Source organism: Lemur catta, chromosome 25 (genome assembly GCF_020740605.2).
Source record: "Lemur catta isolate mLemCat1 chromosome 25, mLemCat1.pri, whole genome shotgun sequence".
Lineage (NCBI taxonomy): Eukaryota > Metazoa > Chordata > Mammalia > Primates > Lemuridae > Lemur > Lemur catta.
In genome coordinates this window covers 1,371,952-1,635,154 of record NC_059152.1, presented here as the reverse complement: position 1 = coordinate 1,635,154, position 263,203 = coordinate 1,371,952, and the positions used below count along the sequence as shown (strand labels likewise).

The 263,203-nt window shown below is 42.9% G+C and overlaps 5 protein-coding genes, 3 long non-coding RNA genes and 1 other non-coding gene across 14 annotated transcripts; 2 read left to right on the top strand and 7 right to left on the bottom strand.

The window, feature by feature from the left end:
* Positions 1 to 60,546: 60,546 nt before the first annotated feature.
* Positions 60,547 to 72,203, bottom strand: LOC123627514. Of its 2 annotated transcripts, none has more exons than XR_006731318.1 (3): positions 71,688 to 72,203; positions 63,066 to 63,209; positions 60,547 to 60,735 (listed from the first exon to the last, which is right to left on the bottom strand). It is a non-coding gene; the product is annotated as an uncharacterized LOC123627514 (long non-coding RNA). The 2 variants fall into 2 exon arrangements; XR_006731317.1 differs by lacking the exon at positions 60,547 to 60,735 and adding an exon at positions 61,819 to 62,442.
* Positions 72,204 to 72,431: 228 nt separating this feature from the next.
* Positions 72,432 to 114,763, top strand: WDR26 (WD repeat domain 26). Of its 2 annotated transcripts, none has more exons than XM_045537109.1 (14): positions 72,432 to 73,535; positions 75,375 to 75,474; positions 75,575 to 75,679; positions 81,366 to 81,502; positions 84,767 to 84,864; positions 85,873 to 86,029; positions 92,493 to 92,631; positions 98,951 to 99,091; positions 100,880 to 100,999; positions 102,926 to 103,071; positions 103,399 to 103,477; positions 103,759 to 103,888; positions 107,210 to 107,395; positions 110,051 to 114,763. In XM_045537109.1, the coding sequence occupies exons 1-14, from the start codon at positions 73,132 to 73,134 to the stop codon at positions 110,074 to 110,076; spliced, it is 1,968 nt and encodes a 655-aa protein (XP_045393065.1). In that variant the 5' UTR covers positions 72,432 to 73,131; the 3' UTR covers positions 110,077 to 114,763. The 2 variants fall into 2 exon arrangements, with proteins under 2 accessions (XP_045393065.1, XP_045393066.1); XM_045537110.1 differs by having other exon boundaries at positions 72,511 to 73,535; positions 75,575 to 75,631.
* Positions 104,721 to 119,033, bottom strand: LOC123627513. Its single transcript, XR_006731316.1, has 4 exons — positions 116,891 to 119,033; positions 111,663 to 111,722; positions 108,182 to 111,110; positions 104,721 to 105,914 (listed from the first exon to the last, which is right to left on the bottom strand). It is a non-coding gene; the product is annotated as an uncharacterized LOC123627513 (long non-coding RNA).
* Positions 119,034 to 121,173: 2,140 nt separating this feature from the next.
* On the bottom strand, positions 121,174 to 133,207 carry CNIH4 (cornichon family AMPA receptor auxiliary protein 4). 2 transcript variants are annotated; one of them, XM_045537111.1, is made up of 5 exons: positions 133,023 to 133,207; positions 128,840 to 128,908; positions 125,277 to 125,389; positions 124,479 to 124,619; positions 121,174 to 121,365 (listed from the first exon to the last, which is right to left on the bottom strand). In XM_045537111.1, the coding sequence occupies exons 1-5, from the start codon at positions 133,089 to 133,091 to the stop codon at positions 121,338 to 121,340; spliced, it is 420 nt and encodes a 139-aa protein (XP_045393067.1). In that variant the 5' UTR covers positions 133,092 to 133,207; the 3' UTR covers positions 121,174 to 121,337. The 2 variants fall into 2 exon arrangements, with proteins under 2 accessions (XP_045393067.1, XP_045393069.1); XM_045537113.1 differs by lacking the exons at positions 128,840 to 128,908; positions 133,023 to 133,207 and adding an exon at positions 125,611 to 126,485.
* LOC123627622 lies at positions 129,291 to 129,391 on the bottom strand. The gene has a single exon (XR_006731387.1). It is a non-coding gene; the product is annotated as a small nucleolar RNA U13 (small nucleolar RNA).
* Positions 133,208 to 141,319: 8,112 nt separating the features above from the next.
* On the top strand, positions 141,320 to 186,766 carry NVL (nuclear VCP like). 3 transcript variants are annotated; one of them, XM_045537106.1, is made up of 23 exons: positions 141,320 to 141,435; positions 143,323 to 143,396; positions 145,334 to 145,386; positions 145,472 to 145,571; positions 148,416 to 148,473; positions 150,508 to 150,780; positions 152,262 to 152,394; positions 152,614 to 152,690; positions 153,208 to 153,342; positions 153,910 to 154,011; positions 155,280 to 155,397; positions 158,064 to 158,208; positions 161,383 to 161,629; positions 163,372 to 163,590; positions 164,922 to 165,026; positions 168,329 to 168,391; positions 169,972 to 170,091; positions 172,286 to 172,385; positions 177,239 to 177,345; positions 180,406 to 180,482; positions 182,342 to 182,430; positions 183,894 to 183,964; positions 186,238 to 186,766. In XM_045537106.1, exons 1-23 carry the CDS (start codon positions 141,379 to 141,381, stop codon positions 186,280 to 186,282), a joined length of 2,568 nt encoding a protein of 855 aa, XP_045393062.1. In that variant the 5' UTR covers positions 141,320 to 141,378; the 3' UTR covers positions 186,283 to 186,766. The 3 variants fall into 3 exon arrangements, with proteins under 3 accessions (XP_045393062.1, XP_045393063.1, XP_045393064.1); XM_045537108.1 differs by having other exon boundaries at positions 141,351 to 141,435; positions 145,339 to 145,386; XM_045537107.1 differs by lacking the exon at positions 168,329 to 168,391 and having other exon boundaries at positions 141,348 to 141,435.
* LOC123627510 lies at positions 179,298 to 186,761 on the bottom strand. Its single transcript, XR_006731315.1, has 3 exons — positions 186,610 to 186,761; positions 183,666 to 183,753; positions 179,298 to 179,641 (listed from the first exon to the last, which is right to left on the bottom strand). It is a non-coding gene; the product is annotated as an uncharacterized LOC123627510 (long non-coding RNA).
* Positions 186,767 to 199,906: 13,140 nt separating the features above from the next.
* On the bottom strand, positions 199,907 to 207,659 carry DEGS1 (delta 4-desaturase, sphingolipid 1). The gene is made up of 3 exons (XM_045537104.1): positions 207,520 to 207,659; positions 203,286 to 204,028; positions 199,907 to 200,666 (listed from the first exon to the last, which is right to left on the bottom strand). The coding sequence occupies exons 1-3, from the start codon at positions 207,599 to 207,601 to the stop codon at positions 200,520 to 200,522; spliced, it is 972 nt and encodes a 323-aa protein (XP_045393060.1). The 5' UTR covers positions 207,602 to 207,659; the 3' UTR covers positions 199,907 to 200,519.
* A 10,949-nt stretch (positions 207,660 to 218,608) lies between these two features.
* FBXO28 (F-box protein 28) lies at positions 218,609 to 241,800 on the bottom strand. The gene is made up of 5 exons (XM_045537103.1): positions 241,498 to 241,800; positions 231,336 to 231,445; positions 230,225 to 230,363; positions 225,973 to 226,168; positions 218,609 to 223,257 (listed from the first exon to the last, which is right to left on the bottom strand). Exons 1-5 carry the CDS (start codon positions 241,762 to 241,764, stop codon positions 222,863 to 222,865), a joined length of 1,107 nt encoding a protein of 368 aa, XP_045393059.1. The 5' UTR covers positions 241,765 to 241,800; the 3' UTR covers positions 218,609 to 222,862.
* Positions 241,801 to 263,203: the final 21,403 nt, after the last annotated feature.

Sequence of the window (263,203 nt, the reverse complement as noted above, 5' to 3'; positions counted from 1 at the left end):
CCGCCACCCTCCCGGCTGGGGCCCCGAGCCGGCCCCGCACACCACACGCTCCTGCCGTAAGCAGGTCTGAGGCCCTGAGGAAATCCAGACACACTTTAAAATTTAAAAAGAAGATACTGAAGAAAAGTTTAAAATATGTTATTTAGACATTCTGAACTTTTTCATTCATTCAACAAATATTCAGTGAGACCACGGTAAGTGTCAGGATTGTCCCACTGGGTCTTTGGACAAATATGGAAAGATGTGTCCAGAGATGCAAGACATCAGCCCTGCCCACCGGGACCCCACAGCTCAGGGGAGGAAACGGGGTGGGGGGGACACACAGAATGTGGCGAGTATTTAGGAGGGGGTGGGACTGGGTAGACGTTTATACACCACAACTCAACTGGACGTGAACTATAGCTATAAATATATTTCCTATAACTGGTCTCATCTTGTGGCTGATCCTTAATGACAGTGCAGACACTCCACACACACACACAAGCACACACGCACACGTGCACACACACACACACGCATGCACACACACACACACACAAATCTTAAATTGTTCAATCAAAAATAACTCGGGGTCTTCTACGTTAGAAACATTTCTTTCAGGTATGTATTCACTCATTTTCCAAGTTCAAGTTCCCTATCGGGTCTGCTTCCCCTGACCCCAAAGGGGCTCTGGCCAGACACCCACCTCCTTCCCCCGATTGCACCTGGGTGCAGGGGGATCTTCCTATCCTGGTGGCATCATGCATGCTGTCCCCTGGGCTGTTCCCCGGCCTCCACTGAGGTCTGGGCTCCTCTGGACACTGACGTCCTACCCCAGGGTCCGCTGCAGTGTGACTGGCCCCTCCAGGTACCCTGGGATGCTGTGTTGGCCCCTAGACCCGAAGTCCTGGGTCCTGTGTCCCAATCCCTGACTCTTCTGTCACCTGCCCTGGTCCTCCACACACCTGCACTCCCGCTGTGGCCGTGTGAGTGTGGAGCCCCAGGCGGTGGGTGGGCACGGGCGGCCAGGGCACGGCCCCTCGCACAGCACCGCCCGCTGCTCCCGAGCGCTTTCCGCTCGCTGGGGCTGCCCTGACAGTGCCACACACTGGGTGGCTTCAAACAACAGTCATTTACCCACCATCGTTCTGGAGGCTGGAAGTCCAAAATCAGGGTGTCAGCAGGCCACGCCCCTGCCGCAGTCTCTAGGGGAGAATCTTTCCTGACTCGTCCAGTTTCCGGAAGCTCTTAGCACTGCTCAGCGGGTGGCAGTGTGACTCCAGTCTCTGCCGCCATCGGCACGTGGCCTTCTTCCCTGCGTCCCTTGGCGTCCCCTCCTCTCCTTTTAAGGAGACCAGTCCTTGGATTCAGGGCCCACCCTAAATTCAGGATGATTCATCTCAAGATCCTTAACTAGTGACATCTGCAAAGACCCTATTTCCAAATAAGGTCACATTCTGAGGTTCCAGATAAACACAAGTTTTGGGAGGTGCCGTGTCAGCCCCTACACACACCACGGTGTGACAATGGTCAGACAAAATCCAATTTCTCTGAGAAGCTCAAAGTCTCCCAGGGAAGCAGAGTGCCCGCCCTGAAGGTCCCCAAGTCCCCAGTTGTCTGGTTGTCACTAGATCCCCTTTGGAAGTTCAGGTCCCACCAAGAGAACCAGACCGTTCACATGACAACCTCCCTGTCTGCCCCATTTCTGTCCCGCTAGTCCTCGGAGGTGGGGACTTTCCTTCTTCCTCTGTCTGGTCCTGTGTTCTCCCTACACTCACGATAACAATTCCACGATCTGCACAGGCCCTGCGCGGCTCTTGCCACGTGAGCGGAGGATGTGAGTCTCTAGAAAGACTTTTCTGTCTCAACAAAGTCTGGCTGTCGAGACTAGCGCTGCTCACGAATTTCTAAAAACTGAATCTAATTTGGAGTTTAAAGCTGAACCACGACCTTTTGCCGTAGGCTGTCTTGGCCTCCCCTTGACACGCTGTATACTCCCTGGCACGTGTATTACGTGGGCAACGGAAGCACCTACGTGGTCCCCCAGGGGACTGTGTCCTGCCCGTCTGTAGTCACCACGTCAGCATCACGCCTGGCACGTGCTAGACGCTCATCATGTACGTGCTGCATGCGTGTGGGGTCTGGAAGGCTTCGTGGTAGAGGGGACAGTGTGTCCGGCCTTGAAAAGTAAGCGAGTAGGATTTTGATCTGGGGAATCGGGCAGGAAAGGCAGGATGGGCGAAGGGGAGATGTGCAAAGTCACGCACGGAGGCACGAATGAGAGTGTGGTCTCAGGAACGGCACAAGGTCCCGCGTGACGGCCGGGCGGAGGGGGACACAACTGGAAGGTGAGACGCAGCAAACACTGAGGGACTTTCGGGACGTGCCGCAGAGGTGGGATTTCAGTGGGAAGGGAACGGAGAGGAGTGACACAGATTGAAAAGAGAATGTGCTTCAAGAGCTTTTGCACGCGGATTCGTGCTTTATTGGTCTCTAACAGACTACTGGGGAAACCAGCATGTCTGGGGCTGGGGCCCTTCTTTTGAGGCTGATGTCAGCGGGTGTAGCTGTGTCATTCCCCTTCCTAAATATATCCCTGGGTCCTGTCCTCACAGACTTCATGCTAGGGCCAACCCATGAGGGCATTTCAGAGATTACCACGTTCTTATCGTACGCTAAGGCAGGGGAATTACACTGTCAACTAGGCAAAAACTAGAAATATCCCAAAGAAACAAATCACTTCACAACCAAGAAATGCTTCATTTCTCCAAAATGGTTAATGCAAATCAAAACGCTGAGTCGTGTAACCAAAAATATATATATCTCAAATGATAAATACACTTGTTCATCAAATCCAAGCTTCGCCATCCTGCGAATGTGAATATTTTTACCAGTCTTTGTTCCAGGACAGAAAGGATCGGCTTCCCCAAAAGGAAGGATTTACATCAGCATTTTTTCTCTTTTAATGAAACGTCTGCTTTGGCATAAAGGGTTTGTGATAGAACCACTTATTTCTTTTTTTCTAGTCCTCAAACAAGACTTAAATCCAGTCTGTTCAAAATCAAGAAATACCTCGACAGCCAGGCGCAGTGGCTCGCGCCTATAATCTGTAGCTTGGGCGACAGAGTGAGACCCTGTCACAAAAAAAAAAAAAAAAGAAGTCCTGTCTGTAGCCATTTTAAAAACTGGAAACAATCCAAATATCCATCTAAATCAGAATGAATAAATACGCTGTGGTATATTCTTACTGTGTGACACTATATAAAAGTGAAAAGGGATTAATTACAGTGATAAGCAACAACACAGATGAATCTCGAGACAAAATATTTAAATGAAGAATGCAATTTGCAGAAAATTCAGTAGGACTCCGTTGGTATAAAGTCCAAAAATATGCAAAACTAGACAACATCTTGTTTTGGAATATAGCAAAAGGTAAAAAAGATATTTTAGAAAGGAAATGAACAATAAACACAGTTCAGGAGACTGACTCCATCTGAGGAGGGCGGAAGGTGGACTCCAGAAGCATTCAAGGGACCAGAGGTAACGCTGAACACAAGTGCTCTCTCCATTATAATTCTTTGCACATCACATACTTTTTATGAATATTTTTTTGTAGCCATTCAATAACTAATCAAAACAATTAAATGAGATGATGACTAAGTAAAACACACAGTGTGGTGGCTGGCATATACTAGTTGCCCATTCTTCTTCTAATTCTTGTTTCACTGAAAATATTTTAAAACAAATAGGAGCAAAACTAAATAGAGGTTTCCTTGCAACTCCAGTAATTGCTGGTAGACTGAAGAATGCCACAGAATCCAGCCCAGGTCTGTTCAAAGTCAAGGACTAACGAGGCTCCCCTAGTCCTGGTTCTCAATCTTATTTACAATATTCCATCCAGGTCGTGTATGCCTAATTTCACTAAAAATAGGCATCCAGAGGTGCCTCATCCTTTCCCCCACCTTGATTTTTACCTCTGTGGTTCTCTTTTTGATTAGAAAATTATCCTTCTGTGAAACCATGATAAGAGAAGCCACAGCCCCATGCTGGAAAAATACAAGTGAAGGCAGAGAGGGTGCCTGCAAAGCAGCTCGCTCCGTCTCGTTTGGTGTTTTGCTTCATTCCATGTTCTATAAAAGGCAGACTAGGAGTAGAGATAATGATTCCCAATGTTATAAATCCCTACATCAGGTTGAAAACATCTGTCACACAAAAGGGCCCTGAACCAAAGACAGTTGCAGGTGACATTGACATTCTAGTAACAAAGGCTCTGGCGTTGGGCTTCTCTCCATAGCTTTGCTTTGCTCCCTAATCATGAAGCAGCTTGAAACAAACTAACATAGAAGATGTTATTATTTCACCCAAACAGACTTCAGAGAAGTGGCATCCAGGTAGGATATAGAGACAAACAATGGAATTTCTAAGTTAATTAAAACAAGTGGGGGCTGGCAGTGGAACCAGAAGGCCATGCACAGTGTGGCAGGAGCAGACTGGCCATCCACGGTGTGGCAGGAGCAGACTGGCTGTGCATGGTTGTGGGAGAAGCAGACTGGCCATGCACCATTGTGGCAGAAGCAGAAGGCCATGCACGGTTGTGGCAGAAGCGGACTGGCCATGCACAGCGTGGCAGATGCAGCAGGGCTGTCAAAGGAGCTCACGGCACCAGGCTCAGGGGCTCAGAAAAAGTCCTCACAGGTGGGGAAGCAACAGTGAACCTGAGACTCTGCAGAGGAGCCAGAGCTGGCCTGACACAGGGCACTGAGGCAGGGGAGTATGAAGCAGGGAGAAAGCCCCACGCTGGAGAATGGCGGGGGGCGCCTCGGGGAGCAAGCACCGGGCACACGAGGAGCACAAGGGGACCGGAAGGCTGGAGCAGAGCATGCAAGAAGGGCAGAGCCGGGTTCACGCTCTCCATGGTTTAAGGCCCATGGGACCAACCCAGGAAACATCCAGCCTCAGACCTTATTCACAGAACTGATGATGCATACCCCTCCCCTGTCTTTCCCCAGTGCTTTGCGCTCTCCACTTGCGAATTCAACACAGGCAGGAGGTGCGGCTGTGGCAGGACAGCGACTGAGTAGACCAGTCGGACCATAAAACCTGAAACCACAATTGTAAGACTTTCTGCAAGAAGCAGCACATCAGAGCGAGACACATACACACACTCAGATCCACTAATCCCAGAAACGCCTCCACTGTACATCGAGAGCAGACGCCAAGCGTTGCAAAATCTGTTTGGGGGAATGGGGACCGGTTTTACTGCCTGCCCGTTATTCAGAAAACCTCTGATGAATTGAAGCGATTGGACATTTTTTATTTCCAAATCTGCTCCCACACAGCCTTAGGGTCACATGTAATGTGAGCCGGACGGGTGACGTCCGCCCAGCACTGGTTTAGTCCCAGCCCATCCCCCCTCCCACCACAGCCGCCCAGGCTCTCCCAGCCAGAGACCCGTCGGGAGCCAGGTGAGCTGTATCTGCCCAGGTACCGTTTCACATTTGCTTCAGTCATAATTATTCCTTCCGGCAGACAGAGCCACCCTGCTGGAAGGCAGAACAGGGCAATCCCACCCCGGCACGCGGACCCGGCAGCTGGCAGGGTGCAGAGAGGTGGCCCTGCCATCTGGTGCTTAGAAGGAGGGGTCCGAGGCTCACACCTACGCCCCAGCCTGTGCACCCAGACTCCGCCCACGCACACCGGTGGCGATGCCCCGTCCAACTCCACTCAGCCCTTCTGGTCATGGGGATCCACCGTGCGACTTCTCATCCTCCACGAGGTAGCCCTCGATGCTGATTTTCACCTGAAGAACATTCCGGATTATCAGGGGGAGGGGTTGAGAGTGGGAAGCAAAGGAAGTTTGTAGTGTGATTTGTCCGGCGGCCTCCACGAGCCCTGGTGGTGGCCTTAACCTTCTACCCAGAGACAGTCCTGCTGGAAATAATAATGGATTATTTTCCTCCAAACACGAATGTCATGGTGAAAGCTAAACCGTTCTCTATTTTTGTCATTTTAGAAAGCCAGAGATGTATTCCAAACTGGTAGTAACTGTTTCTTCTACCACGCTGAGCTGCCAGTGCCCAGCACGTAGCAGGCATTTATAGACATTCATTGACACTAGAGGATGGATAATTGGCACCAGAACCTGCTTATTTAGAAAAGGAAATTCCAAGAAATCAAAGATGTAGAAGCACAAGCGTGGACTGTCCCCTCTAGGGCACGTCTCGACATGGGACTGCTCACGGGAGCCTGCTCCTCCGAATCAATCGTCTTGGAAAGAATCGACTTTCAGGGATTATTACTAGAAAAGTTGCTCTGAACACGTAGCAAAAAAAGTTAAAGACTTAAGTATGACTCACGTCACCTGCCAACATGGGGACCCGTTCCTCCCCAGGGTCCCACCTGGGAATCCCCTGTTAGAAAAACATACATTCACCCCATGGATTTTATTTTGTCTAAGATTCTGTCCTCTCTGTGGGAAGACACTCGGAGATGTCACTCAGCAGCAGAGATCCGGAGGGACCAGATGGCTGGTGACACGAGAGGCTATTCTCAATCCAGGGCCAACAGCAAAGCTGGAAGGCAGAGCCCAAATTTAGTTTGAAACCTGGTGCCCGACAGTGTAAGATTAGAAACTCCTTGGAACCATCTGGCTCCTTGCAATAAATACCTGTCGTCCAAGCATGGGACGGAAGGGACCTCACAGTCCGGCTCCCTGTCCCCAGAAACAGCCGGACCGCAGTGGCGCCTCCCGGCCACAGGGGGCACCTCACGCGCTGGCGGAGCCCCTGGCAATGGCGGACAATCGCAAGGATCCAAGTGTCCTCTGGAATCTTTCTGATTCCAACGTCTCTTTTACTCTTCTCTTCCCTCCCACAAATTCTTTTTTCTTACCCTCCCGAGGCCAGAACACACACACACACACACACACACACACACACACACACACACGGTGCCCCATCTAAAGTATTTCCATGCATTATTGTCCTTCTGCCAACCCACCCATAATGCTCTTTCCTTCTCTACATCACTCCACTTTCCATTGTCCCTTCTCCCCTTCTGTGACAGTGATACAAGCTATCTGTGACCCCTGAAAAACCAACACTTCCCCCCCATGTGTGGTCACCATCCCTAAGTACCGTGGAATGTGCGACCCACAGACAAACCAGTGTATGTCTCAGACCCTCCTCCCCCAACCCCAACTGCCAGCTGTCGCGTGGCCTTAAGATCCCTCCCACCACGTATCAGCTAACCCTACCTCAACCTTTGACCTTGACTGGAGGTGGCCTGACCTGGCTGATTTCTTCAGCTGAATCTTCAACCCTTGGAGACAAGTGAAGACGAGTCTGGAGAGTAGAAGGGCTGGCAGCAAAGACCCAGGAAAGGAAAGACACGTGGGACCTCCCTTAATTGTTTCCTTCTCCTCTACTCAAAATGAGATGATGTGTACCCAGTCAACTGCCCAATACAAAAGTAAGTTAATGTTGTTATTAATTTTTTCCCATTAAAAAAACCCTTAATTAGCACCTGAAACATCAATAATGAATAATCTGGGGGGCGGGCATGGTGGCTCATGCCTGTAATCCTAGCACTCTGGGAGGCCAAGGCAGGAGGATCGCTCGAGGTCAGGAGTTCGAGACCAGCCTGAGCAAGAGCGAGACCCCCATCTCTACTAAAAACAGAAAGAAATTAGCCGGATAACTAAAAATAGAAAAAATTAGCCAGGAGTGGTGGCACACACCTGTAGTCCCAGCTACTTAAGAGGCTGCAGCAGGAGGATTGCTTGGGCCCAGGAGTTTGAGGTTGCTGTGAGCTAGGCTGACGCCATGGCACTCTAGCCCTGGCAACAGAGCAAGACTCTGTCTCAAAAAAACAATAATAAATAAAAAAATAAAATAAATAAAAATGTGGGTGAATTTCACAAATGCAATGGTGAGTGACACATAGTCTATGATTATATAAAGTTCAAAACAGATAAAACTAAAATATCATGTTTAGGGATTCATACTTAAGTGGTAAAACTATGGCGGGAAAACGCAAGTACCTGATAACCATGAAAATCAGGACAGTGGTTACCTTTAGGGAGAGTTAAGGGGTATCACTGGGAAGGGGTACGCAGGGGCTTCTGGGCTGCTGGCTATAGTCTATTTTAGACCTGAGTATTTGCTTTATAATAATCTTAAAAACCTTCCTATTATATTTTATGCATTATTCTTAATTGTATTATGTTTCACAACTTTTTAAAAGGGGGGGGAAGGAAGGGAGGAAGGAAGGAAGGAAGGAAAGAAAGAAGGAAGGAAGAAAGGGAGGAAAAAAAAAAGAAACAATACAGACAGACCTAGCTCCTGCCCCTAAGAGCTTACATCTAAGTGGTCTAACAGGGAATTATGCAAAAACCCTAGCAAAACATGAGAAATAGAAGACCAATCACAAATAAGCTAATAATGTAATTTCATCACATGATAAAGTGTTTTCATCTTTATTTTTAAGCAAAACAAGTAGGAAATAAAAGGTATTATTAATAGAAACAGCCTCTGTAGCAAAACTGTCTGCCTGGCACCCCAACTGTACAGAGAGAGTGATACAGCTCAGCCTGTACTTCTAGCAGGTGAAGGCTCCCCTCTCTTCACCTGGCTGGCAGTTTGAATGGCAAGGAAAGACGGCACAGTGACTCACGTTGGCAAAAGATGATTGATGACTAATTTTACCAAGGTACTTTAGGTGCCACCTTGTAAAGGGTGCTTTTAGTACTCTGATAATTAATGGGTAAGCTGGCAGGCACTTTTTCACTCAAAGACATTTATTTCTTAATTAAAACGACATGCAAATGTTAACATTTATTAATTATTTTACTACTTCACAGCAATATAATTAACTGTCGTTTAAAAGCTGAAAACGATACTGCCATCTTTGAGAAGTTGCAGCGCCGGGTCTCGATGAAAATGTGAAGTGGGAAAAGGCGTCCTCACTTCCCAGTCTCCCTCCCTGCATCTCACCCCCGTGCCTGCTTACAACGTGAGCTGTAATGATTCTTTCCAATCCAGTGCACGTGCCCCTTTGCAGTGTGACTTTGTCACCACTTCCATCAAGAGGGGAGGTCTCTTTCCCCACTAAGCACTGACTGGGGGAAGGAGTGGTGAGAGCAGCTTGCTCCAGTGGGGGCAGAGTATTTCAACACATTGTTTACAATTGCCAGCACACAGTAACAATAAAAAGCAGAACAACTTCTAATTAATTCTATCATTGCTTTTCAATTCTGTACAGAAAATGTGCCCTCTTATGACCTGCACCCGGGGTTGTGCTCCTACAGACAGCCTATCCCCCCTTGGTACACCGTTGTTCCCATCCCTTCAATCTGGGCAGGCCTGTAACCTGCTTTGACCAATAGAATGTGGCAAAAATGACACTTTGTAACTTACAAGCCTAGACGTCAAGAGGTTTGCAGACTTTGCTCTAGTTCTCTTGGAACCCTGAGACCACCATGTTAGGAGAACACATGGAGAAAGGTCCAGCTGAGAGCCGCACCAATAATCAGACATGTGAGCGAGGCTGTCTTATATCACCAGCCCCGATCCAGCCGTCTGATAACTACAGCCGTGTTGGGTGACTCCACGCGAGACCAGCAGAAGAACCGTCCAGCTGAGCCCAGCCCAAAAGGTGGCCCCACAGATCTGTGACCAGCTCAAAAGGTTGTTTGAAGTCATCACATTGGGTTCTCATCCTAGCTCTGCCTCTTAGCAGTGAGACCATGAACGAGTCACTTAACTTGTCTAAGTCTTTTTTCCTTACCTATAAAATGGAGATAATGAAATAGTACTTTCCGCAGATGGTTGTGGTAAGAACTGAATAGGGAGGAGGCACTATGATGGGGAAGGTTCCAGACACCAAAGTGAGTATGAACATATCCCACTAAAGAAATCCCCAAGGTAGACCATTAAGAACTGGTTAAGGACTCTTGGATCCCTCAATTCTGCCTCAAGGGAGTAGAGAAAGAGAGATGATTTTGTGGAGGTTTTCTTGGGGAAAGCGCTGTTCTGAGATTCCTTCAAAGAGGGGAGGGGAGGGGGTGCCTCCCTCTCCCTTCAAGCCTGCTTGGGGGAGGAGCCTTCACCAAGGCCACTCAGAGAGCCTGAGACGCGCTCGCTGTCACCCAGGGACACCTCAGACTCACACCTGGGAAAGGTCAACAGCGGAGAGGAGATTGTGTCCAGACACCCGCAGTGGAAAGGGTTCAAGGACCAGTGGGAGGGAGAGACAAAACCAGCCTGGAGCCACTTATATCCTGCCAGGGAAACCACCTGGAAGTCAAAGGGACCTCGCTGGGGAGTGACCGTGTGGAGCAGACACTGGAAAGCCCGGGACCGAGCGGGTGGTGGCAACCGGAGGTCTGCAGAGCAATTCCACGCCAGGGAAGCTGTTGCCCAGGGCATCCAGCACCGGTGTTTGAGGGAATCCACGAGAAAAAGTCAGGAATAAACAGCCACCAGTTCCAGAGAGTGCAAAGCCAGCCCATTTAGAACAGCACCTATGAGGAAGGCACTATTATTATCATTTTACAGACTAGAAATGGAGGCTTAGAGAAGTCAAGTGGTCACACAGTAAGTGCCGGGTCACACAGTAAGTGCCAGAGCTGGCGTGAGAACCCTGGGCTGTCTATTCCCAAGCCAGTTCGTTACCACTGCACTGCTCAGATTGCCCGCTGGAATACGTGGGGAAGCAGACAGGAACCAGCTCAAGGCAAGACCAAGTGACACAAAAAGACAGGAAAACCAAGCTACAGGCATGGCAGGTTCTCCACCATCCCAGGAAGGAAATTGGGTGTCCCACGCCTGCAACCAATGAACTGAGACAACTCAGTGAGGAAGCACTTTGAGATAACATCACCAAACCATGACAGTTGTACAACTCTTCCACCTTAGTCTTGGCTGAGACCCCTGTAAAATACCACCACAGCCAGTGAACAAACCCATCTGGGGTGGGAGGGGCCCTGCAGCCACCGACCCGGTGGGGAGTCGACTTTCTGCCTACTTAGGGGCAGCTGTGGGGAACAAGGAGCCAGGGAGGGTGGCCCGGAACGTGGCCATTGCATTCACTGGGTCCCCTAGCCACAGTGCTGGGCCTACATGTCATTCCAGGGCAAAGCAAAGGTTTGAAACCAAAAAGAAAAAAAAGTATTGGCTCAAAACGATGAAAAGCCCCTTGAAAATTCATAATCAATAACTTTAATTAAATGTCTACAAAGGAACCATTATGTCAGCCTCATTTGTTAAATTAATATTCACAAGAACGTCATTACATTTGAAAACAATGTATAGGTTAGGCTTTCTTACTTTACAAGAATTCCAAGTGTCAGTGAAAGATCACAATGAATTGTGGATTAAATAAGGTGTTTATACCTGGATCGCTTCAAAGGCAAATTATTTTTTAAAAGTCTTCCAAAATATCAAAATATTTATAGCAAAAAAAAGAGTTACATTTAATGTAGTATTTTATTGTTTTTAAATGTTGCAGGGTTGGGCCTCCAAACGAGAAAGTTCCTAGGATAGTTAGCTGCCCCGGGCCCGTGTCCCGAACAAGCAAAGAGTTCAAGCCCTCGGTGGATCCAGGCTTTTCCACACAATGCCAGAAACAGTGTTGGGCCTCATTAGATCTTAACTGCATTTAGAGGCAACCCTTTTTGTGACAGCGTAGGGTCTGGAGACCGACTGCCCCAGTTCCAATCCCCACTCCGCACTTTACTGTGTGTCCTGAGGCGAGTGGCCCAACCTTTCTGAGCCTCATTTGTCTCATCTGTAAAATGAGGAAACTGATACAACCCACTTCAAAAGTCTGGTAGGATGAACTGAACTAACACAATGGTCCCTCAGTGTGCGTGGGGCATTGGTTCCAGGATGCCACCACCCCCTCCGTCACCCCCGCAGATACCAAATCTGTGGGTGCTCAAGTCCCTTATATAAAATCGTGTAGTGTTTGTACATCCTGCCTTCCCTTTTTGTACTTCCACCATTCCAACACCTTCCGTTACCAATTCCCTGTGTTAAATTCCCTCTGTTTGAAACATCCAAGAGCAGTCTTGCTTGCTTGACTACACTAATGCTCCCAAAATAGCCCCAGGAAACTGACTCAAAGATAGGATAAGGGATTTGTTCTCTGACTTGGCTTGAATAAAGTGATGATGACGTCAACGCCAGGGGAACAAGGGATGCATTGGGATGTCCCTGGGACACAGTTGCAAATGGTTACTTAGATTGTCACCGCTGGTGGCTTGGGATGAAGTGCTGACGGAAGGTGAGGCTTCCTTGTCACTCTGGAGACCCAGTGATGGCTGCGGTTGACCATTTTGGAAGGAATGATGACTATAAAGACTCTGAATGGACTAGTTACTTCCAAATGCACTGGTGAGTTCACAGAAAGAAAACGACAAACTTAGGGCTTTAATATCTCAGCTAACACCACGGTTCGAGAACCAGAAAGCTTCTAGTCAGCACAAAAAGAATCTCTTGTCTCATAACAGCCACAGAACCAATCTAGGTAAGAAGTCAGGCGCCAGACAACAGCCACAAGTTTGGGGGGCCTCAGATCACCCATACTTCTGACCACCTGGCTACAAATTCAGAGATTTCCATGACCCTCTCAGGTTCCATCATTTGCTAGAACAACTCACAGAACTCAGGGAAGTGCTTTACTTCTGCTTAGAGTTTTAGTATAAAAGATACGAATCAGAACCAGCCAAATGAAGAGTCACACAGCGCAAGGTCTGGGAGGGTCCCGAACACAGAGTGTCTGTGTCCTTCCCTGTGGAATCAGGGCATGTCACCCTGCCAGCACCATCCAGGAAGCGCCACCAAACTTCGGTGTCCAGAGTTAGGGTTTCATTATGTAGGCATGACTGAAGAAATTGTAGGCCACGTGACTGAACTCAATCTTTAGTCCCTCTCCGCTCCCCAAGGCCAGGAAGCGGGGCTGATGTCACATGGCTCAAAGCCCCACCTTGGATCGTCTCATTCAGGTAAGCTGTCCAGGGCCCACTGCGAGTCACCTTAGTGGCATAAACCATCAGCACCCACCACGAATAACAAAGACAGTCCTATCACTTGGGAAATCCCAGTGGTTTTAGAAGCTCCATGCCGGGGACCCAGAAAAAGACGAGACATGTTCTTTATTATATAACAGCTGCAGAGTACCACAATCTGAGTTAAGTTTTAGAGAGATCACAGCAGCTGCCACGTGGAGGGTGGACTCAGGAGGGGAGAGTGGAGACTGTGACGGCATCTAATGAAACTGTTCCCGGAGAGACATCCTGGCTGTCTTTGGGCTGCCTGGTCTCCTGGGTCCATTTTCCAAACCTGGTTCTCTGGCCTCCTCATGGATTCTGTGAGCTATACGATATCCTTGTGATAAATATTTTCTGCCTAAGTTAACCAAAAATTGGTTTCTGCTGCTTTTTACCAAGAACCTTAGCTGTTTTACACTCTCTCTTTCCCTTTCTACCACTGGGCTTCCATAGTTTCTCTTCCACAGAATAGAACGTGGCCGACCCACGGTTCCTAAATTATGTGCTCCGGTTCCAGACATCCACACTGGTTTTCAGTCCCAATTCCCAATTCCTAAGGAAGACAGTTTGATCATTCCATTTGGGGCCATTTGTACTCTCTTGGTCCAATCAAACATGGCGAGGAAGGCAAGGCCATGTCAGGGCCTGGTTGGTAGGGCCTCGTGTGCCTGAAATTATTATACTTGGAATAGATGCTCCATACGTTATCTACAAATAGATGGAATTTAGATAGCCAGGGAGGAAAAAGAACTAATTTCAACATGTGAAGAAAATTGGAAGCCACTGAACTTTTCTTGGCTGGAGAAAGGTCTGAAAGGCATTATCTAAGCAGTGACAGCAAGTTGAATTGGAGGGGGCTTGGGCTTCGGAGTACATTAGAAGGGACAGTGATGGAGAGGGAGAGACATATACAAATTTTTAAAAACTAAGATACAGTAGGCTGGGCGCTGTGGCTCATGCCTGTAATCCTAGCACTTTGGGAGGCCAAGACAGCAGGGTCGTTTGAAGCCAAGAGTTTGAGATCAGCCTGAGCAACACAGCAAGACCCATCTTTACAAAAAAATAGAAAAATTAGCCAAGTGTGGTGGTGTGCACCTGTCGTCCCAGCTACTTGGGAGGCTGAGGCAGGAGGATCACTTCAGCTAGGAAGTTGGAGGCTGCAGTGAGCTAGGATGCCATAACACTCTAGCCCAGGCAACAGAGCGAGACCCTGTCTCAAAAAATAATAAGATACGGTTGTTTTGTCTATATGGAAAATAAAAGAAAAATCATAATTATGCTCACAAAATTCAAAGCTGTCAGTGAGAGAGTGCAGTGAATTGCAAAGCTACAAATATGCAATTTATGCATGTGCTATAAAAAAAGAAGGGCCAGTTGCACACACTCTCTGTGCTGGTTCCTCTGCTGGCCTCCCCCGCACGGGAAGCAAGACCATGCACTGGTACCGCAAGGAACACTCGAACCTAATGAATAGCTTTTTTCTTCTTTAAGAGAATCATGCATTTTTCTGACTCAGCTCAATTTAACCAATATAGAAAATTCATTTTTCATATGCATGAGCATCTTTTTAAGAGCTTTTTTCTCCCTCTTTCCTCTCACCTCATTTTTGCTCAATTATCTCAGGAAAATTTCCCTCCTTCTGTGCCCTTTTCTTCCATTTGTAAGCCAAAGAAAAATGACCCTAATCATGAATGATAAGTCTAACATAGCACCCATGGCAAATCTGTAAGAGGAAAAAGGAAGGCTATTCATTTGGAAGTGAGATACAATGTCATAAAGAACCAGGAGCATCAAATTAGGAAGCCTTGGAAAGGGACCACATTTCCTGTCAGAATCTGCACCTATACTCATCTGTATTAACCTAATACTCATCCGTATTTTCATCCTTCGGTTAAATCTGCTTTCACATTCTTCTTTTCCACTCATCATTTAGTAAAAATGAAAACCTTTCTTAATACATTTCAGAGAGGGCAGATTAAATTACTCACGTAAATGCTAACACTGCAGTGGAAATTTTTACCAGATCCCAAATTTTTTCTTGTAAATACACAACATGGCATCAGTGTTATGAGTTTAAATGGCTTTAGTGAGCTAACCTGGGTACCTAGGTGCATTTACAAAAACGTTTTTATGGGAAAATGCATCATATCCTCAAACAAACAGACTTTCAAGCTGATTTCTGGAAATCCGGTTTTTGAAAGCTGAATACCGCTTAACTCAATAAAAAGATGCTAATGAGAAATATGAAATTATATAACTTCACGTATAGTGATGGAGAATTCCCACATGCAAGTTTAATCATACAACTTCCTTTTCTTACCACTTAATTGGGTTTGGGGAGCAGCCAGTTCTTTATTTGTTGTTCTTAAGCTGTCATGAATTCTGCTAGCTCACAGAGTGGGAAAAGATGAGCTGGAAGTAGGGGTTTTGCTGCATACGTTTTCTAAATATATTTATTAATGCTTCTTAAATTATCTCCAAAGCTGGGTGTCTCTCTCAATTTGGAACATCTTCGCACTTGGTTTAGCACCACGATCTCACTTTTATTGTCCGGGTAGCCAGATGCAGCTGCATCTATTTACATTTTTTAAATGAATGAAACTCTTGTTGACATACTGGAGAGTCTAAAAACGTTCCATGCAGAGCCATCCTCACAACTACACCCGCGGGAGTGGCGGGCGAATTAGCCCCGCTTTGTGGCAGAGTTGATTTTCAAGAGAAACGTTTGCGTGAAAATGAAGGGTTTAGAAAGTTTTACTACTGGGTGACACAGAAGAAACTGTTTCGGTTGCATTTCAAGTTTCCAACGGAAATTTCAAGTCAAGGCCATGGGACAAAACCACAGGAGCAGAATGGCTCCTGTGCCCGTCCATTTAAGATGTGCTATGGACGTGTCCAGGCATTTCTCATAGCTGATTGTGATTACAAGATTCTCAGTTGAAAGTTTCAGAAGCCCAACGCACGTGGTCTCAAGCGAAATATGAGCTTTTTTTGGTTCATGCAACTAAAACATACAGGAGTGTAACTGTCATCAGAGCTGGAAGGAGAACGTCAAACTTGGTCTCTCTCGGTTTCCTGCTTTGTCTTCATCTTTAATGGCGACATTTAGGTAGACGCTTCCCGTGTAATGACAAGATAACCTCCACTGCCTCCAAATTTATACGCTACCACCTAACACCACCAGTGGATAGGAGCTTTTCTCATCCAGGGGATTCTCAAAAGTTCTGGAATTGAATCTCATAAACTGGGCCCCTGGCCTGAGTCACTTGCCTGTCTCCAAATGAACCACTTTGGCCAAGGAAAGGAATGAACCACACAATCCCAGATTTGGGAAGAGACCGTTTCTTTAAAAATAAAATCAGGGAGCTATTATCCTAAGAGGAAGAAAGTGATACTCGAAGGCAAAAATAACAAATATGCCCTACAATCCACCCCTTAGCTTCTCATTATCTTTACACATCCTTTCTCTCTGTGTGTACAATTTCAGTAATACCCCCATCTAACACAACACACTTGTACCACACACTGCCAAAAATTAAACCATTCCCTCCCAGTCATAGACAACCCAAAATGGTGCCCTTTTTTTGCATCCAGCTCCAAGATCAAGGTCTCAGGGTCATATAGGTCCCTCTCCATGAGGTCTGGAAATAGCAATTCATAGTTTGACACCCTATAGACTAAATGATGGACATAAACACCCCCACCACGTCCAGTATACAAGAACGACGAGAAAAGAGGTCCTCATTTGGAAACGAGAAGGGGAAACAGCCTACCCTGACCACCAGTCCTTGACATATATCATGTTCTGTTGGACAAGAACCTCAAGGACTCATGCCAGTGTCCCCCATTTCCACATCTGACGTGGGACCCTGGGGGATGCTCTGGAGACTGGCTTCCAGGTGGCACGGGTTTGGGGGTCGGGGCTTGCCTCAGGGCTGACCAATCACGGGCCCTTATCAGCCTTGCTGGGACTTCTCCGGCAAAGCAATCCGCTAAGAAGTTCAGAACGGGGTGTTCTTTCAGTCCATTTGCATCCGGTCATTTCACGGGAAATTAACCCAAGCAAGAGAGATCTTCCTCGTCTGGACTCTGGCCCGGGAGCTCTGTTTCTTAGCAGCAGCCTCAGGGCTCTACTCTCCTCCTCCGCTCAGGGGCCCCCACTTCATCCTCCACATCCGTGAAATTCAGAGCTGAAGCCCGGAACGGGAGGCTCTGCTGGCCTGCCTCTTGCCCTGCAGCCCAGGGATAATTATTATTTTAATGAATCATTGATTTGTGCTCTCACAGCCATCTCTGCCCCCACAGTCCTTTTGTCCATTAGAAGACTTTTTAAAATTTTTGTTGACATACAACACACAAACAGAGAAGTGCAGAAACGGCACACCTTGCAGCCCAAATGAATGATCACAGAGTGAGCACATCTGTGTAACCATCACCAGGTCAGGAAACAGAACAATTCCAGGACTTCAGAAGCCCCCTGACCCCTTCCCAAACCTTCTCCCCCTCCCCTGTCCCCAAAGGTCTCCATTCACCTGACTTCTAACATCGTATATTCATTTGCCTGGTCTTGAGGCTTTCATAAATGGACCCTACAGTATGTATTCCTTTATGTCAAGCTTCTTTCACTCAAAATTATTTCTGCGAAATTCTTTCATGTTGTTGCATGTAGCAATAATATGCTGTGTTTATTAATGTATAGTGTTCATTGCAAAACTACACCACAATGTATTTACCCATTCTGCTATTGATGGACTTTTAGATTTTTCTGATTTGGGACTATGACAAACAATGCTACTAAGAACATTTTTCATAAGTGTTTTTTGGTTGCTGTTGTTGTTGTTGTTGTTGTTGTTTGAGACAGGGTCTTGCTCTGTTGCCTAGGCTGGAGTTCAGTGGTGTCATCATAGCTCACTGTAACCTCAAACTCCTGGGCTCGAGCCATCCTCCCACCTCAGCCTCCTGAGTAGCTGGGACTACAGGTGCATGCCACCACACTTGGCTAATTTTTCTATTTTTTTTTTTGTAGGGACAGGGTATTGCTATGTTGCTCAGGCTGGTCTCGAACTCCTTCCTCAAGTGATCCTCCCACCTCGGCCTCCCAAAGTGCTGGGATTACAGGCGTGAGCCACCATGCCCGGCCATTCTCAACCTTAACTGGGGTAAAATCAGATCCGTTGCCAGACCTGACAGCGTCTGTGAGTGTTCAGGGTGCTGTTTCCTAGCACAGAGCTCTGCGAGAAAACTTCGTATCCATCCCTCTGTTAATATATTGTCTCCGATGCCCTAGAGACACAGAGATAAGCAAAGCAACATCCCTGTATACATGGAGTTGTGAGTGGTTCATTGTAAGAAGACTCTCCCTGCAATGATCCTGACCCTCAATATGGGTTACTGAACAAGGCATCCGGTTCTCTTCCTACAGAAACCAGCTTTCTTTGAAGAAGAGCTCAGTATTAGTATTTTACGTAACTTGGCGTATACCATATATGCCAAATCCGTCCTGGGGTATCAGACCAGGCTTCTAGCCTAGGGTTTCAGGGAAATCCCGAGATGTGTCACCCCACATGTATCATGACGGCCGTGACACAGGGCAGCACCCGGTCACCAGACCGTCCAGGGAGGCAGACAAACCTCTGGAAGGTTCTGCGCTGGGAGGCAGTTCAGCCGGCAGCATTCGTCTCTGTTTTCCCAGGAGTCCTCAACAAGCTCGTGCTTCTTAAACTGGGCTCAAAAGACTCCAGGACTAGCTAACATACTAGCCCTGACACACTTAAGGCAGTAGCCTCGTCCTGAGAAGAGAGTCCTATAAAAAGACAGGATCCGTGTAGATTAGAAGGTGCCACTGTGGGACAACCTGACTCATAATTGACTTTTTGGTCAATGTGTGCATAGTTTCGTTCACTCATTCACTCGACAAACATTTAGTTGGTGCAAATGCGCAGAAATGTAGTAAGTGCAGGGGGAACCAAGATTTTAAACTATATGGCACCTGACCTCGGGAAGCTTTTAAAGAAGATAGACTAATAAATAAATTACAATACGGGGGATATGCACTGGGAAGACACACAGAGACTGGATACCTGTGTGAGCACAGAGAAAAGGCCCTGAGCTGAGGCTTGTGGGAGAAAGCCTCTCAGGGGAAATCAAATGGAGCTCACCCTTACAGAATATCTGGAAAATGTGTGGTTTGCAGTGGTTCTCCACGCTCACTGTGTATCACAATCACCGGGGAATGAGCCAAAGCCTGAGGCTATTCTAGGCCAATTAAATGAGAACCTTTGAAGGTGAGGCCATTTACCTTTGGCAGGTGAGCCACAGGTAGTCTGCAGATGTTCCCAGGTGACTCTGATGTGCAGCAAGGGTCCAGCTCCACAATTGTTCCAGGCAGAGTGACACGCGAGCAATGCTGACTTGGCGTTTCCAGGTGAGCACGGCTCCCAGACAGGATTAAACCGAAAAAGAGAAAACTGCAGTTCATATTCATTGCAGTGAACTAGCACAGCAGAAGGAAATGGCTGCTTCACATCCCAAAATAGCCACTTGCACCAGCAAGACCAACACGGAGAACAATTCAGCAACGGATGATTTACTTAGGGGGAAAAAAAAAATGGCAGAAATTAAATGGTTCCGGAAAAACTTGGACTCCTTCATTCGGAGGAGATGTATCACAGATTAAATGTACTTCAGACTTAACCCTGATCTAAGCTTTAAATCGAGACAGTACAAAACCAGGGAAATAAACAAAAGCCCTGATTTATCCACACACTCGAGAGAGAGCTCAGACCAGAGGAGACCATTTCTCTGGTTACCCCATCCTCTGCCCCAGGGAGGGAAATTAGACTCAAATGCAACCAGACACTTTGCATTTGAAAGAAGGAAAAGTGAGGGAGGAATGATGACAACAGCAATAAGCATACTAAGAAGTTAAAAAAAAAAAAAAAAGAAAAGAATGAATTTGCATGTAACCCAGCATACTCATCTTTCTATTTTATGCACCTTTGCAAAAATAGAATTTTCTAGCCAGGATTAGCCCCACGGATTCAGTTGTTTGAGATCACTGTTCCCGCAGCCAGGGCCCAGGGCTAAAGTGCCGAAGAGTGAGACGGCTATCAAGGCGAGAAACGGGCAGGCTGCAGGCAGAGGGGCCAGACCAGACCCTCCCTGAGCCCGCGGTGCGGAGCGCTCTCCCAGAGGCAGGGCAGTGGGCACCCACCTGGCCAGGCGCTACAAAGATGCTTGTATTTGTCACTCGATTGATCCTCCTGCCGTAGCGGCCTTAACCCGAGTTTATAAAGGTGAGAATCCTTTCTTATTACCCGTGTTTTCCAATCTTAAATTCCTGCACTTAGGTGGCCTCAATTTTTTGTCATTGTAAACCTTGCCTTTCTGGGGTGTGTAGCCTGCTTCGCATGTTCTTTTTGCAGGACAGGGGCAAAGAGAGGCCCAGATGACATACATTTAAAATCACAGACCACGGCCGGGCGCGGTGGCTCACGCCTGTAATCCCAGCACTCTGGGAGGCCGAGGCAGGCGGATTGTTTGAGGTCAGGAGTTCGAGACCAGCCTGAGCAAGAGCGAGACCCCCGTCTCTACTAAAAATAGAAAGAAATTATATGAACAGCTAAAAATATATATAGAAAAATTAGCCGGGCATGGTGGTGCATGCCTGTGGTGCACGCCAGCTACTCGGGAGGCTGAGGCAGGAGGATCGCTTGAGGCCAGAAGTTTGAGGTTGCTGTGAGCGAGGCTGACTCCACGGCACTCTAGCCCGGGCAACAGAGTGAGACTCTGCCTCAAAAAAAAAAAAAAAGAAAAGAAAAGAACAAGAATACATCTGCCCGCAGAGAGAAATGCCCTGGAAGGTGAGGCACCCAATGCCAATTCGCCCGCGTAAGCAAACCCCCGTGGGGCTGGGATAGGCCCCCACCCCCGGCCTACAGAAACGCCATGTGCAGTCTGAGTTTCAGCATCCCGATTTCTGCAACAGCTCCGTTACACAGCGCCCAGCCTGGCACACACCGCAGGCTACCGCAGGCTACCGCCCTGAGAGCAAGGCCCCCTCCAAGGTCTGCTTGTGCCGTCCCGTACTCCCCATAGCAACTCAGGTCTGCAGGGCCCGTGGGGGTCACCACATCATGACCAGCCCCTCCATCAGGCCAGGAAAGTGGGGAAAATGCAAGAGACTGAGATAAACACACATGAAAAAAAAACGCCCACAGCCCGAACAGGCATACCTGGGCATCCGCATGCAGCACGCCCCGTCTCCAAGATCCAGGTGAAATTCTCCCCCTCGACTCTCAGAATAGCTCTTCCTGTCCCTGTCACTGGAACAAAGCAGTGCTGGGGCAGTGGGCGGAGCCATCTGGCTGTATACCTATGTCTCCTAAAAAAAAAACTAGAGGGGGCCCAGCAAGGCCTCATAAGGAGGGAGCGTGTCACCGTGGCGCTGCCTGGAGACAGATTGTCTGGCAGGGATGATGCAACGATGGCAGAGGGTAGGAATATGTGCTGCAAAGTTTGCAATCTGCCCCATCTGCTCGGCGATGTTCTGCCCGTGGCGGAACAGCTCATTGGCTCTTGCCATGCGGACCCCTGTGAGGGCCAGGCTGTCTGGGGAGACCTGTGGCAACAGAGGGGGCCCGACCCCAGCGTCTGGGGCATGCAGAGGGTTGGCACAGGCCCAACCCCAAAGCCAGAAAGCCCACGGCCTTTCACAGCAGCCCCTTTGCTTTGAGATCCGAGGACTTACCATCTCTAGCACCAACCTGGGCTCTGAAAATAAGAAGATGAATAAGATACCATGGCTGCCCATGGAGGCTCACGGTATCTTGGGAAGCCCATAGATGTGGCCAATGGGGGGGGCCTAGAGCTGAGTATGAAGTTAGCAAGGTGAGCTGGGGCTGGACCGTGAAGGGCTTCATGGGCCAAGCAAAGTGCTTGGCTTCTATCTGCATTTGTGGGTCGCAAAACATGATCCAGAGGATGTAGGAAAGAAAACGCTGAAATTTCCACATATTTATTTTTATACAATTAAATACATAATAAATTAAGCTTTGTTAATATTCACTCTAAGCAATGACCATCGTGCCTTCACTCGGTCCACTCCTGAGCGATCACAAGTCACAACGGTCTTGAGGGATCCCGGGGCCAGAGTGAACATCTCACGAGGACGGGCTGCCGCAGCAACTTCAGCACGACGAGCCTGGGTGAGGGCAGCTAGAGTCATCCAGTTTCCAACTGAACCCAAACGCTCAAAACGGGCAAGAGGCTTGCATGTTTTCCTAAAGATTAAAGTAATAATGCAAGACGAGATGAATAAGGGGCATCCCTGATAAGTCGGTAGCTGGACACATTACAAGGGAAAACAAGACAATATCATCGGATCTAACAGGCCAGCCAAGAATTTTTTAAAGTCCCAAGAAGACTATTTGAACTATAGCTTTGCACGCGCTGTTGGTAATGAGGAATCTAATCCTAAGTGTAAATCATGCTCGACCTACTAGCTAACGACAGTAATGAAACCACTGCAAGCAACAAGACGTTTAAAAATACTGCTTATATTTTCCTTTCTTTTTTTTTCTTTTTTTGAGACAGAGTCTCGCTTTGTTGCCCGGGCTAGAGTGAGTGCCGTGGCGTCAGCCTCGCTCACAGCAACCTCAAACTCCTGGGCTCAAGCGATCCTCCTGCCTCAGCCTCCCGAGTAGCTGGGACTACAGGCATGCGCCACCATGCCTGGCTAATTTTTTCTATATATACTTTTAGTTGGCCAGATAATTTCTTTCTTTTTTTAGTAGAGACGGGGTCTCGCTCTAGCTCAGGCTGGTCTCGAACTCCTGACCTCGAGCGATCCTCCCGCCTCGGCCTCCCAGAGTGCTGGGATGACAGGCGTGAGCCACCACGCCCGGCCTGCTTCTATTTTCTTTACCATTTCTTTTTTTGAATTAGTATTTATACATACTTTACGTGGAGCATAGTATGTTGCTACAGTAATGCATGTATAAAATGACAAATAAATGAGCGCCACCTGCGGGGAGCGCACGCGCAGCAGCGGGCGGCCAAAACTACATGGAGCAACTCAGAAACAGCCCAGACCCCCACCGAGACCCTCCTGTCCTTGCCAAGGACTTCTTTGGCCTTCACCCTCCAGCGATCGGAGGAAAAGCATTTAAAAAACGTTAGAAGCGGGGCCCTGCCCAGTGCCACTTTGTAGCAGGCCACCCCGGAGCACAGGGTCCGCGGGGCCTCTCGGCTGCGCCCGCGGGAACAGACGCTCCGCGAAGCGCTTGCAGCGCATGCGCGGACTCAGACAGGTGCGTGTCGCCTCGGGGGGACCATGTCGCCCCCTCGGGCTCCGCCCCGATTTCGGACGCGCTCTGTGGCGACACCTTCCGCCGCCGTTGGGGGCGAGGGTCGGAATGTTCGCGGCTTCGCCGCCGCGGGGATCGAACACGATTGCAGCAAGAGATGCCCAAATGCCGGCAGAGGGAGGCGACAAAGGTCGCGCAGGAACGTGGGCCGCGCCCCGCCGACGCCGGAACCGCGCGGGCTTGGCGCCCCCTGCCGGCCGCGTCCTGCCAGAGCCGCGGGTCCGCGACACGGGCCTTGAGCGCCGGGCGAGGGCGGGAACCGCGGGGACGCGCCTGAAACGTCGCGGCCGGCAATCCGGGCCGGCGCGGTGGCTGCGCCTGTCACCCCGGTGCTCTGGGAGGCCGAGGCGGGAGGATCGCTCGGGCTCAGCAGTTCGAGACCCGCCTGGGCAAGAGCGAGACCCCGTCTCTACTAAAAATAGAAAAATTAGCCAGGTGTCATGGTGCGCACCTGTAGTCCCAGCTACTCGGGAGGCTGAGGCAGGAGGATCGCTTGGGCCCAGGAGTTGGAGGTTGCTGTGAGCGAGGCTGACGCCACGGCACTCTAGCCCGGGTGACAGAGCCAGACTCTGTCTCAAAAACAAAAACAACAATAAAAACAACAAAAAACTCAACAACAAATAATCCCTGATTGTTAAGAAAATAAACCCGACGAAGTGGCTGTGTCTCCCTCCCCCTGTCACGCTACTACGCTGAATTAATGTGTCACTCGAACAGACCACAGCAGAAGCTGGGAGGGGACCTCAGAAGGCCCCTTCTCATCCCTGTTCCTGTCCTCAGCCAGACGGCCCCGTGTTCTCTGGGGACACTGGGAACATTAGTAGCTTTCGGACCAGCCCTTATGGGCGTGGGAACTGAGGCTGGGAAGTGGCCTCAGGCATTTCAGTCATTTACTCAAGAAACATGCTAGGAGGTGTCGTAAATGTGACCAACGGATACAGGCTCTGGGAAGGGTCCCTGCCCTCAAAGCTCTTTCCATCTAGAAAAAGAGAGGTAAATGGTTAATTATATCAGTTACCATTTATTGAGCCAGCCGTTTTACCATTACCTCCAATGTTAACAGACGCTGTAAGCTAAGCATTGCCCCACGACAGATGGGAAAACAGGTTCAGAGAGGCCCAAGGACACAGGTCAAAAGGGACAGAGCAGGGAAAATAAATTACACCCAGCCACACGTGGGCACTCGTGCACACACACACACACACACACACACACACACACACACACACACACACAGAGGCGGGCATAGACCATGACAGTGGTCACCTCAGAGGCTAGAGGAAGACAAATGGACTGGACAGGTGGAGGGGTGGGGTGGGATGGGGAATATGCAAATGTTTTCTTTCTTTATTTTAAAAACAAGGTTTAAAGCACACATACACTTCATGGTATGCTGTCAGGTAAAAATATTTTTAAATGCCAATAAAAATTGTTAAATGTAAAAAAAAATGTCAGTGTTTGTTAATTTCAGCTGACGGGTACATGGCTGTTCATTATTGTATTCTCTGTAGGGTTCCATATTTTTTTTAATTTTCCTAAATATACGCCTTGATTCATGAGCTACAAAAAAAGAAGTTTTCCTAAATAATAGTTTTAAAGGAAAGAAACTGGAAGGAAATAAGTACCCTCCAAGGATCTGAGGATGAAATCATGAAAACCAGACGACCCGCTTATCACATGAGTTTGACTACAAACCCACGGGTTCCATCCGGGTGGAGAACAGCCAGCAATTTACACAGCAGCTTTCATCTGGGGACCTCTGAGCACTTCACAAACGCAAATTAATTCCATCTCCTGTCACCTCGTAAAAGATGGAGGAGTATTCCACAGATTGTTAAACAGAGCCTGGGGAAAATAAAGTGTCTTCTCTAACGTCGCACGTGAGCTACGGACTGAATCGGGAATAGGGTCTTAGCACTCGACAGGCAGCCTCTGGCCTGGAGAGGAAGGAAAAGTTTGTGTCTGGAGGGGAACAGGGGGAGACGGGTATGTCCTATCTCAAACCGTCTAGCTTCTATTTTATCAATTTCTCCATTGCCAAACACATTTCCGGCCCGGATCTCGCAGAGCTTACGTACACCAGAAAACAGGGCCACAAAGTGGAAACGGCTCCCATCCATTGCTCTGGGATGGCAGACAGGCCTCTCCTGATACTCAGGGAAACGAACTTTGCTTTTAGAGAGAAAAGCCAATAAAACCGTGAGGACCATAGTACGGTATCAAATGCCCTTGTATCAAAAGGACAGGCAGTCACGGATGCTGGCCAGGACCCTCGTGCACTGTTGGTGGGAACGTAAACTAGTGCAACCACTACGGAGAACAGTAACGCGGTTCCTCAAAAAACTAACAGTAGAACTACCGTATGATCCAGCAATCCTGTTGGCTGGGTACATATATGAAAGTAAGGAAATCCATGTATCAGAGAGATTCTGCACCCCCATGTTGATGGCAACTCTATTCCCAACAGCCAAAATGTGGGATCAACCTAAGTGCCCATCAGCAGATGGATAAAGAAACTGTGGCACATCTACACCACGGATTATCATTCAACCATAACGAGAATGAAATCCTGTCATTTACAGCAACGTAGATGGAACTGAGGCCATTGTGTTAAGTAAAATAAGCCAAGCACAGAAAGACAAATACCACATTCTCACTCATATGTGGGATCTAAAAAGTGCATCTCGTGAAGAGAGTAGATTCGTGTTACCAGTGGCTGGGAAGCAGAGGTAGAAGAGGGGGATAAAGGGGAAAAAAAGAATGGAAATGTATTTATCACCGCTGAACTGTACATTTAAAAATGGTAAAGATGGTAAATTATATATGTAATTTTACCTCAACAAAAAATAAATTAAAAAAAAAACCAATGAGGAGTTCTCCAGGGTACGCAAAAACACTTAACCCCTTATATGCTTGTAGGCAGGCATCAAACCTATATGTGAAATAGAAACAGCATTTCTGAGCAGGGATCGGGTCTTGTTGATTTTCATATCACCGCGGTGCACGGCACAGAGTAAATGCTTCCAAATATGAACATATATACAACCAGTTTAATGATAGGGCTCAACTCATGGTGTACAAAGATAAATTGGTGTCCCGCACTGGTAAGCGTATGGGGTTTCTGCAGTTTAGAAAATATTCGACCAGGGCACAAGACAACTGTACACTCTTCCTGCAGACACCTTTGATAACAGAGCAGAGATGAGGGTGGGCTTTGGGGTTTACACTGTATTATACTCAAAGCCTTTTGGTTTAATTATGGCCCGCAGGCTGCAGCATCTAACATCATGAGATATACATATATATATCAGAAAAAGATCAAATACATATATATTTGATAAACACTGAAATAGAATTAATGTTAGGCACTATTTTAATCATCTTAAAAAGATCAATGCTCATAACAAACCTCAGAACATAGGTACTATTATTACCCTCATTTACAAATGAGGAAACTGAGGCACACAGAGGCCACTTAACTTGCCCGAGGTCACACTGCTCTCAAGTAACAGAGTCACCATTTGCACCAGATCTGTCTGGCCCCCAAGTCTCTGTCTTAACGAACGGCAACCCCGGCCTCTACACCCCTCTTTTCTGGGTTGCTACAACAATTCTCTATTTGATTCATTCTGTCTGGAAGGATATATACTTGCTGATATGTTTTTGAGAATTTGGTGTTTCCCTTGTTTTATGAGTAAGAGCGCTTCTTATGTAGATATTGAGCCTGTAGAAAATTAAAATTTTCTCCCGAGTCCAATGCTGGGCATAGTCTGATTGTTCTAAACACAGGGAACTCCAGCAGGGAAAAGGATCTAATGTGAAAACAACCAATTCCACTTCCCAGGGGTGGCTGTAGACACGGAGGCTTGTGTCACTGTTACCCTAAAAGGGCTAAATCAGGTTGAAATTCAGGGAAGACGTTGGCATCAGGACGATGCAATCTCAGTTCTCATTCACCCTCCCCCTCGCTAACACCCCACAGAGTCACACGTGGACTAAACCTGGGCCACTGAGCGGGGTTGGAGTCGAGGACTTGGCTCTGCCACCAGGACAGGAGGAGGGTGTCACAGAGTGGAGCCCCGGAGCCTGGCAGAGAAGCAGCCAAACCAGAGAGGGAGAGAGATGGAAGGCAGTAAAGATGGAATGTGCTAGCTTCATCACTTTCCTGAAGTCTTTTACATTCCACGGTTCTGGGATAAAGAGGGGAGACTGTGTGTGTGTGCGTGTGCGTGTGTGTGTGCGTGTGTGTGTGCATGTGTGTGCATGTGTGCTCCTATCACGCAGTGCATGGGAACACAGCGCCTGTCCTGGTAACTCACAGCAACAACACCTCACTTCCGATTCTTTGGTTTCCTTTAACACTCAGCTGCCTTTGTTACAAAAGAATCTCATTCCCAAGAGATTCACTAGTCCCAAAAGAGTCATTCCCAAAAGATCATTATCACTCCAAATGTATAAGCCAAGATTCCTTAAAGTAAGGAAACTGCCTGTAGACCCTGGGAACCAAAATCTTCCCAGCTGGGGGGTGGGGCGGGGCTGCACTCTCAGAGTGGCAAACAAGATTAAGCCGTTAAGCCAATCATTTCAAGGGAAATACCCAAATGTTTAGCGCAATAGGGATCAAAGTACCACTTTCAGCTAAAGCTTTGGCCTGTGCAAAGTACTTTGTACCTCCAGATTTTTTTTTTTGTAATCAATTGGCAGTTTACCAATTTTATTGAACACCAAGGGTTCATATGGTGTCAGTATAAACAATCAATAAAAGTTTGAATCTGTTCAACAAAGACAGTATTAATGAAAGACAAAAACAATGTAAACAAAATGAAACGAGATCTCAGAGCCGAACAGACCCGAGTTTGAATTCCAGCTCCGGCAGCTGCATGATCCTGGGCAAGTTACTTACTCCCTTTGAACCGGAGTTTTCTTGTTGGTAAAAGGGAGATAATTACACCTATCCCAGGGGGTTGATTTGCTTGTGAACAAGTGTCCAGCACCACACAGGACAGGTGTTCGGTAAGTATTAGTTTTCATCACCGTAAACACAAAGAAAAGCAATATGCCATCACTGTGAAGTGACGTCATTCTGCAAATCCACAGGTAACTTGACCCAAATTGGGGGAGGGGTATTCCAGGTGTTTACTGAGTACCCTTGTACACCACAAGTCATGGTATGATGAAAAAAGAGAAGACACAACCCATTTTTAATGAGCTTACACCCAAGACAGGGAGACAAAATATGCCTATTAAACACTCAGTGGCATAAAAACCATACTCAGCCTTCACTGAACAAGGTACCAAGCGCCACACCGACCGGTTCAGAAACAGGGTCTCATCTGATACTCCGAACAGCCCAGGGAGGTAGTTCCTGTTACTTTCCATTTTCCAGATGAGCAAACTGAGGCCTAGCAGGGTTCAGTTACTTCCCCAAGGTCACAGAGCTAGTATGTGGCTTTGAACTCTGACTCTGTAAACAGTGGCATGCAAGGACTAGTTACAATGAAGCCACAGAACTCAGAGAAAGATCAAGGAGGGGTTGGACTAGTGAGTGACACACGACCTCTTGGAGGAGTTGGGCTCTAAAGGGAAAGTGGGGTTCAGACAGGCAGAGGGGAGCGGAGACCAAGCAGAGTGAGTGACTCATGGGAGCAGCCTCCGCTGAAACCCCCAAAGGACCCCAAGAGCAAAGGGGGAACTTTCTTAGGGGGGAGAAGAAACTGGAAGGGGAATCTCTTTACAAAACGTCACCTGCAGCCCACCATTCCAGCCAGTCTGCCTAAGAAGAATGTCCTACGTTTTTAAAGAACACACCACAGTTGACAAAATGCTTGCACAAAACTGGCCCATTGATGATGATGACACGCAACAGGGACTGCGCAATTTACACACGCCAGGCGCTGCACGAGGCTCCCTCCGGCCAGGGAGGTGGTTCCAGCCTTGTCCCTCCCAGAGGAAAGGACAGAGGCCAAGGTCAGCTAACACGTGGCAACAGCAGGGTTTGAACCCGTTTCTAACTCTGGAAGGCGTCACTGTTCTCCGCGCAGTCCCGGAAACAAGTGTTATTTCTGGTTTGCAGAGGAAGAAACTGAGTCTGAAGGAGAGGAGGGAACCGGACTAAGTTCACTGCGCCGATAACTGAGCCAGGCTCTGTGTCACCCGGCCCCCAGCTCCTCCCCGGCCCGGTCGGCCCGCCCAGGCCCGAGGGGGTCTCCGGCGCCCGCGCCCCCCACCCCGCCCGGGGCCGCGCAGCGCGGCGTGTCCGGGCCTGCCGGGCCGGCCTGTGTTCGCAGGGGTGGGCGCCGCGGCCCCTCCAGCGGGCGGGGCCGGGTTTCCCGTCTATCTGCCCGGCCGCAGCTGCGTTTGCAGCAGGGCGAGTCGCTGCCCGTGTCCTCGCGGGGGGACCGCGCGCCAACTCCCTCGCCCGGCGCGGCCGCCCTGTACGGTCGCCAGGGTTGTGCGAGGATAAGATAGGGGCGGGCGGCCCGCCCCGCAGCCCCCACAGCCCCGCAGCCCCCACAGCCCCCGCAGTCCCCACAGCCCCGCAGCCCCCACAGCCCCCGCAGTCCCACAGCCCCCGCAGTCCCGCAGCCCCCACAGCCCCCGCAGTCCCGCAGCCCCCACAGCCCCCGCAGTCCCGCAGCCCCCACAGCCCCGCAGCCCCCACAGCCCCGCAGCCCCCACAGCCCCCGCAGTCCCGCAGCCCCCACAGCCCCCGCAGTCCCGCAGCCCCCGCGGCCCCGCAGCCCCCGCAGCCCCCGCGGCCCCCGCAGCCCCGCAGCCCCCGCAGCCCCGCAGCCCCGGGAGGCCGCTGCGGGGGTCCCGGACCCGGGTTCGAACACAAGGACGCGGGAAAGAAAAGGCAGCGGGGCGACAGGGACACACAGAACCGGGAAGGGACACTAGGGCGGCGAGGACAGGGAGGACCAGGGCCAGGGGACCCGCTCGGGGGGGCGCAGCTGAACACGCCGCCGGTCCCGGCTTCCAGCCAGTGTGGACCCGTCTTCAGACTCTGCGTACCAAGTACTCGGTTTAATCACACGAAATTAAATCTTGCACGACATTTAGCACTTTGTGTTCCAATAGCGAGCTGGACTGAATACAAGATAAAGGCACCTTCTCTGTCCTCCCTCGCGTCCTCCCAAAGGGCGGCGACCTCATGCGCGCAGGGGCCCCGCCCCCTCCCCGCCCTGCGGGTCGGCACCCCCCTGTCCTTCCTCCTCCTCCCCCTCCCCCCTTCCCCGGGTCCCGACGCCCCTCCCCCGCTGTCTTCCTCCTCCTCCTCTTCCTCCTCCCTCCCCTCCTCCCCCCTCTCCCCTCCTCCTCCTCCTCCTCCCTCAGCCTCCGCAACTCCTCTCCGGACCCCTCAGCCCGCACCTGTGCGTCAGCCGCCCCCCCGCCCCCCCGCGTCCCTCCGCTCGTCCCACCGTTCAGGTGTGTCCCCGTCGGGGGTGACAGGAGGATGCTTTCCTTCACATTTCCAGTGTGCACGTCGCTTCCGAGAACACCCAGGATAGGGACGATGGAAAGGGGACAGTCTTCTCAGCTGACTGTTTGCAGGGACTCTGTAAGCGGGGCCGACGCCTGCCGACCGCGCCCAGCCCCCGCCCCGGGCCGCAGGTGAGGCCGGTGATGCAGGTGATGCCGCAGGTGAGGCCAGGAGCGGGCTCAGCCGCGGAGAACCGGCCTCCCCAGGCACGAGGCTCCGGGCCCTGCTCCAGGGTTGTGCCCTGCGGGACCGCCGGGCTCTGGCTCCCACGGTTGCCCCTTCTCCCTCCACGCTGTGCACGGACTCGCTCACACCGCTTATGTTACCCCAGCAGGTGTTCGTCTGGGCCCCTAATCTCCACTTCCTCGGGCCAGTACAATGGCTCTATGACAGCAGTGTCCGAGGACCCCAAGAAGACAAGGGGCTCGGTGTCCGGGTGCCACACTCAGCGGCACTCCGGGGCTCTGCCCACAGCGGGTATCCTAAAGCAAGACCCTTTCTGGCAAACAGTCCTGAACAAGGCCCAGAAGGTTCTCTACCCACCTGCCCTCCCGCATTCCTCAGTGCAACCCCTCCTGTGGCCTCTGGCCCTTCCTTCCTCCAGTCCCCTCTGCAGAGAGTCACCTCTGACAGAGACGCCTCTTCCAGGAAGGGATCTATCTGGAGGCAGACACATTTCTGCATGAAACATTATAATGCTTAAGAACATGAACTTTGGAGTAAAAAAAAAAAATCTAGGTTCAAGTCTCTCTGCTACTATCTGCCTGACTATCTGACCTCAGATGACTAGCTTACGTCACTCTACACTGCAGGTTCCAGACAGGCGCCGTGGCTCACACCTGTAATCCTAGTATTTTGGGAGGCCGAGAAGGAAGGATCACGTCAGGCCAGGAGTTCGAGACCAGCCTGGGCAACAGCGAGAGCCCATCTCTACAAAAAATAGAAAAAAAAAAAAAATTAGCTGGGCATGGTCGTGCGCACCTGTAGCACCGCTGCCAGGAGGCTGAGCCAGGAGGATCGTCTGAGCCCAGAAGTTTGAGGTCACAGTGAGCTATGGTCATGCCAGCGCACTTTAGCCTGGAGGACAGAGCAAGAACCTGTCTCAAAAAAAATAAATAAACTCCAAGTTCCTCATCTGTACATTAGATATGATAATGATAGTATGTAACTCACAGTGCTGTTGCCAAGATGAAATGGGATTAAATAAAATTATTGGAGAAGAATTCTTAAAGTGCCTTTCACACAGTAAGCTCTCAATAATGAAATTATCACCCGTGACCGTTTATTCTCTACTCTTAAGCCCCTACAATGAACGAAGCATGAATCCCCCTACCTCAAGGGTCTTCCTTGTTCAATGGCAGAGTCAAACACGTAAACAACTGGATATAATGCAAAGCAGCATTAATAAATGCCATTACACATGAGACAGAAGCATGGCGTGCTTTCAGGAGTAAAGGGACAAAAGAAAGATTGATCTTGCCAGAAAAACAGAAGAGGCATCGCCATCGAGGTGGCCCAGGAGCAAGGTCTTGGAAGCATGACTAGGACCGTGATGAATGGAAGCAGATGGTACATTCCAGGAAGTAGAAGGAAAGAAGGCATGGCCATGTGAAGGTGCAATGAACAAAAAGGGTGTGTGAAATGAACAAATACTGGATGCTTTGTTAGGTTCCAGCCCTCCTTCTTCCTTCCTTCTTCCCAACAGCCCCAGTGCACATTTAGGATACTCAGTGGATACTTAGTGGATACTCAGTTCTGGTGAAAGTCTTAAGGTAAAGTGAAACCTTGCAGCCGGCAACCAGTCAGCACATCCCATCCCACTGGCCGCAGGGATTAGGGCAGGGGCAGATATATGTCATAAACAAGTCTAATGAGATTGAAGATCACTTAGGAATGCTGGGACAAAGTCATTCTCTCTTTAGAGACGTGAACAAAGAATCACAGAGTCCAAGAGCTCTTGGCAACCATTCTGAGACCATGACAATCAGAAGGGTAGGAATTGGGTCCTTAAAGAAATTGTTGAGCTGCTGGATCAAGCCTTACCTGAAGCTTATGCCAACACTGGACTTCTTCTGACTAAAGAGCAAATAAATCCCTCTATTGTATAAGCCAGTTACAGTACTATGCTTTTCAGTTTCTTGATGTTAAAAAAAAAAAAAAATGACCCAAAATCAGGTCTAGCAGGAAATGTGGGTACGTGGAGAGGTGTGTGAAAGACATTGAAACTGGGAAGGTATTAGAGGGTTAAGTCATGAAAGGCTTTCCTTGCCCCATGCTAAGGTGTTGGACTCCATGAGGCAGTGGGAAGCCCCAGTGAAAACTGTCCAGGAGGAGAGGTGGCAAGATCAGATCTGTTTGAGGAAATTAACTCCAGATGAACGACAGACTGGAGGGGAGAGGGATTAGAAGCAAAAAACAATTTGATTAGTAATGAGCCTAGGAAAAGGACGTTTTATCAAACATCCCCAGATGTCAGCGTGGCCTGGAGTGGGAGGAGTGAGCAGGCAGAGCCACTCCTCTGGCAGCCTCTCTTGCTGTGGGTGCCAACGGCCTCGCCTTCACCCCGAGAGAGCTTAGCGCATACAGCAGGGAGCGCCCAGGCCCTAACCCTGTGCTTCCAGACCTCACAAGGCTATCCAGTTGTCTCAGAGGTTTCAAACAACAGGAAATTTTTTATTTTAAAATTGTTTCAAAGTCCACGTTCATCTAAATTTCTTTAACAAAATTTTCAAAGGGTAGGGAGAAGAATGTACCCCGACACACCAAGCTACAACAAAGTGTGTTCACTCCCAAAAGTTTGTGAATCACTTGACCTAAATCTCGGAGCTCCCAGCACCCCTTCCTGGTGGGGAGGCTGGTCCTGGCATGGGTCCAAGGCCCCCTTGGCAGCTGCCGGGCTCTAGAGCCTTGTGGCACCGATCAACAGGAAGGGCCCTGCCAGCTGACAGAGCCCCCTCTCTAATATGCACGAGAAAATGTGACTCTCTCCTGGAGCAATGCAAACGTCCTGACTCTTACTGTCTCCCTCCCTGCTGCTGCAGTGCCCGCACTCCCTTGGGCTGGCGAGGCCAGGGCAGTGAAGCTTTCACGCCCCCCCACCTCTCCCCCTGGGCTGGAGCTGTGCCTGCTAACCTGGCTGTCCCCGTTCGGATGCATTCCCCGGCCTTCCCCGTGGGCAGACTCCCACCTGCATTCCAAGCGGTTGCATTTACATAATTCCAATAGCTTTCACTGCCAGCTTCCTGTTTTTGTAAACTCCTGTACAATTTTTCAGTTTCATGAGACACAAGAGCCCCGGCTCATGATCACCCTCTACCAAACCGAGTCCCTCTGCATAAGACAGGGAAGTTTCCGTCCAATGGTTTCCCCTTCTTATTTTAGAAACTTGAAAAACACCCAGTGGTTTCCAATCCAGAGAGTTCCATATAAGCGTCTGACTTCGCCGGTTGTTGGCTTCCTGTTAACCGAAAGAAGTTTCAGGCTGAGTCAGAGCAGAGAACCAGGCCCAGCAGTGATTCATTAGTGCTGCTAATGACACCCCTGCCACCGCCATCACCGCTGCTTCTGCTGGCACTGCTGGGCCTCCCTGCCAGCCTCCTCCTAGGACAGCAAGAAACTGCAGCCACTGTCCCGCTTTTCTCTTCCAGACGGTGTGGCGGAAGCAGCCGTGGGCACAGGCCAAGGAGGCTGCCCTGGAGATGAGCAGCCGGACGGGCCCGAATCGGGGTGATTTCAGGATGCCCAGGAGGGCACCCCTGCTTCAGGGTAACCCTCTCTCGGCCCACCCTCCTGTTCCACAGGGCCTGAAGATTCCTCCTCCCTCTGAGCTTTTTTGGTTTTCCTGTAAGATACAAATAGAGCTTAAAAGGACGGCTCACACCCTAATGTGATTAATGTGATGAGCTCATTTTGGAAAATACTAATCACTTGAGAGAGGCAGATGGCAGAGATGCTGAAATGATAACTCAAAAGGCTCCCGGGCCGGAACAGAGAGACAGGCAGGAGAGAGACTCGAATGAGAAGTACTTCTCAGTTTTGCTCAGCACTTACTGCAGGGTCAGCAGCAGGGAAACGCGCCGCCCCTCAGCCTCGACTCCAGTTTAGGGTCCAATTCCAAACTCCTGCTGGGCCCAGACAAACAGCAACACACGCAAAAGCTGCTTTATAAATGAAACGGTAACAACAAAGGGCTCCAAGCCGTGTCATAACCGTAACAATAAAGAACATTTACACGTCTTCTTACAGCTACTACCCTATGCATTATCTTATTTAATCTTCATAGCAACCCAGGGGATATAGCTTCTCCTGATTCCACAGATGGAGGGTGAAGATGAGGCCACAAGTAACCCCAAGTTTTCTGACTTAAACTATATTACATCACAGTACAATTGATTAATTCCTAGACTTTTTAAAAATCAAGATATAATTCACATAACATAAAATCTACCGTTTTAAAGTGTACAGTTCAGTGGGTTTTAGCATATTCGCTATGTTGTGCAACCATCACTACCCACTAATTCCAGAACATTCCCATCACCCCAGAAAGAAAACTCGTACCTATACGTTGTCACTCCCAATTCCTCTCTATCCCCCATCCCCTGACAACCACGAAACCACTAATCTCGTTTCTATCTTAATGGATTTGCCTATTTGGACATTTCACATTAACAGAATCACAATGTGTGGGGTTTTGTGACTGGCGTCTTACACTGAATGTTTTCAAGATTCATTTGTGCTGTTACATGTAGCTGTACTTCCTTCCTCCTTACGGCTGAATGATACTCCATCGTGTGGCTATACCACGTTTTTTCTATCCGTTCATCCATCAGGGAACATGGGTTGCTTCCGCCTTTTGGATATTGTGAATAACGCTGCCACAAATATTTGTGTACAAGTTTTTGTGTGGATGTGTGTTTTCAGTTCCCTTGGGAATTCTTGGAGTTTTTATACATTTGAGATGTGGCTCAGTCTAAAAGAGGCGAGTGTCCGCTACGGTACTGTACTCAGCGCGGCGTATTCGGAAGGTGCACGATTTGCAGCGTTCCCGCCACCCCCGTATGCTGAACCACCTGTGCTTCGGCACCTGTCACACCGAGCTGTCTGGCCGTCTCCACGCTGCACGGAGCACTCGTAGAGGGAAGGGACCCAGCACGTTCATGCCACTCTGTCCCTTCAGTGGGAGTCACCACCTGACTGTGAAGCAGGGGTGCCCTCCTGGGCATCCTGAAATCACCCCGATTCGGGCCCGTCTGGCTGCTCATCTCCAGGGCAGCCTCCTTGGCCTGTGCCCACTGCTGCTTCGGCCACACCGTCTGGAAGAGAAAAGCGGGACAGTGGCTGCAGTTTCTTGCTCTCCCGGGAGGAGCCTAGCAGGGAGGCCCCAGCAGTGCCAGCAGAGGCAGCGGTGATGGTAGAGGTGTCAGGGGTGTCACCGGCAACGCTAGTTAGCCAGGCCAGGCTGAAAGGACCAGGCTGAGCGTCTGCCCCCAGGGGAGCAGCCGTGCGTGAAGTGCTCAGACACGGACCCTCCCCCCACAGGCCCCTGAGGGCCGCGTGGACCAGTCGGACCCTCCTTCCAAGTAGGTGGTACTTGGTAGAAGCCAGGAGACACAAGAGAGGAGGCAACAGGCAGCAGCCCGGCAGAAGCACAAGTTCTGCGGTACTGAGGACGGGCCACTGTCCCTAACCACGTGTTGGCAGAGACGGTCAGAGATAACAAACTTCTGGCCGGGCGCGGTGGCTCACGCCTGTAATCCCAGCACTCTGGGAGGCCGAGGCAGGAGGATCGCTTGAGCTCAGGGTTTCAAGACCAGCCTGAGCAAGAGCGAGACCCCCGTCTCTACCAAAAACAATAGAAATAAATTAGCTGGACAACTAAAAATATATAGAAAAAATTAGCACACACTTGTAGTCCCAGCTACTCAGGAGGCTGAGGCAGGAGGATCGCTTAAACCCAGGAGTTTGAGGTTGCTGTGAGCTGGGCTGACGCCATGGCACTCACTCTAGCCCGGGCAACAGAGTGAGACTCTGTCTCAAAAAACAAAAAAAAAAAGAGAGATAACAAACTTCTGTAGCTGAGACAACAAGGGCATAAGTCTCTGGAACTACATGAGATTCGAATAATTCAGACCCAATCCTGTGGGCACCTCAGGGCTCAGAGACACCTTTACCAGGCCCTGGCCTGGGCACCTGTCACTCAGTCATGGAAACCGGAGTTCAGTTTTTTTTTTTTTTTTGAGACAGAGTGTCACTTTGTTGCCCGGGCTAGAGTGAGTGCCGTGGCATCAGCCTAGCTCACAGCAACCTCAAACTCCTGGGCTTAAGCGATCCTACTGCCTCAGCCTCCCTAGTAGCTGGGACTACAGGCATGAGCCACCATGCCCGGCTAATTTTTTTTGTATATATATTTTTTAGTTGGCCAGATAATTTCTTTCTATTTTTAGTAGAGACGGGGTCTCACTCTTGCTCAGGCTGGTCTCGAACTCCTGACCTCGAGCGATCCACCCGCCTCGGCCTCCCAGAGCTAGGATTACAGGCGTGAGCCACCGCGCCCGGCCCGGAGTTCAGTTTTGATCAGGACAGAATCCCTAAGAGCCGTCCAAGATAAAGTGGCTACAAAAGGAACCCCAAAAGAACCGCAGGAGTTAAACTACAGAAACCAGCGTCTAGTCCCATCAAGCTGATTTCCACATGGCTTCGGCCACACGCAAAGGTGTGGCAGGAATGTGGAGTCAAGACTGGGGACAGCCAGGCAGCAGGCGTGATGAATCCGTCACTACTCCTGGTGTCCTCGAGCACCCCGCTTCCCGCTCCCAGGATGTGGGCTGAAGGGGAATCCGAGCGTGCAGCGTTGGTTTCCGACGGACACACGTTCTCTGGGCCCAGGGGTCTGAGAGCGTCAGAAGGACAGGGACAAATCGGGAGGACGTGGCACGCGGAGGAGGAATTGGTTCATTCTAATCGCTTGGACTAAAGAGCATTTTGAGAGGTTCAGTGATTTTTTTTTTAATCCTGTGTGAAAATGATCTGAGATCTACCTTTTCAAGATGCTTTTAGTCAATTTTATCAACAAGGGATGTGAAATGCCAGCACTGCTGATAAAATACTCAGAAATTATTACCTTACCGCAGCTTTTGACCTGACATCCGTGATACGATATTTAAACATCGACCCTGGTGGCTTTTAGGACTAGAAGACTGAAGGACGTTATTACTGATTTTGCAGTTCATTTGAGGAGCCACATCTGATCTTACGTCGTCCTTTTGCGTCAGATCGATACGGTCAAGTTTGCTGTCTGTTAAAAGGCTGCAGTCAGTCCTGCCTGTCACCGGGCTCACGGAAGCACACCGCGGTGCCACTGCGTGAGGGTGACCCGAATTACCTACCGTATATGACAAGAGCAAATCATCCTCAAATTGCAGTATTTTTTATTTCTTTTCTAAAAATTTTTTTATAAATTAAATTCTCTTTTTTCTTTTTTTGTTCTCAGCCTCTAGCTCACAGAGAAAATGCAAGTATTTTTACTGTAACTGCAGCAAATCACTCGGGACACACCTTGCAACTCCTCTGGACACCTGGTTGGGAAACTAAATAAGGAGCCGATTGCTTTCCTGGAAAAAAAAAAGATAACAACTCTCTTTTGTGTACACATTACCACTCCCTGCCAACAAAGGGTATAATCTGGCTTCTTTTCAACCTCTTTGTGGGTCTCTATCACTTAACACAATAGCTGTGTTCCTGAGAACTTGAGTGTTTGTTTTTTGTAAGCAGTACCATATTTGCAAGGCATTGAGAGGGCTTCCTATTTCAAGGAATTCTGCATTAAGCAAGTAACGAAAATATGGCTACAAAGGCTATGGCAGCATGAAAAATGCCTAGGACTCACTGAGAAGAGGAAAAACTCATAATCCAAATTGTATGTACCCTATGATTTTAAAATGACATAGATGTACATACAATACAACTATGGAAGAGAATTTTCCACAAATGATAATAGTTACATTCCAGTGATGGGAATATGAGTAATCTAGTCCTCATCCTACTTTTCAAGCTTTATAGAATGATGGTATCTTCTGTAAACTAATTTTTAAAACTAAAAATGTAAATTAAAAGAGTTCTGTGATAAATCTGGTTTTAAAAGTTGGACGTTGGAACCAAACTATGGTGTTTAAAAAAAAAAAACTGGACAATTATTAATTTGTGCTATCAATCTGGATCTTTGCACAATGAACTTCATTTAAGTTGGGGCAAACCTTTATTTCAAAGATTTTAAAACCACTAATATTTCCCATTAAAATAAATTTGAAATATTAACAATTAGAATCACCCTAAAGTCCATCAGAATTAAGATGTGAAGAAGAAAAATACTAGTCAACTAGAAAAGGACTCTGTGTGCGCAACTCTTAAAGCAGTTTTTGTGCACAGGACAGTCTGTAGCACAGGCTAAAAAAGAAATCTCTCATCTTTGTGCCGTATTCTGCATGGAAACCATCGCTCCCCTCTGCCACTCCCAGGTGTTTATTTTTCATCATTTTTGCTAACAGCAATCACACCTCTTCCTTGAGCCCTCGGGGTAGACTGAAACTACCTTTAAAGAAGCATCCCAGTTCTCCCTACCCTGCCCCCGGAATATGTTCATAAACACACACACTAACACACACACTTAATGTTTAGAGGCCCAGGTAGGTTATTCTGACCTTTTGATTTACTAAGAACAACTGTAAAGTGAAAAGATGGCTTGCAAACTTCCTTCGTCTTCTGCAAATTTAAAATTTCCACAAATTTGTCTATTACACAAACTAGTTACCTACCCAACAACCTCGTTATTACCTACCATATCAAGTTTAATACAAAGACTAGCCAAGTAACTTTCAACAAATGGATTTCTTTAAAAAAATAAATAAATAAAGAGGAGGAGGATTTTGTTTCTAGGTTTAAAATATCCTTGTCAACTGATGACAAATACAGTAAGATTTTAAGCCCTCACTCTGCAGGGAAGTCATTGACTAAATCCTTATAAACTGAGTAGATGGCTCAGTCTCCTCCATTCTGATATTGTCGGTTATTACAAAAATAGCCCAAGTTTCAGTCTTACCAACAACACGTGTGTCTACTTTTCCCTCATACTAAAGGTCTCTGCTATAAACCCAGAAATAAAGTTGAAACTTTTTGAAGAAACCTGAAAAAGAGATACAACAGGAACTGTGGCAGGTACTCCCAACTGTTGATATTGCAGTGAACAGACAGAGAGTCTGGGTGGGCTTCCCAGTAGGAACTGCCACTGCTACCACTGACACCTGTCAGTCTGTGTTAGGGACTGAGGCCATCCAGGACTGCTGGCACTGAGAGAGATGACGCCATGAACACAGACCGCTTAGCTCACGATCAGCAAAATCAAAATTAATTTCCTGGGATTCTATTAACTGGTTTAATTGTGGTTACAGTTCCATTTTTAGTAAGTATATGAGGAAAAATCCTTTTCTTACTTCTTTATCTCTAACCATCAATTCAACAGGACAGACTTGTACAAATGGGACTGAAACATTCTTTAAGTGGTATAGTATTCCAACATCCCCCCTCAGAATCAGGGGGGAAAAAACCTTTCATGAAAATTTTTAGTATATACTTTAAACTAGGAAATTGAAAGGAAAAACTTTAAAATAGTGATTCTGTAGAATGTATCAGCAGACTTTATCTCCAAACAACCTAAAACAATGGCGACAATGGTTAAATATTATTCAAAGTGCTTTTACTAAGTTCCTTTACTTTGCACAGTCATGTAGTTATTTACTTACACTCAATAAAAATCTATCTTCCTTCCTGTAAGATTGAACTGGATAAATCAAATTTGCAGCAATAACTAAGATACAAACCTCATTTAATGAGATGTGACAAGCCACTACACCACTAAGGAACAAAGACTCTGCTTTACGGGTCAGGAAGGAAATGCCTACAAACAGTGATGTCTTGGTAACTTTTTAACAACCAGCTCTCCAAAGAGGGGGTGGGGGAGAAAAAAGCATTGCTTTGTAGCATTTGCCCATTTCTGTGGTGTAAATACTCCTCTTGTGGCCAATTTCAACATGGCGTCACTGAACATGGAGTCGGGAAGAGACACACTGTAGCAGCCATGATGAAGAATTTCCACCATAAAGCTACAATAGATGCAGATAACCTTAAGAGCGTAAAATGTTGCATGGTATCAGTAAGAGATGGGTTTTGAGTATTTACCGCCATTGTTTTAAACATAATTTATTTAATTGTAGGTTATAAAGTTTAATTTCTAGCAAGGGCCATGTTGAACAAGCAGCTCGCAAAATTCCTGCAAATCTGACAGTCAGTTCTTGCAAGCCAGTATGAGCCGGTTCCAGCACACCACTCCCAGAAAACTGTCCTGAAACTACTGTATGTAACTTACGGGATATCTGCTTCATAGATACCAAAGACTTTCCTAGCAGGTCAGGAAACTGACAAATTTGGGGGATTCTCAGACCAGGAGGATATCCCTATAGGTGCTATAGACAAAACCTCATAGAAACAAACTGGGGGAGTTCTTGTTTCTTAACTCAGTAGATGAGCTATTAATAATAAGGGCCACAAAATAATCCTGACACATAAAAGCAAATTATTAATATAAGTGAAGAAGATTTACAAGTTAACTCTCAAACCAGAAGGCTCTGGTTTTATTAATCTGAATTCACACGGATGTATGTTTGTGTTAACATCTCTTATATGCTGTGCAAATACAACTAGTTACATAACCAAGCTCTCAAATGAGTTATATTGAATCAGAAAATCTCAAAACAATGTAAGAGGCCAAATCTGCATGTTAGAGAGGGACTTGACCACAAAGAGAAACTGTGAAAACACAACTGACGCCTGGCTGGGCCACATCCCATGTTGGGGGTGGGGGTGGGGGACATCACTTTGCACCCAGACACAAAACAAAACACAGAACCCAGGATCACTCTGTATAATTCTAGTCCCCCAAATATGAAACCCTGAGCTGCTCCTGCAGGCTACTGACTCCCTAACAAAAACATTTCTATCCCTAAACCTTTGCAATGCCAGTGCCTGACGATATGTCTCAACGTTTATAAATATTAACATCATACAAGAAAATTACTGTTCTTCCACCATAAAAAGACTGACAGTAAACTCAGCAATTTGGTAACTGTCTTCCTTTAAATAGTTATTGCACTTTTTTATTGGATGAGCCTGTCTTTCTAAAGCCTGGACTCCCTTGCAAACCTTGCTACAAATAAAGTTCTTTTCTCTTCTAAATGCTTTTGTCTGAGTCTTTCTTTGACAGCAGCTTGCTTATTTGTCCCTATTTTTTCAGTCCTACGTACCTATTGCTGTGGTCTGAATGTTTGTATCCCCCTAAAATACATATGTTGAAAACCTAACCCCCAGTGTGATGATATTAAGAGGTGGGGCCTTTGGGAGGTGGTTAGGTCATGCAGGTGGGGTCTTCGTGAATGAGATTAGTGCCCTTATGAAAGAGGAAAGAGGCCCCAGAGAACTGCCTTGCCCCATCCCACCACTTGGGGACACAGCGAGAAGGCACCATCTATGAGAAAGCAGGCCTTCACCAGACACCAAATCTGCCGGCATCCTGACCTTGGACTTCCCAGCCTCCAAACCTCTGAGAAACAAATGTTTGTTGTTTATGAGCCACCCAGTCTATAAGACGTTGCCATAGCAGCCCAAAGGGACTAAGATACCTGTCCAGGTTCTGCTCCCAGGTACAGCCATGTAGCTCCTATCAGACATCTCACAAATGACCCCTATGAACTCTGGACAAAACACAAGGACAGCTATCTGCAGACCTGAGAGAGCAACCAAAAGCAGGCAGATACTGGCGGGGAGTTGACGTTTGGAAGAAGGAAAAGGCACCGTGTGAGTTTCCCGTTTTTTATGGCTTTATCCCGAGAGAAGGCCCCAACCTGCACTATGCAGGGAACCTAAAAGCCAGAAGGAGAAGCAAAGTCTTACTGGCTTGAAGAAACAGAGGATAAGGTGTGATGGAAATGCAGCTTCTGGGGAGGGAAACAATGGGGGTGGGGGAATCCTGACAAGGAGAGAGCCAGAAAGGAGGAGCCCCAAATTGTTATGTATAAATTCCGACCAAACGTCTGGCCGATGCCAGAACCACATGTGTGCGAGTCAGACTTCAAGCAGCACAGCTGAGACTGAAAGGAGTGAGCAGAAATGTGAACAACCATTCACCGCAGGGAAGACAAAGTCCACAGTCTGAATTCTGCCAAGTTCGCTGCTTACTGTTAAAACAAGACACATACTCTTCAGAGAAACATAGCAGAATTCAGAATCTCTACGACATATTCACAATGTCCACGATACAGTTCAAAATTATTCAACATTCAAAGAATCAGAGAGACATCGCCCATATCAAGAAAACATGAAATCAATGAAGGTCAATCCCAAAATGATTTATATATCGGAATTAGTAGACAAGGGTTATAAGACAATTATTGTAACTAAGCTCAAGGACATAAAGGAAAATATGCTTGAAAAATATGTTTGGTGATGAGTGTAAAAATAGGAAGTGTCAGCAGGTAAACAGAAACTATAAAAAAGAACTAAGTAGAAATTCTAGAACTGAAAAATACATGTCTGAAATTTTAAAATTACTGGATAAGCTTAATAGCAGAATGAAGATGACAGAAGAAAGAGTCAGTTGGCTGGGCGAGGTCAGTTATGTCTATAATCCATATCTTCAGGAGGGGCTGTTACACTAGCACTCTGGGAGGCCGAGGCAGGAGGATCGCTTGAGCTCAGGAGTTGGAGACCACCCTGAGCAAGAGCGAGACCTCATCTCTACTCTACTCTAAAAAAAAACAGAAGAAAAATTAGCCGGGCATGGTGGCACGCACCTGTAGTCCCAGCTACTCAGGAGGCTGAGGCAGGAGGATCGCTTGAGAACAGGAATTGGAGGTTGCAGTGAGCTGTGATGATGCCATGGCACTCTAGCCCGGGCGACAAAGTGAGAGTCTGTATCAAAAAAAAAGGGTCAGTGAACTTGAAGATTGATTAATAGATAGAGTATCTAATCTGAAGAGCAGAGAAAAAAAGATTGAAAAGATTAACAGCTTCGGGAACTTGTGGCACCTTATCAAAAGATTTAACATCAGTGCAACTGGAGTACTGAAAGGACAGAAATAGAACGGGGCAGCCAAAATATTCAAGGAAATTATGGCCAAACATTTCTCAGAATTGCTATCTCCCCATCTAGACTGCAAGCTTAATAAAGGCCAGGAATTTTGAGTTATACCTCTTTAGTAGCCCACTCAGCCACTAACAAAGTTAGGCCACGTACTAGATTCTCAGCTAATACCTATTTGTATATTCAGCATAAAAAATTATACTGTAATTTATCGAGTGCCTACTGCGTATAAGACACAAGCCATTGTGCTTAATGAAGGTGTAGGGTTTTGAAAAAGATAAGAGAGAGAAGCCTTATTGTTTCTTTTCAAGGAAGGAAAGGATTTTCAATGGCCTTTGTTTTTCGCCCTTTCCTAGGTAATTCGTCATAATTTGATTTCACTTGCTTACGGTGGTCCCTCCTAAAAGCGGAATATAACACTGTGAATCCAGAGTGAGAAGGGGGCTCACACCTGCAGGCCACAGTCACAGGTGTATCTTTCCAAATCCCCTTCAAATAGTCCTCTTCCCCCTGTGTTCATTGAGGACAGAAAGGGAAACAACTTCTGTGTAATTTTCATCGTTTTTACTGGAAGTTGCCTTTATCTTGTAGGCAGAACTTACATCCTCCAGACAGCCACAGATCATAAACCATGACACATTTGACAAGACGGTAAAACATGGGGGAAATCAGCTGAGAAAGACCATTTCTCCATCCACTTGGGGAAGACTCCACAAGAGGTGTGCACAGTCTCCAGAACATAGAACAAGACGGAGAGGACTAGGTGTGTGTGGGAGAGACAGAGAGAGAGACAGAGAGACAGGAGGGGGGCTCCTAACACTCCTTTCTCTGTGTGAGTCCTTGAAGCATTTCTCTCCGTCTGTTTACAAACTGCCCACTAACCGTCCGTGACTCTGAGAACCAGCCTGTCCACAAACGAGCTCAGCAAAACACCCCAGCAGGGATGCGCGGGTCCGATAGGCTCATTTCCAGTGTCACCGCAGACGTCAGGACGTGGTTGCAGGCACAAAGCCTGAAGCTAGATGCCTGGAATCATAAATTTAGTAAATCCCCTTGCAGTGAGCTGCTGGGAATCTCTTGTTTCTGTTGCAAAATAGAACTCACCCACACAGATATCAGCAGAAATTAGATTGCGGTATGTTTACAGGAGCCTCTGAGTCCAGGAAGTGGCATTTATGAGTTTGGTTATAGATCTGTCACTGGCTCTTTATGTGACTTGAGTCAGCGGTGCCTGTTTAGTCGGCCAACCTGGGGGTGACGCTCTTTGCGATCCGCGTCACGGCGGTGCTGTATCTGTCATCGTCAGAACAGCCACCACTGATTCAGCCACTGCCATGCATCAGGCACAGTGACGAGCACTCGACTGGCGTTATTTCTAATCCTAGCAATCATCTGGAAGGTCGGTGCCATTCAATTTACAGATGATGAAACTGACTCTCAGAGAGTTTTAGCAACCTTTAAAAAGCCACTCAACTGGAAAAGTGGCAATGCCAGGATTCTTTCAGGTCCTCTCACTACATTATGCTCATTTGCTTTTATTCATTCAGCATAGTTGATACATGAAGGGCACTCTGGGTGTGTGTGTGCGTGTGTGCATAAACACACACATGTATATATGTATATATACAGAAAAAAAAGAAGAAGAAAACTTAGACGTTGCATTTAAGGAGTGCAAACCTTGATAAAAGATGAGATATGGCCCAAATCAACCAGAGACTGCACACAAAGCACAGAGTGAAAGCTACAGGCTGCACTTAAGGATTATGGACTATGCATAAAACACAAAGTAGGAGAATATTTGAGTTGTTTGGGGAAACCCCTGGAAATCACTGGGGACTCTTAGTTTTCATATTGTATTCATCTTCACCTGGATAATAAACCACCTCAAAGAGATGGAGTCTCTTATACACACCCAGCAAGACAAAAAGGATTGTGCATTCCTTACTGCGTGATTTCTGACGTGACTTAAAAACAAGTCTTTGATGTTTGCAAATCAGAAGCATCAGAAAAATGCAGCTTCACGACTTGATGATCGTTGACCCGCAAGTGGGGATTCATTGTATTGGTCTATTTTTTGTATGCTTAAAATTTTCCATAATGAAAGTTTTATTTATTTTTTTTCCATAATTAAAGTTTTAAAAGAAAGAAGAGGCTTGGCGCTATGGCTCACACCTGTAATCCTAGCACTTTGGGAAGCCAAGACTGGAGGATTGCTTGAGGCCAGGAGTTTGAGACCAGCCTGAGCAAGAGCAAGACCCGGTCTCTATAAAAAGTAGAAAAATTATCCAGGTGTGGTGGCATGCGCATGCACATAGTCCTAGCTAGTTGGGAGGCTGAGGTGGGAGGATCAGTTGAGCCCAGGTGTTTAAGGTTGCAGTGAGCTATGATGACACCACTGCACCCTAGCTTGACAAGACCTTGTTTAAAAAAGGAAAGAAAGGAAAGAAGGAAGGAAGGAAGGAGGGAAGGAAGGAAGGAGGGAAGGAAGGAAGGAAGGAAGGAAAAGAAAGAGGGAGGGAGGAAAAAAGGAAGGAAGGAAGGAAGAAACAAAAAAAGAAACAGGGAGGGAGGGAGGAAGAAAGGAAGGAAGGAAGGAAGGAAGGGATGGAGGAGAAAGAAAAATAATTATGGCAGTCTATGTGGGATGGAAGAAAGGTGATGCCTAAAACCAAAGGTGAAATTCTGAAAGAATAAATGGTCTACAAAGGAGCCTTCTTTCCCCCTGTTGGCCAGTAGTTGTAGGGTTTCAAGAGGAGAAAACTGAGGGAAGAAAAAGAAAGATCTGCCGGTCAAAACCTGAGAATGTTCTTACCAGAAGTGAGGGATTCTAAATAACCAAGAAAAGCCACCATCTTGGAAGATGCACCAGTGGCCGGTTTGGAGGAGCTGAGAGTAGCCAGTCACCTAAGGAGCTTATGAACAAAGGGCAGGTATGTAGCAGAGGACTGTTTTCAATAAACTTAACTGCATCACAGAACAAAACTCAAAAATATTAGAGAAAGATAAAAATATCCAGCACTTAACATGGTGAAATTGACAATGTGTGGTATCCAATCAGAGATGGCCAGGCATACAAAGAACCAGGAAAACTGACCCTTTATGAGGAGAATGATCAGTCAAGATAAACTGTCCCAGAACTGACTCAGTTGTTAGAATTAACAGTCAAAAATTAAAAAGTCATTATAAATGTAATATGTCCAAAAAGACAAGTAAACACACAAAAGATATTAATACTTTTAAAAGACTGTCATCAAACTTCTAGAGATAAAAACTACAAAATCTAAGATGAAAAATATATGGCTGGGATTAATGGCAAAGTAGATATTGCAGGAGAAAAGATTAGTGAACTTGAAGACAAATCAATATAAACTATCCAAGATGAAATACGGGAGGAAGAAGAATTTAAAGACATGAAAAAGAGCATCAGTGAGCTGTAAGACAACTTCAAGCAGCCTAATATACATGTGCCCGGAGTCCCCAAAAGGGAGGAGCGATGGAGACACAGAAAAATATTTGGAGAAATAATGTGGAGGCTAAAGTCATCTTGGATGCTAATCCACCGTGTTAACTTCTTGATAAAACCCAATCCCAGGAATGCCTCCAAGATTTCTATTTTATTTACTGTTCTTTGTGTAAGCCAAGACAACCTCGATATTATCGTGAACACATATTTACCATAAATCCTGTCCTTAGGCAAATTATAGGCTATGACGCACACAGCATCCTTACCTTTCGCTGAAGGGTTAACTCTAAATGTCTTGCACATTCTTTCTGGGGCAGGTGTACCCCTTCCCTATGTATATAAGCCCTGGGTCTGGGTACGAAAATCTACCTGTCTTGCTGCCACCCAAGACCATGCTCCTGTTCATAAATTCCCTAATAAATCACCTTTTACTGACAGGCTGAATTTGCCCACCTCATTCTTTGGTTTCTCAGTTCCTTCTGCTTTGGGGGGTCGCTTTGCAAATATGGCTTGTTCACAAAAAAAAAATAATGACTGAAATTTTCCCAAATTTGATGAAAACTATAAAGTCATAGATACAAGAAGCTCCATGAATCCCAACACGTAAAACATGAAGAAAATTACACTAATGCATACCATAGTCATAGTGTTCAAAACTAGTGACAAAAGAAAAATCTTAAAAGTATTTAGAAAAAAAGAATGTGTTACATACAAAGCAATGGCAAATTTCTCATCAGAAACAATGCAAACAAGAAGACAGTGGAGCAACCCCTTTAAAGAACTAAAAGAAAAAACTGCCAAATTAGAATTATACACCCAGCAAATAAATATTTATATATATACATTTTATATGTATATGTAATGAAGGTAAAATAAAGTGTTTTCAGATATTTTTTAAAATCTGGAAGAATCCATCACTCCTAGACCAGCACTATAAGAATATTAAGAGAAGGGCTGAAAGCAGAAGGAAAATGATACCACATGGAAATATGGATCCGACCAAAGGAATGAAGAGTGCCAGAAATGGTTACTACATTGGTAAATAGATAACTTTTTTTGCTATTATGTAAGTCTTTTTAGGAGATAACTGAATCTTCAACAAAATGTTAGTAAATCAAATCCACCAATATATAAAAAGAATTATATACCATGACCAAAGGGAGATTTATTGCAGGTATGCTAAGGCTGATGCAATATTCAAAAATCAATGTAAGCCACCATATCAAAGGCTAAAAAAGAAAAAACATTTAGTCATATTAATTGATACAGAAAAAGCACTTCACAAATATAATCCTCATTCATAACTTTAAAAAGGAAAGTCTCACAAACTAGGAATACAAAGGAATTGACTCAACTGATATAGAGTATCTACCAAAAAACTACAGCTAACATCATACTGAAGGGTGAAACACTGAATGCTTGCCCCCTAATATCAGGAACGTGGCAAGGATGTTCACTCTCACCATTCCTATTCAGCATAGTACTGGACGTTCTAGCCTATGCAATAGGACAAGAAAAAAAATTAAAGCAGATAGATTGGAAAGGAAAAAAATAAAACTGTCCCTATTTGCCGATGACAATTGTCTACATAGAAAGTCCTAATAAGTGTATTATTTTAACTTCTATTTTACAGATTAATAAACAAGGCACAAGACACAAAATCAACACACAAAAAAACAACAAACGTGGAAACCAAAATTGAAAACACAATACCATTTACAATTGCTACAAAGCAAATAAAATACTTAGGTATAAATCTAATAAAACACATACAGAATCTGTGTGCTGCAAATTACAAAACGCTGATGAAAGAAATCACAAAAGACCTAAATAACTGGAGAGACATACTGTGTTTATGGATTAGAAAATTGAACATACTAGAAATTTCAATTCTTCCCAAATTGATTTACACAATTCCTACCCAAATCCCAGTAAGGTTTTTTTTTGTTTGTAGATATAAACAACCTTATTCTGAAAGTTATACAGAAAGGTAAAGGACCTAGAATAGCTAAAACGATTTTGAAAAAGAAGAATATAACAGGAGGACCAACCCTCCCAGTGTTAAAGCTTACTATATAGCTTCAGTAATCACGGCAGTGTAGTATTGGTGGAGGAATAAACACATAGATCAGTGCAACAGTATAGAGAAACCAGAACAGACCCACACAAATGTATCCATCTGATTTTGTTTTTTTTTTACAAAAAAGGGTAAAAAGGCAATTTAATGGAGGAAGGATAGCCTTTGCAACAAATAGTGGTGGAAAAATTTGATGTCCAAAGGCAAAAAAAAAAAAAAGCTTCAATCTAAGCCTCACATCTTTTACAAAAATTAACTCAAAGTAGACCACTGATTTAAATTGAAAATGTAAAACTATGAAACTTTGGGAGGCAAAATTAGGAGAAAATCCTCAGGACCTAGGACTAGGTGAAAAGGATTTAAATTTGACATAAAAAATGTGATCCATAAAAGGAAAACTTGCTAAATTGGATCCCTTAAAAATTAAAAATTTTTGTTATGTGAAAGACCCCGTTAAGAATGAAATGACGAATTACAGACGGGGGGAAAATGTTTGCCAGCCACATGTCCAACAAAGGACTTACTGTCCAGAACATATAAAGGACTGTCTCAAAAAATCAACAGTAGAAAAGTAAACGATACAATTAGAAAGTGGGCTAAAGACATTTCAGTGAAGAATATATATAGGTGACAAGCTAAGAAAAGAAGTTCAACATCAGTGAGCAGAGAAATTCGCATTGAAACCACAGTGAAGCCGGATGTGGTGGCTTATACCTGTAATCCCAGCACTTTGGGAAGCCAAGGGGGGAGGATCACCTGAGGCCAGGAGTTTGAGGTTTGCAGTGAGCTGTGATGATTATGACGATGCCACTGCACTCTAACCTGGGCAACAAAGCAAGACCTTGTCTGGAGAAATAAAAAATCAGAAATTAATTTCTTTTAATCTCTTTTTTATTTTTTATTTTTTTAACCATATCCTACCCATGTTCAAGAAATTAAAATTTTTTAGAAATCATTTGCAATAGCATCAAAAAATATTAAACACAAGGCATAAATCTGACAAAAGATATGAAAAACATGCACAGTAAAAACTACAAATCATTGCTGAAAGAAATTTAAGATCTAAATACAGGGAGAAATATACATTGTTTTGGGGTTAGAAAATTCAATATTACTAATATGCCAATTTTCCCCAAATTGTTCCACTGATCCAATGCAATCCCAGTGAAAATCCCAGTGGGCTTTTCTGTAGAAATTAATAAGCTGATTTTAATTTAATTGTTTTATTTATTTATTTATTTATTTTTGAGACAGAGTCTCACTCTGTTGCCCAGGATAGAGTGCCGTGGCATCAGCCTAGCTCACAGCAACCTCAAACTCCTGGGCTCAAGTGATCCTCCTGCCTCAGCCTCCCGAGTAGCTGGGACTACAGACGAACACTACCATGCCTGGCTAATTTTTTCTATTTTTAGTAGTTCCTAGCTAATGATTTCTATTTTTTAGTAGAGACAAGGCCTCGCTCTTGCTCAGGCTGGTCTCAAACTCCTGACCTCAAGTGATCCTCCCCTAGGCCTCCCAGATTACAGGAATGAGCCATCGAGGCTGGCCTGATTTTAAAATTTACTTGAAGCTGGGAACTGGGGCTAATGCCTGTAATCCGAGCAACCTGGGAGGCTGAGGCGAGAGGATTGTTTGAGGCCAGGAGTTCGAGACTGGACAACATAACGAGATCCTATTTCTAACAAAAATTAGCCTGGTGTGGTGGCATGTGCCTATAGACCCAGCTACACGGAAAGCTGAGGCAGGAGGATTGCTTGAGCCCCGGAGTTTGAGGCTGCAGTGAGCTATGATGGTGCCAGTGCACTCCAGCCTGGGTGACAAAGCAAAACCCCATCTCAAAAAAAATAAAATAAACTTTATATGAGAATGCAAAGAACTTAGAGTAGCCAAAACAACTTTGAAAAAGTAGAACAAAACTGGAAGATTCGCACTACCTGACTTCGAGATTTATTTAAAAGCTACAGGAACCCAAACAGTGTGGTTTGGTATAAATAAGGCAAATAGACGAATAAAACAGAATAGGAAATTCAGAAGTGGATCCATACATAAATGGACAGCAAATTTTTTACAAAGTGCCAAGGCAACCCAGCGGAGAAAGGACAATCTTTTCAACAAATAGTGCTGGAACAATTGGATAGCAATATGCAAAAAAATGAACTCTGATCCACACCTTGCATCATACATAAAAATTAGCTTAAAATGGAGCACTGGCCTAAATATACAACCTAAAACTATAAAACTTCTAGAAGAAAACATTGGTGAAAATTTTTCAGTCCTTGGGGCAAGGATTACTCAGATATGACACCAAAAGCATGACCCATAAAAAAATTACAAAGTGGACTTCACCAAAATTTAATAGTTTAAATTTTCAAAGGTTCTTACAAGTATCTTCAAACAATAATCCTAAGAGAACGAAAACAACCCATAAGCTGAGAGAAAATCTTTGTGAAGCACATATCTGATAAAAGACTTATATTTACATGAATAAAGAGCTCTTGAAAATTTATAAGAAGAAAACAACCCGATTTTAAAAATGGGCAAAGGATTTTAACAAAATTATTTTCACCAAACACATCAGACACTTCACCAAAAAAGATCTAGAGAGGGTAAATAATCACATGAAAAGATGCATCAGGAAAATGCAAATTAAAACTACAGTGAGATACCACTACTATCCCATACCTATCAGAATGGCTAAAATTAAAAAGACTGAGCATCCCAAGTGTTGACAAGGATGTGGAAGAACTACGACTCTCATACACTGTTGGTGGCAAAGTGAAATTGTACAGCCACTTTGTGAAAGTTTGCCAGCCACAAAGAACCATAGATTCCATTTATACGGTACGTCCAGAATAGGCACATATGTAGACAAGAAAGTACATTATTAGTGGCCCACAGCGAGGGGCTGGGAGGAGGGAATGGGAAATGATTGCCAATGCCTATGGGGTTTCTTTTGGGATGAAATGTTCTAAATTCAGATTGTGGTGTTGGTTACACAACTTTGTGAATATACTAAAAACCATTAAATTGCGTACCCTGTAAATGGGTGAATTTTATGGTATGTTAAATTAAAATCTTGATAAAGGCACCTTAAAGAAATTTTTAAATCACTGTAAGTGAAGGCCGGGCGTGGTGGCTCACGCCTGTAATCCTAGCACGCTGGGAGGCCGAGGCGGGAAGATCACTAGAGCTCAGGAGTTCGAGACCAGCCTGAGCAAGAGCGAGACCTCGTCTCTACTAAAAAAATAGAAAGAAATTAGCTGGACAACTAAACATACACAGAAAAAATTAGCCGGGCATGGTGGTGCATGCCTGTAGTCCCAGCTACTCGGGAGGCTGAGGCAGGAGGATCACTTGAGCCCAGGAGTTTGAGGTTGCTGTGAGCGAGGCTGACGCCACGGCACTCTAGCCCGGGCAACAAAGTGAGACTCTGTCTCAAAAATAAGTAAGTAAATAAATAAATCATATACAATGAATCAAGGGTAAGTGTGTAGTAAAAATATCTGGTTAGAAAAGAAAGTTAAGCATGCACCTACCATATTACCCAGCCATTCTACTCCCAGACACAGACTCAGGAGTAACACAAAGGCCTGTACACAAATGCTCAGAGCACCTTATTTTAACAGCCCAAAACTGGCAGTGATCCAGTGTCCGTGGACAGGTGAATGGATGAACCGTACGACGCGGCACACCCACACGACGGAATGTCATTCAGCACCAAAAAGGAATGAACTGACACACGCAACAAGAGAGATGAACCTTAAAAAAAAAATTATGCTGAAAGCAGACAGACAAAAAGAGAGTACGTGCTGTATGATGCCATTCATAGAAAACTTAACAAAATTCACACTAACCCACAGTGACAGCAAGCGGTTCGGTGGTTGCCGGGGGAGGGTGGTGGATTAAGAGGGGCCAGAGTAAAGTTTTGGGGGTGATGGGTATGATCCTTCCGTTGGCTGTGGCGGTAGTTTCACAGAAGTAAACATATGGCAAAACTTATCAAAGTATCCGCTTTAAATATGCACAGTGCATTGTATGTCAATTACACCTCGATAAGGCTATTTTAAAAAAATGACTCCAAGATCAAGAAAGATACAGGTCACGTGGCTCTCACACCCCTCCTCCCCCCAGTCCAGGGTGTGTTGCGGGGAACTGAAACCAGGGCCCGCCCGGCCCTGCTGTCTGAGCTCAGGAGCGCGTTTACAGAGGCACCAGGCTCCCCTCCGATCCCCCTCCTCACCCCACCTCCGTGTTTAAACAGAAGCTCAAAGACCCCGAATGTGCTTATGAAACTCCAGCTTCAGCCACCCCCACAGGAGGGACCTCAAATTCGAGAATTCTAAGAAGAAAGACAGCACAAACATCTCCTTTACTCTGGGCCCAGAGTTCCACCGCAAGGAATGCCCCACCAGAGATTCCAGCTGGATTATTTCTGTTCTTCATTAGGCAATATTTGTCCCTTTGCCGCAGCGTAGACGGGAACAGGAAAAGGCTTTGGTATCACTCGGAGTCACACTATCTGTTATAATTGGCCTCAGCTGCAGGGAACAGACAACCCCGGCAGTTTTCATGTTCTCTTCACTTTCCCGAAGGCCGGGAGTAAACAGTCAGGAACTGTTCTGGCAGCTCTGGGCAGTCACCGGAGGCTGCCTTCTTCTGTTTCCTCCAGCATGTGACATCCATCCTCAAGGTCACATGCTGTCTGCTGCAGGCCTTTGATCTGAGCGGTGGGAGGGCGGAAGGGGGGAGGCGGGTGGGGGTGCCCTGGTTGCTCTGGGAGATGAAAGCCAGGCTGCCAGAGAGGGAGAGGCGGACCCCTCGCCACCAGGAGGGCAGGTGTCTGGCTGTTTGGGGTCAGAGGAAGCAGCCTGGGGTGGCACTCAGGCTGTCCTGCACCCTGGAGGGCGCTCGCTCCCTAGCAGAGTGGATCGCTGGAGCTGAAACAGGGCCTCTGGGTGTAAGTAAGGGCCACGTAATTGGGTTCGGTGGCAAGATTTCCCTTGCCCTTAAAATTTGCTGCAAAAGGGCTCCCCTCCTGTGTTCTGGTCTCCCCTATGTTCTGGTCCCCCCTATGTCCTGGTCCCCTCTATGTTCTGGTCCCCGCTATGTTCCGCAAGACCAGTGCAGACAGGGCCTCTCCCCGCTGTGGCCCAGACAGGCACTGGGGACCCCACCGAAGCTCTGCCCCTGAGAACCTGCATCCTCCTCTGAGCACACCGGGCTCCCCAGTGTTTCGGGGCGACCGCGGTGACCTGCGCCGATGGGTGGAGCGGACCCGGAAGAGTGTTTGCTGTCCCTGCACACACAGCTGAGAAGTGCGAAGGTCTCAGCAAACCCACCCAAGTGAGCGGGGCCCGTTGTCATCAGGAGCAGCGGGACGTGAGGGGGCCCGTTCAGCAGGGGGGGAAATGCTGGACTCTCGCAGCAAGGGGCACAGACAAGCAGTCCCAGGGGGCTGGCTTTGGTCAGGCCTGGCCCTCTTGCCCCCAACCCCGGCCATGTCCGCACCCAGCACTGCTCGCTGGTGTCGGGACCTGGGGAGCCTCCGCCTGGCCAAGCCTTGTGCCAGCGGCTCCTGGTGGCCTCACACCTGGGAGGCACGAGGGACACGACCTCAGGAAGCGGGCAGCCCACCCCTGGAGCGTCAATACCGACCGGCCACGCAGGGAGCTGGGAACTGCTTTCAGCTTCAGCGCTGTGACCGCACGAGCCCCCAGGGCCATCTGGACCCAGCTCTGGGCTCCTCCGCCACCCTCGGCGGTGAGACCAGAGTGAGGCCAGCTGTGCCCCCCTCAAAACGCCCCCCAGCGCCAGAGGCCCCTGGACACAAAACCAGGAGAGGGGAGGGGCCCGCAGGGGAATGTCCTGGACTTCTGGGCCCCCTGCCCAGTGCGGTGCTTAACCTGGGTAGTTTATAATTATTAAAGTAATACCTTCTTTTCGTTTAAAATAGATTTCAGAGAGAACTCACGGGTATGAAGTAAAAGAAGTCCCCTCCCTCCCCACACCTAGCTGAGCTCCCTGGGGAATCAACATACATAGTCTCTGGTGTATCTTTCAGAAATTTTCTACCCACGTGTGTTCTGTTGAATGCACTTGCATGAATTTTATTCATAAATAATTCAATGAATAATGCTACTGATTTATAAAATATTTACCTTGAAATTAGAAGTGGAAAAACACAACTAAAAATGATAAAAGTTTGACCACAGAGGAGATCTACAGGAAAAAAAAAAATTTAACTTTTTTTTTCTTTTCCTTTTTTCTTTCTTTCTTTCTTTTTATGTTCTGCTTCACAGCTGCAGGAAAAATTTAACTTTTAAAAAGGACAAAAAAAAAAGAAAAAGAAAATGTTAGCAGTGGACGTTCAATTCTTCCAGAGTGCAGTTTTCGAAATAACCACCAGGTGTCAGAGTTATCAATAGTTGTCCCCAAATTACCACTGGAAAGTTACAAGAAGGGAAACAGTTCCCCGCTGGACGGAGACGGTGAGATTCCTCCCTCGACAGGATTGTTTGGCCCTTTGGCCCAATATTTCAGCCACTTAGGGTTAAGGGGGAGGGAGCAAGAGGAGCTGCAAGAAAAAAAAAAAATTAAATTCTCAGACCAGAGATTCCCATCCAGTTGGGTACACTTTGATCTTCAGAAAATCTCTTAAAGTGCTGTTAAATTTTACATCGGAAATGCAAAACACGCTGGGCAGAGGTGGCCCTGCTGCAGCTGCAAGGCTGCTTTTTGAAGCCAGAGCCATCGCTCCTCTGCTCTCGGGAGACCAGAAAAAAGGTGGGAGGACACAGAGGAGGAGGGTTCGGCCACAGCCATCCCTGTTTCTAAGGGAGAATCCAGTCGTGTCCGTAGGAGCTCTTCCTATCGAGCCTTTAACCGCACTGCCTCTTCCCCATCTCCTACCTGACTCTCAGACACGCTTCCTCTGCCGGGCCTGACCCGGCCGTGTCTTCTGCTGCTGACCTAGAAACACTCGACCTCCGAGCCGGGCGCAGGGGGAGGGGCAGGTCCCTTTATAACTTCCAGGCTGACGTCCAGGGGTGGTTGCACGGCTCGGCCTCCACGGGCAGGGGCCTCGGCGAGGAGGCCTCGCTGCTCCGGCTGGCTGGTGCCACATGCCCAGCTCTCGTGGCGTCCACTCACCGGGGAGGACTCGGGGAGGCCCGTGGCCAGCCCCCTCCTGTACCTGCTCGGGTGGCCAAGCTCTGTGCTGGCAGACGGGGGACGCTGCAGCAGTTACGACACAGCCGTGTGCAAAGAGGGCCCAGGACGGCCCGAGTGGCTCCAGAGGAAGCCAACCTCGTCCCTAGGAGGGCACAGCCGGAGAGTGGCAGGAAGGAAGGAGAATCCTTACACGTCCTAGCTGGCACCTGTCTGGCTGTTCCTGGGACCACGTCTCATCTCTGGGCCGTGGGGCTGGGGAAGGAGACCAGACGGGGTCAGACCCATTCCGTACGGGACTTTCTCTGGATGGAACTTCACTACACAGAAGGATGCCAAGCTCATGGGAGCGGGCAGGGGGAGTGCGGAGGGGGCAGAAGAGTTCCCCACTTCCGGACAATGGTACACCTGTTTCAGTCCCACTGGAGACTTGTGATTTCCGTGATTTCTGACACATTCAGGTGGCTGCTGTTGTGAGCCGAATGACCACATCTGCTCAACTGGCACGTCCTATATGGGCCACATGAAGCAACAGTAATTATTTTAGTTACTGTACACTTTAAATGCTATACACATAATTTAAAATGACACACATGTGGTGCTAAACACGTAATAAAAATGCCAGTTATCATTAAAACATTGGTGCCATTCATACTCAAATATGACAGTGCATTATGTTTGATGCTTTAAACAGGAGGGACAAGCCAAATGCTTCGTATAAAAATAAAAAGGGGTGAAACAATGTTTATACTGGGATCTACATTCATTTACTGTGACTGGTATAGTAACTGTCGCTTTAATGTGGGCAACACAGATACGGCGACTGAGATTTTCCTCCCATCATCCTATGACATATAGGAGGCCCAGAACAGAAAGAATCTTTGATCGTCTGTCCACATTATGTCCCCAATCATTTGGATGGAATGTTCTCCCTGGGGAGGGTCAGACTGAGCCCAGGGTAGGCACCATCCGGCACCACCCTAATCTGCTCTGGGTTGTCTACCTCGAGGAGGAGCCGGGGTTAATGACAGGCCTACCCTCTGGGCATTGAAGTCACTGTTTGGTGACTCGTTGACAATCCTGGACCTTCCAAAATCCCGGGTTAAGTCCAAGAGCATTCCAAACTTCTGAAACATCTTGCTCTCAGTCACAAGTTCTGCTTCATTAGGCCATGCGAATGATAAGTTTCACAAGGCCAAGACCGACCTCACCGGTCAGTGTGTATCTTGTGATCTCCAGGCTTCTGGGGCCTCCGGAAACGGAGGGTTAACCGGGTCGGGAGGGGAGGGGGAGGGAGGGTTCAGGCCCCCACCTCACTGAATCAAATACGGAGGGTCCTCGACCTACAATGGTTCGACTTAGTGTTTCGGCTTTACGATGGTGTGAAAACAACACACATTTGGTAGAAACCGCACGGGAGTGCCCATACAACCATGCAGTTTTTCGCTTTCAGCAGAATATTTAACAAACTGCATGAGCTATTCGACACTTGGATCAAATAGGCTTTGTATTCATGATTTTGCCCAACATTAGGCCAACGCGAAGTGTTCTGAGCACATTTAAGGCAGGCTAGGCTCAGCTAGGATGTTCAGTAAGTTAGGTATATTAAATGCATTTGCAGCTTAATGATACGTTCAGCTTGTGATGGGTTTATTGGCATGTAACCCCACTGTCCCTGCTTGCCACCAACCCCTCCAGGTTAATCACACTCGGGGTAGGTGAGTCAGAGGGGAGGTGGGCGTCGTGTTAGGTTTTGTCATGTGTCTGGTATCCTAATGACAATGATTCCTCCCTCTACTTAATCCTCCTGCCACAAGAGATTCCACCTCCAAACCCTGCCCTCAGCCAGGCTCAGGCCTGATGGAGAATCTCCAGTTTCTTCTCCAGTACCAGAGGCTGATCCCCTTCCAGAAAGCAGGTAAGGAAATCAGGGATGTGAGCACACAGCAACAGAAGAGTTCCTGCATCAGACACGGGCTTGGGTGCAGAGGGAGGCCAAGCTGAAAGCTCAGACAGGTTACTGGCCATAATTACCCCTGCCATGAGGACGGCCTTCCTCACCTGTAGCCAGGCAGCTTCCGAGGCCGTGACGAATAGCCGAATAGCCGTGCCTGTCGAAACTGCGGAGGAAACATTCCTCACCAGATCTCTCGGGCCAAGCTTCGGGGACGGCACCGGCAAAGTAAACAGACGACACCAATGGAAACAAGAGAGAACCGGTTCCTCTGCCCTGTAGATAGCTCACAACGTATCAATTATGTTCCACACAATACAGCTGAATTATTTTTAACCTTGCAGAGCCTCCTGGCTTTGCAAAAGAAATATCAGCAGAGTCAAAGGATAGCTAGAAGCAGAGATCCGGGGGGAAAAAAACCTCAGAAATAGAAATCAGCCTGTAAATAGTACTAGTCACAATATTGGGTGGACAAAGCATGGCACCTTTTGTTCAAGGAACCATGAGGGTGGAACATTTGGGGTGTTGCTTATATGGTAATTTATTTCTCAGAAGCATACAGTGCATTTCTTTCAAGCAATTTCACTGTTATTTCAGCAAACGGCAGAGGAGCCTTCAGTTCCGACTTCCCCAGCCGCTGTGCTGCCGAGATCGGACCACACTAGCACCGTTCGAGATGCTCCTGCCTACAGTTAACACGAAGAGATTCTCAATGCACAGGGTTTTGGACGCCGTGACCCAGTGTCCAAACAAACTGACCTCAGGTTTTAATAGCTCTGTTGAACGGATGGGGGGAACCGAGGGTCCCAGTTCTCTTTATTTCACTTCTCTTCTCCTCTCCGTGCTGTGAAAATCTTCTTTCAAAACTTGTCAGAGTAGCTGGGCACGGTGGCACACACCTGCAGCCCCAGCCACTAAGGAGGCTGAGGCAGGAGGGTCGCTTGAGCTCAGGAGGTTGAGGCTGTAGTACACTTTGATTGCACCTGTGAATAGCTACAGCCTGGGCAATACAGCAAGACCCTGTCTCTAAAAAATTTCTTTTTAATTTTTTAAAATTTGTCAAAGGTATACCACAACTTCACAGACATATCCAAATTTCTTCTGACTATGGTGTTAGAGTTTAGCACAAAAGTTGCAACCGTCAATGCCTGTTGGTACCAAATAGATTTGTTTCACAATATCATCTTGAGCTGTTTTGACCCTGAAACACTTTACTATTTTTTTTTTTCCTTTCTTTCAGAGACCCAGTGTCGCTCTGTTGTCCAGGCTGGAGTGCAGTGGCACTATCATAGCTCATTGTAACCTCAAACTCCTGGCCTCAAGTGATCCTTCTGCCTCAGCCTCCCAAAGCGCTGGGATTACAAGTGTGAGCCACTGTGCCCGGCTGAAACATTTTACTTTTTTAAAATATCTATTTCTTTCTGAAATATAGCCCCCTTTTAATGGAGACATGATCATTATGCTACAGAAGTTGGTCTCACGTTGTCTAGACGTGGCCTTGCTGTGGCCACGATACTCAGTTAACACAACCACAGGAACGTGAGCACTTTTATCAGACCAGATCTCCTTTACGACACCCCCCCACCGACGGGGGAGAATAAAAACTGTGGGTCTCCAGTCGGTCGTGAGGGTGGCAGAGAGTCCCCCTCTATGAAACAGAACTCTCTTGGGTCTTTTGACCCAACCCCAGGCCCCCAAGGGAACAATTCTGAGTCAGTACGAAGCTTCCCAACAGGCCACCCTGAGCCTCAACTCTTGCTCTGCGAGTGAGAGCTCAGCCTACCTGCCATGAGCTCTGGCACCTCCACGCCCCCCGCGGCCTCCTGCTGCAGCCAAATGCACCAGGGACAGCTCTGGTTGCACAACCCTCAGCTGCAGCCCACGTGTGTAGACAAGCACGTGGCTTTGCCTTGCACAAAAGCACACGCACACACACACACAAACACGGGGTTTTAGATTCGGCCCTTTGTTTTTCAGGAAGCACAGGAAGGAAATAAAACATATCAAGCTGGAAAATAATGAGGAAGGGGTAAATTCAGGGCCTTTTCCCACTGTGTGGTTGAAATAAGCACATTTCGGAGCCAATGAAAGTGTTCGCATTCTTGTGGTTCTATTAATTGTGTGCCTCGGGCAACCTGAAGGCCCAGAGACAATTGGAAACCCGGGTGAATTCTTACTGGGCGGCTCCTTCCCTACCTCGGCGCAGGTAGCTGGGCTCCCGGCAACGCGGGGAGTGGGTGACCATCCTCTGTGCCCGTGAGTCCTTTCTCGCATCAGACACGAACAACGGGACCTTTTTACTTTGCCAGCAGCAGCTGCCAATAATATCCAGCACGTTTTGAAGAACGATTTACCTCTGGCTCCCAAACCAGCTGCGAGCCGTCTCTGCAGTTCTGTCGCCCTGAGAGGCGCCATCCTCCCTGCCTCCTTCCACTGCCCTGGCTTTGGCTAACCAGGGTGTTTATTCTGCAGGTCGGCTCCTTCTCACCCTAAGGCCTTCCTATCATCTGCTCCCTCTGCCTGGAATGCTCTGTATCCTGGTCTTTGTGAAAGCAGTTCATTCGGGTCTCAGCCTCAACGGGACCGCTCAGAGAGGCCCGCCCTGACCATCCACTCGCAAGGCTAGAGTCATGTGACCTATGCGGTGTGTCACGTGACTCCATTTTAATTCTCTGCCTAGCACTTCACAGGGCCTGATACATTTCCCATTTCTTTGTTTTTGTCCGTCTTCCCTAGAAGACATAAGACTAGAATATAAGTTTATGTAAGTTTATAGGAATATAAATTTCATAGAGGCCGGGCGCGGTGGCTCACGCCTGTAATCCCAGCACTCTGGGAGGCCGAGGCAGGAGGATCGCTCGAGGTCAGGAGTTCGAGACCAGCCTGAGCAAGAGCGAGACCCAGTCTCTACTAAAAATAGAAAGAAATTAGCCGGACAACTAAAAATATATAGAAAAAAATTAGCCGGGCATGGTGGCGCATCCCTGTAGTCCCAGCTACTCGGGAGGCTGATGCAGGAGGATCGCTTGAGCCCAGGAGTTTGAGGTTGCTGTGAGCTAGGCTGACGCCATGGCACTCTAGCCCGGGCAACAGAGCCAGACTCTGTCTCGAAAATAAATAAATAAATAAAAATTTAAAAAATAATAAAATAAATTCCATGGAAATAAGGATTTTGTGTCTTATTCACTGTACATTTCTGGCACTTAGAACAATGTCTTCCATATAGCAAGTGCTCAAAAAATAATCAGTTGAAAGAATGAGTGGACAGTTGGATGGATGGAAGAATTCACTCAGCAAGTATCTGCACAGGGCCTGTGGTGTACTAGGAACATGAGGAGGAGTAAGATCTTCCTTCAAGGACCCTCCTGTCTACCGGGGAGGACGGGCATTTGTGCGATCGATGTGGTAAGAGAAATGCTTGTAGAAGCATACTCAGCCTCCTACTCAAGAGGAGTATGAGGGTAATCTCCAAGGGAAGGTAAGCGTTGGTCAAAAGAACAAGGGTGAGAAGCGGGTGGCAGGCGAGGCATTTGAGAAACATCACGACAAAAGCAGCAAGTCTAAAAGGAGATCGTGGGTTCCAGGAGCCCCAAGAAAGCATGCAGAAAGCATGGTCTCCAGAGCCGGCCAGCCTGGGTTTGAATCCCAGCTTTGCCACGGACGAGCTGTGTGACCTCGGGCAGGTTATTTAGCCTTTCTGTGCCTCAGTTCCTGCCTTTGGGAAAAGAAAAGAATAACAATATTATCTAACCTACCCCATGGGGGTGGTTGTGATGATTAAATGAGTTGATATTTTTATACTCTATTTTTTTAATTTAAATTTTTTGGAAAGGGCACAGGGTCTCACTCTATTGCCCGGGCTGGAGTGCAGTGGCTCACTGCAACCTCAAACTCCTGGGCTCAGGCAATCCTCCTGCCTCAGCCTCCCGAGTAGCTGGGACTATAGGTATAGGCCACCATGCCCGGCTCATTTTTCTTATTTTTTGTAGGGAAGTGGTCTGGCCATTTTGCCTAGGCTGGTCTCAAACTTCCGGCCTCAAGCAATCATCCCACCTCCACCTCCCGAAGTGCTAGGATTACAGGCATGAGCCACCGTGCCCAGTACTTTTAAAGTACTCAGAATAGTGCCTAGCACACAGCAGGTACCCGACAAACGTGAGCTGCTATTCCTGCTGTCACTGCTCCTGCTGGCCCCGGGGACGCCTCTGCTAGGTCCTGCCATAAGGTACCCAAGCCACAGGTCTATTGTAAGGTAGGGGACAATGCCCTCCTTCTGTAACATGATATCAAAGGGGTAACAAAGCAGTACAGCTCATGCTCAGTGTTTTCTGAAATTACCACTGCGATGGTTAATTTTAGGTGCCGACTTGGCTGGAGAACTGGTGAAGCATCACGTCTGGGTGTGTCTGTCCGGGCGTTTCCAGCGTGTGAGTCAGTGCACAGAGCGGGGAAGACCCACCCTCAGTGTGGGCTGGCACCAGGCTGAGCAGAACAAAACAACAGAGAGAAGGATTTCCTTGGTCTCTCCTGGAGCTGGGAGACACTCTCCCCCGCCTGCCTGTAGACGTCAGAGCTCCAGGCAGGGCTCTCTGGCTTTGGGACTCCAGGGGTTACACCAGCAGCCCCCGGGTTCTCAGGCCCCAGCCTCGGATGGAGGAGTACACTGTCCGCTTCCCTGGTTCTGAGGCTTTCGGACTTAGACTGAGTCCCTGAGTCCCGCTACCAGGTCTGCAGCCTACAGATGCCCTGTTGTGGGATTTCTCAGCCTCCATAATCATGTGAGCCAATTCCCCTAATAAATCCCCTCTCATATCACACATCTATACGTCTATATCTATCCTATTGGTCCTTTTTTTTCTTTTTTTTTGAGACAGAGTCTCGCTGTGTTGCCTGGGCTAGAGTGCCGTGGTGTTAGCCTAGCTCACAGCAGCCTCAAACTCCTGGGCTCAAGTGATCCTCCTGCCCCGGCCTCCCAGAGTGCTAGGATTACAGGCGTGAGCCAGCATGCCTAGCCTTGTTCTATTGGTCTGTCTAGAGGACCCTGACTAACACAGTTCTATACATTTTTACTCGCAGCCCTGCCTTGTTATACCATCCTCCAAACGATGGAGGCGAGACGTGAATCTATAGGCACCCAGGCTAGAAGACAAATGGGTGACCGACTCCACGTGGTCTCCCTCCCCCAGGGCTTTGTCACAGGGTCAGTTGGGTCCCACCTGGCTCTACCTCCCCTAGGATGAGTTCTGCTTGGGAAACTCCTTCCCTCCTCCCCTAAATAGACTTCTGGAGTCCCCTTCTACCCGGTTCTTCTGAAGGGAGAACTTAAGTCTGATTCATTTTTTAAAAAGAATGAAACACCAGGCCGGGCGCGGTGGCTCACACCTGTGATCCCAGCACTCTGGTAGGCCAAGGCAGGAGGATCGCTCGAGGTCAGGAGTGGGAGACCAGTCTGAGCAAGAGCAAGACGCCGTCTCTACTAAAAATAGAAAAATTAGCTGGGCGTGGTGGCGCACACCTGTAGTCCCAGCTACTCGGGAGGCTGAGGCAGGAGGATAGCTTGAGCCCAGGAGTTTGAGGTTGCTGTGAGCTATGATGACATTACTGCACTCTAGTCTGGGAGGCAAAACAAGACTCTGTGCCCCACCCCGAAAATGGGGGACATCCAATGGCAAAATATGTATATATAGACACACCTACATATAAGCCACTATGCCTGGCCAATAAAACTTTTTAAAAAGCTACAGCAAGTCCAAGGTTTTATACTTTTTGGCTATTTATGATCCTCTCTTCTACCCTACCTAAATTAGTTGAATAAGATTATACAGTAACCATGCAAATCCCATAAACCTTGAACCCCTAGGCTATAGGGACCTCAAGAAATCATCTTGAGCCTAGGCACAGTGGCTCATGCCTACAATCCCAGCACTTTGGGAGGCCAAGGGGGTAGGATCACTTGAGGCCAGGACTTTGAGGCCAGCCTGGGCAACACTGCAAGACCCCATCTCTACATAAAACAAAAAATAATTAGCCAGGCATGGTGGCACACGCCTCTAGTCCCAGCTACTGGGGAGGCTGAGGCAGGAGGATAGCTTGTGCCCAGGAGTTTGAGGTTACAGTGCATTAAGACTGAGCCACCACACTCCAGCCTGGGCGACAGAGCAAGACCCTTTTGTTCAACACACAAACAAAAAAATTAAATCATCTTTGCCATTCCCCCATTATCAAGCAAAGTCTCTGAAACAGAGGAGAACCCAATCCACACTGCATACTGACCGGCACGGGTAACAGCGTGCCCACTCTCAGAGAAGCTGCGAAACATGAAACATTATTAAGAACCTAGATATAGCGAAGCAACCATTTATCCGTATTCTTTGGGGCGCATGCTGATGTAAGGTCTCCAAGAAGCCTGATTGCCCTTCCTAAAACGGTAGACTCTTAAAAGAAGCTCCTGTAGCCGCCCTGAGCTGACCTTTCCCGTCTCGTCCCTAGATATTAAGCGTATGCTACAGTATCTAGTCTCATCTGTGTGTTAGTTATCTGCGGCTTCCTCTGCCAGCCGACCTGGCTTGCGCTGCTCGATGGAGTAAAGGAATCAGGTGTGAATTCCTGTACACAGCAAGTCTGGCTCTTTCTTATCCCAGGATCCTAGACTACTACAGGCCTACACAGTTTAGAAACTCATTAGGTAGATATAGGAGGCTGTAAAAATAACCCTGGCCAGGGCCTCCTGACTTCGTGTGTCTCTCAGAAAGCCCTCCGGGTCTGCGAGCTTTCCTAGCTCACAGGGAAGGAACGTTCACTCATTCCTTCTTGCCCGCCTTTGCCATTTCAAGGTGAAGTGTCCGAAACTGATGAACAGATCCCCAGGTCACGCCTGGCTTCGTGTGCTATCCCTGCCAGGCAGGACCTTTGTTTCAACAAGGACTTCTTGAAGAGATGAACTCTATATCCTTGACAAGGAGCTTTCAGTCCCCCGCCCTGTGGTAGCTTTTGGAGGAAAGAAAACCTTTTAGTGTTCCTCGTGGGCTCACTTACCTACTGCTAATTAGGCTAATGAATTGATACAGGCTTCAAAGGTGAGGGGCCAACGTTTCATATACATAAAAAGGGAAAAGTTCAAAAATTAATTTACAGGACTTGTTCTCTTCTTTTAACCCCTGAGGAATTTAAACGATGGTTACTTTTCAGACTCTAACATGAGCCATCGCTGAAAATTCGGAAGCCTGTGCACCCAGCTCTGGCACACGCCAGCTATATGGTTCTCCGTGCCTCAGTTTATCACCTGTAAAACGGTACCCATAAAAGTACAGGCCTCATGTGGCTGATGGGAAAATGGAGATAGCACGGCGGTCTATGTAAAGCACTTAGAACAGCATCTGGTCCACAGCGCTAAGTGTTAGCTCTCACAATTATTTCATTATTGTGATGCCTGCTGCGGATGTAGGCCACCCCAGGAAAGAAAGGATACGAATGGAACAAGTGGGCACTAGGAAATAAAATGAAAAGAACAATGTTGTTGGAATTCCTAAGGACGCATCTATTTCTACTCCATAGTACTTGTCAATCATTTGGGGACAGGCTGGGGTGCAGTGGGTCACATACCCTTTGGGAGGCTGAGGCAGGAGGATGGCTTGAGGCCAGCAAGTTCAAGACCAGCTTGGGTAAGACAGTGAGACCCAATACCTACAAAGATTTAAAAATTAGCTGGGTGTGGTGGTACAGGCCTGCAGACCTAGCTACACGGGAGACTGAGGCAGGAGGATCATTTCACTTGAGCCCAGGAGTGTTTTGAGGCTGCGGTGAGCTATGATCGCACCACTGCACTCCAGCCTGGATGACAGAGCAAGACCCTGTCTCCAAAAAAAATAATAGTAATTTGGGGATAGAGAAAAGAACTTTCTGAGATAAGAGGTCATAGGTACACCAGGAAAGTGGAGATCCTTACTTTTCATAAATGTACAGAGAAAGGCTACTCTTACGTGTGAAGATACAAACCGCATTAGCAGGAAGGGAACCAACAAATCTCTAAACTCTGTTAGTTCTGAGTTAGCCAAGCCCCCTCCTCCGGCCACAGGAAGCTCACAGCTCCTGTTCTGCTCTGCTGTGAGTCACTGGCGCCCACGGCCTCACATTCAACAAACCTTCTTTAAAATTTAGGCGATAATGATGTTTCATGTTCGCTTTTACATTTATTATTATTTAGTAAAGAGCACAGTCTTAAAATCAAAATAATTAGCTGAGGAAGTTTAAAGATCCCTTTCAACAATTTTTGAAACTTTATAAACAACTAACCTATTGTAGTCTTTAAAATTTTTCAGTTTTAAATGTCTAATCATGGGTTTATGACCTCCATAGGGGCTGCATATCCTTACTCAGAAAACTTATTTTCTCATGATAATTACAATGTGTCTGTTAACAGTCACAATTGTATTTTACCATTATTATTGATGATTTTCATGATGCCAAAGGATGAGCGGCACATCTGAAACTGAAAAGAAGGAAGACTGACCAAAGGGCCTGTTGTCTACAGTCCATGCAGGGACTCCCAGGGGTATCAATTATTAATCTACTTTTCAAACTTAATAAATAGGAATGTCTTTTTGCCCTTTATTCCCCAGATGAATTTAACCAAATGAGAGATGGGGTGTGTGTACGCAGAGACAGCAGTCTGAGAATACAGGAGGCACGGGGAACAGAAAGGAGGAGATTTTAGAAAAACCAATATATTTAATGTCCAAGACACCTGTATACCATTGCTTTGTCAGGCTTGTTGTCATCATGATTAAGTTCTCATGAATATTTTGACGGTTTTTGAGTGTTCATTTAAAAACATGAGTGCTTTAAAAGTATAACATTAATACAAAAAAAGGTGGCAACATTGTCTAATCTTAATGACTCAATAATCCCTGTTGACACTTAAAAAAAAACACGTACACTATAGTTAGAAAATTGAAACACTGAAAAACAGTATAAAATGAAAAATAAATAAGAACTTCCCTCCTCACTGTCCCAGTCTATCCAACCAAACACAAACCACTGTTTATGGTTTTCTGTTCCACCAGAGAAAATAATGTATAAATAGATATATCTCCACTTATTTACCAAAATGAACCATATTATGCACTGTTTCGTAACACGCATTTTTCACTTAATAGCTTATCTTGGCACTACGTCCACATCGGCACATGGTGATTACCACTTTCTTTTTGCTCTTCAAATAAAGCTTCAGTGACTGTCTTTGCACCCACAGCTTAGCGTCACATGTGTTGTTTTTAATGTGACCCTACCACAAAGTCAGTGCAGCAAACCCAAGCTACTCAAGCGGTCTATCCCAGCTGTACGGTGGGAAAAGAACAATCTGCTTTCTGTGGTTCATTTCAGTTCCTCCAGAAAATTTCCCGAGACATTGTTATTTGTGCCAAATGGGCCTCAGGGGCAGCTCGAGATGGCTGCTGAGAAAAGGATCCTTCCAGCTGAGAGGAAGGTGGCTACGTCTACCTGTTCACTTCCGGCTGCAAAGGTTCCCACGGCAAAGCAGCAGTCCTGTCTTGGCATTTAATCTCCCCGGTGTGCCACCCCTACCCCTGCTTACAGAAGTGCACTCAATGCCCACGGCATGCACGGAATGTTTGCAGAAACGGAAAATAAGCAAGCACTGCACAGACACGCACGGAACTGCAGGCGAAACCGCTGGATGACTGTGCCCGTCACCCCACTCGCGGAAGACCACGGCATGCAGAGCTGCCCGCTAGAGCACTGGAGGATGCAGCCGAGTGGCGGAGTCCAGCTCAGAAATTTCAGTAATGGGCCGGCGCGGTGGCTCACGCCTGTCATCCTAGCCCTCTGGGAGGCCGAGGCAGGAGGATCGCTCGAGGTTGAGAGTTCAAGACCAGCCTGAGCGAGACCCCCCGTCTCTACTAAAAATAGAAATGAAAAATTATCTGGACAACTAAAAATATATATAGAAAAAATTAGCCGGACCTGGTGGTGCATGCCTGTAGTCCCAGCTACTCGGGAGGCTGAGGCAGGAGGATCGCTTAAGCCCAGGAGTTTGAGGTTGCTGTGAGCTAGGCTGACGCCACGGCACTCACTCTAACCCGGGCAACAAAGCGAGACTCTGTCTCAAAAAAAAAAAAAAAAAAAGAAAAAAAAATTTCAATAATAAAACAAATTTATATCTTTACATTTAACTGCCTGAAATCCTTTCTAAATGGTGGAGGATTTAAATTTTATTTTGAAGGCCGGGCGCAGTGGCTCACACCTGTCATCCTAGCACTCTGGGAGGCCGAGGCGGGCGATCGTTTTGAGCTCAGGAGTTTGAGACCAGCCTGAGCAAGAGCGAGACCCCGTCTCTACTAAAAAAATAGAAAGAAATTATCTGGACAACTAAAAGTATATAGAAAAAAAAAAATTAGCCGGGCATGGTGGTGCATGCCTGTAGTCCCAGCTACTCGGGAGGCTGACGCAGGAGGATCGCTTGAGCCCAGGAGTTTGAGGTTGCTGGGAGCTAGGCTGACACCACGGCATTCTAGCCAGGGTGACAGAGCGAGACTCTGTCTCAAAAAATAATAAACAAAGATTATTTTGAAATATTTCAACATATTACTTTTCCAAATATTTGTTATATTTGTGATTTCATTAGACCCACACATCAAGCCTCTCAGGCACGTGGGCTAGCGTCATTGTCCCCACTTCAAGATGACATAACTGAGGGTCGGCAAAGTAAGATGACTTGCCCAGGATCAATCAGCTGACCGAACACTCGGACCCAGGAACTGTGCTGTCCTGAATCCTCCTAAGCCTACCCAAGTTCAACATGTCCAGCTTGCCAGTTTTAGAATCCTAAACAAAAACAAGCTAGGAATGAAGCTGAAGATGCAAATATAAATATTAATATATCTCTCCCCAGGGACACCTGAGATCCTGAAAACTATCTCTTCCTAACAAAAATTTAATAAATGGAATATTGTTGTTGCTAAGTACCAGGTTGATGTGCCAAACTTACATCTTGACAGCAGAATTACCGTCTCGACTGGTTTCACAAAGACTTGTGAAAATTTGGTTTTATGTTTTATTATAAACACCCACACGGTGTCAGCTTTTTAAAATATAGTGGCACTTAATTTTTACAGCTAAGATTTTGCCTTGGACAGTACTAGTTGTCATTTATATAGCCAAGGCTCATACCTGTAATCCTAGCACTCTGGCAGGCCAAGGCAAGAAGATCGCATAAGCCCAGGAGTTCGACACCAGCCTGAGCAAGAGTGAGACTTCATCTCTATTTAAGAATAACAACAACAAAAAACAAGCAGCCTTCAAGATTGAGGGGCTTAATAAATTATACTCACAGTGAGGGACAGGAGGATGGAATTCAGGAAAGGCTCCCCTGTGGAGGTTCAAAATGAGCTGAGTCTTGAAAGGTTGGAATCAGACAGGGGGAGAAAAGATAGAAGAGTATGGTCAAAGCATCCTAAGAAGAAATGAGCCCAGTACATTTGGGGGACAGTATAGCGATGGGCTTGAGAGGAACAGTAATAGATAAAGCCAAAAAGAAAGACTGAGACCAATCTATGGAGAGCAAGACAGAACTTTTTTTATTCATTCATTTAAACAGTGTCTTATTCTGTCACGAGGGCCAAAGCGCAGTGGTGTCAGCATAGTTCACTGCAGCCTCAAACTCAAGGGCTCAAGCGATCCTCCTGCTTCAGCCTCCTGAGTAGCTGGGAACTACAAGAGTGCGCCACCAGGTCCAGCTAATTTTTCTATTTTTCATAGAGATGGGGTCTGGCTCTCTTGCTCAGACTGGTCTCAAACTTGCTGGCCTCAAGCAATCCTCCCGCCTCAGTTTCCCAAAAAGCTGGGATTATAGGCACGAAGCACTGTGCCTAGCCAGAATCTAGATTTTCTCCTGCAGATAATACAATGTTATTGAAGGTGTCTGAGTGTGTAGAGTGGCATTTCAGAATTATTCATCTGCAAGTGGACTTGATACCTGGCTCTGAAAAGACCCAGAGTTCAGATAACAGGTTCTGAAGCTGTGTTTTAGTACAGGAGAAAAATTGGTTCATAAATTCAGAATTCTAATAAGAGTAGTGTTAGCTACCTACAAAGTAGAAAAGCAAGGGATATATGTTTTGAGTTTAGGCAGCAATGGAATCCAATTTCTTTTTCCTTTTCCTTTTATCAATGCAGTGCGAGCCTTGTCTGTAGCTACCACTAAGTGATTGATTGTTTCCTTTACAAAAGCTATAGACTTTACTCAGAAGCAAGTCCTCAATGCTGCTATGGGCCTAATAAATTATTCTGCAGAAATTACATTGTGCCTGAACAATAACACCACCTTGAATAATAAGGTTGTCTAAAGTTAATACACAAACAGGGATCTCTGAAAGTGTTAACTATCTAGTAATTCAGGCTCTGCTGGATACAGGAACAGTGCCCTGTGAACCTCAGCTACAACTCAGGGCTGTTCACTCAGGTGAACATAAACATCCCATGTGAGTCACCTTGCAATTACAGCTGCCACCTGGAAACACATTTAAGGAAGGAGAACTACAAAGCTAAATCTCTGTAAGATCCTGCACTGGTCTTCCTTCTTTCAGCCTAAGGATCAATAAAGCTCAAGATTCTTTCCTAATTTCTCATCCGCATCATTTTTTTTTATATTTCCAAATTTAGAAATGACTGTCTCCAAAGGCCTCAAAATTACTTTGAGTTATTCATGTTGTACATTTCAGAGACTCAAGATGTATTAGTTAGGTCTATGTTATTTTTTTTTTCCCCACAGAGAAACTACTTCAGGGAAAGATCTTTTAGATTTCTGAGAAAACGTTCGTACTTACCAGGTGTGTATGCTATCAACCACATGCATGTAAATAATTGCTTGCGGGCAATGTAGCACATTTGCCAGCGATCAAGATTCAGCCTAGTTTTTGTCACTGCCTTTCTACATCCACCTACATTGGTAAGTCATGATGACACGGAAGCCTCACACGTCAAGCAAAAACTTCAAGCCCGGATCCGAACTGGAGCCCGAATTCTCCGTAGGATGCGTGTTTTGGAGGCAACTGTTTGGTCTATGTCTCTGCTCCTCAACTGGGCACTGACCCAAGAGGCAGTTGGAGGGAGGAGGCGCCGGGCAAGGGCTAAAAAAGACGAAGCCCCAGCGGCCAAGTCCCTCCCCTTCTCCGCACACTCACAGCCTTTTCGTGGCTTCCCGTCCCCATCGGATTCGCTCCTGGACCAGCTCGGCTTCGCAGGGGGGGCGCGGAGTCCCACCTGCGCGTGATCCCAAACCTCCTGGGCCGGCCCCGGGTTCGACCACCGTGTGTGGCACCCGGCCGTGGAAATCCGAGTTTTTCCACCCCAAACCGAGGCGGCTGTGAATGCCAGCTCCAGCCGGGGTCGCCACGGAGCGGGCCGACGGGGGCCAGCGCCTCCCCGGGCCTGCGAGCGCTCGGCCCCGCGCGCCCCCGGCCTCGGCCCGGGCCCCGCACGGCTCCACCGCGGGGCCGCACGCGCGCACGCCCGGCCGCGGAGGGAGGGCGGCTCCGGGCTCGCGGCTCGCGGAGGCCCCGCCGGCGCCGGGGGGACAGGCCGGGCCGGGCCGGGGCGGAACCGGGGCCGGGGTCGCGTCGGGCCCCGCCGGGCCCCTGCCCCGCACCCCGGGCCTGCCCCCGGCGCACGTGCCGGGTGACAGGCCCCCTATAGGTGCCATACCTGCCACCGGAAGTGAGTGAGGAGGGCAGTATAGGCATTTCCTGTGACGCGGGCGCCTGGACTCCATTAGGCAGCAGCTGGGGGAAGAATCAACACACCAGGGAGCGGAGCGCGGCGGAGCCGAGGACAGAGGCGGCAGCTGCCTCCGCCGCCGCCCGCCGCCGCCGCCGGGGCCCGGCCCCGCGCCCCCGCAGCCGCCCCGCGGCGCCCCCCGGCGCGACCCCCGGCCGCGCAGCCCGAGCTGCCTGCGGGGGGGAAGGGCCCGGATCCCGCCCCCTCCCCCCTCGCCCCCCGCCCCGACCCCCCCCGCCTCCCCGCCGCCCCCCGCCCCGACCCTCCCCCGGCCCCGCCGCCCCTCCCCCGCCGCGCCCCGCCGGCTCCCACCACGGCCTCTCTCGGCGAGGAAACTCTGGCCTCCGCTTCCTCCTCCTCCGACTCGGACACCGGCGGAGCCTCCCCGCCCCCGCGGAAGAAACCCCGAGCCTCGGCGGCGGAGGGAGCAGGAGAGCCCGGGGCTTCGGCAGGCAGAGCAGGCCTCTCCCCTCCGTCCTCGTCGTCCTCGTCGTCCTCCTCCTCCTCCTCCTCCGTGGTGGTAGTGGTGGGACTCCCCCCGGCTGCCGCCCCTCCCGCCGCCGGCGCCGTCCCCCTCCGAAGTAGCGGCCACAGCCTGGTCGGCGGCGGCGTCATGCAGGCCAACGGGGCAGGAGGAGGAGGAGGAGGCGGCGGCGGCGGGGGCGGCGGGGGCCAGGGACAGACCCAGGAACTCGCCTGCCTGGCGGCGCAGAACGGGGAGTCGTCGCCCTCGTCGTCGTCGTCGGCGGGGGACCTGGCCCACGCCAACGGGCTGCTGCCGGCCGCCCCCTCCGCCGCCAGCAACAATAGCAACAGCCTGAACGTCAATAACGGGGTTCCCGGCGGGGCCGCCGCAGCCTCGGCCTCCGTCGCAGCTGCCTCCGCCACCAGCGCCGCCGCCGCCCCCGTGGCCACCCCGGAGCTGGGCAGCAGCCTCAAGAAGAAGAAGCGGCTCTCCCAGTCGGACGAGGATGTCATTAGGCTAATAGGACAGCACTTGAATGGCTTAGGGCTCAAGTAAGTACCCCTTCCCGGCGGCCGGGGACGGACGGACCGGGGCACGGAGCCGGCGGGGGGCGAGGACAGGCTCGCTGCGGGGCACGCAGGGCCCGGCCCCTCGGAGGCCGACGGGGAGGGGCAGCGGACCCGAAGGGGAATAGGGGAGAGTCGGTCACGCTGGCGAATTGTGAGACAGGACAGGCGGTGGAGGGGCTGGGGAGGGCCAGGAGAAGCCCAGAGAGCGGCTCCTCCCCACGCACCTTCGGAGCCTGATTGTCTGTCAATAAAGACAGATGCGGGAGTGTGTCTCCGTGTGCTGGGGGAGGGGCGGATTAGAGCTGCTGGAAATAATGAACCTTGGAGGATTTGCTTTTCGAGTATATCTTAGAGGCATCTTTGTGGGACACCTCCCCACCCCCAGCCATGACAGACAACAGCCAAGGCAAACTACCAATCAGGAAAGGCAAATCCCCTACAAGTGTTTATGGGAACTGAGGGGCTGGGATCATTCGGAAAGAGGTGGCTGAATAAATCTAATGGGGATAATGAAGGTACAGTGTTGATGTCATTTGAAGGCCCTTGTGCGTGTGGCAGGAGGCCTAGCGTTAACTAGTTTGAAATCCCAGTTTAATGCCAAGAAGGTGATCGCCTCCGAAAAAGGGACATCTGATCTGGCCAATCACTTGTTTTCAAATACAATTTAGGTGGCCTTGTGTCCCTAACATAGGGTGAAGGCAGACAGCGACCTTGGCCAAAAACCACAAAGAAAAACCAAGGGGGTGAAGGTAGGATTGGTGGGAGTGCCCTGGAGCCGGAGGAAGGAGGTGCAGAAAGCAGAACCAGAATGAGATGAAGGGGGAAAAAAACACGCAACAGTCAATGTCCTAGCTTCAAAGTGCGGACTAAAATAAGCCTTTAGGCTAGCCAATGTGTAGTTTGGGATTTATGGATTTGTTGAGAAGGTTGGCACTTTTAAAAAGTGGCATAAGTATTTTGATTTTCAGGTAGATCATCGCACTGTTTAGCTGCAAATTAAGTAGAGCTGAATGAAAAGGCATTGAAACGTAAACACAAATATTTAAGACTGATAAATGAAGGTCCTTAGATATCAAAATACATGAGGGAAGAAAATACATTGATGAATCTTTTTAGCTCTCAAAGAGAAATGTGCCATAGGAAGATTTCACTTTATTCCCTAAGGAAAAGGATTAGTATGAAAACAGATTTTGTAAATGCTAACAGAACATATTACTGAGACAAGAAGCAAGCTGACAGCAGCAGGAGGAAATAACTCGTGACTGTTTGGAACCTACACCATAGTAAATTTGCTATTTTTAGTATAGAGAGAAAGGGAATGATTTTTTATGCTGGATTTGTTTTAATTTTAAAGATTGACCTACTAGAATTTTTCTGTGCTGATAGGATATCTGGATGTAAGCTCTAACCTAACACGGATCATTTCTTTCACCTTGTATGGAACTAATATTAATGATTTTTATCTTTTAAAATGTAACAGTAGTAGTACGTAGATCTTGGCTTTTCATTTATTTTACTAGTTGGTTACAACACATTTTTAGAAATTTTGTACTTCATCAAACTTCTGAGGCATTAAATGGCAAAAGTAGGAAGAACTGATTTTGATTCTGGTTTCAAGAAAGGTTTTTAACTCGACTAGGAATAAATGTAGGTGGTAGTTTTAAATCAAGTTAGTTTAACCAAGCACATTAAAGCTTTTTTTTTTCTTCATCATGAGGTTAGCTTAAAAACTTTGCAACCGTGTTCATGGACATTAGTTTATTTGGAAGAGTAAAACCCTAAAGTTGGTCAGGTCTTTTTTACACTGTATCTCTCCTGCAGCCAGACTGTTGATCTCCTCATGCAAGAGTCAGGATGTCGTTTAGAACATCCTTCTGCTACCAAATTCCGAAATCATGTCATGGAAGGAGACTGGGATAAGGTAAAGTAGGGCATATAGAGCTGTGTGACTGCTGCTAAAATTACATATTTAATGTGCGTTTTGTGACATCTCTGTTTTTCTTTTATACCAATTTTTGCAGGCAGAAAATGACCTGAATGAACTAAAGCCTTTAGTGCATTCTCCTCATGCTATTGTGGTAAGAGGCGCACTTGAAATCTCTCAAACGTTGTTGGGAATAATTGTGGTAAATACACTTTTGTTCTTAGTTTCACATTTATGCTTATTTTAGTAGGTTATTGATAACTCTAGGCTTCTGCCTCTTATACCAGATAAGGCCTAAATGTAGTTAAATTTCATATAATTAAGTTTGTAAACTAAGATGAGTGTTTATGATGTTTTAAAGTATGAGTTTTGTGTTTTTAAAATCATATTTAGTAAAAGTGTTGTTTGAACCTATTTTACGAAGTAAGCTCTACAAAAATTATATGGAAATATCTTCATGCTCTTGATAGGAGTTTTATATTTACAGAGTTTAGGATAAATTATACTTTTATGTTACTTATAATACCGAATGTGCCATTTGAAAAGAAATGTGTTTGGGTGTGTGTATATCCATACTGCCTTAAGAAGCTGATACGTTACTTATGTTTTTTTTTAATCTTTGGGAATTGTGATTAAGTCAAACCAGCTCCCTTGGTGTGCTCACCATTTTCCACTCTCGCATTCCAGTTGTGTGCATTGACAGTGTCAGAGTTTGTGTAGTTGTGTGTCACTCTGCTGGAGGGTTTGCGTGCACATTTGACCACCAGGCCCTGCTTACTGGCCTTATTTCCCTGACAAGATCAATTTAGTAGTTTAACCTGTTGGCCTCTTCCATAAATCTTAATGAATCTTTTATACTGATGAGCTTAAATTCTTCAAATGTTGGTGAGGAAAAGGAGGGAATAAGTTTTTTTCTAAGTGCTGGTGATTGGAAACCGTGAAGAATCAGCTGCTAGCTGCTGGCTTTTTAACTTCTAGCTGATTCATTTGTTGTCAAAAGCAGTTTCCTGCCTGGTGGGGGAGGGAAAGAAGGTGAATAGGAAGTGAAGTAGGGAAACCAGCTATTTGTTAAATATTAGTAAATGACTTACATTTTGGGCTTTTTAAATTGAGTCAAACATTAATCTTTCCTGTCTATAAACTTAGCTTTGTGTTTTTTTCTTTTTCTTTCTTTTGAAATCTTATTACAAAAGAGTTTTAAAACTCTTAATACAATTTTGTGCAATAGTATTGACCTTAGAGAATGAGCTTCAGGTGAATTAAAGGTGCAGTCAAGTGTGGACAAATACACACTCCTTTACATCGGTCTAGTATATTATTTTTAGTCTTTCAGTAAATATTTAAAATATTAAAAATTTAAAACTACTATTGGGTCAGATGATTGATAATAAATTAACTTATGTAATAATCAATTCCATAGTAAAATTTAAAAATAAAAAGAAGTTAAAATAGTTAAAAATTTGTATTCAAATGGGTTACAAATTTTTCAGTAACTAAAGTTTCCCCAGTCAGTGTTTGAGGGTCAAAAAAAGACAAAAACTAAGTATATTTTATTGGGCAGTCTCTCATAAATTTTTAGCTCTGAATGAGCTAAAATAAGGACAATTAAATGGCCAAAGTAGGAATTTGAGTCTTTCCCATTGGGCAAGTAGGCATGGTTTGTGAGGTGACAGTAAAGAACTTGCCTGGGGACTATTTTAAAATGTATGTGATTTCTTGGAGGTCATTTTCCTTTTTTAAGCTTCACCCAAATTATATCTGTAATTTAGTAACAATTTTATAGGCTTACTTCCTGTTTTTTTCTTGTTGATAGTAATTTCAGACTTCTGTATTGGATTTAGATCATACCTATCTCATTAGAAACCTTCATTAGAAGTAACATGTAAACTGAAGAAAGGTAGTTGTAGATAATAAGGAGGAATCCTTTTTTTTTTACAGCCTGTTCAGTCTGTAGAACATTCTAGGATCTAATAAACGATGAAGATTAAATCTCTGGCTGAGCCTCACATCATCAAACTGTTTAGGTATTTATACAAAGAAAGGGGTTCCAACTTTTATCTCACTTTAAGCATTGATGAATCAATTGCTTTTAAAGAGTCAGTTCAGCATTTTTTGAAGTTGCTCTTCACTTTTCTAATTGTGTTTAAATTTACTTCTCTTCCCACCCCGTCTCCAGAAGAAGAGAATGTAATATAAGCTTAAATTTGTAATAATATTGTAGACAACTATTAAGGTTTTTTTAAACATAATTATCTTAGTTATATACCCAGACACATTTGATGACTTAGTCTAGACTAAAATTGTGCTTTATTTTTTAAACGTGAATGTTTTTATTGACCCAATCCACTTCCCCTGCACCCCATCCCCCATTTTTAAATGGTTTCCAGTCAGATCATACTAGGAATAGCAGAAGTTGCTCTCATGAGTCAGCATTTTTACTTTGGGTCAAATATGCTTAGCCATGTCTGGGCAATTTGGAATGGGTATTTGAGACCAATAACAGAAAACTTTTGTATGTCTAAAAATGTTTGGTTCTTTATTTTTAATATAATAGAAGTATGCTTAACAAAGCTGTTCAAATATTGACTTGACATATAAAAATTAATACATTTTAAAATCAAATAAGGAGTTTTGAGAGCCATGGTTTAATGTAATTCATTTCCCCTTTCCTCTGAGTCATGATTTAATTGATAAAACTTCGTTACAGCCTTACTTCAGAGTTAGTCAGAACCACTACTAAGTTAGCTAGGAGGCTGCCCTTGATGGCCAGACTTTGTGTGTATCATAACTTCTGAGTTTTTCTTTCATGTTGAGTTCAGTTTAATAACGTGGGAGGAGAGGATAGAGCAGTCCAGTTTGGGCAAGGGATGGTAGGGAGGCAACAGCAGAATTGACTGTGTGAAACTGTCATTCGAGTTTCCAACTCACTTATCAATTTCAAGTTATTAGATACTAAAATAGAGAAGGAAATATTGCAGGGCCCAGAGATGTTGAAAAATCATCAGAGACCAGAACTAATCTCTTGAAGGTCTAATTGAGAGTTGGAGGAAGATACAAAAGAGAGTTTATTTCCTCAACCTTTTTTTTCTTTTTTTTTTTTTTTACATTTACTGGTTTATTATAAAGGATATTACAAAGCATATCGATGAAGAGGTGTGTAGGGTGAGGTGTGGGGGCAGGGGTATGGAGCTTCCATGCCCTCCCTGGTGTTTTTTCCTTTTTAAGAAGCTCAAGATCTTTAAAATATATATATACACTAGTAGAGAGAGCCCTGTCCCCTTCTCAGCAAGCTGTAATTTTGGCTGATTTTTTTTTACAACTTCTTTAGTAAATGACATTATTTGTTAATTAAAAGGACTTTATTTCCTTGAGATTATGTTTACATTTTAGAGTTTTAAATTTTGGGAGGTAAAATACAGTTTTACTCCCCATCCTTATCCTAATGTGTCAAATACTTAAGGTTGAACTGATTTTTTGGAGAATAAACATTTCTTTCTCAACCAAATCTCTAGCTGTGCTTGGCTAGCAGCGTGTTAGTTGCCATGCACAATACCAGGAGTTGATATCTGTTTGAGGATATTCTTGGTCTTAATCTGGATAAAATGACTCAGAGAGAAATGCTCTTATGCTACTTTTATAGCATTCCCTGTATATACAGAAATATGTGTTTATATTGGCATCTCTCAAAGTTTTGGTCTGCCTTCCTCTTCGCTCCTGCCCTGCCTCTGCCCCACAGAAAGAGAGTAACATGCTCTGTCAAGATCTTGGTGGGAAAATAAGGGGGAAATAGCACTTAGGGCACTGTTCCTACACACATTGGAATGGAGGAGAGGGTGGGCATGGGACCCGATTGATGATGGATACAAATAAACAATAAGTAAATAAAAGATTTGCCCTGGATTAGAAAAAGCATTCCCCAAATTCCCAATTGCTAAGAAAATTTAGTGAAGAAAATTAAATGCTCTGGGCAGTTCCATGTGGCATTTAAATGAAAAAATTCTGCAACTAAATACAATCTCAAGTTTGAATCAAAAATAATAGATGAAATGAGACTTTTGTGTATTGACCAATGGAACTATATGAAGTCTTCATTTCATAAAAAGTTGAGTTTTTTTTTTTTAGAAGATAAAATGGTGAGAATATCCAGAGTAACTTGAAATATAAAATCCATTGATTTTTAGATTTTTTGTTTAGTTTTTGGTTTTTGTCACTTGAACTTCAAAGTATTTTTTATTTGACTATAAAGGTTAACTTCAGGCTACATATACACCAGTATACTTTTCAGGGCATCTTGGTAATTAAATCTATTTCTGAAACATTAAGTCAGTCTAACTTTATGTGTAAAAATTGGTAAGTGTAATTTTCTTAGATTTACAGGAACTTCTCTCAGTTTGAAATTTTTTCTGTTCTTTAGCTATAGATTTAAGGTTAATTATCAAACGTAAGCAATGTATCTTATTAAGGATGTGTTTAAATATATGCCTAATTTATATGAGAGAGTTAATTTTTGTTTACTTTCCCTAAAAACGATTTTTATAAGCTTGTAGTTTATGCTTCTCTTCTAAATACTCCTTGATGGAAAATCTTGTAGAGCAGTTGATTTTACTCCTAATTCTGCAAATGCAATTTCTCCACACCATTTTGTGACAGCTGTATATTTTTGATGGTTTAAAAGTATCTTTTTCTGGCTGAAGAAGAAAAAGCTATAATTTAGGTTTTTATTCTAAGTGGACTTGAGATCTTTACCACTATATCCCTTGGAGTCTCTGAATATGGCTAACATTTCCTACCTGCTAACTTTTCTCCATGTATCAGTTGGCTTGCTCAGGCTCCACAAGCAGCAAATATGAGGAAAAGATCCCTCCAAGCAGAGGTCCTTAATTAGGTTTAAGGTTTAAAAGAAATTCTGAACATGCTATTCATAAACATCTCTTTTCTGTAGTAAAAAACTGCTAATATTGTGATGATCACTTTCAAATTAAAAGTAAAATAATAAAGTAGCATTAAAAAGTATTAAATAGTCAAACACATTTCAGGAAAAAAAACTAAGTGTGAAAATGCTTCACAATAAGCTAGAGGGTGGTTTATCCTTTGTGGGAAAAGAGCAGATAATAATTGTGCTTTAGAGTTAAATGCTTCAGTGATCTGATTATTACAAACACACAAATACAAACATTGAATCTTTAAAGACTTAAGTGCAGCCTTCTGATGTTGGCAGCCCTTTATATCGTCCTAGAAGAGGGTCCATCATGCTTACGCTTGTCCACTGTAGTCATGGGAAACTCAGTGCTTTGCACACCAACCTGTAGTCCGTTTGTTGGACAGCTCTTCTTACTCTTGATGAGCTAAAATCTGACACTTTTCTGCTTCTCCTGAGTAGCTCTAGTTCTGCTTGCTGTTCTCCTTGGTCCGTCTGTCATCTTGTGACTTTTAAACAACTCCTCTATTAACTGGTTTTTCTCCAATCTTTTCCAAACTTGTTGCATAAAACCCCGCGATGCCCTAGTATAAAAGTCAGTATTTTTAAAAAGCAAATATAGAATATTTGGAATAGTTCTAAATTTTCATACAAGAAATATATTTCTAGGGGAATGTTTTGAGAACAGAATTTAATTTTTTCCCATATTGATGCTTTAGTCACTAATGATCTTGTCTGATTTGAGTTTATTCATTCAAAGCAGAGTTTTAGTAAGATGTGGAATTGATCAAAGTCCCATTTAATCTACTGTAGTTCTATTGAACCAAAATATTTTGAATCATCGTGAAACTTTATGAAGTTATTTTCAAAGGGCATAGTAGAATGCTTTCTACTGTTCTGTTTAGGCACAAACATTTTCTGAAACTTCCATCAACCTTTTTCCCCTGACTGCTGCTTTCTGTCATGTCAGAGGATGAAGTTTTTGCTGCTGCAGCAGAAGTACCTAGAATACCTGGAGGATGGCAAGGTCCTGGAGGCACTTCAAGTTCTACGCTGTGAATTGACGCCGCTGAAATACAATACAGAGCGCATTCATGTTCTTAGTGGGTAAGGAGGCTGAGTTCTTAGACTCAGGTCAATGAAGGGGCTGTTATGTTCACAAGGTTACCACGGGCCAAAGTTACATTTCCTTAACATTTTTCCAAGATACAAATACCTAATTATTGCTAAATTCTTAGACTGATATTTGTCTGGGTAAATTCACTTATCTGTGTACAGACTATTTTTGTCATCCTTGGAAGCTATCCCTATTAAGATAGAGATTTAAGTAGGTGAAAGGAAGAAGAAATATACATTGGCTGTGAAATGCTATTTCAAAATCTTTTATAAAAACCCTATGACATAGATCACAGTAAGCAATGAGGATTCCAGTATTGGTGCATACAAACATTTTTTTAAGTGAATACTTGTCATGTTATCAGGTCCTTGTTAAGCATTTCATTTACACAGTCTCATTTTGTCCTCACATCAGTACTTCAAATGTTAGAATACCCATAGTCTTGGCCTTGGGCCTCCCTTGTTTTCTCTAAGTACACGCTCTTTCTAAGTAATCTCATGCTGTACCATGCCTTCACGTACTATCTATATGCTAATGGCTGTAGCTATATGCTACATCTGCCCTCTCATCTGAACTCCCAGTGTGTGTATCTACCAGTATACTTGGCAGTCTCCACCTGGATATGCAATAGATGTCCCAAAGTTGTGTATTCAAGGTAAAATTCTTGAATCCAGTTGTACGTCTACCCATTCCACCCCTACAGACTTGTAAATGGCAAGACCTTCTACCCAGTTGCTCAGAGGAAAAACCTGAGCTTCATCCTTGCTTTTTATCTTTTAACTTTGACATATATGACCTGACATCCCAAATTTGTCTATTTCTCTCCATGTCCACAATTTCTATCCTAGTTAAGTCATAGACACCTCTCCTAGAATATTGTAGTAGCTTCCTGCCTAGTTGCCTTCACTCTTAATCCCCTGACGTTGCCCTTTTCACATAGCAGCCACAGAAAGACATAAGTAAAACCATAAAAATGTCCTTTTACTCCCTTGCTTAAAACCTTCCACTGGCTTTCCCGTACACTAAAAACCCAAAATTGCTATTCAAGCCCACAAGATCCCTGATCCTTTCCTGTTGTCTTTTCCTTAGTGACACTAATGTCTATCTGTTCCTTAACTTTCCAAGTCTTAAGGCATTTGCACTGCCTGTCCCCTCTAACTTAAATGCACTCCCCCCAATCTTTGCATAGCTGTCAACTGGTTGCTAAGTTCCCAGCTCAAATATCCTCTCTGAAGATTACATGCTGGATATTCTCTGTCACATCACTCTGTTTTAAGTTTTTTTCTTTATAGCATTTTCCACTATATGATACAGCCCTGGCACCTAGAATAATATCTGACACATAATGAGTCTGTAAATACAAAACAATGGACAAAAGAATGGGCCCAAAGAGGTGTAGAGTTCATTTTCCAGATAAGGAAGCTAAGCCTCAAGGAAATTAAGTAACCAGCCCAAGATAATAAAGCTAATAAATCAGAGAGCTAAGACTCCAAGCCTGGTTTGACTGATGCCAAAGTCACTGGTCTTTACCCACCACATCTTTTCCAGCTCCACATCTTGCCATATCTGGACCATTTCCTTAAGTGAAAAACTCAGGGGATAAACTTAATGCTGAAATTCACTTCAGAAGAAAAATTACATGATTAAATTGTATGTACTACAGGGGGGAAAATCATGTGAATGATATTTAGATGATAAAGAAAGCAAATATCTTATGAAAAGGTAATGAGAGCAAGATAATTTGTCAGCCACCTTATCAAGATATCTAGCAGAACTTACTATTTCAGGATGTGGTGGTGCCTCCCTGTAGTCCCAGCTACTCAGGAGGCTGAGGCAGGAGGATCGCTTGAGACTGTAGTGAGCTGTGATCACATCACTGTACTCCAGCCTTGGGCAACAGAGCGAGACCCTGTCTCTATTAAAAAAAAAAAAGATTTAATGTGCATTTTCACAAGGGCACAGAAGCAATCAATAAGTCACTTTTCCAAAATTTAACAGGTGAACAATTTTTTCATGTAATTATTGATAATAAATTTTATTCCCAGAAAGATACTAGAAACAAAATTTTCACAATATCCAACTTCCTATAGGGTGTTTTGAGTATAATTATTTACACTTTTTTTTAAAGGTTTTTTCCTCAGTAAGGCACTATTTATGTATTAAATAGCAAAAGAACAAGTAGTTCTGTTGGATGAGAGGCCATTAAATCATTTAGAGTCCAAGTGAAATATGCTTTATGCAGTTAAGAAGGGGGTGATACTTATGTTACCTGAGAGGTGTCTGATACTTATCATTTATTGAGCTTTGCCTGTAGAGCCAGCAGTAGACCAAGTACTTCATCTTAAAATCCTCATTACCCTATTTAACATATTGATGTATTTTTAATAACCAAGAAGAACCGATTTGTCTGGCAGAGTACCAGACAAAATAGTAGGAGAGTTACTGGCCACGTCGAGTCTCCATGTTTGAATAATGCCTTTGCTTTTCCACTTTCAAAGCCCATTCTGAGAAGAGTCAAGATCAGGTCAGGGCCGGACCCCCAGTAGGGGGCCCATATGTAGTCTGCAGAATCTATGAACTTTAGCGTTTATTCTACCTTCTGCACAAATAATGAGTAATAAAACAGTTCCCCAGTTTTGTGTTCTGGGATCTCAGTACCTTTCACTGGATGAGACAGGATGATTATGCAGTTATACTGCTTCTTGAGTGATGTTTATGGTAAACTCTTAAAAGTATGTTGTTGTTGTTTAATGTAGTATAAATATTTTTGAAGGTTTTGTTTCACTGTTCAGAAGTAAACTTTGCATAGTTAAGAGCAAGTTCTACAGCTAGAGTGCCCGAGTTCATGTTCCTACTTTGCCTCTTAACCTGTGGCCAATTGCTTAAGCTTTCTGTGCCTTGGTTTCTTCATTTGTAAAAGTAGAATAATAGTACTTGTTTCTTACAGGGTTGTTACAAATATTAAGTGAAGTAATATATGTTGAGTGCTCAGAACAGAGCCTGGCAAGAATGATAATATAAAAATATATTAATACATAGCTCAACAATAATGTATCTTTAACTGTTATTGTTACTTTACATTTTAGTAATTGTATGTAGGTACCAGGTTGTATCGATGAAGTGGGTCCACGGTAGAAATTTCTTTGTGATATGTATTAGTAAGAACTGGATAGCCAAATAGTCAGTGTTTCTCAGTTATGTTTATTTCAGATACATGGGTTTGATATGTGTGGCTTTTGCTGTTGTGTTCTTAGGTATCTGATGTGTAGCCATGCAGAAGACCTACGTGCAAAAGCAGAATGGGAAGGCAAAGGGACGGCTTCCCGATCCAAATTGTTGGACAAACTTCAGAGTAAGAGTCTTCATTTTCGAAGTTTCTGTGTTTTCTGTTAGATTAGAAGTAGATACTATGTATCAATTAGGATGACTTGTATCTAGACATACTTTCATTAAGTGGTTATAGGAGAAGAGGGGGCATCCATTCAGGAGTCAGTGAAAGGGTGCTGGTCCCAGAGCAGTTCTTGCATTTGTATTATACAGTGAGGCTCCTCTTGAGATTTTGCTTGGGGGAAAAGTGCTGTGGTTAGAGAAAAAATATGTAAACCATAGCTTTAAGCCATGAGTGCTGTAAAAATTTTGTTGATTTCAATAGTAAGGCCCCAATCTCTTTAGGTAAATTGTTTTACTCTCCCCCAAGTATATTATATCTTCCAAATTACAGTTAATTTTTGCCATATCTTTATGTAAACGACCTTCTTCTCCTCTGTGGTTAAATCATATTCTGTAGTTTTCATGATGAGATGAGAGCGGAGATGCTAAGAATTAGAAAGCCATGCTGTTGGGAAGTATAAGGCATTCAAGGATTGCAGTAGGTTGGCATCGATACCAAAATACCAGTTATTCCCTGAATCTCCACAGCATCCTTGGCATTAGGAGCAATTTGATAGGAACTGGGAGTTGACCTGTTCTAGCCTTTTGCCAAAATTTTGTTCTTTGATAAGGGGAAATTTTTCTCATATCTAGTCTTCTTCTGGTACTTAATCATTGTTAGATTTTGTTTTCATTATTGTCTTTTTTCGTTGTCTTTGTTGTTGCTGGTTTGCACTCCCCCCAGCAAATACTCCTACAAAATAAAGTCCTACCCAAGTATGTACCCATTCTAGTGGCAACATGGCTGTAGCTGCTGACAAATATTCATAAAGCTCACATGTTAAATCACGTTACTCAGAACTTCTCTATTTAAGGGACACAATATTACTGAGGTAGGGACAAGTAGAGCAGAAGATGACTAAATGTCTTAAATAAAAGTTTACGGTTTATTATTTTTTGTTTCTCTTTTTTGAAATATCTTCCATTAAAGCCTATTTACCACCATCAGTGATGCTTCCCCCACGGCGTTTGCAGACCCTGCTGCGGCAGGCGGTGGAGCTGCAGCGGGACCGGTGCCTGTACCACAACACCAAGCTCGACAGCAGCCTAGATTCTGTGTCTCTGCTCATAGATCATGTTTGTAGTAGGTAAGTGGAAAATCACTGGTATGCTAAGATAGGCTAACATTTCATAAACTCAGTTAAGAACTTTATTGAAATGTGTTCTTTTTTAGAGTTCTATGCTGCAACTGTGTAACAGTTCATCTCTGATTTAGCATTTGTTCACAAATAAACTAGAACTATTAAAATTGAAAATCAAGAGAAATTTATGTTTATTTGTATAGTAAAGCACACCTTGAGAATTGAAGCTGGGAAGCTAGTTTTTCCTTACCTATAGGTTTATTATTCGTTTTCTGTGTCTGACGATTTAATTATGGCTGAAATTATTTTCTGCCCGTGAAGACCATGGGAATATTTTTTCCTTAATGAAAGTTCTGCTTTTTAGTAGCAAGTGGACTCCTAAAAATGGTTAGAATAAAGGTATTTACTTTCTGAATTGGGTTTTATTACTATACCTACCCATGTACATAATTTAACTTCTAAGAATGCAAGTTTCTCTTTTAATATTAGCAGTATTTTGACTAAAAATGTCCCCAGTATTTTAATAACAATCTCCAAAATTAAACCAGTGCTTTAATTTTAAGATACCAAAAACAAGTTGTGAAATCTTTCAAACTCCAGGAAGGAAATGATTTGGGTCTAGTGAACCAGATACAAAGGGGAACAGCTGCAGTGCACGTGCTTGACTGTTTTTGCCAAAGATCATTGAAGAACCAATGAAAGTAGCTAAATAAGGAGGACAAAAGTATATAAGTGTGGGGGCTTTGGGTAGAAGAGGAACTTCTGAGTAACCATAAAAATTATGTATATATGCATATCTGTACTTCGATTTAAGATAATTTTTAGGTGTGCATAAACCACATTTGTATGTAGTTTTCACCTCACTTTCCCCACTTGCAATAAAACAATAATAATTGCTCTATTGGCCTTAAATTACTTAAAAGTGTTATTTTATTTAAGTTGAAAAGCAGTAGGAGAAAATAATACAGTAAAAGGCCATATAGTTTTATGGTTCATAGCTCCATAGGGGATTTGAGAACAATGTTAAAATTAAGGCACTTGTTAACCCAAATCTTTTTTTTTGGCTCATAAATTTATTGCTGTTAGAATACATTGAAAAGCAATGGCCAGACTTCATGGTTTAAGAGGTGTCAGTAGGTTAAGGGCTTGCCTTCCTGTTTGGAAACTGAAGTCTATGGGATTGTGACCTGTATTTGTCCTAAGTGCTTTAATTTTCTATGGGATTGTGACCTGTATTTGTCCTAAGTGCTTTAATTTCTTTACCAGTACCTATGAAACTAAATGTTGAGACTGGGTGCAGTGACTGACACCTGTAATCCCACCTCTTTGGGAGGCCAGGGCAGGAGTTTACTTGAGGATGGGAGTTTGAGACCAGCCTGGGCAACATAGTGAGATCCCATATCTACAAAAAAAAAAAATATATATATATATATATATATGTGCGCCACATGTGGTGGTATATGCCTGTAATCCCAGATGTTCAGGAGGCTGAGGCGGGAGGATTACTTGAGGCCAGGATTTCAAAGTTGCAGTGATCTGTAATTGAGTCACTGCCCTCTAGCCTGGGCAGGACTCTTATTTCTAAAAATACTAATAATAAATTATGAAAAATACTTAGTCCAGCTTTTTCCAACCCTCAGGTCAGGGAACAGGCTCCCACAATCCTGTGTGGGAAAGCATTCCAAAGTTTTACATAGGAATGAAAGAGTTCTTGTTCTTCAGAAATAACCATTGATTAGAAGTTCTTCTCTGTAATCTTAAAACTTTGACTCTATGCTCCTCCTAGTTACCACTCTCTCTCCCCTTCCGCTTTACAGCTGACTTCTTGAAGTCATTGCCTACTGTACATTCACAATGTCACTGTCCATACTTTTCCTTCGCTCTTCAGATTTTTGTAGCACTAGGGCTTGTGCAGCAGCCAGAACTGTTGGTGAGGAACATCTTTATAGTTCAGTGGGGACTTTACAGCCTGTATCTTGACCTTACTATAGCTTTTGACTACTCTGCTTTGAAACTTTTCCTTTGACCCTAAAACATTCCAGCCTCTTGGTTTTATTCCTGGCTATTCCTTAGGCTCCTTCCTCTTTACTTGTCCCTTTAATACATGTATGTTCCAGAATTGTTTCCTCCCTCATCTTTAGATTATACTTTCAAGGTTCTGATGACTCCTAGAGACAGGCCAGAGCTACAGAATGTGTCCCCTCAACCTTAGATGCTAATACACAATTTGAAGGTTGCCCAGGCCCCTTAAACACAGCACATGCAGATAGAACTTCTTTCCCTCTCACTTACCCTGCAGAGTCTGCTTGTTTTCTTGAATTCCCAATCTCAGTGAAAGTCTACCATCTACCTAGTTCTCCGAAGCCAAAAACCAGGAGTCGTCCAGCCTTGACTTTTTACTCTCTAGAGCTAGATTTTAAAGACATTAAGGGAGTAATGTTAGGCATTAAGTCAGTATAATATCTTGAGAGAGAGTTGTACTCTATTGGTGAACTGGGAAAACAGAACCTGAATTTGATTCAATTCCTAGTATTCATTTAAAAATCTTCAAAAGAAAAGTTAATCATTTTTATTGTCTGCTTTACTTTGTTTTAGAAACTAGATTTTAGCATTGAAACTAGAAAACTGTTTTCAGAAATTAAATCTTAGCATTAAAATCTAAATACCAGTTTTTCTTTCTGGAGATGAGAGAATTGATTATGAATAAGGAAATGATGACTTTTTTAAAAAATCCTAATCAGCACTGAAAAGTTTTCATTAAATTGTATGTAATTTTTATTTTTCACAGTTAGTCTATGTATATTTTTGGTTAAATTTGACCAGTAAGGAATAATGATTTAAAAAAAAAAAATTTTGTTGTGTGTTTTTTTTTTAACCAGTAACCAGTGGATTGCTGTTTCCACAGCTAAGTATTAATTTTTTTAGTAAAGGATTATTATAAAATATTTATAGAAACTTACAATTAAAAGATTTTTTTTTATTTAAAAACTTAAATTTTTAATTTTTTCTTTTGAAACAGGGTCTTGCTGTCTTGCCTGGGCTAGAGTGCAGTGGCGTCAGCCTAGCTCACTGTAACCTCCAACTCCTGGGCTTAAGTGATCCTCCTGCCTCAGCTTCCCAAGTAGCTAGGACTATAGGCATGTGACACCCTGCCCAGCTAATTTTTCTGATTTTTGTAGAGATGTGGGTCTTGCAGTGTTGCTCAAGCTGGTCATGAACTACTCACCTCAAGCGATCTTTCCACCTCAGCTTCCCAAATTGCTAGGATTATAGGTGTTAGCCACATTGCCTAGCCTTAAGCAAAGACATAATATCACTTGAATACATCTAAAAATGGGCTTCAATATATAGGGCTGTTACATTAATCTTTTTTCTTTTTCACAAGCCTATGCTTTTCCTTGGGTATTAATCTTTTTAAAAGATTAAGTACTGGGCCGGGTGTAGTGTCCCATGCCTGTAATCCTAGTGCTTTTCGGGGGCTGAGGTGGAAGGATTGCTTGAGGCCAGGAGTTTGAGACCAGCCTGGGTAACAACAAACAGCGAGACCCATGGCTCTACTAAAAAAAATAGAAACATTAGTCAGGCATGGTGACACATACCAGTCCTAGCTACTTGGGAGGCTGAGGCAGGAAGGTCACTTGAACCCAGGAGTTTGAGGTTGCAGTGAGCTATGATGACGTCACTGTACTCCAGCCTAGGCAACAGAGCAAGACCCTATCTCAAAAAAAAAAAAAAAGCTTTAAGTAATGATAAAAAATAATGACAATCTAAATACCACTTTAGTTATTATATTCAAATACAATTGATTGTCACTAGACTAGATGATTTGTGCCCTATAATTCTGATTAGGAATCAGGCCTTCTTAAAGATATTTTGCTACCCTAACTTTAGATACGTCTTTTTACTCAAGATCAACTTCAGCCATTTGAATTACTGTGTATTTTATACCTAGATATAAAGTGTTTCTCATTTACCAAATGATAATCACTACCGACAAACATAGGAGGAGGAAAAATCTGTTTCTGATATTGAAAGTACTTAATTGATTGGAATTTTATCGAGCAGAGCCTTGAAAAATATGAATTTGAAATGCCATTTGGAAAGAAAACTGGAGTGAGTGATGAGTTCAAATCCTATTCACTTATTCCTCAGTTTTATGACATCTTGTAAGTTATTTGCGCTCTTTGAGCCTCATGAAAATGGGGATGATTGTACTTCCCTTATAAGGGAACTAGCAGTATTATATATAAAGCATGTAGCACGGTGCTTGGCACATAGTAAGTGCTTAACAAATGGCAGGTAGTAGTGATTATGTTTTGATTCAGATGTAGAATAATAGTTTCAGGTGTATAAATTAAGTTGCTTTAATATTAAAGTTTAATACAGCCTCCAAATAGCCAGATGCTAAGGTAGATTGCCGTATGTGCCAGATAAAGAATGGTAATTTCTTTCTAAATATATATCACTTATCAGGCTGGTGAATTGACAAAATATGTTTTAGAATTATGGATTGCTTGGGGGAAAAATAGGGAAGACCATTTTTTGAGATAAACTTAAAAGTATATTCATTAATGTTTAAATAACTTTTTAAAAATAATACAGAGACTTTATAATGTAGAGCTGTGCTGTCCAAACAGTAGTAGCCACTGACTGCATGTGACCATTTACATTTAAATGCACAGCAATTCAGAGTAAATCAGTCAGCTTCCTCCCGACCACTAGCCACGTTTCAAGTGTTCGGTAGCCACGTGGTGAGGGCTGCCATTCTGGGTGACACGGGTACATACGGTATTTCTGCTGTTACAGTAAATTCTGTCAGTGCTGATGTGTAGCTCTGAGAAGGATAGAATGATTTCTAAAAGTGAGTGCTTGATGGGAATAGTTCCTGTCCGGCTGTCTTTTAAGAGGCAGGCTCTCACTCTGTCGCCCAGGCTGGGGTGTGCCGGCAGGATCATGGCTCACTGCAGCCTCAAGCTCCTGGGCCCCAGCGATGGTCCTGTGTGGCTAGGACTACAGGCATTTTTTTTATTTTTTGTAGTGGTGGGGTTCTCATGATGTTGCCCAGGCTTGGAATAATTGTTTTTACAGTAATTGTTTCCTCTTTAACTTGGTAAAGTTAATCATAAATCATAGAATTTTTTTTGCCTTTGATATATATTCATTGCTATTTATAAAGTACTCGCTAAGTGTCAGATCCAGTCTAAATATGCTTTACATTCTTTATCTCATCCTCTTACTTACCTTGTATAAGGAATTCTTAAGGCAGGTACCATTATCTTCATAGTTGGAAAAATCGAGATATGGAGAGATTAAATAAATGTCCCAGAATCATAGCTAGTGGGTGGCTGAGCCAGGATTTGAATCTAAGTCTGTCAGACTCTACTGTCCCCACTCTGTGGCTTTGCTCTGAACGGCTGCCGCCCCTGCAGTGGACTGCACTTCTGCGCTTTCCCAGAGGTGATGGTGATCATATTTTAGCATCCATTCTATTCTAGGAATTTTAAATATATTTCTAATACTTAAGAATTCTAAGAAACCTGTTAGGTAGATATTACTCTCATTCTTTAGATGTGGGAACTGAGGCTCAGAGGAGTTTATTGACTTGCCAAAGACATCAACGTTTGTGACTGAGACGGACCCAAACCCACTATCTGGAACTGCAATGCCTGTTCTCTTCTTGTTATACCAAGTTGGTTTTTCAATAAAGAAAAATTTACCTGGATTTTATATAAATGAAAATGTTAGGCCGGGCACGGTGGCTCACGCCTGTAATCCTAGCCCTCTGGGAGGCCGAGGCGGGTGGACTGCTCGAGGTCAGGAGTGCGAGACCAGCCTCAGCAAGAGCGAGACCCCGTCTCTACTAAAAATAGAAAGAAATTATCTGGCCAACTAAAATATATATAGAAAAAAATTAGCCGGGCATGGTGGCGCATGCCTGTAGTCCCAGCTACTCGGGAGGCTGAGGCGGTAGGATCGCTTGAGCCCAGGAGTTTGAGGTTGCTGTGAGCTAGGCTGACGCCACAGCACTCACTCTAGCCCAGGCAACAAAGTGAGACTCTGTCTCAAAAAAAAAAAAAAGAAAATGTGATATTATTACTTCTAGAACAATCAGCTGATACTGTCCAACTTAAACAGATAAACACGAGGCCCTGATTATATTAATTATTTATGTGAATTGACTTAGACCAATAATCTTCTGAAGGGGAAAAAACGTAAATTATAAATTGAAGCAGATTTTAGATTACTGATTTCCTGTAAGGTTGCCTTGGCTAAAAAGTTCCTAATGTTATATTTCATTTTTTAACATACCTATATAAACTTGATTTTTAAGATTTTCAAATGCATTAATATCTTATGTTTAAAGTTTGTGATGTGATCTTCAAAGTTTTATCAGTTATTTAACCTTTTTCACTATTACTACTCTAACCTGTTTTAAAAGAATAATTACTTTTGGACTTGTTTGTTTTAGGAGGCAGTTCCCCTGTTATACTCAGCAGATACTCACGGAGCACTGTAATGAAGTGTGGTTCTGTAAATTCTCTAATGATGGCACTAAACTAGCAACAGGATCAAAAGATACAACAGTTATCATATGGCAAGTCGATCCGGTATGTACCCCAGTGCGAGTGCTTACATTGCAAAAGGAGGTAATTTTGAATCTAATTCATTGATTACGTGTTTTTAAAGTATACATATATATATACATATATATATATAATTTTCTTTTCCAAGAGCATTTTTTGTCATCTTTGTTACTTCTTACCTCTTCCTATGTTGTATAGATAATATATGTAAATTAATATTATCGAAATTATTGAATATTTGTGATGTGATAGTGATTGTGCTAAATATGTGTGGGCATTATCTAATTTAATCTTCTAAATAACTCTGAGATGCTAACATCTCGTATTTTCATATGAGGAAACTGAGATAGGAGTTAAATGCCTTGACTCTCACAGCTAGTAAATGGCAAAGTTTGACTCACATCCAGGAGTATTTTGACTCCAAACCCACTGCTGTGAACTTCTCTGCCAATTTCTGTCATTGTTAAAACTTGATTTACATATAAATGTAGTGTTCATTCTGTTAGGAGGCAGAAAAGACGCATTACTGTTTTGCTTTCTGAAACCCTTCGATACCTTGTATGACTTGTGGATCCTGGGTGAGCCCTCCCCACTCGTTTTCCCAGTGAAATATATGACCAGTATTACGTTTTGGATTTCAAATTCTAAGTTCCCTCTAAAGTCAGAATTGTCTTTCTTTGTAACCAGATGGCCTCAGATTTTTTGTAGGTAATAAGTATTCTCATTTCTTTCAGCCAATTGAACATTTATCAAGCAATCAAAGAAGTACATGACTCCAAATAGGTTAAGGAGCTATTTTGGCTTAGGAGTCATTCACCTAAAATCATGAAGTAAATAAACTTATTTTCAACTTTAGAATTAAAATATGATATTAGCCCAAGATATAGTTTTGGGCTCCCATGTTGAAAAAATAGAGAAAAGGAGCCATAGATGGAAATAATTTTTAAAAGAAGAGAATCAAATTTGAGAGCATACAGCAATTCTTGCATACCTACAATATGCTATGAACGATGAAAGTTAAATAAGGTACGTTCTTTGCTGTAAGGCCAGGTTTTCTTTACTTTTTTTTTTTTTTTTAAACCATGTACCCCTTTGGAAGTCTGGTGAACCTGTGGACCCGTTCTCAGAATGTTTTGGTGTTGGTGGTAGTTTTTATGAGTTTTTTAGAGACACAGTCTAACTCTGTCACCCAGGCTGGAGTGCAGTGGTGTCATCATAGCTCATAGCAACCTCAAACTCCTGGGCTCAAGTGATCCTCCTGCGTTAGCCAACTGTGTAGCTGGGACTGCAGGTGATGCCACCACACTCAGCTAAGTTTTCTATATTTTGTAGAGACAGGGTCTCACTGCATTGCCCAAGCTGATCTCTAACTCCTGGCCTCAAGCAATCCTCCCACCTCGGCCTCCCAAAGTGCTAGGATTACAGGTGTGAGCCACTGCGCCTGGCTAGAATACTGTTTTTAAATGCGTCAACTGAAACACATAGCCCAAATATATATTAATTACTAAAGAAACTCAATTATATTGAAATATAGTTATCAACATAGTATAAAAACATATGTTGCTGCCTTATTAACACATTAAATAATTCTAGCTCCACATATAACTATCAGAATTTTAAAGTAGGGATGAGTGTAAGTAGTATTTCAAGATATTTGCAACAACTGTAATATGATCTGAAAAGATTTGATATTCTGTTGTTCAGAATAATCTAATACTACACTATTTACTACCTTATATACTACCTGATACAGAATACTAATATACCTATACTACCTTGTTAATTGTCGGCGTTCAAGATTGAAGGAAATACCAAATTTCAGGCTGTAGTTAATGAAAATAGAGACGTACCTTTTTCCCATTTAAGTTCAAGGCCCCATAATTCTCTCCCTGGACCTCTTCTTACAATCTCAGATTAAGAACTCCTATGAAAGGAATGTACGGTTTAGAAAGGGAAATAAAATGCAATGAAATAAGCATCATGCAGTATATAGGGAAAGGGCATTTAGGAAGAGAGGAAATCTTTCCCTCCCTTCCCCTCTGAAAAAAAATAATACTAAGAGAATAGGATGAATAATGGCAAAGAGTGGGAAATAAGACTAGAAAAAGAGGCCAGGTGCAGTGGCTCACATCTATAACCCACCACTTTGGAGGCCAAGGCAGGAGGATCACCTGAGCCCAGGAGTCTGAGACCAGCCTGGGCAACATAGCGAGTCCCTGTCTCTACAAAAAGATTTTTCAATTAGTTGGGCGTGGTGGTGTGCACCTGCAGTCCCAGCCACTCTGGAGGCTGAATTGGGAGGATCACTTAAGCCCCCAGAAGTTGGAGGCTGCAATGAGCTGTGATCACACCACTGCACTCCAGCGTGAGCAACAAAGCGAGACCTAATCTCTAAAATAAAATTTTTTTTAAATTTAAAAAAGAGTACAGAAAGAGTTTGGGATTGGATCATGGCCTTTTGAATACTATTCTAAGGAATTTTGTATATATATAAATATATGTGTGTGTGTATTTTTTTTTTTTTTTTTTTGAGACCAAGTCTCGCTCTGTTGCCCCAGTTAGAGTGCAGTGGTGTCAGCCTAGCTCACTGCAACCTCAAACTCCTGGGCTCAAACAATCCTCCTGCCTCAGCCTCCCGAGTAGCTAGGACTATAGGTATGCACCAAGGCACCCATCTAATTTTTCTATTTTTAATAGAGACAGGGTCTCACTCTTGCTCAGGCTGGTCTCGAACTCCTGAGCTCAAGCAGTCCTCCTGTCTTATCCTCCCAGAGTGCTAGGATTACAGGCGTGAGCCACCATGCCCAGCCAGGAGTTATATTTTCATTCAGCAGTTATTTGCAAGGTAGCTGAAAGGAAGGCAACGATATCAAAACTGTGATTTATTAGGTTTTTTTTCTAGCAACAGTGTGAGTGCTACAGGAACTCACAGAAGAGATCCTATCGGAACTGGAAAGCTAGGGAATGTAAGAAAAGTAAGTCTCAGGTGAAGAAGAGAACTATTTAGGCAAAACTAGTTAGGAATGGTCCTTGGGTGAAAGAAGGCATGGCTTGGCATTTGGGCAGTTTGGGGGAGAGTTTTTGGTAGACTAAGAGTTAAAGTTGATGAAGTTAGTAGCAGCTAGATGAAGGAGGATCTCGTGTATATTTTGCTAAAGCAGAATGAAATATGTGTTATATGTAGAGGGCTGTTGTGGCCATGTTACCTTGGGAAATGCAGAGTTAATGCTTACATTATAATCCAAAATATATAAAGGTTTTAATTAATTTATTTTTTGAGACAGGGTCTCACCCTTTCGCTCAAACTCCTGGGCTCAAGGGATCCCCCTACCTCAGCCTCCCTAGTAGCTGGGACCGTAGGCTTGCACCACCATGCTTGGCTAATTTTGTTGTTGTTGAGACAAGGTCTTGCTATGTTGCCCAGGCTGGTCTCGAACTCTTGGCCTCAAGTGGTCCTCCTGCCTCAGCCTCCTAGAGTGCTGGGATTACAGGTGTGAGCTACCATACCCAGCCTATAGAGGGTTTTAGAGACCGTAATTTTTAGATAACCTGTACTACAGTAAGTCCTCTTGGACTTTTTAACTCTTTTATTTTTGTTATGTCAAACACTATTTGCAAAAATGCTAAGAAAATATGTTCTCCTTTTGAACATGTATTGTGTGTGTGTGTGTTTTTTAATGGATAGAAAAAAGAGGCCAGGCATGGCGGCTCATGCCTGTAATCCCAGAGCTTTTAGAGGTGGAAGCAGGAGGATCTCTTGAGGCCTGGAGTTTAAGACCAGTCTGGGCAACATAGAAAGACCCTGTCTCTACAGAAAATATAAGAAAAATTAGGTGGGCATGGTGGTGCAAACCTGTAGTCCCAGCTACTCAGGAGGCTGAGGCCGGAGGGATTGCTTAAGCCCAGGAGTTTGAGGTTGCTGTGAGCTGTGATCATAACCACTGCACTCCAGCCAGGGAAACAGAGCAAAACCCTGTCTCAAAAAAAGAAACAAGAATACATAAGAGAGCCTTGAGTTGGTATGATTCCAATGCCTAGTTTCCTTTAACAATTTTTTGTATCTTTGCCCTAAAAATGAATTTCACCCATTGCCCCCCAGAAATCCAAGAAAGTCACGTGGACTCCATGATCATGGTATTTCCACTTTGAATAAGTTAGCATAAAGGCACTGTACTTGGGAAGATCCTTGTCTGTTTTCAACTTTTACAGGATTTTTTAAATTAAAATGCATGAAACAAGTAGTTTTTGAGTTAAATAATTCTAAAGCAGTTCCTCTTCAGTTTAAAAGCAAATTTTTGTGTTGATCTGGAGTACCATATCTGTGAATGAAAGTTTGTTCCTGGGTGACCTTGAGCTAGTCAGAGAGATCTGGCTAGGAAATTACGCACACTGCTTTGACCTAGTGATCCTGCTGACCTAACACAGTTACCTCATGCCTGTTGCCCCATTCCCAAAGAAAAATCAGAAGTAGTTGCATTGGTAACTATTTAAATTTTTCAAAACAATGGAGACTTGAACTAGATGATTTTATGAATGATAAACTCAGAGCCCAGTGAGAATCAAAGCACAGTCCATTTCTCAGGGACATTTCTGGGGGGAAAATCTCCAACCGAATTTTATCAGATTAGTTCCAGACTTGCTTCTAACTGCTTGTAGGTCATCGCCATTGGAATTTCCCCGCAGGCTCAAAGCTGGACTCAGTGAGTCTGTAGACTAAAGTCTAAAACTTACTGTCTCTTCCCACTTCGAGCCAAACTCTTACTTCCTCTGTAAACATCCACTGATATCCTCGAAATCAGAAATCTGGAGGTTGTCTTTGAACATTTCTTACTACATTCTGTTGTGTCATTTTTATCTCTAAAGTATCTTTTGATATGACCTCTTGTAGTCCTGAGCATCTCACTTTAGGGCCTCATTTCTTGGGAACTGTGACTCTTAACCGTGGCTGCTGCACGGGCTAGTTATTTCCTTACTCTCTGTCTCTTCCTTCTGATTGTCTTCCATAGAGTTGTCCCGGTTCTCTCCCTAGGGCCAAGTACCGTATTGTATTTATATTATATATGTCATATATATGAGATAGATATATATATATAAAATATATTCCCTAGCTAAAAATTTTCAAGTGGTTTTTCACCCACAGGATAAAATTTGAGCCCTTACCCTAAAACCAACATGTCAACTCTTCCAGCATAGCCCCTTGCTAACACCTCACAGTTCAGCCTGCAGCGCTTACAGAGTGGGCTTTGCAGTTAAGCAGCCCAGATTGACATCCTCACCATACCATAAACAGGCCTGTTTCTGGCCTTTCTATACCTCTCTTTCCTTCCCTGTAATACGGGGGAGAGGGTAATACCTACCTCTTAGATTTATAAGAAATAAGATTGTTTATAAATAGTGCTGATATTGATTAGCACTAAATAAGTGGTAGCTTTGCTGGTAGGAATGTAAAATGGCGCAACCATTTGGAAAACAATTTGGCAGTTTTTCAAAATGTGAAACAGAGTTAACATACGACCCAGAAATCCTATTACGTGTATAGACAAAAGAAATAAAAACATGTTCATGTGAAAACTCATACTTGTTCACAGTAGCATTATTGATGATAGCCAAAAAGTAGAAACAATGCAGAATGTTCATCAACTGATGAGATGAACAAAATATAGTATATCTGTAAAGTGGAATATTATTCAGCAATAAAAAGGAATGAAATACTGATACATTCTACAACCTGGATGAACCCTGAAAACATTAGGCTAAGTGGAAGAACCCTGTTACAAGAGACCATACCATGTAGAATTCCCATTTATATGAAATGTCCAGAATAGGCAAATCCATAGAGAGAAAATAGTGTCTGCCGAGGCTGCAAGGAGAGAGGACAAAGGACTGCTAATGGGTGTGGAGCTTCTTTTGGGGGTGATGAAAATGTTTTAAAATAAGGTGGTGATGATAGTTGTACAACTCTGAATATACTAAAACCACTGAACTGTACACTTTAAAAGGATGAACTTTATGGTAAGTTATATCTTAATAAAGTTGTTAAATAAGAGCTCTTATACCCATTTGTTTTCAGTTCCCTCAAAAGCTTCCTAAGGGCAAATTCTGTGTCATCTTTATGTTTTCATCTGGCACAAATGCCTTGTGCATAGTGGATGCTTAATAGATGTTGCAGTGTGAATGAGTCAGTATGAAGCAGGCTGTTAGAGCTTTAGTTGAGGAGAAAATTGTATGAAAATCTCCTCAATTTATATTATCCAAGTACATCTTTGCAGCTATTTGAGTTCTTGTCCCAGAAAACATGACTTTAGGGATGGGAGTTAACCGAGTTGTCTATTTTCCCTCCTAGGATACACACCTGCTAAAACTGCTTAAAACGTTAGAAGGACATGCTTACGGCGTTTCTTATATTGCGTGGAGTCCAGATGACAACTATCTTGTTGCTTGTGGCCCGGATGACTGCTCTGAGCTTTGGCTTTGGAACGTACAAGTGAGCGAGTTCCGTCCTTGGTTTAGCCTTTAAGTATAGCAAAGTCATAGTGCACATACGCATTATAATTTTATTCTTGGTTTTTAGAACAGAGCCATTCAACTTTAAATGACTATAATGTATCTCTTGGAAAAGACAGTTCTTCAAGTGGCACCCAAGTGTTCAGATTTATGCATTTAAATATTATGCTAAATAATAGTTTTTGAAAGAGTGATCGGTGTTGTATTTGTGATTAGGTTCAGGGAGGTGACAAAACAGAATAGATGGCTTTCTCAATAAAACACAGCTTGAAGTAAATCTGATCTAAAAGATGAAAGAAATTTTTTTTTTCCATTAAAGCTTTTTTTCCTCCAATGGGACTACATATGTAGTCTTGATCGTATAGTAGAGATTTAATTTATAGTGCCTATATGTGCCTTGGAGGCAATGTTGAATTTCTGAATGGTTAAACTGTTGTTTTATGCAATACTTTATATAATTGTTCTGAAAAGGTGATCTTTTAATCAGTTTTCATATTATTTGTGTTTTTAGGTAGGTTTCTAAGAAATAATAACTTCATCTACTCATTGTTTTGAGTATAACAGAAGAAAAGACCATTCCTACCTTTAGCACTGAGTGTGTTAACATATTTGTGAATAGAAAATGCCAAGAATTTAGCTGTTTTATGTGTATTTGTTTGTGCTTTTCAACTTTTATGTTAACTGTTTATATCAATCAACCCAAAAGGGTAAATAGGTGAGAGTAGTTCAAAATTTGCAGGAATGATTTAGATCATTGAACATTTTTTTTTTTTCCAGTGTAAGGCAGACATTTGGGTTTCTGTTTTTGTGCCCTCTTTGCTTTTAGTACTTGGCCCTATTTCTTAATCATACCCTTGGTTTTCACTCTTTATTTTTACTTTTGATTACCCATTTCTCACAGGAAAATTATGCCCATGTACTTTTTATTATATCAAGGGCAGCTATTATCTCTCAGATCCTGTTTCTAATCCCTGAACAAAATGGAATCAACACTAGATTAAATGGTATGTGTATACCTTCTAAGTTGAATAACTTAGAAAATGTTCACAGGAGGATATCTGAGGGTTGTAACCACTAAATATTCCGGCTTGGTTGGAAACGCTGTAGAATGGCTGTGGGGAACAGTAGAAGGCTTCCCGTTTCTATTACTTTCAATTAAAATAAGGTTCCATGGCAGAAAAATAATCTTTCTCTTCCCATCTTCCCTAGTATGTTGTAAGCATTTGAATACGAAATTTAACATAATTTAGACTTCTCTTTGTCCTAGTGTAAGAACATAGTTTTTCTAGCCAGTAGTCAGTCATGTTTGTGAGGAATTGCTAATTGCATTGACTATAGTTTTAGAGTAAAATTTACAAAGAACTTTGGACTGAGGAGAAGTAGAATTTCAGAAAGTATAGGTATGTAGCCTTGGGATTTTCATCATCTTGCTTGGGGAAAATTACATGTTCAGTTTTAGTTTATGAATGTAATTGATTAAGATGAGAGATTTATTGAAGTTTATCTCATCATATGTACTCTTTGGGTCACCTATGCCAGACAGGAAGTTCAACGGTAGGTTTTTCTTCAAGGTCTTAATTTCTTTTCTGAATGCTGTAGCCTTTTTCTTTCTTTTTTTTTTTTCTTGGTAGGACCAGTTAAAATACCAAATTCACCAGATATCCCAGTTACCTTTTTTTTTTTTTTTTACACATTCTTTTTTTTTCTTTACATATTCTCTTTAGAGGGTTATCTTAAAGGTCTTATGCACAGTTTTATTTCCTTGTAGACAGGAGAACTGAGGACAAAAATGAGCCAGTCTCATGAAGACAGTTTAACAAGTGTGGCTTGGAATCCAGATGGGAAGCGCTTTGTGACTGGAGGGCAGCGTGGGCAGTTCTATCAGTGTGTGAGTATTCGGTGCCCCTTCCCGATGGCTACCTGTTTAAAAGCAAATTTAGTTTTGTTTAAATAAAGAATTCGCTTGACTCAGTATCTTTTATAAAATATACTATATACAGACCTACTTTGCCATCCTCCTAGGCAAGCACCATCCTATAGAATTTTCTGTTATTTTTTCCTTCATTCTTTTAACGACTTCAGATGTTTGTATAACAAAGTATAGACTTTGAGTTTAGTAAAACAAAAAATTTATTTTGCTAAACATTTTTGTTCTTATAAGCAAATTTCTAATTTATAGGAATGGAAAGCATTTAATTGCTTTTGAGATTTTCTGCCCTTAAATTTTTGTCACCAAAAAAAAAAAAAAATTGCTGAATTTCATGGATAGACTGTCTTAAATATTTGAGGGATATTGGTGATAAGTGCTATCAGAGAACTTTTCAATCTCCGGGTTATCTTCTGCTCAGTAGCTGCTCCGATTATCTTGGATTGTTGGAGTGATAAACTTGAATTGTTCTAATAGGCACTTTCAGATTTTATTTTTTTGGAGACAGGGTCTCATTCTGTCTCCCAGGCTAGAGTGCAAGTGATCCTCCTGCCTCAGCCTCCCGAGTAGCTGGGACTACAGGCATGCGCCACTGCGTCCAGCTAATTTTTTATTTTTTGTAGAGATGGGGTCTTGCTCTATTGGCCAGGCTGGTCTCGGACTCCTGGGCTCAAGTGATCTTCCCACCTCAGCTTCCCAAAGTGTTAGAATTTACAGATGCGAGCCACTGTGCCTGGTCCAGATTTATTTTTTAAACTAAAATTAAGATAATAAATCATTTAATTTAGTGAAAACAAGCCACCAGTTTCTTTTATTAAGCTGGTTTGAAACACATGGAATTTAGTGTCATATTATTGCAGCTTGATTGTAAGCTGTTCTCAGTTCTCGAGGTGCGAGACAACCATGTGTGTTTCTTCGGACTTTGCTGTCCCACACAGTGGTTAAGCCTTCAGGGTACCGGACTTGGTAGTTCTCTAATCTATGAAACGGGAACGGTAATTCCTCTCAGAACTTTGTTTTTTTTTTTTTTTTTTTTTTTTTGAGACAGAGTCTCACTTTTGTTGCCCGGGCTAGAGTGAGTGCCGTGGCATCAGCCTAGCTCACAGCAACCTCAGACTCCTGGGCTTAAGCGATCCTACTGCCTCAGCCTCCCGAGTAGCTGGGACTACAGGCATGAGCCACCATGCCCGGCTAATTTTTTTGTATATATATTTTTAGTTGGCCAGATAATTTCTTTCTATTTTTGGTAGAGACGGGGTCTCACTCTTGCTCAGGCTGGTCTCGAACTCCTGACCTCGAGCGATCCACCCGCCTCGGCCTCCCAGAGCTAGGATTACAGGCGTGAGCCACCGCGCCCGGCCCCTCTCAGAACTTTGAATATCATTAAGATAACAACTGTAAGAGCTTTGATCTATAGAGCACATTACAAATTTGGTAAAGTTTTGAAAAATACCGTAACAGGTTCCTAAGTTGTGTATAAAGCTGTAAGATGTTTTAGTAATCTTTTTCAATATCATGACTTCTGAATATTATAGGACAAATTCCAGTATAGTGAATTTTAAAGGAGTTTTTTAATTTTTTTCTAATAAAAGTGAGACCTTACTTGGAAATTAGGATTGTTTCTTTATTTTGTTTATACATAGTGGGCTATTGAAGAAAAATAGATTTACACGTCTTCCCATCCACTCTTAGGTAATGTTGTAATGAAATTTGATCAGTATTTAAATTCTTATGGTTAAAACACTTCTGGAACAATTAGGTTGAGATCAATCTCAGGAAAAAACAAACCTATTACTAAAAGATACTGTGAGGAGATTCTTTCGGTTCTTTGTTTGCTTTCTGAGTGCTGTTCAGTAGTGGAGTTAACAGCAGTTTTCTCCTGCTCAGGATTTAGACGGTAATCTCCTCGACTCCTGGGAAGGGGTGAGAGTGCAATGCCTTTGGTGCTTGAGTGACGGGAAGACTGTTCTGGCATCAGATACGCACCAGCGAATTCGGGGATATAACTTCGAGGACCTTACAGATAGGAACATGTAACTATTTTTTGTTTCTATTAAATAGCAATTATCTGATTTATATTAAAATGTGTAGTAGAACTTTTTCAGAACAGTTTTGATTATGTTTTTTGTTTGGGTTTTGATTTGATTGGTAATTTGTGTTGTTGGTCAGGTAGTACTTAGTAATCGTTAACTCAGATTCTTTTTGGTTGAAGTATAGTGCATAATAATGATTGCAGGCAAAATTGTCATGTTTAAGCTAGAACATATTATATTTTGATACATTAAGCTGGAACATTTTATATTTACAATTTGAATGTCTTCATAATATGTTGCTTTTGACAAATTATTTTCTGGTTGCAGAGTACAAGAAGATCATCCTATTATGTCTTTTACTATTTCAAAAAATGGCCGATTAGCTTTGTTAAATGTAGCAACTCAGGTATGTTTATTAATATAATTTTCAGAAAAAATTTAGCTTAGTATAAGTTTTATTCTAATTATGATATTAATATATAACATATTTCTACTTATTCTTAAATTTTATTGCATGTTGTTTGATTCTTAAATATGTAGAATCAACCATAAATTTATCAGAACATTGTCATTTTGCATAAATAGAAAATAAAAGTGTTCTGTGAAGCAAAGAGATTCACAGATTACTTTTTAAAATTATTTTTGAGTGGAGGTAGAATAAATACCTGTATTTTCTTTTGCCTTCAGGGAGTTCATTTATGGGACTTGCAAGACAGAGTTTTAGTAAGAAAGTATCAAGGTGTTACACAAGGGTTTTATACAATTCATTCGTGTTTTGGAGGCCATAACGAAGACTTCATCGCCAGTGGCAGTGAAGGTAAATCGTGTCGTGTCGGTTTACACGTATTAAAGTTTTTTAATTCTCTCTCCATTTATGAAGGTAGTCATGTCTCCAAGAAAATTCAAGATATTAAATTAAAAACTTTTTGAGTTATTTATCCAATATACTGTTAATTTTTTTCCTTTTTTGTAATGACTTACACCCTCCTTACTGTTACACGTCTGTAGTGCCTGTTCTGGCCGTGTAGAGGCGTGTTGGGGCATGTGTCAAGACAAGATGGAGTGAAATCATTATATATTTTCATGTGCTGGGTTGTTTTTTCTTGGGACTGGTAGTTTTCAAGGGTTGGTAGCGTCTAAAAAGTTAAAATTAGTTATGTTTTACCCGAGCTTGGACAGAATTGACTATGGTGAGATCTTTAGTATTCAGTGGCCGTAGAGAATAATTCAGTTTGATAATTCTTACGGTTTCAGAAAAACTGAAATTAAGAGAATCATCCCTACTCTTACTCTTTTGAATAAATTTGTTCTCCAGTCTAAAAACATCAGTCTTCCAGACAGGCATGTGTCTTAAGTCTGTCTAATCTAAAATACGAATTGTTGTGGATTCGCAAAAGGTGGTGACGTAGAAAAGACAATAGTAAACAAGAAAAAATAAGAATTGTTTAAAAGATGCAAGCACAAATAAGTGAGGCAGTTATTATAACTTAGTGTACTTTTAAGGTGACAGGAACATAATTAATGGCAAATTACTGCAAGTTTTCATTCAACACATTTTTCTTGAGTTCCCACTATACAGTTCTAGGAGCAAATTATTTAAGGCACTTTCAGAAATAGTTTTATAAGATAGACCAAGGAACTATATTATGTTGGTAAACACTTTTGGTTATGTTCCATTTATTGTAGATGTCCCTATCTTGACCAAAAACTGATTTCAATAGATAAGAGGATCATAAAGTAACACGAATTTTTCCTTTAAGAATAATGTATATTTAAGGATTGGAAAAAGGGGGTTATTTAGGGATTTAGATTTTAAACATCAAGCATATGAATTTCTCTATTCTTTCTTTACCCAAAAAATCAGTGTCAGACAAGATTGAGAGGAGAGAGGAGTGGTTCGTTAGTCACTTTTTTCCAAATTATTTGTTACCTGTTTAACCATGTTATAGTCTTACAAATTCTCCATTGGTTTCTAATTGACTTTTTTGATGGTCTGAATATGTTAAAGCCTTCTGCTTCTATTTGCTTTATAGTTCCTCCTGTTCTTAAGATCTCTTCCCCCATGGTCTATTCAGTCTTGCTTCTGCTAGTTTTTTTTTTTCTCTTGGTTGTGTTGCAGAATCCCCCATAGCTCTCTCTGAAAATACGGATCCTAGAGGTGCTCAAAAGCATGCACAGCTACCATTATCTCTATTGATGACACACTTTTTTTAAATCCCAAACTAACTTAGAACCAAGCCTGATGAATCATGTAATTAAACCACATTTTATTCTGTTTAGAGCTAAAAATGACACAATTACGAAGTAAAGAGATTAGTTTTCTCATGACTCAAGGGCTTTACAATGGCTCTGAAAATGCTTTGAAGCCAGTCAGATGCAGTGAATACGCTGTCTCCCAAGGTGGCTACAGTAACCCATTTGCCACTTCCTTGCAGGGACCCTCCACAGCTCCAAATATTCATGTATAAAATGCCAGTATAAAATAGAGCCATTAGGAAACCTTTTCCCCAAAACGTTGTGCCACACTCAAGCTTTTTCACTGTGCTAGCAACATATGGAAAAACTGGACGTAGGTTTTACGCTTGCAAAAGCAGCGGGTTTCCCAGACTGACAGAGCAAGCAGCGCTCGGTCATAAAGCCCGTCATTCTGGCCTCGATTCCATCGAATCCTGTTTTCGCTGCCTCTGCAGCTGGAATCCTGCTTGCATTGTGTCTTCACAAAAGCATTTTCCTTCGAACATAGGAACGTTTGAGTTGAGCCACACTTGAACGCTGCGATCTTTCTCCTTGGAGACCTCTTCAGTTCAGGAGGGAAACGCGGCTAATCTGCCTCTTCTCTTTTTCTAATTTCATTTTATGCAAGAAAAAAATTATTTTCAAAAATTATTGAATAATAAATACCTTCTAAGAAAGATAAATCCATTTCTTCAGTTAGCGCCTTGTAGCTTTTGCTTCACACACAAAAAGGTTCAGATATAGGCTCAGCTTTTTATCTTTATGTTGGAAGTTTTAAAACCAGGGCACATTCTCCATGAAGTTCCCTCGGTGCCGTAGCACACACACCCGCGCGTTTCCACCCTGACCACACAGTTGACTGGTAATCCTCAGAGTAAACACCCGTCCAGTTCACCCTGAGACTTTGCCTTCTGTTCAAGAACCATCACCTGTACTTAATCTAGTCACAGTGACATAGCATTTACTCTGTTCAAAACACCTTTTCATACACAAATGTATTTAATCTCTTACAACGACAAGATAAGGTAAGTTTCCCATTTACAGATGAAGAGTTGCAAAGAATGAGTAACTTGCCCAAAGTTACACAGCTAGTGACTAAGTTGGAGGAAGGATGTGATTTTGGGTAGTCTGGATCCAGAGTCTGTGCTCTTCACCAATCCTCTGTACTATTTGGTTGTTTTGGTTTGTTTTTGAAGATTAGTTTATCACAAAGAAAGCAAGCTGTAGGGAGTTTGCATTGCTTGGTTGGTTTGTAGAGACAGGGTCTCACTCTGTCACCCAGGCTGCAGTGCAGTGGTGTGATCATAGCTTTCTGCAACCTCGAACTGCTTGGCTTAAGCGATCCTCCCAAGTACCTAGGACTACAGGCATTCGCCTCCATGCCTGACTAATTTATTTTTATTTACTTTTGTAGAAATGGGGACTTACTGTGTTGCCTGGGCTGGTCTCAACCTCTTGGCCTCAAGCAGTCCTCTTGTCTCAGCCTCCCAAAGAGCTGGGATTATAGGCGTGAGCCACTGTACCTGGCCGATACATTGCTTTTCTGTCACCTCACATTTCTATGGATTTTATCATTATCCCTATCCTGGATTTGTTTATGTTCAGGGACCTCAATTTGTAATTATTTATTACTCATGTATTGACAGATAGATTGTAGATATATATATATATATTTTTTTTTTTTGGTGACTTGAGAGCTGATCATCTTTAACAGAAAAAAGTGTATTTTATTAAAATGACTTTTCATAAGGTAATTTGTTAGACTTTTCATGTTATACTTCTCCCTCTGAGTTCTAGTAAGCAGAAGTCATATGCTCTGTGTGCAGTGAATGATGAACTTAAGATCAGTTGGTTTTGTTAATGTAAAACAATCCCTAACTTCTCTAAATCACTGTATATTCAGATCACAAGGTTTACATCTGGCACAAGCGCAGTGAGCTGCCCATTGCGGAGCTGACAGGGCACACACGCACAGTGAACTGTGTGAGCTGGAACCCACAGAGCCCATCCATGATGGCCAGCGCCTCAGACGATGGCACCGTTAGAATATGGGGACCAGCACCTTTTATAGACCACCAGAATATTGAAGGTAATGCTGTCTATCATGTTCCTGTGTTTTCTCCAAAAGAAACATTCTGCTTGTTATGAAGTTGCAGCATTTGAGAGCAGTAATTTATTTAAAGGGTGCTTTATGATTTATTTTTTCTCTCTTTTAGAGATGGTACCCTCTCTCACTCCTAAAAAAGAGTTTAATCTAAGAGCCAATAGTGGTCATTGTTTTGTGGGGGACAGGGGCAAAAATAAGCTGAAATGTGACACCTCATTTATATCCATTTAGCTATTTTTAAAGATTTTATTAAATCTTGCTTCATCATGCTACCTAAATGTAACATTGCAGGAAGCATTTTATACAGGTGAGAACTAGCCAGTATACAAAATTTGAAAAACTTTAGAAGATTTAATGATCTCGATTATGGAGTTTACTCTTAAAAGTAAACATCTGTTAACACTATGTAGCATACTAACATGAGCTATGTTTGACAGGGAAAGAGAAGGAAACTGAAATTTACCATGTATCTGTGTAAAGCTAGTCCCTTTATATACACTGTCTTGCATAATAAATTGTTCATGTTCTATAAGGGAAGTATTTTTATCATCATTTTTAGAGGTAAGGAAACTGAAGCGTGGCAAGGCTAATTAACTTGGTCACTGCTGCCAAGTCTTCAAATCTAGGTCTAAAAGGTTTTTTCCACTACTTTGAGATACTTCACGAAGAAAGCACAAAGTGTAAGGCTGATAGTTAAGGGCAAAAGCTTAATTGAATGTGGTGTCAGTATTAAAAGAGGTAATGAGAAATTTTATATAAATGACTTACCTCTTTTGTCAGGTGGAGCAAGTCAAATGTTTAGTTTGCTTAGAAGGAAGTAATTTACCTAGAAACAGATAAACAGATTTTTTTTGTTCAGCATGTCCCACCTAAATGTTTTATTAAGAAAAGATGACTAACTGCTCTCTGGGAAGTGAGTCTCAGTGGAGGAGGGTTGTCAGGGTAGCCTGTATGGTTTGAAAAAGTACATTCTCTATGCTTTGTTTTTGTCTTTGTGGTACAAACTGTAGGAGGCTTGACCATTTCTCACAGGCAGGTGAGGCTATGCAGCCAGAGATGAGAGCACAAAGCATGGAGAGTGTGAGGGTCCAGATGTTTAAGAACTGCCGTTCAGCTGCTCGGCACCTGGCAGGGCCTTTTTGTGTTTGCAGATACTATGTGACATTCTACCATTCCTCTGGGACATTAACTAAGACCAGAAATCCATACGCTCTTTTGTTGTCCTGTTTTGAGTTTTTCAAGGACTCCTCTAAGATAAAGTCTTTATAGATTTATAACGGTGACGGTGATTTTCTGATGTTATCAGTTATTTGGAAAGTATTTCTTCAAATAAACGTTTAATTTGAAAAAGTAGGGAAATGCGAGGTGTACGGCGACAGATTCACCCCGCAGGAGGAGATGCTGTGGCCCTGCCGTGGCACGGGGAGGAGCCACGCTGCTCTGAGCAGTGTGGGTGCTCACTGTGGCGGGTGGGCCAGGTTTCCGCACAGTTGTAAGATCTGGGTCCAGTTCAGCACTTGGTGCTTTGCCAGCATGGGGACACCCCTAAAAAATTCATTTTCACCTGAAATAGAAAAACAACTTTTATATAACCAAATACTTGGTGATGTGACTTTTTTGCACATACCTTTTGGGGTCTTTCCTCCTCCTCCTCACACACATTTCTTTCTAATTAAAGCAATACCTGTTTGGAATAGAACATTTGAAAAATATAGATGAAGCTAAAGAAAACAACATTTAAAAATTGTAACACCATAAGATACTATAATAAATATTTCACTTGACAACTCCATTTCAAAAGAGAGAATTTGCTGACCTTTTTTTTTTTATAACAGTAGAGTTATAGGCTGGTTTGGGTTTGGGGGGGGGGTTGAGGGCTATATAAAATGGGGCAGGGTGCAGTACTGATACACCTGCTACAGTGTGGGTGAGTGACAAGCCAGATGCAAAAGGCCACGTGTTGTGATTCCGTTCATATAAATTGGTCTCGAATAGACAGATCCGTAGAAAGTAAATACAGTGGTTTCTTGGGGGTGGTTGAAGGGGATGTGTGATTACTAATTGGATGGTAAAAATGTTCTAAAATGGATTGTTGGTGGTTGCACCTTCCTGTGAATACTTTTAAAGAGGTGCACTGTATAGTGTGTGAATTACATCTCCAGCTGCTCCACACCCCCCAGAATGGAGTGAGGTGACTTCCAAACTGTAAGCAACTTAAAAGAGAGGTATTAGCTATGTAGTTATGATGCATAGTTCTACCTTAGACTGCCAGATCTTTCTTTCTTCTTTTCTATTATGAGCTATCATGAAGATTTTTCTACTCTGTGTAACTATTTCAAGGTTAATTTTAAAAGTATGATATTTCTAACACGATTGTTCACTTGGGTTTCTCCAGTATTCAAAATAATCATGAGTTTAGACTGTAATATTTAGCCTAAAACATGATGCAAACACATTGTTTTAATGATTATGATGATGAAAGCATCAATAGTTTGCTGTGATGTGACTACTTTTTAATGTCACTGTATTTTGTAATGTCATGATGATGATTTTGAAACTTTCTAACTGGTAACTTTTTTTCTCTCCCTCTCCTCTTCTCTCCCTGCCCCCAAAACATTTCATCTTGTCTTCATTCAGAGGAATGCAGTAGCATGGATAGTTGATGGCGAATTTGGAGCAGACGACTTCTGTTTAACTTAAAATTAGTCGTATTTTAATGGCTTGGGATTTGGTGCAAACAAACATGATTGATAGCTGGACAGACATGCTCGTCATGAAAAAAGAACCATTTCTGAAGCCCGATTGGGGCCAAACATTTACACCTTGCTTCATAGTAACCAGTTGAGATGAAGCACGTCGTTAGAACGTTGTTGGACACCATGTTGAATTACCCCCATCGGTTGTGAAGAACTGTGCTACATTCAGGCTTACCCATTGAACTCAGTATATATATTTTTTTCCCTCCTGCCTTTTGTCTGGCGGGATACCATTCTTGTTGCTCTTCTGTGTAATGAAGTTTAAATGCTTGTTTGGAAAACTTTATTTAACAGTTTAGAAGGCTTGATAGAAAGAGTGCATTAGTCTGAAGAGTACACATTGGATAGGAAAGAATTTCCTTCTTTTGTTTCTCCAAATCTTTCCGCCTTATTTAGCTTGAGATCTTTGCAGCTTGGTTCATGGATTCTAGCCTTGCCCGTTGCGCAGTATATACTGATCCAGATGATAAACCAGTGAACTATGTCAAAAGCACTCTCAATATTACATTTGACAAAAAGTTTTGTACTTTTCACATAGCTTGTTGCCCCGTAAAAGGGTAAACAGCACAATTTTTTAAAAATAAATTAAGAAGTATTTATAGGATTAAAGTGACTTCATTTGTATACATTTGGAATCTAAACCAGCTTAAAAACAGTTTCCTGACTTAGATACGCAGTTTAACTGATGCTCTTTTGGAATACCACATGAGACATGGTCAGAAACAGTGCTTGGAAGGACATTACACAGGAAATTCAGAGTAATACTTTGAAGGTTTTCCCCCTTTTGTTTTATTCCTGAAGGAACATCAGTACCCGACCTTGAAGAGATTCAAGATTCAAAAAGAGAATTTTAAATATACCGTGAGAGATCAGTAGCCAGTTCATTTTCAGTAAAGCTTATTCCAAGTTGTTCTTAACTTGGGAAGTCATTCTGGTGTGATCTAGCAAGACAGTAGAAATTGGCAGATAAACCCACTTTGGAAGTTTATAGTGTAATTGAAATTGTTAGAAGAATTCAGCAGGTTACAAAAACATACTTAAACTGGGATTGAAACCTCATAGTCATTTTCTTAATTGCCCTTAATATTTTGACATATAGGATACATAAATTTAAAGAATATTGCTTCTCAGTTTTTCAGATATTGCCACATTGAACCTCATTCTAAACTGGTGCTGTGGGTAGTCTTTCCCTCTCCCCTCCCCTTTTAGTTAAAGGAAAGGTTTCCTTCATGGAAAAGCACTTTTCATTTTGAGAATTTCACACTTAAGCCAAAAGCCTGATGTTCACATTGTGCTTTTAACAAAACCCTGTGACAGCTGAATACAACATAGTCTCCCTGGAAACTCCCTCCCTTTTTCAGTAGAGGATAAATAGGGTGACCACAGCTGTTCTGTTGGGGAGAGGAGTGGGGACACCCCCAAAATAAGGTTATAGTGAAGAAAAAGTCTTGGACTAAGTCCCCCTTTGGCCCTAACCAAGTCTGTCATATTACCGTGAGTAGACTCTTCAGGGTCCACACGGAAGAGAAAGGCGTGGGTGTCAGATTCTTCCACTGTAGGGTGGGGGGTAGGATGGCAGCAGGCAGAGAGGGGAAAGTCAGGGAAGGGGAGAAGAAAGGAAAACACATTTGGCCTTAAAACAGCATGCATTCTCCCAAAAAGCCCACAGTAAGAAGATGACAGATCGTGGTCAGCAGATTATGTTATCAAATTGGTATGTAAAAGATTTAAGTTCCATTTTGCAGAGACCGCCACTTAGAGAATCAAAGAATTCCTGTTTTGATACTTCTAAGTTAAAATAACTATATGTTAAAATTTATCTGGTACTTCATTTTTCTTAACTAAAATTACTTTTTACTTTAAGCTTGAATAAAAATCTTCATTGGTAACTGTAGATAATTAAGTGGCAACTTCTCTTTACCTCAGTACAGTTAAAACCATTCATATTTTAAGTGATTCATGTATACCCTGAAGCCATTAATACACCCCAGTCTCTACAGTAACATCACTAACAACGTGGGCGTAGAAACTCCACAGCTGTTTACAAATTCGGTTACAGTGTGCCATGGTGCATTTGTAACATTCACCGAGATATTTGTGCCCGTTCAGGGGCAATTTGGCACTCAGATTCTATCTGCCTCACCCAGCCACCCCTCGATCTGAGTTTTCAGTGTGCTTCTCAAGTACGGTTAAAAACACTTGACAAAAGTAGAGTCCAAGTGAGGCACATTCTACAAGAACATAACTCCTATCAAAACGGAGTAACAACTATGCAAAGGTTTCTGTAGCAGCTAGGTGAGTTTGTTTTCCAGGTCTGTCTGAACTGGCAGCTTCCTGTACATACTGGTACTTTGCCGTGCCAATTTGCTGTGAACGTCTGTTTCATACATTTGCCATGCAGTGACTGTGCTAGAAAGGTGACATAGTGGAGAAAGCTAGGATGCTACGGTGTAAGAACATGATAGCAGGATTTTCTAATCTGTAGGTATTAACCGAAAACTTCTGATAGTGCTATAGACTATAGTAGGCTTAAGAGTGAGAATACTGTCAAGCCAGCCACGAGATACTAACAAATGTATAATTTGAAAAGTACCAATACTTTTTGCACATAGATCAAAATAGAGTGGAGAATTTTGGCTCCAAAAATCAGGTTAGTAGGCTCATTTCCATGTGCTTAAAAATGTTTTTGTTGTTGTTATACATTGATCAAGGGCTAGAGCAAGTATGAAATTAAATGTCTTTTTCCTCCAAATAATTGGTTTTAATGGTAAAATGTTGGATTTGGGGATTACAGAGATCAGTGTGTGGGTGGTGATAAAGAATTAGAGTGGGAATTAGTTGGGAGGGATGATTAAAGCCTCAGTTTTGGTTTTTGTATTTCAGTATTCATAACAGCTACATTTCTGTTCTTATTGGCCAGATAAATGTGTTATATTAAACCAGGTAAGTAGTTCAAACAGAGGAAATTTTATTTGCAAATGTCCCTACAAATTGGCTCATTTTATTGGGTGGGAGAAGAAAAAGGGATTCCCTAACTTTAATTAAAATAGCCTGCTAGTCAAAAGATTAAAAAATCCAATTTTGTCAGTGTTTTCTTGGTCTGAAAAAACACAAGTAGTAGCTTTATCTTTAGGAGTGCTCTGCCTCTGGAGTGGCATTCCATGGCACTAATAGAAAATCCCTCTGTCCCACCCCTCCCCATCTTGAAATTTCTTTTTTAGGATGTTGGTTCCTGCAAAGGAGAACTGCCCCTATCACCTGTGCCTCACGTGGGTAACTATGTCGCACATCTCTTGAAAGGGAAAATATCCATGTCCGTTCCTTTCACAGCAGAAGAATGGCTGCTTTTGATTGGGGAGGAAAGAAGACATTTTTCTTAATATCCTTTTTGCCCCATTCTAAAATGGATAAATATTTTGATTGAGTTTGACTTTAATTTCTCACTCAGACTTGAGCAACTCTCCTTTTGGGCTGCTCTCGGAAACACACTTCCATTTCAGAAACCACGTCTGATTTAACATAAACCACTAACTTTAAAAGAAGAGGTGAATTTGCATTTACACTTAAGACACTTTCTAAAAACAGGGTGAACTTAATTGAAATTTTTCAGTGTTGTTAAGCTATGGTTATAGTAGCTGCCCTATAGTTGCAAAACAAATACTATAAAACCCATCCCTTGTCTACTTAATCCAGACAGCCTGGATTTAACGAAACTAATAGTATAAGTGTGTGTGTGTGTGTGTGTGTGTGCGTGCGCGCGCGCGCTTTGTGTGTGGGAGAGAGAGAGTACCTAATTCATAAAAAGTCCTGGAAACATGCTGTTCTAGGTTCTTGTCATTTTTACTAAAGGTCTTGTGCCCATGTGAAGTGCCCTGAGTTTAAGGTTTGGTTAATACTGGTATATTTTTATAAGATTGATACTGTGTCCCCATCTTTAAACATTTTCATTATCAGGGTCAATGTGCTCGAACTGAATTGTAACATTTTTAGGCACAGATGGAAAACATGTTATTGGCTCCTTGAAAATGTATGTGTGTGGCGAGGGGAATAGATCCACAAAAGCATGTACGTACTTACAAACCAAGCTGTAGAGATCAAGAAAGAACTTAAGTGTTGATCTCAAGATTTCTAAATTGTCAAGATTTACATGGCATTGTGGTGGAACTAGTTAACACTTAGAGCTTTTGGTATGTAATAACTATTTGCTATGGACTGATTAAATGTTTCAAAGGATTGTGTTCTTAAATTTTGGGGGGTTTTTGTTTTTTGTTTTTTTAACTGCCTCTCAGATTACATTTAGTAGTTTAAATTTCTTTATTATTTCATTAAAGTATAAAAATTTCAGGTCTCTGATATTTATTTTCACTTGTTCTACTAATTATTTACAAAACACCCTCTATTGACTTTTATTTTATAAATGTGTAGTATATTAAACGTCTTTAAAATTCTGTTCAATTGAAACTACATTAACTTTGATTTGCTTTACTGGGATTTTTTTTTTTTTTTTTAATACACCTTTTCCATGTCAGTGCGCAGCACTTAGCCAGTCGTTTGTATTCCTTCTTTCAATCCAATAAACAGAATGGATAACTGAGTACTGCTTGGTGTGTTATATCTCCTAATATCCATTACTCTGAGTGTTTAAATGGTACTATTTTTACCTAAAACAATTGATTTGATGAATTTTTATTTTTATTTACTTATTTATTTTAGTAATGGAGTCTCGTTACATTGCCCAGGATGGACTGAAATCTGGGCTCACGTGATCCTCCGACCTCAGCCTCCTGAGTAGCTGGGATTCCAGGCATGTGCCACCATGCCCGGCTTTGATTCGACGTCCATGTATTTGCCCTTGTGCATGGTGTCTAAAGCAGCAATGCTTGGTCTGTTGGGTCATGTTTTCAAGGGCCATTGTGCAATCATGGTTAAATTTAGACAAATTTTAGGAGGATTGCATTTCAAACGAATTGCATGCCCCACTTTGTTCAAAAATATGATTGATTTGAACTTATTTATGCAGTTAGGCATTGGACATGTTGATTAGTAGAGAAAGTGTATTTCCAGTTTGAAATTAAAACCCATTTCATAATGAGTAGAATTCCATAGTTTTCTAAAGGTTTCCTTGGATGTGTTAATGGTTCTCTAAAGTTAACCTTGGAGAAAGCACTGAATGTGTACAACACTGTAAGTGCAGAGTTCTGTACAATAAAAGGAAGTTCAAATACGAACAACTCGTATTTGGCAGCTGACTAACGAGTCAGCTGACAATGGCAGGTCCACTAACACGGCAGTGCGGAGTTGTGCCTCCGTGTACTAATCAGAAAGTCACGGCCCGCAGCTTCTGATTAACAAGCAAGAGCAGGAAGAAGTTTTTCTACTTGTTTTCTGTAATTACAGCTATGCTTTGATGGCAGATTTAGCTAATTTGGTCAGATTATTCATCTACATTTAGAGTTTCATGCCACATCCCAGCGCCAGGCATAGAGACTTTCCAAGCCTTAACAAATCTGAGTACAGAATTGTATTTTAAAACACAGCCTAATTCTCTTCCATGTAAGCAAAACAAAAATTGGTATTTAGTTACATCATTTAATGACTTGTACTTGAATTTTTTTCCAGAAAAACTTTAAACTGTTAAGAAGATTGAACAAACAAAATGATTCCATCATCCTTTCACCACTTCAAGAATCTTAAGTGTCTATTGCTGGTGGTGTGGCTGTGGGCTCTTTCCCTTCAAACTTGACTAGCCTACTAAAGTTAGCTTGCTATGTATGAAACAGCATTTTAATCATGTTAAAATTATTAAACTAGCATATAATTATAGCTAACGTGGGAAACAAAAGGACAAATAAGTGAATTTTCTTTTCTTTTGAGACAGAGTCTCACTCTGTTGCCTGGGCTAGAGTGCCGTGGCGTCAGCCTAGCTCACTGCAACCTCAAACTCCTGGGCTCAAGCGATCCTCCTGCCTCAGCCTCCCAAGTAGCTGGGACTACAGGCACATGCCACCATGCCCAGCTAATTTTTCTATTTTTAGTAGAGATGGGGTCTCACTGTTGCTCAGGCTGGTCTCAAACTCCTGAACTCAAGCAGTCCTCCCGCCCCAGCCACACAGAGTGCTAGGATTACAGGCTTGAGCCACTGCACCCGGCCCTACAATTTTTTTTAAGAGTAGTTTAAAAGTTAGCATCACACCTGCCTGAGCAAGAGCAAGACCCCATCTCTACAAAAAATAGAAAAATTAATTGGGCTTGGTGGCACAGGCCTGTAGTCTCAGCTACTTGGGAGGCTGAGGCAGGATTACTCGAGCCCAGGAGTTTGAGGCTGCAGTGAGCTACAATGACACCACTGCACTCCAGCCTGGGCAACAGAGTGAGACTGTCTCAAAATAAAAGCATCACAGGAGATGCAGTCAGCAAAATCCAGAATATTAGAACACAACAAATGATTACTTTGCTGACCAAGTTTCTTCAACGAATTGCAAGGAAAAGGGGGAGGGAGGAAAGGAACCTGATAGGGTGAGAGACATCAGCCAAACAACATGTACACACCTCATTTGGATCTCAGTGCGAACAAACCAACGGTAAAACTTTTGAGTCAATGGGGAAAATGCGAGCACTGACTGGATATTTAATTATAAGGAATTACTAGTTTATTTATGACATTCTTAAAACATGCCAATGATTATGTATGTGTTTTAAGAATCCTTACGGAGATACATACTAGAATATTACAGATGTAATGATTTCTGGGTTTTGCTTCAACACAGGTTGGGGAAATTTATGCAGAAGATTAGCGTTGCCCCACAAGTTTCTCTTCTATAATAGTGGCAGCCAATGTGTTTACTTTCAACTGAGCAACGCACGGTATGTTCGACTCTCACCCAGTTGCATCCACTCTGTGAAATGGAATCTAGAAAACAGGAACGTAAGTATATGTTACACTGACATGTTGACTAGTGCTTCTGTTTAATGGGAACTGATGGAGATGAAACCAAGATTGCTCCTTGATGGATGCAGCAAACCAAACACACAGCAGACGAAGCCACAGTCCAACCTCTGAGCTCTCGGCTTGCCGATTCTGACCACCCACCCACTCATTCTGCCCCGCCAAGCCTCAGAGGGGAGCGATTGAAATAAAAGCAGCCTTTACCTAGGAACTTAAATCTAAAGAGCAACTAGAGCTCAGTGCCCACATTAGCTCGGTTGACAATCTCTTTAACACGTCCAGACCGATGATCATCACGATTACTGCAGTGCAGAATGATCACCCTGAGGATTTGATTTAAAATACATAAAATCGAGTGGCAGAGATCTAGGTGATAAGCATAGAGTTTCAAACTTACCTTCTCTGTCTTGCTGTTTCTATATATTAGAACAGGTTTCTTTAGATTTTTTGAGACAACCAATTACACCTGGTACGTGATACTTTTCAGCACAACCACTACTCACAAAATACTACTTGTGAGCAAAGCTAATTTCACCAGTCACAAGTGGACCAACTATAGTCATTAACCTCTCTTAGCTTAGCGTGTCTCAGAATATCTCATCAGGTGACTGCCTTGAACACAAGGGTGGCTTTGATTCTGTTGCTCCATTGCTGCTTCTCTGACTTAAAGGCTACCAGCTGGACTTCTTCCTGAAAAAGCAATAGAACAACACAATCTGATTGACCTGTTCATTCAACAATGGTTTATTGTTTCTGTGTGCAAGGCTATGTTAGGTGCCCTGAGAAGGAAGAAGACACAAATATCAGTACGGGTACTCTGCCCTCCAGGAGCGTACAATCTAAAAGGAATGCTAAATTGGATAAAAATAATACCAGATAGAAAGTGGTAAGTGCCACAGGAGATAAAGTACCATAGGAGGCTTTCTTAGGTCTCAACTGCCAAGTAAGATCAGGCCAGGGGAAGCAGATTTGGACTTTGATTCCATGGTCATCCGTGTGGCAGGCATGAAAAGGCAGCTGAGGGGGCCTGGTGGGCTTTGATGAACTGAGCTGCATCTTAGCTCCTGCCTCCTCAGCTCTTTCAGCTGAGGGTCCAGTGATTATCAAGGGCACCTGCTACCACTGAAAGGATGGAAGGAAAAAGACAAGTGAAAGTGACACAGATAAAAATAGGCACACATTCAGGGTCTTCGATCAAAAAAAAAAAAAAAAAAATGCACAGCCGGGCACTGTGGTGCACGCTTGTAACCCCAGCCACGTGGGAGGCTAAGGCTGGAGGATCCCTTGAGCCCAGGAGCTGGAGTCCAGCCTGGGCAACACAAGGAAACCCCATCTCTCTATATGTAAAACGAAATGCATGTAGCCCCCACGATATTCTGCACTGACGGGACCCTGGGTGCTGCCCTTACGGAGGGACAGAGGACTGGTAAGGGGGACAGAACACTGCACTGAACATCAGGATTCCAGGTGCTCACAGCTATGGAACCTCAGGCAATTTCTACCCCTCAGTTCTTTGTCTTGGGGACAAGGAAGTTAGACCAAATGATCTTTAAAGTCTTCTGCAACTCTCCAGCGAAAAGCATGGAAAATTAACCTTTTGCATCTTAACCACAGCTTTTTTAAAGTCAGTGCTTTTGTCCCCCTTGCTATTTGTAGAAGAGCCCCCGTTTCCTGGCTTTGACACAGACAAGCAATACAAAGGAAGAGTTTTTGTTTCCAACCACAGTTAATGCTTCGCAAGTAGAGAACCCCTACCTGTTATAAACAAGGCGCCTTTCTGATCTGCTTGGCCTCAGCAACTCATACGTGACAAGATGCACACTGGCAGCCCAAAGGCTCTTAGCTACACAGGTTTCTATTTTCTCTATTAAGACTACCTGAGGCCGGGCGCGGTGGCTCACGCCTGTAATCCTAGCACTCTGGGAGGCCGAGGCGGGCGGATCATTTGAGCTCAGGAGTTCGAGACCAGCCTGAGCAAGAGCGAGACCCCGTCTCTACTAAAAATAGAAAGAAATTATCTGGCCAACTAAAATATATATAGGAAAAAATTAGCCGGGCATGGTGGCACATGCCTGTAGTCCCAGCTACTCGGGAGGCTGAGGCAGTAGGATCGCTTAAGCCCAGCAGTTTGAGGTTGCTGTGAGCTAGGCTGATGCCACAGCACTCACTCTAGCCTGGGCAACAAAGCGAGACTCTGTCCCAAAAAAAAAAAAAAAAGACTACCTGAGACCAGGTGTGACGGCTCACGCCTGGAATCCTAGCACTCTGGGAGGGCTGCTTGAGCTCAGGAGTTCAAGAGCAAGACCCCGTCATTACAAAACACAGCAAAATTAGCCAGGTGTGGTGGCACTTGCCTGTAGTCCCAGCTACTCGGGAGGCTGAGGCAGGAGGATTGCTTGAGCCCAGGTGTTTGAGGTTGCAGTGAGCTATGATCACACCACTGCACTGTAGCTAGGGAACAGAGCAAGACTGTCTCCAGGAAAAAAAAAAAAAAAGAACACTTGAATGTGAAGATAAAACACTTTGATCCAAAGTCCTCCACCACCTTTAAGTTTCTTTAAGAAGCTTGTCTGTCTCTCAGTTCTAAAGTTCTCCAACAGCTTCACTGCTTTAAAAGCTTGAGCAGACCATTAAAGAGGCATGGAAACTAGGGGAGGAGGCAGAGTGAAGGGACAGTTTTAAACAGAAGGTGAAAAGGTAAGAAAGACGCAAGCGAAGTAATTTCTATGTTACCGCTTCCTGGCCCTTTGCCGGGCAGAAATGTAAGACCAGCACGAGGAGCAATTTCTGTGACCCCGAAGAGGCCAACAGGACCAAGTTTGCTCTGCCTACCAGGTCACTGTCCCCTCCATGCGCTGCCAGGGCACTACTTCCATCCTCGCAACGTGGTCTCTCTGTAGCAGGAGCTCAGCTTAGTGGATCCCTCGCTTCTGCCAAGGCTGGACTTAGTGAAGGGCTGAAAGGACATGTAACGTTTAATCTTTTGGGGACCACGCACCTGTTTAGCCGCCCAATTCTGTCTCACCAAGGGAAGAATCCCTTTGGACTCGGCCATACAAGAGTCATGTTTTGCCTAAACGCCAATGCTTAATTAAGATAGCGACGTTAACGCACAAACTAGGACTGAGGATAAACCGCCAGGTTCGCTTTACCCCGCGAGCGTTGGCAAACAGCCAAAGCAGTGAACCGCTCTCGGAAACTCCAAGAGTTTACAAATACAGCTCCAAGGAACAGTTTGGTTCACATTGCTGTGTCCACGAACTGGCCTATGTTGGGTCTCCCAGTTCACAAAGTGGCCAGTGCGGAAGGACAGAAGGATTAATCCGGCACCAAGCAGAGCACTAACAGGCTCAATCTCACTGACAAGGAATGACGATTCCTGCTTCTAATCTGATTAGTATCTTCTACTCAATCTCCTCTCCATGCCCATTAAAATATATACCAGAGAGATCACATACAACTGGAACCATTACAATACAAAAACAAGACCAGCGAGAGCCAGTGGGACTGTATGGGTTTGGGGGTGACCGTGGAAACAGTGGCTTTGAAATGAAGCTCTTGATAAAATCTCAGCTGTTGATTTATTTTTCCTTTCTATAAGCAGGAGTTGCATTGTACCTGGGCAAATGGCTTATGAGGTTCCACAAATTCTGCAGAGATATATACATAGATATATATCTTTGCTATATGTATAGATTGAAAGGTCATTTTCTGTTAACATTCTTATAGAAGACTTGTAGCTGACAGTCCCATATATCTTTAAATTGTATTAAATGAAGTTGCCACAATATAGGCAAAAAGGGTAATTAACTTTTTCCTTTTGTCCAGATTAACGGTGTTGTTTTGTATTCTGACTTTTCATTAGACTTGAAGAGTAAGCTTTGCTCATCTCTTAAATTTCCCCTTTAAGCTGTGTCCTTTGTTTCTTTGGCATGCCAGGCTGGGTGGCAGTCCTGTTCCTACACACAGTGACCATCTTCCACATCCAGATGATGAAAACACCTTCATGTGTCAGGGTTCAGGCTACGGTTGAGAACCAGAAATCTACAGAAACTCAATTCATGTTTTTTAAATACTTTATATGGTAAAAATACAGCAAAAATAGTTTTTTGTTCAAAGAGGAAAATATATACTGCTATGGTCATGGTTCTAAGGATGATTTAAGTAGTCTCTGGCTCCTCGACTGTGCTGCAGGTTGACTTCAACCACGGCTTCTCCAGCTTCAGTCATTTATCAAAGCTAAAATCATACTGTGGAAAGAAGAAATTAATGTTACTAGTGTTTCCTCAGGAATGTTCCTACAGAGTCTCTTCTGTCCAGACTTGCATCCCTAAGATTCATCAAGGCACACTCATTTGAGTAAAAGACAATCATTTATACCTAAAGGAAAGAATATCTTTATTAAGGCCTCTCAATAGCCTAATTTTTTCATTACAAAAAGAACAACTAGGGGTGGGGTAGGGTGGGGAGAGTACAAACTAAAACCAACGTTGGGCTACAGTGTAAAAAAATTAGGCTATGTCCAGGGAAAAAGCCCTGAATTCTCTAGCCAGACCTTCATACACACTGTCACTACGCCGGGCACCTCTTCTCCCCATCCCACCCCAGCAACCCAGCAAACTCCTACTCAGGCTTCTCCACTGGGCTCTAAGGCACCTCCTTTGGGAAGCGGGGCTCTGAGCTCCTTCCACAGCTCGTGGATCCTGCCCTGCACGTCGGCTCTGCCGCTGGAGCGTGAGCTGCTCTGAGACGAGAGCAGGATGCGGGCGCTGCGCTTTCATGCTCTACTACAGCACCCCAGACTGCAGTCACCAGCCCCGAGCTTTTACTGTAGGGATTCTGTGCTGCTGCTCTGTGTCATTTGCAAGTGCCTTACACGATGTCTGCCACAGCAGCCACCCAATAAATACCACTCTGCTAGAACTGGCCCAGTTAAACAATGGTAACAAAACCAGCCTTTCCTTTCAAATACTGGGCTCAGCCTTGCTCTGCTGAGATCAAGCCTAAAATACACAGAAATAACTGAACATTAGTCATGGCATAAATGATTCGTTGTCCAAATTTAACCATACTAAATTTGTTCAATGCACAACACAAATTAATGGTAATAACTAAGATTTCTGAAAGATTCTTAAGAGTTTACTACAGGTCAGCATAAACCTAAGCATTTTACATGCTTTATCCCACTAGTCCGCGTTACAATCTGATGAGGCAGGTACTAGGAACATCCCATTTCTAGATGAGAAACTGAGGCAAACAGAGGTCACGAAACTTGCTCTGGTTACACAGTAAGTGGCAGAACCCAGATTCCACTAGGCCAGCACCTAACCAAAAAACCAAAGGTATAAATTCCACTATTCTCTAAAGACGATGAGCATTTTTTCGAGACTTCAGTTCTATTTAACAATCCGTGCATGTCTGCTGTGTGCAAGGTACCACGCAAGGTGCGGCAGGTGTGAGGGACAAAGAGGCAGCACACGATCCCTGCAGCCAGAAGCCAATGATCTGGTCATGAAACCACTTTTAAGCAACAGCAACCAAAGTCATGAGAAAAGGGCTACAAGGACATCTTCTAAGACTACTCTTTCATCCTGACCCCTTGAACTATGAGTGACAGCAAAGAGTAAGGTAATGGCTGAAAATGACAAGCTGAGAGGGAAGGGAAGGGAAAAGAGACAAGGAAGGGAGGCAGCCAGTGAGGAATGCAGCTGCCAGGCGAACCCGTCCCACGGTGACCTACCTTTATGTAGCTGTGAAGAACCACACCTTACCCTGCCCCCTTGCTGCTTCTTGAAGCCTCCAGCCCATCTTTTCTCTCCTTTAAGTTCAGCAACGGAGAACTCAGACACTCTTGTACATTTTTAAATCCTAAGACTTAGGGTCTACTAGCAAGATACTGCTCCCCACTTCCACATTTACTCCCTTAGTGGGCCCACGTGGGCTGTGCACACAGCACGGCCCCAAGAAAGCTCATGTTACCAAGACCCAGGCACCGTCTGCTCAAGTTGACTCTCCAACACTGTGACACCTATGGGGTGCGGAGCATGAAAACGGCAACCTCAGCTCAACCAACGCCAGCTTGGTTTTTGTCTCTTCAGAAACAAATATAAGGGAACATATATGATGGTAAAGATACCTTCATATATTAATAGTTTGACCTAAAAAAGTAATGACAATGAGAACAGCTACATCATTATGTTCTTAATGTTAAATTTTTTTGCTCAATATTCTTCATCTCTGGTACTTGTATCAAAAATTAAGCATGTTAGTGCTGAGGTAGGACATGAGAACCAGAAACTGACACCAACATGCTTTCTCTGTCCTAGTTTTTAAAATGCAGAAAAGCAAATAAGACAAATGGTGAAAAGGCAACTATCTAAACTCTAATTTTAATCTAATCTACACTAATGGGTGGATTAGCAGAGTGAAAGGATTTAGGAAGCCTGCTTTATCAGACAGAGGCTAAAATGGCTCTGACTTCTAATCTATTTCAAACAAAACAGCAATTCTTAAAAACTGGTATCTCTACACAGTTTCCAATCAGGAATCTTCTGAGCAATAGTTTACTTCAGCACAAGTTTTTCCTAGGAGTCCTTGTGCCTATGTGAAATATTAAAATTTGCCAAATGGAAAAAATAGGAAGGATCTAATTAAAGCTTTGATTCAAAGGTTAAGCCTGGCTTCTAGCCTCCTAAAGGCTTAATCAAATCATACACACAAATGAATTTTTTTTCTCTCCTTTGCTGTCTTCTATGGGTCTATGATGGATAAAGGGAAAAGTGGCATGTTCACCTTTAAAATACAAGGGAATGAATTTAAATTTAAAGCAGAGCTATGTAAGACTTCCAGTGTTTGACAGCCAGTCCCTCATACTTGCATCTGACTTCCAGTGTGTTACAGCTGAAGACTGACGCAGTTTCACCAAAAGAGACCACTTGGCATGCTGGACAATCAGGGTCACACCTAAATCCCTCACGGCCAAGAAACATCAGCAAGATCTGGATACAAGTTGTTGATATTCCCCCAAAACCCATGAGTGGGGTTGTCTCTGAGGGTAAATACGTTAATGCTACAATAGGCAGTGAAACCTCACAGCTGGATATCAGGGGATGACAAGAGTAGCAAAGACAGTTTTAACCACGCTCACAGCCTCAGCAGCTAACACTTAACTAAGGTACCACAGACTAAATCTCTTGTAGGTCAGACAGAATACTGATACAATGACATACACCAACCATCTACACAGCCACAAGAAATTCACATAATCCCCCAAAGTTCTGAAACACTGATGCAAAATCTCACAGTATAGTAGTATCTCACCCACCAAAAGCAAACATGGCATCTAGGAAAATGCTACACTTACCTATAAAGATACATGAAGAAACAGAGCAGGTGGAAACCAAGCTTGATCATGGCTTCTTTCATGTGTGACTTCAGCTGCCCTCTATTGTGTATTTCTGTTGGATCAAACACTCCCATGTTACCACTTGGCACCATAATGTATCTGATAAATTAAAGGATATGCACGTTAGAAGGAGAATCAAATCACAGGCATAAATATTAAAAAATAAGTAACCAGCAATAATCAACCTCTAAAAGTGAACCATAATCAGTGAAACTCAGAAGTAAAAAAAAATATATATATATAAAAAATATGTTATATATAATAGCCCAACTATAAAATTATATCCAATTAGTGTTTCTATTGAGCTATTTTTGAAAAAATTTCCTAAATTTATTAGGTCAAAAATTTTGATGTTACCTAATTTTCAGGCTTTAAAATGTAATTTCCTTTGCAATATTCCAAGTACAGTCTAATTAAAAACTGCAGATATAAACAATAAGGACCTTATATTATATTTTCAGGCTTTTCACCATTCTTTAAGGAAAATTATATCCAAGGCCATGAAAAAACAATTCACAAGTCTTAAGACATCAGAATACATTACATATTTCATAAATGCATACATGCAAATTGGTGTTTTTACTACAAGACTGAGCCATGCAAATCGCCACTTGCCCAGTTCACCAAAGTGAACAAAAACTTACGCATTCTGCTGTTCTTTGTTCTATTACTGGCACATATTTTAGTGCAGAAAGAAGGCTGTGAAAATTTTTTTTTAACGGCTCTGACACAATACATTAAACAAACTCCACTCACCGATATATATTCCAAGTGGCAACAGGTAAATTGAGAAGGAAGATGAACCAGTGCAATGAAAGGAGCATTAACACAGTGACAATGGTATGGCCAATCAATTCTGGAATTACCCACTGCAAGAGAAGAACATAGTGTTACAGCTCACTGCCGTGTCCTTCTTGATTGTACGTGTTATTTGAAACCAAATCAGTGAATGTACAGGGAACTTACAAGCTACTGTTTCAATATTATTTTTAGGCTCCCATGTCCCAGATTTGCATATTGCTGTAACTGCACACCCCATGCAAACACATCAAGGCACAGCTTAAAAATAAAGCACTTAAATTTTAATTACTTTTTATCCTAAGCAAAGGCTTAGATTCATTCATGAAGCAGGTCTGAATAACGACTAGGGGAAAAAAATAGAGTGTTTACTTCCTATTCCAGTATCTATGCTAAAGCCTCTTAGTCTAATTTGGGATGGTTGGTAACCACACACATGTTGCCTTTCAAGTCAGAATATCTATCTTAAACATTTTCCAATCCCCCAAATCCTGAGGAAACCATTTTACAGTCAGGAAAAAAAAAAAAAAAAACCTTAAAAATAAGTATTTAAAAGCTTACAATAACATCTCAAAGTTGACCAAAGATGTTAATGAACCAGAATGCCAGAATCCCGGCCTGTTGGCTGTACAGTGCTGTATGCCCTTCTCTGTGCTGTTTGCTCTGTAATTTTCTAGCTCATGCATCAACATCTATTGTGGCAGGATTCTCAATTCACCAAAGGTCTTCCTCTCCTATGAGTACATATTTTCCTTTTAATCGAAGTTAACTTCTTTTAGTGGAAGTTAACTTTTAATGGAAGAAACTGGCCCAGCCCACTTTCAGAAATGAGGAAAACAAACCTCCGAAAGCTTAGGTACATGCCCCAGGTCACACAGCTACACAGTGGGGAAGCAATACAGTGTAAGCCTAGGGACACTGATCCCAAGTCTCTTGCATTTAGATTTTAGATTACTTTTTTGGTAAACAAAGAGGCAGAGATTTTCTGAGCCATAAACGTAATTTACAATCAATTGAAACTTTCCAGTATGTAATAAGCATTTTAAAAAGTGTAACCAGGCCAGGCCTGGGGGCTCACGCCTGTAATCCTAGCACTACTGGGAGGATCACCTCAGCTCAGGAGTGAGACCAGCCTGAGCAAGAGCAAGACCTCATCTCTACTAAAAACAGAAAAAATTAGCCGGGCGGGCATGGTGGCGCACACCTGTAGTCCCAGCTACTCGGGAGGCTGAGGCAGGAGGATGGCTTGAGCCCAGGAGTCTGAGGCTGCTGTGAGCTAGGCTGACTCCACAGCACTCTAGCCTGGGCAACAGAGTGAGACTCTGTCTCAAAAAAAAAAAAAAAAGAATACAAGAAAATGTCCCATATTGAAAGAGCCTACCAGATGTCCAAAACAATGAATGAAAAAGGCTAATACAAAGGTATGCAAAAGTATACCACTGCAAAATTTCAAAACACCAAGGATAAAGAAAAGATTCTACAGTTTCCTTAAAGAGGACAGGAAAAAAGAGATCATATAATAAAAGGGATAAGAAAACAAAATGGCATGAGACTTCTTAACTTAAACAACACTAGGAGTCAGAAATGTCTTTAACATGCTGAAAGAAAAATCTTTTCCAACCTGGAACCCTGTACTCAAACTCTCAATCAAGCATAAAGGTAAGATAGTTTAAAACATGGAGGCTTCAGAATGTAACTACCATGTATCATATCTCAAGAAGCTACTCCAGCACAATGAGGTAGGAAGCCATGAAAAAGGCAGGCAGGAGATCAGAGAATTAAGGGACCCAGAACGAAAACTGTGAAACAGGCCTGAAGAGCAGCCAGCGGAGAGTGCAACAAGAAGACAGAAGTCTTCAGCAGAAATGTCACCTGGGAAAAAACTTAACTGATAAGTTATTCTGATATATTTTACCATGCAGAAAATAATACTGAAGGGCTTTACATATGTATCTGAAAAGACTTAGTAACAACAGAAAGCTAAAAGAATACATAAATATGGCAATCATTAGCACTGGAAAACATTAAATTACCCAGGAAAAAAACAAAAGAAAGAAAAAAAAAATATGACCATTGTCTACTAGAAGTCTCAGCAATAAAAAATATTAATACTGTAATAGTACATCATAATGATACAAACAATGAATATCAATTAAGCCCAAAATGGAACACAGGAAGACGGGAGAGCAGATGTTTAAGGAAGGGGCACCTAATCACTAAATCTTTCTCTATCATACTGAGAAGTCAACACATAATATTTAAAATTGATAAACTAAGAAATAGTGGTGCAAGCATATAAAAGAGAAATATGAATATAAATACCAGAAAAAAATGAACAGCTCAAGTGTTGAAATCAGTTGCTCCTGAAAGCTAGCTAGATGGGATTTAAAGGGGTCAGGAAGGAGCTGCTGTTTTTCTCTATAAGCTTTGCAGTACCACTGACCTTAGGTATGTATGAGTGTAACTTTCATGAAAATAAAAATTAACATAAAAAACTACTTAACTTCAAATCCAAGGAGTAACTTTCTCAGAAGAATGTTATATACATTTTTATTTTTTATTGTATTTATTTATTTATGAGACAGAGTCTCACTCTTGGGCTCAAGTGATCCTCCCAGTTCAGCCTCCTGAGTAACTGAACTACAGGCACGTACCACTGCGCCCAGCCACATTTTTACTTATATAAAAGAAAACCCACAAAGTACAAAACATATCAAGTAAGCAAAGAATACAAAAAGAAATAATAATCCAACTGAGAAAAAAATTCGAGCATCCTTCCAAAGAGGAGGAGGAATACAGTTTACAAAAATTTTAATTATCCATAGCTGTACTTTTCGAAATAAAGTATAACTTTATTTCTCTCATAGGCCAGAGAAACTTAAGTAGACTAAAGATGTGAAGACTCATTGAAATCGTTTTTAGGTCAAGCCAAAAGCATCTCTCAGCATTGCATTTTTATATGAACTTTCACCCAGAAAGCTGTTCTATCTGCTCATCTCATAAAATGAACCAGGGCCAACTAGTTTCCCTGTATCTAGACAAGCTGTGCAATTCAGAGTACTACTGCCAGCATAAAGTTCTGACTATACCAAAGGTGAAATGACTTTAAAACAAATCAACTAACTAAATCCATTTCTCGGCAAGCCACACAAGGAAGGTCTTTCATTAAGCAAAAGACAGACTGAGCTATTTTCCATGAGTGTGGGAGGATGGGGTTTGAACACAGATGACAAAAACAATTACCCTCATAATGAACCTTTCCCTAGTCTGAGTAATGATGTCCACTGTAGACAAGGGGACAAAGAACATGCGGAGTAGAGACAACATTTCAAGTCAGATATTCTAGCATAATTTCATGGTTTAAAATATTGTAAGACACAGTAGTTCTACCAACATTCCAATGAATAACGTGCCCTCTAAAATCACAAATACATCTATCTGTTGGTTATCTATAACAATCCTGAATATGAAAAATGAAGAACTGACTTCTATGCCTGAAAATGAGCAAAGAAATATCTTACCTTGTTTAACTTTGAGCAACATGATCTGGCATTAATGTAATCACACTCTAAATCAGACAATGTAATTATCTGATGATCAAGATAAGGAATTATGACATTTCTCTTATAACAACTAAATATTTAAGTTTCAAAAAGCAATCCCAGTTGTAAGGCAGAATCAGATTTGACCTGAAAAAAATTTAGTTACTTCCTTAAAGTTTGCTCATTAGACAACTCAATTTTCTCATTTAGGTTCCCTCAACAGATTATTTTCACAAAATAATTCTGCTATGCCCAAGTCTAATCTGGCCCATACCAGAACATTTAGTCTGAGATCCTCAAATGCGGACAAATGGCAATAAAATGGACTTTCAAAAATATTTTAAAAGTTAAAAATCTGAATTTCCAATAGTAGAAAAATAGTGTTTATGATATATCCATAAAATCTTCATTTTTTAAATTTTTTTCTTCATGCCAGATGAGTAACAAGCCGACAAGACAACAAGGTTTGAGGGAGGGACATCTCACCCACATGCGTAAAAACCCAATCATGATTATCAACTACATAAGGATCCACAAAATATCTTTAAAGACTTATGATGTGACTAAAGCAAACAGGATACAAAACTGAAACTATACTATACTCACACGTTGGCAATGCTTATGTTTTTAAAGTTCAATTACAGGTGATTTTTCCCCCCTTAATACTTTTTTCTATTTTCCAAACTCTCCACAGTAAACATATCATATTGGAACCAGGCAAATAAAAAAAAAAATGCTTTTTTTAGTACAAAGTATAAAGTCACAAATAAAATTTGAGGGACAGATGGACACAAAGAAAAAAGTCAATTGAATGATACAATTTCTGGGATTTACTTTAAAATGTTCTATCTTCCCTCCCAATAGTTGGGGGAGAGATGAAAGAGAATGGCACGACCAGGCGTGGTGGCTCATATCTGTAATCCCAGCACCTTGGGAGGCTGAGGAGGGAAGACTGCTTGAGGTCAGAAGACCAGCCTAAGTGCAAGACCCTCTACTAAAAATAGAGAAAGTAGCCAGGCTTTGTGGCATGTGCCTGCAGTCCCAGCTACTCCAGAGGCTGAAGCAGGATTGCCTGAGCCCAGGAATTGGAGGTTGCAGTGAGCTATGCTGACACCACTGCACTCTAGCCCAGGTGATAGACCGAGACCCTGGCTCAAAAAAAAAAAAAAAAAAAAAAATACATCTAAAGTCAAATTCATCACTTTCTCCACAAATTGTTCCTCGTCCAATTTGTTTTATTTGTCAATGACACATGCATCATTTGCCAGGGCTCAAAATATGGAAAGCTGTCTCTGCTTTCTATTTGATATCTCACAATCAATCATTAACAGGTCCTAGCGATCATTTCTTCCTAATAACACTCACATTATTTCCTGTTCTCTGCCCACAACTAAGTACTCCATTTGAAATCCAGATGAACCTATCCCCTACTGGTTTATCTTCCAATCTCTCCTGTTTCCAATCCACTCTGCAGATTCATCTTCCTAATAAACCACTTTGCTCATGTCAAAAATTTTCAATGGCTCCCTACTGCCTACAGGACAAAAGTGAAAGCCCTCCCCTACCCCCTTAACATTCAAGCCCTCCTTACTTCCCTCACAGGTCCACAGCAGGAAAAAAACAGCAAACATTCAAGCTCTCCAAAATCTGATCAAATCTTACCTTTCCGATCTGAACTTCCACTACCACCAAAAATCAACCAAGTGCTCCAGACGGTCTACTTATTAACTGTCACCCAGAAATGCCACAAACGTACCTGTCTCTGCACTTTTGCTCTTACCAGTGTCTGATTTTGAATATTTACCCCTTTGCCTTTCTGTAGGTTTTGTCCACAGTTCAAAGTCCAAGAAAATGCCTATATTCCCTACATGAAATCCACCTTGACCATTTTCCACGTCTTATCTCTAATACTAAGTGAGTGCAACTATCCTAAAATACAGAAATACAAGACACTGAATTTCATCAAAATATATCCTGAATGTACCTTAATGTGATGTCTACCAAGTCAAACATTCCAATTAACATTTCTCTACGTACATAAATCGGCGCAAGCCAAGGCTATTTTAAATTACCAAACCTAGTTTTCCAAACTGCAAAAAGGATGATCCCCCGAAAAAAACAGTTTCATTTCTCTGAGTATAAGCCCTAGTTCCTTATATCACAAGAGGGACATAAACCATCAAAACTCAGGCAAGCGGCCAGGTGCAGTGGCTCATGCCTCTAATCAGCACTCTGGGAGACTGAAGCAGGAGGATCCCTTGAGGCCAGGAGTTCGAGACTGGCCTGTGCAACACAGCAAGACCTGATCTCTACAAAAAATTTAAACATTTAAAAAATAGCCAGGTGTGGTAGCACACACCTGTAGTCCCAGCTACTAGAGAGGCTGAGGCAGAAGGATTGTCTGAGCCCAGGAACTTGAGGTTGCTGTGGCTATGAGGACACCACTAGGCTCTAACTTGCAGAGTGAGATCCTGTCTCAAAACAAAACAAAACACTCAGGCAAGTGATGCTGCCCTCTCAGTCAGCTCCCCAAATCTAATAAAATTCAGGGCTCTTTTCATCAGAAATCATCAAAGTAAAAACTGCTGCTCAGTTGGGGAGGGTGGGAGAGGAAGGTAGGGCCATGGTTACGGAACATTAGCCATGGGGGCAGGCACTGTGCTAACGTTCGTAACGTGTTGGACATATCTAGGACATAAACATTTCCCATCTTAAAGGTAAGAAAACTGACGGTTACAGAGAAGTAATGTGCACAGCAAAGAACCAGCTGAGCAGGGAGTCCTGATTCCAAATTTCGTCCCTTTCCACTACAACTGGCTGCTTGTCCACAATCAAGCATGAAGCCACAGTGCACACATACCCTGTAGAGTTAACCTAAAGCCGGCATGTTCTGACAAACAAAAGGTTTAATTTGATCAGAAAGGGATACATGTGATTTCTGAAGAAAGACGATAAAATTCTGAGCTCCTCATACATTTTTCGTGTATTTAATTACTTAAAACGGGATGTGCATCCCAGCCTTGGGCAACAAGGAAGGGTGGATGCTCCCTCAAGAGCAGGGAAGACTCGTAGCCCGCATGGCTACTACGTACTAGTTTCAACAACCATTTATCTGGAAAACACGGTTCGAACACTGCAACATGCAGAAGTACATAAACTACTGAAGTCTTAACATGGAGCGACAGAAAGATTTAAAAGTTGAGAAACGACTGGGTGCTAAATCACGTGTAGTCAATGAGTTCACAAATGTGCAACCACCAGGGGCAACCAAAATAGTCACTTTGCAGACAGTTTTTTTTTTTTTTTTTTAAATAACTCCTTCCCAGCAATCCCCACGAAACGGCGCCGTGAGAAAAGCACTCGGCCCGTCTCGGGACAGCGGCGACTCCCGGGCGCGAAAGGTGCCCGCAGGTACCGGCACCGCGAGGACCGAGCGCGGCGGGTGCAGCCCGGGAAGGGCAGGAGGCGAGTTCCCTGCGCTCGTCCCGCCACCCGGAGGGCGCGCGGCCCTGGGACCCCCGGGGTGCGGCAGCGGGCACGGCGCGGGGCTCTCCAGGGCAAACGGCGACCTCCCTCGCCCGAGGGCCGACAGGGAGGCCCAGGCGGTCGCGGCTCAGGGCAGGGCTCGTGGGGACGAGCGGCGGGCAGGCGCGCAAGCTGGGCCGGGGCGCGCCAGCAGGCCCAGCCGGCCCCCGGTGAGGGGCGGCCGGCAGCCCAGGCTGCGCCGGGCCGGGGAGCGCCGCCGGGGCCCTCCTCCCCGCCCCGGGACCCTCCTCCCCGCCGTCCTCCTCCCGCCGCCCGGGACCCTCCTCCCCGCCGCCCTCCTCCCCGCCCTCCTCCCGCCGCCCGCGGCCCTCCTCCCCGCCGGGACCCTCCTCCCCGCCGCCCGGGGCCCTCCTCCCCGCCCTCCTCCCCGCCGGGACCCTCCTCCCCGCCGCCCGGGGCCCTCCTCCCCGCCCTCCTCCCCGCCGGAACCCTCCTCCCCGCCGGGATCCTCCTCCCCGCCCCCCGGGACCCTCCTCCCCGCCCTCCTCCCCGCCCTCCTCCCCGCCCCGGCCGCCCCCGCACCCCGAGGCCCCGCGCCGGCGCCCCCCGGCCCCCTCAGCCCTGCCGCTCCGGCGGGGGCGCCAGGCCGGCCTCCGCCCGCCTCAGGCAAGGATACGAAGTAGACCGAGAGGAAGATGAGCGCGCAACAATCGAAGAGGGAGAAGACGAACACCAGCGCCTCCATCCTCCTCCTCCTCCTCAGCCGCCGCCGCTCCTTCCGTCAAACCGGCTCGAGGCCCCGACCCGCCCCCGAGCGGCCCCGGCCCGGCTTGCTGCGGCGCGCAGTCCTCGCCGCCCGCCCGCGGCATGCCGGGAGTTGTAGTCCTTTTAAAAAAAAAAAAAAAACTCTACCGCCTGAATTGCGATGCATGCTGGGAAATGTAGTTCCTTAGTAGGGAGACACACAGAGGCGGGCAGGGCCTAATAATCGGGTTGATTATTTTCAGAAATAGTGACAAGCAATTAGTCAACGAGCATTTATTGAATGCTTTTAATCTGGATATTCTGTAGAATTTATTTGCTACGTGTGAAATTTTCTTAAGTGTCTTCTCTCAACCCACTTGCATTCCCCGAATTGGGAGTTGCTTACCAAGAAGCACCATCAGCTCAAAAGCACAAATCTAACCTCAATGCTTTTAGCGAGACAACTGAGATTGGCCTTTCCTCGCCTGATCTCAATGTCGCTGGAGGTTCCACAGTCCCTTCTTTATCCTCTGTTGCAACAATGTTTACCTCCCTCTAGAGTTTAAGATCTTTAAAAAGTAAATACGATGTCTTATTCATCCATTCATTCATTTAACAAACACAGTAGTCCCCCCCTTATCTGCAAGGATACGCCCCAAGACCCCCTCTGGATGCATGAATAGTGCCAAACCCTATGTATACTGTTTTTTACTAAAATATATACCTACGATAAAGTTTAATTTATAAATCTGGCAAAGTAAGAGATTACCAACTAATAATAAAACATAACAATTATAACAAGATACTGTAATGAAAGTTATGTGAATAACTCTCTCAAAATATCTTATTGTATTGTACTCTTCTTGTGATGTGAAATGATAAAATCCATATGTAAAGAGGTGAGGCAGACGCAGCCTTTCCAGTAATTTTTATATATCTCACTCCAAACTTATTCCTGAATCTGTGTAACTATCCCTTACTTGCAGTAAATGGCTTGGTATCCCTGATTTCAGGGGATCCCTTGCTGAAGCCTTTGTCTAGGCTTAGTACTTTCTATTGCAACATGTTGCCATCACCTGGAACATGTTTTCTGTTCATGTCTTCTGCCCACAAATTTAATGCCTCCTCTACCTTAACTAAGCACTTATCACACACTGTGGCCATAACTTTTGCAGTTTAAAGTTCAACAGCAAAACTGGCAATAAATTTATTTTTCCTTCTTCAAAATTTCACGGATAGAAGATTTGTCCTTACCATAAATCTTACTAACCTCATCATATGATTTTTTTTCCTTAAGTCAAGAACTTTCACCTTTTCACTTACGTGAAACATTTTACAGCTTCTCTTTGGTGTATCTGAATTGCTAGCATCACTATCATTGCACTTTGGGGCTTTTATTGGGTAAAATGAGGGACACTTGAACACAAGCACTGTGATACTTGGACAGTTTATCTGATAACTGAGATGGCTACTATGTGACTAAGAGGCAGGTGGACAAAGGCATGATTCATGTCCCAGGCAGGAATGGAGCATGATGGCGGGAGATTTCATCACACTACTCAAACCAACACACATTTTAACATTTATTAATCGTTTATTTCTGGAATTTTGCTTTTAATATTTTAAAACCATGGTTCACCAAAGGTAACTTAAGTTGCTAAAAGCAAAACCGTGGATAAGGGAGGACTCCTATATTTACTTACAATACCCCTACTACCAGCCAAGAGCTGCTCTAGACTCTGGAGATACAAAAATGAACAAGCCAAACAAGATGCTGCTCTGGTAGGGTGAACAGGAAGAACAGGCAATAAAATAGCAACCAAGTATAGGAAAAAGATAACTTCACTGGATCATAAGCTCTCTGAGTCAAAGTTATTCATTCAACCAATATTTTCTGAGCAGCTAGAATATGTAAGGTACTATTTCAAACCTTAGAGATACAGGGTGAACAAGAGGGAAAATGTCTCTACAAGCCTGTAGCTTTACATTACCGTGGGCAAGACAAACAACAAAATAAATCTACTAATGACAAGTACTTTGTCATTATAAATACTTTGAAGAGGATGGGGAATCACTTGGAGATGGAGTGATCAGAGAAAGCCAAGCTGAGGAACTGACATTTAAGTAGAAATCTGAAAATACCTATGTGAAGATGTGCAGGCAGAATGTTTCAGGCAGCAGGAACAGTGATTTGAAAGGCTCAAGTGCATGTAGAAGTTTGCTGTGTTTAAGGAACAGAAAAAAGACCAATGTGGCTAAAGCACACTAAATAAGGGTGAGATAGTTTCGAGAGGAAATCAGAGGGAGGCAGGGGAAGGTCACAAGGATTTGTAGACCCTTGGCAGGGAGTATAACTTTTATTCTAATACAATGAGAAACCACTGGAGAGTTCTAACCAAGAAAGTACCTTGATCTGATTTATGTTTTAACAATATCTTCCTGGCTGTTTGGTGCATTGAATGTATGAAAGCTGGACAAGCTTGTCAGCAGAGAGATCACTTCTGAGGATGGATACGGGAATTAGCAAAAAAGCAAAACCAACTGGATTTGCTTGACACAGCATAGGCTCAGAGATTCATAAAGGGTTCATAGGTTAAAGGTAGATATACAATTAACAGGTTATTCAATGAAATAATTAAAACAGCTTTCACTACACTCCATTGTACCTTGTACATGCCTCTGTTGGAACACTCATCACATCAACTGTCTTCCTTACATGCTTAGGCCAGTCCTGCCTTAGATTACGATAAAAGTAACAGATTTTATTAGTTTTTATATCCCCTAATATCTTGTATCCTGTAAATAGCTGGTACTTAATAAATGGTTGCTGAATTAATGAGCCATACTGATTATATGGAGAGATTTTATTGAAATTACTCCAGAATTTATTAGAATTACAAACCTTATCTCACACACGTTCCCCCTCAGACGGTAAGGACTCCATTAATAAAGAACAGCTTCTCTAATTTTTATACCTCTCTCAACACTGGACCAAAGAGAAAGCCAAATATGCCCTCCCCAACAGAACACACAGATGCCCTGGTTCTAGTTAGCCCACTACAGCTTCCCTGTGCCAACAGTCTTCCATTAGGGCATCCCTGAGGCCTGTCCCTTGTCCCCACTATACAGCTTGCCCACTCCTCTGCCTGCCTTTAAGCCTCTGCCAAAATCCAAGTGATGGTGGCTGACTGCCTTGCTATGGCAAAATCTGAACGAAAGTCTTTTCCTGTTCTCATTTGTTTGGTCTTCCTTTATTTCCTCAAAGAAAATGCTAGTGATAATTATGCTGAGTCAACAGGCAAAAAACAGGACTGTCCTGAGCAAATCTGGACATAGATCACCCTAATTATGAAGCCCAATTAGACAAGAGGCTGTTTGCTAGTGAGATAACCGGACGGAGTTTGCGAGAATGAAGGTGAAACGTGCCACCACCACTAGGTGGCGTTGCACCATTCAAGAATGCAGGACTTTTCAATTAATGCAGGAAGTGCTTGAAGTGTATTATGCACTGAGGTTACTGATCAGTAATCTTTCTGGTGTAGATGTATGATATTGTAAATCTGAACACTGGAATAAATGTAAAATTGTCTTCAGGGCAATACTTACTGGAAATACTTCCAACAAAAATGTTCGAGCAGATTATTATTTGATCTCTAGTCTTAACTCACTTTCAATTATTGGCTACTGCACATGAGACAGTAATGAGGTGAACACACTCCCTACCCTTAAGAAGCAGGCATTCTAGAGTACTTGGAGGCCATGTGTGAAAGGCTGGTTACATGATTTGCAAGACCCAGTGCAAAATGAATATAAGGGACTAGTTGTGCAAAAAGTATTACGTATCTCAAGATGGCAACAGCAGAGCATTAAACCAAGTGTGGGGCCCTTCTAAGCATAGGGTCCCGTGTGATTACACAGGTTGCACACCCAGGAAGTCAACCCTAAGTGTAGGATAGTATTCTGTGACAAATTATAGACTAATGAACTATGTTGCTTGGTATATGTTGTGATGCTACCAGGCCTTTCAACCTGTTTTTTTTTTTTTTTTTTTTTTTTTGAGACAGAGTCTCACTTTGTTGCCCAGGCTAGAGTGAGTGCCGTGGCATCAGCCTAGCTCACAGCAACCTCAGACTCCTGGGCTTAAGCGATCCTACTGCCTCAGCCTCCCGAGTAGCTGGGACTACAGGCATGAGCCACCATGCCCGGCTAATTTTTTTGTATATATATTTTTAGTTGGCCAGATAATTTCTTTCTATTTTTGGTAGAGACGGGGTCTCACTCTTGCTCAGGCTGGTCTTGAACTCCTGACCTCGAGCGATCCACCCGCCTCGGCCTCCCAGAGCTAGGATTACAGGCGTGAGCCACCGCGCCCGGCCTGTTTTTTTAATTTTTTTTCTGTTTAGGCCAGCTCAGCCAAGACCTTTTAACCTGTTTTTATTCTATGTAGCACATTTGGCATGCATAGAACTAAGTTACATTTTAAAAATTACTAGACATTGACTATATTTGTGGTATTTGGTGTAGGAAATCTTTGCTAATGTTTGATATAATCAAGCACATAAACATCTAATCTAATGAAAAAGGTGTTATAAAAAGTTGCAATTATAAGTCTTCTCTTCCCCACAAGACTAAAGGGCAGGGGACTGAAACTGGTAGGCACTCAATAAATAATTGTTGAACAAATGGAAGAAGACTAGGAAGTTCAATATCAAGGTGCCAGCATCTTATGAGGGCTTTCTTGCTGTGTCATCCCAGTGGAAGGCAGAAGGACAAAAGAGCAGGAGAGGGCAGAAGGGGGCAGAACTCATCCTTTTATCAGGAATCTACTCCCACAATTACTAACCTATTCTCTCTATGACAGGATTAATCCATTTATGAGGGTTCTATCACCTAATCACCTCTTAAAAAGTCCCACCTCTCCATATTGTTGTATTGGGTATTAAGTTTCCAACTCATGAATTTTGAGAGACACATTCAAACCACAGGCACAACCCAAATGTCCATCGATGGATAAATGAATAAGCAAAATGTGGTATACCCACACAGTGGAATATTATTCAGCCTTTAAAAAGAAGGAAATTTTGACACGTGCTATAACATAACATTATGCCAAGTGAAATGCGCCAGTCACAAAAAAAATCAAACATTGTATGATTCCACTTATATGAGATAATTAGAGTAGTCAAAATCTTAATGACAGAAAGTAGAACAGCAGTTGCTAGGGGCTGGGTGGGGGAAAGGAGGAATGGGAGCTAGTTTTTAATTGGCATAGAGTTGCAGTTGTATAAGATGAAAAGAGTTCTGGATATGGATGGTGATGGTTGCATATTATGCATGTATTTAATACCATCAAACTATACACTTCAAAATGTTTAAGATGGGAGGGGGAGGAGGGGATGGGTAAATCACACCTGACAGATGTGGTCTGAGGGACAGGCATGCTTGTAGCTCTGACTCCAGTGGTGCAAAGGCCATTTATGTAAGCAAAGCATTTGTACTCCGGTGATGCTCTGAAATTAAAATAAATAAATAAATAAAAATAAAAATGGTCAAGGAATCTGAATAGATATTTCTCCAAGGAAGTTATACAAATGACTAACAAACACCAAAATGTTGTCCCACATCATTAGCAGTCAAGGAAATGGAAATCAAAACCACTATGGACTACCACTGCATACCAACTATTAATAGGATGGCTATGTTCAAAAGATCACTTAATAACAAATAGCAGTGAGAATTTGGAAAAACTGGATCTCTCAAACATTGCTGGTGGGAAAGTAAGATGGCACAGCTACTTTGAAAAACACTCTGGCAATTTCTCAAAAGGTTAAACATAGAGTTACCATAGGACCCAGCACGATTCCTAGGTATGTGTAAGTGTATATCCATATGATGGAATATTATTCAGCCACAGAAAGAAATGAAGTACTCACACATAGTACAACATGGATGAACCTTGAAAACATGCTAAGTCAAAGAAACCAGCAATAAAAGACCAGACAGTATGTGATTCCATTTATATAAAATGTCCAGAATAAGTAAATCTATACAGAAAGAAAGTAGGTTAGTTTCCTGGGCTTGAGGCGGAGTGGGTAGTTCTAGGGAAATGGGGTGTGACTGCTGATGGGTACATGGTTTCCTTTGGGGGTAATGAAAATATGATAAAATTGATTGTGGTAATAGTTGTACAAGTCTGTGAATATATGAGAAACCATTGAATTGTACTTTAAATGGGTGAATTGTAATATATGTGAACTAAGCAGTTTTAAAACATTTTAAGACTTATTAAAGTTATACCTAACGTTTTTATAATTGAAAGAAGAGAAATGAGTTCCACTGTTGCACAGGGAAAACATAAAATCTCAAATGTGATTGTCTCAAGAATAGTTGGTTTTAAAAGTCCTGATTAATATTTAACTATTGTCTATTTGTATTGTCAATACAAATAATTTTTGACTTATTAAATATCTGAAAGCTCTTAGTAAATTAAAAAAAATGTTTAAGATGGTAAATTTTGTTATGTGAATTTTACCACAATAAAAAAAACTCAATAAAACACAGTACATATAGTAAAGAAGATATGAAGTTTAAGCCAAGTAGACTATTATTTTGAATATCAGTGTGGGAAATCTATACTTAATTCAGTGGACAGTTGAGAACCATTGAAAAGAACAGTGACAGGATCTGAACTCTTTTGGTGGATGTCAGCTCTTTTGATGGATGTCAGCAGTACGCTGAGCAAATAAAGTTATCTATCACCATCTTCTCACACCCTTCTCTTAATTCCCTTTTCTCTCCACCCCTATTCCTCAATACACTGCACTTGGCCGGGCGCGGTGGCTCATGCCTGTCATCCCAGCACTCTGGGAGGCGAGGCGGGTGGATCACTCGAGGTCAGGAGTTCGAGACCAGCCTGAGCAAGAGTGAGACCCCGTCTCTACTAAAAATAGAAAGAAATTATCTGGCCAACTAAAATATATACAGAAAAAATTAGCCGGGCATGGTGGCGCATGCCTGTAGTCCCAGCTACTCGGGAGGCTGAGGCAGGAGGATCGCTTAAGCCCAGGAGTTGGAGGTTGCTGTGAGCTAGGCTGACGCCACGGCACTCACTCTAGCCCGGGCAACAGAGCGACACTCTGTCTCACAAAAAAAAAAAAAAACAAAAAAACCCACTGCACTTAATATCGTCATAAGCCAAATAAGACCTGAAATAAGAGTATTGAAAACATGATTAAAACACACACACACAGAAACTAAAGCATGCAACTTTTTTTTAAATGAATGATAACTATCCGTTTGTATCTTTGGGTAGATACAAATGTTTAATAAAATTCTGGCCAGGCGTGGTGGTTGTCGCCTGTAATCCTAGCTATCAGGGAGGATTGCCTGGGCCGAGAGCAACATGGCAAGAACCCCGGCCCCCGGGCGCGCACCTTTAGTCTCAGCTACGCTGGGGGGTGAGGTGGCAGGATCCCTCGGGGCCAGGTTGGTGACCACGCTGGGCCACATAGTGAGACCCCGTTTCAAAAGAAAAAAAAAAAAATTCTGGCCAGTTTCTAGGCTAAGTAGCCTCGCACTGGGGGTACTCAACTATTACAATTATCTATTGATAACAGCGTAAGATCAAACGAGTTCTAAAAGTATAAAATGACTTAGTTTTTTGGGTAAACCAGACTCTCCTTTTTTTTTTTTTTTTACACCTAGCCCCTCCGTCGGGCCTCGACAATGTCGGTCTTTAGGTGGAAAAGCAAGCAGCGGGGGCTGGTGTGTTTTTAGCCTGACTCAACCATTCCAAGTATCCACAGTTCAGTTTCGTTGAGGTTCTCAGCCAAGATTTATTCTGCAGGGAAAAGGGTGTGGTTCGAACGGCTGGAACGTGACGAAAGAAACCTCGTTTCCCAACAGCCGCCGGTGACGAGTCCCCGCGCAACAGGGGCGGGACTTCCGGCGGCCGCGGCGGGCCCGTGTGTGCCCAGCTGGGAACCAATAAAGTTGCGCGTGTTCAAAAGGGGTCCTAATCGTCCCGGGGTCTGTTGGATACGCCTGCAAAATAAAACTCCAAGAAACTCCCTGAGGTTTTCAAGTCTTCTCCTTCTCCTCGGGTTCTTTCTTTCTTTCTTTCTTTTTTCGCATTCGCATTCCTTTTGTCCTGAGGAGGACGGCGAGGGCCCGGCCGGGCGGGCGCATTTGAGCGCAGCTTGGTCCGGCAATCGCGGCGGGCAGCCCCACGAGGACCCCGCGGTCACGTGGAGCGGGCGGCCCGCGCTGTGGTCAGGGAGACGCAAGCGATGAAGCCCAGACCCGCCGGGTTCGTGGACAATAAACTCAAGCAGCGAGTTATCCAGGTGTGGGTTCTGCGCGGCTCGGCCTCGTGAGGCCCCGGGCCCTGCCGCCCTTTTTCGGGGCGTTCGACCCGAACTCCACGAGCTCTGGGTTGGGGCGCGGGTCGGTTCGGCTCCGGGGCTGGAGGTGCGGGAAAGGGGACGCGCCTCGGGTGCAGCCTGGCCGGGCTTCCTTTCAGGACCGCGGAGTTAGCCTCGGAATCACAACCCCTTTGTAAAGTTGGGACAGAAACATTCCTCCAACGCCCGCGTTGTACGAGGCCCTTTGGGAGGCCCTTGAAGAAGACGTTCATTTCCGTTCTCAAGGAACTTGCACATAGTAACAGTAGATAATGTGGATCTGACGTGGGAATAGACACTTTGTTTACGGTTTTCTCATTTTCATAACCATCGGTAGAAAGCAAGTGCAAGTGCGGCAAATGCCTTGGAATGGTACGGAATATAGTGGCATGATCATAGTTCACTGCAGCCTGGAACAACTGGGCTCAAGGGGTCCCCCTGCCTCAGCCTCCCAAGTAGCTGGGACTACAGGTGCACACCACTGCACCTGGCTAGTTTATTTATTTATTTATTTTTTGTGGGGAGGTGGTGTCTTGATTTGTTGCCCAGGCTGGTCACCGTTTCAAGCTTCATTTAAACTTCTTCATCTTTAAAATGGGGAGACTAATATCTGCTTCATAGGAGTGTGAGCATTAAAAGAGATAATGTGTAAAAGGCCCCTACAACAGTACCTAGGATAGAGGTTCCCAAAGTTTTTTGATTCACGGGGCCTTTAGTTTCGTAGTAACTTTTTCATGATTATGCTCGGCCAAAAACAACACTTAATAAGTAATTGTGTTGATTAAGTATTTAGGTTCAAGTGACTTAATAAGTAGTCAGTCTTAATAACTGAGGAGCTATTTGAAAGATAATATAAAAGGCTGGGCATGGTGGCTCACATCTGTAATCCCAACACTTTGGGAGGCTGAGGAGGGAGGATCACTTGAGGCTAGGAGTTTGAGACCAGCCTGGGTGACATAGGGGGACCCTGTCTCTACAAAAATTTAAAAAATTAGCTGTGCATGATGGCATGCGCCTGTGGTCCCAACTACTTGGTAGGCTGAGGCAGAAGGATTACTTGAGCCCAGAAGTTTGAGGCTGCAGTGAGTTATGATCATGCCACTGCACTTGACCCGGGGTGACAGAATAAGACCGTGTCTCAAAAAAAAAAAATATATATGTGTGTGTGTGTGTGTGTGTGTGTGTGTGTACACACACACACACAAAAAAAAAAAATCTAAGGAAAATTAGTGTATTTGTATTTCTTTCTTGACCACTTACTAGTGGGCTTTGTGTGCTCATTGGGCACTATACAATTTCTCATACCTTGGAATCAGATCGACACCATCACTCATTTCCTGTTCTATGTTGATTTTTGCATAATTGCTTTTTAATCACAGCAACCTCTGAAAACCCAATTTTGCAAAAATATGACATCATCAAAAGGTGATTTGATGTTGAAACTGAATTGCCTCAAGCTAGTAGTTTCTGCAATGTTTGACATGTCAAATTTCATTGTGTTCCTTCAAGTTTAAAATATCCCATGGTGCCCTTGTGAGTTTACTGTTGTGTCCTGGGGTGTTTGGAAACCTAGGATAAAGTAAGCCCTCACTTACCACCTTGTAGCTGTTCTAGTAATTGTTATTATGTCACAGTGATTAATAATGTTAAATTTTCTCATTCTAGACTTGACAATTATTTGGTGATTTTTATTTATGTTTCTGGTATGCTTTATTGAAGAGTTTACATTGACGGATAATGTGTTTGAATAGCTCAGTCTCTTGTTTATTGATTAAAATTACTGTGTTTGAAATACTGAGTGTTTTATATTTGGCAAATTTTCTGTTTTAGTACCTCGCCAGTAACAGATGCGGCAAATATGTGGACATTGGAGTCTTGGCATCTGATTTACAAAGAATGTACAGGTAAGAAATGTAATTTCCAGATCCTTGTCTTTTATTCCCCTACCGTTTTTCAATTTTTTAAAAATTATTATGGGTACATAATAGTTGTATATCTTTATAGGGTACGTGTGGTGTTTTGATACAAGCATACGATGTGGATTAATCAAATCAGGGTATTGGGGTGTCCGTCACCTCAGGCATTTATCATTTCTTTGTGTCAGGAACATTCCAATTCCACTCTTTTAGTTAAAGTATTCCCTAACTTACTGTTGATTATAGTGACTTTGTTGTGCTATCACATATTGTTCTTCCCTACCATTTTATAAGTTTCCATCCTGATTAATTTTCCAATTGATAGCATTGTTGCTGGCATTAGTTCACCACTCCATAAACCTGGAATTCAATTCAGTTATACAGACATTTATAAAGTATCTATCATATGCAATGAGCTGTCTTTACTATGGGGAACAGCTACTTTGAGTACCTCATGGTCTGCTCAGGAAATAAAGATGTTACTAAATTACTTTCATTCCTGCTTCATTAGACAATTAAAACCATCAGGCATGATGTTCCTCAGTTTCCTGACTCTTTCTGGAAGTGTATCCCTCATTGAGTCTTCTCACTGAAGATTACATTCTTCACTTCTACCTCTAATCCCTCCTCTTCTGATATCTTGTATCATTAATTATCCCTGCTTTGTATATGTCAATGTCTGTATTTTCTTTTCCTCCTTATACTATGTGTGAGTTTGCTAGGGCTGCCGTAACAAAGTGTACAGACCGGGTGGCTTCAATAACAAATTTGTCTCCTCACAGTTTTGGAGGCTAGAAGTCTAAGACCACGGCATCAGCAGGTTTTCTCCATGGCTGGTAGATGGCTGCCTTCTCTTTGTCCTCACGTGGTGTTTCCTCTGTGTATACATGTCCGTGTCTTAATCTCCTCTTCTTATAAGCACACAAGTCATATTGGATCACAGCACACCCATGTAACTTCATTTTGCATTAATTATTTCTAAAGGCCCTGTCTCCAAATACAGTCACATTCTGAGGTACTGGGGGTCAGATAGTTCATATTCTTCAACATATGAATTTGGATGAGACACACTTCAGCCCATTGGGCTCTGTTCTCTGGCTCCCCAGATTTCATGTCCTTCTCACACTCAGATAAACTTTTTCCATTCCAGCAGCCCCAAAAGTCTTAACTCCTATCTAAACATCATCTTAAGTCAGGTATGGGTGAGACTCAAGGTATGATTCATCCTGGGGCAAAATTCCTCTCCATCTGTGGACCTGTGAAACCAGACAGCAAGTGACCTGCTTCCCAAGTGCAGTCACGCACCATATAATGTTTTGGTCAGTGATGGATTACATATACTGTGGTGGTGTTGTAAGATTATAATACCGTATTTTTACTGTACTTTTCTGTGCTTAGATATCTTTAAATACACAAATACCATTGTGTTACAGTTGCCTGCAGTATTCTGTACAGTAATATGCTGTATAGGTTTGTAGGAACAATAGGCTATACTATATTGTCTAGGCTGTACCACCTAGGTTTCTGTAAGTGCACACTATGATGTGCACATGGCTAATAAAAAATTAGCCATGGTGGCATGTGCCTATAGTCCCAGCTACTTGGGAGGCTGAGGCAGGAGGATTGCTTGAGCCCAGGAGTTTGAGGTTGCCGTGAGCTATGAACAGGCCACTGCACTCCAGCCTGGGCAAACAGAGCACAGACTCTGTCTCTTTGAAAAAAAAATTTTTTTCAAAATAGGTTCATGGCCAGTGTGAATACAGTGACATAATTAAATATTCATGCAAATTTATTTGATCCTTTTAGATTGAGCTTAATGGCGAAATATTGGCGGAGACCACAGTGTTGAACTTATTCTTTTTTTTTTTTTCTTTTCCCAAAACTCTAGTAGTGTTATGTATTAAACTTTTTGTTACTTTTTTCAGTATAGACTATGGTCGAAGAAAAAGAAATGCTTTTCGGATTCAGGTAGAAAAAGGTGAGTCTTTTAGTGTTAGTGCTAAATTATCAATAAAGCTATAGAAGAATTATTTTAGCTCATGGCCTTTTTCTTTCTATTTCAGTATTTAGCATCATTAGTATTGAGAAAGAATTTAAGAATCTAACAGAATTAGAAGATGAACATGTGGCTAAAAGAGCAAGACAAGGCGAAGAGGATAATGAGTAAGCATTACAAAATCCAGTTTTTTCCTGACACATGGACCTAATGACGTTACATTCCTACTTGTAAAACTTGCAGTGGCTCCTCATTCCCAAGGTGACCCTTCATAATACTTACCCGACCTTGTGCAGACCTTTACTTCAGCCATACTGAATGCTCATTATTCCCCCAAAGAGGTCAGATTCTTTCTTGGGATGTGCCTTCGTATGGGTGGTTTTCTGTCGCTGGAGTATTCATTTCCCATTCACAAACTCCCACTCAGCCTACAAGAGTCGGTTGAAATGTTACTGCCTTTGTTACGCCTTCCTAGACTCTGTTTTCAGTGTTTCTTTAGCTTCTAGTTACAGGTATTTATTGTATTCGTTATCATATCATACGGTATTGAAATTATTTGTTTACTTGTTTGCATTACCAGGGGAAGTGTCTCATCATCTTTGTTTTTTTCTATCCTAATATAACCTAGGTACATAAAAATATGCTAATTAATTTTGTGGTTTACAGAATATTGTCTAGGCTTGGTGGCTCATGCCTGTTATCCTAGTACTTTGGGAGGCTGAGGTGGAAAGATTGTTTGAGGCCAGGAGCTCAAGACCAGCCTGGGCAACATGGTGAGACTCCGTCTCTACCAAAAATTTAAAAAGCAGCCGAGCATGGTGGCACATGCCTGTGGTCTTACCTACTTGAGAGACTGAGGCAGGAGGATCGCTTGAGCCCAGGAGTTTGAGGTTGCAGTGTGGTATGATGATGCCACTGCACTCTACCCAGGGCAATAGAGCAAGACATTATCACCAAAAAAAAAAATTGAAGGCTTTTGAATAACTTTAGTGATGTACAATTGACATATAATAAGCTGTACATTTTTAAAGTGTATAATTTGTCAAGGTTTGACTTAATGTGTATACTCATAAAACCATCACCATTAGCAAGATACTGAACATTTCCATCAATACCGAAAGTCTTCCTGTTCCCCTTTACGGTTCATTTCTCCCTCCACCCCCCTTTCTAACCAGCGTTGGTTTGCTTTCTGTCATTGAATGTTAGATTGCATTTTCTAGAATTTTATATAAATAGAATCTTACAGTATATACTTTTAAGGTCTGGGTTCTTTCACTTAGCGTAATTTGAGATTTATCAATGTTGCGTGTATCAGTAGTTCATTGCTTTTTGTTGGTGAACATGTGTGAATATGCCACGATTTTCTTACCCATTTATCTCTTGATGGACAGTTGGGTTGTTTCCAGTTTTGGGCTATCACAGATAAAGCTGCTGTGAATGTTTCTGTCCAGGTCTTTGTGTGGACAGTGTTTCCATTTTCCTTAGAAATACGTGGGAGTGGAATGGCTGGAATATATGGTAGACGCGTATTTTAACTTTATAAGAAACTGCCAGACTATTGCTCAAAGCGTTTGTACCATTTTACTTTTACATTATGAGAAGTCCACTTTTTCTGTATATTGACAACATGTGATATAGTCAGTCTTTAATTTTAGGTAGTCTTCAATTATAAGTAAGTATGTTAGCTGCAGGGGTTTTTTTTGTAGATGCCCTTTATCAGATTGAGGGACTTTCCTAATATTCCTAGTTTGCTGAGAGCTTTTATCATGAATAGGTATTATATTTGTCAAATACTTTTCTTCATCTATTGGAAAATCTTACGGCTTTTCCTCTTTATTATTTGGTAATTACATTGACTTAAAGTGTTAAGCGCGCCTTTCATTCTTGAGATAAATCCTACTTGGTCTTGCTTTTTTTCTTTTTTGTTTCATTGAGTTTCTGCCCCAAGCATGGTCTCTTTTATATATTGTGGGATTCAGTTTACTAATCTTTTTCTACAGATGCTTGCGTCTGTATTCATATTGGTCTGAAGTTTTTTGTTCCTTTTTGCAATATCTTTGTCAGGTGTTGGTATTAGGGTTCTATCAGCCTCATAATATCAGTTGGAAAGTATTTTTTTATTCTCTATTTTATGAAAAAGAATTATGAAAATTCTTTTGAATATTTTTTAGAATTTACTCAGAATTCATCTAGGCCTAGAGTCTTCTTTTTACAAAGGAATTTGATAAATTTTAATTTTGCTAGATACATGGCTCTTCCTTATGTTTTTTTTCTTATGTCAATTTTGATAAATTGTTTGGTTTTTTTTTTTTTTTGTTTTTTTTTTTTTTTGAGACAGAGTCTCACACTTTTGCCCAGACTAGAGTGTCGTGGCGTCAGCCTAGCCCACAGCAGCCTCAACCTCCTGAGCTCAAGCAATCCTTCTGCCTCAGCCTCCCAAGTAGCTGGGACTACAGGCATGCGCCACCATGCCCAGCTAATTTTTTCTATTTTTAGTAGAGATGTTCCTCATGAACAGTCTTGGAGAGGTTGTATTTAGTTACATGGTTTGATTATGTTGACTTTATAAATTTCTTACTCAAAGTGCTTAATTATGGCTGAAATATTTCCTCTACCTGAATCTGATATTCCTAAATGAGACCCTTGTGTCTGATGGGAATTTGTTCACTTTTATTTAGTGCTAGGATAAAGATAACCACAATTTATTAAGAATTTACTATATACCATGCTAAGGACTTCGTAAGCATTCGTTTAATCCTTTAACAACCCTGTGAGGTAGATGTTACTTACTTTCTCTGTTTTATAGATAAGGAAGCTGACACTCAGGGACATTAAGTAGAGGATAGTGACTGGTTAAGCTGAATATTGAATCCTGGTTTCTCTAATTCCAGAGCTTGGACTCTTAATAGCCATAATATTTTGCCTGAGTATATTTTACTTGTTTGGGGTAATAATTTTTTTAGGATACAGATGAAAAGCCCTTAAAAACATTTTTCCCTCGTTTTACTGAGGTATACTGAAAGCTACACTGATGATGATTCAGATGTGGAAGATTACCCAGATCCACAGGTAAGACAAACAGTTAACGGGGCCACTTTTTTTTTTTTTTTTAAATCGTTATGATCCTTCCTTAGGAAAAAATCAGCAAAGTATAGAATGAAAGACTCTGGACATCCTCATCAGTAAATAATTGAATACTTCCTATGTACAGTGTTGATGACAGATTAGCCATCCTCCCAGTATTTGTGTTTATAGTCAGTTACACAAGGAAAAACAAGGGAAGAGAATAGCAAGAAATAAGGGCAGACAGGAATAGAAAGGGGAATTGACAGTAAAAATGGAGAAAGGGATATATTTTTTGCCCAGGAGCTACCGTTATTCATGAGTAGGCTTGATTAAAGGAGGTAATACAGTCGTCCCTCAGTATTCGGAGGGATTGGTCCCAGGACCCCCACCATGGATACCAAAATGCACAAATGCTCAAGTCCCTTGTATAAAATGATACAATATTTGCATATAACCTATACACATCCTTCTGTATGCTTTTAATCATCTTTAGGTTACTTATACCAAATACAGTGTAAATGTTATGTAAATAGTTAATTATACTATATTGGTTTTTTATTTATATTATTTTTATTGTTATATTATTATTTTTTAATTTATGTTTTCGAGACAGAGTCTAACTCTGTTGCCTGGGCTAGAGTACAGTGGTGTGATTATAGTTCACTGCAACCTCAATCTCCTGGGCTCCAGCAATCCTCCTGCCTCAGCCTCCCATGTAGCTGGGACTACAGGCCCATGCCACCATGCCTGGCTAATTTTTCTATTTTTTGTAGTGGTGAGGTCTTGCTCTTGGTCAGGTTGGTCTTGAACTCCTGGCCTCAAGCAATCCTGCTGGATTAGAGGTGTGAGCCACTGCACATGGCTGTATTGTTATTTTTTATTTTTATTTTTTTTTCAATATTTTCAATCCAAGGTTGGTTGAATCCATGGATGCAAAATCCTCAGATACAGAAGGCCCATTGTATGTCAGATTATTTATAACTTGCTCTCTATTTTTTTCCCCTTGGTAAATTAGTTTTTGAATTTATTGACAAAGTAATGATGATTGGCCTAGCATGGTGGCTCGCACCTGTCTGTAATCCTAGCACTCTTGGAGGCTGAGGCAGGAAAATTGCTTGAGGGCCAGGAGTTTGAGACCAACCTGACTAAGAGCAAGACCCCATCTCTGCAAAATATAGAAAAATTAGCAGGGTGTGGTGGTGCGCACCTGTAGTCCCAGCTACTCGGGAGCCTGAGGCAGGAGGATCGCTTGAGCTGAGGAGTTTGGGATTGCAGTGAGCTATGATGATGCCACTATACTCTAGCCAGGGCGACAGAGCAAGACTGTCTCAAAAAAAATAAATAAATAATCAAAGTAGTGATGATTGTTATATCTGATCTAATTTTAAATTGATGGGATAATAGTGACTTTCATTGACTACTGGCTCATTTTCCTACTTACTTATTCTGTTTTTTTAAAGTGACCATACTTGGCCAGATGTGGTATCTTGTACCTATAATCCCAGCACTTTGGGAGGCCAAGGTGGGAGGATGGCTTGAGGCTAGTAGTTTGAGTCCAGCCTGAACAACATAGTGAGATCCCATCTCTAAAAAAAAAAATTTTTTTTTAAGAATTCGCTAGGCATGGTGGCATGCACCTGTAGTCCCAGCTACTCAGGAGACAGAGGTGGGAGGATCGCTTGAGCCCAAGGGTTTGAGGCTACAGTGAGCTCTGATTATGCCACTGTACTCTGTCCTGGGTGACAGAGTGAGATCCTGTCCATAAAAAAAAAATGCCCATACTCATTTGATTTTATTTAATTATCACTAATGGATTTGTTCTCTATTAACTTGAAGTGGTGGTGAGGGAACATCTTTTTGAATAGTAAATGCTTGTTTATGAATCATCTCATTGTGAATGCCTATATATTCTGACGGTAAATATTGTGAGAGAAGTTGTTGAAAGCAAAATTTAGAAAATTTCAGTATAGGCAGTGGAACCTTCATGAGTACCCATTGAGTAATTTATGCTAAAATCATGTTTCCTGTTTCTGTCAGTCAGCAAATCACATGAACAGTTCCCTGCTCTCTTTATATCGGAAAGGAAATCCTGATTTTGTTTCAAATACTCCTGAGATGACGCAAAAAGAAACCATCACTTCAGCACCGCAGCTCACTTCCAAAACAGGCTCCGTTTCTGTGAAGACGCCTGCCAGAGATGCTGGGGGAGGATGGTTTATTGACAAAAGCCCCGGTGGAAAGAAAGACAGTTTTTCCTTGGACCTATCATGTGACAAAAGTAATCATAAGAAGCCAATCACTGAAATACAGGTATTTTTGCAGTGAAATTTTAGCTCCACACAGTTGAAGTACATTACAGCATTTTCATGGAATGTAATATCAAGCAGATGTGTGCGTTTTGTAGAAAACATAAGAGTTTTCAAATACACACAGAATTTTATCACTTCGTAGGACTTGCCCTGGTTTTTATCCCAGCCTAAGCCTCCACTCTGGCGTGCTTTATGTGTTGAAGTAGCTTTGCAGCCGGAATCCGTGTCCGGTCTTGTTGCCTTAGTTTATTCTTCATACGGAGATACCTTTTCTACAAGTTGAGTCAGGTCATTTTGATTCTTCTATTTAAAAACGTTCACTGGCTTCATTCAGTCTCAAATGCAAAGGTCCTGCAATTGTCAGGAAAGCCCTTTGTGATTTGGCTGCCCTCCTGCCCCCTTAATCTCCCCTCCTACTGTCCTCTTAGATCTGTGCGTCTGGTTTTTCAGCTGTAAATTTTACAAACTAAACACAAGTCAAGTGTTTTCATTGAAAATTTAGCATCCAAATTGAGATGTACTGTAAACTTGAAGTAAACATTAGACTGTGAAGATTTATTACTACAAAAAACAGAATGTAGAACATCCCATTAGTAATTTTTTATATTGCCTATATGTATGTGGCTCACAGTATACTTATCTTGTACAATGGTGCTTTAAGGGGTTTCTGAGAACCAAGCCCTTTGATTTGGCAGAAGCTTTCCCCTTTTGAACTGATGGGCCTTTTCCAAATCTCTTTGCTTTGATCATCCATCCATAGAGAACATTATTATGATTCGCAAGAACTTGACTCTTATGTTGAATTATACTTTATTGTTATTATTTTATAGACAAGGTCTCCCTGTGTTGCCCAGGCTAGAGTGCGGTGGCTGTTCACAGGCGCAGTCATGGCGCACTACAGCTTGAGCTCCTGGACTCAAGTAGTCCTCTCGCCCCAGCCTCCCAAGTAGCTGGGACCACAGACACGTGTCCCTGTGCCTGGCTGAATTTCACTTCTTTATGGCTGTCAAAGCAGCACTATAGTCATATTTTATTTAGTGAATCATCAGATATCAGATGAACACCAATTATGTAGAAGACTCTGAGAAATAAAAGGGGAATATGAGCATCCTAAATCAAGAAGCTCACAATTTAATGAGAGAGACATAGATAAATGAATCACTCAAATACAAGGCAGATTATGGTAGCCTGTAATATATTTGCGAATGCAGTTTTCTGGGGCTGTGAGGAAGAGATTAAATCTAACTGAAAGGGTTTGGAAAGGAAGTTTTCAAATGTGCAGGTTTAGACTGAGCTTTATAGCAACAGGGAAGGAGGACATTTCCAGTAGACAGCGTTCTTGAGCAAAGAGGTTGGGAATAGTTAACAGAGGTAAAACTGCTAGGGCAGAAATGGATTCTTTTTTGTAATGCCTGTATTTTAAAATCAATTATTGGCATTATAATTTTAAGCATGGCATATTTAAATTTATTTTCTTTCCAGGATTCAAAAGATTCTTCTCTTTTGGAGAGTGATAAAAAAAGGAAAGGCAGGCTAAGGCACAAAGGAAGCAAAAGGAAGCAAGAAGATCTTCAGGAAGTCGATGGAGAAATCGAAGCCGTCCTGCAGAAGAAAGGTGAGATGCGAGTCTTGGTGGCAGTGGTCATGATTGCTTTGAAAGAGGCATCACTTTATTCCAAGCTGTTTTTCTTGAGGGACCTTCTATGTGCAGAAATGTTTACTAGAAAACACTTCTGTATCTGATGGACCTTCTTTGTTTACTTAAAGACTATTAAATATAATTATAAGTTACTACTGAATCACTAATTTTTTCACCTCTTTTTTTGTTTACTAGCAAAAACCAAAGGGCTTGAATTCCAGGTCTCCAGTGTGAAGTTTGAAGACGTTGGAGGCAATGATATGACACTAAAAGTTAGTTCAAATTCAGAGTCTTACCTCAGATGGGTATATTGCTAATAAGTTATGCAAACAAAGCTTACCTCTTTGTTTCTAATGTGAGCTGGATGGAGGAAAGGAGACTGGGAAGGTGAAGGGGCAAACCTGACCTATCCCCTTAAGGGTTTTGAGAGGGAGAAGAATTACACTGTCTTTAACTGTTTCACTATTTTAATTATAGCATGTATAAGCTACGTGCCTTGTAAGTAACATTGTCTTAACAGTACTGATGGCAGTTATAACTTTGTTTTTAATGTCTACTCTGTTCCAGTTACCATGCTAGTTACTTTTCATTACATCCTCAAGGTAGATAATGTTAGACTTTAGGAAGCTCAGCGAGGTTATTGCTGAAGTCAGACAGTAGGTCCCAGCTCCAGGTCTCGGCCTTTAGCCTGTACTCTGTCTGCTCTATTTTGTTGTTCCAAGAAGTTGGACATTTCATTCTACTTTGATTCTGTCTTGAAAGACCTCTTTTGTGCTTATTCCCCGCCAGGAAATCTGCAAGTTGCTCATACACATGCGCCACCCGGAGGTGTACCACCACCTGGGGGTCGTGCCCCCTCGGGGGGTTCTCCTTCACGGGCCCCCAGGCTGTGGGAAGACGTTACTTGCACATGCGATTGCTGGGGTGAGGCTGCTTACACTTGTTTGTTTTTGCTGTTTTCGTTGTTAATATTTGTTTGTTTTTATTTTTTCTCTTTGGTCAACTTAAACCAGACCTGGCGTCTTTAAGGAAGAGAATATGGTCATTGAGAACTGATCCTTTCTTCATTATTACACCTCTTTCATACTGCTCTTTTGGCATTTATTTTTCAATGTATATAATTGTTTATATGGCAAGGGTTGAGTGGGAAGTAAAATAATTTAGTTTTAAACAACCCTTTTTTTTAACACGTTTTAAATTTTAGTTTTTCTTCTATTAATACTTTAACCCAGTGGTTCTTTTTATTCAAAAGAGATAATAGAGTTCTATAGTGACATCTATAATGTAAAAACAAGTAGAAGGTATCCCCTTAATGTCTTTGTATAAAACCATAGGTTTTTAAATAGTGTTTTCCATTGGACCAACATAAAAAGGTGAAGTTCTTCAGGAAATTAGCCATTTAAAAAATGTAATTTTGAGAGGACTGGATAAAGAAAAAGTAGGGAAATTGAAAGTTGAGTGTTTGGTTTTCTTTTGTGTATTTGTGCACAGGAACTTGACCTGCCAATTCTGAAAGTGGCTGCTCCGGAGGTCGTGTCTGGGGTATCTGGAGAGTCTGAGCAGAAGCTGAGAGAACTGTTTGAACAAGCTGTGGTGAGTCAGCCAGTGACTCATGCCGGGTTGTCAGATGTTATAAGGTGTTATTAAAGGTCCTGTTTTCTCTGATGGTTGTTAACCCATTCCCTGACTATTCTTTTATAAACATGCTAATTTGCAGCACATGATGGCTAAACATTTAAGTAAATTTAATGATCCAGACTGTTGGAAAAATAATCTGTTTCATTTAAAACGTGAATATAGCTGGTGAGAAGTTCTAGGTTATCATACCCAGTAGTTACATGTAGGAAAAATATTATTCTTTTTTTTTTTTTTTTTTTTTTTTGAGACAGAATCTCGCTCTGTTCCCAGGCTAGAGTGCCGTGGCTCACAGCAACCTCAAACTCCTGGGCTCAAGCAGTCCTCCTGCCTCAGCCTCTCGAATTGGGGCTATAGATGTATGCTACCATGCCTGGCTAATTTTTTTTTTTAAATTTTTTGTGGACATGTATTTCACTGTTGCCCAGGCTGGTCTCAAACTCTAATGCAGTCCTCCCACCTCTGCCTCCCAAAGTTCTAGGATTATAGGTGTGAGCCACTGCACCCAGCCCATGTCTAGTTTATTTCTAAAAAAAGACTGAAGATGATCATTAAATACACTGATACATTGGAACTTTCTCATCCTTCCTTATTCAAAGTAGTCTTTAAAGTTAAGCCTCTGATAGTTTCATTATGAGAAGATGAAAAAGTTCTGGAGAAGGATAGTGGTGATGGTTACACAACAGTGTGAATGTATTTAATGCCACAGAACTGTACACTTAAAAATGTTTAAAATGGTAAATTGTATATATATTTTACCACAAGTTTTTTAAAAAGCTTTTGGTGCTTCTCAGATTCCTCCATTGGCAAATCCTAGAGAAAAGCTTGGAGATTTTATGTTGGTAGAAACACTCATAACATTTCTAGTGAGCTTAGATTTTCTAATTTAAAATTTGTAGACTTATTGTTCATATACCATAGCAAATATGTCTAATTAGAAAAGAATTTCAGTAGATTTATCACAAAACACAGATTGATGAAAAGACTATAAATGTGTTGTTACCCTATCTGCAGTCTTTTACTGTTCTCTTTTAGGCATCTTGGTCTCAAGTCAAATAAAAATCAGAAGTAATACACTATGCCCTGCATTCATTAGGATTATTCTTTTGGGTTATTATCTTGGTGAATGATCCTTGAACTTTAAGATTTTTTTTTAAATGTATATTCTTTACTTCAGTGTAAGGGATGTATTTATGGTCTTTTTTTTATGATATTTTTATTTCTAGTCAAATGCACCATGTATCATTTTCATCGATGAAATTGATGCTATAACCCCCAAAAGAGAAGTTGCCTCAAAAGATATGGAACGAAGAATTGTAGCCCAGCTCCTAACTTGCATGGATGGTCAGTTTAACATATTCTTTTTAAGATAATAAATTTTTTTAAATAGTGTAATTAACACATGAAGATATAAAACATTCAGAGTAAATCTCAAATAGTGTAAAAAAAGAAGTCTGTCTTTTTTATTTTCTAGAGACAGCGTCTTGCTGTGTTGCCCAGGCTGGAGTGTAATGGCTATTCTTAGGCGTGATTTTCACACATTATAGCCTTGAACTCCTGGGCTCAACCAGTCCTCTTTAATCTCCTGAGTAGCTGGTACTGCAGGCACATGCCAATGTGTCTAGCTTGTTTTTTCCTCTTCAGAAATGATTATACCATTAATTTTTTAGACTACATCTTAAGTTATTTTTAGTGCATGTACATATATATGCATATGCTAACATTGGCTTGCTTTTTACAATACTAGGATTGTACCATACGCATTATTCTACAACTTGCTATTTGTACTTTAACATTGTGTCTTGAAAGTATTGCCATTTTAATGCATTTATGCTTATCTCTTTTTAACTGCCACATGGTATTATTTAGGATTGATGTACCATATTGTATTTAAGCATTCCCACATTGATAGATATTTAAGTTGATTTTAATTTTTTGCTGGCAGCAAGCTTCAGGGAATATCCTTAAATAGGCCTTTTTGGCACACATGTATTTTTCTAGGGTAAATACGGGCATACTTAAACGATAACATGGGCTTGGTCCCAGACCACTGTGATAAAGTAGATATTGCAACAAAGTGAATCACACAAATTTTTTTGGTTTCCCAGTACATATAAAAGTTATGTTTACACTATACTGTAGTCTATTCAGTGTGCAATAGCATTATGTCTGCAATCCTTAATTAAAAAATACTTTTTTGCCAAAAAATGCTAACGATCATCTGAACCTTCAGCCGGCCATCATGTTTTTGCTGGTGGAGGGTGTGGCCTTGGTGTTGATGGCTGCCGAGCGATCAGGGTGGTGGTTACTGAATACTGGGGTGGCTGTGGCAATTTCTTAAAATAAGACAACAGTGAAGTTTGCCACATTGATCAACTCTTCCTTTCTTAAAAAATTTCTCTGTAGCACACCAAGCTGTGTGATGGCGTTTTGCCTGCAGTAGAACAACTTTCAAAATTGGAGTCAGTCTTCTTAAACCCTGCCACTGCTTTATAAACTAAGTTTATGTACTGTCCTAAATTCTTTGTTTTCATTTCATTGGTGTTCAGAGCATCTTCAACAGGAATGTATTCCATCTTAGGAAACCACTTTCTTTGTTCATCCATAAGGAGAAGCTCCTCATCCATTCAAGCTTTATCATGAGATTGCAGTAATTCAATCATGTCTTCAGGCTCCACTTTTAATTCTAGTTCTCTTGCTATTTCCACTACAACTGCAATTACGTCCTCCACTGTGTTTCTTAAATAGTAAGACTTGAAAGTTATTAATAGAATTATACCTTGATCCATGGAGTACAGAATGGATGTTATGTAACAGGCATGAAAACAAAACTCGTCTCCTTGTTCACCTCCATCATATCTCTTGAGCGACCAGGTGCATTGTCAGTGAGCAGTAATGTTTTGCTACAAATCTTTCTATCTGAGCAGTAGGTCTGAACAGTGGGCTTAAAACACTTAGTAAACCAGATGTGCTGTCATCCAGGCTTTGTTGTTCCATGCATAGAGCGCAGGCTGAGTAGATTTAGCATAATTCTTAAGGGCCCTAAGATTTTCAAAGTGGTAAATGAGCTTTGGCTTCACCGTGAAGTCGCTAGCTGCATTAGCCCACAACAAGAGAGTCAGCCTGTCCTTCGAAGTTTTCCAGCCAGGCATTGACTTCTCCGTAGTTATGCAAGTCCTAGATGGCGTCTTCTTCCAAAAGAAGGCTGTTTGGTTTACATTGAGAATCTGTTGTTTAGTGTATCTACCTGCCTGAATGATCTTAGCTTGATCTCACAGATAACTTTCTGCAGCTTCTGCGTCAGCACTGGCTGCTTCCCCTGCACTTGTGTGTGATGAAGATGGCTCCTCTCCTTAACCTCATGTGCCGGCCCCCGCTACTTCCAGCTTCCTTCTGAAGCTTCCGCACTCGCCTCTCTCCGCCTTCACAGAACTGAAGAGAGTTGGAGCCTTGTCTGTTTGAACCTCTGTGCTTTCACTGATACCATTTCTACTGTGTGACATTTCATTAACCTACATCTCTGATCATTAAAATTATATTTACCCTTCGAAGTTCTTTTTTCAAATGTTACCATCTCCATGAACCCTCATTTATTCTCAGTGGGAATTCATTATGTCTTCCGCTGTATTACCATGGTACTTTGTTCATATCTGTTATTATATTTCACAAAATTTGTCTTATGCCCTGTGTTCTTACACACTAATTAATGTGTCTCAATTGTGAACTGCTACGAGCAAAGTTTGTGTTTTATCTTCCTCATGCCTTTTAACATATTTGACATTTATGATCTGAGAGGGTAGAAGGGGGAAAAAAACCATATTTGACATTTAATAAGGGTTTTTTTATATATGTGTGTGTGTGTGTGTATATATATATATATGTATATGTATACATGTTTCTCTTAAAATGTGTAATACTTTCTCTCTAATCATTAAATGATTTGTGTGAACATTGTTGCCCTCAATGTCATGTGCCCTGTTCATCGCTCATTCTGTGTCTGTCCTCACTAGATCTGAATAACATGGCTGCCACGGCTCGGGTCCTAGTTATTGGAGCTACTAATCGCCCAGACTCGTTAGACCCTGCTTTGAGACGTGCAGGAAGGTTCGACCGAGAAATATGCCTTGGTATCCCAGATGAAGCATCCAGGGAAAGGTATGTTTTTATGGAATGAGGTTTGTAGGCCACTAAGTCCTCTGAACCAAATGCTTTGAAAGTAAGGGCTGAGAAATACCTCATGGCCTTTTCTTTCTCTCTCTCTTTTTGTACCAGCGAAATTGATTGGGAAAGGCCAAAGCCCACATTAAGATAACAGCTTACTCATCAGTAGGATAATTGTTTCAGATTTTTTCAGAAGTGATGATGGACTTACGTGTTCCTGCTCATCTGTCTGGTCTTATTAACGGTGGCTTGTGTTTTTAGTTGCCTGGCCAGCTTAGGGACAGTACATGGAGCTGTGGAATAGCGCAGGGCCCTCTCGTCCACATGTAGGTTAGATCTGAGTTCTGTACTTTATTGCACTAACCTGCCTGAGACCACTGGTCCCATGACCGATGATGAAATGACAGCCAGAGAGATGGAAGCTATCTGTGTTTGCTGTGGGACCAGCCTTTCCTAGTAATTGGGGTTGAATGTCCATGGAGCAAATAAACATCCACCAATAACCAAAAATACAGCTCAATATAAGTAAGACTATCTCAGGAACCATACATAGTTCACGTAGTGGAGTAGAAATCTTGTTAAGAAAAGTTCTGAAATATCCCCTATATAATGGCTTTTGGCTTCAGTTAATGACACTGACGTGGGTGTACATGATCACCAGCAACTTTAGCAAAAGTGGTAAATAGTGATGGGAACTAGCCATAGGCGCAGTGAGCAAGGGGAGAGGTGGAGAACAGGAGAGTTCACGAATGCAGGAAAGAAAGGATCAGAAAGCACTGTGAGCAGGAGAACGGCGCAGGAGGGAGGCCATCGTTCTCGTCTTCCTGGCACCCGATGTAGCTTTACCTTTGGATTATTTCAGTTTCTTCTTAAGCTATTGAATTCGTGCATCAGGTGAAGCTGACATGGTCTGGGCTTCTGAAAGGCTTCCTTTAGGATACGGTGACTTGAAGAATAAATAGCAATTAACTGATCACGTGATGCAGGAGTATTTTATGAAGGAATAGCGTGTGTAAAGGCCCTGAGGTAATTCAGAGCTCAGTGTGTCCAGGGAGCCTGGAAAAGAACAATATGGCTAGAGTTCAGAGAGTGAAGGAGGGTTAAGATGTGGAAAGGCCAGAGAGGTGTGCAGAAGCCAGTTTCCACACACCTGGGTAAGGATTTTGGACGTACTCCGTGAGTGGTGGGAAGAATTAAAGTAGTTAATTTAAGCAGGACAGTGATGGAAACAGGTTTTTGTTTTGAAAAGATAGCAGGATGAAGTAGCTGCAGTATGAAGAAGGGGTGACGGGATTGGGTTCTGGTAGCCCAGTGAGTGGGCCATTGTAGCATCCACAGGTGCTGGTGGGTAGGCTTAGGGAGGTGGGAGAGAGTAGAGAGACTAATGAGGAATTTGGAGACATTTAGGAAATAAAGCAATAAGTCATGTTTATCAATAGAATATATGAGTGGGGAGGGGAGGGCTGTGAGCCAGAGGGAAATATTTTCAAGTTTTTGGCCTAAGCATCTGTGTAGTGTTTCCTGTTGAGGGGATGGGAATACTAGAGTATAATCCAGTTGCGGAAGAGGATTTGGGGGTGGAGAGAGACGATATGGTCAGTTGAGTTAGAGGTACTTGTTGGATGTCTGGTTAGAGATGTCACATTGGTGATTGAACAAATGAGTCGAGTTCTGATGTAGTGAAGATTTGGGAGTCATCCAGGTATTGATGGCAGTAGAAGTTATGAAAGTAGACGAGATTATCCAGAGAGGATATGAAGAACAAGTGCTGGAAGGTCTGGAGCAGGCTCAGAGAGCAGCCTCTGGTACAGGCTGGGCATACAGAAGGAACACCCAGCAGTAGTAGGACCATCGAGAATGTTGTGGAATGGAAGCCAGGGAGGAGTGAGAGGTCAAGCAAAGGAAGGCTGAAAATTGTTTTTTTGAGACAGGATCTTGCTTTGTTGCCCAGGGTAGAGTGCTGTGGCATCATTATAGCCCACTGCAACCTCAAATTTCGGGACTCAAGCCATCCTCCCGCCTCAGCCTCCTGAATAGCTGGGACTACAGACATGTGACAACATGCCTGGCTAAAGTTTTTTGTAGAGACAGGGTCTCCCTGTGTTGCTCAGGCTGGTCTCGAACTCCTGGCTTCAAGCAATCCTCCTACCTTGGCCTCCCAAAGTGCTCGGATTTACAGGTGTGAGCCACCAGGCCTGGCATATGTTTCTGTAACTTATTCTCAATTAGCTTGACATTTGAAAGTACTAGTCTCCTGTACAAATTTGTTAATTTCACAGTACATTTGCGTCTCCTGGTTAGTATATAATATCACCATATGTAAACAATAATTAACATTTATTGGGCAGTTACTGTGGATCAGCTACTGTTCTAAGTGCTTTGCATGTACTCATTTACAACAACCACCCTATAAGTAAGTGCCATTATAATATTACAAATGAGAAAACTGAAGCACAGAGGTTAGGTAACTGGCCCAAATGACACAGAATGACAGAGCTGGTATTCAGACTCATACAGTCTGGCTTCAGACCTTTCATCCTGAATATCTTTACTGCTTTTAAGTTTTTATTCGATACATCTTACCGGAAATTGTTCTAGGTATTCCTTTAATAATAATAATCTAGAAGTCCGCATTTAATGGACACATACCATGTCACCATTGGGTTGAATAAAGTTTTTCATACATGCAATACAGGAGGTGAACACTAGGTAATGATAAAGTTATAGAAGTAACTGCCCTAATGTAAAATTGGATGTTAAAATATGTATCGAGATAGCTTTTAGTGATGAATAGAGTTAATGGGTTATTTGAATATGGCAGCTTTTCTTTCTGGTAGATGTCCATTTAATCTACTCTAAAAGCAGTACCCCCATAAGTTATTTCCCCTATATAATATTGTAAAATTTTTTAGGCAGAATGTTTTTTCAAAATCTAGATATTCCTCACAGCACTTAGCATAGTTCCTCCCTAACAAAGCAGATATTTACCGTAATCCTTTGTGGCATAAGTTAGGACATGTAATAGTGATTGAGCATTTTGTTGAGTGAATGAACTATCTGATCTTACATAATGTCCATTGTGATACCACTGACAGAGATGAAGGACTTCAGATAAATATATTTGGTGGCTTGTTTGTACTATTACATTTTTTCCCATCTTTTCTGCAGAATACTTCAGACTTTGTGCAGAAAACTGAGACTTCCTGAGGCTTTTAATTTTTGTCACTTAGCACACCTAACGCCGGGCTTTGTCGGTGCTGATTTGATGGCGCTCTGCCGGGAGGCGGCCATGTGTGCCGTCAACAGGGTTCTGATGAAGCTACGGGAGAAGCAGGACGAGCCTGAGACTGAAGCTTTGCCCCCTGAGGGAGCCCAGGAGGAAAGGCTGAGCACCGAGCCCGCTTCTAAAACACAGGTGCTTTCTTGAAAGGCAGTCTGAACTGTCCTTCGAATGTTCGTTATGTTATCTTACACTCAAGCAAGGGTCAATGTAGTTGAGGTTTATGATGTCCTGTTTTGTTGGCATTTTATCTGTAGAATAATTATTAGTGACACCTAAGATGTCTATAATTTTAAAGACTCCAGTTTTATTTTTTAGTTTATTCTGATTAAATTCACTTTACAATAATGATTATGTAATTCTAGAGTGGGGTTAGCATACTTTGGCCCACCTGCCTACCACTTGCTTTTGTAAATTAGATTTATGTTGGAACACTGTCGTGCTCATTTGTTTACAACGAGCCTATAAACAGGCTCTGTTTTTACTTCCACACTTCACAGCAGAATTCACACAGGGGTCTAGTGTTCACTGTCTTAGTCCTTCACAGGAAAAGTTTGCTAATGTCCTTGTCCTTAGCTGCAAACAGCTCTGAAAGAGAGTTGGGTGAATATGAGAGGATCATTCCTTAGTCCAAAATCAGTGTTAAGTTTTTGAGTTTTGTGAGTTATGAAAACTCAGTATAACATTTATGTAGCATTTTATAATTTGTACAGGTGGCTTCTCTGTATTATATAATTTGATCCACATAACATTGTGAAATAAATATCATTATTTTCCCCATTTTATAATCAGAGACACTAAGCATAAGAGGCTGTGACTTGCCCAAGGCCACATAGCTTCTGCTTTATAGAGCAGGGACTTAAATCCAGGTCTTTTGTTTTCATATCATATGGTTTTTTTCTTATTCATTTGAAACCACAATTATTTCTGTAAACTCATTCCTTTTATAATATTATATATAAATTAATATTTCATAAATCGAATTACACTCAGAGTTACTTAGTATTTTTTACGTATACCCTTTCATGTTCACAAAGCAAGAAATCTGCCTTTTAAGTTTAAGATTGGTAGTAATAGGAAAATTGCCTGTCCTCTATTTGGTTGATAAACCATCAAGGAACCACATTAATGAAATTATTCTACCACCAGAGTAATTTTGTTTTATTTATTTCTTTTCTATTTTCTTTTTTTTATTTTTTTGAGACAGAGTCTCACTCTGTTGCCTGGGTTAGAGTGCTGTGGCGTCAGCCTAGCTCACAGCAACCTCAAACTCCTGGGCTCAAGCGATCCTCCTGCCTCAGCCTCCCAAGTAGCTGGGACTACAGGCATGCGCCACCGTGCCTGGCTAATTTTTTCTATTTTTAGTAGAGACAGGGGTTTTTGCTCTTATCTCTCTGTTACTCAGGCTGGTCTCCTGAGCTCAAGTGATCCTCCCACCTCAACCTCCCAGAGTGCTAGGATTACAGGGGTGAGCTACTATGCCCGGCTGTAACTTTGTTTTAATTTCATCAAAGTGCAGCTGCTTCTTGAATATTTATAAATGAAACATGGGAAATATCGTGGTTGTTGAAATAGTATTTGCCAGCTGCTTATGTTTGCTGTATTTAGCCCTAGTAATGGTATATAGAAATCATTCTTATGTATTATTTGATTATAGTTGTGTACCTTTACTTGACCAAAGCATATGATCCATTTAGAATAAAATGAACATAAGTCACACAGAAGTTCACTTACAGCTTACAGAAATATCACAGTAATAATTTTTTAAGGTAGAAAATGTAACTTTTTTTTTCCATGCACATGCACACACACAGAAAATGTAAGTTTTCAATAAATGTTATATGTTTTTTTTGTGCCCCTCAATTATTCCCTTTAAGGATGAATTGCAAAGTCTGCTGGGGTTGCTAAGAGACCAAGATCCCCTCTCAGAGGAGCAGATGCAAGGACTGTGCATTGAATTGAATGATTTCATTGTTGCTCTATCCTCAGTCCAACCGTCTGCCAAAAGGGAAGGCTTTGTCACTGTCCCTAATGTGACATGGGCAGATATTGGTGCCCTGGAAGATATTAGAGAGGAGCTCACCATGGCAATATTGGTAGGTTTATCAGCTGCGGAATATCGTTGGCATATGTGATAGATGAGAGACCAGAGAGAGATAAAGCTACATGCATGTGTACCAGCTTGTGTGTCTAAACTGACTTGACTGTATGTTTCTTTGTAAGTGCTAAGCCACCGACAATGGTTATTTATTCTTTTGAGATCTGTTTTATTTATTTATTTTAAAAATTGATACATCATAGTAGTACATATTTTGAGGGGTACATGTGATATTTTAATATATGTATACAACGTATAATGATCAAGTCAGGCTAATTGGAATGTCCATCGCCTCAAATATTTATCTTTCCTTTGTGTTGGGAGCGCAACAATTTGTTAGTTATTTTGAAATATACAGTAAATTATTGTTACTATAATTTCCCTACTGTGCTGTTAGATACTAGAACTTATTTCTTCTACCTAACTGTATTTTTGTGCCCATTAACCCACTTCTCTTCATTCTCTCCTTTTACTTCCCAGCCTCCTGAAACCACCATTCTACTCTTTTAGCTCCCACATATGAATGAGAACGTGCAGTATTTGTCTTTCTGTCCCTCGTTTATTTCATTTAACATAATGACCTTGAGTTCCATCCATATTGTTGCAAACGACAGGATTTCATTCGTTTTTATGGCTGAATAATTCTATGGAGATCTGTTTTATACTGATTCTTTTGGTTATGCTTGATTTTTATAGCAGTGAGTTAAAAAAAAAAAAGAGAAAGAGAAAGAAAAAAATTCAGGTTTTAGCCAAGACCAAATTGTTTGAGAACCACTTTCTGAACTCAATCATACTCTTAAGGGCAAGGCAACTTTAACGCCCATGAAACTTTGAATTAGTTTTCATTTACTTTACTTTTCTATTTTACTAATCATTCCATGATTCATTAATTAAAGTGTGATCCATTTAGAGGTATGTACAACTGAAAGAGAAAATACGCGGGATTACAGTGAACAGGCATCTCTGGCTTTTGGCTGTGTGAAGGGTATCTCTGCTTCTGATTTCTTAGAGGAGACCATTGCTTACACTTTTTATAACTGAGAAATTTAGATGGTTTTCTGAAAAGATCTTGATTTTAAAATGTTGAAATAGTCATTCTATCTTTATGTGTAATGCGTTCTCTGACCTTACATTTAAGTGTAAATTTCTCAAGGGTAAAGACATTTCTATTAATGACCTCATGCCTATAATGGAGTATGTGCAGGTAATCCAGGCGCTGATCATATCTTCGGGCCTCACAATCAGTGTTGAAAATATGTGTCTGGAGGTAATTTGAACACGCAGTGTAAAATGGACATCTGTAATGGTCGCTATTGGTATTCCTTCCAGGCACCGGTACGTAACCCGGATCAGTTCAAAGCCCTCGGCTTGGTGACGCCAGCCGGAGTTCTACTTGCTGGTCCTCCTGGCTGTGGGAAAACTCTGCTGGCGAAGGTATGGTGTAAGTTCAGCCACATGTAACTTATTTCTTACTGTCACTGTCAGGTAGGACGATACGCATTTAACTTTAAATGTTACAGTGAGATAAACCTTATGCATGATTTCTGTTGAAGTTCATTTTAGCAAAACTCAAAACTTTTTTCCAGGAAAGCTTCCACTTTTTTTTTTTTTTAATTATGAAAGGGTACATGATTGAAAAACGTTTAAATCAACCATAACCCTATCAATTTTAACACAGTAGTTATCATACTTTCTGTGTATTATACTTTAGGTTTCCAGTGAGGATTATTACATAGTTGTAGTTTGCAGCTGACTTAGTTTCCTGCTTTGGTATAGTATTATTTATAACTTACGTATTTTTCTCTATTTCTTACAATTATTTTTAAAAATTGTTTTTTCACAATAGAAAATATAAATAAGCAAAGGGAAAAGCATTGTTTGTAATCCTCCCACTACTACCTACTACTAACTACTACTGCTTTTATTGTCAATCCTTCTAGATATTTTTCTGTGCATACATATCAAAATGATATATATGAATTTAAGACACATTTTTAATATGAAGTTTAAATATGAAGTTTTTAAACATGCTTTTCTCACCTAGCTTTATTTCTTGAACATCTTCCCATGTCAACATATATTGACAGACATCAGTATTTTTAATGTCTGCATAATGTTCTACCATAAAGATGTTCTATAATTTATGGAAATTATCCCATATTAAAACACCATCACATTAAATGGTCTTGTACTTATATTTTTGTACCTTGACTGATAGTTTTACCAGAGTACATTCCTAAATAATTTTTCAGTAAAAGGAGTGCATGTTTTTAAAGTCTTTGAGCCGTAGTATCGAAGTGCCTTCCTAAATGTTTGTGCCAGTTTTCATCGCCGTCAGTAGGCTGTGAGCATTCATTTCCCACACCCTACAGGAGTGATAGCCATCATCATTGCTTTTCATATTTGACAACCGGACAGGTAAAAGTGTTGTAGTTTATGTTAAGTTGCGTTTAAAAACTTACTAGTGGAATTTTTTTATATGTTTATTGCCTTTTTTTTTTTTTTTTTTTTTTGTGAATTGTCTTCATATCCTTTGCCTGGTTTTCTATTGGCATGCATGTGATTTTCTTTCTTATTTATAATTACTCTCCATGTATTAAGGTCTGTTATTTGTTCTGTTTTGTTTTCCCTTTAGTTTTCTAGACTTCTTTAGGTTGTGAAGACCTATTACATTTGTAAATATATTTATCAGTTTACCTTTTTTGGGGGTTTTCTCCCTTTTGGAATCACACCTATTAGAACCATCTTCCTTATCTATAAAGTATATTAGCAATCATTTTTAATGTCTATATAACATTCCATACATTATTTACTTAACCCTTATAACTTTTTAAAATATATTGAATTACTTATAAATAAGAAATTGAAATTAATAGCATTTTTAATAAGTACCACAGCAGCCAAATAACTTGTGACTCCTCGGTAAATATCAAATATCCATAGTGCCATGTGTAAAACTTATTTTTACCTATCTTACTAAGTTTTCTTGCTTTTGGTACTCATACAAGGCATCACTTTCAGGGAACTGGGTATGGAGGAGGGAGAGGAGAACAACAGTCATTGATCTACATTCTTTCACAACAGTTTTGGAAAAACACAGCCAGAAAGAGGGTTCTGCATGCCAGCGTATGAATTCCCAGGTGGATACAGTTCCTTCTCATGCAAATCTCATAGTGTTTTTTTAGTTACATCTGCCTTTGATTAGCCCTGTTCACAGCAGAAGGGAGGCAGCTTGGCTAATTTGAAATGTGTAGATAATGTTAAAACATCATAGTTCGTAATTTTTCCTCTTCTTCTTCCCACTACCAAATTGCCAACAATTTGATACCACTCTGTTTATAAGATTTCTGGTATCTGACCTTTTGGAGCACGTTCTCTTACCTGGGAATCCATGGTGGACTTCACAGTTTCACTGGATCTGTGAGCCCAGGCAGTGTATTGTGTACATGTTTCTGGGGAAGAAAGTTCACAGCTTTCATCAGGTTCTCCAAGGGCGTGCGTGACTACACGCGCAGGAACCCAGAAGTAGTAGACAGCGTCTGAATGGCAGAGGCAAAGTGTTTACTAAGTCATGGAATCACGTATGGGTCAGTGCTTGATGACCTAGCATTGGATATTAAATTATGTTTTTGGCTAATCTTGGTTGTTTTGTTTACTCATGATAACAATAAAATACTGTTTTTCTGAGCAACAGCACATACCAAGTTTGTAAATAGCATTAAGTAAGGGGATGTGATTACTAAAGCCAACATCCTGAAAACTGATTGTTGACAAGAAGGAAACAGAAAAGAAAATAGTAAAAAGTATTTAGTTTGTGGAACTAGTATATAGTATGGAAATAAAGAGACCCTGACACTGAATGCAAGATTCATGATGATATCCACCAGTCGTAGTGAAAGAAAATTAAATTTTGTTCAGGTTTCATCACAGCATTCAGATTATAATTCTGGCTCTTTTACACATATAACTGTTCCTCAGTGTGGACTCTTGGTTAAAGACTAATATTGATGTTTTTGAATTTTGGTTTGTAAGTGAATGAATGGTTGCTGTCATCACAGAAGGCATTTCTTGAGTATAGAGACTAGGATTTCACTGGAATTCTAAGCTATGGCTCTAAATGTATTTACATGGACATGTTTATGTAAATAAATATTTACATAAATATTTTGTGTCCTTCCCATGTGATTTATAGCCTGTCTTCGTAATTCTTAGAAAGTTGTAATTTAACATTTATTCCTTTGATTTTTCGTTTACCCATTTGTCTATGTTCCTTCTGATAAAAAAAAGAGGCAACTACAAAAAGGGAAAAACAGGCGGAGTGTGGTGGCTCACGCCTGTAATCCTAGCACTCTGGGATCGCCTGAGGGCAGGAGTTTGAGACCAGCCTGACCAAGAGTGAGACCCCCATCTTTACTAAAAATGGAAAAACTTAGCTGGCCAACTAAAAATAGAAACAAAAAATTAACCAGGTGTGGTGGTGAGCACTTGTAGTCCCAATTACTCGGGAGGCTGAGGCAGGAGGATTACTTGAGCCCAGGAGTTTGAGGTTGCTGTGAGCTAAGCTGATGCCATGGCACTCTAGCCTGGGCAACAGAGCAAGACTGTGCCTCAAAATAAAAAAGATAAAAGGCAAAAAAGGAGAAACAGAGCTCAAGCCACAAAAAGTCCTTGCCTTGTCATAAATTATTACTTTATTGTATGTTGTCTTATTTGTGTCTTTTTCCCCCTCTTGCCAGGCTGTAGCAAATGAGTCTGGACTAAATTTTATATCTGTCAAGGGCCCCGAATTACTAAATATGGTAAGTTGTTGTCATAGTAAGCATTGTTTTAGATTAGCAAACGTAATGGTCATGCAGAATTTCAGGGGAAAACTTCTCAGACCTTTGAACCGTTGTGGTATTTTGGTCAAATCACCGCTGTAGGAGTGAGGAGGTTTAGCTTTGCTCTCTGCTCTACTACTAAGGGTGGATAAATGCCTGCTTAATTAAGCCTGTTAAACTCTGAGCCTGAATTTTCACACCTGCAAAATGGAAGTAATTTATTACAATTATTAACATTTTAGTGTGTTTATGTTGTGCCATCTATTGTCTAGCAGTTTTACATATATTATTCTTCAGCATCCCTGTGAGGGAGGTGTCAGTTACTGTTCCCTCTGAGTCACTGATGGCTCTCTCCTGTTGCTGTCTGAAACTTTATTTCTCCCAGCCCACTAATACATTTTCTTTAAAAATATCTACTGAATATTTTGATTCAGCATTACAAATAAAGTTTTTGCTTTATTAGATTTTTTCAGGAAAATCAATCAGTCCACTACTATATTTATATGCTGTGTGGGATGGTATCAGAGAGAAAAATTTGAATGGGATGTCTGCTTTAAGAACTTTGTAAGATAATATAGGGAAAGTAGAAGAGCTGAAATGTTCTAATAGCACAAAGTGCTTTAAGAACAAAGAAGAGGTAATGAGAAGAAAGTTGAGGATTTTCTAGAACGCAAGAAGAAACGTCTGGAGATAGGTTGGAAAAGCAGCTCAAGTCAGGGAAGCAGAATGAGCAAAAGTTGAAAGAGAAGTACTGGGAGGATGTGAGCTAAAGGAAGTTCTCTTCAAGTGAGGAAAAAACACTTAAATCACTGTCATCTGTGGTGTATTCTTTGCCTCAATTAAATACTATAGATGCTATTTTATTAAATAGTTGGCTCTATAAAGATGCTTTTGGACTCCTATTCAACAGTTTTGTTAAGAAAATAACCGCTTAGTCAACCAATTTGAAATTTTACAAGAATAATTTCTTACAGCTTTTCATATTACTTAGTCCTAATCTTATACCTGCTCTTGAATTGCCGTTGACTGATCAGAATGTCTTATATTTTTATTTATCTTTTAACATACAGTAAGCCATTATGACTCTGCCTCCTCCAGTGCTGTGTGGGAAAGTCGCTCTTCCTTTATCTAATAAAGTTACTGGTGCAGAAATAACAGTAGAACAGTAATTTGCCCTGTGTGCTTTTAAAATGTGTTTGAATTAATGAAAATCACTGCCGGATATTTTATGTGCATAAGGCTTAGCATATCAGTTCTGATATACAATAGAGTTGTGGGGTTTTTTTTGAGCTAGAGAAGACCTTACATCCCACTTAATCTTCATTTTATGAACGATAACATTTATAATCTTAAATAATAGCTAATTTTATTAAGTTGAACCATATACAATTGGCTATTACAGGTCAAAAATGATTAAGCATCAGCAATTGTATATGATTTAACCTAATACTTTTTGGAGTCTGACACATAAATGTTATTTAAAACTATTTTTGCTATCATTTGGCCCAAACCCCAAGGCTGAACTTTCTGCATTTCATTTCCTCTCTGTTTATATTTAGTATGTTGGTGAGAGTGAACGAGCTGTGCGACAGGTTTTTCAACGAGCCAAGAACTCAGCGCCCTGTGTGATTTTCTTTGATGAAGTGGATGCTTTATGTCCTCGAAGATCAGACCGAGAGGTAAATATCGTAGAGTAGTGGTTTACAGATTCTTTGGGCACCATAAACCTTTTGTGGTAAGTTCCAAGCCAGGTACTTCTTATAAAATGATTCCTTTGACGCATTGAGACCCTTTAAATGAAGAAACCTATTAATAGAATTTGAAGTCAGAGCTCAGAGATAACAATTGTATTCTGTATCTGCCTGGGTATCCATTTTTTTCCTGTATGTTATTTTGGTTGCACAGTGTGTGGGTTATCCTGACTCATACAGATGAGTAGTTGGGAATAGAAATAATATTAGTTTTAAATAGCTTTCTTTGTAATCCTACAATACTCTTGAGTTAAATGCCTTCTTGAGACACATCAAAATATAACAGAACTCTTGCTCTGTTGTCTTGAGACAACTCAAAATAGGGTTAGGTTATTAGCTTTGAGGCCCAACACCATTACTGTCTGGGGAAGGTGTAAAATTGATCTGCATTGGACACCACTTGCGTCAGCCACACTGAGTCATAGTTCATTGACTGACAAAAATAAATGTGGCTCACATCAGAACAATTTTGTTTCCTGATCCCAGTAGTCATTGATACCATCACAGAAAATCCTTATTCCAGAGTTATCTGTGACGGTGCTGTCAGTGGCTGAGGCAGGTTCCCCAGTCGTATTCCGAAATCCAATGTGAGGTCCAGAGCAAAGCACCGCATTTTGATGCATCCTGCTGCTTGAGGCATGGTTTGCTCTGATTTTATTCCTTTTTAATCCCATCTCTTTTGCCATGAATTAACCCTTCACTTGTCCACAGCCCCTTTCGTCATTTTGCAGCTCCCTGTTATCAGCTGGTAAATTTGAATGTATTCTTTGTAAATTGTACTAATCATATATGAATACATGCTTGTGAAACTTCAAATAAAACACAAGCATAAAAAGAGTGAAAATCTTTCTTCCCATTGTCCTCCCTATTACTCTACTTGGAGGTTCTGCCATACTGCTAATAGTTTAGTGCACATTAAGAAAATACCTGGGTGTCCCAGGTTCTCGTGTATGTGTTACGCTGAAAAGGTCTGGAACTTCTGGTAGACTGGGGAATCTGGAGTTCAAAATGTGAGTCTAGATCGGCCTGGAGGGAAGTTTATTGTGACTGTTGGATCTTTGAGTAACTCAGAAGCATCAGACTTTGGGATCAGCTAGGCTCGAGATTGAGTTTTATCCTTTGTCTAGCAATGAGACCTTGGACAAATAACCTCTCTAAGCCTCAGTTTCCTCATGTAGACCTTGGATTATAACAGGATTGCTGAGGAGGTCTGCTGATGAGGACACATTTTGCATGGTGCCTGCATATGGTGACTCCTCAGAAAATAACTTATCTCTTTGGAAAAAGCTGTCGTTTAAGTTAGCACATGTATTATTTTGATTAAAAAAGTGGGTTTTTTTTTTTTCTTTGTACTGAGACCTGACGAAGTTGGTCCAAGTGCCAGTGGTGTTTACAACTCATTGATCACAACCGGTTTCGGATTCCTTTGTTCATTCTCCACTCCCACTGCTTCACTTGGCCAGCCTCTAAAAAAAAAAAGAGATCTGATGAAGCTGTTAGGCGGATAGCAAGGGAGGTCTGAGACTCTCCTAGGGACAGAAGTGGGAGACCTGCCTCGGCGCCGTGTTGAGCAATTGCCCCACCTGGGAGCAAGGACAAGGGTGCCTGTCCTGGGGCTGCCCCACCTTAGTGAGCCCAGAGCAGCTGCCCCACCTGGGGAAGGGGGAACCCCTGCTGATCTGCAAAAGAATGCAGGCAAGCCCTAGCCTGCCGGCCAGACAGCCTAGGTACAGCAGGATTTGGTAAGTGACCTAGAGTTATCTAAGGCTAATGATCATGTCATTAACTGTCCATCACAGTGGCTCAGTGGTGACTTCTGAACCGTGGGGAGGGCCCAATCCAGACACCGTAAAACAAAACCCCAGACCATTACCAGAGCCCTCCTGTTATGGCAGGGGGTCCATTTGTCACTGTCTGTGGGAAATGTACCTTGCTCTTGCTCTGTGAACCTATATCTTCTTGCTTTTGCTCAGTAAACCTATCTTGTCCCTCCTCCGTAAACTTCGTATCACGCTTGCCTTGATTTTGGTGTGCCTGGTCATTCTTCGGCCAAGAGCACACCAGGAACCAAGAACAGAACAGACAATTACAACCCAACAAAACCAGATTCATTTCTTTTTAGACAGGAGCGAGTGTCCGGGTGGTGAATCAGCTGCTTACGGAGATGGACGGCCTGGAAACACGGCAGCAGGTGTTCATCATGGCAGCCACTAACAGGCCAGGTGAGCGACGAGACTAGGACACAGATGAACCCAAACAGTTGCCGCATTTATAAACAATATAGTTTATAGACATCCTAGTTAAGCAAGATTAAATTTGGGCAATCTGTTTTTTTCTTCATAAAGTTGAAATAAAGCCTTAGAAAGATTCTGCATAAGCTAAAGTAAAAGGCGTAGTATTATTGCCTGGATCCTGTGAGATTGATTTTCTGTGTTGGTGCTTAGAAAGTTGTCTGGTGGAGAACAGCTGCAGCGTACACTTTTGACCACAGATGTATTTTCAGAATTTATGTCCTGTAGTTTCTCTCAAGCTTGTGAGGAGTAAGAACCAGAGACTCCTGGATCTGAAAGTTAAAGCTAGAGCTTTGCAGTTTTACGCTGGCGCCGTGCCCCGTACCTGCCCTCAACTATTGCGTCTTCAAGGTTAAAACATTCTGTGAGGGATTTAGAACAGGGCTCAAAATTTCAAAGGTGCTAAAGATGGCTGTTATTTTGGATCCTAAATTCTCTTTATATTCTGAGCCATTCTGTCGTACCTGCTCCTGCAGTGACACTAGTGGTAACTGTGTCTGCTAAAGTGATACGGCACTTTAGTTGCTTAAGTGGATTATCAGTTGTCAAGATGTTGCAATTTTCTAGTTCTTGGAAGTTACTACGGAAACCAAAACCTTGATGAATTATATACCGTTTTATAATAAAAAAGTATGAAAGTTTTTATTGTTTATAGGTTGATTGTGGCAATAATGAAATACTGTCTTTGGAATCAGACGGGACTGGGTTTGAGTCCTGTCCATAGTGCTTTATTGTATTAGTAATTGTTCTGCTTCAGCCCCAGCTGGTCTCGTGCCAACTGGGTGTGCTGTAACTAATTCTGATGCTGCTGGAGTTACGTCCGATTAACCAGTTCATGGGTCAGTGCTGTACAAGACACACATAAGATACCAGCTGCAAGTGGTGTTCCCAGGACACTCACACACTTCTGACCAGCCCGCTGCAGATTTGGGGATTCCCATGACCCCCTCAGGTTTCATGATTGGCTAGAACAACTCAGAGAATTCAGGAAAGTGCTACATTTCACAGTTACAGTTTTGTTGTAAGAGATACGCATAGGGTGAGATCTGGGAGGGAGCACAGAACGTCCCCTGTCGAATCAGAGCTTGTCACCCCCTGGCATATCAGTGTGTTTACCAGCTGAGAAGCTCAAAGTTACAACTCTCTAATCACGTGCTTGGGTTTTCTGGTGACCAGTCCCCATCCTGAAGCTGTCTCTGGGCCCAGCTTAAGTCATCTCATTAGCACCACAAAGACACTCTTGTCACTCAGAAAATTCTAAGGATTTTTAAAGCTCTGTGGCCAGAACCAAGAGCAAAGACCAGCTGTATTTTATATTATGCCATAGTAACCTTGGGCATATATTACTTAATCTTGCTGACCATCATTTTGTCATTTACAAAATGGGATAATGGTACCTCAATGTCAGGATTTTCAGAAAGGTTAGATGATGTTGGTAATGTGTCTGCCACAGTGGCAGTAAGCAGCACATAGCTGTTGGGTAAGTATTACCATGGTTGTGGGCATATTACTATTTGGTAATAGCAGTTGGGCCAGTCATTAGGCCATAAAATTACAGAGTCGTCTTAGAAGAATGCTTGAAAGTCCCTCAGATTTGGGCAGAATCACATCCTACCTTTCCTAAACAGATACAGATCTTTTCTAACATATTTCAAGAGACAGTTGTCTTAATCTGATTTATGCTACTATAACAAAATACCTGAGACTGGGTGATTTATAAAGAATAGAGACTTATTTCTTATTGTTTTGGAGGCTGGGAAGTCCAAGGTCAAGGGGCCTTCGTCTGGTGAGGGCCTTCTTCCGGCGTCATCCCGTGGTAGGGGGTGGGAGGGCAGAAGAGCACTTGTGAGAACGCAGGAGGAAAGGGCTGAACTCATGCTTTTATCAGGAGCCCACTCGCAAAATAACTAACCACCTGGGTAACAGCTTTAATCCATTTATAAAGGCGGAGTCTTCATGACCCAATCACCCCTTAAGGGTGCCACCTCTCAGCACTGTTGCATTGGGGATTAAGTCTCCAACACATGAACTTTGGGGGACACATAGCGACAATCTTTGGTCTCTTGCAATAATCTGTTCTGCCCTTAACAGCTCTCACCATTTTTGATGCTTGTTTATTGTAAACACCCTTGTCTTTTAGTTTAATCTCAGTAGATTATAAAATAATAAGTCCTAGATTTTGCTTAAAAATTCATGTATGTTACCTTTTCTATTGGGTTTCTCACCCTGATCTCTCTCTTCATCTTTCTTTACACATTCTCCAGACTCTTCTTAGTTGTGAAACCCAGTACCAAATGAGTATAACAGTCTGTATTTACCTTGACCCATGTTAAGAATAACAAATGAATCATACTGTGGCACCTGTGTTTTGTTTTTACCCATGGATGTGGATACCGTATTCCTTCCCCGCACCTCATCCACGCCCTTTTCTCCCATAACAAGCCCCATTGCATTGAAGGACTACATAAATTTAAAAATAAACGCTCTAGATCTTTTTCACTGGTTTTCATGCTTATTTGGCAGTTCTGTTCCATTGTATACTATCATGTTACATTGTTTTGATTGCTTATAACTTCTTTTTGCTTAGCTTTAAGAAATCCTTTCTTTAAAAAAAAATGCAACTTTCTTTTGGTCAGTGCTTAAAAAAAAGAAATCCCTTCTTGCCTGATGGTCTGTTTAGCTATCCATATGTTGATTGGCTCTATTTGGCCATTTAACAATGTATACATATTTCAAAACATTGTATACCATAAATATATATAATTTTTCTTTGTCAATTTAAAAATTATTTAATCAATTTTTTAAATAAATAAAAATGGCCAAAAGGTTTGTGTAGACGCTTCACCATGAGAGTTATACAAATGGCAAATTAGCACACGAGTAAGATGCTCAGCATCATTAGGGAAATGCAAATTAAAGCCACAGTAAGATAGCACCACAAACCTTAGAATAACTAACAAAAATTTAAAAGACTGGCTATACCAAGTATTGACAAGACTATGGAGGAGCTGAAACTGTCATACTGCTGATAGGCATGTAAAATGATACAAGTAGTTTAGAAAACAGTCTGGCCATTTCTTAAAAGTAGAGCACACACCTACAGTGTGTGATAGTCATACCACCGGTATCCCACACTTATTTACCAAAGAGAAATGAAAACATGTACAAAGACTTGTGCAAGAGTATTCATAGCAGCTTTATTTGTAGCAGCACAAAACTGGAAGCAAACCACGTTTATCAACAGATGAATGGGAAAGTAAATGTGGCACATTCATACAATAAAAAGGAATTAATTACTGATACATGCAACAACTTGCATGAATCCCAAAATAATTATGTTGAGTGAAAGAAAGCAGACAGAGTACACACTGTAATTCCACTTGTATAAGACTTTAGAAAATGCAAACTCATCTATAATGACAGAACAGATAGGTGGTTACTAAGAGTGCAAAGGGATTCTGGAACCAGAATGTTTGAGAACCTGTGTCCTGTAGGGTTGGAAGGCCCTTAGACAGGCTTGTTGGACAATGCCTGTCTAATAAATATATCTAATAATATCAAAAGTGTTACGCAATAATCTTTTATCTCCATGTATTAAATCCTGCCATCCCAAGAGAAACTTCAACAATGTGTTGAATATCGATAAAACTATTGAGTAAGTATATAGTTTCCGTAAGATGACTAAAGAACAACACTAACAGGCTCAGAATTTTAGCTAAAAAAGAAATAATTCTACCTGTTTATAGAGGAGTAAATCATTGGTTAAGTCTTACTATATTTAGTAGAGACATGAGTTTCATTATTTATAAATATTAATAGGTAAGCTTATGTATGAACAGTGGTCTATCTTATCACTGTGAGCTATAAGAATCCTCCCATCAGTGGTTGAGGGACTGTTGGAAATGATTTGACTTTAAAATGAGCTTTTTGTGGAGGAGCCGGGAATGTTCGTGAGCTTCATTCAGTGTCAGGCGCAGTGTGGGACTCGCCCCGGACTCCTGGCACCAAGAGCCCGGCAAGCCCAAAGGGAGGTGAGTTTCTTAGGAGGACCTCAGGGAAAGCTGCCTAGAGCAGGTATTCTTTGGGAATTCCACTAGGTATAAATGAGGAAGAGGGCATTTCAGGGAAAGGAACTTCTGAGGGCAAAGTGAAGAAAGCATGAAGCCACTGGATTGTTTGGGGAACAGCAAGAGATTCGGTAAATAGGGTGTGGGTGTTGGAAGAATGTAGAAGGAAAGATAAAACTAGAAAGGAAGGTGGTGAGATCCTAAGGGGCTTTCTTGCCATAGTGGGAACTTTGGGCTTCGGTCTGCAGTGGGGAGCAGGAGTTGAGAGAATAGCGTTTGTATTTCAGGACGATAACCCTGGCGGCATTGTGAGGAGGCCCAGAGAGGGGAAGTCCGGAAGCTGGGCTTCTGCTAGTTAAGGGGCTTCCGTTCGGCCCTAACTGAGGGTTGAGGTGATCAGAGGCAGAGGCAGACTTGATGGAGACATTCCTGGTTATAGGGAAGGGGGAAACTGCCTGGGATTTGGGAGTTGGGGGTGACCTGGGGTGGTGATCATTATCTGAGATGGGGAATTGTGGAGGAAGAGCAGGTTTAGGGCCAGAAGGTGGGGGTGGACATTTCATTTTCTTAAGAATGTATTTTGATGAGCAAAACCTTTTTATTTTAATAAAGTACGGTTTGTTAATTTTTTATCTTTAAAAAAAGGGTTTTTCTTGTCTTTTAGTTAAACTCTTTAAAAAATTTATTTTATTTAAGACTTTTTCCTCCCCTGTTTAGACATCATTGACCCAGCAATCCTGCGCCCAGGCCGGCTGGACAAAACGCTCTTTGTGGGTTTACCACCTGCAGCAGACCGTCTTGCCATCTTAAGAACGATCACAAAAGTGAGTAAAGAAAATGGTGTGTTGTTGTGTGTGTTTCTCTTGTTTTAAATAACAGGGTGGCTAATGACTTTCATTTCTGTAGCTTTAAATATTTGCTCAACCTGTATCTCACAAAGGGAAAGTGAACTGTGTAAACTGGTTGGGAGTTCAGGAGAGTGCTCCAGCTAGGTTATATTGATAGTTTTGCCTGTCATCAGCACATAGTTGGTGGTCAAAGCCATGAAAACATGTTGTTTTAGTTCCGTGGTTTTCAACCTAGGGCAGTTTTACCACCACCCCACCCCAGGTCCCCTGGGGAGGTTTGTTTATCGCTGGACAGGGGAGTGATAACACTGCTAAGTATCTTACAATGCACAGGACAGCCACCAAAAATGAATTATCCAACCCAAATGTCAGTAATGCCAAGGTTAAGAAACCCTGCTGTAGTTTTATAGGGTTGTTTCTTTGTGTCAAGCAAGTTTGATGATGAATGCATCATGGCATTTTCTCTCCCTTTCCTTGGCTCTGTTATTAGGAACCATGATAGTGAGATTTAGTTTGCATTGACGTGTGTGTGTGTATTTATGTGTATACACCAGGAAGCACACATATAATCCCGATTTGTTTCTAAGAATTTCTTGTAGTCACGTTGAGGTGATGATAATGCCTTCACACTTGCCCTTGTGGGATATCATGGGTAAGATTGGAGTGACATTCGTTTCCAGACATGTCAGACATGAGCCTTCTTATGAGTATTATTACACAAGAGCCACTTACACATGATATTCAGAGCCTTATAGATTTGGACCCACAAGAATGATTGGCTCATTCTCCCAGATATATTTCATTCACAGTGTGATATTCACACCATGGAACAACTTTACATTTCCTTCATCCAGAATTTCAGTGCTGTTTGTCAAAATCGTGAGCCCTCCATCCAAGGGGTAATCACTCAAAGTACAGCACTTCAAAGATAAAATGATTTTAAAAAATAAGATAATAGAATATAGGACTAAAATCGTCTTTTAGTTCAACAAGTGTTTATTATAAACTGAATAAATATATCCCAGATTGTGTGTGTACCGTGACGAGACTGAGAAACCAAGACATAGTCCTTACCTGTAAGGAGCTTGCCTCTGAGATGAAAAGATAATATGAATGTTGTGTACACAAAGTTGTGTGCTCACAAATGGTTACGGTGGACTGGGTACGGTGGCGCATGCCTGTAGTCCCAGCACTTTGGGAGGCTGAGGCAGGAGGATTTCTTGAGGCCAGAAGTTGAGGCTGTGGTGAGTTATGATTGTGCCACTGTACTCCAGCCTGGGCAACAAGTGAGACCCCATCTCAAAAAAAAAAAGAAAAGAAAAGGTTAAAATGGTAAGTTTTATGTCTATTTTACCACAATAAAAGAGAGAACATTCCCAGACCTATAAAAGCTGCCCTCCTGCCTCCTTCCAGCCACTACCCACGCCTACCTGCCCCCAAGGTTGACCACTATCCTGACTCAATTGAAAATCTTTTTTTTTTTTTTTTTTTTTTTTGAGACAGAGTCTCACTCTGTTGCCCGGGCTAGAGTGAGTGCTGTGGCGTCAGCCCAGCTCACAGCAACCTCAGACTCCTGGGCTCAAGTGATCCTCCTGCCTCAGCCTCCTGAGTAGCTGGGACTACAGGCATGCGCCACCATGCCCGGCTAATTTTTTCTATATATATTTTTTTAGCTGTCCATATAATTTCCTTCTGTTTTTAGTAGAAACTGGGTCTCGCTCTTGCTCAGGCTGGTCTCGAACTCCTGAGCTCAAACAATCCGCCCGCCTCGGCCTCCCAGAGTGCTAGGATCACAGGTGTGAGCTACAGCGCCCGGCCTAATTGAAAATCATTTACACTAAAAGATACTCAAAGATACTCATGGATCATGCAGTCTGACCCTCTAGTTTTACACCTGGGGTAAATAAAAAAGCACAAAGATGGTTTACGTAAGGTCATAGAGTTTATTTTTCAGGTCACAGTGGATTGAGTAGGAAGTGTAACCTGAACCTGTGTTGAGGAACGTGTCCGTTTTATCCAGTGGCAGTGGCTGGCGGATGTGGTTCTTGCACGTGCCCTGCTGGGAGGCGGGAGAGGCCGGTGTGCGAGTGTGGGCAGTCACAGGTGACCGCGTAAGCGGGGCAGCTCCGGGCCGCCAGTCCCGGTCTTCCGAACCCTGTGCCCAGAGCACCCTGCTGGGCTGACGTGTCACAGGAAGACAAGCTTAATGGCTTTGCTTTATTCACTTCTGTGTGTTTCTTCTTAAAACAATTATTTCACAATGTAATATTTGCTACAGAGGAAGGAATATATGCAATATAAGTAAGTTATGAATCAGAATAATAAAGCAAACACTCATGAACCAGCCGTCTGCCATACATTTCAAATCATTAAAAACCGTGTTTTGTTTACCTCTGCATTTTGTCATTAAACATATTATTAAACATGTACTGTACGCATGCAAGGTACTATGTTAAATGTTGAAATTCTAATAGTTCTATACTGAATTCTGTGCTTTTCATTTCTGGCATCTCTTGATATAAGCCAAAGGGGAATTGGCACCAACGTCAGGATTGTGTTCTAGATAAAGGATTAGGAAGGAAGATACTGAGCTCAGTGAGCCTTGGGCGTCTATTGTAGAACAAGTTGCTGCTCATCCTCTCCTAGGTTCAGTGTTATTTCTGCCTTCCTAGGCAACCTCACACCAAAACTAAGCATTGCGTAAATATGTGCCCTATTTCAGCAGGCAAAGGAAGTGTATTTCTTCACATTTGGAAAGATTGAAGTGGTGGCTTTTGTTCTTCTTGGTGGTGATTTGTTTTGGCTGCAACTGCACATAAATTCTTCGGACTTCATGAACATAAATTGTTTGCTTTTAGCTTTCCCAAGTTTGGAATCTGCTTCTGAACCTCATTTCTCGAAATTTAGAAATCTTACAGCACTGGTCTGGGAGGCAATTATACTCAGTCAAGCAGCCATTATTATTAAGAGCTTATTATGTGGATGAATATGGGCCTGTAAAGTTTCAATGAAAAATCATTTTTCTCTTTTATTTAGAATGGCACCAAACCTCCACTGGATGCAGATGTAAATTTGGAAGCAATTGCTGGTGACCTTCGCTGTGATTGTTATACGTAAGTATTTAAATCTTAAGTCAATTAAGGGGCTCAATTCCCTCATCTACAGAACGAGAGGCAATGAGGCTAACCTAGCAGATTGATGGGAGGACTAAGTTGAGGTACCCTGTAAAGCTCCCAGTGTAATATCTAGCTTCTTGCGTCTTGCATCTTCTCAGAGAAGGGAATGCACGTTTGGAGGCTCCAGAGGGATTCCTGGGAATAGGGGAGTCCTTTCATATGTTGACTTTTTTTTTTTGAGACAAAGTCTCACTCTGTTGCTCGAGCTAGAGTGCCCTGGCGTCAGCCTAGCTCACAGCAACCTGAAACACCTGGGCTCAAGCAATCCTCCTGCATCAGCCTCCCGAGTAGCTGGGACTACAGCCATGTACCACCATGCCTGGCTAATTTATTCTATATATATTTTTAGTTGTCCATATAATTTCTATTTTTTTTAGTAGAGATGGGGTCTCGCTCTTGCTCAGGCTGGTCTCGAACTCCTGAGCTCAAACAATCTGCCCACCTTGGCCTCCCAGAGTGCTAGGATTATAGGTGTGAGCCACCACACCCGGCCTACATTTTGGATTTTAATGCCACTATTGTCATAGTTTGAGAGACATGGTACTACTGTAGTCTTCAGCTACCTGTTTGCATTAGTTAATGGTGTCTGCACCAATGTCAGTTTTAACATTTAAGGCAAGGAGTGAATACCCAGTATGTTATATAATAATCATTATTAAATTTGTAACAATTAGCCAACAGAAACAATGGATTTGGTTAATAATTTAATCTCTGTGGATCTTTAATTTTATGTATTTATATATTATATGGATCATTATATAATAAATAAGTTTAATGTCTAGAAATGAGGTTTTTAATCCCCAAATTCACAAACTTTCTCAAAGAATCTCTAAGAGTCCTCTACAGCTGTAATGTAGCAAAACCCCCATCAGTACCAGTGTCTTTAATTTAATTAAACTGGCCAGGCGCGGTGGTTCACACCTGTAATCCTAGCACTCTGGAAGGCCGAGGTGGGAGGATCGCCTGAGGTCAGGAGTTGAAGACCAGCCTGAGCAAGAGTGAGACCCGATCTCTACTAAAACACAAAAATTAGCCAAGTGTGGTGACATGCGCCTGTTGTAGTCCCAGCTACTCGGGAGGCTGAGGCAGGAGGATCGCTTGAGCCCAGGAGTTTGAGGTTGCTGTGAGCTAGGCTGACGCCACGGCACTGTAGCCTGGGCAACAGAGTGAGACTCCATCTCAAAAAAAGAAAATTTGATTAAACTCATAAAACTGTACTGACTCAGTATATTACTACATAGAATAATTAAATAAATGAAGACTTCTTAGTTCTTGTCATATTTTAAGTAATTTATGATGTGTCGACTCAGCTTGAGCTTGAGTCAGGTGCATCAAAGACTTTCTTGGCTTCGTATTTTTTCCCTTTTGAACTTGGAGCCATAAATGATTTTTTTTATAAGCTTATTTTAGACATGATGTAATACATGAATGTGCTAGTCAGTACTGTAACGTGGCCCTTATTAATGAAAATAATACTGTTTAAGTTTCTTTCTACTGAGTAGACATTTTGTATTCATGTTAACATTAATATCTATAGCTATTAGTCTGGGAACGTTTATGATTCACTGTATCATTTCTTCCGTAATTTCCTTCTAAAGGTTAGAAATACTTTAATTGAAAGCTAAAAGTCCGGTCCGCCGCCCCCAGTTGATCATAATCAGTTTATCTCACCTTTATTGGTCAATTTCTTTCCTAACTGTTTATAATATGTCACTTACAAGAAAATTGCAGTCACTTCTTTCTGAGTTTTTGCAGTGTTGAAGAATAAATAAATAAGAACTCTTCTTTTATTATAGGGGTGCAGATCTCTCTGCTTTGGTACGGGAAGCTTCTGTATGTGCCTTGAGACAGGAAATGGCAAGACAGAGGAGTGGAAATGAAAACGGTGCGATTCTCTCTCTAAATTCTTTTTTTTTTTTTTCTTTGTTTTTTCTTTAGTTTTTTTAAGAGACAGGGTCTCACTACATTGCCCAGGCTTGGCAACTCGTGGCCTCAAGTGATCCTCCCCCCTCAGCCTTCCAAAGGCTGTAACCCCTCGGGATTACAGGTCGTGAGCCACCACGCCAGGCCAGATTCTCTAAATTCTGACTCTCACTCTGGATACTTAAAACGACTGTTTTCCTAGGAAATAACCATTTTCCAGCATCTGTCATCTCTGATATTACAGCTGACATTTTTCTGATGAGACCTTTAAAAGCTGTTCTGAAATACTATGTAACGTGTGTCACTGACAATTATAATAAGGCAGAGTTATTTAGTACCTCTCTTTTAATGAAGAGTATCTTGTAATCATATACAAATGATCAGGTAGAGGTAAATGGGTTCGTTCACTGTCAAAACACCAAATCCACGTATTATGTGATAATTGGAGGCCATCTCAGTAGTTCTGCACCATCTTTCACGTTTGATACTGTCTTCGATTTCACTGTTTTGGTGTGTGTGGCCGAAAAAGATTTATTTGTGACTCACCATTCCAGCCATGCCCAGTACAGAAACAGGCTTTACTTTGCTTGGTTCCTGTGACAGTTGTTGATCAGTTACAGTTTATGGGTGTCTTTGCAACACTACAGAATACCTTTCTTCAAAAAGACGTACCTTAGAGCAGGGCACAGTAGCTCACGCAAGTAATCCTGGCACTCTGGGAGGCTGAGGCAGGAAGATTGTTTGAGCTCAGGAGTTCCAGATCAGCCTGAGCAAAAGCGAGAACCCCGTCTATACTAAAAATAGAAAAATTAGCTGGGCACTGTACCACACACCTGTAGTCCCAGCTACTCAGGAGGCTGAGGCAAGAGGATCATTTGAGCCCAGGAGTTTGAGGTTGCGGTGAGCTATGCTGATGCCACTGCACTCTACCCAGGGCAACAGACAGAGCAAGACTCAGTCTCAAAAAAAAGTATAACTCCCTTCTAATCCAGTGTTGACATTATTTTATATTATATATAAAAAATATATTATTTATGACCCCATAACATCTAACTACCTGTTATCCACTCTTAAATACTATGTAATTCTACTTTCTATTCCCTGTTAAATTTATTTGAATTATCTTAAAATAGAACAATTCTGGTTATTCTTCATAAACATCACCATTAAGTTAGGTTCGGCAGTACAAAAGGTTACCTGTTTATGAGTGAGTGAGTGCTGGGTCCCTTTGGGTGGCACTGTGTTAAAGTCTGAGGAGCAGAATGTATCAGGCTTGAATACGGTTCTGAAAAAGAATGGAGCCTATTTCATCGGTCATCTCAGTGGTCCCCTTGTAGGCTTGGAAGTCTTTCAAGGAAAACTGAGTTATAAATCACAATTAGAATAACATACTGAAATATGTATATGTATGCATTTCCTCCACAGGTAAACTCAAGGTTAGTCATAAGCACTTTGAAGAAGCTTTCAAGAAAGTAAAACCATCTGTATCAAAAAAGGTAAGATATATCACATCGGAGAGTAAAAAACAAAAAAAGGTAAGAAATGCTCTTAAAATGTATGAAGGAGACTAGAATTGAAACCAGTAAATATTATTTCATGAATTGTAAAACTCTGTTTTATTGATTATTTTATATATCATTTCTACTTCCTGACAGAAATTGCATGTTTCATTTTGACCTGAAAACAAACAAAATAATTGTCTTCATGAGAGTGTTCTTGAAAGATTTTAATTTTGTGTTTCTTAGTGACTGGAGCATAGTTCTCCTAACGAGATTCTCTAACAGCTACTTATTCAGAGAGAGAATGACCTCTTGTGTCTGTTTCCACAATCTCAGAATTTGTAATCAGTCTCACTCAAGTATTCTTTGACATACTCTGCCTTTTTTGACAAATGGTTTCTTATCTTCTTGTAGCTAGATTGTGCCCAAACTGAGCCATAGGGACTTAGCTACCATGTAAAAATACCTTCACCATAAGGTAGGAGAAGGGTGAAAAAGTTATGCCAGGTTTTACATGTTTACTTCTTTCCATGTTGAGGTATTGCTTGTCATAAGTTAAATTAGTTGCTATTAAATGAAGTCAGGTTATATTGTGACACTTAAAAAGAGTGATATAGGGAAACGTCCAACCCTGCGAAGTGTCTGAATTGGATACTGTTGTGGTAGTTTTTGTTCACTTGGGTATCAGCTGTTTCCAGATTCCTAGAAGTATGATACACCTTAGCCAAGGTACACTGTTTATTGACTGTATTAAAACTTCCTTTAAATGATTAGCCATTTATTACCCTAGGCTCAACGTTTCTTGTGATTATTGTCCGAAACAGTTGTGTGAAATGAGTGGCTGTGTTTCAGTGCGGCCATCTTGGTCTGAATGCTCTAAGGTCACTGACTGTCTTCCCACTTGAAAACAAATGCCAGTGTAAGGGGCTTGGGGTCGTGGTGGTATCTTTTTAGGCACATGACTTTTTCAGCTAGAGTAAAGTTAAGAGTCTGCAAAACCTGGACTGAGTTTTTTTGTTTGTTTGTTTTACCATATGTGGAGAAATCATTTTCTGCCTTGACTTCTCATTATTCTATACCAGCAAAAATGTTTTTTATTTTACTAAACATCTTTGAATAGAATACAGTTTTATTAATTAAAATCAACAGTAGTTTTGCACTTAGTATCATTGGCCCTTTTCATTCTAATGAAGAAATAGTGATATGTATCTTCCCAAAGATTTGGTTGTTTAAAAAATTTGTTCTAGTTGAAATTATTTCTTACCAATACCCTGAGGTTTGAGGTTTTTCAAGTATTGGGACATATTGGCATACCTCCACGTCTGCCACTCTTATCCTTTAACCTTTTTTAAACTGAAATTTAATTTATGTACAATAATGCATAAGCTTAAGTATACGATTCTGTGAGTTTTGACTGATGTAATTGGCATTGCTGTCAAGATACAGAACATTTTTCATCACTTTAAAAACACTCCGTCTCAAAAAAAAGTAAAAAGTTGAACTCATACTTCATACTCTATACCAGGACAAATTCCAAGTGAATCAGAGATATAAATGTAAAAACTGAAGCCATTGAAGTTCTAGAAGAAAATAAGTAGGTTTTTCCATGACCTCCTGTAGGGAGTGCCCTTTTAACTTTGACACAAAATCCAGAAACCATAAATGAAAAGATGGAAGAATTTGATACATAAAAATAAAATAGTCTGCATTTAAGAAAAAATTGGTCAAGGGACAAATGACGAACTAAGAAAAAAAAATTTTATATGTATATAAAATTTTTTTTTAGTCTCTCACTCTGTTGCCAGGGCTAGAGTGCCGTGGTGTTAGCCTAGCTCACAGCAACCTCAAACTCCTGGGCTCAAGCGATCCTCCTGCCTCAGCCTCCCAAGTAGCTAGGACTACAGGCGCCACCACATCAGGCTAATTTTTCTATTTTTAGTAGAGACGGGGTCTCGCTGTTGCTCAAGCTGGTCTGAAACTCCTGAGCTCAAGCGATCCTCCGGCCTCAGCCTCCCAGAGTACTAGGATTATAGGCGTGAGCCACCACGCCAGGCCCTAATCTCCTCTTATAAGGACACCAGTCATATTGGTGTAGAGCCCACTTATCTGAGCTCATTTTAATGCAGTCACCTTTGTAAAGCCCCTATCTCCAAATGCAGGCACATTCTGAGGTCCTGCATGTTAAGACTTGAGCATGTGAATGTGGGGGGGATGCCATTCAGCATATAGCAGTGATCAGCCCTATATCTTGTTTTCTCCCCTCCTTTCAGGATCAAGTAATGTATGAACTTCTGCAGCGGTCCCTCAGCCAGTGACATCTCCAGTAGCCCGTGCGTGGAGCTGGCAGAGAAGCGGGCACATCTGAGGTGTCCACTTGCAGCTTGACCCAGATGTGGGCTCATGTGGTTGCACTTCTTTGTCAACTTACGGAGGCCAAGCTGGAGCTGAAGATTCTTCCTGTCTGACCAGCCCTGCGTGAAAATGCCCTACTTCCTCTTTTAAAAAAAATTATTTTTTAACTGCTGACATAAAATAACTGATAAATTTTTTGAATAAAATTTTTATTTTGAATAATCTCAACCATACAGAAAAGTTACAAAGAACTACTTTTCCCCTGGATGACCTGGGAACAAGTGGCCTACCTGATGCCCTGTTCCGCCCTTTCATGGAGCCCTGTGTGCGGAGCACTGCGGCGTGTGTTCCACCATGCCGGCTGATTTCTCGATTTTCAGTAGAGACGGGGTCTTGCTCCTGCTCGGTTTGATTTCAAACTCCTGGCCTCAACCAATCCAAGTTCGACCTCCCAAAGTACTAAGATTATAGGTGTGTGCCACCACGCTCAGCCTTTATTATTAATATATAAAGTTCAAAAGGACCAAACTAATTGATGCCATTAGAAATCAGGTTGTCAGGTGTGGTGGCTCACACCTGTAGTCCCAGCTACTCCGGAGGCTGAGGCAGGATGGTGCCTTGACCACTGGAGTTTGAGACCAGCCTGAGCAACATATTGAGACGCTGGCTCTAAAAAAAAAGAGAAGAAAAGAAAAATTACCCGTGGTGGTGTTCACCTGTAGTCCTAGCTACTCAGAAGGCTGAGGCAGGAGGATCATTTGAGCCCAGAAGTTCAAGGTAACAGTGAGCTGTGATCACGCCACTGCACTCCAGCCTGGGTGGCAGAGCCAGACCTCATCTCTAAAAAAAGAAAAAAACTAACAGGTTAGTGATTACTTTGGGAGGGAGCGTCAAAGTAGGTGCTGTCCTGGCCCTGCTTGATCAGAGTGATGGTCCCACAGGTGAAGTTCCTTTGTGAAGATTCATCCTGCTGTATGCTTCTCTGTGCTCTTTTCTGCAAGTGTGTTCACTTCTGTTAAAAAGTTTAACACCTTAAGGTAAAAATTTGTATGTGTAACTTACGATTCTTCATCTGATTTTGAAAAAGTACTATAAACTATTTTGAAAAGCAAAACCAATAGGGGTATCGATGTTGAAAATGTGGGTCACTTATAAGTAAAGAACCATATAGAGTTTAGCATGCCTGGAGGATATGTTAGCCACCCTGTCCTTCCTGTTTCTCCTCTACCCCAGATACTTACTCATGGTGTTCTGATTATAGTGAGAAGGTAAGGCTGGAAAAAGTGAGCAGCGGCTGAGTTTTATTGATTAAATTAACCTGCCACGAATGCCATTCTCTCTGCCTGAGAGAACTCCATTTGTGCCCACGAGCTTCCAAAATGTATGCAGCCAGCAAGGTTATCTGGATAAATGTTGCCTTCTGGAATTTTCCTTAGAAGCATGTTGACAGTATGCCATCTGGTCCCGCTACCGAGTCAGCCTTGCCCCTGAGAGGAGGAGAGAGACTGGTGTTCGAGAGGACTCTCAGATGGGGAAGTAGAGAGTCCACGTTTCGTCACAGCCGTTCTGTCTCCCGAGACCAAAAGGAAGTCCCCAGGTGCAAGGCAGCAGATGGCCCTCGTGAGCTTGCCCCACCCCTGTCCTGCCCTTCCTGCCTTACCCTGCGTTACCCAACCTGGAAATCTTGCAGTGCTCTCCGGTTCTGATTGGCCAGCAGTCATTTGTGATTTGGAAACATTTCTGACATCTGTCCCCTTTGTTCTCACAGATACTGACCTCGTTCCTAGGTCAGGCTGCCGTCACCTTTCATAACTGTTACTGCAGCCTCCTAATTTCCTGTTCCCGTCTCTCGCATGCCGTGACCGGGGTTGCCTTTCCGAAATACAGAGTGACTGTGACCCCTGGTCCACCGAACGTCCTTCAGTGGCATAAATTCGGCAGTCTGATTGTGCACGGACTTGGTGGTCTCACGTCAGCCCACTTTTGCCACCTGTCCTTCCTCTCGCCTTGACTGGATTTGTTGCCATTCTATTCAAACACCGTGTTCTTTCCCATCCCCGAGCCTGTGCTCATGACGTTCCCGCTTCCCAGAAGCCCTCCTCCCTGCGACACCCAGGGCCAGGTAGGACTCAAGGATCATTCTGAGCAGCTTTGCCCCGTCCCTCTGCTTTCACCTCACACCGCGTTTTGTGTTGACCTGGACTGAAGTTCTGCACTAGGTTAAGAGTCTTGTGGCAGGGCCGCTACTCAGTTTTGCATCTGTAGCACTTAACACAGAGTAGAACAAAGTCACCTTATAATTGAACAGCTGCATCCCTTTACTCTTTGACACAAAGCACGGTTAACAGGGTTAACGCTGGAGAGGTTTGCTGGAGATTTGATGTTGTTCCTACCTGCCAGGTGCCTGCCAGGCTGGGACTTCATGGCTGTCTGAGGAGAAGCCAGCAAAGCTTCGGAGGGGGCTTCCTCTGGTCGGTAATTAGATATTGTTGGTCAGAAGCCGTTGTAGCAATGCTGAGGAGCCAAGTGTGGCCACGGCTTCCCAAAGAAACTGTTTCTAAGAGCCTGGCCTACATGAGCAGTCTCTAAACAGAAAGCTTCAAAGAGGAGATTACAGACATTTATTATAACTGAAATTCTAATTACCTTTTCTTCTGCACAGACAGGAAAAGGGGCTTTCCCATTCTGCCTGATTGTGAGCCGGTAAGCGGATCATGGGTCTTCTTTTCAGACTCCAGGAAGTCTCGCTAGCTTGAACTTCCTCAAAATCAATATGGCAGAAGGCTACATGACCTTCCCAGTAACCAAGGACTTTAGAGATGGAGATACTAGGTAAGGGAAGTAGCTTAGTTGAGGGAGCTACAGAAATGCTGTTTCACATTGTAGAAGGAAATTGGTTTTTCAAATTAAAAAGCTGTTAGAAAAGGGGAAGGAAAACTAATTAATTCAACACTTTTTGAGTACTTAATGTCTGATTTTTTTTTTTTTTCAGTTAAGGTCTCCCTTTGTCGCCCCATGTAAAGTGGCATCATTGTAGGTCACAGCAACCTCAAACCCCTGGGCTCAAGTGATCCTCCTGTCTCAGCCTCCCGAGTAGCTGGGACTATAGGCATCAACCACCATGGCCAGCTAATTGTTTTTTTCTATTTTTAATTGCCTGGCTAATTTTTTTTTCCTTTCTATTTTTAGTAGAGACGGGCTCTCTGGCTCTTGCTCAGGCTGGTCTTGAACTCCTGACCTCTCAAAGGATCCTCCCACCTCGGCTTCCCAAAGTGCTAGGATTACAGGCGTGAGCCACCGCGCCCCGCCTCCGTGTGTATTTTAAATAAGTGATTTTTAAATGAACAGGGTGGAGGTGAAGAAATAGCGATCGTATTGTCTAGCTAAGTGAGTGAAAGGGTTAAAAAAAATGGACACATGTTTAACTCTAGGGACAGGAAAGAATGCTCACATCCCTCCTAAGGCATAATCAGAAGCCAGTGCTTTGCCTTGTGCTTTTTAAATCGTATTGGATTCCAGAGAACAATGGCTATTTTTTACGACACTACTTTTCAGGGGATCTGAGGTTACCTGGCAACATTACCATTTGGATTTTATTTTTGAAAATATTAACCTACAGTTTGCCCATCTCCTTATCAGAACTTTTGGGTCATAATGCCACAAAAATCCTTAGAATCATCTATCAGTGTTTCTCAGCTTAGATGACACCAGAGTCAGCTAAGGGTTTTCAAAAACGTGCTGCCTGGGCTCCCTGCGACCGGCTACACCCGCGTCTCCAGGTGGGGCCTGTTGACTGCAGCTGTAATAGTTAAATCTCCTCAAGTGACTGATGCCCGTGAGAGTGGAGAACCCCTGAAACTCCACCCTTTCAGTTAAAAGATGAGGAACCTAACCCAGGGCACAGATGATGAACTGCCCAGGAGTGGGGCCCAAGCCCCCTGCCCCCAGGCCAGCGTCCGTGTGGTAGGACTGCAAAGGCTGCCCTGGGTTGAGGTGAGGGAGAGTGGTGACTTGGGCGCAAGCTCAGATTGCTTTGCTTTGCTCCCCGCACCAAATGGGCAGTGCTGGGGGTGGGAACCAAACCGCACGGGGTTGGCTCCTGATGCCTCTCTTACATCTCAGGGGAAGCCGGGCGCGGTGGCTCACGCCTGTAATCCCAGCACTCTGGGAGGCCGAGGCGGGAGGATGGCTTGAGGTCAGGAATTCGAGACCAGCCTGAGCAAGAACAAGAGATCCCGTCTCTACAAAAAATAGAAAAATTAGCCAGGCAACTAAAAATAGAAAAAAAAAAAAAAAATCTGGTCATGGTGGCTCGTGCCTGTCGTTCCAGCTACTTGGGAGGCTGAGGCAGGAGGATGGCTGGAGCCCAGGAGTTGGAGGTGGCAGTGAGCTGTGATGATGCCACTGTACTCCAGTTGGGGGACAGAGCAAGAGCCTGTCTCCAAAAAAGAAAAATCTCGTGGAGACACAGAGTGCAGAGCCTTATCAGCACATAGGTGGGGAGAAGACTGCCAGGTGGGGAGCAGAGGTATAGACCTGCTGCCTCCTGTGCCCCCAGGCTCCGCAGCACCTGAGAACAATTTTCGCTGCCTCATGAGGCCCAAATGCTGCCGCTGGGGAGCCCTGGGGCCCGTGTTTTGAAATTCTTGCAGGCAGCTGATTAGATATACTCTCCTTATCTGTGATTGAGGGTTTTCCATTGCCGTGTTCCCAGAGGCCCTCCAAGGGCAGGCCAATGCCAGTTTAATTTCCTCCATTAATCTTTTTTTTTTTTTTAAGAGACGGGGGTCTCACTGTGCTGCCCAGGCTGGAGTGCAGTGGCTCTTCAGAGGCTTGGTCTTCACACACTACTTCTTCACCCTCCTGGTCTGCTGAGACTTCATCCACCTTGGTAGTCTCTGCTGAGCGCAGGTTAGAACGTCCCAGCCGGTGGGCTGTGTTCCGGGGGGCCCCAGAGCGGAGTCGTGGTCTGAGACCGGAGCCCCCGTGGTCTTTGCCTCCAGGCGGTCTTGGCTATTTGCAGACTTCCAGCCTTTCTGGGGAAGCTATCAGATAACTGCTCCAAAATGAGGAAGTAGTCACAGGAAAAAGGAGACAGGGCACCGAGGGACCCCAGAGAGAGGAGAAGGGGGCGCCTGGGAGGGCAGCTGGGCCCCCCGCCTGGGGCGGCCCGTTCCGGCTGCAGCCGTGACTCAGACGGACGATGAAGGATCCCGATCACGGAGCAGTGGAACAATGGAGCACCGTTGTCCATGAAGACAGCGTGCCCAGGTGAGCCCGGGAGGAAGAAGTCAACACGCTGCTTCCCAGAGCACCTGGGAACACCAGTAATCTCTCCGGTGGCTCCACTCACTGTGGCCTCGCCAGGCCGGAGGCGGAAAATGCCAGGGAGCCCCTGCCCTTGGGCCAGGTGTTCAGGCAGCACCTGGTTCACGCTGTGCCCTGCTGCCTGCCCCGAGGGTTTCTGGAGAATTCCGGGGGAGGCTAAAGCCGGGTCCTGCCCAGAGCCTCTGCTGGGTCACCCTGGGGAGCTGGCATGTGATGGGGCATGTGATGGCGCGTGGTCGCCCTTCCCTGGCAGAGCTGTGTCTGCTCCTCCTGCTCAGCTTTCCAGACCAAACAGTGTGTGTTTCAGAGATTCACAGACAGGTGCTGCTGAAAGAAGAGCAAGGGCGCGATTAGCACACGGGCAGGGTAGTGGTTCCCTCTGGCGGGGCAGGAGCTGTGGTGGGAGGTGCTCGGGGCTCGTCTCGGTGCCTGCTCTGTTTCCTAACCCACTGTGGGCACCTGGGGTTCGCTCTATTCTTTAAACTGTACGAGTTAAGGATTGCTTTGTGGGGGGGCACCTTTCTACTGAAATAACTGGCTGAGGTAGAGGTGATTACGTTCTAAATTATCTAGATAATTTTATAGCTGGCTGCAGCCTCAGCCAGCAGAAAGCAAAAGCAAGGTCTGTAAATCTGGCTTCCTGCCAGCCTTGACTCGGTGAGCAAATGAGTTTCACCTTCAAGGATATACAGAATCCAGGTACACATTTGGGCCGGTATGAAGTATGTTTTGAGAACTGAGGTGAAAAAAAAAGGTCCCTTCTATCTGCACACTGTCCACGTTCTCCTGCCTCTGCGGACCAGTCCGAGGAGCTGACAGGTGCCTTGGCACCTTGAAATTAAAATTTGCTTCCGTGGACTTCATGGGGTCTTGTTTTTACCTGCAGAAGAGCTGGAGAGAGGCATTTCGCAGTCAGCAGGAGCTGCTGGCCGGGCAGGGAACACCCTGTGGCGAAGCAGCAAAGGGGATGAGGGACACATTCCGAGAGTCCTCCTTCCCTCTGCTTAGCACACAGCCAAACCCAGCAAGAAACGGGCGGGATTACTGTATTTCCACTGTGGAATATCAAAGGATTCTGTATTTGTTTTCACCCGGAACCTGAAACGCATTCAGGAGGTAGATTAAAATCAAGCCAAGTTGATTCTAATGACTTTTTAATTAGCATCAGGACACAGTATGGTAATTTGCAGTTCATAGTTCACTTGCAACTTGAAATTAGAAACTGCAAGGGCAGTCATGTAAGTGGGAGGAGAGATTTCATTAAATCCTTCAGCAAATATTTATTGACTGGCAGCCGTGCTGGTTGGTGGTAAGACAGCTAAGAGCCAAGGCAAAGTCCCTCCCCGTGGGCCTTGCTTCCCAGTGGGAGGGGGGCAGAGAGAGTACAGTTAGTAAATCCAGGCCAGCGGGACACGGTGGCTCATGCCTGCAGTTCTTGCACTCTGGGAGGCCGAGGGGACAGGATTGCTTGAGGTCAGGAGTTCAAGACCAGCCTACTAAAATATAAAAAATTAGCCGGGCATAGTGACATGCGCCTATAGTTCCAGCTACTCGGGAGGCTGAGGCAGGAGGATCCCTTGAGCCCAGGAGTTTGAGGTTGCAGTGAGCTGTGATCACACCGCTGCACTTTAGCCTGGGTGACAGAGTGAGACCCTCTCTCAACAAAAAAATAAAGTAAAATAAAATAAATACAAATGTATGTATGTATGTACACAGAGAGTATAACAAGCCGCATGTGCTGTGAGGAGAACGAAGGGTAGGCTGTGGCGAGGGCTGGGGGTGTGAGTGGGTGGTCATTTTAGAGATTGGCCCGGAAACGTGTCTGGTAAGCGGACGTCTGAAGCAAGAGCTTGTAGGGGAAGACCGTGCCGGGCAGAGGGGAGACCAAGGGCTCTCTGCATTCCATGAAGTCCTAGGCAGAGGGTGACATTTGGCCACCACTCCCGCAGAGGCTCTTTACGGTGACTCACAGGAGCTGCAGAACTTAAGTGCTTGTCAGTGCGAGGCTACACCCTGCCCTGGAGACACCTGTGACACAGAGAAGGGGACACAGGCATGGTGATGAGACCCCTGAGCTGGCCCGGGACGAGGCTGGCCCAGTTTCCTTCTGTGCAGGCTCTGACGGCGCGGCTGCTGCAGACGTGAAGGGACAGGAAATCCCGGCGCTTGGCCTCGGTCAGGCCCTTCCCCTGGAGGCCCCTTCACCTCTCGGGGCCGTGATTGTACTGACGCAGGTGGGTGCTAGGAAGGACGGGCGGGGTACACAGTGAGACCCGCTTCGCACCAACATTGGGTCACAGACAACAGTCACCCCAACCCAGAGAAAACCTCACAAGCAAATGTTACAGAAACGTTCCCAGGGCTGGTCTTGGGGAAGTGGGATTGCGGATGACTTGTGCGCCTTTCTGTGAATTTCTGCAAATCATCTCAGCAACAGAAAAAGCGAACGAAGCTGTCCACGAGTGTGTTAACAGGCCACCCGGCACCTAGGCTGCCGCTGTGCCCGGCCCCGAGTGCACTCAGTCCCGTCTTGCGCTAACCCACAGCCGGTGCCTGGCCGGGCTTCCGTCCTCTCCCCTTTCCTGAGTCACTCCCTTTTGCCTTGTTACCACACTTGGAGCATTATTTAAACCTTTAAACTGTTCATAATTGTGTTTTGTTTCCTTAAAGATTAGGAGAGGGATTTTCGGCGGATAATGGCCCTCCCGTGCGGCCGCGTAGCTGTGGGCAGGTTCCTTCCACTCACGGTGCGTCACTCCGTCTGGCTGTGCCCGCGATGGTGGCAGCGCCTCCTCCCGGGCCTTGGGCGGGGCGCTGTGAGGGCCTGGAGCCTAAGCCCTGGGATTTGGATGGAGAACAGCGTGGCCCGGGCGGGTGTGGCGTGAGCGGGTGGCACAGCCCACCCACGAGGGCCCCTCCTGTCCTTGCCCAGGAGAGACGGGGGCTTTCCTGGGCCCCCCAGCAGGCCAGAGCGACCCTGGGGCAGCTCTCCACCCGCGAGGGACAGGAGTTGGTGACCGTGCACCTCAGCCTCCTCACCTCTGGGAGGGACTTTTTAAAACCCCTGTGTTGGCCGGGCGCGGTGGCTCACGCCTGTAATCCTAGCTCTGGGAGGCCGAGGCGGGTGGATCGCTCGAGGTCAGGAGTTCGAGACCAGCCTGAGCGAGACCCCGTCTCTACTAAAAACAGAAAGAAATTAGCTGGCCAACTAAAAATATATATACAAAAAAATTAGCCGGGCATGGTGGCTCATGCCTGTAGTCCCAGCTACTCGGGAGGCTGAGGCAGTAGGATCGCTTAAGCCCAGGAGTCTGAGGTTGCTGTGAGCGAGGCTGACGCCACGGCACTCACTCTAGCCCGGGCAACAAAGTGAGACTCTGTCTCAAAAAAAAAAAAAAAATAAAAAAAAAAATAAAACCCCTGTGTTGTAATACGCAGATACAGAAAAACGCACAGAGCAAACGTGCAGCTTGATGTGCGGGTTACTCGAAGGCAGACGCCTCTGTGAGCCTTGGTGGGACCCGCTGAGGCTTCTTCCCTCCGGCTGCCCAGGGGTGGCCGCGGGGACGTGTCCCCGTTGCCCGCGGTGGTCACCTGCCCCTAGACGGACACACACTTTGTTGGGCTGCTCTTCCTGACTTCCTTTTCTCACCCTTCTCCGCACTCTGAACCCCCTCCTGAGATCGCCTTCCAAACAAGCTGCTGACTCCCAGATTCCTGTCTCAGGGTCAGTTTTTGGTGAAAGTAAAACTCGGGCAGTTGCTGAGGAAGCTTCTTCGCAGAGGTGGCGTCTGGGATGGGAGCCAAGCGTTGAGAAGGAGGCTTTGCGAGACGCAGTGTGCACACGGGGGGAGGTGGCCCTGGTGCACACAAGCCTGCGTGGGTGTGGGACGGACAAACCTGTCGTGGCTGGAGCACGGGAGAGGCCCCGTGCTGGGGGATGTGAGCGACGTGCGAGTCGTGTGGGATGAGAGGTCTCGCTTCCTCTCCCGGCCCACTGCCACCTGACGTCCCCACTCAGACACACCTGCACAGGAAGTTCAGTTTTGCAAACCCGATTTTACATGGCCAGGCCGGTCCTGGGACAAATACCTATTCAGACCAGGTAATTAAAAAGCCAAATTATCTCACCACGAGCCACACTGAAGGCACAGAGGTGTGAGTCATCAGGATGCAGCTTTCATACCCCGGCGTTGGCCGAGGGGGAAGCACGGCTTGCCCAGCCGGGGCTCAGGCCCAGAGCGCGGGAGAGGGGCGGGCGGCGGCGCGTGGTTGGCGCTAAGGCAGCGCCGGGCTCGGATGCCAGCACAGCTCTGCCACCCGCTCCTGCAGCACGAGCAGCCGTCCCGCCTGCCAGGGCGGAGAAGCCACCCACACCCAGGGCTGGGGAGAGAGTGACAGCGCCACACCCTTGGCTCCGGCAGCGTGAGACAGGCCTGCGCCGGACTGCTTGCTGTGTGTGTTGACGTGCAAGGTTAGGAGTCGTCCCAATTCAAAAACACATATATTCAAGTCAGAGTCATAGAAACAGAAAATAAAATGGTCATTGCCAGGTGCCGGGGCGTGGGAAATGTGGAGCTGTTAGTGGGCACTGAGTTTCGGTGTTGCAGAATGAGAAAGTTCTGGAGATTGGTTGCAAAACAGTGTGCATGTACTTAATACCACTGAACTGTATCTTTAAAAATGGTATAGTATATTTTACGTTATGTTCATTGTTTTTTTTTTGAGATGGAGTCTCGCTCTGTCACCCGGGCTAGAGTGCCGTGGCGTCAGCCTCGCTCACAGCAACCTCAAACTCCTGGGCTCAAGCGATCCTCCTGCCTCAGCCTCCTGAGTAGCTGGGACTACAGGCGTGCGCCACCATGCCCGGCTAATTTTTTCTATTTTTAGTAGAGACGGGGTCTCGCTCTTGCTCAGGCTGGTCTCGAATTCCTGAGCTCAAACGATCCTCCCACCTCGGCCTCCCAGAGTGCTGGGATGACAGGCGTGAGCCACCGCGCCCAGCCCTTGTTATGCTCATTCCACCACATTTTTTAAAATTTCTAAACTCAGACAATAGTTTGGACAACAAGTATTATCTGCTGTGGGTCGGAACTGTCATGACCCAGCCCCTTGCTGCGGGCACTGTCCCCAGTGACCACTCCAGTACCTTGATGTCCCAGTGGCATCAGTAACCGGCGTGACCACAGCCCAGCACCTTGCACCGACGCTCAACGGCCTGGACGGCAGCTGGGCAGGGAAGGCGACCAGCGGCGGCCACGCGGGCGGCACGGACCTGCTTCTCTTCCCTGTCTCTGCTCTGAGAGGCCTCGGGCTGCAGCCACAGGACGGAGCCCTCTCGGGGCCCTGTCCCCGGGGCTTGGCAGTGGGGGCTCATCCCCCTCATGGCCATGAGTGACCTGAGGAGCAGGGCGGCAACTGGATTATTGAGACTGGACCTGGCAGAGTCCTGTTGCTTGATAAACCTTGGGTTTCTGAGCCAGCTCTGAAAAATGTCTGGTTAAAAGTGAGCTCCGGGCCACAGGCCCCTGTTCTGACTTCCAGTGTGGAAACGGCTTGGGGCGTTTACAGGCTGCTCACCCCAGCCCACGCTGCCACTGCTCAGCCGGCTGCAACTGACGTCATCTTTCGAAAACCCTCTTGGGGTAGACTAAGTAGGAAGAGGGCTCTGGATTTAAGGAAAATACTCATAAAATCGTTTTTAAGAAATACAGGCCGGGCACGGTGGCTCACGCCTGTAATCCTAGCACTCTGGGAGGCCGAGGTGGGAGGATAGCTCAAGGTCAGGAGTTCGAGACCAGCCTCAGCAAGAGCAAGACCCCGTCTCTACTAAAAATAGAAAGAAATTATCTGGCCAACTAAAAATATATATAGAAAAAATGAGCCAGGCATGGTGGCGCATGCCTGTAGTCCCAGCTACTCGGGAGGCTGAGGCAGGAGGATCGCTTGAGCCCAGGAGTTGGAGGTTGCTGTGAGCGAGGCTGACGCCACGGACCTCTAGCCCGGGCGACAGAGTGAGACCTCCGTCTCAAAAAAAAAAAAAAAAGAAATACAAATGTCATGGACGTTGAATTTAGACACTGGATTTGAATGTTGGCCCTGTGACTTTAGACAGGTTACTTATTCTTTCCTATTAGTTTATCTCCTGGCTGCCAAATGAGGATAATACCAGTGTGAGGATTAAATGATCAATAAAGAGATTAGCACAGTGCCTGGCACGTGGCAGGGGCCCCCCCATATTGCCAGCCCCGCAGTTAGGACTCCCTGGGCATGAGCAGGCCCGTTTGTGTCCATCATCCCTCAGTTCTCAGACTGTGTAATTCTGCGAGGTCGGTTTCCCTGCCCCCTCGCTTATGTTATTAATTTACTCAACAAACCTTCCCAGAGCCAAGGTCACCTTCAGAGCAGCCGGGTTCAAACAGGAGTGGAGCAGTGTCCCTCCGCCTTGGCCGCGCAGCCCTGAGCCCAAGCGGGGTCTCCTAGAATGTGAGGAGCCCACTGGGCGGTGGGGGGGGCCCAGCCCTCACTGCGGGATGTCCCCCCATCACTGTCTGCGCAGGGACTCCAGGATCCCCAGTGGGATGGCGCCACGGCCCAGCCTCCCGGGTCCCGCAGGAGCAAACAGAGGTTCCTGGAGGGCAGTGCCATGGTGCGGTGGCAGGGGCTGGGCCCCGAGCAAGGCTAGTTCCAGTCCCGTTCTGGTTCCACCACTACTCGGAGATCGAGCTGGACAACTCGAGGCAAGTTACCCAACATCTGTGATTCTCAGTTGCCTCCTCCCTTAAATGAGGATAAGATTATCTACGTGTGTGCATTAAAGGAGATAATGTTTCTTTTTTTTTAAGGAGATGATGTTTTTTTTTCTTTTTTTTGGTAGAATCCTACGTCATAGAACTGTTGAGACTTAAGATAATGCACGTAGAACTCAGTGCAGGGCTCTGTGCAAAGTACGGATTCTCAGTAAATGTCCACTGTTTTCAGTGTACCACACTTACCTGAGGGTTATACAAATGCCCTCTGTCTTTGGCTGTTTCTGTTTTAGATAAAGCTTCTCAAGTTCAAGGACTCTGCCTGCTGGTCTCTCTCCATTTATCAAGCCCTTACTTTAAGTCAGGCACTGACCCTGCTAGGTTTAGGGAACAGAGAAATAAATGTCTCCTGCCCTTAAGGAGTTACAACCTCATGGGGGAACCACACGGAGCCTATTTACAGAACAGTATGGTTAGGGCCAGGAACGAGGTCATCATTTGTTCTCAGAGTCCAAAGAAGTGGCACCAGCAGGCTGGTGTGAGCCTTGAAGGACAAGCAAGCCAGACCAGAAATGGGCGAAGGAATCTAAACAGAAGGGAGAACTTGTGCAAAGCCACTGAGGACTTCTCAGGACTTAGTCTTTAAAGGTTGTGGGGCCCAGCCTTCCTGCTGCCTGGCAGGTACATCTCTTAATGAATGGACGGGGTTGGCAGATGGGAGCCAGACTACTTAGGACGCCTGCCAGGAGCGCTGGAACCGCTGTCCAGATGAGGAGTGGTAATGTAACAGCAAGTGGCAATTTGGGCAGGGATGACAACGTCCTCTGTATATCCAGCAGGTGGAAGAATTGAGAGAGACGAGCTGATAGGAGATTGGGCGTTTTCAGCATTTACACAGCACTCGTAGCTACTGGCTAGTTTGCAGGCACGGGGAGTTGAGGCTCGGTGGGAGGACATGATCTATTTAATGTCCAGCATCACATCCAGGTGTTATGGTTTTCACTTTAATCTTTTTTTCTAGAGATAGAGATCTTGCTATGTTGCCCAGGCTGGTCTTGAACTCTTGGCCTCAAGCAATCCTCTTGCCTCGGCCTCCCAAGTGCTGGGATTACAGGTGTGGGCCACTGCGCCCGGCCTTACTCTACATTTTAAATCAATGGTTCTTTGAGCCACAGACTCAAGGACACTGGGAATTTTCCTAGGCAAGGGGGTCAAAGAGGGAAAGCAAAGTGCACTGAAGATGAAATTAGGTCTGGAAAGCAGGTCTGCCGGTCCCACAGGGGGTTCCACTCTCCGCCTCGGCAGCCTGGCTGTTGCTTTCTACTTTGCTGTACTAAACTTACCCAAGTGACACACTGAGGTTTCCAGGACTGCCTGAGAGCCCAGGATGCCAGCTACTGGAGACGAGCTGTCCACCGTCAGACCACAGCCAGTTCCCACCGTGAAACTGTCAGCAGTTTCCAGTGCAGGGTCGACACCTCTGAAAAAGGAGTCTGAATGTTGGACGTGGTTAGATTCAGTAAGTGCTTTATTCATGAGTAAGACTGTACAGGATTCCAGTGTCTACTTTAGGTCCTATGTACAACAGTAAAAATTAAAAATGAGTAATTCAGCTTACAGTAAGATATTTCCATCTCAAACTTTTATAACATACGGTGTTAACTCAGACCTTTTTAAAATTATTTTTTGGATGGAATTTTAAAGTAAGTTCCCCCAGTACCCAGGTTACCATGTTATATAGTATAAAGAAAGTGAAATACAAAAATACAACAAATACTAATACATTGTGGTTAATAATAGCTCAGTTTGCTAGCTGTTTTAATAAAGTAAAACTTTATAATGAAAATAATGTACTAGAAATGGCTTTTTAAAAGCCCTCTTTTGTATGGTTACAAAATGATATGCTTACAAAATGACAGACATGGGCGGAGACATCTCAGTGAGGATAACACACAAGCTTCCCGTGAGTAAAGCTGAGCACTAGAGACAGGCGACCGTGAGAAGCCGGAGCCTACACAGAGTAGCTCCTGAGCATTACGGGTCTTAAGTTTAACGACGCGCAAATCTCGCTGTATCACCTATTCTGACGTTGCCAAGAGGAATTCCTTTGGCTCTGATGACCCTTACTCCAGCGTCACCTTCCCTTTTTGATGCCTCTTCATTCTTGAGTAGGGACTTATTGTGTCGTCCGTCACAAAATCGTACAGGACTTTCACCCAGGAATTGTAGTGGGGGAGGCTGTCGTAGTATTCAGCTGCTATTTTCCTCACCTAGAAGGGGAAACAGCACGGTGAATGGGCGTTACTGGGTCCCATCAGAGATGACAGATGAATGTTCCATGCAAACACGGAGAAGGAAAACCAAGAGACCTCTCTCCCTGCTCCCTCTTTAAACAAACAAATAAAATAAATAAAAGCCGCAACAGCTTAGGGAATTCTAAACAAAAAGAAGTCTGGGTTTCAACACCTGGAAACACTCGGCCCTCTGGTATTACTGACTCTCCCATCAAGCTCTGAGGCACCAAACATCTGATTTATTTGTAAAATTAACAACAAATGTATGCAATTCAATTAACCTGATTTATTATTACAGAATGTATTACATGGATGGTATTGTAGGTCAGGTAGCACCTGACCCTTGCCATCTGGGAATGTAGTAGATTGTGGCATAAAAATTAGACAGAAATTAAGCACCTATTAAGTGTGCAGTTCTGCCATCTCAAGTTGAAGATGTCTTTTAAAAAACTATCCTAATATCCTCATGGCCACAGCTTGGGTAAATCAGAATAAAAAAAAAATACTATCCTAATAAATCTCAAAGGAAAACAAAAAAGCAGAATCCAAAATAGTGAAAAGAGACAGAAAGGAAAAGAAAAGTTAAAAATTTAAATTACTGCTTCAATTTAGCAATATTTTCTGATTCTGTAGTAGTACTAGATTAATAGACACCCCTCAAGGAACCACTGAGGCCAAACACAGGCCTTCCGTGTGGGTGCCCTCAATCAAAAGAAGCGGAGTGATGTGATACCAAATCGCACACACACCAAGGGGCAGCACCTTTGATCACAGTCCTTCAAAACTTCCTAAAATTCCTTCACGAATAAGGATGATCTACAGACCACACATACAACAAACCCGGATCATACTCCACACTGAATTGATGTCAAAGCCGGTAGTAATCAATTTTTTTAATGGCTGGAAAAGACATTATCTTTCCAAAAAAATTAATGACAAAGTCGGTTTAGATCCTGAATAAGCATGTGAATCAAGACACTCTTTGAAGACTAAAAATACATTATCATAATAAAAACATTAAAATTTGTAATTTGTGTATTTTTTAAAGACATAAAGTCAAATATCAATAAATTCCTTAATACTAGGAGTTAGAAAACCTAGGGAATTTATTAGGCATGTGTCCAATTCAACTTAAACACTGACATAATAAATCCCTAGATGTTTGTCCATGTACAAGGTTGTGAGCAAATGGAAAAATTCATATTTAAAAAGTGTTTTGTGAGCTTGGCTCCCACTTGTAAGCCCAGCTACTGGGGAGGCTGAGGTGGGAGGATCATTTGAGGCCAGGAGTTCAACACCAGCCTGGACAACATAGTGAGACCTCCACCTCTAAAAAAATGAAACAAATTAGCTCGGTGTGGTGGTGCCCAGATACTTGGGAGGCTGAGGCAGGAGGATCACTTGAGCCCAAGAGTTTGAGGTTGCAGTGAGCTGTGATCATGCCACTGCACTGTACCTGGGGTGACAGAGTAAGACTCTATCTTAGGAAAAAAAAAAAAAAAACCTTAAGAAGAAATCTATAAAATTTGGGTGGGTATGACAGCATAAAATATCTGGCTAGGGTGCCCTAACATCATAGCTAAAAAGGAATCAAGAAAAACTAATATCATATTTTGTTCACATTATCCTTTTTAAAATTAGGGAAACATTTTTTGATAACATAATGAGAAGCTACACATTTTGAGGACACGGAAGGTAATGCGAGAATTCACCGGGACAACTGAAGTTAGGAAAATGATCATTCTGAAGAGGATAAAAGGATGAGGGTCAAGATGTCTTATTTACTCCACAAACAATATACAAAGTCTACAGTTAAGGCACACAGATAGTCCCTGCCCTCAAGAAGATTATATTAATATAGTATTGGAAACTGGGGTTCATTTATTTTGCAGATTATGTACGATATCTGTATTTCATGATAAAACCAACACACAAATCTTAGCTAAGTCCATTCAGTTTAATAGCGATGAAGGTTACTTGAACTGTTGCTTACTTCACAGAGGGATTTAGTTTTTTATTCCTGAATTCCTTTACAAATTAGCAGACTTTGCAGATCTTCCAACACTTCTAAACCCTAAGTGTAAATATCAACCTTAAGGATCCAAGAGTGAACCCTTTATAAAATTAGGCTGGCAGTTGTGGTATTTATATTCTTGCTAATTTTTTTATTTGTTTTTATTTTTTTGAGACAGAGTCTCACTCTGTTGCCCTGAGTAGAGTGCAGTGGCATCATCATAGCTCACTGCAAACCTCAAACCCCTGGGCTGACAAGATCTCCTGCCTCAGCCTCCCGAGTAGCTGGGACTACAGGCACGCACCAGTGCGCCTGGCTAATTTTTCTATTTTTAGTAGAGATGGGGTCTCACTCTTGCTCAGGCTGGTCTTGAACTCCTGACCCCAAGGGATCCTCCTACCTCGGCCTCCCAGAGTGCTAGGATTGCAAACATGAGCCACAGAGCAAGACCTATGTATATTTTTTTGATGAGCAGCTCAGATTGACAAAATATATTAGATTCCTTTTAAACTGAGCAAGTCAAGACTAATTTTGATTGTATAACATCAGAAATTAGCATCTGTATCAAATCTTTTACTTACCAGTGGAAGGCTTTTTCCAGGAATGTTGGGGAAGTCATGATGTTCATTATGATAACCCACGTTGAAGGTAAGTAAATTCAGAGGCCCATAATATGAGTAAGTTTCATGTCCCTTTAAGAACATGTAATGTTCAGCTATAAAATGTCCAGAAATTGGGTGCAAACCCAGACCAAGGACAGATGCTGCCAACATGTAGACTAAAGATTTAATTCCCCAAAAGTAGTAAATTATAATGTCAAAAATGATCTGAGTCACAGTATTGATAATTTCTAGATAAGTAATTGGTTTGGGGTTGATGAACAGAGGTCGAAAAGTATAAAAGACAGGCTGAAGAATAACCCATATAAACTTTCTGAAAGTGGTACAGAAGAACCAGCCCTCAAAATCGGTAGGAATATCCACATCGATGCCATTGGCTCCAAGGTATCGATGATGATCCATGTGATACCTCTTAAAGGAAACTGAATATGGAAGCCCAATAGGAAGGTTAGCAAACATTCCAAACCAGCGATTCCACATGGCTTTGCAGTGGCCAAAGGCAGAATTGTGAGAAATCTCATGAATAGCCAGAGTCATTGAGTGGTTAACGCAACTGCCAAAGGTATAGGCCCAAAATATGACCCATTTCCAGTCCAAGTCTTTTACTAAGTAAAATGCAGCCAACTGCATGAGGACCATCATAACTACAATCCATATCAGGTTGGAATCAGGTTTCATCAAGGATTTTATCTCTGGATACTTTGCTGTAAAGAAAAAACAAACAAAAAATCAACTGAGAAAAGTACATAATGGTTTAGCAATTACAATCAATACCAATTAACTTAGCACACTAAATTTTTTTCTTCTTCAAATCATAATATTCCCTCTCTTACAGACTTTATCAAATATTTATCTACTACAGGGAAGGAGAATGTGCTAATAGTAAAGATACAAAATACCATGTGTCACAACAGTTTGAGAGTTTGTGCAGGAAAAATTAGCCTCAAACTCCAGAAGCTTCCTATCCTCTACTTTCAAAAAAAAAAAAATCTAGAAGCTCCACATTCTTTTGTATTAAAATATTTTTATGTTTAGACAGAGGTATAGCATCTTCACCTTATAAAAAACTTGATTAACACATCTGACAAATGTGTTATATGTGCCAGAACATAATATATATTTTGTTTTTGTTTTTGTTTTCTTGTTTGGAGACAGATTCTCTCTCTGTCATCCTGGCTAGAGTGCCGTGGCATCAGCCTAGCTCACAGCATCCTCAAGCTCCTGGGCTCAAGCAATCCTCCTGCCTCAGCTTCCTGAGTGGCTGGGACTACAGGCGCGTGCCACTGTGCCTGGCCCATTTTGTAGGTACCCTAAAATCATGAAACTGGTATTCACAGCTCACAGACAAATGAATATGCTCCAAGTACATTATTTTAATTATTATTATTATTATTATTTTTTTTAGAGATGGGGTCTTGCTATGTTGCCCAAGCTGATCACAAACTCCTGGGCTCAAGCAACAGGAGGCCTCAGCTTCCTGAATAGCTGGGGTTACAGGCATGTGCCACCACACCTGGCTCTGCAAGTAATTGTGTACTGAATTTTCCCAAAGTTGTAATAGTATATAAAAATCAGTACTACACGGTACCAATATAAACAGAGAAAGAACAGCCTTTTCAACAAATAGTGCTGGAACAACTGGATATCAACATGCAAAAGAAGGAAGCTGGACCCGTTCCTTACACCATACACAAAGATTAACTCAAAATGGACCACAGATCCAAATATAAGAAAACTATAAAAGTCTTATAGATAAACTGGACTGCATCAAAAACTCTTCTGTTACAAATGATACCATCAAGAAAGTGAAAAGGTCTGGATGCAGTGGCTCATGCCTGTAATCCCAGCACTTTGGGAGGCTGAGATGGGAGGATCACTTGAGGCCAGGCGTTCAAGACCAGCCTTGGCAACATATAGTGAGACCAGTCTCAATAAAGATTAGCCAGCAGTGGTGGGACATGCCTGTAGTCACTGCTACTTGGGAGGCTGAGGCAGGAGGATCACTTGAGCCTAGGAGCTTGAGGTTGAGTGAGCTATGATGACAACACTGCACTCTAGCTCAGGTGACAGAGCAAGACCCCATTTCTAATCAAAAAACATAAAGAAAGAAAAAAACTTGAATAGGTGGGACTACAGGTGTGTGTCTCAACACCTGGCCAGATGTTGATTGTTAAACAACATACCTATGTTCTATCATGTCTCTACCACCCTGCAAAAAATAAATAAAAGTGACATTTCAGAAAGATCTCTTATCTAAGTGTAATTTAAACAAATCTCCAGATTCTTATCTTCCTTAAGGTTATTCCATCTCCTACCCTGAAATGGAACACTGGGCAGTATTTACACCTGCATGGAAAATGTATTTTCATTGAGAAATATATAGTCCTTTCATTTTCCAAGTGAAATGGTTCAGTGGTAATAAGTTTGTCGAAAAAAGATTCAGTGTGGAGATCAGCATCAATAAACACCTTCTTACTCCCTTGATTTTCTGAAATATTAAATGGGCAGCTAAATAATTGGTTTTTGCCAGGGTGGACACTAGATTATTCCTACGCAACATGTAGATAAAGCATAGATAAAATGTATCATATGCTATCTCATATCAAGTATGTGTAAATGAGTTGCAAAACATACAAATTAAGAAAGAAAGGCAGGCCAGGTGCTAGTTGGAGGCTGAGAAAGGAGAACTGTCTGAGCCCAGGAGGTCTAGGCTGTGCACTCCAGCCTGGGCAACACAGCAAGACTCCCGTCTCTATCAAAAACAAAGCAAAGCAAAACAGCAGGAGGGAATCCAAGAACCCCAAAGTCCCTTAAAGGGCTTCCCATTAATAAGCAACTGTAAAGGTTCACGATCCCAATTTACTGTCAGTTTTCAAATATATTTTAATTGCTTCTCAGCCTTTTGGCTAAAATCACATGTAGTATTTTAATGCGATCTACTAACTCCTATTTACAGAAAACATGACATCTCTAACTTTAGATACCAATGCAAAAATCAGAGAGTTGCTTTTTCTTTTCACTGGGCAAATGGATGTCGAGAAGAAAAACTAGGGAAATGCTGTGAATGAGAAAGAATTCCTCATATTCAACTTTACCACCATGACTTTCCTCGGTTTTTGAAGAAACAGCAAAGGTTAAAAAGCATTTGCTTTGGAGGCAATCTAAGCCGCATTAGAATCCACCTCTAGCATTTACTCATTTGTTCTCGCCTCATCTTTTAAAATAGGAATAGTACCGACCTAGTCGAATTCCAGGGAGGGTGGATTAAACTGGGTAACGTTTGCAAGGCATTCCACGTAGCAGAGCATTAAGAGTCAGCCGGGAGAGGTGACAGAATTCGCCATAGGACGCAGAAGGCCCAGATACTGCAGAGTTGAGTGAGGCCCAGTTGGTTTGGTGTAAAGGGCCCTAAATTAGCAGTCAGGGGACCCGCAGGCTAAGCCGCATACTCTCCCTGTTTGGCAAGTCTTCCCTATTTCTGTCTTTTCATCCACAAAACCAGGGTGGATTGAAAAACACCCACGCATCTGCCGTCCTCGCGTCCCAGCCCTGTCGTGGGGATCAGTGGGACACGAGGCTCGAGAGGCCCGAACGCCCGGGGCTCGCCCTGTCCGGGAAGCCCCTGGGGTCACGCGGCCGGGTGGCGGTCCCTCCCCGGGCCCGAGAGCAGCCGCCCCGCCAGGGCCGCCCGCCGGCGTGTGACAACGGAGCGCGGCTGGCGTGCGGGCCCCGCGATGGCCCCGCGCCACGCCCTGCCGCGGCCACGCCGGCAGCCCCGGGCCCCGGTCGCCCCCTGCCCGGCCCGCTGGGGGGCGGCGGCGGGAGGGGCAGGAAGCGGCTCCCGCCCGAGTGCTGGAATCTTCTAGCGGGGGGATCTCCCCAGGGGTGGCCCGGCCCGGGGGACCCTCCGTGCCCACCGGCCTGCGGGGGCCCGGCGGGGACGCGCCCGCGCCTCTTGGCGGAAGAGCCGGAGCCGCGCGCGGGCCGGACGCGCGGGTCACGTCCCTCCCGGCGGGCCCGGGTCCCCCGCCGCGCCGCGGTCTGTGTCGCGGTCTGTGTCGCGGGGACCGGCGGGCCGCGGGCCGGGAGGGGTCTCGGGGGCCCCGGGCCGCGCCGCGGTCCGTGTCGCGGGGAGAGCGCGCCCCGGCGGCGGGAGGCCGCGCGCGCACATAACGGGGCGCCGGCCGGCCCTCACCCAGGATCTCCCGGCGCCGAGCGGCGTGGGGCTGGTCGGTGTAGACCCACTCGAAGTCCTCCCGCGAAACGCGGCTCCCCATGGCGGCGGCGGCGGCGGCGGCGGCTCCTCGCGGCTCGCGCTCCCGGCCCGGCTCCGCGATCGAGTGCGCCCGCCGAGGCCCGGCCGGCGGAGGAGACCGCGGCGGGGGCGGAGTCCCGAGGCCCCGCCCACTCGCCCGCCCGCCCGCCGGGGCCGCGGGGCGGAGGGCGCGCGGCTGGCGCGGTGGCGGGGCCGAGCCGGGGCCGGCGGGGCCTGGCCGGGAGGGACTGCGGCGCCGGGCCGAGGTGAGCCGGGGAGGACGGGGTCAGGCGCGGTGCGGCCGCGGCCCTCGCGCCTCGGGGGCCGGAGTGGCCCGCACGGCCGCGGCCCCGCCGAGTGACAGGAGTGACAGGAGTGACAGGAGTGACGGGATCCTCCGCTGCCAATACCCGGCCGCGGGTCCAAGTTTTGTGTAATTTTCAAGAGCAAGTTAGTTATTCCTTGAGTCCTTTCTGGCTGCCTCCTGGAAATAATACTCAGGGGGAAAAAAAACGCGGCGTGTGTGGCAATTAAAGGCTAATCACGAAAAAAGAAAACATTGTTGAGGGGGGGGGATGCTAAGGGACTGGTCGTGTTGTCTGAGCCAGTCCAGTTTCTCTCACAAGGGGCTGTCGCTGGAGCTGTCAAACAGCCCCCGCCTGAGAGAGGGGACGTTTCGTTTCATGATTGGTCCCCTCTGAATCAAAGGGCGGCTCCGCCAAGACTGCAGAAAGCTCAGCCCACCTGGTGTGCCCGGTAACGAAAGGACTCGCTGCCTGTCACACACACACACGCGCGACAAATCTGACCAAGCCCTTGGATCCCAAGGTTAATGTCCGGGAAATAAAAATGGCAGAGCAGCACGTGCGAGTGGCCACGGGGGCGCAGGCGGAAAACTCCAACTGTGGGAAACGCCGCAGGACGACGCCCTGGGTCCTCTCATACATAAAATGCGAGGGGGAAAAAAGAAAAACTTACAGGTGAAAAGGCGTTTAAAAGACATAGTAACCAGTTGCAACGTGTTGACCTTACTTAGATTCCGATTCGAATAGTCAAATTTAGGAACATTGATATGAAAGCATTTAACTCAAATGTCAATTGGATGTGAAGATAGTAAGAAATTATTGTTGATTTCTTAAGCGTGATCATAGTAGGATGGTTATAGTTTCTTTTAAGAGTTCTCATCCTTTTAGGGATTCATACCAGAACCACAGTTAAAGCACTCTGGGCTCCGTGGCTCACACCTGTGATCCAACACTCTGGGAGGCCGAGGCGGGAGGATCGCTTGAGCTCAGGAGTTCGAGACCAGCCTGAGCAAGAGCAAGACCCGAGTCCAGTCTCTACTAAAAACAGAAAAAAATATTAGCTGGTGTGGCCAGGACGTGTGGTCCCAGCTGCTCAAGAGGCCGAGGCAGAGGATGGCTCGAGCCCAGGAGTTTGAGCTTGCAGTGAGCCACCATGATGCCACTGCACTCTAGCCAGGGTGACAGAGCAAGACCCTGTCTCAAAAGAAAAAAAGCACAAAACCTTAAACCAAAAACAAATAAATTATGGTACATGCAATTAACCATACAATGTTATACTATGGCACCACTTTAAAAATGCAGAAGTTCTTTATGTATTAATATGCATTGACCAGAATGTACTAATAAATGCAAAATACCAGGTATGGGGGCAAGAGGACTGTGTTCAAGTTTCCTTGGAAGTGCATAAAATATGTTTAGAAACACACCCAAGAAATGGTTACATTGTAAGAGAGTAAGTAGGAGTCTAGGGGAGAGGGTTGGGAAGGAATTTTTTCCTTAAATCCCTTTGTGTCTTTCACATTTGAATTGAAAAAAAATGCAGATTTTGGGGGGAAATGTGGATTTTGACATTCTAAAGGAAAGTATTTGAGCTACAGGATTGCTGTGGGGATCGATAACTAATTACATCTAGACATGCCACACTTCTATAGTTTGGACTTTTATTATTTATTTACTTCTTTTTTTTTTTCATGGAGAATGAGGACATCGATCCTGCTAGTTTGGACTTTTAAAAGTTATTAATGTGTATGTACAAGAAAGTAAACCGAGAGAAGTATAAATAAAATGCTTTAGAGTTAAAAAAAATTCTTGATGGGTTATCCAGCTTTCACATCTTGTCCTCACTCTTGCAAGTAATATATATGCATTGAGGCAAACATACCAGTTAAGCTGGAAAGACACTATCCAGTCTGCTGTTAAAAGCCATGGTGAATCCTGATAGGCCTCAATGATATTAGGAAATCTCAGATGAAGTAGTTTTTGGATGCAGGCAGACATACTTTTGAAATCAATGTGTTTTTCCACATAGATTTTTCCTTTTTCATTTATTTGATTTTTTAAAAATTTTACTTCAGAATATTATGGGGGTACAAACGTTTGGTTACATAAATTGCTTTTGTACCGTTTGAGTCAAAGTTAATATACCTGTTGGGAGTGAATTTGCCCATCCCCTCCTCACCCCTCCCTCCTGCTTGGTTTCTGATGAGTTTTATTTCCATATGTGCACATAAGTGTTGATCAGTTAGTTCCCATTTAATGGTGAGTACACGTGGTGTTTGTTTTTCCAATCTTGTGATACTTCAGTTAGAAGAATGGTCTCCAGTTCCATCGGGGTTAATACAAGAGGTATTAGTTCACCACTTTTTTTTATATACCACATTTTATTAATCCACTCGTGTATTGATGGGCACTTGGGTTGTTTCCACATCTTTGCAGATTGTGAATTGTGCTGCTATAAACATTCGGGTGCAAGTGTCTTTTTTATAAAATGTCCTTTTTTCCTTTGGGTAAAAACCCAGTAGTGGGATTGCTGGATCAAATGGTAGGTCTACTTCTGGTTCATTGAGGTGTCGCTATACTACTTTCCATAGAGGTTGTGCTAGTTTGCAGTCCCACCAGCAGCATATGAGTATTCCCATCTCTCTGCATCCATGCAGCATTGTTCTTTTGGGACTTTTTGACAAAAGCCATTCTCACTGGAGTTAGGTGATATCTCATTGTGGTTTTGATTTGCATTTCCCTAATGATTAGAGATGTTGAGCGTTTTTTCATGTTTGTCGGCCATTAGTCTGTCTTCTTTTGAAAGGTTTCTTTTCATGTCTTTTGCCCACTTTGTAATGGGTTATTTGATTTTTTTCTTGCTGATTTTCTTGAGTTATTTTATAGATCCTGGTTAAGTTACAATTAATTTTTTCAAGTAAGCTCACTTTTCTGTGGCTAAATGTCTAACGGTAGTTTGAGACAGTGCAAATAGTTCTATTCTTATTTTTCATTTTTATAGGTGTAAGGATTGAGAAACCATGTTTATATAAATAAGTAAAAGAAAATGGCAGTTTTATTATACCCGTGTCATCAATTCCTTAACTTTTCATAAATGTCATGATGCACTAAGTTAAAAATTACTTTTAAGGCCAAGTATGGTGGCTCACACCTGTAATCCCAGCACTTTGTGAGGTCAAGGTGGGAGGATCGCTTGAAGCCAGGAGTTTGAGACCTGCCTGGGCAACATAGGGAGGCCACATCCTAACAAAAAAAAAGTAAAAAATTAGCCAGCCGTGGTGGTGCATGCCTGTAGTCCCAGCTACTTGGGAGGCTGAGGCAGGAGGATCACTTTAGCCCTGGAGTTCAGGGTTACCGTGAGCTATGATTGCACCGGAGACTGGGGGCAGAGTGAGACCCTGGCCTCAAACACTCCTCCTGCTCTGGTCTCCCAAAGTGTGAGGATTAGAGACCGGAACCATTGTGCCCTGCCAGAGACCCTGTCACTAAAAAATAAGATAAAATTATTTTTAAGGATCTCTCAGCTGATAATTCACTTAATTTCTTTCTAAATTTGTTAAAAGAAAAGAATGGGAAACCACTCGGGTGGCCAAAGTGTCTGTTACCCATTCATTAGCAATATCCTCTTCCCAGTATCTGGGAAGTACAGCAGAAAGGCTGTATCCAGCTTATCAAATGATAATCGATAGAAACTGGATTCTTTCACTTAGAGGCACCTCATTTAACCCAACATGCTGAGGAAGGACTGGGAAATTTGAAATATTAATTTCAATAAACCTTTAGCAGTACATTTTTTTTTAATTGCTCTTATCGGGCCAGGCATAGTGGGTCATGCCTGTAATCCTAGCACTCTGGGAGGCCAAGGTGGGAGGATTGCTTGAGCTCAGGAGTTCCAGACCACCCTGAGCAAGAGCAAGACTAAAAGTAGAAAAATTAACTGGGTGTGCTGGCAGGCACCTATAATCCTAGCCCTCTGGGAGGCTGAGGCAGGAGAATGGCTTGAGCCTAGGAGTCTGAGGTTGCAGCGAGGTATGATGATGCTACTGCAGTCTAGCTTGGGTGACAGAGTGAGAATGTGCTTCAAAAATAAATAACAAAAATTGGTTTTATCATATGTGCTTTAAATATGTTTTTTGTGAAAATCTTGTAGCTGGCAAGGCATGGTGCTTAACGCCTACAATCACAGCACCTTGGGGGGCCAAGGCAGAGGAATCCCTTGAGCACAGGGGTTTGAGACTAGCCTGGATAACACAGTAAGACCCCATCTCTACAAATATAAAAAAATTAGCCGGGCATGGTTGTGCACACCTGTAGTCCTAGCTACTTGAGAGGTTGAGGCAATAGGATCCCTTGAGCCCAGGAGTTCGAGGTTACAGTGAGCTATGATTGCAACACTACACTCCCAAGATCTTGCAATTATCAACAGTGATGTCTTGGAGCTAGCTTGTGAGAACAGATTGTGAAATTGTCAAGAATTTAGGAGTGAGTTGACATCACCTGGGTACCTCGAAATTGGCCACAATAGGAGTATTGATACCACAGAAATCAGTAATTCCTGCACATCATGGCCTCTTCCCTCCCCTGCAAGCCTGTTGTAGAACATTTATAAGCACAGCATTGGCTGCACTTTTGTTTGGCACATAGCTGCCAAAAGCTCTAACAAAAAACGTGGAAATGATGACACCAAATTCAGGACAGGGGAGGGAAAGGAAAGGATGTGATCTTGGAGGAGCCCACAGGACTTCTGGGATCTGTCATTCTTGTTTCTCTGTCCTGGGCAGTGTGCACTGTTGTAGAAAAGGACCACAGAATTACATTTTTGGAATATGGCTTTTGTCACATCATAATCACATGAAAAGCTGCCTGTCATCATTACTCATCAGAGAAATGCAAATTTAAAGCACAGTGAAATACCACCACCCACCCACTGTAATGGCTAAAATTTAAACATAGAGGTACTGACAATCCTAAATTTTGATGAGGATGGAATCCGTATCCATTCTTGATAGAAATGTGAAATGTTGTAATCCTTTTGAAAGACAGTTTGGTGTTTCTTAATACAGTTAGACATACACTTGTCTATATGACTCAGCCAGCCCACTCTTAGGTACTTTCCCTGGGGAAGTGAAAACATGTATTCACACAAACACTGGACGTGACCATTCATGGCAGATTTACTGATAACGGCATTCCCCAAGCTGGAAACAGCCCACATATCCATGAGGAGATGCCAGAACAAGCAAATCACAGTATATTCCCATGGTAGAAGACTGCTTAGCAATACAAAGGAACAAAATACAAAACACACACCATCAGCATGTATGGATCTCAAAAACATTAAGCGGAATGAGAGGAGACTTACTCAAAAGAATGCATCCTATACGACTCCTTCTATATGAAACTGTAGGAAAGACTTACCTACTGCATAGTGACAGAAAGCAGGTCATTGGCTGTCTGAGGCTGGGGTGAGTAGGGATCTAAGAGGAAGGATCAAAGTGCACCATTCAGGCTGATGAAAACATCCTGTATCTTGATCGTGGTGGTGGTTACATGGGTATGTTGTGTTGGTCAGACTGAAGAACCGCACACTAAAAATGAGTAGGCTTCATTTTATTAATCTATTCCCCAATAATGATGCTAAAAAGGATGAGGACAACATTCATCATGAGTTCCTTTGAAGTCGTTTATTTTTCTCTCCACCTTTCTCACCGTCATTACTGACATCAATTGAGCTAAGACTCAGTGATAGCAAATGGGTACTGTTTTCCAAGGAAGAACATGACTTGTGTGTTGTTTTTGTTAATGTCTCAGTCCACGTGGGCTATGTGCGTGGGCTGCTGTACCAATTGCCATAGCCTGGGTGGCTTGTAAACAACACAGATGTGTTGTTCCCAGTTCTGGAGGCCGGGAAGCCCAAGAGCACAGCACTGGCAGAGTGAGTATCCGGTGAGGGTCTGCTTCCTGGTTCATAGATGCCCATCTTCTGGTTATAACGTCACATGGCAGAAGGGGTGCAGGAGATTTCTTGGGCCTCCCTTACAAGGTCATTAATTCCATTCATGAGAGCTCCACCCTCATGACCCAATCACCCCCCAAAGGCCTCATCTCCTCCTATCCTCATCTTGGGAATTAGGCTTCAACATATGAAGTCTGGGGGGACACAAGCTTTCAGTCTATGGCAATTAGTTTAAATTTTTAATAGGTGATACATTTCCATGGTTCAAAAATAGAAAAAGATACAGAAGACGTCTGGTGATCCCGACTCCTGTTCCCCTTGCTTGTTGTCCAACTGCAAATTATAGCTGCCGTTATTAATTCCTGGTGCATTTTTCTAGAGTTTGTTTATGCATATTCATGTGACCAGATAGCAATACAATCATGAGTTACTTAGTAACAGGGATGCTTTCTGAGAAAGTCACTGGTAGGTGATTTCTTCTTTGTGCGAACGTCCTAGAACGTACTTAGGCAAGCCTAGATGGTACAGCCTGCTGCACACTAGCGTGCATGGAACATCGTGCTGCTCCTAAGCCACAAACGTGTACAGCATATGACTGCACTGACTCCTGTGGGCAGCTGTAACCCAACAGTAAGCATTCGTGAATGTCAACATACCTAAATATAGAAAGGGTGCAGTAAAAATATGCTATTATGATGCCACGGGACCATTGTTGTGTATGCTGTCCATTGTTGACCAAAATGTTGTCAACCAGTGCATAACTCCGTATTATTTCCCTCTTTTTTTTTTTTTTTTTTTACGCAAAAGTTAGTATACTGTTGGCCGGGCACGGTGGCTCATGCCTGTAATCCTAGCCCTCTGGGAGGCCGAGGCGGGAGGATTGCTCGAGGTCAGGAGTTCGAGACCAGCCTGAGCAAGAGCCAGACCCCGTCTCTACTAAAAACAGAAATAAATTATCTGGCCAACTAAAAAATATATATATACAAAAAATTAGCTGGGCATGGAGGTGCATGCCTGTAGTCCCAGCTATTCAGGAGGTTGAGGCAGTAGGATCGCTTAAGCCCGGGAGTTTGAGGTTGCTGTGAGCTAGGCTGACGCCACAGGGCACTCTAGCCCAGGCAACAGAACGAGACTCTGTCTCAAAAAAAAAAAAAAGTTAGTATACTGTAATACTGTTCTGCAGTTTGTTATTTCCCTTAGCATTCCTGGAGATCTTTCCATATTAGCATAGAAAGAATGTTCTCATTTTAAACCTGCTTAGTATTCCATTGTGAGGATATATCACAATTTATGAAACCCGTCTCCTTAATGGATATTTTGATATTTTTTAATAGTTTCTTTCTTCTCCAATGCTAGTGACTGGTCTAATACTGCTGGGAATTTTAATAGAAATTTCCTTGATGACACCAAAGGTGATGAAATTGTTTTTACTGGGGTTGGCTGATGGTCATGACCTCTGCGGGTCTCAAATAGCTGTCTCTGGGACACGCCAACTTTTTTATTTTCTCCTCTCTTTTCCCCTCCTCCCTCTTCCCCTCCCCCTACCCTCTCCATTTTCTTTGTTAATGTGACCAAGATAAGGAGCTAAGTTGTACAGCATTTAGTTGCAAAATAACAGATTTATTCCACAGTAGCACTTCTCAAATGTTAATGTGCAAAGGAATCCCCTGGTGATCTTCCTACAATGCAGAGTTTGATTCTGGAAGGAGGCCTGAGATTCTCCACTTCAAAGAAGCTCCTAGGTGATTCAGAGGCTGTGCCCCACAGGGAGCTTCTGTGCTTTCCCACAAGAGAGAAAAATCTGCAGCGTGAAAACTCAGCTAAGCTGCTTTGTGCGCGCTGTGTGAAACTGGCCTTCCCTCTTCCAGAAACAAGTTGTTACAATAGGACGTTTGTGAGGCACACGCTGTGATGTCCCAGGTGCTGGGACTGATGGTTGGATTCTTTCATTTTTGCAATAACCCTATGAGGTAGGAACTATTTTACTAATGATGAAAATGAGCCTCAGAGACATTGAGTCCCAAGCTGGTAACGGTGGAGCCGGGATGAGGAGCCCATGTGTAGGTTCCAGAGCGTGTAAGCTCACCTGCACCCTGAGTTGCATCTGAAGGTGCAGGGAGTTTTGGAGAGGCTCCTCTTTTCATTCTACCAGCCGCAGCCCAAGGTCCCCCTTCCTTCTTCCGGGCCCCCCAGCTGCAGGCAGAGGAGCACTCCAAGAACCGGTTTTCTCCCCTGTGGCCCTCTAGGCCGTATGGGGAACTCCAAAATGTCCTGTGAATTCCCATTATCAAGGTATGTGGCCTTACGCAAATCACTGTCACTTCAGGGATGCTTCAGTTACTTTAAATCCTCTCCAAGGTTTTTTTTTTTGCTCTAGGATTCTAATAGATGCCGAAGTTAAGATGGACTGAAAACAGACACCCCACAGGAGGCAAGCACGCACGCACACACACACACACACACACACACACACACACACACACACACTGAAATATTTAAATGCGCTTAGAGCAGGGACTGAAGTAAACCCATGCAGCCAGCCAATGCTGTCTGTCAACTCCTTGAACAGCTACGTTTGGAGACCACCAACCACGCGTGCATCCCTCCACCTGTGGAGTATGTGTGCATGTGTACACATCTGTGTCTCTGCACAGTCATACCTGCATCTGTAGGTGCCACCGCTGTTTGTTACATGCTTCCCTTGTGCTGGGCACTCTGTCACCCCTTGGCATTCATCTGTCCTCTTAGGAGGTGGACACAACCTGCATTTCAGCACTGCTTTGGGAGTGGAAGGCAGCTCCAGCAGCGCCTGGGGTTTTAGAAACTGGTTGTCTACAGAGCAGTCTGGCCCCCCTCCCCACTATCCCGCTGCGCCCCCTCACCCCCAAGGAATCTTCTTTTGCTTAAGAAGGGAGGGGTGTTCCTTGTCTTAACACAGAATGGTCCACCTTAGGTCTTGCATTCCTGGAGCCAATTTTACTATTTACATTGGCGCTTCACAAACAGAAATCAGTTCACACAAAATTGACTTTTGTCCAATTCAAAAGGGGAAAAAAATCTAAAAGCACACAAAAGAAAAGTTGAGAAAGTTGAAAGGTATTTAGTTGTGTTTCCAGGAAGAGAATTTATTGAATTTTGGGAAGTTCATCCTTCATTTGTATTTCCTTTCTAGTTATTTGTATTTTTTGCTCAAACACTTACCACTCCAATTTTTGCTTTTTATAATTTACTCTAATTTTTTTTTTTTTCCAGACAGAGTCTCACTCTGTTGCCTGGGCTAGAGTGCAGTGGCGTCAGCCCAGCTCACAGCAACCTCCAACTCCAGGACTCAAAGGATCCTCCTGCCTCAGCCTCCCAAGTAGCTGGGACTACAGGTAGGTGCCGCCATGCCTGGGTAATTTTTTCTATTTTCAGTAGAGAGGGGTTCTGGCTCTTGCTCAGGCTGGTCTTGAGCTTCTGACCTCAAGCGATCATCCCGCCTTGGCCTCCCAGAATGCTAGGATTACAGGCGTAAGCCACCGCGCCTGGCACTTTAATTTTGCTTTGAGGAAATGATTCACCCAAAACCAGAGGAATGTATCCCAGAAAATTGAGACACTTTTCTGGAAAGAACATTGTCTTTAATGGAGCCTGTAAGAATCATTTCAGGAGTTCACATGAGGAAGTTCATAAAGGATTTTTGTTTTTTTAAAGAAAAGCAAGAATACTGGTCAACATCCTGGTTTTCTACCAATGTAATGTATTATTACACAGCAACTTAACCACCTGGAGAACATAAAAATAAGGATTTCCACCCTGATCTTCGTTCTGAAGACTGGTCTACACAGCAGCTGCCCTTATTTTTCTGGGCTGGTATCTGAATGACTAGAGTGCAGAGATGGTGTTGGGACGATTGATACCACTCTGTCACCCTCACCCTTCAGCACAAAGTTGTATGTGATCTACGTTGTGGAAAGGATGGGGTTACAGCACTTCTTAGAGAAGTTTGTTCTTCCCCAGAGAATTTTGTTTTCAGTAATTCCCTATCATGGTTACACCTTTAAGAAATCGGTGAAATTGATTTCTATGATTTTATTTCATTAAAATTTTGAGTGTTTTAGTTTTGGAGCTGGAAGAAATTTTGAAGAGAACCAGTATTCTTCCCTGGCAGAGCAAAAGAATCGGTGGTCACTACTTTTGTACTGACCAGCAGCATATATTATAGTAATGTGACTCCAGACCCCTTAGTGGCCTTGGACCACATCTACTGCTAGGATTGCCTCTTAGTTAAGGTTACAGGTTCTAGAAGCCTTAAAACATTGTCCACCTGCACAGCTAGGGTGAACCCACTGCCAAAAACCTTTAAAAGTTGCTCCCCGCAAGCCCAGCTGTTCCTCGGTGTTAGGTTCCTTCCCCAGGCCGCTCTCAGCATTGGTGGTTCTGGCACGGACTGCGTCTAGCGGGCATATGGAATGATCATCCTTATATCAAGTTGAGAGTTTCACTGTCCCAGCTTTTTTGGAAAGTAGTGCAGTAGCAAGCTCGTGAGGTCTGAGTCAAATCCCACTCAAGTCACTTACATGTGTGACGCTGTGGGCAGGTTCCCTAGCCTGAGTTCAGCTTCCTCCAAGGAGAGTCAGTTCTGACGTACAAGGTGGCTGTGAGGACCACAACACACACTGTGTGAAACACACAGTACAGTGCTGCAGAAGAGAGCAGCTACTGATACGCTACGTTAGCAACACAGCTCCACATTCTTTTGTGCATGAAATACAAAGCAAACGAGTAGCACTGGTAACAACACATTTATTTACGTACCCTGTTGTGTGACCGGGAGGTGATTTTCACTTTCCAATGATTGATTAGGTTATAACAATTAAAATTCCAGAAGGTAAACTAATAATTTATCGTTGCTCATAAGCATAGGTAAACAGACATGGTACCACATAAAGGAATTTTAAACACTTCTAACCTTTAGGTATAGCTTTGATTATGGACCGGTATACGCTGGCAATGGACCTAATAGATTACCAGTATGGTTCTAAATCTCATGGTTCTCTTCAGACACAATAGACAAAACTTGGGTTTTTGAACTTCAGAAATGTAACCAAGATTCTTAGGAATCTGCAAAAAGAACATTACTCAAGTCTGTCATATTTATCACCAATATAAGTGTATTGCTATTAAAATTAAAACCACGGCAGGCAGCAATTAATTGCTAGTCTCATTTTATAGATTTAGTATTTTTTGAAAATAATTCACCTCACGTGGCAGGCCATCAAAGTTTAAAATAGTTTTAACTTAACCTTTTGTATTCTAAAGCAATTCAGATAGATCTCAAGTCAAAGAATTGGACGGCATATCAAATTGGGTTTCTTGTCAGAATCTGCCATTTCCAAGAGACCGTATCATACAAGACATTTCCTTTCTGAATGCTTTTTATTCCTGGCTTCAAATCTTTCTCACAGCATATATTTTTAGAGGGTTTGGTAAGTGTAATAAATGGGTACTCATTGCTAGAGCAGGATATAAGAATGTGCTGATCACCAAGTATGAGATTTACATTAAATTAAAGTCATATACTGTTGGAAATAGATAGGGAGTTCCCAGATCCTAGAAAATATTATGGCTAAGGAAATAGAGAACTCAAAGAAGGAATCCACCTCCAAGAAACTAATTCAGTATAGTAAAATAGAATTAAATGCCCTGTCTTAAGAAAAAGTTTATTAATAATAAGGAACAACTGGGACATCACACATTGTTTCTTTGGAGATTAAAGTGCAGGCTATGAAATGGCATATAAAATAATGCGTAAAATAGTGCAATTGTAAGGTGCCATTATTTTTATTACACATAGCCTATTTTTATATGTCCATTCTCTCTCAAAAATCCAGCTGTAGTGACACCTTTTAGCTTATTTATTTAGACATTACTTATACTCTGTTTTACCCACCTTTGGGGCTACATAGAATATTTTAACATTTCAACACGTAGAATAATAGCGCATACAACTTGAAACTACTCAGTAGAGATTAAGGCAAACCCCTGTAAAGTTCGGTACTCCAAAAAACATGTTTTACAGAAAAAGTTGCTTCCAAAACCAGTGGCTTTAGGCCTGATGGCACCAGTATAATTATTCGGGACACATCTGTGTGTGCCCCATTATTTCCAGGCTCTGTACATCAAAAGAGGAGTTGGAAAAACAGGTTCTGTAACCTCAGAATATGTGAAAACCAAGTAAGCCAAGTCCAAGTGAGACATAAGCAGAGGATTCGCTTGGGGGTGGGGGTGGGGCCAGTCCTTTGCATTTCTTATACATGCCTTTCCACATTTTTATCCCTGTGTGTAGTGTTGTACCACAATACATTTATATGTGGGAATGACCCGTTAAAACAGAGAAGTCTCCTCTGAAAAACGGCCAAGGAAGACGATGGGACTAGTTTAAGAAATGTTGCATTAGGACAACACAATATTCACACACAGCATTTAAATAACATGTAAAATGCAGGGCAGGATGGGTCTCTCAGGAGGCTAATTTACAGTCTTCCTGTAACATGTCAGTTTTAGCTGATCAAAATCATTTGTGATTTGTTAAGCCTTAAATATACCTTTATGCTATCCATTAGTAAGCAGAACAGCTCTCAAATAACTGTCCTAATAAATGGTGAAGACCCGATATCCTAAAATGTTTTAGTTAGTCTAAGATTTAAGACTTGAACAACTGAACGGTAGTGCTTCATTCTCCTACTCTATGGAACATTCATGTATTAACAAGTGCAACTCATTAGCTTCATGGACAGGTCATTACAAGCGTTTGCTGTAAAAATTTGGATTTTGGAACAGAGTATCTACCTTCTTATAGTGTGACTGCTTATTTTTGAAAGCCATTTACTCATGTTAACTAACGGAAGACTACACACACATCTAGGATATCTAGATGTAGTTTAAAAAGAAACTCAGGAAACTTAAGAATTCATTAACAACTATTAAAGAAATAATCTGAGGCTATATCCCTTTGATGCAATAAGGATCATAGTTTGTAAACCTGTAAATATATACTTTGATACTTGTAAAAAAAAGTCTTCCTATTGCCAGAAAAGCAGACTATTAAAGGCCATGGGTATCCAGTAGGCCTCCTCCAAAGTTATGATAATATGGCTAAATCCTATGATTAAAAAAATGAGAACTGTTGAGAAAATGAGTTCCAGACGGGGACTTTTATGGATGACCTTGGCTGACAAATGTTTTTTGGAAATTGTTTTATTTTAAAATTACCTTCCCAACAAACCATGAAACACTTGGATGTTACTTTAGGGTTTTTCATTGAAAACATACTACATTTTAAATGGAATTTCAAAGTTAGACACAGAAATGATCAAAACCTAAGGACAATATTATGTAAGGACAATAATTAAAAATGGGTAGAAAAAAGTTTCATTTGGTGAGGTTAATCGAAAGGATGCATAACCATGTCATGGTGGACGGATAAAAAAAGGTGGTAACCTTGTGCTTTTACTTAACTAAGGTACTTACCAAAACCTTAGGTTTTACACAGGTGTCAAACTCCCACCTGGAAAGGGATAATTTTCTATATTATACCTAAATTTACTTTAAATAACTGAAGCCCACGGCAACAGTTCTTTAAAAAGAACTTAACAGTCAAATAACTACATAATTTAGTACATTAAAATAAAACCAGAATAGTGATAGTTAAATGTCTCAAAAAATATACAGCTGGGAAAAGTAACCACTGTACACAATTTGGAGGTTGTTAAAGTGACCACTCAGAAGGCTGAACAGTGCAAGACATGCTTTTCCAGTTACAAGCTCAAAACAGGAGTGCAAATGAAATTAAAGCTTTTGTTTAAAGTTGTAGGATAAGAAAAGCTTGAAATTAATATTAAAAAGCTTTCTTCAGGTCATCCCCCAGAAATGAAATAATCAAAATGCTTTTTTCATGGTACAATTTTCTTCAATGAACTTTTCCTTCAATGGCAAAACTACATCCTGTAAGTCAGGTCCCTACACACTCACATCTGATCAGCGGGCACAGTGGAGAGTGACGCACAGTACTAGCTCCCAGAGGTCCACCATTGATAAAAAGAGCCTTGGAATTTGGGGTTCTGCCTTAGCCAGTGTACCTGAACCTTACAGAGAATAGATAAAGCAATGAGCTTTAAAGAGTCTCTTGTTCCTATAAAACTGGAGGACAAACGGACTAACAATTCCTCCTCTAGAGGCAAGCTGTTGTGGTGGAAGATGTTAAGTGCTTAAATAAACTAAGATGCTGCTGTAAAAAGTGGAGAAGTATAGAGGTTCAAGATCAGTATCAGTGCAAGAGCTTTTTAAGCAAGTTGACTAGGCAACGCATGCATCCATCCATGCAAATGTAGGACATGGCCCCAAAAGAGAATTGAAAACATGTATAACAACAACTGGATAAGTCCCTTGCCAGTAGTTTATAAAAATATATAGTCAATACTGTAGAGGCTCCTTCTACAGTCAGTACTATGGAAGTCCGTTTTAGTTACCCATTACTTCAATACCAAAAAGCATTAAGTACTCTTCAGACATTCCAGACAAAGGTCACTTATAACAAAAAGACAACTTTAAAAAAAAGAAAAAAACAAGATAGTGTCCATTTAAAAAGTAGATCTTTTCTTTCAAGTGAACAGGACATTTTCTGTATTAAACTTAATTTCTAGTCTGTCAAGACTGGGGTTTAAGATCCTTACACATAATGTGCATATATGCAGAAACAAATTAACTTACTTTAAACATTATCTGCACAGAAAAAAGTTAACTCCTCAAAACATGATAGAACAGGTCTGGTTAGTACAAATCTATTGCAAAGTAAAAAGATTCTGTGCATCAGTTCAACCAGGAGAAGCGGGAAAAGAATGTCCCAATGGCAAGAGTTCAAGCTGGGTTCTGAAAGCCTAGAAGCCTTAGGGGACACCTTGTTGCTCACAGTATCCTGACACACGTAACTGCTTAAGCCACTCAGCCATGTCTTCCTCTGGAGCTAGAACCACATTCCAGTTTACTTTCTATTCCGAAGACGTTTAGATTTCCTAAGAGAGTCTATGGCTTCCACGGCCTTTTTTCGTTTCCGAGGAGACTCCTCATTCTGCCCAGACCCTGAGGAGTTTCCCACTGCACTTTCCATTACTTCTCGGAGTTTGCGTTCCAGCTCTGCCAACCGTGCGTTCTGTTCACCTATGATCTGGGTCTGTTCTAGCAGTTTCTGATCTTGGTCTTGAAGCTGTTTCTGCTGTTCTTGCACTTTGGTGCGAAGCTCAGAAATTTCACGCCTGAGAACAGTCACACCAGCGCCATTCGTTTTAACCTGCTGCTGGAGTTTGGTAACCTCTTGTCTTGAAGGGTTTTGCTTGGAGAAGAGCTGCATTGTTGTTAGTGCTGCAGATGGTCCTGGAACTGTGGAGAAATAGTTTAGAAGGGTCAATCACTTAAAATGTTTCCCTACCAATAATACTTAAACTAATGTTTTTTATTTTTTTATTTTTATTTTTTTTTTTGAGACAGAGTCTCACTCTGCTGCCCGGGCTAGAGTGCCGTGGCGTCAGCCTAGCTCACAGCAACCTCAAACTCCTGGGCTCAAGCAATCCTCCTGCCTCAGCCTCCCGAGTAGCTGGGACTACAGGCATGCATGACCATGCCCGGCTAATTTTTCTATATATATTTTTAGTTGTCCATATCATTTCTTTCTATTTTTAGTAGAGACGGGGTCTCGCTCTTGCTCAGGCTGGTCTCGAACTCCTGACCTCAAGCGATCCTCCTGCCTCAGCCTCCCAGAGTGCTAGGATTACAGGCATGAGCCACCATGCCCGGCCAGTTAAACTTATTTTAAAATGGGATATGCTTATAATATCAACTTTTGATAATTTCTTCTTTGCAATCCACTTGGTCTAATGGGTTAATCAGACACGTTGTTTTAGCTATTAAAGAGCTGGAATTCTGATTCTCCTGTGGAGAATACCAGAAAATGAGGAAGTACATTAATGGCATAAACTTGGATTTAAAATATTATAGAACATTTTTAGGACCTAGTAAGAATACAAATAGTAAAATTGGAATTGTTTTCTATCTTATTCACATAAACATAAACATTCAAGTTAAAAGTACAGACCTATAGGTTAAACATCCCTAATCCAAAAAATGTGAAATATGAAATGCTCCGAAATCTAAGACTTTTTGAGAGCTGACGTGATGCACAAGGGAAACGTTCCCTGGAGCATTCTGGATCTTTGAATTAGGGATGCTCAACTAGTAACTGTGATGCAAATATTCCAAAATCTAAAAATCTGAAACTGGAAACACTTCTGCTCTCAAGAATTTCCGATAAAGAATACTCAACCTGTATCAGGTTCTTAAGTTCACTTTGCACTTAATTATATAGGCAAAGGCTTCAACTTTAGCCAAACAGTAGGAGACTCTATCAAAGAGTGGGCTACATCACACATTATGATTATGAAGAATTTCTGACATGGTGCAGTAGGCTTTGGACCTGTTCTCTTTTAGGAATAATCAACATGTAACATGGGCATAAAAATCACCAGTTTAAACTAGGAACCTATCTTTTTTTTTTAACCTTACCTATTGAAGGTTTTCTAAAAGACCCAGATGGATCCATTCATACCCCAAACCCATCATGCTAATTTTCTCCTTGCATATCTCAATAACTATGTTTTCCCTGACTGACACATTCTTTGTTCCCTCTCTGCTTGTCCTTATCCAACTTCTACTCACACACCAAGGCTCAGATGAAGATCAGCCACAGTGATATTATCTACTTTAAGATTTTGTCTTAGCTAGGCATCTGGCATTTAGTTGGACACTGCCTTAAAATATTTCTCTTGCCTGTGATAACTTAACTCTGAGTCTGGATACGTCTTACCTTTTGAAATAGTAAGATCCTTGAGAGCAGACACCACGTATTACACTTCTTTTTAGTCTCCACAGGACACAGTACAGTGCTGTGCGCACGACAGGTACTCAATAAATAATAGATGCATTAACACTTAGATGTGTAGGCTTTATTATTAAACTACAGAGAGCCACTCAGTGGCCCCACTAAGTATTACAGGGAGTTAACTAATCCGAACAAAACAAAGTTTTACTAAATAGTTCTTCCTAACTTAAAGAGTTTAGGCCACTGACTAATTTAGTCTTTTAGCAGGATAAAGGCTGAAATCTCAAGGATCAAATCTCTAGAATCTTTTGCGAAATAGCTACCACAGATGAAGTCCTGTCTTTTAAAGCAGCATTAAGACACTCTGAATTCACTGAATATTTCCATGGAAAAATTTTTTCGGTTTTATCTAGTATATTTGTTTTTAAAAAATGAATTAACTCATCAGAAACATAAACAAAACATACAGATGGATGGTCCCTAACTTAAAATGGTTTGACTTAGGATATTTTTGACTTTATAATGTTACAAAAGTGCTACGCACTCAGTAGAAACTATGTTGAGTACCCATACAACCATTCTGTTTGTCTCTCTCAGTAGAGTATTCAGTAAATTACGTGAGACAGTCAATGCTTTATTATAAAATAGGCTTTCTGTTAGATGATTTTGTCCAACTGCAGGCTATAGTAAGTGTTCTGAGCATGTTTAAGGTAGGCTAGGCTAAGCTATGATGTTCGGTAGGTTAGGTGCATTAAATGCATTTTTTGATTTATGATATTTTCAACTTACAATGGGCTTATCTGAATGTAATCCCATTGTTAGTAGACGGGGTCTCACTCTTGCTCAGGCTGGTCTCGAACTCCTGAGCTCAAACAATCCACCCGCCTCGGCCTCCCAGAGTGCTAGGATTACAGGCCTGAGCCACCGCGCCTGGCCTAACAAATTTTTTATAAGTGAATACTTGTGTATATGTGCAAAGATTTAGCCATAAGATTGTTCAGATTGTTCTTCAGAGTATAGGTTAAATATTGTAAAACTAGAAACAACAAATGTTCCTAACAGTTCTAATCTATAATCCATTCTGTCATTAAGTGATGTTGCAAATAAATATTTATTGACACAGAAAAGTTTGAGATGTATGGTTAAGTGGGGAAAAAAAGAAGTTATGAAACTATGTACAAACATTATTATAAAGTAAGCATATTATAAACAAGAAATACCTGGAGGAGAGCCCATGAGTCTTCCAGACACATCTGATCCAGGTAATTTCCTCTTTAGAATTGGAACAATCTTTTCATCAAAGTATTCCATTGCCATGGAAGAAATGTCCCTTAATTCTTGAAGTACTTCATGAGCTCGTTGAGGGGCTCTGGTAGAATTGACATATCTCAACACACGATAAATCTCATCAATCACCTAAAATATTAAATTCTCATTAGCATTTTTGATTTTTTTTTTTTAAAAAGAAAATACCTAAATATAGGAAGTGACTGCTTGTTCTGCAATTCCTATAGAGACCTATGGGTGACTTAACCGATGTATTGGCCATTGATAAAATTATCATCTATAGCACGTGGCTTCTGGGCTTGTTACAATACTTTATACTTATATTTATTAAGCATCTTTTAGGTACCAGGTACTGTGCTAGCGCTAAGAAATCAGGATGAATAAAACATAGCTCCTGCCCTACAAGAAATCACAGTGTAACTGGGGAGATACATGTGTAGACAAGTGATAGTAACACAAAGAGGGATATACAAATTGCTAAAGAAACTAGAAGACTAAATTAAGAAATTAAATTCTGTTATGGGAGCTGGGGTAGAGGCTGGAGATTGCCCAAACCCAACCCAATCATTATTTTTAATCCTCCAAACCCCAGTTGCTATCTGTACTGTGGTTAAGTAAGAATGTCCCAGTTCTTAGGAAATACACTGATTTGGGCATCAGGGAGCACAGTATCTCCAACTTATTTTCAAATGGTTCAGGAAAAAATAAATGTATACATAAAGAACAAGAGCAAACAAGACAAAAGCAAATCGCTGAATCTGGATAAAAGATATACAGGAATCCCTTGTACTAGTCTTGCAATTTTTTATAAATTTGAAATTACAAAACAAGGAATAAAAAATACACCACCACTAGTTTTCTCTCCCAAAACATTAAAAACCAGCAATACCTAATATGTAGATTTTAAGTTTATTCAGGGAAATCCAGCTTTAGTACTATACAGTCACTCAGAATGTAAAAACCCTAACTTTTGGAGACTGCTGTGTTTCACTAAGAACAAAAGGGTTACCTGGGCTACTAGCAATGATTAAGAACAGGGACTGTCCATGTCTTTTTTCATTTTTATTTATTTTTTACTTTTTTTGGAAACAGAGTCTTGCTCTGTCGCCCTGCTAGAGTGCAATGGTGTCGTCAAAGTTTACTGCAACCTCAAACTCCTGGCCTTCAGTGATCCTCCTGCCTCAGCCTCCCAAGTACCTGGGGAGTAGCTGGGACTGCAGGCACACGGCAACAGGCCCAGCTAATTTTTCTATTCTTTGTAGACATGGGGTCTCGCTCTTGCTCAGGCTGGTCTTAAACTCCTGAGCTCAAGTGATCCTCCTACCTCAGCCTCCCAGAGTGCCAGGATTACAGGCATGGGCTACTGCGCCTGGCCCTTTTTTCATTTTTCTGTTTCTGAGAATGGTTGGTTGCCCAGTGTTCACATGTAGCTGTGCCTCTGTATGTGTGAACTGCTGATACTGACATGAGCTTACTGTAAAAAAGTGCAACTTCCATATGTCAGACAGAAGATTCAAGAAACATACAGGAGTAAGCCAATAATCTATAACATCTTAGTTCTGAGAGAAGATGAATGGAATATCAATGTGGTGGTCAGGGGTGGCCAACTATGGCTCCATTTGGCCTGTGCCTATTTGTGTAAATAAAGTTTCACCGGAACACAGGCATTCCCATTTATTTACTACATGCCGTCCCTGGCTGTTTCTCAGAGTTGAAAAGTTGTGACAGAAACCATATGGCCCATAAGCCTATCTTGCCTTTTACCACAGAAGTTCACTGATCCTTGCCCTAGATAACAGTGGCAAACTCCCAATCCCTCTGAATTCTTCACACAGATTTTCCTTTAACGTCCTCATGATCAATGCAGTCTTCCTGGCAAGAGACCCCATTTTAACTCCTCCAGTGAATGAGCCTTTGGTTTTCACTGAGTAGAAGGACAACGATCTAGCTTGTTTGCAACTGGAGAGGGGACCTGTAGGTTTAAATCATTCTCAAATACAGACTCTCCACCAACCCTCTTGTTTTCAGTCCCCCTTTCACAGGGGCCTGGAGCTCTTGGTTGTGCAGACCGGGTTACTTCTTGGCTTTCCCCACTGTCAGTTTAGAATTTAACTTTCTCAGTTCCCATTTGTTCCTCTACTTTCTGGCTTGCAAAATTTTATTGCTGTTGTCTCTTCTGATCTCATCAATCATGTGGGTTTCTTTCTTTTCATTTTTAAAATGAGCTCATTTCTATTTGAGGGAGCTTTTGAGAGCAATTAGAGGAAAATCTGTATTCAATCTGTCATCTTTAACCTACCAAGAGTAAATCTGATTGCTCTATCAGAGAATATTTTAAAAATAACCTTTTTTCTAATTAGTTTAAAGGTCGAAAATTCTGGTACGTTTATCTGGCAATCTAATTTAAACTATAACGTCGCTATCACTTGTCATTATTACCAGATTCACTTAAGTAATTTATGAAAGAAAATGCTTTCTATAAACCTAAACCTAAATTTTAACAAAATGGATATACTCTACATAATACCACAGAAGTTTGCATAAGGTGGGATGTGTCTTGCCATTAAAAAGAAAACAAAAACCTCAAAAGTGAGTAATCTTAACAAAGTATTAATATAAAAGCTCCTGAACTTTTAAGTGTAACCCAGGGGCAAGATCTTGGGGAAGACAAGAAAAACCTATGACAGAAACCGTATACTAAACCAAGATTATATGTCAGACCGAAAGAAAATTATTTTGTATAATGTTCTTTTGTCAGCATGTGGAAATTAAATGTCACATCCTTATGTTTTGAAGAAATGTGAAAAGTTTAAGGATGAAAAGTACAATCTAAATTCTGCAAACTGTGTTACGTTAGCAGTTTAATTTAGTCTAAGTAAGCTACAAAGTACCTGCTATATAAAAATTAATATTCTGAGTATACATGATATTGTTTTAGACAATATGTAAGCTATAAAGAAGGCACTTTTTTTTCTATTTTTTTCCCTCTCCCAACTTCAAAGAAGGCACTTAAAAAAAAAAAAAAAACCCAAGCTGAATTAAGTATGATAGGACACATATCTGAATAAAAACAAAAATTACTGGTTTTTTTTTTTTTTTTTGGTGATTTCCAGTCAAGTGCAGGTTTGCAGAAGAAAAATAAAACCTATACTGGTTCAAAAACTTTTCAGGAACACTTAAGAGTTAAGGCCTATAAATCAGATTTGGATAAAATCTAGCATAAGAATCAGAGTCTAAAGTTTCTAACTGGTCACCCTTTTATAGTACCCTACAAAAAGCATTTGTAGGTTATGTGAGGAAAAATGAGATATACCAAAGAATATTTCAAATAAAATTGTAAGAAATGGAATTCCCTCCCAGAATAAATGTCAAAGAAAACTGAAAATGGAGAAAGTATATATTAAATATTGCCAATGTAAATTATCTATGGAAATAACAAAAAGAGAACATTCAAATTTGACTAGGTATTAATTAGCTCCAACCATGTTAAGGGAATCTTTTGCTAGCATCAACCAAGTAGCAAAATGAGCTTTTTAATTTCTACCACTTCCATATAAAAAAATACAGACATAACTCATCTGAATTTCTACTTAACTCAAGAACTGGGGTACTACTGAAGATGTAAGTAGCATGCTAAATGCTGGGGTTCTCATTAACTTAAGTAAATATGCCACAACATACTTCCTTCTATGTGAAAGAGGACTAGGACTCAGCTCTGAGAACACTGCTATACGGCAATTCTTTACTCTTGTCAAATCTGAAAGTTTATAAAAGCTGTCTTTATGAAACATCCTCAAACAAAACAAAACCCGGTCTGTCCCTCCTATTCCACTTCCTCCAAATCATAACAATCTTGAAGGCACGGACAGGGACAATACTTATGTTGTCTAGCCTCTTAACAAAAGGTAAAAGCTGAAAATTTTTTTCTTGAGTATGAACGCTTAACAAAAACTTCTCTAAAGAATATTAAGACTTCTACCGTATGTTTCTTATTTAGAATCTTAAATATGAAGATCACATAAATTATATATATTTATACTGAAAACTGTACAGAAGCTAAAGAAACCCATTCATAAAAACTCATTCAGAGAAGAACAATTCTCACATTTCAAAAATCACTTTATAACTTCATAATACGTTCACACAGGGTAATCCGGATGTTCTAGGTAAGCAATTCTATTTTACCTTTCCTGGGATGAAGCAACAGAGATTTGAATCCACATACTTCATGAAAGTCATATTTAATAGTGACAACCTTGTTTCAACAGCAGCGAGAATGTCTGCATGACGAGCTAATGAGTGGTTTCTCCTTTCTGATTCTCTCCTATGACAATAATTTTAAAAAGCAACCATTAAAGCAACACCATGGACTAAAAGGTTAAGCAATCAAAATGCCTTAATGAAATAGCCTTTTACATGGTAGTTTAGAAATCTACAATTGGGTTGTAATTTAACTGTAATGAGGAATGAATCACTATGCCCAGAAATCCTTGCCAACGACTAGTATTCATTGACAAAATATTTGGAAAAGACTTTTTTTTTTTTTGAGACAGAGTCTCACTTTGTTGCCCGGGCTAGAGTGCCGTGGCGTCAGCCTAGCTCACAGCAACCTCAAACTCCTGGGCTTAAGCGATCCTCCTGCCTCAGCCTCCCAAGTAGCTGGGACTACAGGCATGCGCCACCATGCCCGGCTAATTTTTTCTATATATATTTTTAGTTGTCCAGATAATTTATTTCTATTTTTAGTAGAGACGGGGTCTCGCTCTTGCTCAGGCTGGTCTCGAACTCCTGAGCTCAAACGATCCACCCGCCTCGGCCTCCCAGAGTGCTAGGATTACAGGCATGAGCCACAGCGCCTGGCCTAAAACTGTCTTTTAAATTTCATTTTCAGATTGTTCATTGCTAGTATATAGAAATACAATTAATTTCTGCAGATCGATCTTATATCCTATATCCTTGCTGAACTTGCTTATCAGCCTTAATAATCAACTAGTGTGTTCCTAATATACAAGATCATATCTGTACATGAGAGAGAGATTTACTTCTTCCTTTCCCATTTGGATGCCTTTTATTTCATTTTCTTGCCTAATTTCCTTGGTTAGAACCTCCAGTAAAATTTCAACAAAATGGTGAGGGTGGACAAACCACAGTAGAAGTCACGTTGTGATCTGTGTGCCTTTTGCTACAAAAACTTGAAAATCAATGACTATGTAAACTCTGAGATTAAAAAAAAAACAATCAAGAAACAAACAAAACCCTCAGCTGTAAATTATTGTCATTGCTAGTCATAACATACCTTGGGAGTTGTGCTTTAACTTGTTTCTGACATAGATTATGGTATCTCTCTACTTTCAGAAATCCCTGATTCAACATTCTCTGGCAGACCAAGTCCATTCTTTTACAAACCTATGGAAAGAAAGAATAGAAGAAAAATCAATAACCAAATTAATAACTAACTGAGACCCATAACTGACGACTGAAATTTGGTGTTAGTGTTGTTCCCCCACGTGCTGTTTGAATCCTTGAATCAGTATCCGTGGGTGGGTTCCTTATACCATGTTAACGCCTGTGATATCTTATTAAGAAATTAATATAAAGGGTAGACACAAAAGTATCATTTATTTTAGGTGTTTGTTGAATTTTTTGAATGTATTCTCACTATTATGGTCAGAGACCATAGTCCTGAAGATCAGTACCACATATTTAAAGGTTTTTAATAGTTTGAAAAAAGAAAAATTCCCTTTTAGCCAAAAATGTAGATCTAAATTTGAGTTTAACCTCTCCTCTCACAAATTCTTATTTATTTCTTCTATTGATTTTGGTTAACTATGGAGAATTTATAATGACCAAACCCTTTTTACTAGATAATGTTATACCCTCCAAAATATCTTAACACATGCAGCAGAACATCAACTACTTGGAATCCTTAAGGAATATGGTATTTTTATATAGTAAAAGCACAGAATCATAATTCAGAACACCTAAATTTGAGTCCAACCTATATGCATTCTGGTGCAAGTCAGCCACCATTGGAAGTCTGTGTCTACCATCTGTAAAATATACAGAGTATCTCAATCACAGGGATATCCTTAGGATTAAATGAAAGAAAATATGCTAAGTCACATGGTGAACTCCAAAGTGCTATATAAAATTATTAGTTTAATAAATTTTATCTTAGTGTTAATTTGAAAAGTTTGCTCCATATATTTGTTATATTTCTGAGATATCCTAGCATCTTTCTTAATTATATCTAGTATAAAATAAGTATGCTATTTGAGCACGGAGAATTCCACAGAGACTCAAAGTCATCAACCTGAAGGTTAATTCTCACTGGACAGAGGTGGATGCTGAAATACACGACACGGAGATAAAACTCTATCAAGGCTTAGCCAATTAGTTAGGGACTGTCTTATTCTTCTTTCCATGTCATAGCACCCAAGCATGAATGCTTGACAAACAGCTGTTGAAATGAAAACCAATCAATCCTTCCACCTCAGCCTCCCAAATAGCTGGGACTATAGGTGCACACCACCATGCCTGGCTAATCTTTTTCAATTTTTAGAGATAGGATCTTGCTACCTTATCTAGGCTGGTCTCCAACTCCTGGTCTCAAGCAGTTTTCCCACCTCTGCCTCCCAAGTAGTTGGGATTTTTTTTTTGGACGGAGTGTTGCTCTGTCACCTAGCTCACAGCAACCTCAAACTCCTGGGCTCAAGCAATCCTCCTGCCTCAGCCTCCCAAGTAGCTGGGGTTACAGGGGCACGCTACTACGCCCAGCTAATTTTTCTATTTTAGTAGAGGTGGGGTCTTGCTCTTGCTCAGACTGGTCTCGAACTCCTGACCTCAAGTGATCTTCACACTTTGGCCTCCCAGAGTGCTAGAATTACAGGCATGAGCCACCATGCCTGGATTACTGTTTTGTTTTTTGAGAGAGGGTCTTGTTCTGTTGCTAAGGCTGGAATGTAGTGGCGTGATCACAGCTCACTGCAGCCTCAAACTCCCCAGCAGCTAGGACTACAGGCATATGCCACCATGCCTGGCTGAAACTTTTTTTTTTTTTTTTTTGAGACAGGGTCTCTCTGTACTGCGTGGGCTAGAGTACAATGGCATCATCATAGCTCACTGCAACCTCCAACTCCTGGGCTCCAGCAATCTTCCTGCCTCAGCCTCACAAACAGCTATGACTACAGGAACGTGTCACCATGCCCGGCTAATTTTTCTATTTTTTTTTTTTTTTTTTTGTAGAGACGGGGTTTTGCTATGTTGCCCAGGCTTGTCCTGAACAATCCTTCCACTGTGGTCTCCCAAAGTGCTAGGATTATAGGCATAAGCCACTGCACCTGGCCTGAAACTCTTGATATAAGTTTTTTTTTTTCCTCCTGAGAATACAGGGCTGACAAAAATATTGGCAAATGGGGTTGAAGCTCGTGAAGGCTTTAATATTCTATTATCAATACCAAACACTTCCTAAACCACAGCATGCTAAATGAAAATTATTAAGGAAAATAGTTCTTTTCAATTTCAAAATAAGTGATATTCTAAAATATGGTAGAATATATTTTTAATTAAACTAAACCAGTTATCAACATTTATTCAGTGTTTACTGAAAAAAAAGCCAATAAACCCAATACATATTAACATACATATTTTTAGAGAAAAATAACTTTTTTCCATAACAAAATATTTAGTGAATGGTGTTATTTTACATTTTTGCAAAGTTTTTTCATATGTAGTTTAATAGAACGCAGGTGATTTTTCATATCTGTTTCAGCATTCAATCTATTGATGTATTCTTACCTTAGAAAATTCTAGAAAACACAAGAACACATAAGCACTGCATTTCATGAGCTATCAGTGTGATGACATCATTACATGTCACATAGCTACTGGAAAAACCCACATATACTTGTGAAAGAATAAGAGTGAAAAACACAAATAAGACCATAATACTGTAACAAAAATACTTTAGATCTTATAGACCCCTTAAAATATCCTGGGAACTCCTCTGGGGTCCCTGGATCACATTTTGAGAACCAGTGCCCTCATCTTGAATAACCACATTGCCACAAACACCAGCACTGAACTTTATGTGAGGAAAAAATACACTTCTACCGTCCTTTCGGAAGAAGACAAAGGGAGTGTCTGTGTGTGTGAAATGAGGGGAAAAGAGAGGGCTAAACCCTCAACTTTGATAGTCGAAAGTCAATGGATAATACCAAGAAAAATAAGATGCAATTCTCTTGATCACTAACAGAAACATCTCAATTCATTACAAGAAAAACATTTTTGCTCATGCCTGTAATCCTAGCACTCTGGGAGGCCGACGCAGGTGGATCGTTTGAGCTCAGGAGTTCGAGACCAGCCTGAGCAAGAGAGAGACCCTGTCTCTACTAAAGATAGAAAGAAATTATCTGGACAACTAAAAATATATATAGAAAAAATTAGCCGGGCATGGTGGCGCATGCCTGTAGTCCCAGCTACTCGGGAGGCTGAGGCAGGAGGATCGCTTGAGCCCAGGAGTTTGAGGTTGCTGTGAGCTAGGCTGATGCCACGGCACTCTAACCCAGGCAGCAAAAAAAAAAAAAAAAAAGATGCATTCTGATTTCAAAAAGGTTAAAATATGAAACTATTTATATCTTAGAATCAAGGAAATATTGTAATGAAACCCAATTTAAAAAATGTATTCATTTGGTGCTCTACAGTTTTCAAAAGACTGAGAACTTTATGTTTTTCTCCAAATAATTCAGAAGCTAGTATTAAAGATTAGGCTGTTTATTAGACTTCTGAACTGAAAGAAGCTTAAAGATCAGAACCTTTCCTTTCTTTTTAAAGCGAGAACACGGAGGCCTTAGGAAATCATGTGATTTTTCCAGGGTCATTCAACTATTCAGTGGCAAAAATCAAACTGAGAATCCAGGTCTTCTAAGTTGTGTCCTTAGTGATCCATAGGATAATCCAATAATTATCCTTAGAGTCTCTGTTGTTAAAGAAACTGTTGGTACCAGTCTAAAAAATAGGACTTCTTGAGGTAATAAGGGACTTTAAGGACTATTAATAGGCATTCTCCCCACACAGCTAATGTTTAGACAAATGGAGCTAGACCAAGATCTTCCTATAATTCTTTCAAAGTTCATAATCCTAAAGTGACTCATGAGGGAAAAAAAAAAATCAGACAAATCTGAATCATAGGACATTTTATAAGCCATCTGGCCTGCATTCTTCAAAGAGTCAATGGCATGAAAGAATGAAAAAGGTGGGGGCAATGTTCTAGATTAAAGAGACCAATCCTTTATTAGATTCAAGACACCTCCCCTCGAAAGAGCTATAAAAGATGCTTTGAGGATAACTGAGAAATCAAAGTATGAACTATAGTGTTAAACACCTTGGAAGTGATGACACTGACTATATAAAAGAAGTATTTAGGGGTAAAATATTGTATCACTCTATTTACATCTTACTTTCAAATGGTTTAGTAAAACAAATAATATGTGGGTGGGATACACGCACAAACACATTAAGGGAGAGAGAACGAGAGTGAGCACACAAGCAAAAGAGATAAAGCAAATGTGGCAAAAAGTTAATGATGGATGAAAAAATCATTTAAAAAATGAATAATGAATGAGCCAAAACCATTTGGCTCTTCTCTTGTCCTACTTGCTTGTTCAGTGAACTCATCTTGATTTCTCTCACCTAAATATGGATACAACTTGCCACTTCTTCCATAAGAATATTTTAATCCTCCATAAAAAATTCTGTTTACCTCGTATGGATTGCCTAAGATCACTTGTATTACTATATTTTGTGTGTATGTGTGCATATACAACACATATATGTATATGTAATTCTCAATTATCTTTAGGTAGAATTACAACAAAATTTGAATTCTCTGGGTATCTTCCCTAGATGTTCACTTGGAAAGAAAATATAAATTCATTTTAATATTAGCCTGAGCAAAATAATTAGGAAGAAAAGTCTGTTCCCAGGATCCTTACAATGTACCCTAAAAGTCAAACAGAAAACCTTTCTGATTGTTTTTAGTTTTTGATTATGTCTACCATTATTCTCATTAATACAGGAATTGAAGGCTGGGCACGGTGGCTCACGCTTGTAATCTCAGCACTTTGGGAGGCTGAGGCGGGAGGACTGCTTGGGGCCAGTTTGATACCAGCCTGGGCCACATAGTGAGATCCTGTCTTTATAAAAAATAAGAAAAATTAGCCAGGTGTGGTGGCACATGCCTGTAGTTCCAGCTACTCAGGAGACTGAGGCAGGAGGATCACTTGAGCCCATGAGTTTGAGGTTATAGTGAGCTATGATCACACCACTGCATTCCAGCCTGGGCAACAGAGTAAGACTCCATCTCTTAAAAAGAAAAAAAAAAGAAGAAGAAAGGAATTGAGTGTTGACTAAAACAAAAGGAGCCTTTATGCACTATTGTAAATGGCTCTTGTTAATTACATACTGGCTTCAGATCACCTTATCAGTTAATATTTATTCTCATAAAAGTTTTCTTTATTCATTTTCTTAAAATGGTCTTGTAAAATGTTAAAGACCTTCTGAGGTGAGCTAAAAGCTTAAAAATTAAAAAAATATTTCTAATCTGTTGGAGGTAAATATTAAACAACTGATTTTCTGCACTATTATTATACACAAAACACTTTTATTTCACAATGACATATATTTTCTATTGTTTACTCAAAAGCAGTGAAATGTTTTAAGAACTACTTCATTCAACAAATACTGAGTACTTATATTGTATCAGAGACTATCTAAGGCAGCAAGGATTCATGATGAAAGGATATGTCCCCACCTTCGTGAAGCTTAAATTTGGTTGGAAAACAGGCTCTTCTAACAATAATTCCAATGTAATAAGTAAATGCAGTAATGATGCAATGGGAACTTAGAAATACAACCTGAATGAATTTTAGAGAAAAATCATAGAAGGCTTCACTGAGGTACTAACACTTAAAGTATATACATGGAAGGGATATTTTCTAGGAGAGGGGAAACAGGAAAAAACGTGCTTGGAGAGGCTGGAGACATTTGGGAAACTAAAGAGCTTGATGTCTGCTTCAATCAACTTGAAGTGCAAGATGACAGAAATAGGTGGTTGGGAGAAACTTCTATCAAAGGTTATCTTTTCGGGGAGGGTAAAAAAAAAAAAAAAAGGTTATCTTTTGCTCACAGCCTCAATCATCATGAAATTGGATTTATATACATAGGCTATCCTTTTAATATAGTACTTCTTTCAATCTTGTTAAGAATTTATACTACTCAGAGTTTACCAGAGTATGCCTCTTTTATGAGATGATTATATTGTTTTGTTTTGTTTTTTAATATCCTTACTTGCTCCCCCTTCCAAAAGTAGTCAGCTCTGGGGATTCTCAAAAACAGTTTAAATTTAACTAGTCTGTGAAATAAAAAAGTTGGGGGGGTAGGGAGGGGAAAGATTTAAAACTTCACATACCCAAATTCAAGCTCATCTTAGTCCCTCTAAGTCACCCTTCTCCAATTACTTCATTACTTTACATATCATTTATATATTATTTTTTCTGCTAGGAATGTTCTTCCACCTTTACTAACTAAATAAAAACTTATTATCTTGAGGAAGTCTTTCCTAATTAAATCCTCCTGCATCAACCTCAACATTCTCATATTTACTCTTTGTTTTTGTTATTCTGGGGCTTTGTAAGTGCACTCAAGAGAGGTGTGTACGGTCTGTCTCAATGACAATACTGTGGACAAGGTTATGGATTGAACTCCTTCACTTTGTGAGACCAGAATTAGCAGGAGCAATGAATTGTCCCCAAGAGATTATAATTTCTTACCTGTACTTATGTACTCTTTAATAAACTCAACAGCCTGAAGAAGAGATGGTGAGAGAAAAAAACCAAAAAATCAGCAATAGAGTGTATTTTCTGTAATACTGCAACCCCTGGGGTTCCCAAGAACCCTTCAGGGGGTCTGCACAACCAAACTCGTCTCATAATACTAATAAGTTATTTGCTTTTTGTACTCATTCTCTCACAGGTATCCAGTGGAATTTTCCAGAGGCAACATGGCCTGTGATGACATTATTGTTCTTATAGCCAATGGAATATTTCTGTGTTTTCTAGAATTTTCTAAGGTAAGCTCTTAGAATCTCCAATAACTTCTTATAATGTAAAGGTGTCCTGACACAAAAATTTGAGAACTCTTGCTACAGAATGAGATATGAGGAAGACAGCTTGCCTACTTAAAAACAAAAGGAAGTCATGGTTCCTCATTTTCCTTCATATTTCCTACCAATCACCCCACTCTCTAACTGGAATTTTCTAACATATTTGAAGAAAAGATGTAAAAGGAACTGTAAATAGCTAACATTTAACTAGCTAGAGTGCTCTAGAGAAATATCTTGGGACAAAAGCATATTTCATGTATTCTGTTGCTGAGCAGAAAATTTCATCCCAGATAATAAGAATTCTCAACTTAACCTTTAGTCAAATTCATATTCTGAAGCACTAACAGGATTCTTTTAAATTTAAAGGTGTTCCACTTGAACCAAAGAGGAAAAACTTTGATATTATCTCTCCAAAATATCTCTTTAAAGCCTGCTGTACTTATTTTTCAGTGGGAAAGAATATTGTGCTCATGAGCCAAAGTTATAGGCTCAAAGTTAGCTTTGATCTGCTCCCTAAGGGTAGGACCTCACTTATTAACCTTTGCCACTTGTTTCAGAGTCTCTCACAAACCTGTCAAGAGGGCCTGAGTGACTTACTAAAGCTGTATCAGCACAAATTTATCTGTTTTACAGGAAAAACAACTCAAAGTACATGTTTTGTCACTTCAAAGATTGTGTTCAGCCAGATAATTTTACATTGGTGTAGTTAAATATTTAAGAAACAATTTTTGTAAAACCAGGAGTTCCAGGCTCTGGGTACATTTCTGGACCAATAGTCAATGGCCAGAGGGAAAAAAAAATCCAATTTAATAAGGCATTCAGACAGCCCCTTGGAAAAACATTGGATGGGAGTAAAATTTCAATTATTCATAGTAACAGGAAGCAAAGACTATTATCAACTAAACTGCACAAATAACTGAAAAATATTGTAGCAATTTCGATTTAGAGCATATATTTTAAAGAAAATACAGAGCAATAAGTACATGGATTGTGTACCTGTCCCCTAAGTTAGGTGCTAACAATTGGACCTGAGTCCTTGTAAGTAAACTGGTAAGGAAGAAAAAACCCCAAACACCTGAACAATACATAAACTAGCTCATCAGCTACCAAATAGCTGCCATTTAGCTTTATGAAAACTAATTCTGTTCTTAATTAATATTACTCTGTTCCAAGCATATCCAGCCTTAATGCCACTAAAAAAAATACTTACAATGAAAGGGACTATGTAGTTTATATGTCAGGTAACAGTAAATATACTAAAGTCCCTTGATTTTTGGCAAACAATTCTTGAGGTGTAAATGGCCACTTACATAGAAAAGGCATGGAAAGAATCATCTACCAGGAACTGTCTCCACTCCCAATTTCAGAAAATGATCATAATTAAATTAATGCTGACACCTAGTGGCAAGAAAGAACATCTTTCTTTTATGTTAACCTGAACTGTACCTTCCAAACCAAAGACACTTCCAAATTCCAAAAAGATTATCCAGTTAATCTAGTTAAGAATTATCAATTAGCCTTAAGTAAAGAATAAGAGAACAGTTCACCATTACTAAAAAACCACATTTGCGAATGTTGGGGGCAGAATCTTTTCCTGGGGGTGGGCTGTGGTACAGAAGAGACTCCTTATAAAAAAATCAGCATTTAAAATTATAAATTTGTAACCTTAAAAGGCCAGAAAAAATAACTGCTTAAAAATTAAGAATGCATCTGAACATCTTGACAGAGATGCCATTAATTAATAAATGGTGGGACATGTTTTTACCTCTGGTTAGGACAGGATAATTCACCCCCAATAAAAATATTTTGATTTTAAAAAAGCAAATGACTAACAAACAAAAAACCATTTTCCTCTACACTTAAAAAACAGAACTGTGGACATTCCAAGCTTTTAGAAGCCATTGTCTGGCTGAATGGCTCAATTCAATCAAATGTTATGCCCAATTTCCAAACCCCATGAATGTACAGTGTGAATTTTGATCAAACACCATTCTTGGTAAAAATATGACGGAATATTTAAGATTTTACATGAAATGTTAAGAAATGTTTTGGAAATTCAGGAAGAATCAATTTTGAAATATCTACTTTCAACTGCAGAAATTTTCCATCCTGCAGACTCGCATGGTTGAACTGCTATGTTGACAACAAAAAAATTGGCCATCAGTTTGAATTAATATTTATAAGCTTTCCTTTACAAATAAGTTATTATTTTCTTCAAAATGCAATTATAATCAATTTTAAACTGGAGCGTAAGCCTAAAATATGGCATATTGATTAATAAGAAAATGCTATACACAGCACATTCAGAAATATGTCTTTGTCCTCTTAAAAACAATCTCGAGCACAGACTTCGCTTCTACACAGAATCGGTTTGCAATCACTTCAAAATGTCCACCTCCTTCAATTTTACCACTTCAAGATAAATTCACTGAAAGGAAGCAAAATATCTGACTAAACTAAGACTTCATCAAACCTCTGGAGTGAAGTAAAATCCCAATGGCAAATTCATCATTTTTAAAAATCATGGACTGAACTACTGTGATTTGAAGGTACAAACAAACCTCTCCTAAAGCTGGCGGGTGGGTGAAAATCACTAGTTACAAAATAAACTGCAAGAGAAAAAAGCCCCTGTTACGGGGCAAGTAGCTTTGCTACGGATGGGAAGTGTCAGGGGAGATGAAGCCGGAATGGTCGACTCCCAGGGCTCTACTTTAGTGGTCAACTAGGGCGCTGGGGTTAAGGCCACGGAAACACGTTCTAATTCTTCAGAACCTCTACCAGGATTTTGGCGGAACTGAGCAACCCTACTTTATCGTCTCCAGCAAGGAAACTTGGGGTGGCTGGGGGAACAATACGTTATTCTTGCAAAAACAAACCAAACCTGGCTGGGATCATCTGCCTGCTTTGGAGTTTTCTCCCCCACCCCGGGCTGGGGGAAGGAAGGCCGTATACAAAAGGCAGGCGACGAGACCCCTCGGGGGTCCACGCACGGCGGGGTGGAGGGTGCACAGCCCAACTCCGGTACCCCCCGCCGCGGGCCAGCTCCCAGGCGGGAGGCAAGGAGCCCCCAGGGCGAAGTCCCACCGGGATGTCGCCCCAGCCCCGCAGCGAGGGTGCGAGGGAACCAGCCCGCTCCGCCAACGGACGCCGAGGCAGAGTCGGCACGGGAGGGGCGCGCTCGGGGCCGGCTGGGGCTCGGGGGGCTCGGGGGGCTCCCTCCCCGGGAACGCCCTCCCCTCCGCCCCCTCCGCAGACCTCGGCCCGGGGGAGAGGGGGGCGGGGTCCCGCGGGGCCTCACCAGGCGGAGCTGGCTAGTTTCGTCGTAGGACATAAAGCTGAGGATGTTCTCGATGGCTACGATGGGCAGCGCTACCAGCGTGTTGTTTTGAGGCAGCTGGTCCGGAGCCAGCGCCGGTGCTGGGGGCGCCTGGGACCCCGGCTGCGGGGGCTGGGGCGGGGGCGGCGGGGGCTGTCGCTGGGCAGAGCTGGCGGCCGAGGAGGAGCCGCCGTCGCCGTGTCCGCCGCCTCCTTCCTCTGCCATCCGCTCCTCCGACGCCGCCGCCATCTTGGGGGTTTGATTCCTTCCCCCACTGCAAGGGGAACAGGGGCACTTCCGGTGCGTCACTTCCTGCTCCTGCGGCGCCCCCCCCCCGGGAGGTGGCACCCGGAGGGGGGAGGAGGAGCCTGCGGGGGCCCCGCGCGGCGCTGCCGGAGTGGCGGCGACGGAAGGGCCCGGGGACTTGGGGACCCGGTGAAGGCGCCCGTCGTCACCCTTTTCCCTGAGATTGGTGGCTGCTCGAGAGCGAGGGGCGCCTGCTTCCTGAAACGCGTCTCACTGGCGAAGGTTTCTGAAAGCGCTTCCCGCCCGAGGACGGTGACAGTAACGTCGCCTCGCAAGCGGAGGTGGAAATGCAGTAGGAGCGTCACCATTTTTCTAGAATCATAGTAGTAATTGGCGCAGGCACATAAAGAGGAACGAAACACCGATTAAACGACAACATCACTGAACCTTGAAGACACGTCAAGGGAAAAAACGAGCTGCCAGGGGCCACGTGTCGCGAGGTTCCGGTTTCATGAGATGCGGGAATGGGCGACGCCGGCGGCCCAAAGCGAGCGGGGCCGGGGACGGGGTGGCCGATGGCCGGGGCTGCCTCCGGGCGAAGAAGATGCTCTGGAATCCGATAGTGGTGATGGCTACGCGACCTTGTGAATATACAAACCCCCCTGAATTGTTTATTTTAAAATAATGAATTTTATTATACATGAATTATACCCTAATAAAACAATTGGTTTAGACAAGAATCATCAAAGAACGCTAAGACTAGAAGACAACGTCATAAGGAACATAATATTTGGAGTCTCTCAAAATAACTCCCCACAAATTGTATATTAATTACATAGATGAAAAAAATAAATTTACAGTAGAGGAATTTGGTGGACACCATCATAATGGTGATGATCCAATGAACCATACTTTGGTTCATCATATCCAAAGGAACCAAATTATGGGAGGAACCCACATTACGTACCTCTTAATATGATACCCTGAAAAGGACAGAGCATAATGTGATGTTCTTGCAAAAACGTGCATAACCTGCGTTTGAGGTAGATATATCTAGATGACTAGACCATAATCTTCAAAATTATTGTTATGAAAGACAAAGACTAAGGATTTATGCCAGATTAAAGAAGATTAAAGAGACATGGAAACTAAAACTACGGATGATCTTGGATTGGATCCTGGGTTAGAGGTGAAATGGCTATTAAAGAACATTATTGCCATAATTGGCAAAATTTGACTACGGACTGTATACTAGATAATTGTAATCATATTAAAATTTTCTGATTTGGATAATTGTATTGTGGTCATATAGAAGAATGTCCTTGATCTTAGGAAATACACCCTGAAGTACAGGCGTGCCTTGTTTTAGTGCACTTTGCCTTTTGTTCTTCACAGATGGCTTCAAGTGGGCCTGTGAAAAGCCTTTCTACTCCCCTAACTCACCACCTGTGGTCAGCTGGTTAACACACAGATCAGTTGATCCAACAATAGAATACAACTCTGGGAACGATTGAAACCCGTTCCTGCCAGTCAGCTCATTCAGATAGTCCTGTTTATATATTTTGGATTTGTGCCCTTCTATTTCTTACACTTTTTTTTTATAAACAGAGTTTCAGAGCAAATGGTTGCTTTGTTTCCCTTATTAAAATCAATGGTTGTTTTGGATATGCTTTCCAATCAAAGCAAATATTTGAAACTAAAACAAATATTTGGACTCTAAGGAGGAGTTCTAGTTTCTAAATGTGGTTTTATGTCAGCAAACTGCCCTAGGACCCTTGTGAGACAGTGGTCTCAGGTATGGGATGGACACACGGCTTCTTAGGATTTGTGTGTTTGTAGTTTCATGTTTGTAAAAGGGAATAATATTATTCCCTTCTTCCATCTCATACAGTTGATATGAGGGTGAACTGAGACAGCAAATGGGTGGAGTTTTGAATTCTTGTGATTAAAGGTGTTCAAGTCAATTTGCTGTAATCCAGACACTGCATGTCATCCCAGCCCACCTTATCCTGCTGCCTTCCTGGTCGGGGCGTATGTTGGGAGGATAGGGTGGGATTGGGTATAGTGGGGTATGATGAGGGATGATTTAACCTATTCAATGGCACCTCCACAGAAAGATGGACTTTATATATGAAAAAGAGGAGGCTAAGACCAGTCATTGTTTTCTCAATTTGTTTGCAGGTGTGTAATATATTTAGAAAGAATGAAGGGTGAGCTCATATCCTAACTGAAAAGAGATTTGGAGATCCTACGGATTGCAATCAACTATTTTTAAAGACCCATCTTTTGACTAGATGAGAGGTTTCCTATCATGACTAATGTCTGAAATTCTATTATTAGATATATTTTTAAAAATTTAAAGCTTTGACTCCAGGGAAAGGTAGTTCACTAACTGTTCGATTCAGCGTTTATTGATTGCTAAATGGGTAAGACACTGGGAAGATACTAAGATGTAAATAATGTTCCCCACCCTGGAAAAGATGTGAATCTGGCTGCAATATCAGTCACCACCTGGATCCCCTGAATTGATTCCATTGACCTGGCAGACTGGACTGGTGGTGTCTCCTCATCCCCTCACATGCAGTTCTCCTGATGTTGCATATTCAGAAAGAAAAGTTTAATTTCCTGGACCGTTCTGGAAAAGTGATTCAGCTAGCTATGTTCTCCTGCCATCATAAAGGTGTGTAAACAAAAATTATGGGAACACATAGGTGGGAGTAGTCAATTCTGATGTGAAAGATTGGGGAAAGCTTCACAGAGGAGGCTGTATTTCAGCTTAACCTAGAAGAATGATGATGTCGGGATCCTGGCAGTGGCTTTCTTAATTAAAAAATGATGAAGCGAGCTGGGCATGATGGCTCACACCTGTAATCCCAGCAACTTAGGAGGCTGAGACAGGAGAACTGATTGAGCCCAGGAGCTGGAGGCTGCAGTGAGCTATGATCACACCGTTGCACTTCAGGCTGTGCACACCGTTGCACTCCATCTAAGCACAAATTGCATGAACTATGTAAACATCCAGAAGATGAAGGAAATGACTGTGTAGACCAGTGGTGATTGTTTTTGCTTTTAATTATTTTTTAAAATGCTTGTGCTAGTCAGGCATGGAGGCTCACACTTTGGGAGGCAGAAGTGGGAAGATTGCTGGAGCCCAGGAGTTCGAGACCAGCCTGGGCAACATAGCAAGACCCCATCTCCACACACACACACACACACACACACACACACACACACACACAAAATAAGCCAGGTGTGGTGGTATGTGCCTATAATCCTAGCTACTTGGGAGGCTGAGGCAGGAGGATCACTTGAAACCAGAAGTTAGAGGTTGCAGTGAGCTATGATCATGCCACTGCACTCTAGCCCTGGTGATAGAATGAGACCCTGCCTCAAAAATAAAATAAAATAAAATAAAATGCTTGTGCCAATTATCAATTTCTTGCCTCTGAGCTCTAATTTCACCCTTTTTGCCTGCTTTGTGAAAATACATATGGGCCCTATAAATATTTTCCCTTTATCCAATGGCACAGTGTTAGGCTATGCCAGTAGAGGGCTCTGAAGGGCCGTTGCAAGAGCAAGGGGTTTTGCTGGGGTTTTGGGGTGCTGCCTGGCAGGCTCCTGCTGCTGGGGGGGCGGCTTCTCCAGCCCCAGCCCCTCCAGTGCATGGTTGTCAGCAGCACCCACTGACCAGCAGCTTCCCCTGGCGCCACCTCCTCCCTTGAATGGCTTCCCGTGAAGTGCCTCTGGTGAGACACCTCCCCATGAACAGCTCTTCCTGGCATCCTAAGGACAGATTTCTGGGAAATTCCAAAAGGCAGATTTCTAGGAAGTTCTGCCAGTACAGCAGCACAGCAACTTCTCTGCCATCCAGTGTGCCATACCTGTGCCCTCTGAAGTCTGGGCCCCAGCCTAGGGGGTCTTCTTCCTTGGGTACTGTATCTCAGCTCAAAGAATATGGCTGATACTTATATTTGGTATTCTTTTTTTTTTTTTTTTTTTTTGAGACAGAGTCTCACTCTGTTGCCCGGGCTAGAGTGCCGTGGCGTCAGCCTAGCTCACAGCAACCTCAAACTCCTGGGCTCAAGGGATCCTCCTGCCTCAGCCTCCCGAGTAGCTGGGATTACAGGCATGTACCACCATGCCTGGCTAAATTTTTCTATATAGTTTCAGTTGTCCAGCTAAGTTCTTTCTATTTTTTAGTAGAGACAGGGTCTCACTCTTGCTCAGGCTGGTCTTCAACTCCTGACCTCAAGCAATCCTCCAGCCTCGGCCTCCCAGAGTGCTGGGATTACAGGCGTGAGCCACCACGCCTGGCCTGGATGTTTACTGTGTGCCAATGACTGTTCCAAATGCTCTAGTTTGCTCTTCATCTTGTGTTTTAAAATACACTTGGGGTTTTGTTTTAATCAGATATGGTAAAGTGACAGACAGGGAGACAACTGTCTTCAAAGAAGAAAGAATTTATTACTTACAGTTTGCAAGAGGAGGTGATGTTCCATGCCATGCAGGGCCACATGGCGAGGAACCAGGGTCAGGCCCAGTGCCCAGCGCTCAGAACCCTGGGATGAGAACCTCCATCTGGGTCATATCAGAAATCCGGGAGTACATCGGCATAAACGTGGCAGTCACTTGTCACTGTGGCTATGTGATCAGAGAGGGGATCATATTCTTGGTAGGGTCTGCTAACTTAATTAGAAAACAGCTCTGAGAATGCCAGACTTCCTTCTAATTAACCATGTAAGGACCAAACTGTATAGCAATACTCATAACACCTTTGCCCAAAACACCAATTCATTCATCCCCTTAAACTTTTATTGGGGAAAACAATTTCATTCTTGAGAGATAGGTAAAGGGCAGTTATGATTATAAATTCCCCTGTTGCAGTTGTAGGAACTGATGGGGCAAAATTCAAAACAGCTTTTCTTACGTGACCGTTAGAAATGAGCCACAATCCCCTAATATCGAAGTCCTGTTTTATCTTCTCTCTTCTCTTTCTGGTTAGGTAAAAGCAGTATAGCTCCAGTATTTTTGACTGGGCGAGGGTCAGGAGGTTACGGCAGAGAGTAATAATTGGTGAGTAACATTTCCCTGTAGTGACTAAATATCAATTTCTTCATAGGCCGGATGGGTGACCAGAGATGAAATGCTCTGGAAGCTATGACCAGGCCACTGAGTCATCCGGTTTGAAATGACAGGCTACCATTAAAGCAAATCACACAGTGATGAAAGAGACCAAAAAAGAAGTACTGACCTTCTTCTTTAGAAACCTTCTCATTTTCTTAGCTTTGGCTCATTTTATTTTTAGGAAGTATAATTGTTCCTCTTGATCCAATCAAATAGGAGCTTCTTTTCTTACATTTTTTTGGCAAGACTTGAATATAATAACCTTATCCTAGGAGATTTCCTGATTATCTTTGAAATGAGAGGTGAGGGGAAAGCCTAAGACAATTTACAGAAAAAAAACCATGGTTGGAAAAAGACTTTTAAAGGTTATTTAGTTTAACTCTCCTGAATAACAGGTTCACTTGAAGCCTGGACTATTTCAGGAAACTGAAATTTCTTTTCATTTCATTTTTTTTTTCCCCACTACTGGGTTCTGCAGACCAAATTTCTCTCTCTTTTTTTTTTTCTTTTCCTTTCTTTTTTTTTTTTTTTTAATTTAAGACAGAGTTTCACTCTGTCACCCTGGGTAGAGTGCAGTGGTGTCATCGTAGCTCACTGCAACTTCAAACTCCTGGACTCAAGGGATGCTCCTGCCTCAGCCTCCTGAGTAGCTGGGACTAAGGCACACACCATGACGCCCAGCTAATTTTTCTATTTTTTGTAGAGACGGGATCTCTCTCTTGCTCAGGCTGGTCTTGAACTCCTGAGCTCAAGCCATCCTCTCACCTCGGCCTCCCAGAGTGCTAGGATTACAGGTGTGAGCCACCACTGCACCCGGCCTGTTTCTTACAGAAGATGATTATATTTCCTTTAGGGTTAGACTTCTAAAGCAATTGCAACCAATCATCTTTTCATATCTTGACCAATGGGCTTTTGGTTACAGTAGCATTTTGCACTTTATGAATCAAGAGCTTAAAAAATGGATTTGCTGAAATGTTGCACTCTTTTGTATCTTAGTTTATATTCTGCATAGCAAATTATAAAAGTTCAAAAAACTCATGATTGTTATTACTGTTATAAAAGTGATAATAATAATAATATTAGGCAAACTTCCCCCTCACTCTTCTAGGATGTATCTAGCATATTTTTATAAGCAAAAAGCCAAGGAAGCCACCCTTGCCTTGGTAAATTGCTCAGGAAATGGTTTGTGCTATTAGGTGCTTTAGAATGATGTCAGCCTTTGCTATTCCTCATTCAACCCTATGCCAAACCTCACTTTACGTTTCATTTTCTCCAAGCCTCTTTCCTAGGTTCTTTGGTGTCTGAGCTTACTAGGAAACACAGTTGGCTCTGAAATCTTTCAGGATTCTCTTCCCTTAGTAAAAGCGCCAAACACCTATTACTATAATAATCTTGCAGAAATGAAACTAAACTAAAAAACAAACCTACCCTTTCAAGAAAAGAAAAGATGTAAATCCCTCTTGCTCACAACTAAGAAAGCTTTAGAAGTTGCGGAAAATGTTATATTAATCTAACAGCCAATGAATATTAGCAGACATAAGTCCATCCATTAAGTAAGAATGTCAATGAATTTGTCTCTTGAGTCAGATACCTAATACATTAGATTGTTTGGAAAAGGCAGGTCTCAGATGACACAACACAGGAGACCAGGAAAACATCCTTCGAATTTGGGTATGACAGTCAGGTTTACCTAGGGAGGTGGGGATTTCCTTCTTGGCCGTTGGCCCTTTGTTTCCCCAGCAGTTACGCAATGAGGTCTCCATAAAACTACTTTTTTAAAAGGCCTTGGCTCAGAATTCATTGCCAACCTGATTTCGTTATTCTGGTCTATCCTCAGGTTGTCCATCGATGCTTCTATAAACTCTGACTCAGGTTGTCCATCGATGCTTCTGTAAACTCTGCCTCCTGTGTCCTACTAAGATTTTTCTTCTCTTTCTCATATCACTGGAGTTAGAAGAGATATCCTCTTTGATACTTTAGTTGCTGTTTTCACTCCATCTTACAAAGTTACCACTTTCTTTTTTTTTTTTTTTTTTTTTGAGACAGAGTCTCGCTCTGTTGCCCTGGCTAGAGTGCCGTGGCGTCAGCCTAGCTCACAGCAACCTCAGACTCCTGGGCTCAAGCGATCCTCCTGCCTCAGCCTCCCAAGTACCTGGGACTACAGGCATGTGCCACCATGCCCGGCTAATTTTTTCTATATATATTTTTAGCTGTCCAAATCGTTTCTTTCTATTTTTAGTAGAGACGGGGTCTCACTCTTGCTCAGGCTGGCCTCGAACTCCTGACCTCAAGCGATCCACCCGCCTCGGCCTCCCAGTGTGCTAGGATTACAGGCGTGAGCCACCGCGTCCAGCCAAAGTTACCACTTTCTTCCTCATATTTGACTGGCCTCTTCTGCAGTGCTACTATATAATAAGTGCTTCCTAAATATCTGTTAACACTTGAAGGAAAATTAAGTTAAGAAGCTGGAAATAACATGAGTTTATTACCTGTGAGTTTTTGACAGCTCTAATGCAACGGATGGAGGTGGACACAGAGACACAGGCGAGTGCATTGGAAGCGTCACAGGCTAGTCGGTCTGTGCTCTCACTGCACAACTGGTACTTGCCATCCTGTTTTACGCCTCTGGCCTTCACACAAGTGTGTTGGCCCAAATGGGTGAGAAGGGAAGGGACTGGTGCTTACTGAGCTCCTGCCAGATCCCCGTACTTTCATGACAAATAGGTGAGGAATGGTCAGCTGAGTAATCAGGAAGTAGAGGTTGACGGAAAGGGGAATCACACAGAAGCCGAGGGAGTCGGGTGTCAGCCTCCAGAAGTTCCTTTTCAAAGAGACTTTGCTCATCTTTTTAATGTCATATCAGGACTTGTCACTTGAGGGGCTGTCCTTTCAGGCAGATAGGTCTCTCTGCTACAGATACTAATCATAATTTTATCGAAAAGAGACCTGAAATTAAATGCTGCTATTTTAATTACTGAAACTGTCCCAAAGGATAATCCTAAGTTGACTGAATGATGGGAATGGTGTTCTGTAATGAGTGAGCCATGAAGAAAAGGATAATGGAACATCATGTATATTTGTCTTGGTGAATCAGTTATTTTTCATTGTTATTGTTTAATAATAAAATACATATATTGCTGTGTTTCTGGGGAAGAATTAGAGAATATGCCGGAGCCACAGTATGGTTTTGTCTATCTCGTGCTGAATCTTGTTGGTTTTTTTTTTTTTTTTTTGGCCTGGGCTAGAGTGCAGTGGCATCATCACAGTCCACTGCAACCTCAAACTCCTGGGCTCAAGCGATCCTCCTTCCTTGGCCTCCCAGAGTGCTGGGATTACAGTGTGAGCCATCATACCTGCCCCTGCTGAATCTCAATCATTCCCATGCAGTACTATTGTATTCCACACGTGGCATTTTCAGAGGAAAGAAGATAAAGAGAGATACAGGTTGAGTATCCCTTATCTGAAATGCTTGAGACCAGAAGTGTTTCAGATTTTGGATTTTCTCAGATTTTAGAATATTTGCATAATACATATCTTATACATAATAGGATATTTTGGGGATAGGACCCAAGCTTAAGCATGAAATTCATTTATATTTTATATGTACCTTATGTGCATAAATTGAAGGTAATTTTATACAATATTTTAAATAATTTTGTGCATAGAACAAAGTTCTGACTGTATCCGTTTACATGAAATTTTTCTATTGGAGCATCATGATGATGCTCAAAAAGTTTCAGAGTTCAGAGCATTTTGAATTTCAGATTTTCAGGTTAGAGATGTTCAACCTGTATTATATTGATTGAGGGCAAGAGAAGGAGGGACTGAGGACCCTGGCAAAGATGAAGAGGTAGTAACAGGATTTATGGAAAATAATCATGATTGACCGGGATGGGAGCCAGTTAAGATACTTTCGTGGGCATGTGAAGCTGATTGATAAATTGTGGTCAGCCTGGATCCCATTTCATTTTTCTTGCTGCGGCTGACCTCCAGGAATCATTTGAGCTGTAATTTTCTGATACAGCCACCAGGTGGCCTTTAACTCCCTTGGGTTGGCGCGGAACAAGTCTAGCTGGCCAGTTGGCCTGCCCTGGGTGCCAAAGGGGGGGCAGCAGTAATTAATCCTATCCTGGGTATTCTTTGCTCTGCCCGTACTGACCTAGTGCTGTGCCCATCTGGTCCTCCTTGTTCTGTCGTGATGCCTGCCAGATGGGGAGGCTCTCTTCTGTGAATTCAAACACCCATTCACGCAAAACCTAAGGAACGCTTCATTATAAACTATTTCCGCTTCTCCGCACTTACTTTCTACCTTTGACAATGTCTCTGCATAGACTTAATACAGTTGTAACAAGTGTTTATCTATTATGTGGTGTTCTGCCTTTAATTCAATGTTATTTCACATGTTAGTAGAGTCTGCACACTTGTATTTTAGAAAGTAAAATAATGTTTTATTGTGCTTCCTATCTTTTCATTAGTATAAGTAGCGTTGATATGAGCATGGGAGTTTTAGACCCAAAGTAGAATTAGGAGATCAAAGAATGATTTTGCAATTCTTGTTGGTATATTCCCAAGTTGCTTTACAGAAAAAAAAAATTCTTTTCCACTGCCACTTTTCCCTAAAGCCTCCGACCCCCAGTAAACAAATACGCTGCTGGTGCTGGTGTTTGGATAAGTTGTAAAACACCTCCCTTACCCTCTCCTTTTATTGCACAACTGGTCTCCTTTTCTATTCAGCGCATGTGGAGCTGCTCCTTTTAAGAGAGCAGATAGGATGGGAGTGTTAACGCAATCACGCAGATGTGTAGAGCACCGTTTGGGAAAAGCTCCGGTTTTATGGGTCTGAGAAAGGGCCGCCTGGGCTCTGCCGAGGGAGCAGCGAGTGGTAGCTCGGCTTGGGTGGCAGAGCTGCAAAGGGGAGCCAGGAGACACACCACGTGCATGACAATTTGGGGTGAGACCGTGCAGGACTTGGTATTAGGCAAAATGCTTCGGACATTTTTTTTTTTTTTTTCCTGATGGCAATAAGATTCCTTTACAGACACATCTGATCTGTGCCGGGAAGGTCATTCCGGCAGTTGTGCGATAATGAATCTGATGTTCATGCCTTGGGCTGCTTTAGAAGGCCCTTGAGGCCAGAGATACTCACTGCAGCCACTGCGTGTTACCGTCACCCTCGTAAGAAGGACAGAACTCATGTCTGGTAGTTTCTCAGTGTCTCCCAAGCCGAGAAAGAGGAAGGGCTGGGAGATTTTCTGGGAGCAGGGAAGGGCGCTTGAGCCAGGGGGGTACAGGCTATGTTATGGGATGGGCAGGCAGCCTCGTAGAGCAGGCAGAGCACACCCGGGAAGCTGACAGGTGCGTAACAGCTTCAGAGGGTGAGCTGGGCGTGGGCCTGGAGGCCCCAGATGCCAGAGGCCTGCGGTGTTCAGACTGAGGTGCACCAGGACGAGGGCTCCCTTGGGCAGTCTGACCCTTCATCGTCTGCACCGTTTGCTCACACCCGTGTGCATGAGTTGTGGCGGAGACTGCGGTTGATATCCCGAGCACTCAAATTTGGGTCCTGACGCAGAGATACATAAAAATGGTAAAGCAGGGGGAAGAGAGAAAGTGTATGTGTATACATGCATGTGCTATGTACTAAGTACATAGTGGGTGAAAGGAAAAGACTCAGATATTTTTGTGGGCAGGAAAAAAATCAGATATTTTTGCGGGCAACAAAATACCTAAAAATTATTCCCAAGCAAGGCCTTTACAAACAGTATCATTATAACAGGTGGGACTTCTAATCATCCTGACGTGTAAAGGCTTGTTTTAATGGGGGGGGGGTTATCACTGATGGGAATCCAGTGGGTCACACACAGGACCCCAAATAATATCTCTAAAGGGTCCTTGAGCTACGGGGGCTCAGCTCAGTCCTTGGATTTTTAGGTCCAGGAGCTGGATTGTCTTCATCCAACCGGTGGTAGACTCTTGCCTCCTAAGCTGACAGCTGACTGATGTGTTCATTAGAATTCCAGCCGGGCGAGGTGCAGGGAGTTCCCGTCCAGCGACCAGAATGCCTGGGTTGCCAATCTCTGCCCTTAGGAGGAGGGCTGCCGTCATTTCTAGTGGAAGGGCTCTCGGGTGACTGCATTATTCATCAGAAAGCTCTTTCCTAAGCATAAAACCCAGGCAAGGCAAGCGTCGCAGCTGTGGGGTTTGCTTCACCCATGTTTCTGTAAAGCCTGATGGAAAATCCCTCCTTCTCAGCAGAAGACACTTCTCCAGTGACAGGGCTGTTTGTCCAGTGACCCCAGAAGTAGGGTCTTGGACAGGGCTAGATGCTTTTGGTGACTTGTCTCCCTGCACCCATTTTTTTCTTCCGAGCTCAGCTCCTCTCTGACGCTTTCTTAGATGGCTTCAGTGTCACTGATTAATGCTACAATCAAGAACTATTTCTGTTGGCCTGGCAGATGATGCAGAGTCAAATTTTCCAGAATTTGAAGGGTGGATTCCTGTCTCAGTTAATGCTGCTTATTACGTCAGCAGTGTGGGAAAGATTTCAGCTTCTCTGAATTTTTTCCCAGTTGGCTAGTCTGCTGTTTGTGTTGGTAAATCAACATGACCCCCTTTCTCGGCAGCCCTGACTGACAACTTTCTTCTCTGCAGCTGCAGGAAAGGAGGGTAAGTCACATACATGACACATTCCGGAGTCTACACAGACTCCTACAGCTCACCTTGTAGTCCCCTCTGCTGATTTCTAATGGCTTCATTCACAAAAGGAGTAGGTAGCTTTGCCACAGAGAGTGGGCCATGTTGCCTTGACCATTGCTTCTGTTGTGAATCTTTAGCTCACATCTTTCTGGTCCTCCTCAGGGCTCCTCCTTAACTCCTAACTCTGATGCCACTTCCAAGCACTACACGATGTTGCAAATGTGTGCGTGTGTGTGCATGTGTGTGTGTGTGTGTGTGTGTGTTTTCCTTAAGAAAATCACACGGTGCAGAACCCCCGTCAGTTCCCCTGCAAACCCCTCCCAGGCACCAGAGAGTGACCCTGCCCTGCCGCAATATTTGGACGCTGAGGCAGAAGATCTTCCAAGTGGAAATCCCGGAGGGCGGAAGTAGACACAGCTCAGAGTGAATGAATCTTTCAGGTTGTTGGCAGGGTGACACATGGTGAGGACCAGGTAGGATGAGTCGTGTCAGGAAACGTAACACATGGGTGGAGGTGAGAGGGAACGTCACACTGTGTGCACTTGCTTGAGAATTAGCATATTAGTATCGATCCACAGTGATGTAAGCAAACCATCTGACTCTGCTCTTCCGGACGATAAACACGGAAAACCCCATGGAATCATCACGCTGGGGTAAGAGGTTAAGGGCTGTTGACCCAAAGGAAACAGTGCTGACCTGTCTCCTCTGTGGCATGTCACTCTCCAGCCACCAAGCCCTCAGGTGGGTCAGGGTGACGTAGCGGAAAGGGTGGGATTTGCAGTCCGGCAAACCTGGGTTTTAATTACTGCTCCCCCACTTACTCAGCTCAGGTTACTGTTTGAGCGTTGGTTTTTTTATTTTTCCTCTGTAAAATGGAGATATAATAAACTACTTCACAGAGTTGTGGGAATTTAATAAAATGATATTTTAGATGTGTTTAATAAATTATAAGCCCTTGTTATTTGGAAGATTGGACAATCACTTCTGGCGGTTTAGTCCGCTGCGAGAAAAGGCGTTTGACAAACCTTAGGGTTTCATCTTTGGTTCTGGCCATTAGAATCTTGGATCCTACATTTTGTTTTTATTTCCACATTACTGAGGCTAAATTATAACACTGTAATTTTCCTGGAGGCTCAGAAAATACACACGTTTTGTTTATGTTGTTTGTTTACAGGTAAGTATAAAACGAAATCTTATGTGTTTCTACGCAGAGAGTGAACTCTGCGTGGGTCCTGGTAGAGGATAAACTGGCGGGTGCTGGATGCATTGGCGCTGCAGGATCCCGCTGGCCACACAGCGGGTGACTCTGGGCAAAGCCCTTTGCCATGATGTGACCAGGGGCAGAGCCACCAGTGGGGCCCGTGCGGTAGGTGATATTTTAAGAGCTATTGATTACCACCTGGGACTTTTTTGTGTGTGCTCCTCACCCCTTTATATAATACAAATAACAATTGACATCTGTAACTTAATATTTTATGACAAAGGATGATGGTATATAGGACAAAGAATACAAGTGAATGATTATGGTCCATGGCTCTATGATTAGTCTAAGTCCTGCTGATATTGTAATAGTATAAATGTTGGTTCAAGGACCACACAAATGACACGTGTCCCCTCCACACTGGCCTTTTCCTGCGAGTGACCCTTGGGTTTGAAACCTTGGGCTCCTTTCGGGCTCTTCCCTCCTTGTCTCCTTCACATCCAAAAGGCACTGTCTGCTGCCAAGTGTGTCTGTGCAGTTTCTATCTCCTCCTCACCTACACGACATGTGGTTTCCCCCAGAGCAGAGCCTGGTACGAGGACTTGGGTGCAGGGCACCTACACGACCAGCCTAGGTTGGGCCCTCGGCCTGAATGTAGTCGTGTGGTTGTTATAAACAACAGAAATTTATTTCCCACAGTTCTGGAGCCTAGGAAGTCCAAGGTCAAGGCAGCGTCAGGTTTCGGGTTTAGTGAGGGCCTAGTCTTTCTGCTTCCAAGGTGGTGCCTTATGGCTGCATCCTCTGGGCGGGACGGATGCTGTGTCCTCAGATGGCACGAGGTGGGAGGGTGAGAGGGGCTGACGCTAGTCCCCCCAGCCTTTTCATAAGGTCACGAATCCTGTTCATGAAGGCTCTGTCTTCATGACTCAATCACATCCTAAGGACCTCATCTCTTACTACTATCACATTGGTGACTAAGTTGCAACATATGAATTTGAGGGGACACATGCAGATCACAGCAGATTGAGGCAAGACTAGACAGCTACTTTGCTCGGAGAATGAAGAATCCACAGAAGATCGTGGGGATCTGGGCCTCTGAGCAGGGGAGAGTAGGACCCAGGACAGAGAGAGCTAGACTTTCCCACAGAGTTTGCTTTATCTAATCAACACCAACAGCAAGCGGTTCTGGGTGTGGGAAGGGCCTGTCTTTGATGCTGTGTAAGAGTAATTGCAGCTACCCCTTCTGGAGGGCGTACCATGGGCCAGGTTCTGGGCTAAATGTTCCACATACACTATCTCCCTTAATTCTCATGGTAACCTGACAGCTAAGTATTGATTTCCTGTTTTACAGGTGAGGAAACTGAGGCTTTCAGAGATTAAATACATTGTCCAGTGCTGCACAGCTTTTAGGTGGCAGAGGTGGCTTTCTGTATGGTTCTGTATGATTTTAGCCATCAGACTACACCTCTTTTCAGGGACTGAAGTTCTTGAACACTAAGTGGGCTTTATTTCAGGGGTGTAGTTAGGTGAATTCAGTCTGTTCCTAAACAAACTAATTTTCCCCTGCTTGTGTTTGAGAAGCATTTATTAACAGAGATTCAGCAGGTCTTCGACCTCTTGACAGACCAACCTGTTGCTGTCCTGCAGTTCTTGGTCCCCAGGAACTAACATTCTTGATAAAGGTTTTATTCCGGCCTGTTGAACAATCCTTCTGTTTATAGCTCTGTACATGCTTTGTCTTTGGAAACTTATTCTCAGGCTTACTTAAAATCTATGATGCAGGTGCTAGAATAATCTGAAAGAGGCCGCTTACTTTATCCACCAAGATCTACAAACACCTCCCACCATCTTTAGGTTCAGCCAGTTTGGGGCTCCCAGGCCCAACTTCACACCTGGTTTCGTGTTTAGCTTCAGCACGTCCTCAGCTCCCCCCTCCCAGGCTACGGTCAATAACGACTTCTCCAGACCCACACACATGCATCTCCGGAGATGATTGTACCAACTTGCCTGCTGCTGCTAGATGTAGCTGTGGGGCCCCAGCTCAGCTCAACCTTGCCCTCTGGGAGCAGCCAGGCTGCCACCTGGTTCAGCAGGTTCTGTCAGTTAACCTGAAGCTCAAGAAGATACTGCTTATTGGTTGCATGCATGTGTGTCCCTGCTGGGGCGTTTAGATCCCCATGATGTACTGGGGCCCTACCTCAGGATGTTGTGATTCATAACCCTCTTTAGGGTCACCTAAAACTGTTGGTAGCCTTGAATTCGGGGAAGAAATCTGCTAATTAGTGGACACCTATCCATTTGTGTCCATAGAAAGAGCCAAATAAGCTGACCGAAAGAAACCTCTGCCAGTCCTCATGGAATTCTCAGAGATGTTGACATCCTTCTTGAGAATTTTTAAAGCACACCCCATCCCACTTCAATTTTTGCAGCCTGGGACATCGGGACAGAAGCCACACACTTCAGCGACTGCCGGGGAACCCGTAGAGTTGTAGCTGCTGCTCAGGAGTTTCCCCAAGGTTTCCCTCGGCTTTGGGAGGCGCCATAACTTACGGTTAGGAGTTGAAGCTCTCACCTCTAATTCCGGTCAAGATGTAATGGTTGGTACTAGACTAGCTTCTTGCCATAAACAAGTATTAATATAAAGCTAGACAAAATATACGAGGCAACTGTTTTCAGGCATTTAACAACAGATAGCACAGGACTGTGATCCTCGAGGAAAAGGAAACTTGTAGGGTGAGCCCCATTTGTCCTGGCTCTTTGCCTGGGAACAATTTCTAGAGGATGGTATTGCTAGGCAGAGCCAAAGCAGAGCACGGGGGGAGTCCTGAACTGAGAAGTCAGAGATCGGAGTTCGAATCTGTGGGGCAGGGCCCTGGAGAAGTAGGGTTGTGTGGGGGTGGGTGTGCAGGGGTGGGCACTGTGAGATACAGAAATCAGTGAGGATGGGTTGGAGAGCCGAGGAATAAACCTGCGTCTATGTGGCCAGCTGATTTTTGACAAAGGGGCTAAGATAATTAAACAGAGGAAGGATAGTCTAGTCCACAAATTGTCCTGTGAACACTGGATATCCACGTAGAAAAAAGAATAACTTTGACTCTTATTTTATAACATATACATAAAGTAACTTAAAATGGATCATGGACCTAAAATTGTAAAAGTTCTAGAAAAAAAATGGGAGAAAATCTTTGTTAAGCAAGATTTCTTAGGACACAAAAAGCACAAAATATAAAAGAAAAAGTGATGACTTTAACTCCATCAGTATTAAAATTCCTCCTCTTTGAAAGACACTATTAAAAGATGAAAAGACAGGGCACCCGTGGGAGGAAATATTCTCAGTACGCATGTCTGTCAAAGGACATTTTCCCAGAATCTATAAAAGATTCTTACAACTCAATCATAAGATAAATAACCCAATTAAAGATGGGATAAAGACTTGGACAGATACTTCACAAAAGGAAATATACAGGTAGCCCATTAACACATGAAATGATGCTTATCATACGTCCTCAAACAACACCAACTGTTCTCAAATATGTGGAGCAACTGGAACTCTTTCCAGCATTGCTGGTGAGAGTGTAAAATGGTACAACCGTTTTGGAAAACAGTCTGGCAATTTTGTATAAAAGTAAATATACAGTAACCAAATGACCCAGCAGCTCTGTTACTATGTATTTATCAAAGATAAATGAAAACATGTGTTCACTAAAAGACTTGTACATAAATGTTCATGGCAGTTTTATTCATAATAGCCAGAAATAGGAAACAACCCAAATATCTATCTGCAAGTGAATGGACAGAAAAATTGTGGTATGTGTAAACAGTGAAATGCTTCTCAGCAATAATAAGGGATGTGTTACTGATATTTGCAATAACACGGATGAATCTCAAAAAATTATGCTGATTGTTGAAAATAATGAAATAGTGAAATTTGCTAAGAGAGTAATCTTACGTGTTCTTACCACACAAGTAAAAATGGTAACTATATGAGGTAACTTGATTGTGGTAATCATTTCACCATACATGTATATCAAAGCATGTTGTACACCTTAAATAGATACACTTTTATTAATCAGTTATATTCAATAAAGCTGGGGAAAACCCTCACTAATTTAAAAAGAAAAGATTACATAAGATGTAAACAGATGGAACTTCTTTGCACAAGTGAGATTTCATCTTATTTGTATTACTTTGAAAAATTTTATATAAAAATGAGACTGAAAATTGAAATCTCTCTTTGAGAAAAGGATGCTTGATTTTGTATTCATTTAGGTTATCTGTGCAGGGTGCAAGTATTTCAAATTATAATTCTCTCAAGAACGCAACAGTAACAGCATCAACAAGCTGAGCAAAAGAAATCAGACAGGAAAGAGTACATACTCTTTGATTTTATTCATGTGATATTCTGGAATAGGCAAAACTACAAAAATCAGACCAGCAGTTGCCAGTGTGGGGAAGATTAATACAAAAGGGTGTGAGGGTGAAGGAAATGTTATATAGCTTGATTTGTTGGCATTCGCGAAGGTTTATACATTTGTCAAAACTCAAATAACTAACTATACACTTAAAATATGTGGCATTACCTTGTACATAAATTATACGTCAATGAAGTTGATTTAAAAAAGAAAGAATGCAGGCTTTTGCATTAGAGTGACCTGTTACTGCTTCTCACTAATATGTGACCTTGTACAAGTTACTTATCTAAGTTCAAATTTCTGTATCTGTAAACTGGGACTATTAATACTATCAAGTTCATAAGGTTGTTGTGAGGATTTAATAAGATACTATATAGGGTATATTTTCAGGATCTGCCATGGAACTTGAAACCAAAGGTAGTTCATGGATTTTTCCTAACCACATCATGCAAGAATGTGGTTCATATTCAGCTCATTTTTTAGAGGCGCTGTCCCTATGGAACTCAGAGTAGACATGCACCTTTGCCCACCACCCACAGCTCATGCAGGCAGAGCATACAAATCACACTCTCGAAAATCATCTCGTTTTATGCCAACTCTCAGCAGGGCAATTGGGCTAAACTTCCTTCCCAGCTGAGCTGGAGTACAATGCTCTGTGTGCCCGGACACAGGGAGAGGCCCAGCCTTTTAAGATGAAATGAAATGTCTTTGGAGCGGGCTGTCCAGTTAAATCCAGGCTGATTTTACTGGAAATGAGCTCATATGACCCAGCTAGGTGTCAGAACGACATGTTTGTCTTAGATTCATCTGCGGTGTTACATTTCGCGAAGGTTTTCTGCCCTACTTGTCCACGACAGCTTGCCTGGCAACTTGAGTCTGCCCCGCCCACAGTTTGATTCTCCGCCACTCACCTTACGATTACCACCTCGGTGATAACTGCTGTGTGAACTTACCACTCTCTCCCATACACACACCGGTTTAATCACGGCCTGATAGCCGACGCTGCACTGCCTCCTTCAGAACTTCTTGCCCAGCTGCGGCCGGCCGATGGCTTTTCCCTTGGAGCCACCAGAAATATGGACCGTTCGGATTGAATAGTTCTCTGTTGGCACCTGTGAGAAACTGGAAGAATGTTTGACATTAAGCTTATCCGAGCTTGTAATCTGAAGTATCAGGACTGCATTCCATCAGCCCTCCCAGGGATTCCAGGCTAAGATAAGAATGGAGGGTGCACAATGGGGTGAGGGTAAGACCAGGCTCAGACAAGGTTCCTGCAGTACAATGCCGTATTGTCTTTGTATCTCTTGTCTTAGGGGAAGCCTTTCTGCTTGCAAGACTTTTCTTTGTTTTGACTTAAAAAAAAAAAAAAGACTTAGTGGGGTACAAGTGCGGATTTGTTACGTGGCCGTATTGCATAGTGATGAAGTCTGGGCTTTTGTGTAACCATCACCCAGTTAGTGTACGTGCTACCCATTAGGTAATTTCTCCTCCCACTCCATCCTCTGTTTTGACTTTTGATTCCATATGTTCCCTCGTCTTTGGACGTTGCTCAAGTTAACTTAAAAGCACACTCAGCGATAGCATGCAGAACGTTCTATTTGTTCCTTAAGGCTACGTTGCATAGTAGTAGAATATGGGTTTTCACCGTGGGCTGATGTGGATTTGAATATCATCATCTCTGCTATTTGTTAGCTGCGTGGTTTGGGGCAGGGCCGTCTGCTCTAGCACACCAAGCTCACTTCTTTCAGGGTTTTTGCATTTGCTGTTCTCTCTGCCTGGGACCCTCTTCATCCAGGTCTTCTGAGGTTAGCTGCTTCTTGCCATTCAGATCTCAGTTCAAACGTCATCTCTTTGGATAGAGCTTTCCTGACCACTGTTTCTAAAATACCTGACTCTGGTCACTATCAACGCCATCTTATTTTAGGTCTTCATAGCATTTGTCTTATTTTCTTGTTTATCACGTGTCATCCTCAATGAGAATAAAAACTTCTAGAGAGCAGGGCAGGACCTTATCTGTCTTTTTCACCGTGGTATCCGTGGAGCTTAGACTTGTACCCAGCACATACATAGTAAGTTTTTAGAAAGTGTTTATTGAATGAATCAGTGAGCTAGCATTTCTAAGCTTTAGTTTCTCTATCTATAAAATAGGATAATATTATCTTCCTGTAGGGTAAAGGAAGATTACATGAGAAAATGTTTGTGAAGGACTTAGAAGGTGCGTGGCATATAGTGATGATGCTAAAAGTGGTAGATTATTTCTAGTTTCTGGTTACCTCTACCTGCGTTTTCCCCCTCCTGAGTATATAAGCTCTTCTAGGGCACAAATGGTATCTTATTTGTATATTTCATATTGCTATGCATATAGTAGACATTCAATAAAACTTACTTGAAATGAAATAAAACTTCCTTCCAGTAAATCAAGGGTTCAAGTAAGTGAAACAGAAAACACATTGACTTCATGGTAAGCTCGTCTTTTGGACTCAGCTTGTAAGCCCTCCTCACTGTGACTGTCGTGTCCTAGGAGGGTCAGGGGACAGGGTGACCGACCATTCCCTGTGCCAACCTCAACCAGAGCACCTGAGCATTTGATTTCACTCCTGTGCTCATAGGCAGGTTCTCCTCTGCTAGACTGCACGTGCTTTGAATTACTTATCTCTGTATCTGCATTGGCTGGCCTGTACCTTCTGGCACTCGGTATGGATGTGGTGAAGAATAGAATAGTGGTACAAAGACAATGGCATCCTGGTTAAGTATGCACACGTCTGGGTTCCAATCCTAGCTTCTGCCACTCACCAACTGTGAGGCTTCAAACAAGTTATTTAACTTCTCTGTGCCTCAAGTTCCTCATTCATAAAATAAGAAGAACAAAAGTACCAAACTCACAATTATTACAGCAATTAAAAGATTGCCTACATATAGAATTCTTAAAATAGTGCCTTCAATTTTACGTGTACTTCACTTCACACGGATGTGCTCCAGGCAGCGATTGAATCATAGTTGACATTCGGTAGCGTGTATTAAATTAAACTGAAAAGTTGTATGTTAATAGAAATTTTTTGGTAAATAAAATCATATTTAAATGGACAGGGAAAGCTTTTATAGTTGGTCCTTTGTAATATATATAAGGATGCTTTGACTGTTTTTTTTCAATTTCATATTTATTCTGTTAAATATGGTAAATGTGAAGTATGTTTAAGGACAGATTTATACTTTCCCCCAAATCAATTTATAAACACCTTCAGAAAACAAATTAAGAAAACAAATCTTCAAGTGAAAGTTGTCTCCCGACAGAAACTATTCTCCTTTTTCAGTTCTGTAGTCTTCTAAGTTTACCTTCTCTGTAGACCTTTTTAAAAGTTCCCTCCGGGCCTTAACTGGAGCAATAAAAACTGAGTTCAGCCAAGACATTTAGAAATGTTGCTCCTCCCCAATTAATCTACATTGGGCAACAATAGGGGGTGGGGTAGTCTCTTCTCAACTGTGGATTAATAACGAACTTAAATCTTACAACAGTTATTAGAAGTTATGGATTTCACATACATGAGGTTTAAATGACGATACAGAAAAGCATTTGGTTAGTTTTTTTCTTTTGTATTTGTTCATCTTTAGCGACAGAGAAAAACCTTTATAGCAACAACATGATTACATTCATGTAATAATTAATTGATAGTGAAACATTGTGTGCTAGGCTGAAGGGATTAACAAGAGCTTTAAGAATTGTTCCTTTCCCCAAAAGGACTTTGGCCTGTATCTGTATTGGCATCTGTAAAACCAATGTGTTTTCATTGGTATTCTTGAAAAATACTTGAATAAACCCCAAGCTTAATAATGATTTAAAAAATACTAGAACATAGCTCATTCTGATCTAACATAGTGTGTTTAAATAGAGACCAGGAAGAAATATATATACATTCCTCATGGTAGAATAAAAACCGCTTTGCACTGGGGAGAATAGAAGCTGTGGCAGACTCTGTTGGCAGCCAACGGGGCTTTGTGAGGACTTGGGACTTCA

Coding starts and splice junctions, on each gene's coding strand:
- FBXO28 (XM_045537103.1), bottom strand. CDS start 241,764: ATGGCGGCGGCGTCGGAGGAGCGGATGGCAGAGGAAGGAGGCGGCGGA. Junction 230,364..231,335: donor GTTAAAGCACAACTCCCAAG/GTATGTTATGAC, acceptor TTATTGTCATAG/GAGAGAATCAGAAAGGAGAA. Junction 226,169..230,224: donor GTTGCTTCATCCCAGGAAAG/GTAAAATAGAAT, acceptor TTAATATTTTAG/GTGATTGATGAGATTTATCG.
- CNIH4 (XM_045537111.1), bottom strand. CDS start 133,091: ATGGAGGCGCTGGTGTTCGTCTTCTCCCTCTTCGATTGTTGCGCGCTC. Junction 128,909..133,022: donor TCTTCCTCTCGGTCTACTTC/GTATCCTTGCCT, acceptor CTTGATCATCAG/ATAATTACATTGTCTGATTT. Junction 124,620..125,276: donor GCCACTTGGAATATATATCG/GTGAGTGGAGTT, acceptor TTAATTTATCAG/ATACATTATGGTGCCAAGTG.
- DEGS1 (XM_045537104.1), bottom strand. CDS start 207,601: ATGGGGAGCCGCGTTTCGCGGGAGGACTTCGAGTGGGTCTACACCGAC. Junction 204,029..207,519: donor TCGGCGCCGGGAGATCCTGG/GTGAGGGCCGGC, acceptor TTTTCTTTACAG/CAAAGTATCCAGAGATAAAA. Junction 200,667..203,285: donor CTGGAAAAAGCCTTCCACTG/GTAAGTAAAAGA, acceptor TTCCCCTTCTAG/GTGAGGAAAATAGCAGCTGA.
- WDR26 (XM_045537109.1), top strand. CDS start 73,132: ATGCAGGCCAACGGGGCAGGAGGAGGAGGAGGAGGCGGCGGCGGCGGG. Junction 75,475..75,574: donor TGGAAGGAGACTGGGATAAG/GTAAAGTAGGGC, acceptor CAATTTTTGCAG/GCAGAAAATGACCTGAATGA. Junction 101,000..102,925: donor GTGGGCAGTTCTATCAGTGT/GTGAGTATTCGG, acceptor TCTCCTGCTCAG/GATTTAGACGGTAATCTCCT.
- NVL (XM_045537106.1), top strand. CDS start 141,379: ATGAAGCCCAGACCCGCCGGGTTCGTGGACAATAAACTCAAGCAGCGA. Junction 150,781..152,261: donor AGCCAATCACTGAAATACAG/GTATTTTTGCAG, acceptor TTTTCTTTCCAG/GATTCAAAAGATTCTTCTCT. Junction 180,483..182,341: donor CTTCGCTGTGATTGTTATAC/GTAAGTATTTAA, acceptor CTTTTATTATAG/GGGTGCAGATCTCTCTGCTT.